This window comes from Acomys russatus, chromosome 19 (genome assembly GCF_903995435.1).
Source record: "Acomys russatus chromosome 19, mAcoRus1.1, whole genome shotgun sequence".
NCBI classification, from domain to species: Eukaryota; Metazoa; Chordata; class Mammalia; order Rodentia; family Muridae; genus Acomys; species Acomys russatus.
The window spans coordinates 58,223,781-58,510,927 of NC_067155.1; the positions used below are offsets into that span (position 1 = coordinate 58,223,781).

The window sequence follows — 287,147 nt, forward strand, 5'->3', positions numbered from 1 at the left end:
ACCCAGTCAGCTCCTCAAATCCCCACCTGTACAGAGGCCACTAGGTCTCAGGAGGCAGAGGTCCACTCCAGTCTGGCAGAGTCCCTGTCCCAACAAATACCAGCTCAAAAAGCTGGTGGACCAGGAAGCTCCTTATTGGGTCTGTACCTCTGAGGGAAGGGGGCTGACCCCTAAGATGGAGTAATATCAAGAGCAGCCCAGACAGCGTAGAAGCAGGAGCGCCCACTAGGCCTCGGTGGCCAGCTCTTGTTTTCCAGTGTGTGTGAGGCAAGTGCTGTCACTGAGCCAAGCCTCCACCAATATGCGTGTGGCCGGATGGAGGTTCTCTGGGAAAGACACTCAGGCCTCAGACATCCATTGTCCAGCTGAACAGGAGCACAGAGCCGGCTGAAGTGAGACTTTCTCCTTGCAGACCCTCCCAGGGGAAGGACTTTGAACCACACATCAGCGTGCCCAGGCGGCAGCTCACCTCCCTCTTCACTCAAGCATTCCCAGTGCTTCAGTTGGGCCACTGGAGAAAGTTCTTTCAGACAAATTGGCTGTGCAGGTTAGCTCCCTTCCAGATTGTGCAGCCATGAGAAAGCCACTGACGACCTTTAAGAGCAGGTGCAGAGATGACTAGAGTGAAGGCAGTTCAGCCGGAGTAGTTTTAAGCAGACTCCCCCTATCCCCGATTAGGAAAAGCACCCAGGTTTCAAGAAGAGAACTTGGGGACCTGGCCCCTCACACAGCAGCTGCGGGTGTTGTCTGCTGTCAGCCTCCTGGGAGACAGCCCTTCCCCACAGAGCAGCACATGTACCCAGAGATCTGGCTCCTGAGGTTGCTGCTGCTGCATCTGCTCATAGGGTTGGGGACAGGTGGCCTCTGTTAGCTCCCTGTGCTGCCTGCAAAGCCAGAAGACACCAGGACACACCCCAGGGAGGCAGCTTGCCTTTTTGCCTTAAGTGGCCATGTTTACTCTGTTATTAAAAGTCTGGACTGACTCGTGGCCTTGTTCTTTGTTGCTCCTGTAAGGACGCACAGCGCTGGTCCCGGGACTCTGTTCAAGAAGCTCTGGCTTATTGCCCACAGGTTCAGGAAGGGTTGGGGGAGGGACGGCGTGACATGCACATGGGCAGCCTCGAGGGGAAAGTGTGGTCATCCGTGGCTGGGCTGCCTGTCCATGCAGCCCACACAGCAGCTCCCCTGGAAAGATGCTCTAGGAACCACCCACCTTGCCCAGCAGTGGGGTTTATCGCCTCAGGACAAAGCACTAAGTCCCCACCCTGAGCTCACAACCCCTCCAAGAAAGGTGGCGTACCCCCAGGCCACTCATTACCTGGCAGCATCACAAGCCATTCCCTTGGAGTTGAGACCTGCCTCCCCTGGAGAGAGGCTTTCACGTGTTAACTGCCTCAGACAGTGGCTCAGAAGGTACACCACTACCCATGAGCTCTTGCTTGAAGCAGCAGATGGCACCGGCCGTGGCATTGTGGCCACACATCCCACACAGCCCGGCCAGATGGTTACCTGGCTACTGCGGCAGGCCTGCGGCGACTTGGCCAGCACCGTCTGTGTGCGGTGGCAGATTTCCTCCTGGGCACCATCCTGCGCTCAGCCTCCGATGCCGCCTACTGCCGTGCACTGGGGAACTTCACCCTGGAAAGGGAAAGGAACACCAGCCTGTGCCCAGCTGAGCTCTACTGTGGCAGCTGCCCTTCCCTAGACAAACCCACTCACCCACTGCAGCCCTGGAGTGCCACCACTTTCCCTGTGAAGAGAAGGCTATCCTTTGCAGGTATGGTGTCACTATGTTGCCACCCTGCTCCAGCCGAAGTTCTAAGCCCTCCTGTAGTTGTGTTCCCGTACTAAGCCCTGTTGGCATTTGTCCAGTTCATGGTGAAGAGCGACAAAGGTGCCTCTGGTGCCATTGGGAGTGGCCCGGTTCCGGCTCTGGCGTCCTCAAGGTCACGGCATGCAAGAGCAGCCTTTAGGATGGTGTTTGCCAAACCCTCAAGGTGACTTGCATTTCTCCATCCACCCACTTGGGTCACTTCCGGCACAGTGGAACTTGGCCTGGTCAACTGCAGGCCAGTGGGGATGGGATCCAGGCTCAGACCTGAGGGCCTGCCCTCATTAGCACAGCAAACAGGAATGTGAGCCAGAGCCTAACAGTGGTTTTGTTCAAGTCTTGAAGAACCTGGCTTCCCAGGGTGTCGGAATTGCAGGCTGCTCTTGCCTTGCTCTGTCCCCTGCCCATGATTTATGTGTCACTAGGCTGAAGGTATCCATCAAGCCATTTCTAGGAGGTCTGTTATCACACAGCTCTCTGGGAAACCTATCAGATTAGTCATTAGCCTCAAACCACCACCAAACTTTAAAAAAAAAAAAAAAGCAGCAGCTTTCTATGTAGAACACAGTGACCCACTTGTTACTCTAGCACCCAGGAGGCTAAATAAAGCAGGGGCTTTAATTCTGAGGATGCATCTCTAGAAACAGAAACAAAAGTTAGTAGCAAGACAATGATATACGGCTAGATCCCAATTTCAACTAGATGGCTGTAGAAGGGGGTGGCAGGCACTGCTGAGGCCCCAGCTCCACCTGCTGCTCCACCCTCAGGCTCCACCCTGCTGGTCAGTCTCCATCTCTGAATCAGATCACTAGCTGTGTGTTTGATGGATGCATGCATGTACACACCTGTCCCCAAACCAGCCTCAGCACAGATCCTGCTTCACACTGCTGATGGAGGCGCCTGTCTAGCTCACATTACACAGGGATGGGGGGCCTGGCTGCAGTTACCCCCACACCCCCGCAGTCCTACAGGAAACCCACGCACTTTCCCCCTGCCCTGCAGACCACTCAGCCCTGTTGCTCCAAGGCCAAAAGCCCCATGGGGTACTAAGGAATTAGTCTGTACTTCCTGGGAGCAGGCGTGCACCAGTTCATGGTTCTCCTGCCGCCAAGTGTGCTGGGAGCCCAGCAGTAGTACTCCAAGTGAGTTGTGCGATGGGAATGGGTCCTGGCCTAGCTTGGTCCTAGCCACTGTGAACAAATGAGCTTGCTTCTGGGCCTGGAGAACTGTGCTCCCAGTGAGTCAATCTCATTTTAATTAGCTGTTTGGATTAGCTGTGCCCAGAGCTTCAAAGACATTAGCAAGCCCTCAGCGGGTAGCACAAGCGAGCACGTTTGATGCGCGTCCACCGCAGCATCTTCCCAGCTAGAACTCCGGGCACCGGCTGAGGGAAGGCAATCCATTATTTATGAAAACATTTTACATTCATGAACTGCCTTTGTTGAGAAGGACACAACTGAAACAAACTGGGCGAGTCTCAGGATAGCCAGGGCCGTGAGATGCCAAGGTGATAGTTGCCACTGAGCCCGCAGCCCCCCTCACTCACCATCCAGGGAGCACTGGGGAGCTCCAGAAGCCAAGCATCAGATACTTCATGCATGATGTCTCCCTGCTGACCTGCTGGCTCTCTCGAGCCCTAGAGCCAACCAAAACCTAGAAGCCAGGAGGCCCCCAAATTGTGGGGGGCACCTTGGCGGGGTTCTCCCCAAAGCTGACAGGATTTGCTTGGCTCTGAGCAGGGAGGTGGGAGCCTCTACATCTGCTCCTGCCGGCTGCTTTGTCGGGGCCTTTGCCAAACTGAGACCTACATTCAGAAACACAGCCCTGGCAGTGCCTTCGGACCTCTGTCCTCACCAGTCCAGAGATGCGTGGGTGGTGATGGTGGCCTTATAGTCCAGCATCCATCCCAGGCCCAACACATTGAGGCCAGCCCTGCCTGCTAAGTGCTTACGCAGAACACCTGCAGTCCCCGAGACTCCTTACGTGCCTCTGGCATCTAATATAGTAACCAGTCTCACCCACAGATACACTCAAACTCACACTTGCACTCTCACACACACACACACACACACACAGTGCCATCTTAACACGTCTCCCGAGCAGTCTCTGTGCACCTCTATAATTGGTCGCACAGTGTGTTTTGCTTTTAAATCTGAGATGCTGATTTGAACCTCATACCAGCAGTGGTCCAGGACTCCCTGTCAAGTTACCTTTCCCCCCACTTTATGCACATTAACCATGGAATCACCTGTTGCTGAGAAGACCCATCTACCACTTAGAACCACCCCAGACAACCTGCTTGGCGACAGCAGCATGGAAGGGACCTGTAAAAGAAGCCACTGAATCTGGCACATCACCATGGAGACAGCCTGCTATCAGTCATGACAAGCACCCCCAGGCAGAGAGGAGGCTGCAGGAGGTGGGGGGCAGGGTGTCTCCACTGAGACCAGAACAATTTGCCCCATTCTGGCTGGCAACAGCATTGTTTGTTCAGGCATGAGTCACTGTCCCCTGGGCAGTACTAATGGCAGACACCATTATTTTACCAAACCAGCAAAACTAAAATGCATGCACCAGGACAGCAGGACGGCTTAGGAGGTAAGAGCGTTTGCTGCAAGAAATTGAGTTTGACTTCTAGGACCCATGTAAAAAAAGAGCTGGGGGAAGGGCTGGAAAGGCAGAGTTCAGTTCCCAGCATCTACACCAGGCAGCTCATGGCTACCTGAAACTCCAGTTCCAGGGGGTCTGATGCCCTCTTGTGGCTTTGCAAACACAGGCATATACATTTTTTTTTTTTTAACTGAACGTGTAGTCCACATCTGTAATCCCTGAGCTCTGCAAGATGGGAGGCAGGCAGGACAGTTGCCAGAGCCTGTGAGCCAGCTGGCCTGGAGTGCACAGCAGATGTTGGGAGAGTCTCCCCCGCCCATCCTCCCCCGCTCCCCCCACCTCAACGTGGTGGACAGCAAGAACTGACACCTTACACTACACCATAGCGTGTGCACACCCATGCTCACACATCACTCACATACTAATGATAATAACAGGGGCTGGAGAAATGGCTTGGTGTTTAAGAGCACTTGCTGTGCAGTTATGAGACCCAAAGTCTGGATCCTGGCACCTATAGAACAAGCCAGATGCCCTCACAGCACCCTGTACCTCCAGCTCCAAAGGATCTGACTCCTCTTGTAGGCAACATGTACGCATTCACACATGCATGTATATCACACAAAATAACAACTTAAAAAGTGCTTATAGCCACATCCATCTACACATGTGTGACAAGGACATGGAAGGGAAACGGCAGGCGATGAAGTAAGGACACACCATGACTGCCCTCTGTGGCCCTTAGGGCCTGAGACTATGCAAATGAAATGGCATGCTCAGTGTTGAGACTATGAACCTGAAACCCAACTGAGCACGCAAACAGCAAGAGTTGCCAGTTACCCAGAGAACTTTCCAGAGTCTAGAGAGGCACCGCCCAGTGTCAACAGAAGGAACAAAGCATCATGAAGGCAACACCTGAGACAGACCTGGAGAGCAAACACTAGTGAGCCACAGGCTGTGAGGGGACTCTGCTCCTCAGGCACAAGTGGCCACACTTCAGCTCTACCGGTCCCACCCCCGCCCCCAGCCCTCGCCAAGCTGAGCTGCCCGAGCTGCTTACCTGCAGTGCGACATCTTGGTCTCCACAGATGCCTGTGTGTAGGGATGGGGTGTCCTGGGCTCACAGCTGGGCCCATGCTGTCGGGAGGAGCCGTGACAGTCGTGGCTGCAGGTGCCCACCCTCAGGTGCAGGTGTCAGCATCCAGCCAGCCCCGATGGTGCTGAGAAAACCCCATTACCTATGTCCCAGGTTTTCTGGAAGCCTGCCCAGACAGACAGACTCATCCTGGCTTCCCATGGGTAGAAATCGCAGGTGGATGCCCGGTCCTTCAAGGAGGAAAGAGAAGATCCAGGAACAGCGGCAGACAGGGCATATAGGGCCTTCCTCACCAGTCTCGCCTCAGAATCAGTCTTATGTCACCAAGGACCAGGTTCCTTTAGGGGACGTGAGGGACAGAGGGGAGGCCAGGCTCATTAGGAAACCTTTATTAACATCCACGGAGATAAAAACAGTGGCATCCCACACCCCACAGAAAGGAAGAGTGAAGCGCCACTGCTTGTCACAGCAGCTTAGGCAGAGGGCTCAACAGCAGGCCTCAGCCACCCCCTTTCTTGCATGGTCAATGGCAGAGGGCGATGGTCTCCATGTTGAGAAAGCGGATGTGCATCTTGGTCTCAATGTCGATCCCCTGCCAGATCTGGAACAGAGGGAGTGGCGTCAGGAAGCATCCCCACCACTGCCAGACCCCTGCCTGAGCTGGCCTGGGCCTTCCCTCCTGCTGCTGCTTCTGTCACAGCTGAGCCACTGTTTGCTGATGAGAAACAGGCTGGGTTCCAAGGCTGAGCCAAGTGATGCTCAGTCCCATGTGGACTCAGGACTCCTTGATGGGTGGGCTCTTAGAGCTCACACCCCCACCTCCACCCCGGGCTCTGAGAGTTCCCTACACAACAAGCCTCCTTTTCTCAGTGCAATTCCAGGGTTGCCCCACCATGCTGGCTGCTTTCCTGACTCAGGCTGGGTCACCCTCATCCACAGAGGACTGTGTAGGCTGAGGGGCTGTTACCTGGCAAACTTCATTAAATAACCCGCCAGTTTGGTTACCATAACCTCTGTGAGATAAGAGGCCTTCTGCTTCAAACTTCTACTCAGGTAGAGTGACACTACTGTGGACTGCCAACCCTGGCCAGTTAGGGCCTGGACATTCAGGTCACAAGGCCATTAACCTATAGGACAAAACCTTGTCCCTCTCAAGGTGGTCAGCTTCTCTCTAGTTCCTTGGGAGTTAGCAAGTGGAGGGGGGGGCACAGGGAGACACAGGATGGGACAGGGAGAGAGGGACCTAGCAGGCGGTTGACTTGTGTCTCCCTGTGATGTTGGGGTACCATACCCCAGGATGCAATAGGCCTTAGAGCTGGGCTTCCCACTGCCCCAAAACACACACACACACACACACACACACACACACACACACACACACACACACACACACAGGTCCTGTGGGGACACACAAACAGTTCTACTTCTCAGAGAGCACCCCCAACTGCTGCGAGTTTGAGATGTTCTCTGGAAAAGATCCTGGACTCCACAATGAATTCAGCTGAGATCTTCCAGAGGGTACAGTCACAGAGGGGGCCGGGGAGCAGGGCTGCGCTAGAAGAGATCAATCAGGGAGCTAGCATCTGAAGAGCCCTAGGGAAAGTCGTAGGCTCGGTTTGTTGCAACAAGAGTCTTAATTCTAACCCAGGCTGGTTTCGAACTCAAGATGCCCCTGCCTCAGCCTCAGGTGCTGGCATTGCACTTGTGTGCCGCCATGCCATGCTCAAGGCACCTGCCCCTTCTCCTCAGTGCTCCTGTACCCCCAGTGCCCTGCATCACACCGCTGGACATACAGATCCCAGTGCGTGGCTGAACAGACCCACACACCATCAGCTCCCGGCCTCCCCTGCCACACACCCTGTCCTGCCTTGGGTGTGGGCCTCTGATGTGAGACGTGTATCTCCTGACCTCATCTCCTTCCATGAGAGGCCCGGGCTGTGCTGCCTTTCTGCAGTCAGCCTCCCTCGGGTGGGCAGAGGGGCAGACTTAGAGGAGAGTGCCCCTCCTCCCCCACCGCCACAAACAGAACCTTACAGGCTCCAGGCTCCCTCCGGGCACTGGCCTTGGCAGACCCTGCATGCTCAGAAGTTGGACTGGGAGTTCATAGGTCCTCCTGTGGCCTGACCTCCATGCCCAGAAAGCCTCAGAGACATGATTTTAGCATGTTCTTCTTCATGCTTCCGGATAACTTGGTCACCGCAGCAGCGGGGAGCCAGTCTTAGCACCTAGCCCTTGAGTGTGTCTGTGACAGTGAAAGCAATCAACCAGACTGGCTGCAGATGCCATCACAGGAGGGGGGCACAGGCAAGAGAGGGGGCACTTAAAACTCCCAGCAGGACACTCTAGGGAGGCAGAGCTTCTGTCTGCTTGCTGAATGCTGGTCTTCGTCCAGGTGCAGGAAGTTTTCAGAATCTTCCAGAATCCATGCTCTACTATGAAAAGTGACTGCTCCAGGAAAACAGTGCCAGTGTCCCAAGAGAGAGAGAGAGATTAATGTCTCTCAGCTACCTGTGTGCTGCTCAAGTCACCCTTTCTGAAGAGCCAAACACGGCAATGTGCCTGGCAGGGCCTTCCTATAGACAGCCTGGGGCCTGGGGGCACTTGGGATCCGCTGACAACCACAGTTCCACAAGGGCCTCATGATGTCCTGGAGCCCTCATGCCCAGGCCCTTCCATCTTTCCCACTGGCACCCACCTTCAGGAAGTCCTCAAAGGTGATCCCCTCATACACCTGGTCTGGTTCCTGAAGACGAGATTGGAGACAGAGTGAGTGGCCAGAGTCTCCCAGTCTTCTTAGACGGGCCACTCCTCCTCCCAGCACCCGGAGCACAGGGCCAGCATGTTTGAGGTAGAGTTAGAAAAGGGGAGGGGGGCGTCACTGGGCATGATGGTGCATGCCTGTAATCCCAGCACTCAGAAAGGCAGAGGCAGGTGGATTGCTGTGAGTTCAAGGCCAGCCAAGGCTACACAGAGAAACCCTGTCTTAAAAGACCATGAGTGAATGAACGAACGAATGAATGAAGGAATGGAATGGAATGAAATGGGGGCTTATTTGTTCCTAACCAAGCTAACCAAGGCCAGTCTCTTGGAACCCAACAGAGGCTGAGGCTACATCCTCCAGGAGGTTCTGGGGAAAAACAGTGGGAACTCCAGGCATGGGATCTCCTTCCCAGTATAGCCCACCTTACCCCATCCCTAGAAATCAGCCACCAAAATAGATCCTGCCAGCCTGGGTCCTGCCTCTGCTCCCTGTACTGATAACAGAACTATTCTAGGCTAATCTATGTTCACAGCCCACTGGGGTAAGGGCATGGAGGGCCCTCTGTGGCCACCCTTGTACCCATGAATCACCATGATAGCCATGGTGCGGGAACAGAGTGTGGCTTCAGCCAGGGGCCTAGCATGCTTGACAAATCGAGTCCCCAGCTCTGTCCTTCCTACTGTAGGAGCAGAAGGGCTGATGCTAAGGATCCCAGCAGCCCCCTGTGACAGTGAACACCAGTGCAGGATCCCCAAAGGTTCCTGCTACGTACTCGGGTCCCCTGTACTGCCCCAGCATCCTACACCAGGATTCTGCCATCCATGGCTATCAAGAGGCTAGCCTCTTCTCATTGTGGAAAGGCTATAAGACTACACACAGCCGAGAGTAGGACCCCCACAGGAGAGAGCACCTGCAGCTCCCAGCATGCTTGTCAAAGTGTCACCAGCCCCCCATCTACCCTTTGGACAAGTGTCTCTTTGAAAGAGAAAGGAGGTCATGCCCAACCAAGGCCATCTGGGGTAACTGTGCCTGGAGGCTGGGGTGAGGCTGAGCTCAGTGGTACTCTGAGCTTAGCATGGGGGCACTGGGTTCAAAACTCAGAACCTCCAAAATGCAAGTGATCTGACACAAGGAAACAGCAGAGACACACACAACTGTGTCTACCGGCACTGGAAAAAAAGCCCCCAAGGGTGGTTCCCTAAAGGCCTGGGGAAAGGCATGGAGAGGGAATGACCTTTCACCTTCTCCTGGTCGCTCCTGGGGGCAAGGGTCAATGCCCTCTTAAGGTTTCTTTGTTTCTTAAAACATTTAATAAAAGCACCCAGTTTTCTCCTGGCCTGAGCCTGCCTCGTCCCCAGGGGCTATCCCACTCCAGTCTTCCCTCTCCAGGCCACCAGGCTCCCAGGCTGAGTGAGGGGAGCTAATTATAGACTCCCACTGTGGGGAGTTGAGCAGGAGGGTGGTGCTGGCTAAGACAGAAGGCGGTGGCTGGGGAGCCCAGCAGCCCCACCCTCTACCCATCAAGCTCCCCTGCACAGAGATGGCCTGAAGATGCTACTTAGAGTCCCCGCCCAAGTCAGTTAAGTGGCTCTGGAAGGACATCAAAGTTAACATGGTGGGTGGCTCTCTGGCAAGTGCCATGGTCAGAAACAGTGTTAGCCATCAGAAGCCGGTGGCTGCCCTGAGCCACAGCTCAGCCCCAGGGTTGGGTCTGGGTTGATCTGGCTGAAGACACAGCCTGTGCTCCTGAGGTAGACACACATGCCAGGCTCCCCGGTGGCTCTGTCCCCACCGCACTGGGGATCTGCACTTGGGGACGCCTCCACCTCTGAGGCAGAGTAGATTTTATACAAATCAGCAGGCACCAGCTGCCAACAATTTTACTACAGCAAATTAAGCAAAGTCACCAATTGAAAGTGGAGTGGGATGGGGAGTCGTTTAGAGAAACAGAGTGTAATTAAACCAAATGGGTGTTTGGCTCCCCCACACTTACGAGGGGAGCTCCATTCTCCACTGGGTCAGGGCCCTTCCCTAAGGCGGTTCACATGTAGTCTGGCCATTTTACCAGGGGCAGTTGCTCCTTTGAGAGAAGCACAGATTGATAGAAGCCAGGAAGGTTGCTCTGTCACCACGGCCTCTGGTGAGTGAGGACCTGGTCCTCGGTGACTGGCAAGGGCCCGAAAGGGCAGGTTCCGGCTTGGAGCTGCTTCCACGCTGAAGCTGTTGGCATCACAGGTACATGGAGGCCAGAGCTTTACTGGAAGCCCCCACCCATGGAGGTGGCCACCCACTCACCCACCCACCCTAGTCATCCCCAGAGGCTGCTGGGATACATCCCCACCATGTAAGAGAAACCTCACACAGAAAGATGACAAGCACTACAGAATCTTTAGTGCTGAGCCTCAGTTTCCCCCACCAGTAGAATAAGGCAGAAACCATGAAACAAAGACGTAAACATATGGCCGAGCCCCTATTCGTTAGTCCCTCCCTCTGCTGCCCCCGTAACACTGACGGTCTTCCCAAACTAAAGGTGCTGGCCCCCATGTCCAGGCCTGAGAACACTTCCACTCCGTGAGGATGCAGCAATGTGCGTGGGGCACTGTTACCAGTGCTGCCCCTGAGGGGTGAGAGAGGGCACAGTGGCCCCACCTAAGGCTTTGAGTTCTCCTTCACTGCATCACACAGCCCCCCCAGACCTGCAGCCTCCCAAAGTGGGGCAGGAAGAGCCCACAGTGGGTTCTGACCTCCCTCTTCCATGCCAAGCCCTGATTAGAGCAACTAGCTGGGCACACCTAGCTCCTGCCACTGAGACCTTCTGTGTTTCTTGCGGGGGGATGGGTTGGGATGGGGGAGGGGGTTGGTGGACTCTTGCTCCCCGCCCTTACTGGGAGGGGCACTCACCATCTGCCCCACGCACACACTGGCAGCCTCCATCATAGCTCCATCTGCAATGGACCGAGCTGACTCCTTCTCAATGTGAGGGTTCCCGGAGAGCAGCTCCTCCACCACCTGCCAGTGGGGCGGACACTTGGTGACCTTGGGGCTCCACGATGGTCCGAGAAGGGGGGAGGGGCGGGGCCAAGGGAGCACACTTTACATTTCTATATTCTTCCAGGGTGATGCGGCCGTCGCTGTCCGAGTCATACATATGGAACAGAACTGCAGGTAGCAGAGGAGGTAGGAGCCAGTTAGGTGAAGCCAGGAGGGGAGCCCAGCCCCCTAACTTCCCCAGACTCCCACTCTGAAGCTATTCCAAACTATACACTAGACATCGTGGCAAGATCTGGATACCAAAGCCTTAGGGCACAAGGGCACAGGGCACTGGGACCTAGCTGGCTTCTCCCTAGGGGAATGACTTGAGCAAATGACTTCTCTGAGCCTCAGTTCCCATCTGGAAAATGGGAGTTGGAGGCAGCACCAGCCACCCCCGGTACACTTCAGATACACTGACAGGACTGGACAGATACACATGACAGGACTGGACAGGTACACGTGACAGGACTGGACAGGTACACGTGACAGAACTGGACAGGTACACATGACAGAACTGGACAGGTACATGTGACAGGACTGAACAGGTACACGTGACAGGACTGGGCAGGTACACGTGATAGGACGGGACAGGTACACGTGACAGGACTGGACATCACATGAGCACACCACTTATCAGGTTTTATCTTAAAATGCCAAATCCTGAGCCACACTGCCCACATCCTGAATGCTGACTGGCCCAAGGTGGACCCTGAGGGTGGCAGAGGACTTAGCAGGGCCTGGCTGCTTCTCTCAATCTTGGCAGTGGCCCCACAGAGATGAGGTGCTGAGTGGCCTCTCCCTGCTACCCCAGCACTCTACTCTGGCACCTGTCAAGAACCAAATGCCCAGAACCATGCAGAATATTTCCTGGTAACAATGTCCTAGCTGACCCCGTGGCTGCCACAGTCCGCTTTCACAGGTGAGCTGTCAAGGTTCATATGTGTTAAGATAGGAGCCCTGAACTGGTTCAGACCTGTAGTGACCCTCACCCCAGCCCTCAAAGTAAACAAACACTGAGATTGTGAGTACCTCCTGAGCATGACACAGGAGGCCCAGGGGACACTCTGGGCCTCACGTTGACTCCAGTGCTAAACATAGCCAAACACTCAGAGCCTGAGAAGGTAGGGGGATGTGAGGAGTCATGGGAAAGAGCACGGGGTGAAAGGAGACATGCCTTGGACTACTGCTCACAGCATGCCATGGGGGAGCAGATGTGGATCCTGGGGGCTCCCCAGCCCCAGATACAAGGTCCTATCTGGAACAGAGACCTCAGCTCCACAGCCACCCACATTTAATCAGCACACCATGCCGGTTCAAGGCCACACAGCTGAGTGGGGGGGGGGGTCCCAAGGGAAACCCAGGTCTCTTTACACTATACTACCCCATAACCCCCACCAAGCTGCAACTTCAGAGAGGCCTCCCCAATGCTGCCACTCCTCAGTGGACACAGGCGATATTCCCTCCTACAAATGGCCTGGCCGCCCACTCTTGGGGATCCCCCCACCCCCACCCACCCCCCTCATCCCTCCCAGTCGGAGAGCTTGGGGCTCAGTACGCACATTTCAGCTTCTCCTTTCGGGACAGCTCCACCTGTTCCTCGCCCAGGGTGGTGTCAATGGGCCTGAAGTAGGACATGATAGTCAGGAAGTCTTCAAAGTTGATCTCATCAGCCAGGCCACTGGGTCCCTTGCGCAGGTTCCTGAGGGGGCAGCATGGGGAAGGGAGGACCTCAGTACATAAAAACATCTCTTGAGGGGCTGGAGAGATGGCTCAGAGGTTAAGAGCACTGCCTGCTCTTCCAAAGGTCCTGAGTTCAATTCCCAGCAGCACATGGTGGCTCACAACCATCTGTGATGAGATTTTTTTTTTTTTTTTTTTGTGCCTTCTTCTGGTGTGCAGACATACATGCAAGCAAAACACTATATACTTTTTTTTTAAAGATTTATTTATTTATTATTATGTATACAGAGCTCTGCCTACATGTACACCTGCAGGCCAGAGGAGGGTATCAGATCACATTATAGATGGTTGTGAGCCACCATGTGGTTGCTGGGAATTGAACTCATGACCTCTGGAAGAGCAGTCAGTGCTCTTAGCCACTGAGCCATCTCTCCAGCCCCAAAACACTATATACTTAATAAATAAATATTTTTAAAAATCTCTTGGTCTGACCTCTAGATGTACAGAGTACAGTGGAGTGTACACACACACACATGTAAACACATGACAGCTGGGCCCTCTGGGTGTATGTTCCCAAGAATCTGTGCCTGAGCTGCCTGCCACAGCCTCCTTTCCCCCATTAAATGACAGACCTACTAGCTCAGAGGTCAGAGCCCTCATCATCCAATGGGATCTCTAGAGCCCTAGCAGCCAGGGCTGGAGCCATGCCTCCAGCATACCTCCTGCCCTTAGCCTTGGCCCAGGTGGGTGGAGAAACTGAGCGTGAACATCCCGGGCCACAAAAGCCATGAGAAGTCAATGCTGAGCTTAGGGCTGGGGAAAGACGCCAGTGCAAGAGCGGCTGCTTAGCACGCCCGCCCGAGGCCCCTGGGTTCTATCCCAGAATCACTGATAAGATATAAAAAGCCAGACTGGAGAAAGTTCAGTAGGTGCCTGCGAACCCAGTTTTGGGGAGGTGAAGGGAAAAGGGTCCCTCGAGCTCCCTCGGCTGGCCAGCCTAGCCAAATTGACAAGCTCCAGGCCACTGAGAGGTCCTGCCTCAAAACGAGGGCAGCAACCTGAGAAATGCCAGCTAAGGTTGTCTCCTGGCCCCCACCAGCACATAAGCATACATGTACACCCACATACATGTGAACATGGGCACACATACATAGGTAAAGAAACAAAACCTGCTAAGTTTGGAGTCGTCTGTCACACTGCCAGCAATGACTAACGCACAAGTGGAGGGAGCCCAGGAGAGCTGTCCAAGGCCGTCCAGGACTGTCCAGCCCCACCCAGCCTCTGCGTTTAATAATGGGAGTGGTAGCCCCCGTCAGCCTGCCCAGGGGGGGAAGCACACCTGTTGTCAAAGAAGGCACGAACGATTTTGGATCGGATTGGGTTGAGCTCCAGGTCAGCGACATTGTTGAAGTTCTCCTTGCTGTGTTCCAGGATGTACAGGAGAGAAAGTCACAAGAGATCAGTCAGTCCTCAATGCCATCAGACACGGGCAGTACGGCATCACTTTATTTCCCAACAGCCCCACTCTCTCCTCAGGCCTTTTGCCTGCAGATTGGGTGAGGGTGGGAGGATTGGGGGAGCCTGACACTTGGAGGAACCTGAGAGGTAGGTGGGACACTCACACTCAGGAGATAAGACCTGCAGAGTCTAGGGGCAGAAGCCCTGCAGTGGCTGCTCTAGGCTCCCAGCAGTAGGATACTGGCCTGACGGGCCTCAAGGAAATAGACTCTGTGAGCCTTTCAGGACCTGGCACCACCCAGCATGTGCCTGAGATAAGCAAGCACATACAGTCTCCCCAGGAACAAGCCTCAAAAACAACACAGCAGGGCCAACAGAACACCTGCTCCCAGATAAATCAATAGCTGGACTGAGGACTTTCCATGCAGAGGAATATTACACAGCCAGGAAAAGAAATGGTATGTTGATACCTACTGCAGGAAGATAAACCCTAAGATTGATGACATTGGAAAGGCATTAGCAGTGAAAGGTCACATGATTCCATTCAAATGATGTGTCTACAACAGGCTGAGCCACTGAGGCCAAAGGCAGGGGGCGGGGTAGGGCTGAGGGAGTCAGATGACACCTAAGGAGTGGGGACAGGCTTCTCTTGGCAGGGACACACACACACACACACACACACACACCACGTCTCAACTGCCTGTCTTCACAGGAGGAGCACAGCCTCCATTCAGGCTGCCTGTGCCTGTTCTATGGCAGTGACCTTCTGAGGGACCTAGGGCACAGCCCTGTACGCCAGGGGACAAGAAGGAATGCTCAGGAGTGGGAGGGATTGGCTGATTAAAAACAAAACAAAAGCAAGGACATTAGGGAAGGGATGTGACACCAGAATAGACTGGGGCTGGGGGCTGAGGCTGTTTGACTTGGGAGGCCCCACAAACAGTCCCTTGTCCCATCCTGGCTTCACCTCACAGGAGGGGGGGGGGGGTCTCAGGCTCCAGACATAAGCAGAACCAAGTGACCGGATCGTTCTTGTTCTCACCACCCCTGTGGTGGCTTCCTGATCCTCCCTCCCGGCTGTATGGGTGGCACCTAGCCAGACCAGCCACCTTTTTACAGTCACCAGAGCCTAGTGTGGGAAAAGAGCACCTTTAAGACAGTTGTCCCAACAGAACAGGTTCCACCATATGACTAAAAATTAGATTTGGGCAGGGTAGATGTAAAAAGGAATTGGGGGGGGGGAGGTCGGGGTGGTGAGATGGAGGGGGGGGTGCATGCGTAATGGCACTTGCTGTGTGAGCCTGGTGACCTGTGCTCAATTCCCAGAAGCCACATAAAGTGGAAGGAGATGAATGAATTACTTCACATAGTAAGACACGCGACACTTTTAAAAAGGAACAGTCAAGTGGGTGCAGTGGTTCAATCTGAGCCGGGGACTTTGAGGCCAGCCCGAGGAACACTGAGAACCCGTTTCAACAACAAATTCAACAGCAGCATGGTGGTGTATGCCTGCGATCCTAGTGCTGAAGAGGCTGAGGCAGGAGGATCACAAGTTCAAGGCCATTCCGGGGCTCACAGACACAGACTGATGAGAACCTAACCAAACAAGGGGACTGAAGCAAGGACACGCACTGCCAGGAGCCTCAAGAACATCGCGTTCAGGATGGAAGCTCTACACATGGAGTCTGGTTGCCAGGGTGATGGGGTAGGTGACGGCGAGAAGCTTTCTTTCTGGGATGCTTAAAGTGACAGCGCAGCTTAAACGGCTGGCTCGTACATGGGAATGCTGTCTCCCCAAAACTACTAAAAACCTTGCGGTTTCACTAACACAACTAGAAGCACAGCACGATCCATTTCCACAGAGGGAGTTTCCACACAGGATAACGGCTAACTGCCCTTGCAACTGGCAACCAAGAGAGGACACAGGAGTTCAGGGCCGGATGTGCAAGGGCTCTGCCCTGCCCCCCACACAGTCCGTAGTCTCCAACAACCACAGAAGGAAACAAAGAAACCAGAACCCTGGACGGAAAGAGTCAAGGTTACCACGGAGACCATCAGATCACCAGAGGCCCTCCTCCTTCCTGGCCACTGCTCAGATGACAGTCACAGTGAGTGTGCACGCAGGTGCTTCACTTGAGGGAGACCTGCCCAGGGTGCCAATGATCCCTGAAAGGGACAGTCACCTGCCTAGAGTCACCCAGCTATGTCACACTGGAACACCACCATGAAGGGCAGGCACTTAGGCTATCCTGGAGACAAACAAGGCAAAGAGGGGAAGAAACTGCCTTCTTTCTAGCCAGGGGTAGTAGCATTTGTTATCCCAAGTACTCTGGATGCTGAGGCAGGAGGATGGAGAATTTGAGGCTAAGCCTATGCATCTTAGCAAGTCCCTGTCTCAAAAGTAGAAAAAAAAAAGGGACTGAGCGAGGGGGGGAAGCTCAGTACAAAGCACTTGCTAGAGGCCTCTCAAAAGGAGCAGCATGAAGCCTGGGGGTGTTTTGAACCATCTCCCCCAAGTTGTGAAGTGCCCTCCTCGTGCCAGGCCACTCACTGTAAGGCTCAACCACCCTCACACGCACAAGTGGTGACAGTGATGGGCCCACTTTCATAGACGGAAACATGGAGGCCAAGGAGGCCTAGCCAGTAAGTTGCAGTCACGCAGTTGGCTAACAGAAGCGCTCTGGCCCCAGGGAGGCCCCACTCCTCCACTTCCTCCAGGTGGTACTTTTTCACTTTGGAAAGACTTAGAGCTCTATAGGCACCCACTCTTGCCCAGCTCCAGCCGGAGCCCCCTGGGGACTCACACAGAGGGTAGGACGAGCCCCCAGACCCACAAAGGAAAGCCACTGAGGGCTGGGCTAGCTCTTCTGCAAGGCCAGTGCTGTGGGCTAGTTTCCGACAGCTTCTGAGGCCTGGCAGAGCTCACAGTGAGCCCCACGTCCTGGTCTTGCTGTCAGGCTCTGGTTTCTGAGGGCTTCCCCATTCTGAAAGGCCAAGGTCCTTCCTCCTCAAGCTCAGGGCTCTGCCAAGTCCTCCCAGCACTCACTTTTGGGTGTTTCCCATACTGGGGAAATGGAGGCCTCATTGGGACTCTTCAGAGAAGGGACCATGCCTCACAGGACAAATGTCTTCCCAGGCAAGGCTGGACAGAGAACTAGAGGACGGATGAGCGGGATGGGCAGAAGGACAACAGGACAGACAGCAACCTCAGACTCTGAGTACAATCGCGCACTTTCTGATGGACTAGAAGCGAGAGAGACAGAAAGACAGACACCACAGGGCAGCTCTGAGGGTGGGCAGGCCCCATTCACTGACTAAGGAGCAAAGGGGAGGGGTGAGGGCTCACCTTGGTGGCCAAGTGGATGTGCGGCTGTCATGTGCCGTGGCATTTGGGGTGAGGCCTTGGTCAGGCACACAAACATGCAGGAAGCATTTCAAGCTACGACTTCCTGTACTGAAGTTGGGGATCAGCCTCTCCCCTGAGAGCCCAGTCTGTGGCTACTCTCCTTGCTACAGCCCTAAGGAACCCAACTGGTCACACTGCTCACGATACACAATGGGTTGGCTTAGATGCTACAGCCTTCTTAAGGTGCCCCTGGACACCTTCTGTGTGAGCACCCACATGGGGTGAGGCCACCAACCATAAATATTAGCCATGTTAGTGGCCAGGAAGCTGCCTACAGCACAGAAGTTCCTCAATACCACTCCCACCTTACTGCTTAACCGTCCTCCTTCCCTGGATCCCAAGCTCACCTCTGTGCAATGGGAGCTCTCAGGCATCCCCTTCCCAACAGGACTCAGGACTCCTACACCCTCTAAGCAGGTAGGCCAGGCTTGCACCACACTCAGGTGGAGGCACAAACCTGGCCCATTTGCCAGATGCCTGGGAACCAGCTGTGCACATCTGTGGGCCTAATGCTCTGCTCTAAGGCCAAAGAAACAGCCTGCTTTACACAGAAGGCCAGGAGAGGGAGAGAGAAAGAGAGGGAGAGAAAGAGAGAGAGAGAAAGGGGAGGGGAGAGGGGGAAGGGGAGAGGGAGAGGGAGGAGAGGCAGAGGCAGAGGCAGAGGGAGAGGAGAGAAACTGGCCCACAGCTACACAATCAACAGCTGGAGGTTCAAGAAGTTTGTCTCCCAGATTTCTCGCCTGCACCTCAAGTCTGAGGAGACGCAATTAGACTCAAAGCCTCTCCCCAGGTTAAGGCTGGGTCTGACCCCAGAGTCTAATCCTTCACAATGCTCTCTGCAAGGCAAACAGTTTGTTTCTGGTCACTGGCCATGGCAGTTGGCTCAGAATCAGGCCCAGGAGAGCCAGTGAGAAGCCAGGGGAGTTCACAGGGTCGCCAGGCTTTTCCTCTGGGCTTAAAGGGCGGAACTGCTGCTCTGCACAATACAGTCAGGTCTTTGATAACATGTGTGGCAAATTGAGACCAGAGGCCACAGAACCATCAGACCATGGAACCTTCCGGGAGACTCTCTAGGTTAACAATGTGCCTTTGTGTGGCAGGCAAGAAAACGTGTGAGTGCACATGGTTCCCTCAAAAGACGGAACAAAACACATTGATGAAGGAAGATGCTTTCCTGCAACCCGTGCAAGGCTTGCACCCGTGTTTCAATGACGTCACCTTGAGACTCCATGTGTATGTTAGGGCACTACCATCTGCTAGAAAGTCTGTGACAAGTCTCTTTAGAGTCTGGTGCCCCCCCCCCCTGTCATTCCAGCAGGTAGGAGGATGACAAGTGAACTCAAGGCCAGCCAGGGATATAAAGCGAGTCCAAGGCTAGCCTGGGCTATAGAGTGAGCCCAAGGCCAGCCAGGGATATAGAGTGAGCCCAAGGCCAGCCTGGGCTATAAAGCGAGTCCAAGGCTAGCCTGGGCTATAGAGTGAGCCCAAGGCCAGTCTGAGCTATAGAGTGAGCCCAAGGTCAGTCTGAGCTATAGAGTGAGCCCAAGGCCAGCCTGGGCTAGAAAGTGAGTCCAAGGCCAGTCTGAGCTATAGAGTGAGCCCAAGGCTAGCCTGGGCTATAGAGTGAACCCAAGGCCAGCCAGAGCTAGAGAGTGAGGCCAAGGCCAGCCTGGGCTATAAAGTGAGTCCAAGGCTAGCCTGGGCTAGAGAGTGAGCCCAAGGCCAGTGTGAGCTAGAGAGTGAGCCCAAGGCCAGCCTGGGCTATAGAGTGAGCCCAAGGCCAGCCTGGGCTATAGAGTGAGCCCAAGGCCAGCCTGGGGTAGAGAGTGAGTCCAAGGCCAGCCTGGGCTAGAGAGTGAGTCCAAAGCCAGCCAGAGCTAGAGAATGAGCCCAAGGCTAGAGAGTGAGTCCAAGGCCAGCCCAGAAAACTAAGTGTAACACAACTAAGGGAAAAGAAGGAAAAACAAAGTGAGCTGGGCTATAGTGAAGCGCATGCCTAGAATGTGTGGGCTGTGTTCACCTTCGTACCAAAATATAAACAAAGGACACCACAGTGGAAAATGTCACCCACCCCATCTTGTCCAAGGCTGGAATGACCCAGAGGAAGTAAAGTCTAGAGATAGACCATCAGGGTGACACCAACACCCTGGCACACAGCTCGGTCAGCTGGCTCTCACCCTCCCAGGATCAGGGAGGGCCCAGCAGGTGCTAGGTGTGTAGGAGACTTCAGGACAAGTCCAGATCACATAGGACATAAAAAGAGGTTGGACAGGGGCCTGGTGTCTGTCTGCCCTGCCCCCACCCCACCCACTTCCCTGCCCCCCCTCCCATCCTCACCACCTCATCCCACCCCTGCAGGTATCTGATCCTGTAGAAGCAGAAAGAGCCCCTTCCTCCCGCCACATCGTGTCTTAGAAAGAGCCAGGAGAATTCAATCAACAGCTTTGCTTCAAAAACTGGGGCAGCCCTTGGAGCCAGCCCAGAGCCACATGAAAGAGATGAGGAATAGAAAACCACTGCAAGCCCCACCTGGCTACCTATCTTACCGAATGGTGGGCTGGTCCCCGCTCAGCTGCTTGAATCTCCGGTGCAGTTGCTCTATCTGGTCCGAGGAGACTGAGAAGAGGGAAGGGGAAATGAGAGACAGAAGAAAAGGGGACAGGGGGAATCAATGACATTGAACTTGAGGTGGTCAATCTGTTTTTTTGGGTTTTTTTTTTTGGTTGTTGTTTTTTGTTTGTTTGTTTGTTTTTGGTTTTTTGTGACACCGTTTCTCCGTGTAGCCTTGGCTGTCCTAGACTAGCTTTGTGGACCAGGCTGGCCTCGAACTTACAGAGATCTGCCTGCCTCTGCCTCCCGAGTGCTGGGATCAAAGGCGTGTGCCACCGCGCCTGGCGTATTCTTGTGCCTTCTTCCTCACTTGGCCACTGCCATCCCTCTTGTGACATCTCCCTTGACCACACTACACCATGACTGAGGGACACAGCAGAGCCTCCCTTTCTGCCTGCTGGGATAGCTCCGGGGTCATATGGTCATTATGAGTGACAGCTCCTGATGGAGGGCCAGGGACCAGCTACTCCCCCAGCCTTTGTCCTCCTACCACCCAAGAAATAGGAACTTGTACCTGACTCACGGCACACCCACCCCTCCCCACCTCCGCCATCCTGTCCTGGATCCACCTGTGGGGCTTGTCTTGGCTGGGAGAGGGGAGAGAGCCAGGTAGGGAGAGCAGAAAGAGAAAGGAGAAGGTGGGCCCAGGAGGAAGAGGAAGTTCCTAAGATACGCAACACCCCTGGTACACAGAGAATGGTGGCGAGTGACCAAAGGGGGCCCACATGGTCATCTCTGGCTTTACTCTGGACAGCTGCCACTCAGAAGGCTGAGGACCATAGCACTAGCAACCCGGTCCCAAGCATGCTGTCCCCACATGGGACAACATCTGTGTACCCCAGGTGCTCGATGCTCAGGACCTTCAGGTCTTCCTGGGGACCATGTCCAGCTCAGGCCAAACTTGCCAATACAAAACAGTTCCTAGGTTGGGGACCTGCCATATCCACCTGCAATCACCTCATCCACCCTCTACCTACCCTACCCTGAGCCCCTACTTGTCATTCTAGAAGCGGTGACTATCTGAACCCTAACAGCTCCCCCCAACCCCCAGCCCCCCAACCCCTCCACCCCCGCCTTCCCTCCCTCGGCCTCCAGCTCAAGCCTCCCCTCTATTCAAGAATCCACCACACTGCGATCTGATGCGTCCTTAGCAGCTGCCGCTCACCATGGAAGACTAGGAAGCTGCCAGCCCGGGCTAGGCACCACTCCAGGCACTAGCTCATCCACCCTACACAGCACAGGCAGGCAGGCCTGCACCCCCACAACGTGGCACACACAGTCACAGATGATCGGGAAGGCAAAGCAATACCCAGGACAGCATCTACCTTTCTGGAGAACAGTACAGCCATGAATATCACCGGCGGAGACAGCATGCAGGCTGACCAGGGTCCCCACAGCCCGTGCGTACCTAACAGAAATGACGGGGACGAACATAGGATAGGGTGCCTGTGGCCTTGTGGCTGTGCTGTGTTCAGAAAGTGCCGAGCTCGAGGAAAGCACAGCCATCCCAGGACAGTCTTGAGTTGGAATATTATAGAACCTTGAAAACATATGTGAGACAGAGTCTTTGAGATCCCAAGCTAGCCTTGAACTCTCTTTGTAGTTGAGGATAATCCTCCTGCCTCTACCACCCAAGTGCTAGGATTATGAGCATGCCTGGCCACACCTGGCTAAGTATTTCTGGGATTTGAATCCCGGGGGTTTGTGCGTGCTAAGCAAGCACGTTACAAACTGAGCCGCACCTGCAGCCCTTGAAAACCCAGTAGGGAGTATGGAGAATCGATATTTAATGTTCCCCAGCATGGCAAGGGGATGGTCCAATCAGCCAAGGTGATACTTCCGGTGAGGTTCATGCTGAGCGCCCGGACGGAGCCCGCAGCACCGGGACCTGAGACTTGTCTTGTTTTCAGGCTTTTATCTGTACACTGCTTAGGCATCAGCCATAACAACACCCCCGGGCACCTGCCACAGTCTATATGTGAGAGCAGACGCTCACAAAAATATCATTAAGTCATCCTTGGCTCGGTGCCAAGGTATGGACACACGCGGTGGTCTTATATCTCTAAGTGTGTCCTTTGACACACTTCCCTTCCTCCCTTTTTGGGACAGGCTCTCATGAGGCCCAGGCAGGCCTCTGACCCATTTATTTAGTCCAAGATGACCTTGAACTCTGATCTTCACCTGAGCTCAGGGGTTATAGGCATGTGCTGCCGAGCCCCGTGTATGCCCTGCTGGGGACCGAACTCAGGGCCTTGTGCTCTTCAGCCTATGTGTGTTTGAGATAGGGTCTCACTATATAGCTCACTGTGTAAACCAGACTGGCTCCAACTCATAGAACCAGCTTCAGCTGGCTTCCCCGAGTGCCGGGATCAAGGTGTGGCCACCACGCCTATACACTTCTGTTTTTTTTTGGGGGGGGGGTTGTTGTTGTTGTTTTGTTTTTTTGCTTGTTTGTTTGTTTGTTTGTTTTTTGAGACAAAGTTTTCCCGTGTAGCCTTGGCTGTCCTAGACTTGCTTTGTACACCAGGCTAGCCTCGAACTCACAGTGATCCACCTGCTTCTGCCTCCTGAGTGCTGGGATTAAAGGCGAGCGCCACCACGCCTGGCTACACTTCTGATAAGTGGTCAATTGCACAGCTGATGCACAGCTAGCTGAAATTAATTTTAGGAGTATATTTTTATTCACAATATCTAAAATACTAACATGTCAATATATATCCCACATAAAATAATAATGAGACCTTAGGTGGTCATATGAATTCTGCACCTCACTTTGTTTTTCTTTTCTTTTTTCTTTTTTGGTTTTTCAAGACAGGATTTCTCCGTGTATCCTTGGCTGTCCTGGACTCACTCTGTAGACCAGGCTGGCCTCAAACTCACAGCAATCTGCCTGCCTCTGCCTCCCAAGTGCTGGGATTACAGGCATGCACCACCCATGTACGGCCTGCACCTCACATTTTATTGGGAAGAAAAATGATGGGAAAGATGGGGTGGGGGTTGGGGGATGTCCGACGGGAGTCCCTGCAGCCTGAGACATAAGGGATGGGAGGGCATGGTGGCAGAGGACGTAGAGTTAATGAGTCAGGGACCCAGGACCCAGGGAAGGTGGACACAGGGTGGGGAGTGGGGGGTGGCAGGGTGGGTTTTGCTGACTTCATCCATTAGGACAAGTTTTAGAATCTTCACCTGCAGGGACCAACACCTGTCACACATGCAAGACTGAGAGTAGACACAGGTACTATGGGAGCCAGCAGGGGAGAAGCCAGGGGCTCGGACATCAAGAACAAGTGGGATGGGTGGGGGGCTGTGCCTGCTCTCCTGAGGGGCTCCCTAAGCCTCCCCATCTCTGGCTGTGCCCAGAAGCCACAACAGCCTGAATAAGGATAAGTGTAAGTGGTAAGTTGCTTCCCGAGTTTCTCATGACAGCTGACCCACATCCAGCTGAAATTAATTTTAGGAATATTTTCTCTTCGGTTCACGGTATCTCAAATACTACCCAAGTCAACATGTAACCCACATAAAATACTAAACGAGGCCTTAGGCGGCCGTGTGAATTAGGAGGCTTGACACCGAGGGGCACAGCCAACAGGGTACCTGGAGCCCTGTGGCTCACCATTTCAGGCCGCTTCCCCGGGTACACAGAGGATCAGCCCAGGGACAGGCCATCGGCTCAGCTTGCAGAGAAGCAGCCTCGAGCCCCTCCTTCAGCAGGCACGCTTCTACCTCCTCCACTGAGAAAACAAGAGCAGCTCCCACCTCCCAGGAGGTGGCTCCCATGGTGACTAAGCCATCCCAGTCACAAATGCTATTCACAGCTCTCCAAGGTGGCAACAGTGTACCTGGCACCAAGGCCACCTGGTCCACTTGTCTCCATGTCAAGCTGCCGACCAGGTGACCTCATAGAAATACAACGTGGACTCACGCTGGGCAAGGGCCAGAAGGAGAGGGTAAAGATGGATAACAGGTGGGCGGAGGGCTTAATCGGGAATGAAGGAATGTTCTAGAAGGGGAGATGGTGGTTTAGAACACTATGTGCAGTGAAGCCAACCGAGCTGCTCACTTCACAGTAGTTACACCAACGGTCAGTGAATGAGTGTGTCTGCACCCATGGAGGGGGCTGAAGGCAACATCTGGTGTCTTCCTCTGTCATACTCGCTTTTTTTTTTTTTTGAGCCAGGGTCTCCGCCCCTCTCTGCATCCCCAGCGCTGCAATTAGATGCATGTTACTCATTTTTTCTTTTTTAAACACGGCTGCCAGGGACCGAACTCAGGTCCTCGAGATCACAGGGCACTTTACGGACTGAGTCAGTCCTACACTGGTGAATTTTATGTCACGTAAACTTTGCCCCAAACTAAAAACAAACAAACAAACAAAACTCAGAGTCTACTTAGCTCTGGATCTGGCTAGAGAGCTGTTAGCCTGGCTGTGACTGGTTTGCTTAGCCCTGAGCAACCCCGGTCTTCAGGGCTGTTCTGCTGGCTCTGGGCTCCACAGGGAGGCCACCTGGGGCTCCAGACACAGCAGTGACTAATGCTGTGGGAGGGGGGGGGGGGGCGGGGAGAAGAGCCTGGGCTTCCGGAGCCTCACAGGGGATCTGTGCCAGCTGCCCTCTCTCATGAGCACCCCTCCTCCACCTGCTAGCGCCTTGGCAGCCACAGCCCTGACAGGAACCCACCATACTGACTACAGGCCAGTACAAAGACCATCGATTCCCCGGGCAGTGCCAGCCCAGCCCACCTCTGCATGGAAACATCATCTGTGGTCACCTCGGGCACCAAGGGGTCCCGCTGGGGTCTCTGTGGGCTTCCTCTCCACAGAACAGATCCTTAGGAGGGGGAGTAAACATGTAAACATGACCGGTGGATTGCCTCCACTCCCCACACACCCTGCGCTCTGAGCAAGCGATAATGCAGGGAGCTGTGAGAGTGGGAGAGCATGGCTCTAGCATCACAGTTGAGGCGTGCTGCCTCCCTCAGCTTTGCTCTTTACCGGTGGCCTTATAGCAGGAATAAAGAGAGATGACAGCCTGACAGGCAGGAGCTGAGCCAGGGCTGAGCTCAGCTCTCCTAACAGTGCAGGCAGCACGCCCACTTCCCTGTTCAGGAGGGAGGATCAGAGAGGCTGCGTGGCTCGCTGAGGGTCACACAGCTCTGAACAGCAGGAGGAGGATTTGTTCTTCCTGCTGTGTGCTGTGCTCTGTGCCAAAAGCTGTGATCAAGGGGCACGCTACATTTCTGCACTAGAGCCGAGCCGTTCAGAAGGGTGGGGCAACCTCTATCCAAACAGACATTTCAGGGAGTGGGTGGGATGCCGCCAGGAGACAGCTCAGCCCTGCCTTCAGAACCATCTCAGCTCCCAATTTATCCCAAGGCTGAATCAAGTGGTAACTCGCCTCATGCACAGGGGAATTAAGTCAGAGAACCTGGTCCTGCTTCTGAGGGCTAGGACGGGCGCCACCTGCTACTACGAACACATGGCGACTGCAGAAAGCCAGCAACTACCTTAATGACCTGCTAAGCTTAGAAGAAAAGGCTTTCCTTGAGCAGGGCGTAGTGGCACACGCTTGAAAATCCAGCATTAAGGAAGGAGGCTGAGGCAGGAGGATCACCAGCTCAAGGACAACTCGGTTGCATGACAAGAGGGGAGGGAGGTCACACCAGATGCCGGAAGCCAGGAGAGACTGAGACCTCACTGGGTGTTGAACAGAAGTTGCCAGATGGCTAAAGGTGGGGGCTTTAAACCCACTGAGAGACCCACCTGGCCTTGGGTCTGGGTAAGCTTAAACCAAGACCCCACAAGACACTGAACCACCAACAGTAGCTTTCCACACAGCAGTGCTCCTGCCGGACAGTGAGGGAGGCACCACCTCTGCTGGGAGAAGGGAGGAGGAGGAAGTGAAGCTACTAGCCCGGTCATAACCCTAACCCTGTGCCAGGAGCTGGTCAAAACTGCACAGCGCTGACAAGCATCCCAGGGCCTGGCACGGACGTGTGGCAAACACTTTCCACTGGGCTACCCCACCTCAGTCCCACATTGAGGAGTTAATACAGGAAGTGTTTGCAGACCGGTAAGAACCCTGAGACACTTAGCACAACAGATGCACAGCACTTTGGAAGTCACTTCTGTGACTTTGGAAGTCAGGACGCACTTTGGAAGTCAGGACGCACAGGAGCCCAGACAGAAATAGCCCCAGCAGGAGTTGAACTCAGAACCCAGCCAAACCATATAAGCAAATGAACAAAGAAAGCTGTTCAAACTCCTCTCGGCATGAGCCTAGAGCAATTTGTTTGTAATTAGAATTTTAAAAAATTTAATGGGTGTCTTAGTCAAGGTTACTCTTGCTGTGATCAAACACCGTATCAAAGCAGCTTGGGGAAGAAAGGGTTTATTTGGCTTACACTTCCTTCATCGAAGAAAGTCGGGGCAGGAACTGAAGCAGGGCAGGACCCTGGAGGCAGGAGCTGATGCAGAGGCCATGGAGGGGTGCTGCTTACTGGCTTGCTCCTCATGATTTGCTCAGCCTGCTTTCTTACAGAACCCAGGACCACCAGCCTAGGGAATGGCACCACCCACAGTGGGCTGGGCCCTTCCCTATCAATCACTAATTAAGAAAATGCCTTATAGCTGCATCTTCTGGAGGCGTTTTCTCAGCTGAGGTTCCCTCCTTTCTGAGGACGCTAGCTTATGTCAGGTTGATAAAAAACTAGTCAGCACAATGGGTAAAGGCTTCAACCTAAGCTGGAGGGAGAATTAGTGAACTGAGAGGCAAACCTAAGGAAATGACGCTGAATGTGGCTCGGAGTAGCGAAGAAAACGTGAAAGAAGGGTCAAGAGGTGTTCAGAAGGCAACAAGGAGGTCCAACAATGGGCTGGAGAGACGGCTCAGAGGTTAAGAGCACTGGCTGCTCTTCCAGAGGTCCTGAGTTCAAGTCCCAGCAACCACGTGGTGACTCACAACCATCTATATAATGTGATCTGATGCCCTCTTCTGGCATGCAGGCGTACATATAGACAGAACACTGTAAACATAAATAAATAAATATTTAAAAAAAAAAAAAAAGGTCCAACATTTATAACAGGAACCACTGAAGAGTAAGATCACTCACAAGGTGGCAATATTTTTGTGATGGAAGATATGAGTCTTCTTTAGAATGAAACAGCATAAACCATTCCCAGGTATGAGTATATAAAAACATTGACTCATAACAACAACAACAAACCCATTAGACAAAACCTAACTTATCAATAGTAATCTAAAACAGAACACTCGGGGCAAAGGAATCATCCAGCAAGCTAAAATTTTATACCCAGCCCAATGTTCACTCACAGACACCAGCAAAAGAGAGTTCACTTTATAATTCACAGATCCTTGCTGAGAAATCTACGGGGAAAATTTATTAACTGAGAAAAGCAAATCCATTAAGGAATAGTGCTTGCAAGAACAAATGTCTGCCCAAAATAATAATTAGCCAGCTTGTAAGCTTCAGAAGTAAAAACACAGAGCCAGACAAAGTTTAGCACAAAGGCAGAGATAAGAGCTCACTTTAGGTATGTCAAAGATAAGAGATGAATAAGTTATGGAATTTGGATGTAAAAATTGCCATGCAGGGCTGGCAAGATGGCTCGTCAGATGGCTCTTGCTACTAAGTCTGTGCTGTGGGGTATGCACACACAAGCTCTGACATGCTCGAGCACACACAGATGTAATTTAAAATACATCTTAGGCTGGAGTGTTGCAGTTTATCACTCTCTAATTAGAGTGACTAGAAAAGCCCTGGACTCTGTTCTAGGTTCTGCTTTGCTATGAGTGAGGGAGGGGTCTTAGAGATGCAGCCCTGGTCAAAACACAAAACACAAAAGCAACTTCATGTAATAGTTTTTTCCCAGGCAGGGTTTCATGTATTCCCAGGATGGCCTCAGACTCAATACGTAGCTGAGGATACCCTTGAACTTCTGACTTTCCTGCCTATATCTCCCAAGTCCCGGACCCACCATACTGGTTTTATGTGGTGCTAGCTTACTGGACCCAGGGCTCCATGCATACCTAAGCAGGCAGGCTGTGGACTGAGACCATATATATATTTAGTTTTTTGAGACAGGGTTTCTCTGTGTAGCCCTGGCCGTCCTAACACTCTCTCTGTAGACCAGGCTGGCCTTGAACTCACATCCATCTGCCTCTCTCTGCCTCCCGAGTGCTGAGATTAAAGGTGGGCACCACCACATCTAGTATTTATTTTGCTTTGGTTTTGTGGTGCCGGGGACTGAACCAAAAGCCTCCCTACTTAGGCAAGCACCCCAACAGTGCACTGCCCCCAAAGGCTCTCTGCATGTATCTTGACTGCTCCTGTCACATGAGGTCAGGGAGGAATTTTCCACTTGGGGTGTCACACCAGGTGCTCGGCAGTTTGTATTTGGGAGCACTCTGTGTGCTTAGCCCATGCTTGCTGGGGGAACCCTCTTCCACCTGTGACCCTTGGGGTAAGATATTCCCCACAGAGGGCCCTGAGGTATAGACAGGCTCCTCTTGAAGAGTCTTTCAGAGGCCCAGCCTCCTCAGCACCGCCTCTGCCTCCTGCCTTCTCTTCTAGAGGACAGGCCTTGGCATGACCTCGAGCACTTCCTGTCGCCTCCCAAGTGGAAGGCCACTCCTGACAGCATGCCCATCCACAAAGGTCACGCCGCAGGGACAACAAAGGACCTTTTTTTGTCCTAGTGCATAAGGTAACCGCTGCCGCCAGCGGAAATGCCCAGTCGACCTTCTGGCTTTATGAATTAATAATTAAGTCGGAGCAAGTGACAGGCTGGCTGATAGGACTGTTCCTCCGGCCCTGGCCCTAACTTGTCCTGAGAGCAATGGGTCTTTCAGAGGTGTGCAGACCTCGCGTCCCTTAGCTTAAGGTACCAGGGACCAAAGCCCTTGGGGGATTTCGGAGCTCCTGATCTGTACACCAGGCATTCAGCCTGGCCTGTCATCCAGCCGTCTGGTCTGTGTCATCCAGCAGGCTGTCTGCCTGAGCTCTGATTAGCCTCCCTGCTACATCCGGGGGTGGAAGCATTAGCTCAAAACAGAATGCCATGCCCAAACAGGATGGGAGGCCAGGTGGGAAGAAGCACTAGGGAACTCATTACTGCAGGTCCCCGAACTGGCAACCCCAGCAACTGCCACCTGCTCCTCCACAGACAACACAGGTTCCTCTTCAGAACAGATGTGGTGAGGCACCTGGGAAGCCTCCAGGAGAGAGGGGGGGTGGCTCCCACTCCAGTCTATATCTGCCCATCACCAAAGATGCAAGTTCTAGAACATTCCATAGCTCCCAGAAACCATCCTATCGGCTCAGAGGCCTAGTACAACTCAGTATACCAGCTTGTTGCTATAACATGCCCTCCTCTCAGGGACATTGCCAGGGACCCGCGGGGCTGCAGGCTCTGTCCTTTACCCTCGGGGGTTTCTCTCTGCCTGCCTGCCTCCCACCATCCACTGCCCTCCACACCCCTCTCTGACTTCAAACCTCTCCTGAGGGTCTGCTTTGGATTCAGTTTAGCAACTCAGTGACCCCGGGCAGTCACTTTCTAAGCTAAGAAAGTCTCTGTTCTGTCTGTAAACTGGCCACGAGGTTGCCACCCTCAGTCACTGTCTACAGGGGCAGATGGGGAGTAGCTGCCGGGTGTGGTGGCGCACACCTTTAATCCCAGCACTCAGGGGACAGAGAAGCAGGAGGATCTCTTGAGAGTTTGAGGCCAGCCTGGTCTACAAAGATATTCCAGGACAACCAGGGCTGTTACACAGAGACACCTTGTCTCACAAAAACAAAAAAAGTAATTGCTTTAATCCCCCCCCTTTTAAAAAAGATTTATTTATTTATTATGTATACAGTGTTCTGCCTGCATGTACACCTGCATGCCAGAAGAGGGCATCAGATCACATCACAGATGGTTGTGAACCACCATGCGGTTGCTGGGAATTGAACTCAGGACCTTTGGAAGAGCAAGTGGCATCTTAACCACTGAGCCATCTCTCCAGTGTCTCCCCGCCCCCCTCCCATTTTCTAGAGACAAGGTCTCTCCATACAGCCCAGGCTAGCCTCAAACTCCTGTTCCATCTGTTGGGCTGACAACAGCCCTGTGCTACCATGCCAGGTACAAGTGGCTTCTAATGTTCTTGTGTTGAGAACCTAAAGAAATATGAGGTAAGCCCCCTTTTGTGGGGCCCCCAGGGCTGATAGCCTTGGCCACTGCTGGGGGAAAGTGGCTTTGCCTGGCTGCTCTCAAGGCTTAGTAGATGGCTGAGCCCAGATGTGTCAACCCCACACTATGCCAGCTTCCCCTCCTCCATCCCCCCACCCGACCTCCCACCCCTACTCCAACCCCACCCAGGACCTGCCCATCCCCCACCCCCATCCAGGGCCTGCAATGCAAGCACAAGGAACAATGGGCAGGGGCCGCTCCCAGACAGCGATACAGACCAGAGATGGCCATGTTGGGAGGCTAAAGCGGGAGGGTCCTAAGTTCAAGGCCAGTCTGGTCTACAAGGGGATGACTGTCTCATAATTCTTTAGATGGGGACTCAGGGGTACAGCTAACTGGTAGCACTTGCCTAGCATGTGTGAGGCCCCAGGTTCCACCAGATTTACAAGACAAAGAGGATTATGGCCCAAGAAATCGCCTCCCAGGGACTGGACTCAATATAAAAAATAGGAACCAGGCCCTAGCCAGCCTTGGCCCTCCCCTAGAAGAGAGACTCTCCCACTCATCCATCTGCAGAGCCTCCATGACCTCATCGGTGCAATGGGCCAGCAGTGGCCCTGGAATACAGCCTCGCTATTGACCACTAGCCCGTGCTTGGTGCTAGGCAGGTGGCACGGGCCTGCCAATGTCGCCATGAGGCCTGAGCTGTGGCCCAAGGTTCTGCTTCTTCTGGCAGCTTCAAGAGATGGGAGGGCCAGACCCTCTGCCTTTCTCAGAATCCTCCTGTCTGCCTTCAACCAGGAGCCCAGGAGTGGGGCATGGGCTAAGGGAGCTGGGGAACAGTCTAGGCAGGGCACAGGCTTAGCTGGGAGGGAGGCTTGAGACAATCAGCGAGTTCTCACTGTGGAAGGAGGTGGCACACAGCAGTAGCAGCAGCAGCAGCAGGGCTAAACCCTGTGCAAGCAGGCAAGCTCGTGTCAGGCCTGTTTTTCATGGGGTGGCTCAGGCTAGCATAGACAAGGCAAGGCCTGGAGCAGGAGACGGCCCTCAGCTCAGAGAGGCTTTCTGGGTTATGAAGGGCTTGATGGCCCCACCACCTCCCTGTGTGAGCCTCCTGTGGTCTCACTGCCAACCAGCAACTCTGTGGAGATCGGGAGCACATTTTAGGGTGAGGCAGGTGATGGTCTGAGGAGACAGTGGGAGGAGTGCAGGAGCTAAGGGAGAATGGATCTGATGTGCCCACCGAGGCTGCATGAGAGCACAAAGCAGGGTAGTTTTCTGGAAGGGAGCCCTGGAAGGTGGCAGCAGGAACTTTGCCCTGAGACAGGGCAGAGAAAAAAGGACGAAGTGACAGTTGGATTCTCCCATATAAATAGCACACTCGAGTTAGTGCAGAGTGGACCAGCAAAGGGAAGGCTTGTGCAAAGGTCCTGGGGTGAGGGAAGGAAAAGCAATCCGCCATGGGCAGCGGGTTCCTCACAACATGTGGTGGGGAAGCCTCCACTCCCAGCTATGGGGCTGTAGGCAAGACACTTCTCTCTCTGAGCCTCAGTTTCCCTCATGAGAGGAAATGGCTATATCTCCATCACCCTTCCTGGAAGATGTGGGTGAAGACCTACTGGATGTCTTGTAAAGTGCGCACTTAAAGCTGGGCGTGGTGGCGCACACCTTTAATCCCAACACTCGGGAAGCAGATGCAGGCAGATCAATGTGAGTTCGAGGCCAGCCTGGTCTACAAAGCAAGTCCAGGACAGCCAGAGAAACTCTGTCTCAAAAAAACCAATAAATAAATAAATAAACTGCTCCCTTAGTGTTGGAATGGACAAGCCTAGGTATAGTGTGCCCTCCACCCCCACCCCACCCCCAGCCCCCCCAGACCTGGGACACTTTCCACAGGTTCTCACAGACATGGTCCTGTCCAGTTCCACAACAGCCCAGCGCCTTCTCCCCTTACGTCACCTCCCAGGTTCACGCAACCGCTCAGAAGTGATACCCAGGCGGGGCACCATGGCCTAGAGAGGCAGTGACCTGCTGAAGGTCACACAGCAGGGATAGAGGGGCCAAGACCTACCTCAGTGTGGCTCTGAGGGCTAGGCAGCACCTCAAAGGAAGGTACTATTGAGCCATCCAACTGATAGGAGAGGACACTGAGTCACAGGGAGCATAAAGGGCCCCTCAAGTTGGGCTGCATTCAGCTTGGACCTGGAGGACTGCTACATCATCAGCCACTCTCACCTACTGACCAACTGCCTCCTGCCACAGGGCCGTGGCACCTGCTACACACCAATGCTCTTGTCACTGGCTCCTCTTTTTTTTTTTTTTTTCCCTGTTTTTCAAGACAGGGTTTCTCTGTGTAGCCTTGGCTGTCCTGGACTCACTTTGTAGAGCAGGCTGGCCTCGAACTCACAGCGATCTGCCTAACTCTGCCTCCGGAGTGCTGGGCTTAAAGGCGTGCCCCACCATGCCTGGCTGACTGGCTCCTTCTCAATTATCTGTTCACCCCTCCCCTAACCCCTCTCCCTACGTTGCTTATCCCTGGACACATTACACCTATGGGGTGGGTCTGTGTGCTGCGCATTCTGCTCGAGGATATCGGCCTCTCTCATCACTTCCACATCCTCAAAAACTCTGGTCCATAAAGATCTGTCAAATGGGTGAAAGTGCCCAGACTGTACCAGTCACCTTCCGGGCCTGTAGGACTCCAGGAAGCACCATCCCTGGCAGTATAGCCTCGGATCCGCGCCCCCCCCCCCCCCCCTTTTGGACTTTAATTCTGAGCCCAGGCAGCAAGAGAAGCCGCCCCAGCCACCTCCAGGCAGCCACTAAGCCTGAGCCCAGCATCTGTCACCGTGGGAGGCTGGGCCCAGGAAACTGACAAGGCTCCCAGCATGCTTTGGGCCCATCACTGTCAAACCCACAGCCCACTGGAATTCCCCCCCCAGAAGGCTCCGGGAGCTGCTGGGGTGGAGGACCCAACCTGTACCTGGAATCCCAGCTCTCCTTCCCAGCACCAGCTGAGGCAGCAACTAGCAATCGGTCAAACTGAGTCAGGAGTGGATAGGGACTCCTTTCGGCCTCCATCATGTGGGCCTCAGGAGGCGGGTTTATAAAACTTTTGGTTTGTGGTTAGTAAGATGTATTCAGAGAGAAAATACAAAGGCGGGGGTGGAGGATTGGGTGGGGTAGGGCACGGCCCTTCAGTCCCAGAACTGGGGAGACTGAGGCTGAGAGGGTCCAAGATCACAGCAGCCTGAGCTTCGCATTGAGATCCTGTCTCAAACAGCGGTGCACACACTCACAAGTGCACACCGTGTGTACACACTCCCACTAGCCTCACACAATGTGCGCACACTTCTCACAGACTTTCTTGCTGGGACCTTCCGGATGGCGCCCTTAGCGGGCTGTGTAAACAACTCTCTCTAGGATCCACTGTGCACTTCTGCCTACTGTGTGCGCGGGTGTAGACACTCAGCAGTGCCTTTCCATGACTTCACCGGGCTCTAGGGAGGCGGCTGGCAGCGGGGTCCCCTCTCGGGTGGGGCTGACTGCATGTTTTCAACTCATCAGCTCCCTCCCGCCGCAGCACCCACGGGGCTCCAGCCTCCCAGTCCATGGAGGAAGCAAACTGACTGGCCCAAGGTCACACAGCCTCGGAAGGGCTAACTCCGGCTTTGTCCCGCCACCGAAGCCGGTTTTGCCCACGCGCCTGCACACTCTCGCGCGGGTCCGGGTCCACACGGTCGCTCCGGAGTCAAGTGCGGGGCGGATGGGCGCTTCCCCACGCGCGCCCCGCCCGGCCTCTGCGGTCCCGGGAGTGCCAGCCAGCTCGGAGGACGCGGGGCTCGGTGCCCAAGCCTGCAGCCCTGGGGCGGGGACGCACGGGGAGGCGGAAGGGTGACCGTCGCCTAAGGTCACCACGGGTAGCGCGGCTCCTCCAGGTCCCGCCACTTCCAAACTTTCCGCCCTGCCCATCCCCAGCAGCAGACTTGCAGGTGCGGCGCGCGTTCAGCGCTCTCCGGGGCAACCCGGGCTTCGACCCTCGCAGCCTCAGCTACCTGCCGGGCTCTGCCCTGTTTTCCGCCCTGGCCATGGTAGGCTGGGGTCAGGTCGCCTCCCGGGCCACCCTCCCCAGAGGCTGAGGTCCCAGCCAACTGTTCCCGGCCGCTTCGCCCGCACAGCGGCGGGCGGGAAGCCATCTGGAGCAGCCGGAGAGCAAGGCACAGAGATAGCCAGCCACTGGCCCAAGGTCACACAGCGCGGCGGCACGAAGCCGGGGGCTTGCAGGCGACAGTCCCCGAGCGGGCGCCCGGCCACTGTGTGGTACTCACAGCCGGTCTTGCCTTCGAGCTCCCGCACCTCCTCGGACGCAGAGTGGGCAGTGCCCATGGTGCGCGGCGGGGCCCGGGGCGCCCCTCGGAGGCCGGGGACTGACTGTGCTGCGCTGCGCTCGAGCCGGGTGGAGACGCGGGGACAGAGGCGCGGAGCCGGTTCCGCGTGGGGCCCGAGCGGCCTCTTATAGCGGCGGGACGGCGGAGCGACGCGGTCCTAGCGCTCGCCCGCTTCACTCCCGGCCGCGGGGGCGGGAACGAGGAGGTAGGCATGGGAAGAACACAACGCGGCCATGCTCCTGCCGCAGCCCCGAGGGGTGGGGTTAGGGGCAGCGGGATCGGCATCCCACCGCCCACCCTCCGGGGTCCAGTGGCGGAGCTTCGGGGACTGCAACAGAGGAGAGCGTGGGAGAGAGCGCAGTCGCCCTTCCCCCTCGCCCGGAACCCAAGTGGGCGCGGGGAGGAGCGAGCGCCGCAGGTGGCTGCAGTTTTGCTAGGGAGTGGAGAAAGTGGCGCCGGTGGACCCTGGGAGCCCACTAAGTTCTGAGCTAGGCGGTCCTGCCTGGCCAGTCACGCTGCTGCTCTAACCACCACCACCTGCACCTTCAAAGAGAGGAGCAGTGAGATGCTCGCTGAAGGGCTCACACGGAGCAAGGCGCAGAGGCTGGAGGTCTCGTGGAGTAGTGTCCAGTTGATGAGGGAGAGGCCAGTGTTTCGATTAGGAGGGCCCTGGAGGAATTCAACCTCAAGGCTGCTTGGGGGGCCGGCCATGCCTGCTTGCTGACACCGGAAAGGCTCAGGTGCCAACAGTCTGTCCTGGCTGGAAGTGCTGGGGTCCCCAGAATCTTTCATCTCGCTAGTCAAGGCTGTAAGCGGGCTCTTTGGTGCTGGGGTTCTCAGGAGCCCACTCTGGCCAACCCAGGATTCAGTTTGGCAGCTCTTCCAACAACAGGGCTCCTGACAGAGCCAGAGGAACTGGCCCCACAGCTGAAAACCCGAGTTACCATCCACTCTGGGCTTCTGATGAGTCCGGTCATTCCCCAAAGGTCCTACCTGGAGCCGCCCAGGACCCACACAGACCTTTTTGGGGGTGGAGGGTAGGAAAGGGCTCTCCAGGTCCCTAGGTGTTGGGGTTCCTAAAACATGCCACGGACCTATGCAACTCAGTCTCCAGTTAGAAAGGAGCTGCGTTCTCAGCGCCGCCCCACTCTCCCTCCCCGCACCCCCCAGCTGACAGTGCCTTTCGTGGGTGCTCAACCCCCCTGCCCAGATCCTCCTCTTCCAACAGGATCTCAGCGGAACTATTATCAAGGGTCCCTCTATTTTTCCCCAGATGCTACCAAGCAAGCCACCAGCCACTCCAGCCACCTAGAGGAAGGCTGGGTTGTGGTCGGCAAAGAGAGCCCGCCCCTCCCCCCAGGGCTCAAGAGCAGCCCTCAAGAAGGCGGAAAGGGAGCCACAGTTTGAGTTGTGTATTCGCTCACTCATTGAGTGCATGTTTGCTGATGGCCTACTATGTGCAAGGGTCCTGACTAGGTCTTTAAGCTGCCAACAGGGATAAGACACCACCTTCACTCCAGATGGAGTGGGAGAGTCATGGGAACCAAGCTGAGGACGGAGTGTGGACAGCAGAGATCTGAATGTCCAAACTGAGTGTCAGAGTCCATAATTGTCCCCATCTGTGGCCCCACAGAGACAGACAGCTCCGGGTAGCCTTGTGGGTGCTGTGGTGGCACCCACACTCCCCCTCTAGCAGCGATATGAGCACACAGCAGGATGCTGTCCACACAAAGCCTGTGGCTCCTGGTCCAGGACTCCTCCGCGTTTAATCAGTCTTAACCAATGCTCCTGTTGGTGTCATCAGAGCTGGGTAGGGATCTGGCTGCCCTGGAGCACACCATGGCGGCTGGCCTCCTTCCTCCCCAACACAGGACTACTTCCCTCCCCAGAACTCTCTCAGTCACCAGGTAACTAATTGTCCTTGCAGACACAGGTCCCCTGGAACTGCCCACTAAAAGCTAGAGGCATACAAACCTGTTTGTCTCTGTGCCAGTGTGATTTGCAAGTCTGATCCTTAGGGAACCAGAGGGCAGCTGAGCCCAGAGCTGTAAGCTCTGCTAGGGGATCGTGTTTGCTCAAGTGGGTGACTTCCCCTCCCGGAGCCTCAGTTTCCCTATCTGTAAGACGGCAAGAGCCGCGGTGCTGTCTTCCTGGGGTGGGTGGCTGTGAAGGTTAAGTAAGTGCGTATCGGCTCCAAGCGCCAGAAATGACAACACCCTCTAAGAAGTCCATCCGTGGTGCTTGCCAATTTCCGCAGTGTAGATAAACGCCCTATGTGGCCAATTCAAGCCAGCAGTAACTCAGCAAGGACTTGCAGGATCCCCCTCTATTTAACAAGCTTCTGCACAAACCTGCTCATATTCCACCATGGACTGTGGCAGCTCCACACATCCATGTATGTCATTCGGGCATTGGCTATGGAGAGCCAGGAATGTGGGTGACTTAAGGACCACAGTCTGCAAACAGGGATGGGAAAAGTCATCAGTGCTCTCCAGTGGGTACCAGATGCTGGAGTGGGGCGGAGGGGGGGGCACTGGAAGGATACCAGGGGCACATCCTCGTTTTTTGTTGTTGTTTTGTTTTGTTTTTTTTGTTTTTGTTTTTGTTTTTCTAGACAGGGTTTCTCTGTGTAGCCTTGGCTGTCCTGGACTCGCTTTGTAGACCAGGCTGGCCTCAGAACAAACAGTGATCCACCTGCCTCTGCCTCCCGAGTGCTGGGATTAAAGGCATGGGCCACCACGCCCGGCTGATGTTTTGTTTTGTTTTTACTGGGAGTCCCTAGTGGGCCATGAGTCAGAATCAGAGTGTGGATGTGATGTGAACCCTGAGCAGCCATCTCTACGGTCCTGTGAGTGTGTGTGTGTGTGTGTGGGGGGGGTGACTCTAGGGTTCGGGAATACCACAGTGGTACGGGGCACTTTTCTTAACCTAACCACAAACTCCAAGAAGTTAGAAGTAACTCTAAGCCAGCTTGACAGCTGGACCACACGAAATAGGAGACCAACAGCAAGGGTCCTGCCACGCCCTTCTAAAGACAGAGGTGTCCTGGTACAGGCCTGTGATCCCAGACCTGGGAAGCTGAGGCAGGAGGATTGCTGGGAACTCATAGCCAGTCCAAGATACATAGTGAGACCCTGTCTCTGAAAAGGGCCCAGCAGGGGAGGGGGAAGCTGAGGCTGTGGCCCAGTAGGGACCATATTAGCCTGTCTTGCAGGACAAGCCCGCGTTTACACTCCCAAGCCCAGCATCTACCAGGCATTTGGGAAGTGGAGGGTGGGGAACTCAAGGTCATCCTTGGCTACACAGAGTTCAAGGCTAGCCTGGGCTATGTAAGACCCTTTCTCAGACAAGGGAAGGTGACGCTGTAGGGCACTCTCGAGTGTAGGTCAATGAATAACTCACAGGCCCCACCTTTCACCAGGCCCTTCTTATTAAATGCGCTCTCACTGGGACCTGACTCAACAAGGGGACCTTAGGAGTCCCTCCCGTCATCCTTGGGGACCTTGAGACAACTCCCTCTCCCAGGTCACCTCAGGCCTCTCACCCCTCTCAGGCTCCCATCCCCAACCCCTCCTAGGTTGCAGAACCACTGAGCCCCAACGATCTTTTTCTCAACTCGTGCTGGACCTCAGAGGGACAAAACTCCATGGGCCAGGGGGGCCTAAAAATAGGAGACTGGGTCTCCTTGGGGAGGGCGCTTGAGTGCGCTTCTCCATTATTTACATAGTTATAAATAGTGACCAATCGCTGGGTCTGGCAGGGGCAAACGAAAGCTTGTCCCTGGATGGGCTTCAAATCTGCATTGGAGTGGGGAGGTGGCCGCGGCCCAGAATCCATTGCAAATTCGATGCCCTTTCTATGGGACTTGGCAGTTGAAAGATGGGCAGCCTTGGGACCAGTGTACACCAGTGGGTGAATGTGGCTCTCCTCACAGCCCAGTGTACCCAGTCCGTGAGGGACTCTGAGGAGCAGCTTCCATCAGCACATCACCCCAAGGAACTGTCTGATCCCTCAAACGTGGGACTGTTGTTCATGGGCATTGGGGGGGAGGGGGACTGCAGAGGGAGGCCTTGAGGTTTCTCTATACTGACCAGATGGGTCCCCAGCAAACACAGCCTTGTGTGTGTGGGGGGGTGCTGTACAGGAAAGAAGGAGATGGAAAAATAAGGTCTGGAGTAATAGGAGATGGGACACTGGCTCAGCCAGCTATGGCTGGCCTTGAAGAGAGGGGAAGGGGCCCTGAGCCAAGGAATGTAGCCTCTAAAGGCTGAAAAGTGCAGGACAACAGACACACCCCCAAGCCCCTAATCCCTCCCACCCTCCTGCCCCCTAGGCTGCAAAAGAAATACAACCGGCTGGTGGTCCACTGAGCCCCTCAGCCACTAGATCTACCAGAAGATAGAAGACTTGTATTCTTCTAAACCACACACACACACACACACACACACACCAAAAACAACAACAACAACAGGGACAGAGTCTGAGCTTGTAAGACCCCCAGGGCACAGACATGGTGGGGACAGGGTGGGCACTCTGCTTAGTGTGTGTGTGTGTGTGTGTGTGTGTGTGTGTGTGTGTGTGTGTGTGTGTGTGTTTGCGTGTGAATGCCAATTGCCTCCGGTTCTTTCTAAAAGTCCGGTTCCGGGGTCCAGATGTTGCAGTCCAGAGGCTGGGATGTGGACATTTCGAGTCCCACCTTCGGGTGGTCTGAGGTTGGCTGGCCGCAGGTGTATATGACGTCTCCATTGAGTTCCCTGATTAAAATGAGCTATAGTTTTGTCCCAGGGCTGTGTGACCATTGCCACAGTCAACTTTACAACATTTTTCTCATTCCCCAAAGACACCTCACGCTGTCAGCCATGATCCCGCAATCTTCCCTCCTCTCCAGCCCCTGGTACTCACCAACTCTGGAGCTTCAGTGTAAACAGAATCTTGCCTGGGGTGGCCTTACTCACCTAGCTGATTCCACATAAGGTAGGTTTGTTTTCAGGGATGGCTCACACTGTGGCACACTGTAGTACTCCTTTCCTTTTCAGAGCTGAATACTATTCCACAATGGGACAGCCTTGTTTGTTTGTTTGTTTATTCGTCCTTCAGATGATGGACACTTGGTGGGCTCTGTCTTTTGGTGGCTGTGACTCACACTGTAGTGAGCAGTGGTGTACAAGAAGCTGCTCGAGATAGAAGGATACGGGGGCTAGGGGGCAGTCTGTCTGTCTGTCTGTCTGTCTTTCTTTCTTTCGTGTGTGTATGTGTTTCAAGACGGTTTCTCTGTGTATCCCTGACTGTCCTGGACTTACTTTGTAGACCAGGCTGGCCTTGAACTCACAGTGATCTGCCTGTCTCTGCTTCCTGAGTACTGGGATTAAAGGCATGTGCCACCACGCCTGGCCCTCAGTCTTTTTTTTTTTTTTTTTTTTTTTTTTTTTTTTTGAGACAGGGTTTCTCTCTGTAGCCTTGGCCATCCTGGACTCACTTTATAGACCAGGCTGGCCTCGAACTCACAGCGATCCGCCTGCCTCTGCCTCCCAAGTGCAAGGATTAAAGGCATGCGCCACCATGCCCGGCAGTCTTTCTTTTTTATGTATGACTTCTAAAGCCAGAGACACTAATGTGGCCACAGGGGTGGGGCTACTCGACAAGGAGGGTCTCCACGTGTCAGTGGCTTTCCTTACATCATCTCGGACTGCATGGCCAATTGGGAAGACGCCATCCCTTTAACATCCCATGTTGGAGATGTGGGAACGGTAGATAGGACAGTGAAACACTTCTTCAGACCCACTGAGCCATTTGGTGAGAGCCCAGAACTTCCCATGTCATATTACCCACACTGCAAGCTCCTCCCTTTCATGGGGCTTGGGGAGCAACCTAGGGAAGGGTATAGTCTCATGTAGCCCAGGTTGGCCTTGAACTCACTATGTGGTTGAAATGACCTTGAACTTCAGATCCGTCTGTCTCCAGAGAGCTAGGACTGCAGGCCTGGACCACAGGGCTCAGTTTGATAACTGGGGACTGGCCTTTCCACTCCCAGCATGCTAGGCTCTCTCCCAGTGAAACTACAGCCTTACCCGGGTTCCCTATTGGTCCTGATGTAGCCAGAGACAAAACAATGCTGGACTTCTTGGGCAGAAATTGGGTCTGATGCACTTACTCGAGATCCCGTCAGAGACTCTACAGTGTACTGTATCCGGGTGCACCTGGGGCACGGCAGGGGCCTGGCTCCTTGGACCCAAGTGCATTTCCCTCATATAGCTTCACTGTAACAGGCCATACATTGGGAGCAGGGAGGGAGGAGCGAGTGGGGACTTCAGAGAAACTAGAGCCAGTGCATGGGGTAATTGCCCCTGACTGGCCTTCAGCTAGGCTCCCACGTCCATCTTGATTACCTGGCCTGGAGGATAAGGCTGTTTCTAGGGGCCTGGAGCTGTGCTGAAGGGTTAAAGGCACCAGCTGTGTGGGCTGAGCCTGCCACCTCCTTCCCAGCCTGGGGCAGCAGAGGTGAGGAGAGCCCTGTAGAGGGTCCTCTTCTCTCCTCCTCCCTCTCTCCCTCCTCCTCCCTCTCTCCTCCCCTCTGAACACCTGCACCCTTGAGATGCACCAAGATGCAGATGATAAACACAGGGTGGGGTGGGGCGTTACATGGGGTGAAATTTGAATCTAAGAGCCTTCATCAGGGACCAGCCCAGGCAGGTGCTGCAGAGCGAAGGGCCCAGCCTGGCCACGCTGACTCAGCAGAACCCCGAGTCATTGCTGGCTGCTGACAAGGCAGGGGCAGGAGAGGAGAAGTGTTCGGACTGTCCACTGGTGCCCAACCCCTTCAGGGCTGCAACAGGACAAAGAAGCAAATGTCACACTCCTCCTTCATCAGCCAGTGGGAGGTGTGGGTGGGGTGTGGGTCACTTCCACTCAGGGGGGGAGGCCCCAACGTGGCCAAGCTGGGGGGTCCCACTGTGTGCAGAGGTAGGTAAGGATCATAGAGCTGGGGTGGGGGGTTTGGGCTGGAGGAGGAGATAGTGCCCCACCCTCCCACTTCCAAAAGGAACCACATTGGTGTTTCCAGGCAAACTTAAAAGACCCCCAGGATTAGACAACTCGGCTGTTTCCACAGAGAATCAGAGTGGTCCCCAGAAGAGGTGGCACTGGATCTAGATTCAGACCAGGGTATGATGTGCACAGTGGGCTGTGACCTCCAAAGGCATCTCTGGGCCACCTAGGCCAGACTAGCTGGCCTGCCCTGTGTACACATGCAGACACAGAATGTTTGTATAGACTAGACTGCCAGCCTCTGCTACAGATCTGGGGGTTGAGGGAGGGAGAGCCCACGGGACCAAGTAGTTCAAGCCCCATGACAAATGCCTCACCCTGAAGTCTTGGGTCCCCTGTGGCAATCACACTTAGGTGACATGGGAAGCAAGGTTCACAAAGTGCTGGCCCACCCAGAAGCTTGCTGGCGGGCAGGTGTGACTTTGGTCATCCCTGGCTGGAGGCACAGAGGGCCGGTTTTGCATCCCAGTTGTGCCCCAATGGGGAAAATATGGGGGAGAGTATCTGCTATGAGGACAATTTGGCTGCTTCCCTTCAGTCTATCTCCCAGGAGCAGCCACCACAGAGGAAGGAAGAAGGCAGGCTTTGTGACATGCCCACCCCTCCGCCCCCAGGCATGGATGCAAGCCACTAGATGTTGTGGGGTTTGGGGTAGACCTGGGATTTCTGGGTAGAGAGGAGGGTGTGGCAAGGGTGACCCCAGACCCCTGGGGCCCCATGGAGCAACAGGACACAGGTACCAAAGGCATTAGTTGTCTTGAGGGGACCTTAGTCCAAGGTGGGCAGTGAGAGAAAATAGAATGAGCTTGCCCTGGGGTTACAGCAATGGCCCTGCAAGGTGGCATGGTAAATGCTCCCTCCCCCACACTCCATTTCTCTGACAGCATTTTCTGCACACCAACCAAAGGGCATAGACCACAGGCCACTGTCTTGGGTCAGCATAAACCCACAGGCCTCTCCACATCCACACAAGCGTAGAAGCAGCTACAGGGTAAGGCCTCCTTGTGGGGGCTTGTGGGTAGTCCCTGAGCAAGCAGATGAGACCCTCCCCCCAATAAAATGAGCGGGACCCCAAGCATGCCCAAATGAGGCTGCTCATTAGCCTCTACTCTCAGGGGGTGGTTAAGACTTTTGCCCAGCCATGCCTGTACCCCTATTAGATGAGACATGGTGACATAGTGAGGGACAGGAGGATGTCCCTAAGGTGATTTCAGTATGTCCAGCTTGATGCCTCAGCCACCAAGCCTGATGACCTGACCCACCCCGAAGGAGAGAACTAAGTCCCTCTTAAATTGTCCACACACACACACACACACACACACACACACACACACACACACACACGAGAATTGCATGTCAAAAATCAAGTCCAGGCCAGGCGTAATGGCACATGCCTTTAATCCCAGCACTTGGAAGGCAGAGGCAGGTTGATCTCTGAGTTCGAGGCCATCTTGGTCTATAAAGCAAGTCCAGGACAGCCAAGGCTACACAGAGAAACCCTGTCTCAAAAAACAAAAGACAAAAAAATCAAGTCCAGCATGTGTGTGTGCATGTGCATCTGTGGCTACATACATGCCATAGTGTGAATGTGGAGGTCAAAGGGCAGACAACTTGCAGGATTTGGTCTTCTCCATCATGTGGGTTCCTGGGATTGAACTCAGGTTGTCAGAGTTTGCGGCAAGTGCCTTTCCCTCTTAGCCATCATGTGGGCCCCTGTTGGGCTTTGAGCACATTCCCAGTTTTGGTGGCTACTCCAGATCCCAGAGTATCCAGGCTCTAGCAGGCGTTGGGACCCCAGAGCATCCTGTTTTCAGGCAGGGGACAGCCTGAGGTCTGCAGTAAATAGGAGGGAAATCTGTAGGGGTGGACCTGCCTGGCTCCACCAGGCTTACTTTGCCTCCTGTTCCCTCCTACTGGTCAGGCCAGGTAGCCAGCAAATCAGGACTTAGAAAATGGCAACTTAAATCCCCAGCCTCAGCTAGCATACCTGTGGCGTCTGTCCCCTCCTCCCATATGCCCAGAGGCCCCAGACTCTGCTCAGCCTTCTGCAAGGGAGGGACAGGAAACCTCCCCAACAGCTGTGGCTGGTGTGTGTGTGTGTGTGTGTGTGTGTGTGCGCGCGCGCGCGCGCGCGCGCGTGCATGTGTGCACGCATGGTGATGGTGGCACATGCCTGGTGGCTGCTCCCAGATGATGTCACAGGCTAGCAGCCCCTGCCAGGCCCCGCCAGTATTCTCAGGATGTGGAGCACACCTCTGCCTGGCACAGGTCTGCCAACTTCTGCAGGCTTTTTTATAAATACACCTGAGGTGGAAGTGCGTGGAGATGCTGGGGAAGTGGGAGGTGTGCAGCTGTGCTGGGTGTGGCCACATCCTCCCTCCTGGCTTCATGGTCGGGCCAGAGCATCACCCTTGGGTACCTGGGAACCACATCCGGATCCTGATGTCAGGTCAGGGACGGGCACCGCAGTCCTGGGCTGCAGGACCAAGAAGAGCGGAGGACAAAAAAAAAAAAAAAAAAAAAAAAAAAGAAGAGCAGAGATACATAAAAACCAGGGAGCCCTGGATGCTGGGGAGAAAACATGAGGTGCTACCTCAGAAGGGGCCCCAAGCCCAGGTGGCAGGGTTCACTATCTTTTCCTACATAATAATTTGGGGGAAGAAGTCCCAATGGAGCCCAGGCTGGCCTCAAACTTGTTAGGAGCCGAACATACCTTGAACTGATGATCCTCTTGCCTCCACCTTCTGTGTGCTGGGGTTACAGGTGTAGGCCACAACCATTCATTGAACAATTTTTAAGTTATATTACTGCATGTATGTGTGGGTGTGCATGCCCACGGTGTGCGTGAGGAGATCAGAGCACAACCTCATGGAGTCGGTTCTCTCCTTCCACTGTTACGGGGGATGGAACTCAGGTCCCCAGGTTGGTGTGACATGTGTTGTCACCCACAGAGGTAGGCGAGGCGTTTTTAAGTCCGTGGTTGCGGAATGCTGAACGGCCAGACTACAGTAGCAGGTGTTTTTACTTTGGAAGGTTCAAGAGAATTCTCCTGAGTTTGTAAATGGACGACCGCTGTGTATGAACCCCTCAGTCTCTCCATAACTACAGTGCTTAAGAACCACATGTGTCTGTTAGTGCATTCAAAACGCTCCTGGGGGCTTCCTTAGCGCTTAGTGATGCTTGTAAGATATAGCCTACTTCAAGCTAACTCTTTCTGTCTGTATCTCAGTATGCAGAATATTACACATAAGTTCTCAGCTGGCCTTGAACTGGTCAAAACTCTCCTGTCTACACCTCCCCAGTACTGAGAGATGACAGGCATGTCCCCCGGGCCTACTGTAGAATATCTTTATTTAATTTATTATGCTGGTGGCTGAAATTGGACCAGCAGGCTGTGGCCCAGCCCAGAATATTATATTTTAAATGTTTTATTACTATGATTAATTTTTACATTTAGTATCTCTATGTGGGTAGGCTGGCCTCAACTTGCAATCTTCCTGTCTTAGCCTCTCGAGTACTGGGGTGACCAGCATGGACCACCAGACTCCATCTGCTCTGGACAGCCACCAGCCTACAGCACCTGCCCAGCTGGGTGAGCCATGTGCAGGTGTCCACCCCCAGGCCCTTGGCCTCCCCCTGGGGTCAGTGTCTTCTGGGTCTGTGATGGCCATGCTGCTGGCAACAACTAGGAGGCTCCAGGGCCTGCTCTCAGGTTTTTTCCACGTCACTCACTCCCAGTGAATACAGGAAGTACCCACAGCCTTAGGATAGTATTACTGAGCTCATAGCCAGACCCCAAGCTTCCTCAACCCCTGGTGGGTGTCCGATACAACCCCCAGAGACACTGCTGGCCTCTGGGTGCCCTGGCTCTGCATGCAGCAGTGTTTCACTTTAAGATGACAGCAATGCCATCCCCAGGCAAATGTGTGCTTCCGGCAGCTCCGAGGCCTCAGTGGAGAAGAGGGACACTGCCCATGAGAAGGTGAGCAGGTACCTGTCCCTCTGCTTTCCATCTGTGCAGTGTGGGCACAGGAGGAGCTCGAAGCTGGCCACCCAGGCTTGCCTTCTCCGGAGTCACAAGGAGAGGATGTGGAAACTTACCACACCTCCACATCTTCATCCCCACAGAGAAACTGGGGTTCCCTGGAGGGAACAGCGGAACCCTGGCCATGCGACCAGCTGGCGGGGTGCCTGGTTCATCTTGTGCCCTGGCTGTGCTCCCAGCTCAATAGCCTCCTCTGGGCAGGTCACTGGGCAGGGCACTGGGGCTTAATGAACTCCACGGGGGTGATGCTCTTAGCTACGCTGGGGGTGACTCATGCCTGGATGCTGCAGGCGAGGAGTCTCACTGTGAGGGGGAACTGCAAGGCAGTTGCCTGCGTGCCCTCATCCATAAACCAGTGCTGTCCCAGTCTACGTGGTTCCCTCAGGGACTACCGTCCCCAACCTCACAGCCCCACCATGCTTGTCTGAGAACCAGGGAACTAGGCTTGCTCAGCAGAAATACCCACCCCAGCACCAGGCAGAAGCAAGGCATGAGAGATGGCACTTACCTGGAGCATTTTAGTGAGCGGGGAGAGTACACAGGAGGAAAACCTCGATAAACAACACGTTTGCTTGCAGGGCCTAAGCTGCCAGCCTGTGAGATCAAGGAGTGTTAAGAGGCCAGCCTCTGAGCATCTTGGGCTGGCAGCTTCTGGAAAGGTGAAGTGGGGTCACACACATACACACAGCCGTGCCCCCGCCTGTCACAGAGTGTGGGCGTCTACTTTTTGTGTGTTTCACTCACAGTCGGAGTGAAGGAACAGCAGGCGCCTTCAGGGAGAGGGTGGCTTGGTTTTAGCTCTTCCCAGGAGGAGGGGGTGTTCAAACAGGTGAGACCAGGAGAGCTGCGAGCACAGCTGGTGTGAGCCCCAAGCAGAGCTGAGCAGAGCTCTGGGCCCTGTCTCTCAGGGCTGTGCCAGCCCAAGTAAGTTCCTCAGCCTCTTCGCGGCTCCATCTCCTTTCCTGTGAACTGGAAGAATTCTGAATATATCCATCCACGTTGGATGCTGCCACAACGTGGTGCCCAGGACAATAAAATGACTGTGTTTCGGGTGTCAGCATCTCTGTGCCAAGCGCAGCTCTCAGGAGGCTAGCTCATTTGTGCTCTGGGAATGGAGACTGCTATGTTCTTTGCAAAGAACGGCCTTGCCCCTCATAGACAGACCTCACAGCAGGTGCAGAGGCTCGAGCAGCCAGGCAGGCTGAGTGAAGAGGCCAAGCATCCCAAGACAGCCTGAGCTTAACAATGAGATCAAATGAAGACACAAAACCACTTGACAAAAAAAGGGGGGTGGGTTTCACTGGTGACATGGCTTTTCCAGAGGTCCCGAGTTCAATTCCCAGCAACCACATGGTGGCTCACAATCATTTGTACTGGGATCTGATGCCCTCTTCTGGCATGCAGGTGTACATGCAGATAGAGCATATATATATTTTATATATATATATATATATATATATATATATATATATATATAAAATACATCTTTTTTTGTTGTTTTGCTTTTGTTTTTTCCCGAGACAGGGTTTCTCTGTGTAGTCCTGGCTGTCCTGGACTTGCTTTGTAGACCAGGCTGGCCTCGAACTCACAGTGATCCACCTGCCTCTGCCTCCCGAGTGCTGGGATTACATAAAATAAATCTTTAGAGGCAGGCAGATCAGTGGGAGTTCAAGGCCAGCTTGGTCTACAAAGTGAGTCTGGGACTGTCTCAGGAAACCAAGAAAAAACAGTTTTGTTTTTTTAAAGGAGCTAATTAAAACAAACAAAAACCCAGGGGAAACCACACACTGGCCTCCAGCCTTCGTGAGTGACCACACTATAATTCCTGTGGCTCAGTGGTGGCTAAGGCTCCTGCTGGGTCAAGGGAGTACAGGGACCTAGCACTTAGCCTGTGCCTGGAAAGTGTTAGAACCCATGCCTTCAAGGTGATACGTCTCAGCTGAGAGCAATACAAGTTGTTTGATTTGAATTTCACACCTAGAACGAGAGAACTTTCTGGAGCCTGACTTGACCTGCTGTATTGGGCTATGGAGGATTGACTGTGTGAGGACGCCTGTATTTTCCAGGATGACATCCAGGACAGTCATCCCTGCTGGGGACCAGAGCGTGCTGCAGAGGGTGGGACCACAGCATTGTGGAACCTTGCCCATGTGCGGCGTAAGGTCACTTCTTCAGCATTTCATTTCTGCAGGGGTGATGGGTGCTGCTGGGGGGAGGGGGAGGGGCGTCTCCTGACTCTCTGCCAATGCCCGCCAGGTGTCAGGCAGAAGTGCCAGCTGGTTTCAAATGCATCAGGGCACTGAGAGATCAAAAAGGAGCCGGGTGTGGTGGGGCACGCCTTTAATCCCAGCACTCAGGAGGCAGAGGCAGGTGGATCACTGTGAGTTCAAAGCCAGCCTGGTCTACAAAGTGAGTCCAGGACAGCCAAGGCTACACAGAGAAACCCTGTCTCGAAAAACCGAACCAAACAAAAAAGGAACAGCAAAAATGCATGTGTGTGGAGAGTCACAGAAACGGGGTGACCCAGCGATCAGGTCTCGGTCACAGTGTGGAGTGTGGAGACAGAACCAGAGGCCTTCTGTGTGCTGAGTGCATGCTCTGTGGCTGGGATCAACCCTGGCCACATTCTTTTTTTTTTTTTTTTTTTTGAGAAGCACTTAAAGTACATTTATCTGTTTATTTATATATTTATGTATGCATGCCTTTGTGTACACATGTATGACTGTATGGGCATGCATGTGAGAGAGCAAGCGAGACAGTGTGTGTCTGTGTGTGTGCATGTTCATGTGAGAGTGTGCGTATGTCAGAGGACAATCTGTGGGGGGCAGGGTTCTCTCCTTCCAGCACATGCCCAGGTCAAACTCAGGTTTCCAGGCTTGGTGGCAAATGCCTTTACAGCTGAGCACTCAGTGGCCCTTAATTTTTCAACACTGACTCAGCAAGACAGACATCAGCTGTTCCCCTCAGCACTCGCAGGCACAGGTCACGTTCCCAGTAAGACAGCTTTATCCTCGGCAGGTTCTGACAGAGTTCATGGGACGTGGAAGTTTCACAGGGCCTCGTGGCATGCTGGTCCCAATGGCTGAGGCGGGAACAAGTGTCCACCAATGCCCAAGTGGAAGAACAGTGTCACCTGTCATAGGCAGTATTCTTCCTGGCGGGGATCGCCACCTGACGCCGAGTGAGAAAGGACCGATACAGAAGACCATGTGGGCACCGTTCCATAGGTCCAAGTGTCCACAGGAAACAGAGCCACCGGAACAGAAAGCAGCAGCCAGGGTTGAGGAGGGGAAAGTGGCTGGAAAGAGTGGCGGCACTGTGTCGTGTGCTTTGTGCGGAGGCAGGGAACCACCTTGGTGTTCACTGGCAGAGGAACAGGTAAACGCAAGTGTGGCATATTGACATGGCGGCGTACTATTCAGCCTTGAAGAGAGATGAGAAAATCTCTGAGCTGCAATAGCTTCGGAGGGAACCATCATATCACACAGAGTGCAGCACATGGCCACCGAGGAGGCTGGAACATTCTAGAAAAGAACTCCCAGTGGCATTTATGTAGGTTATTTGGTAACCAATTAGACATCTCAGAGTGTCACTTGTTAGAGTGACAGTGTGTTTAAAACAACAACAACAACAACAACAACAAAACCCCCCAAAGGATCAAGAACTAATGTGGCCCCGAAGTTGGCGGTAGGTAGCTTATGACACTCCTTGACGATAGGAGAGGCAGGTGGGAGAAAGGACCTTTAGGTGGGCGTGGTAAACAGTGTTGGGACCAAGAGCACTGCTAGGTTTTATAAGGCCTTTGCTGCTCCTGTGTGCTCTGGCCTCAGTTGACCAGGCCCTGCTTCTCCCCAAGGGACTTGGGAGCTGGGGTCCTGGTCACTACTTCAGAGTTTGTGGTCCCCACGGCTGGTGGAGGACTATGTGGGACACAGGGACCAGGAAGGACTCTGGGTGTGGACACATGAAAACCATGGCGCCCACTGAGGAGGTGTCTCTGAGGCTCTGCTGGGGTTAGGGTGGCCCTGGATCTCAGGTCATTAAAAAAAGAATGTGTACGTTCCAGTGCACACGTGTGCACCTGTGTGCGCTGGGGGTGAGGGTGGGGGGCAGGGGACCACCTCAAGCTGTTCTCCTCAGTAAGGCCACCTACCTCCTTTGAAACTGGCTCTCACTGATCTATCTGGAACTCACTAGTTCAACCATGCTGGCTGGCCACATGCTCCCGGGGACCCTGCGGTCTCTCCACTCCGATCTGCATGGGAGACTGTGTGACAATGCCATGCTATTTACTGTGTCTGATGGCACAAGGCTGGGCAACTGTTGTCACTGTCCCAAACGGCCATCTTTAGTGCCAGCTGCCCTGCTGTGGCATGTGCAGGGGTGACCTGTGGCAGCTACCACGCAGGGACCTCACCTGCTGTGTGAGTGGCTACAGTAGACCAGTCCTGATCTGTTCACAGGAACCTGTACACCTCCTAAGGGTGTCCCCTCTATCCTTAATCTCTTCGGACTAGGTGGGGAGAAGCCCCAGCGGACCCTTGGCAGCCACCATCCTGGGCCTCCAAATGTCAGTTCACCCCGCTTCCCAGCAATCTCAGAGCAGGAAAAGTCCAATGGTGCTTGAGGCTCAGGGCTTTGGGGTCTATTTATTACAGAAGTGGCATTGACTTGGTACAGTTGTTGTCAAGCGGCTGCCACAGGCTATGCTCTTATTACACTGACTTAGTATCCACAGAAGGGAATGGTCTGGAACCCCCCAGGCTTCGGGATGTTCAGAACACTGAGGGGAGCAGCGCAGTGAGGCAGCTGTGTCTGTAGCATGGCTGTGAAGGGCTGAGCTCAGTGGTGGTTTTCCCACTCACCCACCTACCCAAACAGTGGGCCTAGGCTTACACAGCAGGACTCTACAGTAACTAGGGCCAACTCCAGCGGCAGCCTTGAGTGAGTGGGGCCACCATACCTTTTAAAATTAAAAAAAAAAAAAAAAAAAAGACAAGAGATAACACCCAGCTCAGGTGAGGCATTTGGAGATCTGGCTCTGCCAGGCACATGGCCAGGACACTATTTAGGCCGGTACCTTCTGTAAGCCAGGATGTGCACGACAGCCATCAGTGTTCTCCAATAAAGAGCCCTGTGGCTCAACCTCTGTACGTATTCCCTCCTTCTGCCCGCACCAGGCCAGATAAACAGAGAGAGTAAGGGCTATGCCTGGATGAGGGCAGGACACGTGCTTCTGAATGAAGTCCCTGGTTATCTGGTGACTGTCTCCACTTCCAGTCAGGACTAAAGCAAACAAGCAGCTCTTTTTTCCTAGGAAACGGACCTGCCGCTTGCCTGGCTGTTTAAGATGGTGAGGAGGAAGAAACACTTCCAAACTCGAGCCTAAGCAGCCAGTGCAACACTGAGACCACAATGGCACTCCAAGCTGGAAAACAAGGCCCTGGCAAACTGGGGTGACAGGGATGGACCAGCCTTGGACATCTCAGGTCCCTCTGAGCCCACTTCTGAGTGTGGCTGCAGATGCTCGGCCTGGAAGGGTGTAAATCCCAGCATGTGGGGTCCTGCTGAGGGAGCAGGTCCCGCCATGTGGCCTCTCTGTCTAGCAAGCTGCAGGCCCACCTGTGTCAGCAGCATGGCATCCCCGAGTGGACTGCAGCTAACTAGCAAGCCACAGTGACAACACACGCCACCTCCTTGAATGAATATGCAGTTCTCGGCTGGCGGACCAGAGGAGCGCTCATCTGACAGCCGGACGGACACGTCTTCCAGCCATCAACAGGGTCCAGAGAGCCTACACTTAGCAAGACACTTGTCAAATGTTAAAAAAAAAAAAAAAAAAAAAAAAACCCTAGGCTTGGCTTTCCTTTATTTCCACTTTGTTCAAGAGAGACCTTGCTTTCTCCTCTCTTGCTACTGAATGAAAGTGGGCAGGCCGCTGGTGTGGTTTCTCTTGGTAAGTTCATTTATTAGTTGTTGTACAAAAAAATAAAATAAAATAAAAAACAAACAAAACAAAAAAAAACCCTTGGCGTTCATTAGAAGTTGCTATAACCAAATATTTAGTATTTTAACATTGTGAAAGCTCTACTTTTTATAACAGGGCTTTTGAAAATGGAGAAAACTTTTGGAAAAATTTTTAAAAAGAAACTTATGATTTATTAGAGTACAGGATCCAAAACACATTTTTAGAAAAATATAAAGTGCCCAAATACCAACTTACACGGGTGATATAGGCTCCCTCAGCCAAACGAAGCCTTCGTGAAGAAACACATTTAAAAACAGTCTAGGTACATATTTACAGTCAGGTCAGGGAGGGAAGCCATCTTTCTCAGCTTTGATGGTTCTCTATGGAAAAAAGGGGAATCAAAGCAGAAACCCAGCAGTGGAGTCTCCCAGCATGCTCTGTGGCTGCTTCGCACTGGGTGGACTGTGAACCAGTGTGGGGTGAATCTCGCTCGCCTCTCAGCGAGGAGGTGTAAGAGCTCCTAGCCTCAGACAGATGCCCTGAATGGCCAGATTTCTAAATTTGAGTTCAAACCCGCCTGACTGGCTCTGACAGGACAAGAGCCTATGGGCTGCAAGAGCCCCAAGCCTCCCATCCTTCTAGAGACTGCCAAACGGTCTCCCTTGGCCATCTTGGGGTGGTGAAGGGCGATCGAGGAGCACGTGGTCATTTGGAGTGGCGTGTGGATACACATGCAGAAGGCAGGCAGGCGTGGCCGCAGGCAGCCTCCTAAAGCCCCATTCACTAGAGCAACGGCATTTTCAATGCAGGGTAGGAGGGCCGTTGGCCCAATGGGTAAGTACCTACTACCTACAGGGCAGCTCGCCTGAGAACCAGGTATACTTGCTAGATTTGCTACAGGCTCAGTCCCTTCACACTCAGGAACAGTATCAGGCAGAAAGAAGCTAAGGGTGACCCGAGGCTAGACCTCAACCTGGAGCCAGTGCCTTGGAGCCTTCAGACTGGCAGCTTCAAGCCCAAAGCATGCACGCCTTTCCCCACAAGCCCAACTCGCTCAAAACGAGGGTGTAGACGTGACACTGAGGGGTGACGGGGCATGGAGCCTGTTTGCCCTGGCTAGGCTTCTGCAGTTCAGTCCCCTGACCCAAAGAGCACAAACCCATTCTCTTGGTCTTCGGGGACCAGGAGGGACAAGTTTTAATATTCATCCAAATCTGCAGGCCTCAGCACTGAAACGGGGCCACGAGCGACTTAAGACTCACACACAACACTGCAGTGGCTTCCTAGGGTTAAAGAGGAGTAGTCATCTTGGAGGAGCAGCTGATGAACGGGGAGAACTTCACTCGGAAGGGCCATGGCTGTGTAATATGACAGAGGCTCACAACGGGCACAACTGTGCACAGACCCAGCCGGAGAGAAGGGAGAAGCGGTCGCTCTCCCAATTTAAATTAAAAAAAAAGGGGGGGGGACACTTGAAATCTGTGTTTCATGTATTAAAACAAAACAAAAACAAACCAAAAAAAAAAAAAAAAAAAACCAAAAAACTAGCCATGCTGCCTCCCGTCTCCAGGCCTCCATCTGAGCACAACCAACCTCAAGGCAGAGGGCAGGCGGTCCTGACCCAGGGCGCCCGAGTGCCAGAGCGAGCAGGAAGCGCAGAGGAAGCGCAGACACAATGGAGATGGAGACAGGGATAGGAAGGGGACGAGAGAACAGAGTGTAGACGGTGAGACCTCATGAAGACAGAATGTCACACACTGTCACCACGGGACAAGCAGACGAGCCATGCCACTGGACACGGTGCCTTTCAACTGATTCACTAGTGTAGCGGAGAGCAACGCTGTCTCTGTGGCTGGAGGAGCACACGCCATCTAAACTGGGGAGGCAGCCAGGGCTGCTGGTGAGGTGGCTGTCCTGTGCTGACTCCAGGGGACCAGCACGCGTCCTTCTGCTCCCCCAGAAGGTAGCAGCAGCAGCAAAGATGCGGCATCCCCTGAGTCTACTCGGCTGCATCCTCCTTGGCACTGTAAATGTTCTGCACTGTCTCGTACACAAACTCCAGGTCCTCAGGGTAGCGGATCTCCAGCTCTGCATTTGGGATGTAGTGTGTGCCTGTGAACTCTGAGAAGTAGCGCCCCACATCTGGGTGTGAGATTTCCTGAGGCTCCACGTTGTATTCCAGGTTTTCTGTTGACAAAGAGGCCCCAGACACTGCTGTTAGCATTTCACTTTCCGCAGTGGCTCTCTGCGGGTGCTTTTGAAACAGAGCAAAAGTTACCACCAAGATGTTCTGGTATGGGCCGGGCGTGGTAGGACACGCCTTTAATCCCAGCACTCAGGAGGCAGAGCCAGGTGAACCGCTGTGAGTGATTTAGGCCAGCCTGGTCTACAAAGTGAGTCTAGGACAGCCAAGGCTACACAGAGAAACCCTGTCTCAAAAAATCAAAACCAACCAAACGAAAAGCATGTTTTGGTATTACAGGAATGCCAGAGGAAAGGGCAGAGGTGGCCACTGCGGGGAGGGAGGAATGGGGACACAGATCCACTTCCTGGATGTTTGGCTCCAGGACCTCAGTGGTGCCTCTTGGGTACTCTCTGCACCCCCTGCCTGGCTTGGCAAACAGCTGGAGATGGGTAGGCGATCCTCAGCTGCACATTCTGCCTGCGGCTAGTGTCAGAACCACCGTCTCACTTGGCTGTAGGTAGCATCCACACCTGTCCACAGGGAGGAGCCCCTGCCACACAGGCACCCTTCTCCACCAGAGCACCTTTACTTGGGGCTACATCTCCTGGGTGAGCAGGCAACAACAGCAGGCAAGACCTGGGAGCTAACAGACCACTCTGGGCCGCCTGGAGGCCACCTCCAGCAGCCCTCAGCCTGTCGTGGAGCGGAAGAGGAGAACATAAACACAGTCTGTTCCGTGGCGCCGGGACACCTAACTCAGGGCGTTGCACAGGGGGGCTTGTGCTCTACACTCAAGCTGCATCCCAGGCAGATCTAATGTTTGCTTTGAGACTAAGATACTCAGGCTAGCTTCAAACTCATGCCCCTCCTACCTCCCAAGTGCAGAGGCCACAGAGACTAACCAAGAGCGTTGCAGGAGAGAAGAGACTGAAGGGGTTGGTGCATCTCACATCACCTGCTACACCCTGAAGTCATGTACGCTAATAACCACAAACACTTAGAGTTCGCTTACTTAATGTCACATCAGTTGCTTTCTCTAGTTCCATGGACACTCACTCAGAAACAGCACCTTGAGTCCTTCGTGGGCACCTGGCATGTCTCCCACCTGCTGCGGGGAACCAGTACAATGTGTTCTTTACCCTTGGTGCGCCCCGCACACCCTGCGGTTTGGTACTCATTCCTGGTGCTATTTGTAACAAATGCACACTAGGCATTTATCTGCATTGGCTTTACCTGATGCTCAGCATTCTAGAGATTCATATTTCACTGCTTCAACAGGGACCACACAGGGCCTGGTACTAAGTGTGGCCGTGTCCCTAGTCAAGGGGTCACGGTGGAGCCACCAGGAGAGAGTGCTTGAGGGCGCTACCATTTGAAAGACAACGCCAGGCCACTATGGTGGCTCAGTGGGCAAAGGCACGTGTCACCAACCTGAAGACCTCAATTTGGCCCCCAGGACCCACGAGGTGGTGAGAACTGACTTCCACACGTTGCTCTCTCATTTCTTCATGCACACCACAGTCCATGGCCACCTCATCAAACAGAATCTAAACAAGGGAAGGCCAGATGGCCGCATGAAATGACCCCTCACCCCCACCTCAGGGGTCCTCACCCTGGCACAGGTGGCAGCAGGAGCAAACTGTGTGGGCCTGGGGTAGGAAGAGCAGCATAGGATGAGCCAAGTTCTAGAAGGAGAGCTGCCATCTATCTAGGGCTCCTGTGTTCAAACCCACACCAAGAGCGTTCTGCTAACTGACGAACCATCCCCAGCCTTCTGGGAGAAGCAATCCCAGCACATGCCATCTCTCATGGCACCTCAGCAGCAGCCATGAAGTAAGGGACAGGAGCCAACAAAGTGCTGTGGCGCGCTCCCCCTAGTGGGAAAAGGGAGTCACACACAAGACTCGGAAATTCTGAGTTTGTTCAAAGATGCCACACATGCTTTAGTGGACACATGCGTCAGTGCCCTGTGAAGGGTGGGGACAGTCGGCTTTGCTAATGGCCCCTCTCTACTCAGGGAACTAGGGTCACTGACAATTAGATCCAGAGAAGTGACACACAATACAAATAAGTTAGCTCAGAAATGTCTGAAGGGAGATCTAAGGTGGTAGCTTAAAAATGTAGCTCATGGCCACTGAATGCCCCAGCATTCACTCCTGCTCAAGAGGACCCAAGTCTACTTCTAGCATCTGTGTGGGCAGCTCACCCATCACTCCAGTTCCTGAGGACCCAGTGCCTCTGGCCTCTGCTGGTGCTGCACTCGCATGCACACACTTACACATAACTAAAAGCAAAATAAGTCTCTTAAAAACGTAGCTTTAGCCGGGTGTGGTGGCGCACGCCTTTAATCCCAACACTCGGGAGGCAGAGGCAGGTGGATAGCCGAGAGTTCGAGGCCAGCCTGGTCTACAAAGTGAGTCCAGGGCAGCCAAGGCTACACAGAGAAACCCTGTCTCGAAAACCAAAACAAAAGAAACAAAACAAAACAAACAAACAACAAAAAACATAGTTTCTCAGACCTTTGAACTGGCTCAAACCTGAGGACCCAAGTTAGATCCCTGTGTCCTACATAAAGAGGGACTTTATGTAGAACCAACTCCATAGGGTTGCCTCTGACCTCCAACACATGCCTGGAACACATATATCCCTCTACTCCTGGTGTGTGTGTACACACACACACACACACACACACACACACACACACACACACACACACACACTTTCTTAAAAAATCAAAAATCTAGCTTGTCAAGGCCTCTATCCTATGGCTATGGGCTATGAGCGTCAAACTGTCCCTAGAAATCAAAACACACTTAAGTAAGAATCAAGATTCTAGCTGGTCGTAGTGGCACACACCTTTAATCCCAGAACTCAGGGAGGCAAAGGCAGGTGGATCACTGTGAGTTCAAGGCCAACCTGGTCTATAAAGCAAGTCCAGGACAGCCAAGGCTACACAGAGAAACCTGACTTGAAAACAAAACAAAACAACAACAACAATGAAAAAAAAAAAAAAAAAAAAAAAAAAAAAAAAAAAAAAGAAAGAAAAGAAAGAAGGAAGAAAGAAAGAAAATCAAGACTCTGGGAGGGAGGGAGGTAGCAGGGAAAAGCATCTCTGTGTCACTGAGCAGGCACAGCAGACACTCTACAAGCTACAGCACTCCTGTGTCAGCCGTGGACCAATTGCTCGTTAAGTGCAAAGTCACAGGTCTCTAGGGAGCGATGTTCACAGGACACTGTATGACCATGGACTTCCTATAGTTGAACTCAGCATCACCTAGGGTGGGGCAGCCTAATGGGGTAGTGACACCCATGTAGTCAGGCCTCAGACTTCACTGCTGGGTCACACATAAAACGTAGGTAAAGAGGCAGTGAACCAAGCCAGAAGGTCAGACAATCCCAAGGCAACCAGGGCCTGGACGCTTCAAAAGAAAACAACATCAACAGGGTCATCATCATCCAAGTCCTGGCGCAGGAGAGCAGATGGAGTCAGAAGCCTCCTCAAACGACAGGCTTTGCAAGTGAGCAACACACAGCAGGAACCATGTGACTGGGGACTGCTAAGCTGTGCAGGGCTGCCTTGTGACACCAGGCAGTGAGTATGCCCATGGAACATGAGCCACTCACCATGTGGTGTAGGTATGCCCCTGCAGCTCTAGTGCCCATGAGGCAGGGTCCTAAAAATGTTCCTTCCTTCAAATGTTGGAAGAAAAAAAAAAGCCCCCATCTCTATCCATGATGAAACAAATAGAGATCAGTGGTGAATGAGGCAGCATGTGGGGTGCACCTGCAGGGGCAGGCAGGGTGAGCAGCATGTGGGGTGCACCTGCAGGGGCAGGCAGGGTGAGCAACATGTGGGGTGCACCTGCAGGGGCAGGCAGGGTGAGCAACATGTGGGGTGCACCTGCAGGGGCAGGCAGGGTGAGCAGCATGTGGGGTGCATCTGCAGGGGCAGGCAGGGTGAGCAACATGTGGGGTACACCTGCAGGGGCAGGCAGGGTGAGCAACATGTGGGGTGCACCTGCAGGGGCAGGCAGGGCGAGCAGCATGTGGGGTGCACCTGCAGGGGCAGGCAGGGCGAGCAGCATGTGGAGCAGAGCCCAGGCTGGAAGTCCAGGACGTCAACAAACCCTTCTCAAGGTACCTGAGACAGGAGCTGGCCCAGGAAGGTGAGTGAATGCATGTGTGTGGCTGTGGAGGAATCTCTTGTCACCCTCGGGAGACGCCATGGTCTTGTGGCCAACAGGAGTGTCACCAGGAACCAGCAAAAGCCAACGTAACCCCAGTGGCTCCCCACACCAGTGGGTCAATGGGCCACACACTTGGCTTCAGCAGGACCTATTCAAACACCCAACGCTGAGGGCTCGTTTTACCAAATGCATCAAGCCAACAAACTAAGTGAACTGTTTCTAGAAATCTCAACACCCCATTTAAAGATGTTCATACCTACTCTGTGTAGAATGGACAAGTGCTGCACCTGGCACTGCCACAGCCACAGCCATGGCTGGTAACAGAATGTCTTCTAGCAAAGCCTGGCCATTTTACATCACTGTGACTTTTAATGATGGAGTTTCGGTTTCCACTGGACTCAGCTTCAAAGGCTGAAGACTGCACTGTGGAGTCCTCCAGGATACCCAGGGACCTTTCCTAGGAACCCATGGTGGCGAGGTTCCTGGAGATGTACTCTGGGGTCCTCCTGGCCTCAGATGGGCCATGATCACTCATGTGGGAACAATTCCTGCCTTCTGAAACCTTGACCCTTCAGCCCTCAGTTTTTTGTTTTTATTTGTTTGTTTTTGAGAAAAGCTTTCTCTGTGTAACAGCTCTGGCTATCCTGTACTCATTTTGTAGACCAGGCTGGCCTCGAACTCCCAGCAATCTACCTGCCTCTGCCTCCCAGAGTGCTGGGATTAAAGGCGTGCACCACCTTGCCCAGCTCAGTCCTCCAGGCATTTTTACCTCTCATGAGAACCTCTAATGCTTCAAGCTGGAGTCCATCACCAAGCTCCTAGCTCCACGTCCTTTTGGGCAGGGTAAAGTGGGGGTGGCTTCCACCAGCTCCAGGCTGAGCCTGGGTCCCAAACAGATTTAGTACCCATGAGACCACACCTGTCCATCATGTCAGTATTCATGGTCCCTCTTGTTGATAAAATCACTGAGCACCGTCCTGGTCGGGAGTATTAAACAAATGAAAGCCAAGAGGCATACGGACAGAGGTAGGCCCACACTACAGCCATTGCTGACTCTTTAGCTCTGTCTATCCCAGCCTCAGGACTTCCTGGGTCTCCAAACACATGGGGACTGTGCTAGCGAATGCAGTTTCCACCTGTGGCCACATGAGGGCAACCTTAGGCAGTATTCATAGAAGCTACTGTGGACATTGGGAAAGCTGCACTAGGGTGAGGACCCATGAACACTGGCGAGCTCTGCCCATAGCATGGCAGCACGGCCAGCCCGGGCTAGTGGAGGTCCAGCTGGCGCCTTACCTTGGGCTGCATATCTGCAGGAGCCATCCTCCACCAGCACATTGTAGAAGGGCTGATGGTGGCCGTGAGGCAGGCTGTGCACGTTCATGTTTCGGATCCACTCGTGCCCCATCATGCAGGTGGGGTCCCAGCCATATATCACACAGTTGTAGCCATACCTGTGGGGCAGGAGAAGACATACAATGAGTTCCTGGGGAGCCTCAGAGCTGCAGGGACACCAGGAGAGCCTAGCTGGGCCCTCTCATGCCCTTTCCTCAGTACCGGCTTTTACCCCACGTCAAGACATTTTTCAGAATATCTTGTTCCTCTTTACAAACCCTCTTGCTAGCAAAAAAACATCACATGGAAAAGAATAACCTTTGTTCTTTTTTCTAGACAGTTTCTCACTATGTAGCTCTGGCTGGCCTCAAACTCAAGAGATTAGCCTGTCTCCGCCTTCTGAGTACTGGGATTAAAGATGAGCACTACCATGCCTGGCTTAAGAAAAAAACTTTTGAGAAAAAAGTGGACCTCAGGAGGCACAACTAACTATCTGTGTGACTTGAGATCTATGAAGGAAGGAAACCGATGACACCAAAGCCAAGAGAACAAAGGATCCTAAGCAAACAACCAGGCAAAAAATTCTGCAACCCACCCAGCTTTGGAAGGAGGCTAGGGAGCTGCTTACTGCCCTTGGGAGATGCAGGGAAAGGAACGTGAGGAGTAGAGCCCTCTCCACCCGGCCCTGGGCCCCACCCCCACCCCATCCCCACAGAAGGTGGACAGGGTGAATGTGTGTAGCATTAGCTTCACTGGTCCAGACTTGAGGAGGGGGACGGGCTTCGCTGCTGAGGCAGAGACGCTGGGAGCTTCAGCTGCCTCCTGTGCCCTCCTCTCCACTCTTACATGTTTGGCAATTTCCATAAGAGCGACCAGAAGAAAGAATTCACTAAACGAATGGAAGTCGTAGCCCCTAGCAGGGAAGCCTTCGCAGCCTACCCTCACACAGAGGGGTGGGGGAAGACTGTGTGGTCAGAGAACTGCCTTTGCCACTGAGGGAGTCCTGAAGACCAAGTGCCACCTGCTTCATGAGGGGACAGTAACTCACAGCTGCTAGGCTACTCATGGGACACAAACCCACACCACCACTCTGGAGTTAAACTCGGCCTGGTGAGCAGACATGTGCAGAAGTACAGGCCAGGACAGCCGGGTCATGAAGATGTTGGGGGAGAAGGGACAGGCGGAAGGGAAGGCGCGAGGACGGAGCTCAGGGAGCTTGCCTTGAGAGCTCAGTCCCCAGGCTCAACCTCAACCTATACAAACTCTTCGTGCAGCCAGCATCCACGAGAGACATCCCAGCTCCCAGTCAGCAGCAGGGTGCAGGCTGGGTGCTGGGCGAAGTGACCTGAGGTGCCAGGGTGTGGCGTAGCCCCGGCAGCCTGCGGACAGCCATAGAGGCCTGGGGCAGCCGCTCACCTCTTGTGCTTCATAACGAGCCCGATGGAGTAGCAGACATCTCTGTGCTTCTCCTCAGAGCGCAGCTTCACCTCCACGCCCACCTCCTCCTTCTTGCGCTCAATGTGCTCGAGCGTGTGCTGCACTAGGTAGCCCACCGCCCCATGCTGCCCCGGGTCGAGGGTCTGGATGTGCTGGAGGATGTCAAGCACCTTCAAGACAAGACAGAAAGACTAGGAGATAATATTTTCGCCAGGCCTTTTCTTTTCCGAAGCGTGGGATCGACACCTACCCGTGTAGTCTAACAGAGACAGGTGGCAGCACGCCACTGTGGACCAGGATCCTTAAAGGGCCAAACACTCTTGGTTAGTGGAGGAGAGGAGGAATGCTGACTTGTTTTTGTTTGCTTGTTTGCTTTATTTATTTATAACATATGCAGTGTTCCACCTGCATGTGTGCCTGCCCACCAGAAGAGGGCACCAGATCTCATTACAGGTGGTTGCGAGCCATCATATGGTTGATGGGAATTGAACTCAGGACCTCTGGAAGAGCAGCCAGTGCTCTTAACCTCTGAGCCATCTCTCCAGCTTGCCTGTTTGTTTTTCAAAGTGCAGAAACTATTCTAACCTGTCATTTTTGCATTAAGAGGAGAACATTTCCCCTTATCCAAGGCAAAAAGACCCTTGGCAGAGCTAGGTGAGCCTCTCTTAAGCTGATGTTGGTCAGGGAGGAGCCAGGCTTAGCAAGCTTCCAGTCAGCAGCATTTAAATGGCCACCTCTGCAGAGCTGAGGCTGGCAGCGGGAGCACGGCCAACCCTACATGATCTGTCTGCCATGTACAACACCTCCACTCAGGAGTCTGGCTTCATGCATACTGGAGCACACACTAGTCTCTGACAAGCCTGCCTTCCAGTATGCTGAGCTCAGTGGGCCAGGCAACTTCCACGCTAGGCCCAGACCTGCCAACCAGCTGCTTTGTTTTTGTTACTTCCAGCCACACTGAGCACCAGATCCACAGAGCCTTGGCTATTAAGAACTGCGTTTCCTTCCCAGAGGCCACCCAACAGACCTGCAACACAGGCAGACATAGGCTCTTCAGGCACAAAGGTGGCCCACACTCAGACTATAACACAGGAGGTGTCGGCTCCTTGCATGGGTGTGTGAGGTTGAGAGTGAGGGGACATGGAGAAGGAACTGTGTCCTGGACCTGGTGTGTTCAGAAGACAGTGTTGACAGTGGGCATCATGTGCCCAACCAATGCTATAGGCCTCGGCTGGACGAGGTGACTTCCAGCTCTAACCCCAGCAAGGGGACGTAAGATCCAGAGAACCGCTGTGGGCTACAGACTACAACAACAACCCGTCCCACCTTGATCAAAACCAAACACAGCCCCCAAGGCTCAGGGACTGGGAGGAGGCACTCCTCCTCTGGACACACAGCAGCACAGATGGCTGTGGCCAGGCTCCCGCAGACGGCAGCTGCAAAACGGCCCATCTGCTGACCTGTGGGCACAAGTCCTGCCTGTCCACTAGGCCTCACTGAGCTCTTGCTTCCCCTGACTTATCTGTCTGTTGGAGCCGTAGCTGAACGTGGCAGGAGCCCTTGACAAAGGTCACAGAATGCTGCGTGCCATAGGTAGTCCTGGGCTCCCTCTACACACCCTGTCTTGGCATTTCCTCCCAGGCCTAACAGCCCATGCCTTAAGCACCCATGTCTAGGGTAGCATGTTGGCCTATTATGCAAAGTCCAAGGGAACTACAGTCACCCAGTTATTCCCCAATAGGAGCGTCTCTGGCTAGCTGCCACACGCTATGAGCAGAGAATGCTCTTGGGGAGCACAGTGTATCCCCCTCCTAGAAGAACCTGTTCCAGTGTGGAAGGAGGTTGGGATCGCAATGGAGCTGCGGGGTCAGCAGAGGGAGCTACAGCATGGGCATGGCAGACACAACAGCACGAGACGACAAAGATGGTCAGGCAGGTGGGGCAGGACCACAGACACCTGGGAGCCACCCAGGGACCAGTCTATCCTGTTGTGACCCTGACTGCCGCATACAGGACAATGAGGCCAAGCAGGGATGCTGACGGCCCCTGTTGAGGTGTAACAAAGGCACTGAAGGAAGGCCCTGGGACAGTACACAGGGTAAAGAAAGCCTAGAGAGCATCCATGTGTACAGCCTGGCAGGGAGACACCAGACAGGAGACCAGAGGAGCCTGGGAACCAGAGGACATGGCCCAGGCAGAGCAGCAGAGAAGCAGGAGAAAGAAAGGGCAAGGCCACCTCCTGGCCTTGCAACAGCAACAGAAGGGCTGCTGGCCAGACTGGCCTGGGAGAGGGCTGGGAGTGGCAGCTCATGTTTTGGGGGAGAGAACAGGAACAAAGGTGGGCAGTCAGCACACAGTGGACACAGTGTGAGGTTAGCAGGCAGGGAGTAGGTGGGTGGTGGCCACAGGCAGGCCCAATGGGGCTGATAGGACTGCTCAGTGTTTCAATCCAGGAAGGGAGGAGGACGCTTCCCACACTGCAGAGAAGCCATATGGGTCACAGTCCACCGTGGCTCTGGTGGTACTAAGTACAGCTGGCTTCTCCTTGGAGACAGCGACACCTGGGTGGGCTCAAAGCACTGCAGAGGTGACTTCTTGCCTTTCAGCACCCAGAATCTGTTAAGAACCAAGCCATGCCACAGGACAGCTGAGAGAACAGAGGGGGGTCTTCAACAAGAGCAGGGACGTTTCTCAGCATGGCCACCAGGTTCTACTCTCGCACCCCAGCCACAGTGGTCAGGAGGGTCAGGCTTTGCAAGTCACCCTGACTCCACAGAACAGACAGTGGAAAGTCAGGCAACCTGTCAGCTTCCTGCTTGGGAACAGGTCCTTTCTAACAAACAAGGCCCATGCCCCACAGACTGTTATCACCCTCCTCTGATCCCACACACCTACACATCCATGCACCCCTCCCCCCAGGCCTCAGGCAGGCTGCCTTCTTCAGGCAGCACACCCCTGCCCCTCTGCCCTCTGGGATGGCCCACCCTTTGACCTCCTCTGGAGAGCAGCCATGTCTAATGACTAGGCCCAGAAGCACTGCTCACATGGTCTTGGGGTGTTGTTTTCCTGAGCTGGCCACCAAGAACTAAAGGGAAGGGCCCAGCTCAGAACGAAAGCACTGTGTCCAGATGCTCGACCCGGCAGCACAAGCCACAAGAAAGGGGAGACTGACTGGTCTGAGTGATGCTGTGAGGGAACGCCCAGGGGACCCCCAGAGTGGATGATGAGAGTCACTTGTAGACTCCAAGGCAGCACTTAGGATTCCAAGCACAGAGGTCCAGGAGGCCCCACTCCCGTGCCTGCACTTGCCACTCAACTGGGACAGCTCAGGGCAGGGACCTCTGCTCTTTCCTTCCCAAGTGATCCTGAAATCCCTCAAAACACAACTGGGTGAACAAACTCAAAGGACTAAAGCCTGGGCTGCTAAGGCAGTGACAGGTCCCAGGGTACACGCTTCCAGTGCATGTGGCTATGTGCCCATGCATGACAACTTTTCTTTTTTTTTAAATATATTTTATTAATTTATTCATATTACATCTCAATTGTTATCCCATCCCTTGTATCCTCCCATTCCTCCCTCCCTCTCATTTTCCCCTTACTCCCCTCCCCTGACTGTGACTGAGGGGGACCTCCTCCCCCTGTATATGCTCATAGGGTATCAAGTCTCTTCTTGGTAGCCTGCTATCCTTCCTCTGAGTGCCGCCAGACCTCCCCATCCAGGGGATGTGGTCAAATATGGGGCACCAGAGTACGTGTGAAAGTCAGACCCCACTCTCCACTCAACTGTGAAGAATGTCCTGTCCATTGGCTAGATCTGGGTAGGGGTTCAAAGTTTATTGCATGTATTGTCCTTGGCTGGTGCCATAGTTTGAGGACATCTTTTCTTAAGTTATGGAATCAGGGTTGCCCACATCTGTCCCACTGAACATCTTTGTACAGAGTCACTTATAAGGGCATTTACATTCTTTTTAAAAATACAAATTTTTGTAAGATTTTATGTTTAATTATGCTAGGTAGGTATGGGGGATGGGCGTCAGGGCCAGATCCCCTGGAGCTGGAGTTACAGATGGTTCAGAGTTGCCATGTGCATGCTGGGAACTGAACCTCAAGTATTCTATGAGAGCAAGAATCAAATGCCCTCTGCAGCATGTTCTAAACAAACAAAAAGGACTGATGGCCTCTTTCCAGACCAAGGGCAGAACAGGAATGGACTATGACAAAACCACACACAGCGAGCCCAAAGCCAGCTCTGGGATCCACAGGGGCCTCCCCGCAGCACTGACTGCCAGATGTGGGGTTATGGCATGAACAAAACCAAAGCCCTCAGCTGGCACAGTAAGAAGCCTTAGCCAGGTCTTCCCATGTCCAACAGCTGCAGCAAAGCCAGCAGTAAGCACAAGCCTTGTCTCTCCTTGCTGAGTCAGGTGACTCTAGGAAGGCACCAAGGGGTGGCACTGAGTGAGTGTAGAACAGATAGAGGCTTTGTGTCCAGTGCTCAGAGATGAGGCACCAAGCCAACAGCCACTCCCGGTGGTAGAACCAACACTTCTTAGAAGACAGAAAGACATTTAGTTAGTGGGTCAGGGCTGGGAGACTGGGCAAATCTGAACTTCCTCCCTTGTTAACAGGAGGATGACCTTGCAACAGCCTTGGCCTGAGCTACAGCTTTCCTCTCTACAGCAAGGGCCAAGCATCAAAGTAAGATAATTACCTTCTCTGGCCAGATGCCCAGGTGGAAGTAGAGTCTGGCCTGCAGGAGCAGGAGCTGCACCTGGTCTGGGTACATAGCCAGATACAGGTCCAAGGAGTCTCTGAGGAGCTGGTAGGACTGGTCAATGCCTTCCCTGGGGAGAGAAGACACCTCAGCTCAGTCTGTGTGTTCCCAGTGAAGTGCACACTCCGAGGCTTTTGTCGCCCACATTCCTCTGTTCTACACTGCGAAGCTCTCAGCAGAACCCATCCTGAACATAACTCCCGTACCACATTAACACCTGCCCTCACTAAACAAGTCACCCCAGCAACAAATGCAGACCCAGAGCTCTGAAGAGCAGAGCACTGCCACCCAGGGTGACACCGTGATGGACGTGTGCCCAAACTTGCAGAGCTTAAACCATTGAGAGTGAGCCTGGGGGCTGCAGAGTGCACTGGTGCTCTTCCAAAGGTCCTGAGTTCAACTCCCAGCAACCACACGGTGGTTCACAACCATCTATAATGAGATCTGGTGCCCTCTTCTGGCCTGCAGACACCGTACACATAATAAATAAATAACTCTTAAAAAAAAAAGAAAAAAAAAAAAAAGAGTGAGTTCTGGGTAGATCTGTCAATTAGGGGTCAGGACTTGTAACAGGTGTCTGCTCTGGTGCCGAGGGCTAGAGAGTAGACAAGCTTCATATGCATGCAGATAGAGGGTAGCCCCCTCTGCAGTCTGCTCAACTGTGCCACCAATTGACACTGCTCCAGAAACAGTCTATTAACTGAGTGCTGTTAGGCATCAGGAACTGAGTGCCACACACTACTTGCAGTGATTTCCCAAGACTGATTACCTCGAACTATGGACAAAATTAACCTCAGGCTCTGTTGTCTTATAGGAGGTATAAGGTCAGAGGTCACAGCACCAAGACAGTAGGACACCATCTGTGCCACTGTAAGACACTCTGACTTCCGAAGAATGCATCTGGTGTCTCAGCAGTTAGGTCCACTGCGAACATCGGAGGGCGGCTACTCCACATGGACAAAAACACAGCTGATGTCACAGTTAGCACAGGCCAGCTCATTGCATAAGCTTCTTGCTGCAACCCGAAACCCTGGAAGGCAGACTGTGGGAGCAGAGCTGGAAGGCAGACTGTGGGAGCAGAGCTGGAAGGCAGGCTGTGGGAGCAGTGTGAGAAGCCCCAGTGTGCACAGGGAGCGGCCCTCACCTCTTGCCCAGGCTCAGCAGGTTGCCCACCATGCGCTGCAGCACCTTCTTCACGTTCACCACGCCGTAGAGTGCTGCCGTCACGTGCTGGCCGATCAGGTACTCACACTCCTTCACCGTCAGCTGCTTGCCCTTCCCAAAGGCATCTATGTAGATGTAGTCAAAGATGTCCAGGGTTGCCCTGCCCAAGAAGAGCCAACAAGTCAGAAATAAAGCCCTGGAAGGAGCTCCAGGCAGAGGAGGGGGTCAGGGCAGCACTTCCCTGTTCCCAGCCACACACACCATCAAGGCCCTGGCTGTGCTGAGCACTGACCCCGGATCTGCTCACACACGCTCACACATTCTCGCGGCTCTGTGTGGGGACAGCTTCTTTTGAGCAATCCTGATCCTGTGCCCACTACAATCACACAACATTCTCTCTGGCTGCTATCTCAGTCGGAGTTCTTTCCTGAGTTGCGTTCTTAGCGCACTTCTGGCAAAGACTTGAGACTTACATAAATGTTCTGAAAAAGCACAGAACTTGTTGGCATTTGCTGTGAGGCCAGAACTTCCTACAAGCAGCCATCAGGATGTAAAACACACTGAAAAAACGTGCATGTGGCCAAGTGCCAAGGTGCTTTAAAAACTTCCCTGGACTTGATATGCCACAAACACAGGAGCTCAGTTCTGGGGATACGTGAACCTCAGTGGTAAGGCAGGGTTCAATCTATAGCACACATAAAAAAAATCAAGTCTCCCAAACAAAAACCCAAACAGCTACTCCTATATGTAGACTAAAAGTGAAAAACATGTACAGATAATAAAAAAATACATTTTGGAAAAAACTCTAAATAGCACATGACTTCAATCCCAGGGCAGAGGCAGGTGGATGTGTCTGATTTTGGGCCTGTTTGATCTATATTGCAAGTTCCAGGCAAGCTAGGGCTACAGAGTAAGGCCCTGTCTCAATAGTAAAAACAAACAACAAAGGACTACCACAAGCAAACAAACAACGCAGAAGACAGTTTTGATGACACCAATAAGAGGTGTCAGCCCAGGCAGAGAACTTAATGGTGAAACTGGAGAAGCACTCCATGCAGAAGCGCTCCCTGGGCTGGAAAGATTGCGCAGTGGTAAAGGTGTTGGCTAGCTGCCAAGTCCAAGGTCCTAAATTCAATCCCTGGGACCCAAATAATAGAAGGAAAAAAAACAATTTCCCACAAGCTGTCCTCTGGTTTCTATGTGCGCGTGCGCGCGCACGCGCGTGCGCGCACACACACACACACACACAGAGTTAAAAAACAAAAACAACAAAACCCTCAAAAGTCATCCCCAGGGAAGGGTATCCGCTGTCTGTTTCTGCTTTGTAGTCAACAGAGCACAAAGCCAGCGCACTGAGCTAGAGGAAACAAAGCAGCACTGTTCAGACTCTGTGATCACAGTCACAAAAGCCAGAGCCACAAACCATCTGCACTGAAGTCTCATTCAGCCAGGTGCTGAGGGCCAGCCCTATATACAGCTCCCAGCCACAGCTAGAGACAAAATGCTCAGTAGCTCAGGATGACCCCAACAGACTGTGTGAACAGATGAACAATTTCAAACCACAGTTATAGACAGGAAGCTTCAGGACCCTTATATTAGTGCCAGAAGCAGTTTCTAGCTCCAATCAATATCCAAGGAGAATTTTTGTTTCTTGGCTAGACAGTAGCCCAGGCTGGCCAAAAACTTGTCTCAGGCTCCTAGTGCCCTCCACATAGGACTCCTAAGGAACTGTCAAGCCGACTCTCAACCTGCAGAAGAGGGAAAGCTAAGAATGATGACAGCACTCTGAAGGTTTGGGAAAGGGTGCCCTGTGTTGCCAGGGCACAGCAGGGAGGGTAGACTCCAGCTGCTAATAAGGCCTGTGTGTACACCAGCATGGACCCTGGAGCCTCAGGGTTTGTTTCTGCCACCCTGCTAGGGCAGTGATCCCCCTGTCTCAGCCTCCAAAGCAGACAGGTTATCAGGCTGCCTAGTGGTACTAACAAAGCACTGTCTGAGCTTGGCCCTGTAATACTAGCATGTCACAGCCACTTCTAATGGAACAGCGGAAGTCATAAAGCCAGCACAGCTGAGTCTAGTGATGCAATTGCTGTCCCCTACTTTTTGGCCTTGATCTCTACATGTCGCATGCTTAAGGAGCTTTTATTATTTGTACAACTGGGAGATATTGGATTGATGGAATCATTTACACCCTCTCCCCGGAGCACTGCTTCTGAGCTTCTCCAGCAATGTCCTGACGTACTACCCCTCCCGCTTTTAGGGCGCTATCCTTATCTGGTCCCACTTGAAATCTTCCTTATGCTATGGAGGCTGTGACTCCAATAATTATGCCAGAGACCTCCTTCTGAGGCTCTGACTCAAAGATACTCTTGGCACATCTGCCCCTGGATGTTCCTTACTTAGGAACAAGATAATCAAAACAAAGTAAACTGATAAATGATAAAGAATAAAATATTAAGACCTCCTTTTCTTAGAAAAAGTTAACTCATACACAGGACCACTGTGGTGTCATACAACCAAGGAACAACAACGAAAAAAACCAAGATTAGACACAGAAGTAAATTGTACAAATATATAAAATAGAAACATTGTATTACGGCAAAAACTTATTTGGCCTGCAGACTTTTCCTGGGCCTATGACAATTTGCATTCTGACTATTTTAAAAGTTGACTATACACTGCTTGGGACGTAACAATCCACCAGGCTGGCTCGGATATCTTCTTTCTGTCTCGTGCCCTTGAAACTGCACGAGCCACCAACCTGAGAACAGGCTGTCTTGCTTTGACAAAATATGCCCTTGAAACTTCAGAATTGTTAAAAGTTGGGTTATGGGGTTGATGAGGGAAAGTGATTGTAAAAGATAACTCTGTTCTGTTACGGTTTATCAATGACGACTAAACTTATGACCAAGTGGAAGTTAAAGCACGTGTCCGGGCACAAAAATGGTGTGTTCTATGTTTTGGAACAACAAGCACCTAACTCTGCCTACTGAGTTCTGTATAAAGAAAGAGGCACTGGGACTGCCAGTCAGTCAGGCTGTAAGCCCCTCCCGATCCCCTGCCTGACTCGTTCCTCCCTCACTGCTCTGTAGCCACCCTTCCTCAGGCCCTGACCCTCACCCCAGGGCTAGACCCCAGCACTAGCAGTCAGGGTGAGAGGCTGAAGGAGGAGGATCCCAAGTGCCAGGTCAGCCTGGGTAGCATAGTGAGACTTGTGCTAGAAATGAAACAAGCCAGAAATGCTCAGATTGTGCAAGGCCCTTAGTGGATGCCACATGAGTATCTTATACACACACAAGGAGGGGAGGGGAGGAGGATGGGCTAAAAACCCCATTTTTTTATTAAAGAGTAACAGGAAGTAGATATCCAGATTCCAGACATAACCTACCAATGCACTGTGAGGACCACACATTTGGAAAATAATGACAGTCTAGAGCAAACTGAAAGTCACGGGTGAGGATGGGCTTTAGGCCTGGTGGAATGTCTTCTTAAAGGCAGGCACATGGAATCCAGCTGTGCTCCTTCCCACAGAGCAGGAGAGAGGGACTAGAGAGACTAAGTGGGCGAATGCAGGTCACGCACATGCATATGGAGGTTGTCTTTAGACTCTTCAAGCCAGCATTTACAGGAAATGCTAGCCCTGCCTGGCACCAAAGCTCAGGGACTGCACAGCCCACTCTCCAGGACAGGACACCAGGGATGAGTTTCTCCCTACATGGAGACTCCTTAGAAGCCAGGGAGCAAAAGGACAGGCTGATTCCAGAATGTAGCACTCCTCAGCCAGGCCGCAAGCTGCCCACCTTGCTCCTCCCTTCTCACAAGCTGGGGCAGGAGTGTGGGAGGAGGAAGATGTTTTGTGGCAGAGTGGAAAAGAGACAACCCTTTGATGGGGCTGATCTTCACACTATGGGACCTTGAGAGCCAGGAAACCTGTTTTTTTAAAGTTACACTTTTGAGATAATGTAGATTCACGTGCCTGTGTGTGAGAGAGACAACCATCCGGAGGAGTGCTTATCGTTCCCCACCCAAGGCCACTGTTACAACAGCACAGCATCACACCAGAATCCCAACATGATCCTCAGAAGCAGACGCCTGCTTGGTAACTCCGAATTTAATGCCAGAACCGACTCCTCAGCACCCATTAAACATGGCAGAGATGGGCTGAAGAGATGGCTCGGCACTTAAGAGCACTGTCTGCTCTCTCAGAGGTCCTGAGTTCAATTTCCAGCAACCACATGATGGCTCACAACCATCTATAATGAGATCTGTGCAGGCATACATGCACGCAGAACACTGTATATGTAATCAATAAAATAAGTCTTAAAAAAAAAAGTCAATTTCCTCTTAAAAAAAAAAAAACTGGCAGAGATGGCTCACCCTTCTGCGCCTTGGCACCACCTGAGCAGGAAGTGGCTCGGGAAGTTGACAGGCTCCAGGGGCACCCCCAGCTGCCGGGCGATGGTCAAGTAGAGCAGAGACATGCTGATGGGGATCCCTGTTCTGCGAGTCAACACCTGAGGGAGGAAAATGCAAGTTCAGGAGGGCCAGGGGCTGGCCCAGTGCCACGCCATCACCCCACCCTGCCTTCCAGAGCCGCATCCAGGTCAATGACCAGAGCTAGCCCGCTGGCTGTCTTCTAACAGCCACCCCGAGAGAACCGACTGTCCAGGCTGGCCTCAAACTGACCACCCTGTGCCCTCGGCCTCCCAGGTGCTGGGTTTGCAGCTGTGTGCCACCCCCACACCCATTTCTTGCTTTTGCCTTTTGTTTTTGCAGGGTTTGGCGTGGAACCTGGAGCCTTGTGCACACTGAGCACGCATTCCACCACTTAGCAATCACACACATCCCTGAATTTTCAAATTTTTAAAATATTTCAAAAACAGTATTGCCCTGTGACAAAAAAAACCACAGAAGCCAGCGTCTGTGGTCCAGGCCTGTAGTCCTAGCACCTGGGAGGCTGAGGTAGGAGCACAGAGAGCTCAAGACCAGCCTAGGCTATGAGTGAGAGCCTATCTCAAAATAGGCGAAGGACCGTAACTGGCATACTCCATACGCACACAGCTCTGCTGGCATGGAGTGCACAGCCACCCTCAAGTCTTCAGCTGCCTGTACCCTTTCACCCAGTGAGACTGTACTGAGCGTACAGACCACACAGCCTGTGAACCTGGGCTGACTCACTGCCAGGCTCTTTACAGGCAACCTGCCAGCCTCCTCCTACCAGAAAGAAAGCATGTAAAGAAGTGTACAATATGACTTTGGAAACAGGAAAAGTTACAGAGAACAGGACAGACAAGAAAAGGGACATCAAAGGTGTATGGCTAACAAGCTGGGCTACGATTCCAAGCCAACGGAGGCAGGCTTGTGCAGTTCAACACTCATAATGAGAGAATGAGCAAATGGAGCCCTAGAAATGCCCCCTCCTTGTCAAAGGGCTTGCTGTCCTGTAGCAGGTCTGCCCCACAATGCTATCCCCGTGCTAGAAGAAAAACGGACTTCACTGAGACACGGAAAGACAACAGCACTTGCCAGCAAGAAATGGCTAGCCTGTCAGGGATGACCCTGAAGCCCTGAAGGACATGCCTACACACACACACACACACACACACACACACACACACGGAGTAGGTAAAGGCGCAGATCCTACACGCTCACCCTTTCCCAGCTTGAAGCTGCACACATTCCCCGACACTGTCTGAATCCCGTGTGTGTGCACACTTGCAGGGTTAGGCAAGGAAGGGCACCTACATGGTAAGCACACAGACACCCCATGGCTATGGGAGGAAATCCCATGCTCGCTCTCGCTGCAGCCACGCCCACCTGTAGCCACGCCCACCTGGTGCATGTAGAGGTTCAGGGCGTTGTAGTAGTCCATGCGGTTGCCTTTGAACTTCAGCTGGTCGTACAGGACATAGTTGATGGCGTCCAGCACTTGGCTCTGGAGCTCTATCTCCATTATCATGGAGGACTCGCCTGCAGCACAGAGATCTCCTCTGGGTCACAAGCATGAGCAAGCACACCCCAACACTCACACCCCAAACACAAGCAAGGCACAAGGCACAAGGCACACCGCAAACACGCAGTGACCGGGGTCGGAGGCAGGGTGGCGATCACATCACTCAGGTAAGCACCCCCAGGGCCACTGCAGCCCAGCTCATGCAAAGCAGTTACACACCCGCCCTGAAGGTCAGGCTGGGATGGCGGCTGTTGATGCCACGGAGGGTTTTGCACACAAGCTCCACGATGCTGTGGATCTGGGCCTGGATGTCTCTGAGGCTGATGTCGGAGAGGGGGTTGCAGTACTGGTCGATGTAAACGGCACCTGTGGGTGACAAGTGCAGAGTCAGCGTTCCTTTCTACCTGACTGATAGAAGGGCCTTACTGAGCCAGCCCCTGGGGCTGTGACTTGGCACACTGCACACTGAACCAGCTCCCATCCTGGCTGCCAGGCCTTGCGCCAACAGTGAGGGGGAGGATCAAACACCGTCACCGCAAAGCACTTCATATACCATTTAGGAAAACAAAACAAACCACTTCTTTTGGAGGTCATGATTCAGAAAGCGGAGCATGTGTGCTCCCACATCCAATTATACAGAGAACCAAATGCCACAAGAAAGCCCTCAGGCCACTTCTCTCCTCCTCACTGCTGTGTGAGTCCAAACTCAAGCACTGGAAAGAATTACTGCAAGTCAAGTCCTCTCAACCATGCTGAAAGCAGGAATAACAGACAGACCATTCCAACCAACCCCACTCTCACAGGTGAAGAGGGCATGCCCCCCTCAGGTAAGAGAAGGAGCCCTGTTAGCCCCCCCAGAGCAGGGCCACAGTTTCATCACTGGCTTGAGCCTCAGCCAACCTCATGTCATGCCTAAGCAATTATTTGCCTGCAGAACATTTTTACCTGAAAGCCTTCCAGTTACCTTTAAATTCAAGAGGCCTCAGGCTAGGCCAGAATCTTGCTCTAAGGAGCTGAAGGCAGTTGAGGGCATTGGGAGACCCAGCCTAAACTCCAGGGCTTGTGCTGCCCAAAGGTGGCTGTGCTCATCTGAAGCTTAGCCACGGTGCCACCGGCGCAGGCTTCTTCAGCAGCCACAGGCGTCTAGTTAGGGTCAAGGCTCTGGAGCCAGACCTGCTACCACTACTGCCAGCCACTCAGTGGCTTCCACCGCCTCCCTAGTGATCTAGGTGGACTGTGAAACTGTAACCTTGTATTTGAAAATGCAAAACAAGTATCTTTCATATATACCTACAGGAAACAAAGATTGTCTCACTGTTCTGAACCATTAAATAAGTAGAAACTGGTGTGATGGTGTATACCTTTAATCTCAGTGCTCAGGAAGCAAAGGCAGAGGCAGGGAATCTCTCTCTGTGTTTGTGGCCAGCCAGGGCTACATAGTGAGACTCGGCCTCAAACAAACAAAAAATAACCAACACCTCAAGAGAGAGCCTAACTCTCAGCTCTAGCAAGTATAAAAGCAGACAAGAGGATGGCTATGACCTTTTCCATTTGTTTATAAGATTTTTCACCTAAGCAGACCTTTACACAATCAGCACATATCTCCACTAGGTACTGGGAGCTGTGGAGATCTTTACTCCAAGGCCTGAACATACAAACCTACTTAACAAGGGCTGGGCACCTAGCACTCAGAAGATGGCTAGGCTGTTCCCTGAATTTAAAAAAGAAAACAAAAAACAAAAGCAAAGAAATGCACAGAAGGGGTGTGAGACCGCCACGGTGAGCTCTGCAGAGGGTGGGGGACCAGCACAGAAGCAAGCCCTGGGCTAAAGGGCAAAGGGGACTGTAGGAAGAGGGCTGTCACCACAAGGAAGTGAAGCCAAGCACACATCTCTCAGCACCTGTAGGGCAAAGGCCTGGATACAGGATCAGGACCCTGCATCGCAGAGCAGAAAAGTGTGAAGTTAGGGGAGGTCCAGACCACAGAGGGCACTGGGAAGCAAGCAGTCACTCAGAAAAACGTGGCAGCTCCCACAGCGATGGGGACTAAGCAGGTCAGGCGAGCTGGCTGACTGGAGGGCAGTAGGCAGTGATGCCCAGGGAAATCCAGGATTGCGCAGAGTCCTGCTGATAGCCTGGAGAACCCTAATGGACAGGGCAGGACCTAGAATATTAGAGAGGGAAAGATGCCCATCTAGTGACCCCAGAGCAGGGAGGACACACAGCACACACTTCACAGGAGGGTTTCTACCTGAGAATTAAAGCAGGGTTTAAAAAGCCAAGTCACATTTTCTCACTGTTCCCCCAACAACCCAGTTCCTCCTGGCACAGAGCAGGGGGTGGGGGTTGGGGGACACCTCGCTCTCCTCCCCTTCCCTCCCACTTAGACCACGCCTCCCCTGGGAGCAGCCTATCCTCACCAATCCCCATCTGCTTCAGGGACACAGGTAAATATGGGCAAGAACTGGTCTCACTACCAAAGGTCACTCACTCTGCAGGCCCACATGTGCTTGTGTGTTGAGGTCAGGGGTCAACCTCAGCATCTTCCTAGCTGTTCATCTTGTATTTGCTAAGTTCACCAGCAGGGAACTGCAAGAGTCCCCTCTCTCCCCGCTGGTGCTGAGGTTACAAGTGTGACCAACAAGTTTGGCTTTCTACACCAGTTCTGGAGACCGAAATCAATTCCTCCCACCCATGTGGCAAGTGCTTTCCCTAATAAGCATCCAGCCCCCACTGTCACTAAGCCAGTGATGAGTCTGTTGACACGAGGCCACTTGAGCGGCAGTGAAACCGTCACCAGAACCTTTGCTGTAAATTTGAGTGCTGCCTGTCTCATAATCCAACTTTCTGAAGCCCACTGGCATGGCTTTCTTTTCCCCTCTACTTGGAGAGACAGCTGTCCTAGGCTCTTAAAGGCTGTCTAGCTGCTGAAGACACAGGTACAGAGAGAGACCCACCTTCAAGATAGGACTCGTAGTCATCTGGCTGCTGCAGGAAAGCCTTGAGGTTGTTGAGGATTTTCTGCTGGCGCAGATAGTAAAGAATTTTCTTTGCGTAGTATTTCCAAGTCAAAGCTTTCCTGGAAGCAATCAAACAAGCCACTTAGAGTGTCAGTTGCCCAGCGTTGCCATCACATCACACACATACCACTTTAACAGGACAAACACACCTGCATCCCAAGGGCCCTGCACCCTGATTTGACAGTGTGATGGCACACAGACAATCACACCCTCTGTATCTCTGGAGAAAGGCTGTGAACAGCATCCTGAGAAGTGAGGTGCACTGTGCCGGTCTCCAGGCCCTATTTCTGACACTTGGGGCCCAGGCTGCTCCTTTTGGACTGGTGGCTTCAGGGAGTCCTAGGCTCATGGTGTCAGGTGCACCCACACTGACCACCTTTCCAAAAGTTACTTTCCAGAATAGGTTTTCCAAAGAACTCAAACCTGCACCCTCAACTGTTAAACCATACCTTCCGGCATAACCGGGGACATCCTAAGCCTTTCTCCTCTGGAGACACCTGAGACAGTGAGCTGTCAGCCTGTGAGGGTCAGGCCTCTGGGCCATCCTGAACGCCTGGCACCTCTTCTCCCAATACCAGCACAGAAGAGCATCAAGCTGGCCACTTGTGGTGTCTTACTGCCCTCCGCCTGCCTGGCTCCTGCTTGCATCTCCTTTCTCGCCTCCGCCATGGCAGTCCAGAGTCCCAGTGAGGCCCTCAGCCACAAGAGCATGACTTCTACCCCAATTCTCCTGTTTTTACTTCCTCACACTAAAAATCCAATTTCTAATGAAGACCCAAAATGTCCCTTCACACCATCCCCATGTCCTCTGAAATCTAAGTTCCAAGGGCTCTTTCTGCCCTGTCAAGCCCGTGTCTAGCTGTGTCACCTCGGCACCTTCTATTCCTCAGTGGAACGCTCCCTCCCCAGACACCTGCAGTCTGTTCTTGTACCTTCTCTTGGCTCTCTGCTCAGGTACCCACAACCCCTCACACTCAAGTTCACACAGCATTTCCCCTAGCACATCCCAATTCCTGCCAAAATAAACAGCTTAGGTGTTTTTATCACTACCCCATGAGCTTGTGAAGGCAGATTTGGGGCTGTTCACAGCTGTATCCCCAGTGCCTACAAAACACCTGGTGCACTGAGGACATGCAGAAAACGTGCTTCCCCAGCTCTCCCCAACACCCAGGACAGGACAGTATCTAGGGGGCGGGATTAATGTGTGTGGCAGCCTCTAAGAACAGTAACCCTGCCCCCCTCCCCCTATCTACAGAGAGGTCAGTGACAGTCAGTAGAGCTGTCTGTTCCCTGTGCTCTTTAAAATCTGCTGTAGCAAGTCACCTCTAACAAACAAAAGAAGTGTGGGGCAAACACCACAGCCACCCCTCAGACCAAGATGCACAACTCTGAGACACCCTGCCACAGTCACACTTCATGCCTCTGGACATTTCCTGCATCTTTCTGGAGTGGTGGTTCACAACCTTCCTAGTAATGCAACCCTTTCATGCAGCTCCTCATGCTGTGCTGACCCCCAGCTAAAAAATTATTTTCATTGCTACTTTATAACTATAATCTTGCTACTGTTATGAGTTGTAATGTAAATATGTGAGATGCAGGTTACTGGATACGAGACCCCTGTGAGAGGGTTGTTCTGCCCCAAAGGGGTGGAGAGCCACAGGGGAGAACCACTGCTCTAGTGTAACCACCAACACACATCCCTAAAGCGCTCAGGAGCTTTAGGCCTTGCTATCTACAGCGGCCTCTCCCTCCATCTCCCCCCAGTTTGAAATGCGTTCATGAGAGCTTTAACTTGTTCTGAATTTCCTATGAGAGAGTAGATGGAAAGGCTGGCAAGCAAGGCACCCAGCCTGAGTTTAGATGCACAAGACTCACACTGGTAGAAAGAAGAGCCAATTCCTACAAGCTGTTCTCTGACCACCATGTGCACAGGGGCATGAGTGTGCTTATGTAGACACCGATGAACAAGACACACAAGAACACAAAATACACGCACAACCAAGTGGCTAGACAGGCTCCATAGGACTCAGATGCCAGTTATGTGGCAAGCTGCCTCCCAGGAGGTGTAGCCTTCCATCAAAAGCCACCTGTGTGGGTAATCAGTGGTAGATACTTGCTTCTCCAGCCTTCCATCCCCAGCACAAGGGGGAAAAGGCCTGTGTCTATGATCCTCTCAGGAAGCAGATGCAGAGGCCTGCAAGTGAGGCCAGCCTGGACTACAGAGTGAGACTCTGCCTTAAGGGAAAAAAAAAAAAGAAATAAAAGGTGGTGACAAGGCTTGTCCCTTCTGTGAGATACTGCTCAGGGCCCAGGTCTGCTAATTCCTTAGAGGAGAGTCTAACTGAACCCATCCTTCCCAATTTCGTGGCCTGCCTGCAAACCCCCATCTACTCTTTAGTTTCCCAATGGTACAGACATAGCAAACACAGCACAAATGCCCAGATTATCCTTTCTACTCATTTTTCAAATGACAGGTTCTGATTCTCATTCAAAGACCAAGTAACTGTCTTGAAGACTGTCGGTTGCAGTCCATTATGCCCTGCCTCCACCAGGCTGCCACCCCAGCTGGCACACCCTTGCCCCACAGATGCCTCACACAAGCCTCACACTGAAGCGAAGGGCTGACAGCAGTCTTGCTGTCTTGGCTCCAGGTGCCAAGAAGGTCTGGGCACATCTTGTACATTTCTGACACAGGCCTGAGAAACAGCCATTTCTCCATGACCCGGTGTGCACTGGGGTAAGCAGTAGCTGAAGATGGCAGTCTGCTAGCTGGGATCACCATTTCTACTTGGCTGGCCGTGAGTTCACCCCGACACTTCCAATTTAAGTTCGATGCACCTTTGACCTCCTTCTGCCTTCTGGGTGCATCCTTAGTCCTGAACAAGTCTCCCTCCACAACCCGAGATGAAAGGATGGTTATTCACAGCCTTACTGCACGTCTCCGTTCTATACACAAGCCTGGCCTCAGTGTAACGACCAGTTATCCTGTCATTCCCTGAGTGAGAGCAGCTGGGTATTCTGCACATGGTCTCTCCATGGTCACTGCTCAATTCCCTTTCTTATTAAAAAATTTAGGTTTGTTATTGGGTGGACAAGTGTGTGTGTGTGTGTATGTGTGTGTGTGTGTTCATCCATGTACGTGTGGTGTGCATGTACACCATGGGGCACAAGTGCAAGTCAGAGGACAGCTTACAGATGTGCTGTGTGGATCCCAGGGATGGAACTCAGGTCATCAGGCTTGGCAGCAAGCATCTTTATCTGCTGAACCTTCTTGCCAGATCACTACTCAGTGTTCCCCCAGCTACGCTGAATCTAGGCCAGGGCTCCCACCCTAACCACACACATAATACAGTCTCCTCGACAGCTTTCGTCTGGAGCCAGGTCAATCAAGTTAATATACACCCAGTGCTCGAGGAGTCAGACTAGCTCTGTGGATTTGGGTTTCAAACTCCATTTCTAGCAGACGTGTCAGAAAGAGCCTAAAGTCTAAAGCTGACAAGTTTGTCTTTAGCCTTTACACTTGGAAGTCAGTTCAGCTGGATATAAAAATCTTTGGCTGGCATTTCCTTTACGTCTTAGAATACCTTTTCCCTCTGGCAGAAAGTGAGGAGACAGTCTTTCTTTTGCACAGAAGTGATTTCATCTCTTTTGCCTGGATACCCAAAGGCCCTTTCTGATTCTAAAATCTAGTAACTTTATCACAAGTGTCTTGCTGGGTAACGGCCACTCAGGCCACTCTCTCAGGCCCAGTACAAGCTCTTAAATGCATTGTGCTACCCTGTTCCTGCAGACCACACAGAACAGCACAGGTGCAATCAGGGAGGGGCATTTGAGTATCCACAGAAACTGTTTGCTCCCCCATGTGCTCTCCACAACAGGACAGGATACAAACAGGGTCACCACGCAGACTGGCAACCCCAAATATTCTAGGTGGCACACCATTGCCTGTCATTACACGTGTGTCCTAAGGGCAATGTGGTTACAACACTTGTTTAGAAAACAGCTACTAATACACACTTTCCCAGGCTAAACAATGTCGGGTTTTCTGATGACCTGACTAGGTGGCAGAAGCAGCCTTTCCCAGAGCCTTTAACATTCCTGCAGAGAGTGAACTCCAAGGTGTTTCCCAGGATGCTCATTCAGCAGGGCAGAGACACTCTCCTGGAAAGTGTCATGCGCCCCCCCCCCCCTGGGGTGGCAGTCTCTGCAGGACACCAATAGCTTCCCAGCCTGGCCTGCCCAGCCAGTGTTAGTGTCAGCTGCGCACACTTCAAGAGTGAGTTTTGAGCAGAAGGTTGGCTTACTGTGCCAGGCTAGGTATCCAGTTCCACGCAGTACTCCCTACTCAACAAATTCCTCCCCTCTCTTACTAGGGATCTCTCCTGGCATCCCTCTGTCCATGTCTGTTTCTGCAGAGATTCAGATGACCAGTTCCCTCACACTCTGTCCCACTAGCTCACAGTGCACACTTGCCATTACACTAAACACTTTTTCCCCTGGCTCTTCTTGGAGTTACTTTTTTGTACTTATTTTATGACGTCATCCGGTCGGAAGAACAACTAAGCAAAATAAAGACCTTCCCACCCTCAAACCTTGGCTGCTTCCTTGTGTCTACCTGGAGCAGCACTGGATTGTGAACTAATCTGGAGAGAACTCACATGTTTGTGGCTAAGTCTTTGCACATTTCTCAACACACTGCAACACTGACTTAGGAAACCTATTCCCAACTGAAGCCTCTAGAGCAGACACCACAGTACAGCAAGGAGCTGTCCGCCAGCCAGGGAGACCCCACAGGACAGAGGGTAGCTGTCCTCTAACAGTCCACTGGGACAGACCCCCTGGGGGTATTTCTGAGAAAAAAAGCAGAGGAGGGTATGTTTCCCATACATCCTCCATTGTGTGAAACACTGATCCTTTTCCCCCTTTCTCAGGAAGTCAAGATAAAATAAGACAAAGTAGGTCCCTGCTAAACAACACACAGCACACAGGAGGGGCTGGAGAGATTGCTCAGTAGGTAAGAGCACTGGCTGCTCTTCCAGAGGACCCAGGTTCAATTCCCAGCACCCACATGGCAGCTTACGACTGTAACCCTAGTTCCAGAGGATCTGACACGATCAAACAGACATACATGCAGGCAAACACCAATGCACACTGAAAAAAAAAAGCATACAGGTGGGGCTGAGCTCAGGGGTAGAGCATTTACTTGGCCCTGGGTCTGACACTCAACACTACAAAAGACATAAAACAAACAAACAAAAAAACAGAGGTGGGGTCAGGAAAGGCCAACATAAAAGTAGGAAGTGGGAAGGACAGGGAAAGAGCATAAATAAGAAAAAAAAAAGTTCACTGCCAACAAATAAAGCCGATGAAGTAATAAAATGTACCACACACTTGCTGTGCCTAAAGACTACTGTGAGGCCACACAACACTGTCAGTGCACACTCCAGTGCACACATAAACCTACACACAGATGGGGTGAGGGCCTGGTGGAAGCACCTCACTTCTCCCCACAACCCCCATGAAACGCTGTCCCCAGTCTGGACATTTCTCAGTGCATGCTTATCTCTAACTTTACAACAGAAGGTCTCTCCCACAGGAGGGTAGGCTGCAAGGCGAGTCACCAGTGAACCGGAAACTAAGCTTCCCAGCAGGAAGTATGAAATATGCCATTCTAAACAGCAGTAAGGGATAAGGGCCTATTTTTATTTCAAGTGATGTGTCTGTGTGATACGTCCATGTGATCGCAGTAGCCCGTGCAGGTCAAAAGAGGATCAGATCCTGAGGCACTGGTTTTATGGGTGGCTGGGAGTCACCCAACATGGGTGCTGGGAACTGAAGTCAGGTGCTCTCCAGTCCCCAGGGGGCTCTTCTTGGTCAGGAGTGTGTTTGTGGAGGACCCAGGCTTATTAAGTGCAATTTAGGTAGTTACTGTTTAGGCAGCAGCAACAACAAAGTCTCCACACGCTCACGCAAGTGTGTGTGTGATGCACAGGTGTGAGCGTATGTGGAGGCCAGAGGTCGAACTCAGGTGTCACTCCTCAGGAGTCATACACACTGGTTTTTGAGACAATCTCTCGCTGGAGCCACTGCATGTGGCTAAGCTGGTAGCCACCAAAGCAAGCACTAGGAGAGCAAGTGGATGACACCGGGGCTCGAACGTGGGTCCTCATGCTTGTAAAGCGAACTGTTCTGACTGACCGTCTCCCCTGCCCCCTGACACATAGTGTTTTGAGACAGGGTCTCTCACTCTGTGTCAGGGGTGCTCTGAAATCCACTATGCAGCTCTCAAACGCGCTGCTTCTCCTTCCCAGCCTCCTGAGCACTAGGATCATAGGCGTGAGCTCCCATGCACAGCTTTCTGCACATTACTGATTCCACGGATGAGGAACCCATGGCTGCAGGGACTGACAGTGTGCCAACTGTCCTGGCGTGTTGTCTCATATAAACAGAGCTTTTCAAAGTGGTAACTGGGGCAAAATGTCAAGTATCTGGAGCCTCACAGTTCTTCCTCACACACCACTGCAATTCCCTCTGTGGGTATGTGGTATGCTGCCGACCCCGGGAAAGTCACGGCTTACCTTCCTTCCATGTTTAGGATGCACACCAGCTCATCCTCAAAAAAGATCTCTGGACCCTCAAGGTTTTCAATGTCACTGAAGCCGTTACAAGGAACCTACGGAGAAGACACACACAGGAGGCCTCAACCACAAGCGTCAGCAGAGCTGACACTGGCAGACACACAGCTGAGCTGCAAGTTGAGGGTGGCTGCACACAGAGACAGGGACAGCAGCTCTCCTAGGGGCCCCAGGGCAGAAAGCAACATGGAAACCACAGGACATTCTGACCTTGGTACTTGCAGTTACACTCTCACAGTCCGAGTGCCTGCGCCTGCTGGTACTGAATCCTTACGTGCGGACAGAGAGCTCACACAGGTTGGGGGCTGCAAGAACCCACTCTCCCAAGGTCTCTGCTACACATTAACTAGGAGAGGCCAAAGGCATAAGGCCAAGGCAGCGGTGCGCCTGAAGCAGCTGGATGTGTATTCTGCTCTGTATGTTGACGCAATGGTACATGTATACGGAGGCAATGGTGCATGTGTGTTGGTCGGGATGGAAGTACACATATGTTGAGGTGGAGACACAGGTGTTCAACTGATGGAGCACTGAGAGTCTCTGGCTAAGGTCCTGGGGCTTCCCCCAGTTTCCCTCTTGAAAGCAGCTGGTGTTTCAGGGTAATGTGTGTTCACATAGAGAAAACAAGACTACCAGGGTGCTGAGTCACAGCAATCACCCACCTCTGGACCCGCCCCTAAGTGTGCCCCTGCTGTGCTCCAAGTCCCTGTACATTCTAGTTAAGTAAGTAGTAGTACAGGGAAAGAGGAGGAGAGTTCACCATTCGCCAATCCATCGTTACTAGATAAAGGCACAGACTGTGAAGAGCACACACAAACCCAGCTGCATCATGGGTAGAGCCTGGGAAGCAGGAGCCTGGGACTAACGTGCATCCCACATGCCTATGTGTGCACATGCTTAAGGTGGTACTGAACACTTGCGATTCCAGTCCGGCCAGGGCACTGCTCCCAACTGAACAAAACCTTAGTTCACTCTCCCACTCATGAGCATTTCTATAACTAATTGAGGAATGTCTGTTTGTAGTTCCCACAGGAGACTGAGCTAAAATGTGTTCAAAGTTCAGACCTGCCCTTTTGAAACCCAAAACACCTTAGAAACACTGTTCATAAACTCTCTTAACAGCAGAGTGGAAAGCTAGAAGCAATCTTCAGAAAATAACCTTCATTGAACTAGAAGGGTAAAACATGCAATATCAGCTCCACTGGTAGACGCCCAATCAATGGCGGAACTGAGAATACAAGGGGACAGTTTCATAGTCCTACAAAAAGTAGTGTCAAGAATGGACACTGATTTCCATGGGGCATTTTGGACAAGGGGAAAAAAAAACCCAACTAACTCCAAACCAGAAAAGCAACATACAACTTCAGCGAGGCTTGAGGCTGCCCACTTGGGATCCCAGCCCTCAGGAGGCTGGACAGGAGGTCAAGGCCAGCCTGGGCTACACAGTGCAACACCTCTCACAGAACAAAGAGCCGCAGTGATAACAAAATTTCAGAACCGTCAGGAGCCAATGGATGCCAGACAGTTTTTTTTGGGGGGGGGTGTCGGGGGGAGCAACAGAAGTGACCTAGAGGCAGCTTTTAACCCAAGTTCCTGAACAAATAACGTAGTTCGCCACTCAGTAGGAAGAATGGCATTGACTCCAGCAGCCTCCCTGGGAAAAGAAATGCAAGGGCTTTAGAGTGTTCAATCATTGATGACCCTCAAATCACGTGGCGCGTGCACAAAGTGTGTTCAACAATCTTGAAAAGAAATGAGGTTTATTTGGACCCAGTGGACACCGCCCTGTGTATCCCTCCTGCTCAACATCTCATTCCTTCGCTGGCTTTGGAAAAGTAGGGCTGGCAGGGACAAATGGCTCCGTGTTGTCGGGCGGGAGGGGAGAGGGTACAATGACTCTTATAGCCATGTAAGTAAGGAATTGTGTGAGCACTGAAAGGGGAAATATGAACAAGAGCCAAGCAGCCAAGGCAGGCTCGTCCGTGTACACACACACAAACATGTACAACCGTGTACACACACACACACACACACACACACACACACAGAGGAGCGCAGCATGACCAAGTCTGAGCCACATTAACAGATGCTTACGTGCTCTGAAAAAAACCGTTTGGAGAAGGAGGCTACAATCTTCCGGGCTTCTAACCCAGCTTTCTGTCGAACTTTATACTCCTCTAACCAATTGACGTAGTCGGTGGGACTGTAGTGCTTCATGAGGGAGGGCCACCTATAAGGGAGAGAACACCCTTCTCAGATCCACCGAGAGAGACTGCAAAAACCACTGACAGCAAGAGGAGTCTGCGGGGGAAGAGGGGCCTGGCCAGCCTCTCTAGGTATGCATGCACTCCCGCACTACTCAGATGCAGTGACCTTGGCGTGGCGACATGAAGGCAGCGATTCTACTACCAGTCCCCCTACCCCACCCCCAATCTCTGTGGCGGTCACAATCACAGCGATGATGCACACGCATTGATGGCGCGCCTTCTCAGCTTCTCAGCACCAGGCCCCGAAACCCGGGCCGTATCTCATTTGATTCCCCACTCGGCAAAAAAAAAAAAAAAAAAAGGGGGGGGGGGAGTCTTATCACAGAAGACTCAGGTCGTCCAGAAGGGAGGTGGACATCACCCCCTCCACCACCAAGGTCACAAGCTGGCATGGCACGTCGGATCCCGGCATCCTAGCAAGCCCGGGGAATGCACGCAACGCTGCCTGCACGTAAACATCCTGCACTGAGCGGGCCACAAAAGATGCGCGTCCCGCAGCCGGGAGGCGCGTGAGGCCGCAACCGCGAGGTTGAGCGGGAGGACCGGCCGAGGGCCGAGGGCGGCTGCTGCGACCCCATTGGGGCTCCGGAGGCCCCCCGACCCAGGCCTTTGTCTGCGGCCGCGGGAAGGGGGCCTGGAGCGGGCAGCGCGCGGGCGGGCGGGCGCGGCCCACGCCAGGGCCCCCCGCCCAGCCGAGGCGCTCTCGGACCCGAGTGGACGACTCACCTCACCCGGAACTGCTCCTTCCACACCTGGCCGCTGCTCTGGCACACCTCTCGCAGGCGACGGCAGGTGCTGGACACGCGGCCGATGTCGAGCGCCGTGAGGGAACCGCTGCACAAGATGTACTCCAGCACCTCGCCGGGCAGCTGGACCAGGCAGCTGGGGCCCGTGGCCTCGGTTGCGGCCTCCTCGGCCAGCGCCGGCACCACCTCCATAGCGCTGTCCCCCGCTACCGCCGCCATCTTGTCCGCGTACCTGAGGAGCCGCTGCGCGGGCACGCGCGTGATAGGGAACCCAAGAAGTCACGCCACACCCACCCATGGGCGTGGCCTGGAAACGCCCCGCCCACGACAGGGTCCCGGCTACTTGGCCGGGAGCAGAGGGAAGGGCTAGGGGGGAGAGATCATTGCTACAGGGGCATTTTAAAATTTAAAGCTGGCTGCTCGCTTCAGCAGCACCTATACTAAAATTGGAACCACACAGAGATAATTAGCATGGCCTCTGTGCAAGGATGAGACGCCAATTCGTGAAGCATTGCTGGGAGGTGGTAGCCCATGCCTTTTAATCCCAGCGCTTGGGAGGCAGAGGCAAGGGGATCTCTGTGAGTTCAAGGCTAGCCTCGTGTATAGAGCGAGTTCCAGGACAGCCAGGGCTACACAGAAAACCCCTGTCTCAAAATTAAAAAAAAAAAAAAAATTAAAGTTAGGAGTGGGGAGCTGGTGAGATGGCTCAGCAAGGAAACCTGGTGACCAGAGGTCCAATCCCAGAACTCACAGAGTAGGAGAAGGGAATTGATTCAAGCAAGTGGTACTCTGGCATCCACCTTCATGCTCTGACAGTAACTAAGAATCAAAGCCGGGCCATCTGGCTTACTTTTGCAGTCCCAGCTCTCAGGAGGCTGAGGCAGGTGGATCAAGAGTCGGGCCACCTACATTACAAGATCCTAGCTCAAAAGATCATTTAAGACAGAGTCTGATGCAGGCCAGGCTGGTTTTGAACTATGTATCGGAGCATGACCTTGAATGTCTGCTCTCCCTTCCTCTGTCTCCCAAGAGCTTGTGTTTATAAGCACGCATCACCAAGATATATTCGGAGGTGGCAGTTCCCAGGGCGGGACACAGGGCTTTGTGCGGGTTAGGCATGTACTCTACCGACCTACCTCCCTAGTTTCAAAATTAAGATGTCAAAAACGGTTAATTTTCTTATGCCAAGCATTTCCTGGAAGAGATTTGGCCTTCCCCAAGACTGACCCATTCTCCAGTGGGTGCTGGTCCAAGCATACTGTTTGCTTTTCGGAGATGACTATTTTGAGCCCCATGGTGGTGTGGAGCGGAATAGTAGCCCCTGAATCTGTGTCCTGCTTTTAGGCAAACCAAAGGATGGTGGGGAGCTCTTCTGTATGTGACCGGGCCCAGAAAGACCCCAAGCCACTGGTCCTTTTGCCTCTGCCTCCCAAGTGCGGAGTGCGACATTAGGAGGTATTTACGGCGTGTATCCATTTTCAATTTTCTTCCCTTCTGCAACCTTTTGTATTTGGGGATATATATGCTCTCACCAGCAATGCAATAATTACCATATGCATACCCACTCCAGAGGTAAGAAAACCAAAGCTGATAAACACGAGTCACGGATTGAGTCACGGGGAACAAAAACCTGAATTTGAACCTCTAAAGGCAGGTGTTGTCACCAGGCGTGAGTGGGTATTTTCAGTGCTTGCCCCTGTTTTATTTCTTAATGCATGTGTGTGTGTGCATGGGTGTCGGTGAAGGGCGGAGGGGAACCTCAGGGCTTATCTTTAGTAATGCCTTTATAGTTTGTGTGTGTGTGTGTGTGTGTGTGTGTGTGTGTGTGTGTGTATTCACTTGTAGGTGGTGTGTTCTCTGCTTCCATCCCGTGGGTCCTAGGGAAGGAACTCAGGTCCCGAGGCTTGACACCAAGCACCTCTACCTGCCAGGTGGATCTCCGTCCTCCCTCTAAAAAATACAAGCAGACAAAAATCAATTCAGTAAGCCGGGCATGGTGGCACATGCCTTTAATCCCAGCACTTGGGAAGCAGAGGCAGGTGGATCGCTGTGAGTTCGAGGCCAGCCTGGTCTACAAAGTGAGTCCAGGATGGCCAAGGCTACACAAAGAGACCCTGTCTCAAACCCCCCCCCCAAAAAAAACAAAACAAACAAACAAAAAAAACTCAATTCAGTTCATTGTCAGATCCTGTGCTGTGGGAATATGGATATCACAGTCAGAATCCTTGACTCTCAGGAACTTAGATTCTGACTAGGCTCAGAAAGACCAGCTGGGCCTGCGTGGTTACGCCTTTAATCCCAGCACTTGGGAGGCAGAGGCAGAAGGATCTGTGAGTGTGAGGCCAGCCTGGTCTAGAGTGAATTCCACGACAGCCAGGGCTACACAGAGAAACCCTGTCTTGACAAAACTAAAACCAGGACTGGAGAGATGGTTCAGAGGTTAAGAGTACCGGTTGCTCTTCCAGAGGTCCTGAGTTCAATTCCCAGCTTACCGCCATCTGCAATGGAATTTGATGCCCTCTTCTGGTGTGCATTATCATATACTTGTTGTTGTTTTTGTTTTTTGAGACAGGGTTTCTCTGTGTAGTCTTGGCTGTCCTGGGCTCACTTTGTAGACCAGGCTGGCCTCAAACTCACAGCGATCTGCCTGCCTCTGCCTCCTGAGCGCTGGGATTAAAGACATGTGCCACCACGCCCAGCTTAACTTTTTTTTTTACCAAAACCAAAACACACCACCAGCTGGTATGTAAAGGGCACAGTAAAGTGCAATCCTTCTAAGACATCCAAGGTGCTCTTTTACCCTTAGGGATAAATCTGAAATCCCTAACACTGTTACAAAGGGACCAACGTCACCTGCCTGTAGCTGACACACATCTCTTTTCTTCCAGCCCAAGCAGATCCCAGATAGCTGTTGCTTGCCATTGGTGTGTCATCCTGGGTTCACCTCACCGCTCTGAACGCACTCTCGGACAAGCCTCCCCTGTTTTGTCTGCAGACCCTCCTTCTCCAGGGCTGGCCTGGCTTCTGACTGCTGCCTTCCTCACTTTCCTGGTATTTTCCGTCCTGCATTTGAGGTAGGATGCAGAACCTCGCTGCAGGCCCCACGCAGGTGGAAGAGAAGCCAGCTGAACAACTATAATGAACTTGGAGTGGGGGATGCTCGGCTTGAGCCTGGCCTCTCACAGCCTGGCCTCCAAGGACCATATCTGTCTCTGTCCTCAGTCCACCCTGGGCTGCTCCTCCCAGCTTTGGCCCTGACCCTAAGCTGTGGTTAATCACCATCATCTCCATCACCACCACCACCATCACTACCACCATCACCACCACCACCACCATGATCACCACCACCATCACCCCCACCCACCACCACCATCACCCCCACCACCACCATCACCCCCACCCACCACCACCATCACCACTACCACCACCACCGGTGGTACTCAGACCTGGAGAAACCATTTCCGGCCATCCTTCCTGCAGCTGGAGAGTTGATCAGTGATCTTGTCAAGAGTGACAGTCCCCTCCTAGTGCAGCCTGCCACCAGATCATAGATGACTAAAGATTAACCAAAGACAATCCTTGGGGTAGTGGAGTGGGGTGGGGTAGGGTGGAGTGGGGTGGGGAGAATCTGGCAGCCAAAATGTCCTTTGCAAACGAAGACACCAGTTGTTATTGAATAAGCCTTAAACCAAGTGAGCCACAGAGAATATGATAGAGACGACAAAGATTGGCGAGTAAAGGACTGCAGGTGTGACCCACGCTGTATACATGGAGCTCTCTGCCCTTCTCCGTAGAGCACAGGTGTGACCCACGCTGTATACATGGGGCTCTCTGCCCTTCTCCGTAGAGCACAGGCTCCTTTGGTAGAAGGCATGACCTTCAACTGTCTTCTTGAGACAGTCTTGCCTCTTTCATCCTAAATTGGCCCAGTCATCTGGGAACCCACCAAGCTGGCCAACTGCCCTGCAGGAAAACCACAAAACTTTTCAAATCTTTATCACTCAGGTGGTTACAGTTAGGAGCAAATAGCCCAGCTCAACTCCCCCTGGTGACAGGGGAGGCAGGGACATGGTCTTCCTTGATACTTACACTTTCAGACTGATGTTTCCCAGACCTGTAAGAAAAACATTCCTGGCCAGAAAAACTCATTATGGCCTTGAAGAAAAGACTGACAGAATGCCTCAAAACCGCAAGTAAAGTGTGAATTCTGCTGCTGCTGCTGCTGCTGCTGCTACCACTGCCAGGGCAGACCCCGAGGGTGGCATGCCCCTCAAAAATCATCAGACTCAAGAGGGCAACTTCAAATTCCACATGACCTCCTTGGAGAAAGCTCTTAGGAAAGATGACTTCAAACAGAACGTAGGCTCGAGGTTACTAAGATCAAGGGGAAGGAGGAAAATGGGGGTTACTTTTTTGTGGCAAAATTAAAATTATATGTTTTGCCTGTCTACATGTATATCTGGGTACCATGTATGTGCCTGGTACTCCTGGAACTGGTGTTATGAATGGTGGGTGAGGGGAATTGAACCCAGGACCTCTGGAAGAGCAGCCAGTGCTCTTTCTTAACTGCAGAGCCTCCTCTCCTGACCTTTAGGTTACTTCCTAATGAATGCTGACTTTCTGACCCCAGCAATGAAAAATCTGGTAGTGGGTTTTTTGGTTTTTTTGTTTTGTTTTTGTTTTTTTAATGCCACTAGGCTGTAGTGGCAGCAGTTAATAGGTAAATTGTCTAGTTTGCTTGTTTTCCTATGATTAAAAAAAGTACACATATAGGCAGGCGGTGATGGCACATGCCTTTAACCCCAGCACTCGGGAGGCAGAGGCAGAGGCAGGCAGATTGCTGTGAGTTCGACGTCAGCCTGGGCTACAAAGCGAGTCCAAGACTAACACAGGAAACCCTGTCTCAAACACACACACACACACACACACACACACACACACACACACACAAAGTATGCATACAAACTTTACTTATCAAAGAGATAATGTATGAATAGACACATTTCACAAGGAAATGCTTTGAGAAGTAAAGATACTGTAGGGAGCTAGTTCAGTGTATGAGAGATCCTGGGTTTTCATCCCAACACTGGAAAAAAAAAAGAGAAATGATGTGTATGTGTGTGTGTGTGTGTGTGTGTGTGTGTGTGTGTGTGTGTGTGTGCCAGATGTGGTGGCATACATCTTTAATCCCAGCACTAGGGAGGCAGAGACAGGAAGAGCTCCCGAGTTTGAGGCCAGCCTACTGTACGTATTGACCTCCAGCACAGTCAAGGCTACATAGAAAGACCCTGTCTCAATCAATAATCAATCAATCAATCACTAAATGCCACATACTTGTGCTCTAGACTGCCCAGATGTGTGACTGTCTCCTGGGAGCTGTAACTACCCCTGTGGGGGATGGGAGATGTCCTAAAAAGTGACATCTATGATTTTCTCTCCACTCATGGAGCTGTGAAACAATGGTGCTCAATTAACTTAACTGAGCCCCTCTTCCAGGGAAAGGGAAAGAAAGGCTGAAGGCCCGGATCCAGCCATAGAAAGTACTGAATCCCTCCCAGAAAGGGCTTTCACACCATCCAACAGCTTAATAAACACCTTGTGGGGGGGGGCAGGCTGGACCACATCCTGACCCAGACTGCTTAGACAGAGATACCTCTTACCTATACGTGGGCAGTTCCCAGTAGCCTGTAGCTCCAGTTCCAGGGGAGATCTGTCACCCTCTGTCCTCATGCATGGACACATACCCCAACACAGAGGTGCACATAGAGACTTAAAAAAAAAACAAAACAAAAAAAAACAAGGAATCTCTTAAACATCATGCCAGCTTACCAGCATTGTTTTAGGGGTCATTGGCCTATTTTCCTCTTCCCGATGTGGCCACACTGAAGAAGCCTCTCTTCTGTGCTTTGTAATAGCCTGTCTCTTCAACTGGTGTATTTGGGACAAGTGGATGAGTCTAGCCTGTTAGGGCCACTAAGACCCAGGCTTTGACCTGAAAAGCTCTGGTAATAGTCCCCACTTGCTTGAAGGTACCCATACAAGCCGGAAATCTCAGGTTCCATCCTGCCTGCACCATCCTGCTGGTTCCCCAGTGCCCCCCTGCTGCTAAATAAAGGGAGGGTATTTCACTGGATTGCATGTGGGAGTGTTTCCATCTTGCACATGATCCCCACAATCCAGCGGAAGGAGGCTTGGGGCCCCCCCCACCCCCCACCCCCCACCCCCCACACCTTTAGCAGTGCCTCTTGTTCTCAGGATAAGTGCAGTTGGCCCTTGGGAGGCTCTACACCGCTGATTTAACCAGCCAGCAAAATGACCAGGGGTCAAAAACCTTTTAAAAAGTCAGATGTTTCGGCACATGCCTGTAATCCCAGAAACTCATGGGGGCTGAGGGGTAGGGTGGGGGAGTTGGGGGTGGGCAGTGAGAGTTTGAGGTCAGCCTGACTACACAGCTAGAACTTGTTTAAACACAATGATACCAACAACAGATGGCCTTAGGATGTGGTGCGTGGTAACAGCTCGTGCCTAGTGTGCACAATCAGTGCTTCTCAAGCTGTGGGTCCTGACCATCAGAAAACAGATTTCCAATGGCTTTAGGAACCCCCAACCAGAAATTTAGTTTCGTTGCTACTTTATAACTCTAATGTGGCTACTGAGCGAGCAGTGGGTATCTCGGTTGCTAAGACGGTCGGAAATACATGTTTCTCCATGGTCATGATCCACAGGTTGAGAATCGCCCTAGGTTACTCCACAATGAGTAAACTGCTGTAACGTTGTCTGCCTGTAATGTTAGCGCTTGGGAGGCAGAAGATCAGGAGTTTAAGGTCGTCTTTGGCTACATAGTGAGTCTGAGGCTAGCCTAAGCTTCTCGAGACCCTGTCTGAAAGACACGACAAGACTTAGTTTTGCTTTTGTTTTGAGATAGGATTTCTCTGTGTAGCCCTGCCTGACTATTCTGGAGCTCACTTAGTAGACTAGGCTGGCCTCGAACTCAGAGACCCACACCCTCCCACACTTACATCTTAAGCATTTTGGACAGTATTACACTAGCATAGGAGGCACTGTGAAGACGTTCATCCCCAACTACCCCTTCTCACCTCCGCTTGCTTTTTCCAGCCCCTTCTTACCAAGCTGCCCCTACCCCACCCTACCCTACCCTACTGTACCCCACCCTACCCTAACCCTACCCTACCCTACTATACCCTACCCTACCCTACTGTACCCTATCCTACCCTACTGTACCCTACCCTACCCTACTGTACCCTACCCTACCCTACTGTACCCTACCCTACCCTACTGTACCCTACCCTACCCTACTGTATCCTACCCTACCCTAACCCTACCCTACCCTACTGTACCCTACCCTACCCTACTGTACCCTGCCCTACCCTACTGTATCCTACCCTACCCTACTGTACCCTACCCTACCCTACTGTACCCTACCCTACCCTACTGTACCCTGCCCTACCCTACTGTATCCTACCCTACCCTCAAGCCCTTTGCTTCTTTCCGTTTCTTCTTCAGATCCCCATGCAGCCAGACACAGCCTTACGTGTTCTCAATTGCAGTGGCCACGTCGCATCCAGAAGACAGTATTCCCATATTCCCACGGTACTCTTCCTCATCCCCAGTTCCCAGCTGGATTTGAGGCCTGCTCCATGGGAGGGAATGCATTTTTCGGACACCCTAGAACTAGTCTAAAGCTGCCCATATCTGGGGAGGCCCTAGTTGGGCGAGATCTACTACCGCTGCTTTGTCAAATGGACATGTGGTCAAACTGTCTTCTAAATATTTATATTTGTACCATAAACTAGTGCAGCTTTTGGCCCTAGTCCAAGAAGCCTTTTTTGGCAATGTGCTACAGACATACTGGTCAAAATGCTGAGAATACGTGATTTCTGAGTGTTTGGTGCCACACAGGAGTTGGCGAATTTAAAAACAGTAGTCTTCCCATCTTTCAAAAGTCCCCTAAAATAACTGTTATCTGAGGTATTACCATGAGAAGAGCCAGTGGGGGGTGGAGCGGGGGGGGGGGCAAAGATACATGGACTCAGCTGTGCAACCTCTAAACCCAGTGACTTCTAAAGTTAACTAAAAGCAAATGACTTCACAACACACAAAGTTTTGGTGGGGGGCGGGGTGGACATAAGCGAGGTGCTTCCTATGTTTCATGAGAAACCATAGATTTGGGGTGTCTCAGGGAGCTTCTCCCACCACCCCCTCCTCCACACTGAGAGACAACTGCAAACATACCTCACCCCCCCCACCCCCCTACCTCCCACCCCACCCTTGGGTCCAGCTCCTCTCCTGCTGACAGCTCTGTTTTCTGGCAGACCCTCCTTAGAGTTCAGGAACACACATCCCATGAGCTCAGGCTGGATGAGCCTTTCTGCCTCACAGGCCCCTGCCTTTTACCTGCTCCATACACCCAAGTGGCTGTGTAAAATACATTATGTCAGTAAACTGCCGTGTGCTGTTTGAGTTCACCGAGGAGCTGGCTCCAGAGGCTGAGTCCGATCCTCTACTTCAAACACGTCTTTGTCTGATGTCCTATGAGGCCCCCTAGGGATGGGCTCCCCTCCCTATCTTGAGACAGGGAGGGGGAAAAAAAAACAGCAAAACAGGCCAAGAGTTAAGAGCCCTGTGTCCTTGAGGCAAAGCATTTTGCACAGAGGTTACTGTCATTTATCTCATGATAGAAAAATGCCTGCAGAGGAGAGATGCCAGAAGCTCAGCCACGGAAGCAAAGTTCCAACAGTAACTCCAGCTCACAGCCTCAGTTTCCCCAGTTAATTTTGGCTGGATGGTTTCTCAGTGTGTAAGCCCTGGCTGTCCTGGACTTGCCTTATAGACCAGGCTGGCCTGGAACTCATAGAGATCTGCCTGCAGTTTTCATTTGCCCCACACTGTACACATCCTTTCCTGTGAGATGGTCAACCCAAAGAAAACAGGACTACCACCCAGCTAGCCTCAGATATGCACTGAAACCAGGTGTGGGCACCCCAGGAATCCCAGGAGATTGGATGCTGAGACAGAAGTTGCAAATTTGAGGCCAGTCTGGGCTATCCAGTGATATTCTGTTAAAGAAAGAAAGGAAGGAAGAAAGAAAGAAGAAAGAAAAAGAAAGAAAGAAAGAAAGAAAGAAAAGAAAGAAAGAGGTCAAGGGTCGAGGAGGCTGGGAGATAGCTCAGCAGACAATATGCTTGCAAGCACAAGGGCCTGAATTGATTCCCAGAGCCTGGAGAGATGGCTAAGCAGTTAAGAGCTCTTCCAGAGGACCTGAGTTCAGTTCCCAGAAGCCACACCAGGCAGCTATGGGGTGGTTCCAGCCCAAGGACATCTGACAGCTTCTTCTGGTGTCAGCAAGCATGTGACATAGACATATGCATGAATAAAAATAAAAAAGGAAGCCTTTTTTTTTTCTTTTGGTTTTTCGAGACAGGGTTTCTCTGTGTAGCCTTGGCTGTCCTGGACTCACTTTGTAGACCAGGCTGGCCTTGAACTTACAGAGATTCGCCTGCCTCTGCCTCCTGAGTGCTAGGATTAAAGGCGTGCAGCACCACGCCCAGCCTCAAACGGAGCATTTTTAAAATAATAAAAGAATGAAAGTCAGGTATGGTGTTGAGGGTTTGTAGTCCCAGTACCAGGAAGGTGGAGACCGATAGGTCCCTGGGGGCTTTCAAGCCAACCAGCTAGAAGGAATCAGGGTGCTCTAGGTTGGTAAGAAAACATCTCAAAAAAATAAGGTAGATAGTCCCTGAGGAACGAGAGCTAAGCTCTGACGTGTGCATAGATACACACACACGCACACACACACACACACTACCTAGACATATACAACTGCTGCCACCACCACCACCAAATCAGAGACTGGGGATGTAAGTCAGTGGAAGGGTGCTTGTTAGTCATGCACAAGACTGTTTTACCAAAAACAAAAACAGAAACAAACAAACAAACAAACAAAAAACACCACCAAGGAACTGGAGAGACGCCTCAGAGATTAAGAACACGCACTGCTCTGTCAAAGGACCTGAGTTTGGTTCCCAGCACCCATGTCTAATGGATCATAATCACTTGTAACTCAGCACTGGGGATCTGACGCCCTCTTCTGACTTCTGTGGGCATTACACTCACATGCGCACGTGTGCGCACACACACACGCACACACACACACAGTTGCTAAAATCTCTTCCTTGGGGGAGACATAAACATCATGTACACCTCCTCCTAAGGCCCCAATGGCAAACTGAGGTATGATCCCACCAAATGGGGAAACGGTGGGTTTATGAGGCTTTTTTATGGAGTAAAGTGAGGGGCATAAGTGGGCTAAAAGCACCCACACTGGAGAGTGTGTACCCAGCATGGAAGATGACTTCCCTATGGCTGTGTGGATGGAGCCCTTCCCTAGTCTATATTCTAGCTCCCTGCTTAGACCACCTGCAATTAGGGCAGAATTAAATACACTTGGTTGGGGCGAGTGGCTACGAGTGTCCGTCCCAGATGTCTCTGCCCCCTCCCCCTCCTTATGCAAGAGGTCAACAGTCAACAAATCCAGCTGGGATGATTTTTGGTAATAGGGTACAGCTGAGCTCGTGAAGATGGTGGCTGTTTGGCTCCCAGGATAGTCCCGTACAAGACATGTGTATACACATAAATAAAGTGAGACTCTGTGGCTGGTCCAGCTAGCTTCACTTTCCCTTCATTGCTTGTCCAACCCTCTCCCTTTCTTCGAGTGTTCCTTGTTGCTGGCCATCTTCCCCATCATCCTATTTAACTGTGACCCATCGTTTTTGCTCTCCTTCCCCCCAGAAGATGAGCTTTGCTAGCCAGTGTCTTCTCACTAGATTCGGACTGGATGGATAAAAATGCCACAAGGGACCAGTCAGATTGTGTTTTTGCATTTGAGGAGAACTAGAGTCTTTGGGTGTCAGGGTCAGGCTGTGGTGGTCAGGACAAAGGTTGGGAACACGTCCCTGTGCCCATCCCCGGAAGGTGGTGAATAGGTCACCCATGTCACTGTGGAAGAGACTTCTCAGACGTGATCAAGTCAGAATGCTTTACCCAGACTCCACGTGGAGTGACTCGGGGCCAGGGTTGTTACACAGGCCTTCAGGAGAAGTGGACAGGAGGCCAGAGGCCAGAGGCCAGAGAATAACTGCGGTTGAGAAACACTGGCTTCAGTGAACCTGGACCATAGGCCAAGAAATTTGTGAAACTTTCAGAAGCTGGAGAAGGGCAAGGAAACTCTGCCTTCGAGCTTTTGAGCTAAATCTCTCGCCTTTTGTTTTAGGTGTTTGTTTGTTTTTCTTCAAGACAGGGTTTCTCTTGTAGTCTTGGCTGTTCTGGACTCACTCTGTAAATCAGGCTGGCCTCGAACTCACAGTGATCCTCCCGCCTCTGCCTCCCGAGTGCTGGGATTAAAGATGTGCGCCACCACACCCGGCTAGTTTTAGCTTTTAATGCTGCTTTAGAGAGTCAGCAATCACATTCTGGCTAAAAACAACAAAGTGTCTGGGTGTGGTGGCACACACCTTTAGTCCCAGCGCTCAGGAGACAGAGGCAAGCAGATCTTTGTGAGCTGAAGGCCAGTCTGGTCTGCATATCGAGTTCCAGGCCAACCAGGGTCATTCAGAGAGACCTTATCTCAAAAAACAAAAAAAGAAACAAAAATCCCCCGCAAAGAGATTCACAGCTCTGGAAACCAGAAGCCCCTAGTGAGTCATATGGGACTGAAAAATGGGTACTGATAAGCCATGCTCCTTCCGGGATGCTGGGATGAGAGCTTGTGTCTTTCTCGGCTTGTTGAGGGCTCCCATAGCCCTGAGCGTCATGAGGCTGTTTTCTCCAAGGGTGGGGAACTAAATAGCATCTGCCTCCCAGGGGCTGCCAAATGACAAACAGAAGTTTTACTCTGCTGGAGAACTGGGAGTTTTGGGGCTGACTTACTTGGGTGAAGAGTTGCTGGCAGATGCGAGGGTGATCTTGAAACAGCCAAATAGCTTGTATCTGGCATCCAGCATTGACGATGAAGTCATCATGGCTTCATAGATGGACCCCCTCCTCCGACTCTTTCTCCATCTGTATACTCTAGCCCCACCCCTGACCCAGGCTGCTTCCAAGTAGGACAGAATTACCTACAACTGCTGGGGAGGGCTGGCTGCTTACTCAGGTGAGGGTCTCATGACTCTCCCCACCCCCTCCTTGTAAGAGGGAATGTCAGTAGTTAAAAAGCCCAGATGAAAGCCGGTATGGTGTCACACACCTTTAATCCCAGCACTCGGAGGCAGAGGCAGTTGGATCGCTGTGAGTTCAAGGCCAGCCTAGTCTACACAGTGAGTCTAGGACAGCCAGAGCGGTTACACAGAGAAACCCTGTCTAAAAACAAAACAAAACAAAAACAAACCAACAACAAAAAACCAAGCCTAGCTGTGACGATATTTTGTGAGCAGGCCCACCTGAACTCCTGGAGATAGCAATAGTTTGCCTTGGAGGTTAGCCCTGCACAACAAACACTGGGCTCAGAGCCTCACCCTCCAACCTTTGCAGCAATGGCACTGCAGCCAAGAAGGAGATTTAGGGCTGCTTGTTACTCAGCATTTCAGAGGTGAGAGCTAACTAATACACATAGGCAGAGAAGCCATGGTAATATATGCACAGACAGAGTGCTGTCAAGTGGCTGGAATGGACAAGGAGGAAAGTGGGTACAGACTCTAGAAACCAGGGAGCGAAGGGTTAATCTCAATCCTTGATTGGATGGAATTTCAAGTCGCCAGAAACACACCTCTAGGCATATATGGATGGGGGAGGGGCTTAGCTAGATTACATTTTATTGAGGTGGAAAGACTCATCCTAACTATGGGCAGCACCATTCTGTGGGCCAGGGTCCCCTTCTGAGTCCCAGAGCCACCTCAGCTGCCTCCTGCTCCTGCCCTCATGATGGACAGTCCTCCCCAACTTCTTGGGTTGATTCTATGTCACAGGTGAAATGTAAAGTAACCAACCTTCAACAGTAGAATGGGGCGTTGACAAAGATGGCACAGGCCAGGGGCTACTCCTTGGGGGAAGTGGGGGGGCCGTGCTGTGGTGGTGGTGGCAGTGGTGGTGGTGGCAGTGGTGGAGGGGAAGAAGTGGCCTTAATGCCCTCTGGGAAGATGAGCCCAGCAGACAAGGTTTCTGTGGAGCTGGGGAGGGGCTGGCCAGCAGAGAGTGGACGTGGGGGCTGGAGTGTTGGCTCAACCTCAACTGTTGACCGAAAACACAACAGGGGGGGTAAGAAAGAGAAAGAGAAGGGAAACCGGGGGGGGAGGGGGAGGGGGGGGGAGGGGGGGGGGGGCGGAACCAGAGAAGGCGGAGAAAAGAGAAGAAAAGAGGGGAGAAAAGAGGAGGAGTGAGCGGGGCGGGGGGGCGCGCCTGAAGCCCAGCACGCGGGAGGCAGAGGCCAGGAGCGCGGAGGGCAAGGCCAGCCGGGGCACAAAGGAGGCCAAGCCAAGGCGACACGAGAAACCCGGCGGGAAAACCCAAAGAGAGAGAGACAGACACACATAGAGACAGACACAACACACACACACACACACAACACAGCAGATACACACACACACACACACACCGAGACAGACAGATACACACACACACACATAGAGACACACACACACACAGACACACACACACAGAGAGACAGACAGATAGGACACACACACACACACAGAGACATACAGAGATACACACACACACACACACAAGAGACAACACACATACACACACACACACATACACACACACACATATATACATACATATATACACACACACACACATATACATACATATATACACACACACACATATACATACATATATACACACACACACACATATACATACATATATACACACACACACACATATACATACATATATACACACACACACACACATATATACATACATATATACACACACACACACATATACACACACACACATATATACATACATATATACATACACACATACACACACACACACACACACACACACACACATATATATGATGTAGTGTAATATTACTCTTTCGAGGCAGTGTCTCTCCTGAGCCCGGAGCTCATGTGCTTCAGATAGGTTGGTGGCAGCAAGCCCCCATCCTCCTGTCTCTGTCCCCTCAGCACCGACTTTACAGGATGGCACACCAGGCTTATTTCATGAGTGTGGGAATGTGAATTCAGTCTCTCAAGGTTGCATGGCAAATGCTCTTGACCATGGAGCCAGCTTCCCGCCTCTGTCCCTTGGTTTGACCATTTTGGTGACTTTGCAAAGGGTAAAGTAAAGAGAAAAAAAAAATTTTTTTTTTCCTTCTCAGTTCTATGTGTAGCTCTGGCTTTCCTGGAGCAGGCTGGCCTTGAAGAACCCAGAGATTGCCTCCCCAGTGCTGGGATTACAAGTCATGCCACCAGTGCCCCATTTATCTTCTTTTTTGAGACAAGGTCTCATGTGTTCCAGGCTGACTTTAAACTCTGAATGTGGCAGACACTGAAAATCTGACCCTCCTGCCTCCCACCCTGGGACTATGGGCATGCGCTAGTACCCACGGACACACGTGTAGTTTTACTACGTGAGTGGGAAGCCCATGTGTGTGTCTGTGACATGATATACCTGCGCTGGTCAGAGGACAACTCTGCAGTCAGCTCTCTCCTTCAGGTGGGTCCCAGGGATCGAACTCCAGTCGTCAGGCTTGTTGGCAAGCACCTTTACCCACTGAGTCATCTCACCAGGGAAGGCTGTACTCCAGAGCAGTGGATCTCAACCTTCATGATGCTGAGATCCTTCACATAGTTTCTCATAGTGTAGTGACCCCAGCCATAAAACAATAATAATAATAGTAGCAATATTATTATTACTTTTATTATTATTATTATTATTATTATTATTATTATTATTATCGTCGTCATTATTATTATTATTATTATTATTATTATTATTATTATTATTATTATTATTATGTTTTTCGAGACAGGGTTTCTTTGTGTAGCCTTAGCTGTCCTGGACTCACTTTGTAGACCAGGCTGACCTCGAACTCACAGTGATCCACCTGCCTCTGTCTCCCAAGTGCTGGGATTAAAGGTGTTTGCCACCATGCCTGTAGTTTTGATATAGTTATAGATTGTAATATCTTTGTTTTCCAACGGTCTTAGATAACCTCATGAAAGGGTCTTTCGACCCCCAAGAGGGTCGTAACCCACAGCTTGAGAATCCCTGTTCTGAATTGTTCTCCAGAGATTAACAATATTCTTTTCTTTTTTTTAAAGATTTATTTACTTATTATATATACAATGTTCTGCCTGCGTGTGCGCTTACACTCCAGAAGAGGACACCAGATCTCAATACAGATGGTTGTGAGCCACCATGTGGTTGCTGGGAATTAAACTCAGGACCTTTGCATGAGCAGCCAGTGCTCTTAACCTCTGAGCCATCTCTCCAGCCCTTAACAATAGTCTTATTCCCCCACCCCCACCTCACTCCACCCACACATACCATATGCTGTTGCCACCTTTTCCTTCTTAGATTTGTGCTTGTGAAGGTTCTGTTTTGGTGTAAAAGTAAAAAAAAAAAAAAAAAAAAAGTTCCCCTGCTGTTTAGGCAAGAGGATCTATCCGGCTGGGAGGCAAATACTCTTAAGTTGCCCCTAGCTAACTCAGGCTAGTCCTGTGAAAACTTCAGCCTGGGGAGATGTCAGGTGGGAGGCTGGTTAAACATGCAGATGTGGAGGCCAGGTGCAGAGCCAATGCTACTGCGCAGGGGTGTGTGTGTGTGTGTGTGTGTGTGTTGTGGTGTGTGTGTGTGTGTGTGTGTGTGTGTGTGTGTGTGTGTGTGTGTGTGTGTGTTTTCAGGAACTGACTCTTAACACGGGGCCTCAAGAGGCCAGAAAAAACAATCTGCATTTAAGTATCGTATAGATTCATGGAGAAGCTACTTATAGCCAGAAGGGAAATAGGAAGAGAAAATTGGAAGAATTCAGGCTTATTTATTTTCCTATCATACCCATTCAGCTCCACCCCGTGCCATCCCATCCAGTCACATCCCATCCCATCCCATCCCATCCCATCCCCTCCCGTCCCGACCCACCCGTCCGGGGCCCCATCCCATCTGATGCACTGCTTGCATCAACTCATTAAATCCTATGCTCATCCAACAAATTACAACACCCAACCTATCTGGAAGAAATGAAGACACAGAGAGGTTGGGTAACTTACCCAAAGTTACACAGGAAGAGGAGGAGGAGGAGGAGGAGGAGGAGGAAGAGGAAGAAGAGGAGCTGGGATTCGGACCAACATGGCAGGTTAGAAACCCAGGTCCCGAGACTTGGACAGGCAGATTCTAGAGCCACTGGTGTCATTTACTAGATGCTGACATTGTACAAGCTGCCTGGTCTCCCGTGCCTCAGTTGCCCAAGGTTTGAACCTGAGAGTGAATAGTCACCTGCTGCATACTGACACATCTGTCAATTTATCCTGAGTTTCTCAGGATGCCGCCTGTCCTTCAGCGACGCGTGACTGGAGGTGACACACCAAAGCTCCCTGTGGCTTTTCATCCTTCACTAGCCGTGGTGTTAATTGGCTAATACATTTTGTAGCCCAGCAAGGAGGAGGGCATGAGTGTCCTGGCCTCATCCCTGCTCCATACCTGACCTTCACCTTGCACTGGATTTTGAGTGTGAGGTCAGCACTGAGAAGTTAGGAATGGTGTGTGTGTGTGTGTGTGTGTGTGTGTGTGTGTGTGTGTGCGCGAGAGAGAGAGAGAGTGTGTGTGCTCGTGCATGCGCGTGCATGTGGAGGTCAGAGGATCAATTTTAAGAGTCAGTTTTCTCTTTCCATCCTGTGGTGCCCAGGGACGGACCACCAGTTTAGCAAGCACTTTACCTATGGAAATGTGTCACTTTTATGCTGCCGAGCACGGGAAACTGATGTGACTGCCCTTGGGGCTGTGTCAGGAAGAGTATGTGAAGGCATATCACCCTGCCCTGGCTCACCCATCCAACCCTTTACAGTGACTAACTTGTCTTGGCATCTAAACTGACCACTTCTCCATCAGCTCTTGCAGAGGCTTTACATTAAAAAAAAAAATTTCACGCATATGAACATTTGGCGTGTGTACATCAATGCCTCGTGCCTGTGGAGACCAGGAGAGGCCATTTAAATACCCTGGATCTGGAGTGACAGATGGTCCATGAGCCACCATGTGGGTGCTGGGAACTGAGCCTGAATCCACTGCAAGAGAGTGGCTCATGCTTTTAACCCCTGCGCCGTCTCTGCGGCTCCTTGCGGGGGCTTTTAAGTTTTTCATGTGAAACTGGGCCTGGAACGAAGCTAGGCTTGAGCTCTGGGGTCTTCAGGGTTATTTTATGGAAGGAAGGACTGAGTGATGGTGGTGCTGGATGTTGGAGAGGAGAGGGGGTGTACATGGGGAATGAGACCTAGGTCCTCCTAACTCCTGCCACCATCCAGGACTGTCCTTAGTGGTCATTTGCTAAAGAGTACAATGCCTCAAGAGGGATTGATGGATAAAACCTAGTCTTCTGGTCCCAAATCAGGATACCAGGGAGACTCCATCTTGTATACCCTGATTGGTTTCCTCTAGTCTCAATGTGTGCTTTCGGATCCTGGAGCCATGACTCTGGTGGTGGTGGTGGTGGTGGTGGTGGTGGAGGATGTGTGACATTCCAGTGTGACATTCCAACCCAGTGCAACAAAACACACCAGCCAGCCAAGTCAGTCCACTTTTTTTTTTAATAGTTTAACCACAATGCAAACAAGCATAAGTAGACTTTGTGTTCAATCCCATAAAATGAGAAGATGAAGATTATATAGAAGAGGAACATGCGAGAACACAGCCTGGACAACCTCACGGAGGGCGTGGGGGCAGGTGGCGGTGCTGGAGCACACGGGACACTTGGCAGAGATTAGCAGCATAGAGATGTCAGAGGTGCGTGGGGTGGGGTATCTTGAGTTTCTGACAGCTTGTGTGTGGTGAGACGGAACCCTGGCTCTGCCCGTTCTCCCCAGCCTCCCTATAACCCCACAGTTAACACCCAATCCTATGTGGGACTTGGGACTTCTGGCAAGCAAGTGCTGAGCCTGGAGTGGGTCATACAGTCATAAGGACGACACAGCAACAGAAGTGGGAAGACAGAGCTCGGGGCACCGAGGTAGGATGGGGACAGGGGATAGCCTCAGATCCAGCTTAAGAGATGGTGTCCTTGAAAACACTTAGCCACCCTCAGGCCCGGGAGCTTTGCTATATCATCCTCCACAGAGCTTTTGGGTTTCAAGTTTGAAGGAGGTGAGAGTAACAACTGTGGAACCAGGGCAGGCTCTCCTGACCTCCCCCAGATCTGTAACAGGAAGGCCCACAGCATTAGGGTTTCATGGCCCCTGAGAGCCAAAAGCAATTGTTTCTTGGTCTAGTGGCTGAAGGTCCTGCCTGCCTTCCCAGGGGCCACTCAGTATTTTCTGGTGACCTTTGTGGTGGTTACAGATGGCAGGAGGTTGCTAGCGGCATTTAGTAGGAAAGGTCACAGATGGCATTCAATCAGCATCCTGCGGTACCCAAGACAGACCATGCCATGAAGACTCACTCAGCCCTAAACAGGGCAGCAGCCAAGGTTAGTGGGCTCCTGACTAGAATCTCCTAAGGGTCATGACCAGACTTGGTCACTTTCACGTCCCAATTCATCTAGAAGACGGAGGTTCTCAGTTCCTGAAGGCATCCTTGCTTCTGCCTCTCAGGGGACACCTCGTTAGACACTGAGTGCCTTGGGTCACAGATGCCCAGTTATCCAGAACTGCCTAGAACTAAACCAAGTCATTGTCACAGCTCAAGCACGCTCATCCCCGCATCTCCCTGACCTCTGACGTGTTGACTGTGCTTTGCTGAAATACTTGCAACAAGAAGTGTTTCAGATTTTGGATTTTTTTTTATTTTGCAATATTTGCATATTCATGATGGTATCTCTGGTCACCTCTAAACATAAATTTTTCCCATATACACCTTACACACGTAGCCTGAGGCAATTTATTGATGGTGCTGGGATGGACTCCAGGACTTTGCATCCGAGGTGAACTCTACCCTTGAGCTTTATGCCTAGTCACCCTATTCTTTTCAATACTTCTGTGGATGAGCTAAAGTGTTCATTTCTGATATCTTGTTGGTTCTCAAAGCGTTTTAGTTTTTGGAGCATTTGGCATCGGGAATTGAAATGCCCAACTCACAATAGGAAACAGATTCCCTGGGTGTCCCTGGGTCCTCGTGTTTGACACACAGCATGGTCAACCCATCCTCTTGGGGGCCTTTCCCTCTATGTAGGGTCTGGCAGTTTAATAAAGAAAGAAAGAAAGAAAGAAAGAAAGAAAGAAAGAAAGAAAGAAAGCAAGCCAGTCCGGCTTGGACCTCTCAAGGCTGAACCCCTGTCTATGAATGTTGTCCGAATTGGGTCCTGAGTAGGCAGAGGCAGAGGTAGAAGGGAAATAAAAGTACACCTTGGCTGAACTCAGTCTGGAAGCTCAGAGTTTTCCTAGGGCACAGAAAAAGTCTCCCCCCCTTCCCCCCTCCCCCGTGTGTATGTGTCTGTGGGGGGGGGGGAGGGGAGAAGGGGTGAGATGGAGAAGGGGAGAGAGAGAGACACGGGGGGGGGGGGGGTGGAGTTGGGGAGGGATTCTGTAGGGATGGGGATCAGATATAAGGGTCAGAACCAGTCCATTTTGCCTTGGGCTAGAACAAAACTTCAATCCTTGCATCCCGAAGCAGGGGTCTTTGTCAGGGAAATCCAAGCCCTTGGTCCTATGTTTCCTGGCCAATTAAGCTTTTTTCCTTTGTACTAAGATCAGACTCAACTTTCTTTTTCCACTGGGGGTTAGGGGGTGAGGGGGGCGGGGGCTAGGATCTGTACTGTCTGACTTCACTCTCTTATGACAGGTACCAGGTCTTGCTGACTTAGCCTACCTGCCCCTTGTTCAAGCTAGTGATGGCCACAATCTTGATGCTGGACTCATGCTGTCCACCAGCCATGGAGAGTTAGAAAGAAAGGGGAAGGCAGGAGCTCCTCAGAGCTTGGGTTGGTACTGTCATGGGACATTGTCTTGTCCTGGCACAATCTGAATTATGAGAAATGTCAAGGAACCAAGCAGCGCTGCTTGCAAAGCTTCCTAAGGGGGTCTAAGCATTCCAACCCCCTAAAGAGAAACACCTGCTTCCTTCTCCAAGGACACTCAGGAAAGCCCTCTCCCCTCCCACGGGCTGACCTTGGGGACAGGAGTCATTACGTCTCCAGCCCTCACGTTCTGAGGGATCATCCTTGGCCAAACCCACTCCTGTGAAACGGGGTGGAGCTACTGGTGACTGTGGAAGGCAAGGTAAACAAACGGGCTGCAAATTGGGTCTTCAAAAATGCTCACCTGCTCTGGTCTCTGATTCAAAGCTACACTTCGCACTTGTTGCAGCCTGTGGGTCTGAACTAAAAGCTACCAGCAGAGGGCAGTATTGACCCACCCTGGATGCCCACCTTGCTTAGCCTTTCAATAAGGTACTTAAAGGGTTTTTGGAAAAGAACTAACTAATCTCTGACCTTCTAGCCAGGAGCTGAGAAAGCTTCCTGTGTTATCAGTTCAAAGGTCTTTTTAAGCTATTCTTTCTTGGGGGTTGGGGATATAGTTCAGCCTGACATGTGTGAAGTCCTGGGTCCGATCCCCAGCACTGAAAAACAAACATCCCTCTTGAACCTGGTTATGTAATTACGTCTTTGGACTCTCTGGCAAGTGACACAAGGCTTCCATCTGTCCACCCGACACTGGAAGCACTGGGATATTTGGGGGTGGGGGTGGGGAAGAGCCTATCACAGAATAAGCACTCCTTATTCAGAAGTGGGAAAAATCACTCGTGCATGCATGCACTGAGCTTGGCGTGCAGCGAGAGAAGACTCTTCTGTGGAGGGTGGACACAGAAGTTCAAAACTGGGCAATCAGCTACATCTTAAGAAGTGTCCCCAGAGGGTTGAAGGGTTGAGAAGAAAGTCCCTTGGAAGAAAGCATTGAGAACTGTATTGGGAAGGACAATAGGAGGTCACCGCCATGCCGTCAGGCTACATAGGTAGCTCTGGGACACTGGGGCCTAAGTCTCTATAATCACAGACGACCAAGCAGGAAACACTGGTACTAGAGGAAGGCAGGTGAGACTGTCACTGGGGGAAAGTTCATGTTCCAGTGATGGGACACAGTGAGGGCATCCAGTGCTATGTGAGACCTGCCTCTGAGCTTGGGGGTGGGGACTGAGGGCTGGGGTGTCACTCAGTTGGGAGGATGTTTGCCTGGCATCCAGGAGGTCCTGGGCTGGACCCTCTGGCCAAGCATAAACTGGATGTGGTGGTGCAGGCACACTTGTAGAGGAAGAAGATTAGAAATGCAAGATGGTGAGTTCAAAGCCAGTGTGGGCAATAGGAGACCCTGTCTGGGGAAAAAGGAAAGGAAAGGAAAGAAAGGAGGGAGGGAGAAGAGAGAGAGGGAGGGAGGGAGGAAGAGAGGGAGGGAGAGAGGGGGAGAGAGAGGGAGAGAGAGGGAGAGAGGGAGAGAGAGGGAGAGGGAAGAGAGAGGGGGAAGAGAAAGAGAGGGAGGGAGGAGAGAGAGGGAGAGGGAGGGGGGAAGAGAGGGGAAGAAGGGATGGAGGGAGAGGAGGGGGGGTGGGTGGGATTAAAGTCATTAGGGTTTTGGCCCCTCACAGCTGTAAAGCCCTTAGCTCAGGACAGAGAGGAAATGTATTTGTTTGTTTTTCTGTCTCACGAAACCAAACAGGAGCACAGAACATGGGACCCAGAGCCAAGCTCTTCAGCCTGAGGGGCCAAGGGGGTTTCTCGACTGTCAGGGCTGTCTGGTATAGCTTTGAATAGATTAATGAATTAGTCATTCATTTAGATAAGGGGCCACTCTGCTGACTCAGAAGATGGGTGCTTCTGAGGGCCAACTTGTCATGGCTAAAATCCTCACTGTCGCCTATTCTGCTCGTTTTAGGGGAAGGAAAATATTTTCAAGCAGGAGGTGAGCCCATTTGGGGAAATAAAAAAATAGCTATCCTGTTCCTCCTCGACACTTGCTAAGGCTCAAAGCTCTAAAGAGGGCCCATCCATTCATTTAATGAGGACAAACTTAAAAAGGATTACCTGAACAATCTTGGTAGCGAAAGTCCTTATTCCCAGAATGCTTTTCTGCACAGCATGGCAGCAGGGCCCATGGCTGGGATTGGTGCGAATGGGGAGGGGCTTGCCCAATCCACTGTCTGAGTACATTTCCCAGATAGACCTCTGCTGACTGACAGGGTCAGACTCTGAACACCTGGCATTGTGGGATTGGCTCTTTCATAAGGACAGCTTTCTCTTCACCACACACCCAGCGCCTTCTGTGATCACTTCATCTAGATTAGGAAGGGGGCTCGATGTGTCCCAGGGAGGCTGACGCAGGCAGGCCTGTCATGGTGGACACGGGAGGGATTAACAACAACTAGGAACACGTTTCATGGCACTGAACATCCCTTCACGAAGGCAGTGGAATCACATGTAAGGTCAGCACACATGTGCAGGCAAAAGGACAGACCCCAAAGAGCTAGGCTTGACATCCCCCCACACCATCATAAAAAAGGATGGAAGAGGGGATGATCTGAAGCCCCAGTGCCAGCCACCTTCAGACCCCAATGGGAGGGACAGCCATGACCCAGTGGTTTCATGCACCGCAACCTGCCCTTGGCAGCAGTGGGTAGGGAGGACTCGGTTTTGTGAGAGCCACTGCAGGGTACAAGGACGATGCATCCAAGCAGAAGAGTCAAGGAGAAAACCCAGGGTTGGGGGTGAGAGATCCCAGAGGGAGAGAAAGGACCAGGACACAGTAACAGGACAAGAGGCCACTCGGGGTCCCCTGGGGAAGGTTTAGCCATGTGTGTCCGCGTTTAGTCAACCTGCAGCCGCCCTTGCTTGGGCACTTGGGGTGGCCACCCCACCATCCTATGGGGCAGGAGGATCCAGTTAGGAGCTGAAAACCCTGTTGGATGAGAAGGGGAGGGCGTTAGTGACATGGAAGCCAGGCTCCTTAGCTTTCTCTGGGTGATCTGGGTGTGACAGTGGGGATGCATCTGTAATCCTAGCACTTGGGAGACAGAAGCAGGAGGAGAGCCAGTTCAGACCAGCCTGGGCTGTATAGATTGTCTCAAAACAAACAAACAAACAAAAAACAGAACCCAAAACAAAACACAAAAACAAACAATAAATAGACCAGAAGGTCAGGGAGAGATATCCCAATGGTCAAAAAGTACTTGCTGCTCTTCCAGAGAATCTGAGTTCAGTTCCCAGTATGTGGGGCAGTCCACAATTGCCTCTAACCCTGCAGGCGCCTGCGCACAGGTATATATACATGTGTAGGCACGTGTGCACGTGCAACAATAGTGTAAGCTGCGTGGACAGACAGTGTTTGCGACAGTTGAGCTGAAGGAGAAACAGCTAGGAGGCTCAGGAAATGAAGCCGCTCTGACTGGGAGAGTGGCGGCAGGACTCCCTCTTTAAGGGGAAGGGCAAAGGGCAGTGTAGGAAGATGGGGTGGGCATCAGCACACTGGTCCTCATGTTGCACCCTGGGAGGGAAGGTTTAAATAATGACCCTTCATACCACTTTCATGCTGCCTCGGGCTGTTTCCAGCAACTTCAGGAGGCCAAGTGGAAACTGTCAAGATTCTATTCGTTTTAATCTGTATCTATGAGACTATCCCCAGTGACTTTTAGCGTATGGGTGGGGGTGGGGCTGGGCATCAAGAGCTACAGTAGTTGTTCCACAAGGTGGCGCCCTAGACAGGCTTCAGCACCCAGAGCAGGAACTGCTGTTCTCTGGCTCCTTAGAGTCTCCCAGAGGCCTTGCTAACCACTGTGCCCTGACTTTGGAATGCCAGACTTAGCAGGATTGGGGAATGGGCACCCCTTTCTTTTGTTTTATCGTGGAGAGGTCTCCATGTGTAGCAGAAGCTGGCCTCGAATGGGCAACCTTCTGCCCAGATAGCAGCAGGATCATGGCTGTGCATTTTGGTCTGGGGACCGCCCTCCCATGGTAAAATGGACTCCTCCCCCCTCCCCCAGCTGCAGCCCCTCCTCCCCAGGCGTAGACATGACCTACTCATCTGTGTCTTTTTTGCTCTCTTCAATGAAGGCAATGGACTCAGATCTAAGGCGGTTGGTCACTTCGTATGTTCTCAGGGTGACTCCAAAGATGTCCTCGTGGTACCGGTTGTCATCCTATGGACAGACACAGTCAGGGGATGGATCAAATGGCAGATAAGGGGCTTGGAGAGGGACAGACAGAGCGATACATGGCACAGCATCTACCCAGGCAAAGGCTGAGCTGAAGGTCCTGGGGTATCTTTGGTCTCTAAGGCTACAGGTTAGCAGTACCCTGCCCTTTTGTGCCTTTCTAGGCAAAGAATCTGTGGGGTATTTGGGGTGTATAGGGTGGCCTCCCTGAGGATTCTGAGCACAGAAGAAAGGTGGAAGCTTCTAATTCTCACTCTTGTGTTTCCAACTCACTCCTGAAGCTCAGATCCCAGAAGGCTGAATCCATATGAGATGCCGCAGCCAATTGGTACCAGCAGAGACAGGAGGGGAAAAAGAAAGTAGCTGTGGGGGCTGGGGATGTAGCTCAGTGGTACAGCGCTTCCTCTGCATGAACAAGACCCTGGGTTTTGATTCCAGCACAGGAGGGGGAAAATAGGGTTGGAGAGGGGGCAGGTTTAGAAGCCCCGTGGCAGGTGTGTGTGTGTGTGTGTGTGTGTGTGTGTGTGTGTGTGTGTGTTTGTCAGTTAAGAAGAATATTATTTAAGAGTGACATTTTGTGTGTGTGTGTGTGTGTGTGTGTGTGTGTGTGTGTTTGGGAAGAGAGATTCCTTTCAATGCTGATGAGGGCAGTGGCCAGGAGCTTGGCTTGCCTAGCAGGGCTCATGGTGTACTCAGTTCTAGCACCCTGCTCCTGCAGCAAGGCCCATGGTGTACTCAGTTCTCACACTCTGCTCCTGTGGCAAGGCCCATGTACTCAGTTGCAAGGGTAGAAAGAGCTCCCTGAATTATGATACAGGTTGGATGAGAGGGAAACTTCTAGATGCTGGCTGCCAGCTGTCACTCACCCTCAGTCTGCTGAGGAACACACCAGCGTCCTCCTCCGACAATTTCCCTTGCTGGGTCATTATGCGCTGGATAGCTTTGAGGACGTCAGCGGCCATGGTAACATCCCCACAGACGTAAATATGGCCTCCTTGCTCCTTCAGGGCACGGTACACAGACTCAGCCAGCTGCTCCTGCAGCACATCCTGTACGTATTTCTACAGAGGAGGAAGATGGTGAGAGAGGGCACCCCCTCTGTGAGAGACTCCAGCGCAGCCTCCGCCCCCCCAGGAACCAGAGTGTGATGCAGTGGGGCTTGTGGGTAGGGAGAGATACTTTGTGAGCTAGCCTCAGGGAAATGGGACAAGGGGACCAGAAAGAGTGAAAGAGGGAACCAAACCATGATGTGGAGTGAGCTGACTCCAGCCTCGGGTAGCTGGGGCTTGGCTGCTGAGCACCCTCTGCTAGGGAGCCAGGGCAGTGCTCCCTAGATCATCTGGGAGGGAGGAGGAGGGGGCAGAGAACACCACTCCAGCATGTAAGGTTCATTTTGACTATCAACTTGATAAAACCTAGAGTCACCCAGGAGACAAACCTCTGTGAGGGAGTCTCTGGACTGGGGTAGTGGGGGTGGGCAAACCCACCCTGAATAGGGGTGGCCCTATTCCAAAGGCTGGGTGGGGTTCTTGAGTGTATAAAAGGAGAAAGCATGCAGAGTGAGTGCCAGCATTCATCTCTCTCCACCTTCCGACTGCAGTTGCACCCATGACTGGTCTGGTTCGGGTTCTGCCGCCATGCCCTCCTCACCACAACAGACAGACAGACCTTAGCCTGTACTCCCTAACTGTGAGTCCAGATAAAACCTTTCTGATGTAAGTTGCTTTTGCCAAGTGTTTTTATTATGGCCGAAGTTACTTTCTCCTTTCCCCAAGGGGTGGTGGTCACCATTGGGTCAGAGAATAGGCAGGGCAGGAAAGCCAGGCATGGGGCAAGGTAAGGGGCTGCCAAGCTCTGTGGCCAACCTTAGCTCTCCAAACAAGCTGGCTATTACAGCCATGATGAAAGTGAGGGGCAAGCTAGAGCCTGGCGAGGTGGCCACAGAGGCACTGCATTGCAGAGTTACTTAAAGGCCCAGAAACTCCTCCTGTGTGAGGCTGGTGTTCAGTCGGTAGATTCCACTGATGACCACCCAACCAGGCATCAACCAGCCACTCTCTACGTCCTCTCATGGTCCCTTCTCCTCATGTCATAGGTCCTAGTGTGGTCCCTGGGATCTCTAACCTGCCCCCTAAGCCAGCAGTCAGAGCTCCAGTCCCGTGGCCTATGTCTATTCTGATTGGCGCTCTCTCCCATGGGCTGTAAAATAAAAAGAGGTTGAGCTTCTTAACTTTTAATTTTAACTAACTAACTAATTATTTTTGAAACTGGTATTATTGTGTGGCTCAGGCTGGCCCTGAACTCACAATTTTGCTGCCTTAGCCTCCCAAGTGCTGGGATTCTAGGTATGGGCTACCATGCTCAGCTGGGCCCTATTTAAAAGTTGCATTTTTGTTTTTCTTTTTAATAAACACAACACAGAATGTGCCATACAATTCTACAATTGTATCCACCTATACAATTTACCTATAATCCCAGCATCTGGGAGGCAGAGGCAAGAAGTTTACAAATTCTAGGCCCGGTTGGGCTAAAGAGTGAGTTCTAGGTCTAGAGAGATGACTCAGAGGTTAAGAGCATTGGCTGCTCTTCCAGAGGTCCTGAGTTCAAGTCCTAGCAACCACATGGTGGCTCACAACCATCTATGATGAGATCCTGTGCCCTCTTGTGGCCTGCAGGTGCATATACAGGCAGAACACTATATACATAGTAAATAAATAAATCTTAAAAAAAAACAAAAACAAAAAAACAACCAACCAACCAACCAACCAAACAAAAAACAAAAAAAAACCCAAAAACCAACTTTTAAAAAGTGAGTTCTACTTGGGAGGCAGAGGCAGGCAGATTGCTGTGAGTTCGAGGCCAGCCTGGTCTACAAAGTGAGTCCAGGACAGCCAAGGCTAAACAGAGAAAACCTGTCTCACAAAACCAAAAACAAACAAACAAACAAACAGAAAGTGAGTTCTAGGCCAGTCTAAGCTACATAGCAAGATCATATAACACATCTGTTAAGTCTTTTCAAGGGACTTGGTCCTCAACAGGCCTTCTGGGTACATTCAGAAGTGGGGTGTCTTAGTCTCCTTTCTGTTGTTGTGATAAAATACCCTGATGAAAGCAAATTAGGGCAGAGGAGGTTGATTTTTAGCTCAGTTCTATCATTGGGAGGATGTCACAGTGTCACAGTGGTGGGAACATGAAGCAGCTAGTCAGGTGGTCCACTGTCACGGGCAGAGCGGGAGGGCTGCTCTATCCGGGCTTTCATTCAGGCCAGGGTACCGCCCATGAAATTCAAGGTGAGCCCTCCCACTTGATTAACCCAATCCCAGTCCAGCGAGTCCTCCAGCCTCCCTTCCCAGGCGATTCTAGATTGTTCCAAGTGGGCAATAAAAACTGGGAAGGAGGGAGGGAGGAGGTAAGGGAGGGGGAAGAGGAGTTGACATGCGCAAGCTTATTTATTCATGCTCGCACTCTGTGCCGGGTGTGGGCTGGGTTACCTTTGGCCTGTCAGGTTCTCGGGAGTAGGCAGTGTACAGCTCTCTGAAGACGCCTTTGTTCTTGGCCTGCAGGGTCTCCTCTCTGTAGATATGATCTATCTTGGATTGTCGACACCCGAAGACCAGGACCATGGGGCAGGGATGCATTCCTGGGGACCAAGAAGACTCCGTATCACAGATGGCTCTGATGCCCACATGGGCAGTGGTTGAGCTACAGGAACTGGGGTGCAGGGGCATCCGGGCACAGCGTGCAGAGGAAAGCTCACATGCATGGGGCAGATAGTTAAACACACAGGGGCACCCACACATTTGCATCCATGCGCATGGACAAGCACAGTCTTTGGGGAACAGGGGTCGTTCATGAGACATTCCTTCCCTGGTTTCACTCCATTCATTCGCTCAGCCCTGACTCCTTAGCAGCCGCTGTTGGAAAATTCTCAGAGCTCAGACTGGAGCCCCATGGCCTGGGTCTGATCCCGGCTCTGTATGACCTCAGCAAGCCTTCTCAGGGCCTCAGTTTTCCCATTTGAGGGAAGCACAGCTATCCCTCAGGATGCAAGAAAAAGGATGATTCCAGGTTTTCCCAGGTATGAAAACCTCATGTAAAATAGCATAGCATTTTCTTTATTTTTTTGGTTTTTTCAAGAGAGAGTTTCTCTGTGTAGCCGTGGCTGTCCTGGAACTCACTCTGTAGACCAGGCTGGCCTTGAACTCACAGTGATCTGCCTGCCTCTGCCTCCCAAGTGCTGGGATTAAAGGCCACCAAGGCCTGGCTGAAGCATAGCATTTTCTAGAACGCCTATACATCGTCCTTTGTACCTTCAGTTACAACTCCACTTATAAAAATGATGTAAACTCTCTAAAATAATTGTTTATAAGTCTATAGGTGTTCAATATTGACTATATTTTTCTTGTTTGGTGTGCAATGGGCCAATGGTAACACTGCCAACGACCTCTTGGGGTCTGTTCTGTCAGAAGCATATCTGTATGGGCCATTTTTATTTTTCTATCTATCTATCTATCTATCTACCTATCATCTATCTATCTATCTATCTATCTATTTTTCTATCCACCCATCCATCCATCTACATATCTACCTACATTAATACTTGCTGGCCCAGAACTGTGCTGACCAAGCTGACCCGAAGTCCCAGGGATTCATCTGCCTCCGAGTCTTTAATGATACGCACTAGCACACCTGGTCTGGGTTTTAAATTTGGATTTGTGTTGTCCTTCTGTCCTGTCCTATTTGACTCCTTGTTTGTTTAATCAGTCTGCAACTGGGAATCTTTTCTCCCCTTCTCCCAAAGCAAGCCTGTTCTTGGGATGGCCATGAGGTAGCCACACACACAAATCCACTTGACAAGGACGAGTGCTTTGGGCTTTTAGACCAAGTCTCCAGTCAAAGAGCTGTCCTCTGAGGATGAGATTTCAGGTCCCTGAGACAGGCCATGTAGCAGGTCTGTTTGGGTGGGCCGTTCAAACGGCACTGCTGTGACCACATCAGTGTGGGAGCCCCTCTTCTCCACTCCCCAGGCAGTGAAGTGGAGCTGGGGCCCTACATTTTTCTCTGGGTCAGAGGTCAGTGGCCCCTGGACTGCATGTACCTTTATGTTGAATGTCAAATTGTCGCTGTTGCCAGAAGCTTCGGAAGGGTGCAATGCCCGTGCCTGGGCCAACCAGGATGCAAGGGACCTGGGGATTTCGAGGCAGGTGGAAGCTAGGGGCACTGGACAAAGAAGAAACAGAAGCTTTGCTGCGTGGCACTCCAACACCAATGACCGACCCCAGGGTAGCCCAGGTAGCCGTCTTAGAGAGGCTAGTGGGACCATGGGCCCTCTTTTAGAGTGGGAATTCTTTTCTCTGAGCTAACTGGGACTGTCCATGTGTTCTGGCTCTGGGGATGGGCACCGTTTTGTTGGGGAGCTATTATATGCATGGTGGGAGTTCAAGTGTCACCCTGGCCCTGGGTTCCTACCAGCTTGATGTCAGGAGTAACTCCATGATTAATGACGATCCAAGCTGTCTTTGGACATTATCCAATGACCCCAGGGTGGTAGGAATAGGGTGAAAAATCACCATGGGTTGAAGTTTAACTTATAAAATTCATATTATATATACATATATGTATATATGAAAACATACACATTTATAAAATTTCATATATATACACATGTGTATGTATGCGCACATGCATGCATGTGTGTATGTGTACATGTGGACATTGGAGGTCAACAGGTCAACACTGGATGTCTTTCTATTGCTTTCCACTTTGTTTTTTTAAATATTAATTAAATATTTATTATTACTGTGTATACAGTGCTCTGCCTGCATGTACACGTGCAGGCCAGAAGAGGGCATCAGATCACATTATAGATGGCTGTGAGCCACCATGCGGTTGCTGGGAATTGAACTCAGGACCTCTGGAAGAGCAGTCAGTGCTCTTAACCTGTGAGCCATCTCTCCAGCCCCTTCCACTTTGTTTTTGGAGCCAGGGCTTTTCACCGAACCAGGAGCTCACCGATTCATCCTCGGCTAGCTGTCACTAAGCTCTGCAGACCCATCCGTCACTGCCTCCCCAACCCAGCACCGGGGTTACAGACATGTGTCAGCCTGGCTGCTTTTAAGTGGGCACTGGGAATTCCTCAGGCTGGTCCTTCATACACTCCAGTGCATGGCTGATGGGAGATGGCCACACACCTGTCCTCACGGGCCACTCACCCTCTCACGAAGCAGGGGACTACATCGTCAGCCTGTATTCGGTTGAGCCAGGAGGAGCACACACCGTGGTGAACCGGTCCTTCCCCATCTGATGGAATGAGCAGGTGGTCCATCTCATTATGGCATGTATCTTTTCACTTTTCCCCCATCCTCCCCCGCTAAGGGAGGCATCTCCCAGCTCAATACCAAGTGCTGTTGCCTTGGATCTGGATCTCTGCCTCTGAAGAGGAAGTGGGGCTCGCACGACTGGAGTGAGCTAAGGTTGGCACGTGCTCAGGGTTTGGATTGGTCTGGTTGTGAATACTCAGACCCTGCCCGCTCGAGGGCCGGGGTCAAGGTGCTCTGAATGGGTCTCCGAGCCTCGAGGCTCATTTCAATTACTTGACCGCAAGAGAGCTTGTGTAATTGAGCTCCAGCTAGGCCTGTTTGATACCCCTGCGAGCGCTACACAGCACGGAAGACAGGGTGGGGGGAGGCCTGTTCTAGGTGCCACTTTGGAGTCTGAGAGGACAGTGTGATTCAGAGAGGGTTCAGCTTCCCAAACACAAACCTTGTTTATTTCTTTCCCTCCCTCCCTCCCTCCCTCCCTCCCTCCCTCCCTCCCTCCCTTCTTTCTTTTTCTTTTCTTTTTGAGACAGGGTTTCTGTGTAGCCTTGGCTATCCTAGACTCCCTTTCTAGACCAGGCTGGCCCGGAACTCACAGAGATCCACCTGCTTCTGCCTCCCGAGTGCTGGGGATTACAGGCGTGCGCCACCACCTCACCTAGCTACCTTGCCTACGTCTCACCACCTATTTCTAACCACACTCAGGGTTAGCTCACCCATGGGGACACACTCATCCTGCTGTGTTTCTTTTGCTCTAGTCCCTGGGCTTGGCTGGGAGTGTCTTGCAAGACTTTGGATTTGTTCCACAGGCAGTTGAAGGGGGGGGGAGAGAGAGAGAGACCTCCAGACACCTCGGAGGAAAATGCAGACCCAAGGGTCTCCCAGCACACACTTCCCCGCACACGCGCGTACCTCGGGTGTGGTAGGAGACGACGGCCACAGTGAGGTGCACCTCGTCGGGGTACATGTCTGGAGAGGAGCTGATGGAATAGTAACGAGGCTGCAGCAGTGACAGCTGAGTGAGGAGAAGTGTGGCGGGCATCTGGACGGACGGGAACTCCTCCAGCACCTCCACCATTGTGGGGTTCTTACCCCACTTCCACTCCTCGTATTCCTGCAGCCCCTGTGGCAAGAGAGAACAGAGAGGGGCTGGAGTTCAGGCCCTGGATTTCCTGTGAGGCTTGGAGGAGGGCCAGGGAAAAGGTGAACTGACCGGAGGGCATTCGGTACCTAAAGTGGGGCCACGTGGCTCCGGCTTTGAAACAGATGGACTGTTTTTTTGTTGTTTGTTTGTTTTGTTTTTTTGTTTTTTTTTTTTGAGACAGGGTTTCTCTGTGTAGCCCTGGCTGTCCTAGACTCACTCTGTAGACCAGGCTGGCCTCGAACTCACAGCGACCCTTTAGCCGCTGCCTCCCGAGTGCTGGGATTAAAGGCGTGCACCACCACCACCCGGCAACAGATGGACTTTTTTTTTTTCTTTAAAATTTTTTAAATAATTAATTAATTTATTTATTCAGGTTACATCTCAATTGTTTTCCCCTCACTTGTATCCATCCGTTCCTCCTTCCCTCCCACTTTCACCCTATTCCCCTTCCCTAGGTCTATGACTGAGGGGGACCTCCTCCCCTACTATATGGTCATAGGCTATCTATCAAGTCTCATCTTGGTAGCCTGCTTATCCTTTCTCTGAGTGCCACCAGGCCTCCCCACCACGGGCAAGTGGTCAACTATGGGACACCAGAGTTCATGTCTGAGTCAGTCCCCACTCTCCACATAACTGTGGAGAATGTCCTGTCCATTGGCTAGATCTGAGTAGGGGTTCAGTGTTTACTGTATGCATTGTCCTTGGTTGAACAGATGGACTTTTAATGGTTGTGGTTTGAGTGTGAACAGTCCCACACAGGCTTGTGTGTTTGGACACTTGGTTCTCAGTGGGTGGGGCAGTTTGGGGAGGCTGTGGAGTCTTCAGAAGGAGGAGCCTAGCTGGAGGAAGTGTCATGAGGGGGCAGAACATCAAGTTTTATAGTTAGTCCCGCTTCCTGATCACGCTTTGCTTCCTGACTGCAGATGCAATGTGACCAGCTACCTCACTGTGACTGCTGCATGCTCACTGTGACCCAGCATGATGGCTGCATCCTGTCAGCTGTAAGCCCAAGAAAAACCTTTCTCACCTTATGTTGCCTCTCATTGGGCATTTGGTTACAGAGATGCCTGTAGACGTTCTGAAAGTACCCAACGCTCTTTAATTGGCCCAATAGAATTCTCTCTTGCATACTCGGGAGGTTCGTGACAGGGACACCAGCATTATCTGGTGTCTAGGGAGGAGCTACTGTGCATAGATGGTGCCAGCTACAAGCTCTAATATGGCAGAAGGGGAGAAGAAGTTTTCCTGGTTTATTTGTTTTATTTTTTGTTTTTTGAGACAAGGTTTCTCTGTGTAGCCTTGGCTGTCCTGGACCAAGCTGGCCTGGAACTCACAGTGATCCACCTGCCTCTGCCTCCTGAGTGCTGGGGTTAAAGGTGTGTGCCACCACCACCCAGCCCTGGTTTATTTTTATAAACAATGTTGATCCAATCTATGAATGCATAGCCCTTGATTCAATTGCTTTGTAGAAGACCCCCCATTCCTTCCCTCATTTTCCTCTTTCTTCCTTCCCCTCTTCTTCCTTTGCCTCCCTCCTGTCTCTGTTCCCCCCACCCTCAACTGCTGCTGCTGCTCCTTCTTCCTCCTCTTCTTCCTTTCTTTTTCTTTTTTGAGACAGGGTCTCTCTGTGTAGCCTTGGCTGTCCTGGACTCACTTTGTAGACCAGGCTGGCCTTGAACTCACAGCGATCTGCCTGCTTCTGCCTTCCGAGTGCTGGGATTAAAGGTGTGCACCACCACTGCCCGGCTTTTTTTCTTTTTCTTTCTTTCTTTCTTTCTTTCTTTCTTTCTTTTCTTTTTTTTTTTTGCTTTTTTGAGACAGGGTTTCTCTGTGTAACAGCTCTGGATGTCCTGTCCTAGAACTCACTCTGTAGAGTAGGCTGGCCTCGAACTCAGCAATCTGTCTCCCTCTGTCTCCCAACTGCTGGGATTAAAGGCGTGCACCCCAACTGCCCAGCTCTCTGTCCCCTTCTATAGTACCAGTTCTAGTAATCAAATTGAGAGCCTTGCACACACTCTACCCTCCAACCATCATGCTGTACTCCCAGCCCTGCCCCTGCCCCTTAATGTCAGCCCCTTGTTAAATGACAATCTAACTGAGGGAGTTTAATTTTGACGTGAGGACTCCAGGGGCCATAGACACCCTACAACAGCTGTTTATCCTCATCCGGTTTCTCAGAGGAGGGCGCTGAGACTCAAGAGTCCTGGTAAGCCGGGACTAGGCTTTACATCTGACCTGGGGAGGCCAACCTTTAGCCAGCCCACCAATTCCTGACTGTCACACGCTTTGTGTGGCCTGCAAGGTAAGAATAGTTTTTACATTAAAAAATACTTTAAATTATTTATGTATATGTTTCTACATCTGTGTTGTCTGTGTGTGTGTGTGTGTGTGTGTGTGTGTGTGTGTGTGTGTGTGTTGTGTCTGTGTATCTGTGTGTGAGTGCAGGTCCTGTTGGAGGCCAGAAGAGGGCGCCAGACTCCCTAGAGTTAGAATTACAGCCTGTTGAGAGTTACAGGTTGGAATTACAGGTAGTGAGTCACCTGATGTGACTGCTGAGCACTGAACTCCAGTCTTTTTGAGAACAGCAAGTTCTCCTAACTCCTGAGCCATCTCTCCAGCCCTGATAACGATGCTTTTAAAGGTATCTATCATCAACACTGCCTCACTGGCCTCCAGGAGCTGGAGACTCACTTTCTCTTGCTGCTTGTCTGAATCCCCAACAAGAATAGACCCAAAAGGAAGGTGGGTTGGTTTTGGTTTATAAATCATGGAGATGCAGCCAATCATGGTGGACAAGTGGCTGCAGCAGCATCAGGTGGCCCTCCCATTGCACATGCGTGCAGCAGGAACGAAGCAGGGAATAGCCTGGGATGTGTGGCTGGGCTTTAAGACCTCAAGGCCCACCCCTAATGATTCACTTCTTCCAAGGAGGCCCTGCCCATCACGAGCTCCATGACCTTCTCAGACAGCGCCACCAGTGGGGGCCAAGTGCAGGAGTGGGGGGCCCTGCACATTCAAATTTTTATTTTTATTATTTTAATTATGTATAGGTGTGTATATGTGTGTGTGTCTACATGCGAGTATGTGCACTTGAGTGCAGGTGCCAGCAGAGGCCAAATCCCCTGGGGCTGGAGTTAACAGATAGTTATGAGCCATCTGATGTGGGTGCTGGGAACCAAACTTGGGTCCTGTGGAAGAGCAGCAAGTTTTCTAAACTGCTGAACAAACCCTCTAGCCCACAATTCATATTCAAAACACAACAGAGATCTCACAAGCAAGAGCCTCCAGTGGAGGACTCAGAATGGGGGCATTCACGTAAAACTGACCTCCCAGGGACCAGGGACCGCTACCTCGATTCTTCAGGATGCTCAAGGCCATGCCACATGTCAAGGTAACCCCTTCTAGAGAACTATGACTTTGGCTCCAGAACCCCACAAGGACCTTGGCCATTTTTCAGAAATCACAGTGCAAGCTGGGACACTTTCATCTGACCTCTCTCTCTTCTTCTCTGGGGTCAGCTTTGTTTTGCAGTCTCCCAGCCCCCTCTGGCGGCCCCCTCTCCAGATGTTTTGGACAAAGACGGTAACAACAACCACAACAACAACAATCATCATCATCACCACCATCATCATCATCACCACGTCACTCATTTTTCTTGTCTTGGAGACTCTGTGCTTTTAAGAAGAAATGGACTTTATATGAAATTCTCTCTCAACGAATACTATGAAAAAAAAATGTTCCTTTTTGGTACTCACCCCCCACCCCATTAACCACAAGTTTCTAGTCTAAATTATGCATACTCTAAAAGTTATAAAATCGCACTAAGCTCAGGCTGCAGTGCCGGCCGCCCGTTCTACCATGCCATCTGTCTCCGGCTCCCCACTTCAGAGTCCTACATACCTTCTGGTGTTTATTTTCACATTTCTTGATAATATGCACTTGCTAATGAGCCTTTCCCTTGCTACTCACCACCCAGGCCCCGTTCTTGGATAGCAAAAGAAACTGCCTCTGCTAGGTCTTGCTTCCTGGGGAGGAGACCCCATGGCATCCCCCAACCCCAATTTGGGAAAGGGTATGTTGGGTGGTCCATTGCAGTAGGTGTCATTATTTTAAATAATATTTGTTTTTAAAATTCAGGTTTATTTATTTTATGTGTATGACTGTTTTGACTGAGTGCATGTGTGTTCACCGTGAGTTTGCCCCGTGATTCCAGGGGTCAAATTCCAGGGGTCAAATGAGATTGCCTGACCTCCTGAAACCGGAGTTGTGAGCCGCCATGTGGGTTCTGGGAAGAAAACCTTGGTCCTCTGGTCCCCCTGCAAGAGCAGCCAGTGCTTTAAACTGCTGAGTCATCTCTTCAGCCTACAGCCTTTATTTATTTATTTTTTTTGGGCACAGGTGTGTGTGTGTGTGTGTGTGTGTGTGTGTGTGTGTGTGTGTGTGTGTGCGCATGCGCGTGCAAGTGGAAGTTAGAGGAAAATGTTCAGGCGTAGGTGGGTCCCGAGGTACTGAATTGACATCAGGTATGCTTACACACTGAGCTATGTTGCCAGTCCTATCTTTTTTAAAGACAGTGTCTCATGCTTTCCAGGCTGGCATCGAATTCTCTAACTTTGAACTCCTGATCCATCCTCCTGCCATGTGCTGGGATATCAGGCATGTATCACCAAATCTAGTTTATGTGATGCTGGGGATCGAACCCAGGGCTTCCTGTGTGCTAGGCAAAAGCTGTACCCACTGAGGCACATCCCCAGGCTTTGATGCCTTACTGAGCAAGGCTGCATAGGAGCTTGGGGCGGGCACCTTTAAACCCACTATGAGGATCTCTGCTTCCCTTTCTTCCATGTATGGATTAAGGTGGTACTGACAAGCGCTCAAAATCGCAAAGGAAGGTGGTAAGAGTTACAGCAACGTCCGTGGTAGCCAGAGCCTACTGGGTTTCAAGAGGGGCCACTCTCCATTTGCGGAGAGATGGGACGAGCCAATATGGCGGCCATATGCAAATGAGGACATGCTTCCACCCCTCCTGCCCCGTTCTCCGCCCCTTCTCTGCTCAAGACTGCCACCTGCTGCTAACAGTTGGAAGAGCAGTTTCATCGCTTCTCAAAGCCCAGGCCCTGCAGGGCTCCCAAGACCCACCTTGCTGAGAACCAGCAGCCGCTGCTTCTCTTTCTCACTGGTGGCCAGGGAGGCGAACTGCTGCAGCTGCAGGGGCGTTGGCGGCGTGGTGATGTCCAGGTAGTACTTGAAGGCCTGGAAAATGGTGCAGGGTGGGAGGCGAGGTTCATCCTTCCAATTACTGATGATACCTGGGGAAGCACAGTGGGGATGATCTGGTCACTTGGTCCTCACCACTGTCATCTCTCCAAGCGTGGAAAAGGAAGCACAGAGAGGTTAAGGAATCTGTCCAAGACCACACAGCTTTCAAGTGTGATGGCAGGCATCCTGACCTCACACACACCTTGCTCTAACTTGGCTGTGCCCCCGCCTTTCCCTGTCCAAGGCTTCTGCATTTAGTGCACATGACAGAGGGACGGAGGCAATGAAGAGAGAAAGCAAGCTCATCTGTACTGAACTGTACAGGCACTTTTCCTTTTCATTATCCCTAAACAGTATGGTGTAGCGACTATACAGCATTACATTACAGGGGGTTAGCCTTCTAGAGAGGGGTTTAAAGTAAAAGGAAGATGTGCATAGGTGGTATGTAAATACAATGACATGCATAAGTGTTGTGTAAACACGCCTTTTCTATAAGGAACTTGGGCATGTATAGATTCCGAGGTCATCTAGGGGTCCAGGAACCCTTCCTCCACAGAGGAAAGCCTATTCTGCCTCTGTGTCCCTTCCAAACACGAGCCCCTGCCCCATCATCAGCTCAAGACATGACGGTAATTCTGGTCTAACACAGATACTATGTGGGGTTGGATTCACTAAGAGGGGCGTGTCTCTCCTCATAGTGGCTCCTTCCAGGAGCATTTGCAGGAAGGCCCTTACAGATGGATGGCATGCCATTTTTACGTTCTAGTTTGCTCCTCTATACAGGTGACAGTCATGGCGTCACAGGCTGTCAGGCACAGCCACCACCAGCTCCTTGTCCTGGAGCCCGCCCATATCTATGAGGGGAAGGTGAAGCTCGAAGACTCATTGGCTTTGACTGGGCGGGGGGTGGGGTGGGGGCGGGGAAGGGCAAGAGGAAAAGGAGGAAGAAAGGAAGGGAAGGAGGGAGGGAGATAGAAAAAGAACAGAAGCAAGGAGGGAAAGTAGGGAGGGAGGAAGAGAAGGAAGGAAACAGAAAGACAGAAGGAGGAAAAGAGGCTACTGCTGACATGTCCATTGGCTGGAGTGAGGTAGGAAGCCCTCATGGACAAACGAGGCCGGCCATGCCCTGTCAGCTGCTCTGCTCAGCTGGGGTTGAGGCCCTCCCAGCCCTTCTAGCAGATGCAGTGAGGAGCCTCACCCAGAGCCGTGTTCCTTTCCTCCAGCATCTCCACCTTCACCATGTGGTTGGTGGGTGGCGCATCCTCCAGTCGCTCAATGAGGGCATTCACGAGACCATCGTGGTTGCCCGGGAAGACGCCCAGATGATCCCCTGGCTGGTACTGCAGCTCCTGATTCCCATTAGTGTGGAGACGCACGAAGATGGTTGATCGGCTGCAGGGAACAAGGGGGATCATGGGACAGAGACCACCACCCTGTCCTTACGTTGTCCCCTGGCCTGCCTCTGTTGGTTGCAGAGCTCCTCCTTCCATGCTCCCAGGCTCTGGTCTGGTGAGGTGCATGCCGAACACTCACCCCATAGCTTTTGCCAAGCTTGCCAGTTGGTTCTCCATCGCAGAGCCAACAGCCAGGTCCTGGGCCAGGGGCATCACATGTGTGATGACTCACCTCTATCTCAGCGCTCTTCTTGGATCCAGCCTCCGAGCTCTCATGGTCTCTCTGGTGTTCCCAGTTCAGTTTCCCATGCTGGTCCCTTCTCACCCCCCAAGCTCTGAGCCCTGCCATTTTGTCTGTCCCCCTTATATTCCTGCTTCTGCCTTACTTTCTACCACTACAGTATAATATGAACACTGCGACACACTCCACCTTGGCTTTGTCTTTACCCCCACCACAATAGTGGTTGACACAGAGTACGCCCTGAGACCTTGCTGATTGAAGGGATTTCAGGCTTCCAAGGTTAACTATTTGCTAGCTATGCCCTTATTATCCATCAGTGGTCTCTCAGGAACCAGCAGCTCACTGGAGCCACAGGCAGGATGTCTCCAATTTATGAAGTTCTAGTTCTTACAGAATTCTAAGAATTCTCTCTTATTTTTTTTAAATGTGTGTGTGCACATGCACTTGTGCATGTTGTGTGTATGTGTGCACATGTATGGTGGTAGCAATGGCATGTGCTTGCCACGGACATGTGTGGAGGTCAGAGGACAACTTGAGGGACTTGGTTCTCTCCTCCTGCTCTTCTGGTCTCAGGGACTGAACTCAGGTTGTCAGGCTTGGCAGCAAGCGCCTTTTACCCCCGAGCCCTCTTGCTGGCCCTCTACTCTCTTTTGCAAGAAGGTTCTATATTGTAGTATAGGAAAGAGCTGGCCAGAGGCTCAGGGTCTCTCGTGCGTAGATGCATCAGTGTGTGAGAGTGAAGGGCTTTGGGAAGAAGAAATCTGTGCACCTGCTCACACCTTCTGCATGGGTTTGTGCGTTTCAAGTTCAGGAGGACCGCATTAACCAGCTGCTTCAAGAACACACTCTTGGGGCTAGAGAGATGGCTCAGCGGTTAAGAGCACCGGTTGCTCTTGTAGAGGACCCAGGTTCAATTCCCAGCACCCACATGGTGGCTCACAATCACCTGTAACTCCTGTTCCAAGGGAATAGGATTCCCTCTTCTGGGTGCTGCATCCATGGCACACAGATACACACACTCAGGCAAAACATCTACACACACAGAATAAAATGGAACTTTAAAAAACCCAAAAGAGGGCTGGAGAGATGGCTCAGTGGTTAAGAGCGCCGCCTGCTCTTTCAAAGGCCCTAAGTTCAATTCCCAGCAATCACATGGTGGCTCATAAACATCTGTAATGTGATCTGATGCCCTCTTCTGGCCTGCAGGTGTACATGCAGGCAGAGCACTGTATACATAATAATTAATAAATCTTTTTAAAAAAAATTTAAAACCCCAAAAGAATGAATTCTTGGGGCTGGGAAGATGCCTTAGTGGTTAAGAGCACTTGTTGCTCTTGCAAAGGACCTAGGTTTGGTTCCCAGTACCCACACGGTGGGTCACGACCATCTCTTTCTCAGTGAAGGGGATCTGATGCCCAGTTCTGGCCTCCTCCAGTGCCAGGCATGTGAGTGATGCACGGACGTACATGCAGGTTAAACACTCATATGCCAGCCAAAACTACAGACAGAAACCCTGTCTCAAAACACCAAAAAGCCAAAACTAAGACAACAACAACACCACAACCCATATGCATGAATATATCCTATTGTTTTTTTTTTTTTACAAAAATGAATTTTGGGCCAGGCATAATGGTGCACACTTTGATTCCAGCACTCAGGAGACAAAGGCAGGTGAATCTCTGTGAGTTGGAGTCCAGACTGGTCTACAGAGTGAGTTGTCGGACAGCCAGGGCAACATAGTGACACCCTGTCTTAAAGAAGAAAAAAAAAAATTGAATTTTTGCTGGTTCTGGTGGCAGAAATCTTTATACCTACAGCTACTGAGGAGGCTGAGGCAGGACCACGGCAAGTTCAAGGTTGCCTCCTGAGTCCAAGACCAGGCTGGGCAGGCAAAGCAAAGTGAAAAGAGGACTGGGGCTTCAGCCCCTGACTGTCACGTCTCAGGGAGTCCATATATCCAGGGCTCAACCTGTCCCAGAGGAACTTGTGAGGTGGTTCCCATCTGCCCAAAGGAGTTGTTTCTTGTTACTTCTGGCCGAAGAGACTTACGGACTACCTGAGATCTAACCCTGCCCAGGATGGGGGAGGGTCTAAGTTCGATCCCCAGCACCACCAACAATGAAAACATCACACTAGCAAATACATAAGATACTCAAAGTATGATGATGATGATGATTATTATTATTATTATTATTTGGTTTTTCGAGACAGGGTCTCTTTGTGTAGCCTTGGCTATCCTAGACTCACTTTATAGACCAGGCTGGCCTCAAACTCACAGCGATCTGCCTGCCTCTGCCTCCCAAGTGCTGGGATTAAAGGCGTGCGCCACCACCGCCCGGCCTAAAGTATGATTATTTTAGTCCATTAAAAAGCCTCAGGGCTGGAGCTGCAGAGATGGCTCAGCGGCTAAGAGCAACGGCTGCTCTTCCAAAGGACCCGGGTTCAAGTCTCAGCACCAACATGGTGGCTCTCTGTAACTCTACTGCCAGGGGCTCCTCCGCCCTCTTCTGGCCTCTGAGCACTACATATACATGGTATACAGACATACATGCAGACAAAACACCCAGACATAGAAATAAAAAATCTTAGTATGGGGACTGCAGCTCAGTGGTAAAGTGTTTGCCTAGCCAATGAGAGGCTCTGGATTCAATCCCCAGTGATGATGATGATGATGATGATGATGATGATGATGGATGGGAAAAATAGAGAGAAAGCAAGGGGCCTGGGGAGATGGCTCAACGGCTAAAATGCTTTGCAAATAAGAGTACAAGCTTCACCTCTCCCAAGCCCACTAAGTACAAGGTGGGTGTGGTAGTCTGCTGGCAATTTTAACCTCAGACAGTGGGGACATGGGGTACCTGGAGCTAATTGGCTAGCAAGAGTTTCAGGGGCTTCTGGGTTTGACTGAGAGGGTTTGCCTCAAAGAATAAGGTGGAAAGATTCCCAGTATTAACCTGGGGCTCTCATGTGCATGTAGGCATGGATGCATAATGAGCCTCATACATGTGAACAGGTGTATATATGAAAAGAAGAAAAAAGAATAAAATTGTCTTGGAGCAAATATACTGCATTGCACATCATACCTATGAACCTAGGTAGAGGTTTGATGGTGTCTTGTGGGTTAGTCTGCACCCAGGCCAGTCTATTGTTGGGTGAGTCTGAATACAGAAGAGCCTGCGCCTGGGTGAGCCTGCACCTGGCTGAGTCTGCACCTGGGTGAGCCTGCACCTGGCTGAGTCTGCACCTGGCTGAGTCTGCACCTGGCTGAGCCTGCACCTGGCTGAGTCTGCACCTGGCTGAGCCCTGCACACCTGGCCTGAGCCTGCACCTGGCTGAGCCGCACCTGGCTGAGTCTGCACCTGGCTGAGCCTGCACCTGGCTGAGCCTGCACCTGGCTGAGTCTGCACCTGGCTGAGCCTGCACCTGGCTGAGCCTGCACCTGGCTGAGTCTGCACCTGGCTGAGCCTGCACCTGGCTGAGCCTGCACCTGGCTGAGCCTGCACCTGGCTGAGTCTGCACCTGGGTGAGCCTGCACCTGGCTGAGTCTGCACCTGGCTGAGTCTGCACCTGGCTGAGTCTGCACCTGGCTGAGCCTGCACCTGGCTGAGTCTGTTCCTGGGTGAATCTGCACTCTGAGCTACGGGCTGCTACCTCTCCAGACCTTGCTCTTTCTTTGTTGCCAACTGGTCTCAGTGGAGGGAGAAGCTGGCGTTCCCCACATGTAAATCACACTTGAATAGACCAAGAGTACTTGCTATTTAGGGATGTTTTTGGCACAACCAAGAGCCCCTTTGTGCTATGAATAGCCACCGTTATTAAAAATAGCTAAACTGGCACATATCTCTGTGTGTATGTAGGGTGGGGAGAAATGTGAAGTCATTACTTGATCCCCCGTTTGCAGTACGGTGGGCAACTTGGGAGGCTTAACTGTGTTTCTAGGGTTTGGAACGCTCCTCTCTTCTCCCAAGAGGTTCTTGTCTTCTCTAGGATACTGAGCTTGTCAGTTACAGCATCTCATATGATTGGTTTTTCTCTCTAGCTCACGTCAGCTTTTGGTTCCTGGGAGCAAAGACATCACCATCACGGTTTCCACTGGTGACAGGAAGAGTTTAGCAGAAGCCACCAGCCAGCAGGGGGCGCTGTGAGGCCTCTAATTCAGGAGCCCGCTGCTCAAGCGCTGTTAAGACTGCGAAAGGCTTTCAGATCAATTCCCACTTTCTTTTCGGCATCAGGACTTGTTCCCAACAGGAAGACCAAGACCCCGAACCCGCTGAGCTGGCTGACGTTCAATTGCTTCCCACAAAGCCTATGTTCCTGCCTATGATCGGGCTGTGTAGGAAGGGACAGGGTATGGCCAGCAGGTGCGCAGAGGTGGGTCCAGGTTCTGCGCCTTCAGGGATTTTGTACAAAACGACTTTGCAAGCGACTACCTGGGCATGGCTGGGTGCCTGGGGCACCTGGGTGGACACTCCTCAGTGTTCCACTGTAAAATTCAGTCTCACTGGCCAGCGTGAGCTTCAGCTACAGTAACCCTCAAATCAGCTGCATTTTTCTATGTTCGTTAAGCTTTGGGGTAGGGATAGGGATAGGGATTCCTCCCGCTGGCCCCCTCCCCTTTACTTTTCTTCCTTTCTCCCTTCTTCTGCCGCTTACAGACAGAGGACCTCACATTGTAGCCCAGGCTGGCCTGGAGCTCATTATGTAGCCCAGAAGGGCGTTGAATGTTCACCTCAGCCTCCCAAGTGCTAAGATTATAGGTGTGAGCCACAACCCATATGGTCCACTGAGAAGGAAAGGAGGGAAATTTGGGAAGCAGTAGCCATCCAGGCCTTGTGTTCCTCTCTCCTCACAGTCTGTCTGCACATACAGAAGTGTTATTTCCATGTTCACACACACACACACACACACACACACACACACACACACTCACATGCAGACAGACACGCACACATATGGCAGTGGTTCAGATAGCTTCACAGGTGAGACTACAATGGCCTAACACCACACATCAAATGGGGGAAAAAAATCTAAATAGCTAGTAGAGTGATGAGAGCTATGAGCTAGCTGCCCTCAGCAGGGCCCAGACATCAGTACATGTTCATGAAGCTTTAGGTACTGGGGAGAGAGTGATGGGTGAGGAGGGGAGCAGGGTGTCTTATTCTCACTTAGAAGTCACTTAAAGAGCTTAGACAGGTTAGAGGAGTGAATACGTGGCAGCAATGGGAAGGGTGGCCCAAGGGGGGCATGGGGTAAAGGCGACCTCGCTCTGTGCTCTGATATTTGAACACAACGAGGAGTGAACAGACAAAGAGCCCTGGTCAGGGTGATCAAAGAGAGAGGGAAGGGGAGGAAAAGGAGGGGGAAGGGGAGGGAGAGGGGAGGGGGAGAGAAGAGGGAGGGGGAGGGCAGAGGGAGAGGAGGGAAGAGGGAGGGGCAAGAGGGAGGAAGAGGAGAGGGGAGGGAGAGGGGGAGGGGAGGGGGAGAGAAGAAGGAGGGGGAGAGAGGAGGGGAGAGGGAGGGGGAGGGGAGAGGGAGGGGAGGGAGGGGAGGGGAGAGGGAGGGGAGGGAGGGGAGGGGGAAGAGGGAGGGAGAGGAGAGAGGGGGAGGAAGGGAGGAGACAGGGAGAGTTTGAGAGAGAGAGAGAGAGAGAGAGAGAGAAGAGAGAGCAAAAGTCTAGTGCCGAAAAGGGGACAGATAGCATGTTAGGGAAGGGAAATGTTGCTTTTCTCTTCATCTTTGCTTTATTTTACGTTGGCAATGTCTTTCTATGTTGCCCAGGCTACCTTCAAATTCACTATATAGCCCAGGCTAGCTCTGAATTATATATACTAGGCCAATCAGGCACTCCACAATCCTCTTGCCTCAGACTCCTAAGTGCTAAAATTAAAAGGTATGAGCCACCAGGCCTGACCATGACTGAGGAGTTTGAGCAAGGTGAAGGGTGCATCCCAGGGACCCTCTTCATGACCTGGGCAAAAAGATGTCAGAGGAAACCACTGCAGGCTGCAGAGCCAAGAGCTCATCTGCTCCAACCAACACTGTAAAAAGCTCCCTTGGGTCGCCTTAGCTAAGAAAACACAGGGTTCTCAGACTGGGGACATACTCTGTCGTAAAGTGTGTTTGCCGCACGAGCAGAGGGCCTGAGTTCAGATTCTCATCCGACAGTTAAAAGCTGGGTGAGGTAGTGTGGTGTATAACCCTACACTGTATAACCCCTGGAGGGGAGGGGCCTGGTGCTCATGGTCAGCACTCTAGCTGAACTGATGATGTCCAGGTTCAGTGAGCGCCTATCTAAGAAACCAAGGTTGTGAGCGATGGAGGGGGATTCTGTTTGTCACCTCAGGTCTCTATACATATGCACACACATGTACACACACACACATACACACACATGTACAAACATGTGCACCCTGCACAGGCATAAAAATCTCTCTATTGGGACCCTCTCTGTCCACTGAAAATTCCTTTTGTGCCCTCAAGCCCACTCTTCCCTTTCTAGGCATCCCCTCTTTTTCCTTCTCTGAAGGCCACTGTCCTTAGCAATTAATCTGTCTTTCCTTCCTCTCTCCTCCCTCTCACTCCTGAAGCTTTCTGTTTCTACCCTGCCCACCTGCATCCCATTACAGACCGTTTTTCCTCATTACTGTGCCTGTATCTCTCTCTCTCCCTCTCTCTCTGTCTCTCTGTCTCTGTCTCTCTGTCTCTCTGTCTCTCTCTCCGTCTCCCTCTCCCTCTCTCTCTCTCTCTCTCTCTCTCTCTCTCTCTCTCACACACACACACAATTGTTTCCAGGCAGGATGCTGAGTGGGGTCCCTCTGCATGGGTCACCCTCTAAAGGCCATTTGCTTCATCTTGGGCACACTTTGCTTGTAATTAAGGATCGCTAGTGAGAATGATTTGTGACATCTTGTTTATGATTTCTCAGGACAGAGAGCCACCACTTTGGCCTTGGCCTGAGCAAGTGGGAGAATTATGCTTTCCTACTCAACTACACTTAAAAAAAAAAAAAAACTAAACTCAGGCCGGGCGTGGTGGCGCATGCCTTTAATCCCAGCACTCGGGAGGCAGAGGCAGGCAGATCGCTGTGAGTTCGAGGCCAGTCTGGATTACAAAGCGAGTCTAGGACAGCCAAGACTACAAAGAGAAACCTGTCTCAAAAAACCAAAACCAAAACCAAAACAAAACAAAAAACTAAACTCGATAAGGCATTATCTTTAAAAAACATATTTAGTTATTTTTACTTTACGTGTATGTGTGCAGGCGTTTGTGCACATGTAGGTTTGTGTGCCTCGTGCTTGCCTTGGCCCACAGAGGCCAGAAGAGGGCACCAGATCCCCTGAAACTGGAGAGTTAGGCAGTTGGGAGCCACCATGTGGGCGCTGGCCATTGAACCCAATTCCTTTAGAAGATCATCCAGTGCTCTTAACCACTGGGCTATCGCTCCAGTTCCCAAAGTGGCATTGTCTTAACTTGATAAACCCTTAGGCACAAGTTGGTCCTTTCCCTGTTAATTCACAGCCATTGTCACTCAATGCCAGTCCCTAACACTGCTTGGACTCTTCCTGCATTAGTCAGCCTCAAAGCTCTGCTAGAGACAGGGCCCTCTTGGTGGTGGACAAGAGCAGATTCCAGGGCCACATGCCTGTTTCCTTGTGTCCTGAGAACCACTGTCCAGGGAAGACTCACCACATAATGGCTTTTCAGCACCCATGATTCCTTGGCATGCTTAAAACTTCTCTCTTCTAACTGCTCACCCCTGTCAGGTATCCCTATGCACGTAGTGCTGCATTTTACTAATTGCTCAAAGATATTAAGCACCTAATATACTCCGTTGGTGTCTGAGAGTCTTTGAGAGAGAGTTCAAGAGGCTCGGGGCTCTGTTACATTGACCTCTTTAGTCAAAGGCTTGGGAGGGCACGCAGAAAGTGTGCATGCCAAATTTGCAGCCCACATGAGGAAGCTGAGAGGGACAAGGCATGTGGATGGATCCTGCACTGTGCCAGCAACTACAGGAGACTCATTTTCAATGGTCACAGCAGCCTGGCCAATGTGATGGAGGCCATCTGTGGAGGCATGTGGTGTGGCAGCCAGACAACCAGGTCAGTGTGACCTTGAAAAGGTCACTTACACTTTCTCACAGCTGCTTCTCATATCTAATGTGTGAGCAACTATGGCCTTCACTTCCTGGGCCAGTGTAAGTGGGATGCAGCACTCAGAGAGCTTTGCGTGGTGTGTGAAAGACAGAGTGTCTTTGGTGTGAGTGTGCAAGCTTGCCGATGGTATTTACCTGCTATAGTGAAGGAGAAAGGTACTTGGAGAGTCCAAGTGACTTTTCAAGAAAAACACTTTATATTTATTCTGTCTATGAACATCTTGAATGTATGCATGTTCACTGCCCGGAACCAGAACTGTAGATGGCTGTGAGCACTCACATAGGTGCTGGGAACCGAACCATGGTCCTCTGCAAGAGTACCCAGTGTTTTTAACCACAGAGCCATCTCTACCCAGCTCTCTGCTCTCTACCTGGTTTATGTGTAAAAGAGCTGGGGTCAGTGCCTAGGGCTGCAAAAAAGTATAAAAGATTTAAACAATCTACCTGGGCTGTCACTGAAAAGAGTGAAAAAAAATTTCCAGGAGTGATCAGTGCAAAGACTTGAAAAATCACTTATACTTGCAGAGGAGGAGCAGGTAGTTTAGGGGTGATCATTTTGAAAAGAGAAATGCCTAGGCTCCGTGAGGATACAGGCTTAAATGCGAGTGGATTGGCTGTGAGGACAGCGTCCAGTTGACAGGTGATATTAGTGTGCCCTGTTGGGGCTGGTGATGGCAGGACCTGGTCCAGCACAGTTGTTGGTCGTGTCATGCAACTTCTGCTCCTGGCGATAGGGTCTAGAGTGATATTTCCAGTGGACAATAAGAGCCCTGTGATTAAATCCCAAAGCTCAGGAAGCCAGGTCTTAAGGAGAACAGGTTAGAAGCACTGGGGACCGAAAGGACAATGGTTAGTGTCCTTGGCCATCCAAATCTCTCATAAGGAAGAAGTGAATTTGTTTCGGGGGGGGGGGGAGAGGGTCACTGAATGGGCTAAGTGGGTTTTATGTCAAGTGCTAACACTAAAACTGCAGTTCAGTGGTCCAGAAATTGTCTAGTGTGTGTAAGATCCTAGGTTCAAGACCCAGCATTGCATAAAGCAAAAGCCCCAACTCCCCGAGTGCTAAGACCAACACGCTTTATATCCAATAGCAAGGTGTTTGGCTACAGTATAAATTAAGATATTTGGCTATGTTGGGTAGTAAGGTGATTTCTAGGGCTGGGGAGATGACCCAGTGGGTAAAAAGCATTTACCACACAACCCTGGAGACCTGAGCTCAGGTCTCCACAACCCACAGGAAAGGCTGGATGGCTGGATGCACAGGGCTGGGGAGAGGGCACAGTGGATAAGAGCACCGGCGGCCATTGCAGAGAATCTAGGTTTAGAGGGAAGTGCACAATCTCCTGTAACTCCAGTTTGCGAGGATCTGACGCTCTCCTCTGACCTTGGCAAGTATTATACTAAGCAACCGCACATAAAGAGAATCCCTCCCCCTCAAATAAATAAAACAAACAGCGATAACCAAAGACAAACGCCGAGCAGGTGTGCCTGCAAGCATAGCACCCCATAGGAAGAGACAGGAGGGTCTACAAAAGCTCCAAGGGTCAGATCTTTTGGCTTCTGCAGCAGTGACGAGACCCCCTCCCCGCCCCCACCTCAAATAAGATAGAAGGTAAAGACATCTTGACGTTGCCCTCTAATCCCCTGGGCACGCTGTGGCACACGGGCACCCCTCACAGATAATTTATTATAGTTAGAGTCTCAAAGCAAAGAGTAATAAGGTGTTTTGGGTGTGCCTATTGTCCCCCCATAGTATGAGAGTAATTTTAAAAAAAAATCTCTCTAGAGCAGTGATTCCTAACGCTGTGGTTCTTCAATGCACTTCCTTACATCCTATTTTGATGTTATGTCGTAACTGTAACCTTGCCAGAGTTAGGAATCATGATGCGAACATCTGTGTTTTCCGATGAGCTTAGAGGACCCCTGTGAAAGGGTCATGCAACCCCCCAGAGGGGTCACGACCCACAGGTTGAGAACCACTGTTCCAAACAAAACTCGCTCACAGTAAGAAAATGCTTGCATAAAGCACTTTCTGATGGAGGCGCTGCCCACAGAGAACATTCAGCTATTTCACAGGGGACTCCCTGCTAAGATCACCCTGTACCCCCATTTTCTTTGTCTGCTTTGTGCGTACAACATCTTCTTCTTGTCCCTGTCTCTGGTTGAAAACCATGGGCAAGGGAAGGCAGGGATCCTAGGACCTGGTGCGGCTTGTGGCCGTCTCTGGAGTCTGCGTTCTCCTTCCTGGCTCTGGGTGGCAGCTGGGAGCAGAGGGGATTGCGGCTGTGCAAGCCCAGATGTTCCTACCTGGACTTAGGACTCTGCAGGTTCTGGCGGCTGAGGAGCCGAGCGGCTGAGACTCGCTTTTTGTGGACATTGGAAAGACCTATGGGGAGAGAAATAATGGTTACTACGAAAGGGGGTTAAACAGTGGTCCACAAAACCTGTCTAGCTTTGGGTATAGGTATGCGCATATGTGTATGTGAGTAACGGTGTGCGTGCAGGCACATGTGTGTGAGTGTGTATAGGCCGAGGACAACCTGGGCTATCAGTGTTTAGGTGTTATACAAGCTTATATTTTGATATAGGGCCTCTCACTAGCTTGGAGCTGACCATCTAGGTTTGACTGGCAGGGCTAGTGAGCCCCAAGATTCGCCTGCCACTTCTTCCCCCAGTGCTACAAGTATGTGACAGACACCATGCGTGGCACTTTCATGGGTTTGGGGGAATTGAACTCAGGTCCTGGTGTCTATATTTTTACCAACTGAGCCATCTCCCCAGATCCCTCTACAGAGCTTCCTCTTGAGTAGAAGGGATGAAAGGGGGGGGGGGGTTAGACATCTGTGGGGCTGGGTGAGGTGGCTGCATACCCCAAGCCAGATGCCAAGGTGAATGGAACGGAAGTGAGGACGGAGAGAGGCTCCCAGTTGCACAGTCCCCGACATGTGAGGACAGAAGTGTGGCCTGTGTGTGATACAGCCACTGCCCACACACATCCTCGAGGGCAGCTGTCCAGCCCCACCCTCCCCAAGGTTATGAAGGTCCATCATGAGGACAGTGTCAAGTACCTTGTGTCAGCTCCGGAGCTTCGGCCACATAGGTTAGGCGGAACTTGTTCCTCTTCCAGCTGCGGTCGTTGCTGATGAGAGAGTTGTTTGCCTTCTCAATGTTGACGTCATCCCCCACGCAGAACACATCACAGGCTGCCTGCAGCCCACAGAGAAGTTTCGGTGACCTCAGTTAGCCTAGACGGCTCCTTCCCAAGAGCTCCAAGTTGTAGCATAGAAGTCCTCTCTCCCTCCCTCTTTCTCTCTTCTCTCCCCTTTTTTCTCCCTCCCTCTCTCCAGCCATTGATCCACACACTGGTCCCTCCTTCCTCCATCTATCCACCAACCGGTTTACCCATCTGTCGACCTACCCTTTCTTCTTCCTGTTTGTCCATCTTCCTACCAACCCTTCCCTCTCTCCATCCAACTAACCAGCCATCCAACCGTCCCTCCATCCTTCTAGCCACCTCTTGACCTTTCTACTCACTCACATATCTGTCCATCTCTACCTGATACTTCACCCACCTACAACTCTTTCACACACCTATCCATCTACCGCCATCCACCTGGCCATGTACCCTTCATCACGCTACATTCTGAGCAGTGACTTGAGGTCCTCGCTTCTACTGAAGACTCATCTATGATAATGTTTATTAGTAAATCTGACATGCCCAGAGGCTTAACATTAAAAATGAAAGTAAACACCATAGAATTTCCTTTCATCTTCTTCAAAAGATTTAAAACAATTATACGAAGGCAGGACACACTGTCTGGATATACATATTTTTGTTTCCTTTTTGGTCAAAGCTCCTTTATGAGCAAACATTAATAACTCTAAGAATGAATGCTCAGAGCCATTAGTAAATGTTTTCTGAGATAGGTCCAGGAAGGTCTTGAATATTTGGGCTCAAGTGATTCCCTTGCCTCATCCCCACAAATAACTGAGACTGAGGCATAAACAACCATTGAACTAGTTTTTGGTGAAATAATACAGTTTTCAAACATTGGGTTTATTATTACCCAGCTGTAAGCTGATTTAAAAACAGGTGACATATTCATCGACAGAAAAATTGAAGAGCACAGTGGAATATTATTTCACCACAAAGAGGGATAAAGTGCTGACACACTGAACAATGTGGCCAAACCTTAAAACCTTTAGAAGAAGTAAGTGTCACCTGATATTAGATTTCATTCATATGAAATGAACAAGAAAGAATGTCTACAGTCAAAGGAATGAGTGGCTGCCCAATTGGGGGTGTGCTGGGAGTTCAGGAAGCTAACAGCTACAGGGCTTAGAGGCTTTTCAGGGGCCTGGCCTCTGGCATGCTGAGTCAAGACTGACTGGTGAGATGAGGAAACACAGTTACCTCAGATGTGAATGGACTTGCACCATCCTAGCTCTCAGTGTTTGGGTAGACATCCAGAAACAAGCAGAGAGACACAGCTCTTCCTCCCTAGCAACTCATAGAGCCTTGGGCCTCAGTTTCCCCTTTTGCCTTAATGTGAAAGTCTAATGAGAGAAGCTTCCCAGGGCCCTTCCTGGGGCTGCTGATGAGGACGGATTCCAGGGCAGTGGACTGCAAGAGGAAAAGCCAGAGTTGGCATTCAGGATCCCCCAGGATTCTGAGTGAAAAAATGTGTATGTGTGTTAAGGTTGTTCAGACTCACTGAAGCTGTGCCTCTGCTGTGTGCATTGGGGAAAGGCCGTCCCTTGCCTATGTTTCTCCTTCATTTTCTTTCTTTTATTTCCCCCTTCCTTATACTTCTCCTTCCTCCTTCCCTTACTTCCCTTTCTCCTTCCCTCCTCTTTTCCTCCCCTCTCTTTTTCTTCCCACCCCACCTCCCTTCCTTTCCCATGCCAGGCATGCACCCTACCACTCATATGTCCCAGTCCTGAGCCACACCTCCTTCGATGAACAACTCAGCACTGTCTGGGGTGCAGTGAGTCCCCTACCTTGAAGACCTTCTTGGCCCAGGTCCTGAAAGCTTCTTCCTGCCCACAGAGCTCATCGCCCTCCCGCATCTTCAGAATCCTCTCCCCTCCCAGCTCCTCTAGGAGGGTATCCACTGCGTGCCCAAAGGCACAGAAGTGGGGGTACGCCCGAGAGCCCAGGCCGAATACCGAGAACCTGTCCAGGAGAAAAGAGAAGGTCTGTAATGGGGACTGTGGGGTGTGGGAGGTGGGGTGTCTGGTACCATGGGCTGATTAGTATGACCTCGAAATTCACTTAATTGAGTTCTAAACCTTTGTGGGATTGCATGTTGAAATAGCTTTAAGGAAGTGATCGCGGTTAATACGTGTCCTTTAAGTCAAATTTCTCTCCTCCTCTTTCACCCTTCTTCTCCAGCAAGAAGGTAGTCACTAATGAACTAGTAAGAGAAGCCAGCTGGAACCCATCCTTGCTGAACTCCTAGCTTTCAGAACTGCGAAAGAACACATTTCCATGGAAGGTGACTTTAATCCCCAGAGCTCTTAAGATCTTTCCTCTTAGCCTCTAACAGTGACTGCTGTCTTCAAGAGAAAGTTCCAGTGGTTTCTGAGGAGGGTGGGTGGGGAGGGCAATGAGCAGGAAATATTGGCTGTTGCATGTACGTTCCTCTGTTAGCTAGACTGCTAACAGAAAAGAACCTCAGTGGAGTGCTTCCATTTGGCACAAATCAATTTATCTCAAGAAGGCTAGTGGTGAGAATTCTAATGTGGTGGCCATTGGTGATCCGGATTAGCAAAGTGACCAGAATGACATGTGAACATATTGCATGCTCATGTAGAGGTGGTATTTCCTACATAGGGGTTGATAGGGCTTTGGTCATGCACATTGTATGTGCCTGTGGCACCCTTGCTAATGTCTGTGAAATTAATGTTTTGCAAGCTCTCCCTACCAAGAGAACGCTGATGCTTTAGCCAATAGGTATAGTGAGAATTTTGGAATTTTGGTTTCTTTAAGAACACAGAAATATTATAAGAATATGTTTTCTTGTTTTAATCTCAGCTGTGGAAATATGAGACTGCTTCACAGCAGGTGACTATGACTTGCCTCATGCTCTAGCAGAGGCGTGGTATTTTTTTCCAGGTGCAGATAGTTCCTGTGATTGTGTGACGTTTGAAATTTTGGGAGACTTTTCAGAGGAGTATAAATGCTAGGGCTCTGAGAGGTGTGATGAATTGGTGCTTGGTTGTCGGTGGCTGTCGGTCACAGTCTGCACAAAGTAACAACAGGAAGATCAAATTTGCCCCAAGGAGCTTGATGCTCCTAACCAGCAGAAAGCAGTCTGATGATAACCACCTTTCCTTTCTATTCTTTTTTTTTCTCTCTCCTATCTAGTGTTAGGGGGTTGAAAGGGAAGAAGAAAAAAGATGGAGAAAGGTGCAAGAACAAGAACCCACGAAGTTGCAAACTCCAGTTACAAGTGGTGCCCAGGTGTCGGGCTAGGCAGAAGGGGAAGAAATTTGATTTCAAGTGCCATACAAGAAAGAACAGGGAATGAAGGAATGGATATTTTGTGTCATGATGCCAGCAAAAAAATGTATCAGGGTGGCTATCGCTGGGATATTTCCTGCTTTGCTCCCAGAGAGGATTTTCTGTCTTTCCTTTTTTCTTCTTCCTATATTCTGTTTCAAAAATGAAAGGTTGAAAGAATGACTGAACAGTTGGGGAAATTGAAGGTGGAAGTAGAAGCACACGGGAAGCAAGGAGCACCAGGAAAGGGGGAACAAAGAGGCTCGGTCCTGGAGATTAAGCAAGAGAGTGGGAGTTTCTCTCAGAAGGAAAGAGGGAGAGGAATCATGCTGGAGGGTGGTCAGGTCAGAGAAAAGCTGAAAAATCAGGAGGACATCTGATGATACAGCCCATCTCAAGAGATAGGGTTAATCTCAAACCAACTGCGACTGGGTTGTGAGATCACCATCATCAGCTTTCCCAGCAGCCTTACAGCATATGCCTGCTAACAGTGGGGGAACAAGGTTGTGACAAGACAGGACGGTGTCCTATAGAAATAATAGATCTAAGGCAGTTTAAAGAGGCCATGATTTCATATGAGATGCATTCACCTTATGTGGAACACATTCTAAATAACTGGGCTACTCAAAATAGAATTATTCCCCAAGACTGGACGGAATTAGTGGCAGTTGTTCTAGACACTGGTCTGCAATTGCAATGGCTAACATAATGGAGGGAAGATGCCATGAGTATTGAACAGCGAAATAGAGCAAGGGGAATGAATATAGCAAAAGATCAGTTGCTGGGTGAAGGGCAGTCCTCTGATGCACAAGAACAGATTGAATTTGGTGGCGTGACTATAGAACAATGTCACTTAGTGGCTTTAAGAGTTTGGGTCAAAGTTGAGCCCAGGAAAAGATCTAACTCACTTACAAAGATTATACAAGGCTCCGGAGAAGCCTTCACTGATTTTTCCTTCCTTTCCTTTCCTTTCTTTCTCTTTCTTTCTTTCTTTCTTTTCTTCTTTTTTAAAAATAAAGATTAGTCTCAGCTGTAAACAAAATGGTATCAAGCCCTGATGCGAAGCAAGAATTAATTGGGATCTTGGTGCATGAAAATGTGAATAATGAACATAAAAATTATTAGACCATTAAAGGCTCAGCCAGTGCCTATGGATAAATGGATAAGAGATACACTATCAATATTGATTCTAATGTGTAACATGCTAATATCATAGGTCATACTATAAGCTAGAGGACTCTGATATCAAAATGTCTGGTGCTTCAGTTGCAGAAAATGCAGTCTTTTGCAAAGAGACTGTAACCAAGCTGCTAAAGACCTCAGACCTCAAAATCTCGTGCTTTGATTGTGGGAAATTTGGTGATTTACAACAAAACTGTGAACAAGGCATCTCTAAGGGCAATTGATTTTTTAAAAAATATAAACCAGAAAGAAGGCTTAGACTTCCAGAGGTGTGCAGGTGACGTAGCAAGGACTGCCATTGCATTAATGAGTGTAGGCACAAAAGAGATACCCAAGGCAACTTCATACCATTGGGGAATGGCCTTGGGGGCCTGGTTTGAGGACCCACAGCAAAAAGCACGAGCTGTTTCAGACAAGAGCAGCAGAGAGTCACTAGATTATAGAAAATACTGTGGAATTAAGTCAGACTATATGCTCTAAAGATGTGTTAACATCAGATTGAAAGGCCACAGAAGTTTTACACTGGGAATGAAGATTTGTTTATATTTCCACAGGAAGTGAAAATCTGTGGATACCATCAAAACTGATCAAGATTAGAACTGAGAAGGAGAGGTCTCCTGAAAACCTTGGCCACTGATCCAAAAAGTTTTTATTTCACTGAAAATATCTCTGTTTATAATTTCCCACTACACACAGCACAATTAATAGCTTAAAACAGAAAAGGGGGGTATATAGTAAGAATTTTTGGTTTCTTTAAAAAAACAGAAATATAAAAATATGTTCTCATTTTAACCCCAGGTATGGGGACATGGATGGGGCTACTTTGCAGCAGTTGACTATGATTTGTCTTGTGCTCTTTCTAACGCATGGTTTTTCCAGCCGCAGATAGTTTATGTGATTGTGTGACATTTGAAGTTCTGGGGGCTTTTCAGAGAGATGTAAATGGTAGGCCCCTGAGGGAGTATGGTGGGCTGCTGGTTGGTTGTTGGTTATGGTTTGTTAAATAGTCATGCACAAAGAAGAAAGAAGAATAAGAAGAGGAGGAGGAGGAGGAAGAGGAAGAGGAGGAAGAGGAAGAAGAGGAGGAAGAAGAGGAGGGGGAGGAAGAAGGGGGGAGGAAGAAAAAGAAGAGGAGGAAGAGGAGGAAGAAAAAGAAATAATAATAATAAAAATAATAAATTCTGATGGCAAATATAAAACTTTCCTCCAAGGAGCTTGATGCCCCTAATCAGCAATAAGTAGTAGATAATGTCACCCCTTTCCTCTCAATCCTTTTTTCTCTCCTATCTAGTGTTAGGGGCTGAAAAGGAAGAAGAAAAGTGGTGGAGAAGAGTGGAAGAAAGAAGAACCTACAAAGTAGCTAATACCATCTACAAGTATGAGGTCATACTTTTTATCCATGCTGAGGTGAGGACTGAAATATTGGTATTTGTATGTGTGTGTGTGTGTGTGTGTGTGTGTGTGTGTGTGTTGGGGGGATGTACCTTAGTCACAGGATTTTTGTTTGTTTGGGTCAAGGTTTCATGTAGCCCAGGCTGGCCTTGAACTCCAACTTGCCTTCTCATGTCTTCTGAGAACTGGAATTACAGGGGTATAGTCCCACATCCATATAGCTTGATGTCTCATAGACATTATACAGCCTTTTTCAGGAGGGTGGTCCTGGCTGGTGTTCAGAGCCAACAGGACTACAGTGACGGACTTGGAAATAGGACAAGAGCCCCTCTTCAGGGAAGGTACTCTGCTAAATGACAGTTGCCCCCAGAGAAGCCAGGGAGTGAAATCCTGTCACCCACTGTCCCTGAACAGCTTGATGCTGAAGGGGGTGAGATGATGATAGATAGAGATGGACGAGGAAGGAAGAAGAGGAAAGAGAGATGTGATGGGGGAGAGAAAGGAGGATACGAAGAGGAGACTCTACATCACTACAACATAAACTGGGATGAGGTCTCACGGGGGGAGCGAGTCATCATCACAGGCCACTATGCCTTCCTCAGACCACACCTACTGTTATAGTCTGCCCTCTCATTCTTTCATACATTCTTTTCCCAGGGGCGTCTGAGCCTTCCCCAAGGGCAGCATGCACACAAGGCAGGGTCTTGCTGGATCTGAGTTCCATCCCTCTCAGGGAAGCAGCCTACACACAGATGTAATGACCAGTGTGGACAGATATTAGGGATGATAGAAAAGGTTCTTCTACCTCATGTCATCCATCTTAGCCTTAGCCCAATACAGCTACACCTACGTCCAACATCCCTGCTATGTGGGTGTAGGGTATCTGCCATGTCTGGCTATGCTCAACACTGTTAATTACTTCTTGTGCTCTTTAATTTGCTTTCAAACACTATTTTTACTTGTCTGTATGTGCATGCACACTTGTGTGCAGATGTGCATGCCTGTGCACAGGCAGAGGCCAGAAAAGGTCATTGCATCATCAGGGTGGGGTCCTTATGAATGAAATCAGTGCCTGTGGAAGTGGTTGAAGGAAACAGATGAGGACACGGCTACAAGGAGCTATGTATGAATTAGGAGTGAGCTCTCATGGGATGTTGACCTTGGGCTCTGTGGCCCCTAGAACCTTGGGCAATAAACATCTGTCAGCCTTTCACAACAACATCTCTGGCAGGCCCAGACACTCGACCCTCATGCTCACTCGGTGATGGATAGAGTGGCTGACTCATGGCAAACACTTCTGGACGGACTGAGGGGCCCACACCACAGTCACTGGGAGACTCATGTTTCCATGACAATCGCTACTTTTGAGCCCAAAGTTCCTATTTTAAACCTTGAAACCAACAGTTGACTAAGTTTTCATCTGCAGAACAGCAGAGATATGCAAGATTTCAGGAGTTGAGAGTGCCTTGTGGTTCCTTAGACAAGAGAAAACAAATGCCTGTATATTTTTAAATTGATAAAATTAACTGTCGCCATGATAATTAGGTACAGTTATTTTTGGCGTGTGTACAGGTATGTGTGCGCATGGATATGGCGGACAGAGGTCAACTTTAGCTGTTTCTGAACAGTGTCTTTTTCTTCTTTTTGGAGGCAGGCCAGTCACCAGAACATGAAGATCCTCCTGTCTCTCCTCATCAGTGCTGGCATCACGGTACCATGCCCTGATTTCACATAGGTGTTAGGGATGGGACTAAGGTTCTCAAGCTTGTGTGACAAGAACTTTACAGACTGAACCATTCTCCATGCTCTTGAGTATAATCCTTTAAATGCAAGTCTACCAATGGGAAGAAGGGAGTTTTTTTGGGGGGAGTGGGTTGGGGATAGAATTTTGCCTAACTGGGATCTGAAGGTAATGCTAAAATAATGTTTTGATGCCAAGACCTAAGAGCTGTCCCACAATATGAGTGAGACCTGATGTAGACTGCAGGCTTGGGCTGATAAAGGTGTGGCCATGGCCTTTGGTGTTGGGATGCTGGTGTTCGGGGAGGCTCTGCATAGGGATGTAGGGAAGGGTTCTATTCCATTTTGATGCCAGTCTACGGCTGTTTTAAAGGGACAGCGTTGGGCTGGGAAGGCAGCTCAGTCAGCGGGCAAAGCGTTTACAAAGACTAGAATTCAGATTCCTAGAACCTGTGCAAGTCTGGTAGCATGTGTCCACAATCTCAGCGTTCCAGTAGCTGGCTTGGAGGCAGAGGCAGGAAGCTTGAGGGGCCAGCCAGCTTGGAGTATGCAGATGTGATAACAGACCCTGTTTCAAATGAGGTGGGAAGGGGGGTCCAACACGTGAGGCTGCCCTCTGACCTCTACACATGCACTGTGGCGTGCATGCTTGCACGCAACACATACACCCCACATATCACATACACTACAAAAAGGAAGAGTGTAAAAATGTACACATAACTTTTCAGTTTAGGAGTGCTATGTCCTGTGCTTTCTATGAGGCTGGCTCTGAGCAGTCACTGGGAAGGGTCATGTGGCCAGGGTGGGAGAAGCTCATGACTAGGTCTGGATGGTGGACCAACAGGGCAGTCATCCTATCTTGACCATTATCCAGGACATCCAGGCACGACGTCCCATTTTTTCCCTTCCAAATAACACACAATGTCCCATTTTTTCCCTTCCAAATAACACACACATCGAGTCCCATAATGCTTGTCTCTTTGACACACCTTCCCCAAATCATTTCAGTGCAACGTAACTCTGCTTAGACAAACATGGGGTTGGGGGAGGAGTTTTCAAATCTGGCTTCTGGCAAGGCTTAGGAGAAGAGAGGCAGTGGCAGTGGTAAAATCTCTTCAGGTTACACATTTGAGCGTCACGCTGGTAGGTCGCAATCATCTCCAGGTGATTTTTGTTGTGTTTTAGATTGATTCTCCTAACATAGCCCAGGCTGGCCTTGAACTTGCCATCCTCCTGCCTCAGCTTCTCAAGTGCTAGGACTACAAGTGTGCGCAGCCAGGCATGGATCACCTCAGCTGACTCCAATGTGCACATAGGGTTGAGAAACACTGGGTTATGATGGCAGGGTGTCTCCAGAGGCATCCACTTTGTGTAAAATGTGTCTACTTGGAAAAAGGTCTCAGCCAGTGGCATCTGGAGACTGATCTCCTTTGGCATAGACAGTGGGCAAACCTGGGTGATGGGCTCTGGAGCAGGGGGTGGAGTTGAGGAAGAGATGTCAGTGGTTGTCAGGCACAAATGTGGAGAGACCAGGTGGTGTGTGTTAGAGAGAGAGGGGCTCCAGAGGAATGAAGGAACACTGTGGGAGAATTCTCCAGAACAAAAAGCCACCTTGCAGCTGAGCCCCGCCCTCTAAGAGCCTTCACCATCCTTTGGCCCACTTCACTCTTGCTCACCTCACATTGGCCAGGGGGCCAGTGCTTTCAAAGTTGTCTCTGAGGTCCGGTCCGTCGCCCGATGACTTTTGGGAGTCAGAATAGGAGGAGACGCTGTTGAATCGGACCTTGTAGCTCCTGTGACAAAGGGACAAACAGCTGTGAGTTCTGCCTTGCTGCCCCCTCCCAAAGCCAGCTCCTGTGCTCTTCAATATATTGGTCCCAATTCTAGAACCTTCTCTCCGGTATTGATTATCATATTTATTATACCATACCTCTGGACTCTCTGAGAATTCACCAACTTACCCACAATTCACCACAATGATAGCCACCTGCATTCGTGTGAATAGGGATGGCCCCCATAGACCCATGTGCTTGAACGTTTAGCCCGTAAGGAGTTGGTACCATTAAGAGGCGTGGCCTTGTTGAAGTAGGTGTGGGCTTGTTGAAGGAAGTGTGTCACTGTGGGGGGTGGGTTTTTGAGGTCTCATATGCTCAAGCCATACCCAGTGTGGCACACAGCCTCCTGCTACCTGTGGATCAAGATGCAGAACCCTCAGCTCCTTCTCCAGCACCATGTCTGGCTGCATGCTGCCGTGTTCCCCGCCATGACGATAATGGACTAAAGCTCTGAACTGTATGTAAGCCGGCCTTGGTTAAATGTTTACCTTTATAAGAGTTGCCTTGGTCATGGTGTCTCTTCACAGTGATGAAACCCTCACTAAGACACCCACCCTTTCAAACTCAGATGTTCCCAGGCCGTGTTTGTCTTGGGAAGATTGAGACCCACAGTGTTCGGAGTCTCATAGGTAAGGAACGAGGGAGGGAGGGGTGCTGTGACTGTGAGACCAGGCCTCCTTTCCTCTCACGCTTTAACATGCAGAGTAAGGGGCAACTCTTGTAAAGTGAAGGTGCTGGTTCAGTAGGGATGGGGTGGGGTCTGAGAGCCAGCATCTCTGTGCCTAGACCTCACTAAGTAGCTACAAACTAGTGGTGCTCTCCAATATGGTAGCCATTTGTTCCTTTTGGTCATAATGAGTCCAGAGTTAATTATAACAAACTAAAGCTAAATTAAATATAAAAACCTAGGTGTCCAAGGAGAGAGGACTTGGTAAAATATGGGATGAACCAGTAAGTTCTCAGAAGACTTAGCTATAAAGAGGAATAAAGTCACACCATTTGCAAGTAAATGGGGTCAAGAGGTGACACTTAGCTAAGCCTGCCATAGGAAGACAAATATTCCACACTTTCTCCCATTTGTGGTGCCTAAATTCTATAACGATACATACAATCATATATGCATAAATGGTGTGAAAGCAGAATTGTGGCGCTCTAGGGGGCAGAGGAAGGGTGAGGAGGGAGATTAGGGATGTATGGGGAAAGTGTTCAGCCTAGAACATGTATCCGTATGAAAGATTTACAACATTGTTCCTTACTCGCCCGCGTCATATTTTATTCTAGGCGCTCAGTGGCCATCTGTTGCTGGTAGCTACTTTACAGCCAGCATAGACAGATGATATCATTGTAGAAAGTTCCAGAACGCTGGCCTATGCCTGCCAGCACTCTCCTGCCATGGAGTGACATTCTTAGACATTTTAGGGCCATGAGCCACATTTCCAGTAAAAGTGGAAACTGTTTTTGGCACTGAACTGAGGCATGGATGGGCACTGTGTGTGGGTGAGTGCATGCGCATGTGTGTCTATATGTGCACATGTGTTTGTGGGTGCATGTGCGTAAGCATGTGTGTATTCCTGTATGTTCCGAGGATGGAGTTCCGGGTCCTATAGTTGTAAGAAAAGCATTTTACAGATTAAACATCTCCCTGGAGCCTCCACATCTTGGGAGGATGTCCAGGACCCTGGGCTCAGCACAAGAGGCTCAGGAACCTGAGACTGAGAACAAAAATCTGTTTCCATCAAGACTTTTCATTTTTGGACAAAACAAAAAACAAGGGTTGGCTGTTACTACTCTGGTCGAGGATCTGAGTTCAGTTCCCAGAACCCACATGAAGGCTCATAACTACCTATAGGTCCAGTGCCAAGGGATCCAACACCCCCTTGTGACTTCTGAGGGTACTGCCATACACACACACACACACACACACACACACACACACACACACACACACACACACACACACACACACACACCCCTCACTTACACTCACATAATTTAAGATAAAATAAACTTTAAAAAACACAAACTAGGGACTGGAGAGATGGCTTAGTGTTTTAGAGCACTGTCTGTTCTTCCAAACGTCCTGAGTTCAATTCCCAGCAACCACATGGTGGCTCATAACCATCCATAATGAGATCTGGTGTCCTCTTCTGATGTGTATATGTAATAAATAAATAAATCTTTAAAAAAAAAACACAAACTAAAACAAAATTCCCAACATAAACAGGAAATCCTTCTGTTTCCAGATCCCCTCCAAACTAACACAAAATCCCAAGAAAGACATTAGAATGCAGGGAGAGAGAGAGAGAGAGAGAGAGAGAGAGAGAGAGAGAGAGAGAGAGAGAGAGAGAAGAAAACAAAAAAAGAACAGGCGCATTCTGGCAGAACGTCTCTGGGCTGGATGCTTTTCAAAGTTTTTGTTCTAATGAGGTTCTAAATACACGGATGTGTATTTTCTGCCCCCAAAATAGACTCACATTGAGTCACTTCTCCAAATCCGTCAAGCAGCATACCAGGGGGGTGGCTGTGTTGTTAGCGGGGGAGGCACGGTGGATGATCGTGGGGTAAAAATACCAGCACGTGTACTGTATGAGGCTGGCTGATTCTGCCACCACTTTCCATGTGTTAACAGTTAGTCCCCTTCAGCCCCAGCAACAGCCTCCAGAGACCGGCAGGACAGAGATTTCTTCCCATTGTGTTAGTGACACAGCCTGGGTTAGAATTCAGGTCTCTTGGAGACCCAAATGTGGCCAGGGATGCTCCAACCCTGGGCATGCATCATCTAATGTATAACATGCATGCATGCACACATACCAGTGCACACACATGCGTGTACACACACACACACACACACACGGATGCTCTCTACCTGTGCTGGCTGTCACGGACAGCAACCAAACTGTGGGCTTCTGGATCAGCATGGGGGAGGGAAGGCCCTTTACGGGGAAAGAAACGCAAGGGTTCCGGGTACCTAGAGGGGAGAATGGATGGCACCCTATCTCTCCCTGAAGGAGGCCGGAGTTGGGGAGCTGCTGTGAATGGAAAGGAGAGGGCTGGGGTGGTTTAGAGCTAAGATGCTGGAGCTCATGGCACTCATGGCTCTGAAACGTGGGTACCCAGAACCTGGGTTTAGTCCTGTGCTCTCAGGAGGAAACCCAGAGAGATTTTTCTCCCTAGGTTTCTAAACTCCAGGCAGCTACAGCATCACAATACACTCCTTTTTAAAAAAAGAGAGAGATTTATTTATTATTATGAATACAGTGTTGTGCCTGCATGTACACCTGCATGCCAGAAGAGGGCACCAGATCTCATTATAGATGGTTGTGTGCCACCATGTGGTTGCTGGGAATTGAACTCAGGACCTCTGGAAGAGCAATCAGTGCTCTTAACCTCTGAGCCATCTCTCCAGCCCCAACACATACATTCTTAAGTCACAGGATCTGCTCTTGGAGGCAACCCTGCATTGACCTCCTCAAGGGATGGCTCAGCGTGCACGTGCCCTGGGCCTAGAACCTCACAGAAGGTTCTGGAGGCTTCCAAAGATGGGCTGGACCACAGATGCTCCTGCTTTTTAAAGTGTTTTGGTGGGGTGGGGCGGGCAGAGGAGTCAATTTTATCCTTCTGCCATGTAGGTCCTGGGGATTGAACCAAGCACCTGACACCCCCTGCTCCACTAAGCCCTCTTGCCAGCCCCCTAAATTGTCTTTAGAACTGAGCTCCCATGTGAGATACGACTCCATCAAGAACGCATGTGAGGGGCTGGAGAGATGGCTCAGAGGTTAAGGGCACTGACTGCTCTTCCAGAGGTCCTGAGTTCAAATTCCAAGCAACCACATGGTTGCGCACAACCATCCATAATGAGATCTGCTGCCCTCTTCTGGACTGCAGGTGTGCATGCAGGCAGAGCGCTGTATACATGATAATAAATAAATAATAAATCTTAAAAAAAAAAAAAAAGAATGCATGTGAAACACAGACGTCCATCCACCTTACGAGATCTCTGGTTTACCGTATGAGCTTGACCTCAACATAGGCCGCACAGCCACTGTGAACACACCAGATGGAAGGGTCTAAGGAGAATGGTTCCCACTGAGTTCCGGTGTGAGTTTCCAAGGCAGACAAGTAACAATAGGAAATGGTTTGCACAGTGAGGCAATCTTTCCTAAGACTCTCCCATCTTTATTATTATTATTTTCTAATTGGTTTCTTACCAATCAGGGTAAACGTTATGATTTCTGCTTGACAACTAAGGAAGTCAGAGGCACAGAGGAGAGGTGTCAGTGAGCCAGAGGCCAGAGCACCAGCTAAAATCCATCTCCAAGCACGGCCCCACCCCTCACGTGAACCCTAGGCGTCAAGGCATACTCTTCGGTGTTTCCTACGGCCAGCATGTGACGTCAGAGGTCGTTCACTTACTTCCTCTCCTCCTGCATAGAGTTGGGGTGCCTCATCTCCATCAGAGCACAGCCGAATTTCTAGAAGTCAAAACAGTGAGCGGAATGAAGAATGTATTGTGAGTAGGGCACAGGGTTTGGGGCCTTAGCTGGTAAAAGAGGAGCCTGATGCCTCATGGATAGATGCCAGGATAGCCAGAGGCTGAAGTGTGCAGCAATGCCCCAGCAGCAGGCTCCATGCAAGTGCAGGGACGGAGTGGTTCTTTAAAGTGCAGGTATGAACTCTCCACCCCAGTGCACTGCGGTTTTTATTGCATGCAATATTACCCTGAGCTCAGAATTAATCACGCAGCTCACAGAGGAGACTGTTTATTTAAGGGACACCAATACACAAAACGCGGTATTGACCCATTTGCCCAAGTTGGATCAAATCAAAGTCCTGCTTTGGGGCCCGGGAGGGCTCACGTTTGAGTGGCAGGTGTAGGGAAAGGTCCCAGCTGTGGCTATTTCTTCTGAGGGGTGCAACCCTGTGCTACGACAGGGGCACCGCCCCCTTTCTTCCCCTCCCCACTCACCTCCCCGTTCTCAGGGGGATCTCCATTGCCAAAGGTGCTGGTGACCACCAAGACCAGGGCTTCGTGCTCTAGGTGCACGACGTCATACTCTTCCATGGACATGGCCTAGGTGGGCGGGGACGTGGGAGAGGGAAGAAGAGGCGACTGGTGACAGAGTGACAAGGAGAGACCAAGTGACAAGGCAAAGAGGATGTGAGGCGGAAAAAGGTGAGCAACTCTGAGTCGCCTCCTTGTTCAGTGCCCACTGTTATGGGTGCTTACTATTGAGTGGGCTTGCCCGGATAGCATGAATGCTTTTTTTTTTTTCTGACATGAAATCTTGCTGTGGCCAATGTGTCCCAAAGGACTATGGGAATCCTGGGTCCTGGTCCAATGAAGTGGAGAGTAGATCTTTATGGAGACCCCTCAACTTTTTTTTCTTTGTGTGTGTGTGTGTGCTCACATGTGTATGTGTGCATACGAAGGCCAGAGGTTGACATTGGATCTCTTCCATCATTGCTTTCCATTTTATCTTGTGAGACAGGGTTTCTCAGTCGAGCCCCGGGGAGCACTCATTTGCCTAGTCTAGCCAGTCAGCTTGCTCTGGGGAATCCCCAGACTCACCTCCCATGTGCTAGGAGTGCAGGCAGGCCACCATATGCGTGGTATTTATATTTGGAAGCTGGCCATTCAGACACTAATCTTCATGTTTAGGTGACAAGTGGGGTCCTGACTACAGTTAGTTGAACATGAGCCCCTGACCAGGTTTGCTCAGTCATCTCCCTAATCCCGCCCATTATAGGGAGAGACCATGACCTACATCTTGGCACATTTTTCAAAGTACGTCCTAAGGAACCTCAGTCTCCCCAGATATTCCATGAGAACCATGGTCATCTATGCTTGGGAAATATGGATAGTTCACAATTCCCAAATTATAATGGGAATTTGTGGATCAAAGGCTCTGAAAAGTCCAGTATTGGTATAATCCATAGAGCTGTAGCAATTGAGGGTTTTCACCCTGATCCCCAGTGGGATGGATTCTCATAAATTCACTAACATTTTGCTCTAGAGATAATGATTTCACGTGGACTGAACTCCTTAATGCAAATATGTGCATTATTTACCACTAAGGTCCAGGGAGCTGACACCAGCCCTTGCTCACCTTGGCGTCGAAGGCATGTTTGAAGATCTCACACAGGGTCTTGGCATAGGCTTGTGATTTGCCTGTCTCTGTGGCATAGAGAATGGTAGCTTTGACCCTCTTGGCCATGGCCTGTCCCATCAGCTTGGCTGAGAACTTGACGGCTCTGCGAGGGAGCAGGTGGAGAGAAAATTGGGGAACAGAGAAGGGACGCAAGATGCTAGGGATGAGACCTAAGGACACGAGACCCAGGCATGGAGGTCAGAGGTCAGCCTGCCCACATTGGTCCTTTCCTTCCAACATATGGATACTGGAATTCAGACCTCAGCAAGTGCTTTTGCCCCCCTGAGCCATTTCACTGGTCCAACTTGGTGGATTTCAACGTGCACTGGGGCAGAACCAGAATTCTTTATTTGCAAACACAAATCCGACCAAGCTTTGGCATGGAGCTTGGTACCTAGTAGGTGCCATCTAGATAAATATCAAATATCTATCAGAAGAACCTGAATCCCGGCATGGTGGCACACGCCTTTAATCCCAGCACTCCAAAGGCAGAAGCAGGTGGATCACTGTGAGTTCGAGGCCAGCCTGGTCTACAAAGCAAGACCCTGTCTCGAAAAACAAAAACAAAAAACAAAAAACAAAAAACGAAAACAAAACACAAAACCCCCCAAATAACCTGAATTTTTAAAAAGATGTTGCTCGCATCCAAGCTGGGAGCAGTATGGCATCAAGTTGGAGAATTTTAAGTCAGGGGTGACTGATGGGGGAGGAGCAGGGGAGTGGCAGGGGGAGAGGGAGGGAGAGGAGCAGAAGGATGGGGGTGGGGGAAGGAGAGGCTGCCCATCACAGACTTGGCTGGACCTGAACTTCCCTCCCTAGTCTCACCGGAAATCTCCTCGCAAACAAGTTACGAGGTATCTTCTTGGCGGTTAAGTTCATCATTTTATAGAATTAGGGAAACCACCCATGCCGCAGGAAGGCTTTGAGCTCACGGGGAGGAGGGAGAGGACTAAAGGGTGCCTGGAGAGCTCCCCTGGAAGGCAGAGAGCAGGGAGCATGTGTAATTAGGCCACTGGTCTCCACCCTGAACTTAAGAACACGGTGTTTCTTCCACTTGCAGAATGGAGCTGTAGCCAAAGGCTGTCCTGCCACTGTCTGGGGTCTTCTCTAGTGCTGAGCTAAGTGGCTGGAGGGTGGGGGCAGGAGGGAAGATAGAAGGAGGGAGGGAAGAGAGGAAGAGGAAGGGAAGAGAGAAGGAGGGAGGGAAGAGAGGAGGAGGGAGGGAGGAGAGAAGGAGGGAGGAAAGAGAGAAGGAGGGAGGGAGGAGAAAAGAAGGGAGGGAGGAGAAAAGGAGGGAGGGAAGAGAGGAGGAGGGAGGGAGGAAAGACAGAAGGAGGGAGGGAAGAGAGAGGGAGGGAGGGAAGAGAGAAGGAGGGAGGGAAGGAAGACAGAAGGAGGGAGGGAAGAGAGGAGGGAGGGAAGAGAGAAGGAGGAAGGGAGGGAAGAGAGAAGGAGGGAGGGAAGAGAGGAGGAGAGGGGAGAGAAGAGAGGGAGAGGAAGAAGGAGAAGTGGAATGGGATGAAGAAAAGATCTACTAGGTCCGAGTTCACGGGGTTGGGCACTGCAAAGACTGCAGCCTTGCCTCTGGGGTCCCTAGAATAAGTGGTACCCGCTGTCTACCTGGATGCTGCACACAAGCGTTCTAGACTCTGGGAGCTGAACATAAGCTGGCTTACTTAGTCTTCTGCCAAACAGAGCTTCCCACTGAGTGAGTCAGGGGGGTTTCCTTTCTTGGCACTCAAGGTTGGTGACATCATTAAATCATTTATACATCATTTATGCCAGCTGGACGCTGGGCCGAAAGTGATACCTCAGTGGCCTTGGTCCATAGCCTCCTGATCTTCCATTTGGCTCAGTTAAGCATTATTACTAGAATTATTATTAATTAAAAAAAAAAAAAGACAGGGTCTTGTTATGTAGCTCAACCTGGCCTTCCTGAGCTCTATACCTTGTGTGTGTGAATGTGTGCACGTGTGTGCATGCTGTGTGTATGTGTGCTGTGTATGTGTATATGTGTGTGTACATGCATATGTATAATTGTATGTATGTGTGTCTATGTTGTGTAATGTAGGTGTATGTATGTGTATATGTGTATATGCTGTGTGTATGTGTGTATGTTGTGTATGCATGTGTATGCTGTGTTTGTGTATATATAGTGTGTGTGCATATGTATGTATATGTGTAATCTTGTATGTATGTTGTGTGTATGTTTTGTAATGCATGTACGTGTATGTATGTGTGTATGTGTGTGTATGTGTTTATGCTGTGTATGTCTATATACTGTGTGTATGTATAAATATATGTGTGTGTTTTCTGTGTTAGTGTATGTGTGTGCATATGTGTGTGTATGCAAATGTATATGTACTCTTTGTGAGTTTATGCATATATGTATGTGTGTATATGTGACTGCGTGTGTGTATGTATGTATGTGCCTGTGTGCCTGTGTGTATGTGTGTGACTGTGTGTGGGTCTGTGCGTCTGTGTGTGACTGTGTGACTGTGTGTACATGTGTGTACATGTGTGTGCATGAGATGGTGGAGGTGGCATGTAAGTACTCATCATGGAGTTGGCACAGGGTACAGCACCTCCCTAGCTCCAAGCACTCCCAGCTTGTGGATAGATCCCTCCGTCCCCCAGTTCAGGGCACTCACTCTGCCAATTTCTTGAAGCCAATGGCTCGCCTCTTCGTGGGGGTCCCGTTGGTGCCCTTCCACACATGGGTGTTCCATGGATCGGGCTGGGAAGAAAAGCCATGATACCAGTCACAGCCCTGAAGTCCAATCCCACCTGGGGATGCCTGGGGCTGGGGCTGTCCAAACCTCAGTCCTACAAGGTAGGGGTTGAGCCAGGGATGGTCGCACATATCCCTGTAGGAGGTGATGTGCACAAGTCTCTCTGCATTGTCCCACCGGCTCTTCCCACTCAGCCCCCGTTGCCCTCAGACTCTGTATTTGAGGTGGGGTCTGGATACGTAGCCCAGGCTAGCTACACATTTGTCATCCTTGTTTTAACCCTTCTGAGTTCTAGGATTCTAGGTGTGTGCCATCATGCCCAGCTCAAACTCTTCCTGGGTACGCACTTCTTGTCTCCATAAGTCTCTCAGGCTACTGGGCACACACGTGTCCACAGAGCTGACCTGTTTGAAGATGCCCCCCCCCAGAGGTTGGGAAAACTTGGCCCATGCATTGTGGGTTTCAGGGCAGAGGGAAGCCTGGGGCAGGGCAGGGTGGGGCGGGGCAGGGCGGGGCGGGGGGGGGCGGGGCAGGGCAGGACCTGGTACTCAAAGGATGGAGTGAGTCGATAGTTGAGCATCTCCTGGTGGAAAACAGGGGTGATGCTGCCTGACATGGGGGGCACAATCCACACCCAGTCGGCCGGGCAACCCCCTCTGCAGCGGTACTCATTTTCCATGTGTTTGATGAAGGACTCAGTGGCAGAGTGGTGGTCGACGATGGTCACCTTGTCGCTCTGCAGAAGGCGAGGCGGCAAGGCGTCAGGAAGGAAGAGAAGGTGGGATGTTTGGGTACCTTCCCTACAGGGACTGCCAAAAGCCAGCCTTGGGATGAGTCTGCCTCTAAGTCTAATTGCACAGAAGAAAGGTTCAACTTGGTGCTGACGTCTCTACAAGACCTTCCTTATTCATCTTGTCTGTCCTCTCCCTGCCTTCCCACCTTTCGTTAGCCAAGGGGAGGGGCCTCAGGTGGGAGCTAGATTCTCGGGGCTTTGTTTTATTTTTCTTGTGTCTGTTTACTTTATCTCATGCTTTACTTACCAAGTCTGTAACTATTTATAGTGGTGAAATAAAACCAACGTAGACAGTCTTAAGGAGTGAGTTGGAGCCTATTAGAGATCAAAGGAGCAAGGCAGCTTGGAGGTGGGAGGACCAGAGTCTGGCATAGGCTAGGGCTGGTGCGCATGGATTCACAGGTTGTCTAAATGACACTGCCCAGCTCTTTTCCTTTTCTTCTGTCCCTTCTCCTATGTCCTGAGAGTCTCCACCAGGGGCCATGTTCTGTTCATTCCCACAGCTTCTTGGGAGGTGGCTTCTTGCCTCGCCACCCACACAGGTCTCTGCCCTGTGACACTCTGTGAGCTGCCTGCTCTAGCTAGTCACACCCACCCGAGGTCTGAACGAACACGCTTGTCTCTCCTGTCTACCAGGAGGGGGCTGATGTCAAGTTCCAAAGTGGCCCCGAAGATTCCAATTAGTACCTTGGCATGCTAACACTGCCCACCTTGGACTCAGACTCAGCATGGTCTAGGTGGTGGTGTATTTTCCAGCCATCTTACTATAACTCCTTATGGGGGTGCTGGGAGCTATGAGGCTGAGAGCGAGGAGAGGTGTTGTCCCTGTGGTGGGAAACTCTGACTTTCAAGGAAGTGACAAAGCATGGAGACACTGTCACCAAACTGCAGAATCTTAAGCACTAAGTCCAGGACTTCCTGCCACCTCTCTCCATCAAATGTCTACCCTGCCAAGGCCCACACGACAGGAAGGCATTGTGGACAGAAAGTAGGTCACACTGACATATGGGAATCCCTGAAAGTGATTTTTTTCTTTTATCTTTTTTGTGTGTTTATATATTCAAGTTTGTATGATGGTGCATGTGTACATATGTGCATATGAAGGTCAGAGGGGGGACTTTGGATGTCATTCCTCAAATGTCTGTTTGAGACAGAGCCTCTCATTGGCCTGGAACTTTACCAGGGAGTGCTAGGCTGGATGGCCAGTGAGGACCCAGGCATCTCTACCTCCTCTCTCACCATCGCTAGTGTCACAAACATTCACCCCCTCTATGTGGGCTCGCTCTGAGGATTGAATTTAGGACCCCATGCTTGTGAAGCCAGCACTTGACTGACTGAGCCATCTCTCCAGCCCCCAAAAGGCCGGCCTTGCTAGGCAGAACTCTTGACCCTCTGTTCAGAGTCTCTACAGCAGCGAATCTCAACCTTCCTGACACCGCTACCCTTTCATACGGTTCCTCATGTTGTGGTGACCTCACCACCACCAACTGTAACATTATTTTCATAGCTACTCCATAACTATAACTTTGGCTACTGCCGTGAATCGCAGTGTTAATTTCTGTGTTTTCCGACGGTCTTTGGCGACTCCTGTGAAAGGGTCGTTCAACCCACAGGTTGAAAACCGCTGCTCTTGAAGGTCCTTTTGTCCCTCTCTGCTCTGATGCTTGACCTTGGTGCTGGGGCCCAGGGTACCTGGAAGCTGTACAGAACAGCGATGTTGATCTCCACCAGCGCCTGGTCCTTCCACAGCGAGGATGTCTTCCCCATGTCCAGATCCATCTTCTTGGCTACTTCCTGGAAGGGTGAAGAAAACATCGACTTGAACAGGCTGCCTAACTCTGGATTTCAGGCCAAAGACAGCAGTGTTGTGAGTGGGCTTCTTAGTCAATCAATCAATCAGTCAATCAATAATTAATCAATTAGTTAACCCATTCAGAGGCTGACTGGCTCACTCACGGGTTCCAAGGATTTACTATTGACAACCCAGTTAGCTAAAGAGACATGGCTTGCCCTTAAGCTGCTAAAACTCATATGCCAGTCAATGGCGGAGAATGCATTAACGCCCTAATACTTGAGCCCTGGAGACCTGAGAGCTAGCTGCTGCTTTCTAAGTCGAAGACATCCTAGCAAAATAAGTAGAAATAACTACATCCTGGCATTAGTATTTGACCTAATGGAAATGAGCACCTGGGTCACAGCGTCAGAGGCCCGGAGGCACATTCCTTAATTAAAGTTGTGCCTTTCCCTTTGGTTATCAAGGCTAGCTGCCGGTGGGAGCCCAGGTCTCTTTACTACGCTCAGAAGCTACCATCGCTCAATTTGGGTAAATTGCTCCTTGGCCCTGGCTGCCACTGTATCCAGCAGCTGGAAATGACGGGCCATGGTGGTCATGAGGTGAGGCAGAGAGCAGAGAGCGGACTTATTAACTCACTGTCCGAGGTAAAGGCTTTCAGTTTAGCTTGGATCGTAATCAGGGACACGTCTGCAGAAAGTGACTGGCTCCTGCTTTATGTAAATCTGTTTAAAGTCTTTGCAATTTCAGGTACAGGGAAGGGTACATACACAGCCAGGTGTGGTGCAATGTTACTTTGACAAAAAGAATAAAAACTTGTTGAAAAAACGTTCCACTTGGCTTGAAGAAAAACCAAAACCCAAAACTCAAAAACCAAACTTCCAGCTGTCACTTGAATCAGGATACAACTGTCTAACATTTTTCTTTCTTTTTTAAAAATATATTTTATTAATTTATTCATATTACATCTCAATTGTTATCCTATCCCTTGTATCCTCCCATTCCTCCCTCCCTCTCATTTTCCCCTTACTCCCCTCCCCTATGACTGTGACTGAGGGGGAGTGTTTTTCTTTCTTGCCAGAAGTTTTTTTATATACTGTTGTCCATCTACTAGGGAGCTTGAAAATTCTGATAACCAGGCCACCCCCCCCCCACACACACACCAAGACCAACAGCATATAAATTCTATGGACTATGGCCGTGCCATTGATTTATTTTACATGTTCTTGGAATAGGGTCTCATGTAGCCCAGGCTAGCCCAGAACTTGCAGTGGAGCAGAGGACAGCCCGGAGCGCCTAATCTACCTAGTTCTACCTCCAAGTACAGGCTTATAGGCGTGGCTTACAAGCCTAGCGACATGAGTTTGTTCTAACAGCATAAATGTAGTGCTTGGCTCTGAGTTCTAATTCCAACCTGTCACCGATAGACTGCGTGATCCAAGTCCATCCTTGACTTCTGAGTCTCTCTGTAACCTCTTGGGAAACAAGGCTGACTGTTGCAAGTAAAATAACAACAACAACAACAAAAACCTGCCCCAAACATAGCAGGGCTTGGGGGGATAGCTCAGTGGTAGAGGGCTTGCCTAGTGTGCTCAGGGACCTCAGCTCAAGCCCAGCACTGCAGAAACAAACAGGAAAAACAAAAACCAAAGGAACCAGTACACCAAAAACCCCAATCCTCCCGGCACACACCCGGCACCCAGCCAGCCTTCCACGCCCAGCACTCAGCTGCGTGATCAGACCACCCTGGACCAAAATAATTCAAAAGAATCTCATCTGTACAGAGCAGGTGGAGCTATTTCCCTGTACCTTAAACTATAGAGTGGCAGCCATTTGTACTGCTACACTCTGTCTAGAATTGTATGTCAGCTGCAGACAATCCAAAGATCGCGAGGCTTAGTGCAAATACCAGTGTTTTGTATATGGGACTTGGGAATCTGAGGTGTGTGTGTGTGTATGTGTGTGTGTGTGTGAACATACATGTATGTTCATGTAGAGGCCAGAGAGCAGCCTCCAGTGCCACTGTTGTCCTTCAGGCGCTAGCCACCTTGTTTTCTGAGGCCGGCTCTCACACTGGCCTGGAACTTCCCGAGTAGGCTAGGTAGGGTACTTGGCTGGCAAGCTCCAGAGTCCTACCCATCTCCATGCTCCTGGATTGTAAGACCCACTACCATGCCCGGCTTGTAAAATGGGATTTCTAGGGATTCAATTCAGGCTCTCATGCTTTGGGCGGGAAACACTTGACCAGCTGAGTCACCTCTCTGCCCATCTGCAGATTTTCACATCTGAAGGCGCCCAGGGAATCCTAGTGCACGTCAAGGACCTTACACAGTGTTCTCTGTGGTGGTGGCGGCTGTGCTATTTGCCACTTCAGCCATCGCTAGGAAAGCCACAGGTGCTTCAGGCATTTCTGGAAGATTCACCAGGATTGCAGTTCTGTCTCAGCCCTGCCCGATCTCCCATCCCCAAAGCTGCTGAGTTGAGCGGTGTCCTCTGTCCCCGCATTTGGGGACCATCGGGGGACCTCACCTCTAGGATGTTGTATCGAGAGTTGTCACAGTAGTCACGGACGCCGATCTCTGTGCCCATGTACCAGCCGCTGAAGGGACAAGCGCTGAACTCCAGGCCCCCGATCTCCAGCAGCATGTTAGAGACGGCGGGGAGGCCATACCATTTGAGCCCCAGGTCCTTGAACCAGTCAAATCTGCGGAAAGCAAGGTGCTCTCGCTCAGCACGCAGCAGGTGTCTCCCCAGCAGATGCGTGGCCACAGCATCCTCAGGCTGGGGGGTGCTGCAGGCACAGTACTCTGGGGGCCATGCACATAACCTGATTATCGACAGGCCCTTCTTCCCAGTATCTCTCCTCTCCCGCGCCTTCATTTCTAACTCTATTCTTGATTCCCAGCTAAATGTTCCTAGCTCTGGGAAACCGTCCTGATGTCCAGCTGGGTCACGTGAGCTCACATTTCCCCTTTTATGGCACTTTTTTGGAACTGGGTATTTTAGGAACTGTGTCTACGGTCTTCCCCTTTTGGACACAAACCACAGAGGCAGGGACATAGTGATCCCTGAAGCTAGTGCTGAGGCCGGATGGACTGAGGACTGCAGAGCGGGTTGGACAGGCCTAGCAAGGAACTTGAGGGAGCCAAGGGGCACCTAGGCATCTGGCTGTGTTCCAATGTATCAGGAGCCTCAGATAGGTGTTCTCTGTCCAGGGAAGACTCAGGCAGGGCAGGTGGGGTACCGGTGCCAGGTGTAACACTGTAAGTCCCCCAGAGACGTAGCCAACAAGATCAGCACTGTTATTTGTGTATGAGGTATTTTAAATGAATTCACACTTAAAAAAAAAAAAACATTAAAAAAGAGGCCCTCTTTAAATAGACAGGCTCCCTCTTGTGTGACTCACCTGTCTCATCACACCCTCGGGCCAGGCTGAAGCCTGTTTTTATTTAAAAGTTGAGATACAGTTCATAATAGATTAAAATTAATTAACTTGATGTGTAACATCTATTTTGCATGCGATCTCAGTTTCTTAGCAACCCTCCCTTGGTTTTGGCTCCAGTCTAGCACCTCACGGTGGCTTTCCTTCTTTCATTTTGTAATTACATTTTATTTACTGCATGTGTACGCATGTACGCACACCCATGCGCACGCACACACACATGTGCATGAACACACGCGCACTAGAGGGCAGTTTATAGGAGGCAGTTCTGCTCTTTGACTGTTTGGGCCCTGGGATCAAACTCAAGAACTCAGGCTTGGCGGCAAGCTCCTTCACCTGCTGAGCCATCTCACCAGCCTAGCGTATCATTCACTCTTAAAGTGCACAAGCTGCCTGATTCTCTGACCTTGGTCTCCAGGCTACTTCTGGGCTCAGATTCTGCCTCTCTTTGGCTCACCCAGGGCCAGCCATTGAATACAATTTCCTCTATTGGATGTCTATGTCCACAGCAAGACAGTAGGTATGTCTACTCTTGTGACCCCAGGGGCTGGGCAGAGGGCTGGTCACGGAGTTGCTTAGAAATAAATGCATCTCCTGGTCCAGGTCAGTTCAGAAGGACCTTTCGTCTGACAGCCAGGATGGGCCCCAGGAGCCTCTTGCTGCCTGTTGGGGCTGCAGAGAACCTGGGGTGGGGGTCATGAGATGGACAGAGGAGGTCATCAGGGAATCCCCCAACCCAATGGTAATCATTCTTACTTGGGGTGCCTGATGGGTACTTCCAGCACCAGCTCCGGGGGGATCTGGAAGAGCTCAGGGTCACTGCCGTTTGCCTGGAGCAGTAGCGGCAGAACGTCGAAGCGGCCTCTTGGGGCTTTCCAGCCCTGCTGGACACAGATCTACAAACAGAGTCCTCCTGTCACTCACTTCTATCCCTGCCCCTCCAAACACAGCAGGAAGAGGGGCTGGGGCAAGCAGAGGTCTTCACGAAAGCCCTCTGCGGCCTCTGTACCATGAAAGGTGCTTGAAAGCCGCAAATGCCTCCTTAACAAGAGCTCTCTGACCTCACCATAGAGTCAGGGCAACTTCCTCAGGGAACACAGGGCAGTCCTCTGCAGAGAGGGTCAGCTGTACTGGCTGGGCACACTGAGGGAATGAAGGCCGTGTCTGACTATGGTACCCCCCCATGGGCTAGCTTTTATGTGTGGCGTTAAGTACCGCAAGTTACAAAGAAAACCTCCAGTGCTGTGGCTCACTGTAGAAAACACACGCACAGCTGTCCACGGGCACAGTGAGACACAGGAGATAAAATGTTCTGGAAACTTCTTTTTTAAAAAAAACCTGGGAAGCAAAGCTCATTTCATAAAATACTGCATTTTAAATCCAACAGTATACCTTACGTGAATAATAATTCATTAAGAATGGATTAAGATTTTTAATCAGACATTTGACACTAAAACTTAAATAAGATGGCATTTGTTCATTTACTAAATATATTAAATCTATGTTTATAGAACATAATAAAGTACATTAAATAGCAACATTAACTTACTAATTATATATATTTCATTATTTGATTTTAAATTCTCTCTGTGGTATGTGTGTACTGTATATGTGTTTATATGTGCAGACTTATCATCTCCACCTTATTTTATTTCGGACAGGGTCTTTTTAAAAGTCATTATTATTATTATTATTATTATTATTATTATTATTATTATTATTATTATTATTATTTTATGTATGTGGGTGGGTTTTTTTTTTTTTTTCCAAGGCAGGGTTTTTCTTTGCAGCCCTGGCTGTCCTGAACTTGCTTTGTAGACCAGGCTGGCTTCGAACTCACAGCGATCAACCTGCCTCTGCCTCCTGAGAGCTGGGATTAAAGGCGTGCGCCACCACACCTGTCTATGCTGGTGTTTTGCTAGGGTGTATGTCTATGCGCAGGCATGTCCCTGGTGCCTGCCTGCAGAGGCTAGAAGAGGGCATTATAAGCTATAGAGGGGTTGTGAGTCACCATATGATTCATGGGAATTGAGCTAAGGTCCAATGGCAGACCACCAGTGATCTAAACCGCAGAACCATTTCTCCAGCCCCGAGGGTCTCACTACATAGAGCAGGCTGTCCTGGAACTCACTAAGTAAATCAGGCTGGCCCCAGAACCCCAGAAACCCATCTGTCTCTGACTCCTGAGTGCTGGGATTGAGGTGTGTGCTACCATGTTGGGCTCTACCATATGAATTGGGCCTCTGACTACACCTGGAGCTCACTGACTTGGCTAGATTGGCAGGCACCAAGCATGATGCTCCTGCCTCCACCTCCTCTGTGCAGGGGTTATAGATGTGTGTCACTGCAGCCAGCCTTTTACCTACCAAGCCACCTCTCTAACCCTATTTCTGTTGTTGAGACCGAGTCTCACTATAAATATAGCTCAGGCTGGTCCCAAACTCACAAGCCTTCTACCTCAGTCTCCTGAGTGCTGAAATTACAGGTGTGTACCACCATGGTGCACTGAGAATGACAAAATGACCGAAGTGAATATATTCAAATATGATACTTAATAGTAAAATCGAATATATTAATTTATTAAGTTTTCTAATTTATTAATATGCTAGTCTCCTCTACCCTACTATTATAATTTCAAAATATACTCAATATATGACTATCAATGGGAGACTGGATAGATGGCTCAGCCGTTAAGGGCACTGGCTGTCCTCCCAGAGGACCTGGGTTCAATTCCCAGGACCCACATGACAGCTCACAACTGTCTGTAACTTCAATCCCAGGGAATCTGACACCCTCACACCAAGCCCATAAAATTAAATAAATTATTTTTAAAAGATTATTAATGAGCTGTTTCCTTTTTGTTTTTTTGTTTTTGTTTTGTTTTGTTTTGTTTTTTTATCATCTTGGAGACCTCTTGTTTGAGGCTGGCTATATAGCATGCTTATAGCCACATGCATGTGTGCACAACACTGGGGAAGTACAGGGTTCCATATAACAATGTGGCCAGGCTTGAGATGTTTCTTTGTGCTGTGTGAATGGGAGCCAGGAGAACGAATCCTGGTCAGGGAAGGTTCTGGACACAGATAAGGAAGAAGAGATTACAGTACATGCTACTGTTCAGCTAAGCAGGAGGCAAGGTCAGCCAACTACACGCTTAGCAGTTAGCGCTCAGCCAAGTGGAAAGGAGTCTGGGGAGTCTGGCCCAGGCTCTGAGTGCACAGGTGCAGCTCCTGGTTGCCCTGGTTACAGCCAGTTCCCAGGATTATCACATTTCAATGAGAAAAGCCTTATGCATATGAAGTCAGCATGCAGGGGAGGGGGAGGGAAAGCAGGGTGTGTGTGTGGGTTGAATAAAGGGGGACATGGGCATTGACATATGTCTGTTGCCCTGTCCCACTGGGCATGTCCCACTCAACAGTGTCTCTTCCTGGGACTGAGTGTCACCATGTCCACATGGAAGGGACCCTGGGAGAGGAGATGGACAGTCTTGGTCCTCTTGGTAGTTTTTATTAATTGTGATCCTCAGTGTGTGTTGTACAGTTGCCTGGGGAGACTCAAGCCTGCTCCAGGAAGGAATGACAGTTCAAACTAACCCCTCTCTGTGGAACAGCCCTGGCTGTCCCAGAACTCACTTGGCAGACCAGGCTGACCTCGAAGTCATAGAAATCCCCCTGCTTCTGCCTCCCAAATGCTGAGATTAAAGTCCTGCACCACCACACCTGACTTCAGCTCTCATCATCACTCAGCATGTGAAGGAGCTATGTATGTCAGCTCAGGAAAGGTGGCCTGGAATGTGGCTTCTCCGGCCATTTCTACTGGTGGGAGGCTGGGGGACCTACTCTGGGGTGCTAGGCAAGTTCAGGATCAGTTCCTTGGCATTGGCAAGGCTCAGTCTATTCAACTCTGAAAGGGGCCAAAAGCTCCCGTAGGGAGGGTTAGGGGAGGCCATGCCATGAAAATGGCCAAATGGCTGCAATGGAACCAGAGGGATGGAGTTGAGGGGGGGTCCTGTGCCAGAGCAGGTCTGAGGACTGGGTCCTGTTTCTTGCTGACTGGACCCCTCTGGGATAAAAATGTTAAACAGGAAAAGCATTGGGGAGGGGACTGAAAGTCCAGCCAGGGATAGGCTTGGGGTACCCAGGCTCACCTCTGTAAACTGCACATTGGCGGGGTCCCCCAAGGTAGAGCCATCTGGCTGCTTGTAGCCAGCATAGCGGATGAGCTGCGAGTTCCACACCCGGAAGTCATGCTTGCCATCAGTCCTCTGAGGGAATATGGTGATGGCCGACCTTGGGAGAGGGGAGAGGGTGGGAGTGACTAGGGTGGGACTTGCCCTTTGGAGGACACAGCGGCAAAGCTGGAGATCAGATGTTCAGGTCCCCCGAGGTGTGGGACGGAGTCACCAGGTCCTCCAACAGAACCCTTAGTCTGTGTAAGGTGGAAGGCAGGAACACACACAACCTGGCTTTGAAGTTGTGATCCTCCTGCCTCAGTGTCCCGAGGGCTGGCATGAGAGATATGTGTCACCACACACTGCAGGGCATATGCTTCCTCTAAGGTCGTGTCCCTCTTTGCTGTCACAGGCTCACACCCATGGCTGTACTAGATTCTATTTCCACAAGCAGTATCCCAGATGGGGGTCGCTGGACCCTGTTTCTGAGTGCATTCTGTAGGTATTACTCTGTAGGTAAGGGAACTCAGCAGTCTCAAGCCATGACGTCACTGCCTCAGGCCTGAGGGTGAGGCTAGAGTCCCAGCTAAAGGCAATTCACTGAGCCAAAGCCCAGGTTCCACCCTTGCAGGCAAAAATCTCTCTGCTGCACATGGGAGACAACAAAGAACGAAGCAAGCTGCCTTCCCTCTGGCGTGAAGACGCGCGGCTATGTCTGTAGGTGGCCACCAGCCAGAGCCTGTTTGTGTGCCCATGCATTTGAGAAGCCTGTTTATAAACACCAGAGCCACACATTGTGAGTCGGAGGCCGTGCCCAGTGTGGGATTTGAGATGGAGGGAGACTGGAAGCACTGCCACGCCCCTCGCCTGCTTCCCTGGGGCAGTTTGAAGGCCTGCTCTGTTGAGTCACTCCCTTAGGCATATACTACTTAAGTTTGCAGCATACACTCTCCTGTGTCTGTCGCAGTTTTTAGACAGGAGGTTTAAAACTTAAGAAGAAATCCTAAGTGTTTTTTTTTTTTTTTTTCAGTTAGCTCTCATGAAGATACCCACTCCACACAAAATACATCATAGAACACAGCTGCGGAATGTGGGGTGACCTCTCCTTTTGCTGGCTGATAGGGTCCCTTGAAAACCACAAGAATGTCTCCTAAGCAATTTGAAGGTTTAGCTTCGGTTTAGAATATGCTGAAAGGCCCCCCCCCCCGCGTGTGTGTGTGTGTGTGTGTGTGTGTGTGTGTGTGTGTGTGCACGTGTACACATGCACATACATGGAGGCCAGAGGCCCACTGTGCCTTTTGAGACAAGGCTTCTCACTCACCCTGGAGCTCACCTGTTGTGCTTGGCTGACTGGACAGCAACACTCAGAATCCCCCTGCCTCCACTTCCTTGGCACTGGGGTGGCAAGCATGTGCCACTATGCTTGGCTTTTTAAACGTGGGTTCTGGATTCGAACTCAGACCCCCAATGCTTGTGCAAAAAACACCTTTCAATCAATTGATCTGCCTCTCCAGCCACTTGCTAGAAACTTCTCTGATGTATCAGGATGAGGTTACTTAGGAAAGATTCCTAACTACCAATTCCTTGCACACAAGTGATTTTTGTTCTTATTAGTGGCTTAGGCAGCAAGGAAATCCATGCCGGAGATAGACAAGCCCCCCTCTGCATGAGCTCAGGGCAGCCTAGGGTGTGTGGGGGGAAACAGATGTCACCAGTGGGACTGACAAGTGCAGCCAGCTGTGGACAAGGGGGGTGGTAGTGGTGCTCAGCTGTGAGGCACCAGCTGAGGCCAGCCTGAAAGTCACAGACCAAGGTGCCTGCCTCGCTGCCTTAACTGGCTCCCAGCAGGCTATGTTCCTTGTATTGGTACAGAAGCACAAGGTAGGGCTACATAGGACAGAACTGGAAGACATAGTGCCCCAAGGAATGGGAGGCAGCCCTGGGCAGCAGGGGGGGGGGGGTGGGATGCTGTGAGAGCTGGCTCTACTTAGAAATGGGAGTTTCTTCTTTCCAGGAATCCTAATTACTTCCTCCATCCTCTCTGTGGGCGACAGGGAACTAGAGCCCTGGGAGACTCAGATTGTTGTTGTTGTTTTTTCCATCAGTGGAGGGGCAGGCGATAAGAAATGCTAGGCTATTTCTGCCAGTTGAGCCATCTCCCCAGAAGGGGACAGCCTTTTCCAGGACAACTCCCCATCCCCATGCCCACTTGCATGGCAACTCACCTGAGGTTCCCTTTGTTGGTGGCATACTTGATGTGGTTACAAATGTAGTTGAACATACCGTGGGCCGTGGTGCAGTCTCGGGCATCAAACACCTGCAGAAAGTGCATGGTGGAATTGCTGGCTGCCTCCTCTCTCCCTGGCAGCCCCAGGCCAGATTTCCTTTCCAGGGGACCCTGAGCCCACTGCAGCTGCAGCCCCTCTTGGATAGCCAGCACCCCCCATGCTTGAGGTCCAGGCAATAGTCTACATTGCACCCCTTTTTTTCTATGCTAATAACTCAGGAAATGTCCCCAAAAGGATATGCATGGAGGGCAAATGACTAGGAGAGTGGGGTGGTGGTGAAAGGAGCGAGCTGTAATGGGCTGCTTATGTTTAAAAACAAGCAAAATTCAAATAATCTGGAACAGAGGGTGGAGGCTGGGTCTCATGAGATGCCACTCTGCCCTAAGGGGCTACTGGCAGTGGGTGGCCTCTTGCTTTCTTTGGTGGAGGAGAGATGGAAAGTTGACTATGCCCCAATGAATAACTCTGCACATGTCAGCAGTCCTCATTAAAGTCAGTGGCTCACAGAACGTAAAAATACAATACAGGGGGCTGGAGAGATGGCTCAGTGGTTAAGAGCACTGTCTGCTCTTCCAGAGGTCTTGAGTTCAATTCCCAGCAACCACATGGTGGCTCACAGCCATCTATAATGAGAGCGTGTGGACAGTCACACATGCAGGTAGAACATTGTATACATAATAAAATAAATAAATAACATTTAAAAAATGAAATACAGGACACTGAAGTAGAAGAGGGTCGTCTGGGAATGGGAAGGGGACCAGAGAAGGCGGTGGGGAGTGAACACGGTCAATATACTCTACACAAATGAAAATGTCCTAACAAAACCCGTGAGTAAGTATAGTATACAGTAACACAGTCCACCGGACAGAAAGCCTTGATCCTACAAACCAATCTACTTGTAACATTTAAGCTATTCCCTAGGACAGACTCAAATCAGGGACACAGAAGAAAACACCTTCTGGCAGGTGGAAACAAAAGGGAGTGGTGGAGTTTGTGGCAAAGGGGACAGCAAAAGGGAGTGGTGGGGTCTGCAGCAAACAGGACAGCCCAAGTTCTAACAAAAGGTATCGCAATTTCACTCAGTAAGAGCAGCATTCTGATAAACTACCACAAGACTAAATCTCTTTCAAAGTTTCATCTGCCCCCATGGCTTGCTCTCTCCCAGGAGGGTCTTCCGGACATCCGCGTGTCACCACCTACCTGCAGCTTGGACCACTGGATCCTGCCCACACAGCGAGAGGCGTTCCTCCAGGCGTGCTTGGCGCCATAGATGAGCTCGGTATCCTTGAGCTGGTAGGTGCTGGTGCTCTCAATCTCCTTATTCACCTCCTCCAGCCTGTCCATGTGGGCCTTGGAGCCAAACCTGAGGGAGGAGGGATGGGGGGTGGGGTGGGGGGAGCCGCAATGTGATGGCTTGGAAGTGTTCCGTGTGTGTGTGTGTGTGTGTGTGTGTGTGTGTGTGTGTGTGTGTGTGCACGTGCATGCATGTGTGCATGTATGTATCTATGTGTGCATGTGTGTGCTTTTGGGGGTGGGTGCATGTGTATGCATGCATGTGTGTATATGTGTGTATCTATGACTACATGTGGGTGCATGTGTGTGTGTGTGTGCATGTGTGTGTCTTTGAGCATGTGTTAAAGGTTCAAAGCTCTGCGCTACTACCGGGTGATGGGGCCTTTAAGAGGTGGGGAACAGTGAGTGCCTTTCTTCAATCTCTCTCTGCATCTTACTTTTTGAGGCGGGGTCTCTCATTGAACCTGGAGCTCATTGATTTCCCATGGCTGGTTGTCCAATGAGCTCTAAGGACACCCTTCTTCCCCTCCCCCACCACTGGAGTTTGCAACAAGCTCTGGTTTCCCCAGGGTGCTGGGGATCTGAACTCAGTTCCTCACATTTGCACAGTGAGCAATTTCCCCCCTGGTCCAGTTGCCCAACCCCTTGTGCTTGCCTCTTAATGGATGAGTAGTATTGGTCGAGAAATTCTTTGGCTAGTGGGAAGAGCTGGTCCTTTGTGCGGACATCTTCTGGCTTCCGCGTGTGCTGGGATGGCAGCATGATAGAGCCCATGCAGATGTGTTCCGTGCACCCTGTTTCCTGGGGGCCAAGAGGGGGGCGGTGAGATTCTGGCTTCTCCCCACCAGGGTTGGCAGATGTCATGACTGGGAACCAGTGCGCCCGAGGTGTTTGCACTAGTCAATTATGGAAGGGGCTTTTTCACTGGGGCATACAGTCATTGGTGCAACAACCTAGTATCTATCTGCCTCTGTCACCTCTACCTGTACCTTCTGTCAATCATCTATCTATCACCACCTGCCTATCATCATTCTATCGTCTATTATCTATCTATCTACCCATCTATCTATCTACCTACCTACCTATGTATAATTTATAATGTATCTATCACCTATCTATCATCCATATTAACTTATCAATTATGCATTAATCATCTACCTATGTCTACTTATCTACCTGTCTTCCATCCATCATCTATTAACTCTATTATGTATCCACAATCTATCTACTTATTCATGTATCTTATTTAATCATATAGTTATCATCACTCATCTCTCAGTATCTCTATCTATCTATCTATTTATCTATCTATCTATCTATCATGTATTTTTTTGTTTTGAGACAGCATCTCATATAGCCCAGGCTGGCCTTGAACTCACTGTGTGCCTGAGATTGGCCTTGAGTTCTTGCCTGTCTGCCAAAGAACAGATATGTACCATTACACCCAGTTCCAGAAAAAAAAAAAAATTCCATTTTATGTTGACCAAAGACAACTAATAAAGGCATTATCACCATTACCATCATCACCATCATCATATTGTCATTGTCACCATTATTCCTGAGACAGGTCTCATATAGCCCAGGCTGGCCCAAGAGGCAGGCAGATAGCTGTGAGCTCGAGGCCAGCCTAGTCTACAAAGTGTGTCCAGGACAGCCAGGGCTACACAGAGAAACCCTGTCTCAAAAAACCAAAAAGAAAAAAATGTAATACATAATAGTTGTTTTCAGCAGCTGAGTTTGGGGCCTGCTTATTACGTTGCACTAGCTGACAGATACACTTTTCCTTCAAGAGATTCATACTTTAGCAAAAAATGAAAGGCAATAGATTGGCATGTTGAATACTAAGAATCTGTTATAGAACAGAGACCGTGGTGTGAAATGATGAAAAGGGTGGGTTTGATACCCCATCTGTGATCACACTGTAAGAGGCAGAGGATGCTCAGGGACCCTTAAATTCTGCTGGGAGCAAGGTGCTCACACTGAGAGCCTTTATATGAACACATAACCCATCAGTGGAGCATGCAGGGAGCTGTGAGGCAATGCTAGCTGTGACTCTCTGGCCCTCACAGCATGGGTCGGGATTCTGGCCTCTCATGGGGGTGGGCTACAGGTAGAACTTATCACAATCACATTGCCATGCACAGGGTTCCCCCCACCCAACACAGATGCCCCCTCTTGTGAGGTGAGTCAGTCCCCGACACTCACCAATGTGCTCTTTAGGTGCAGGGTGTCAGTGAGGACCACATCTGTCTCCCAGTTCTTGACCTTGAGGAAGCGGGGACACCTGGAAGGACTGCCATTCTTGGTAGGGGACTGTTTCCCCGAGGCAGGGGGCTGTAGATGAGAATGAACATGTGACATAGGGCTTGGAGGGGCCATGTCATCTTATCTGAGACTTGAAGGCTTTGCTTTTTTTAGGGTTTTCTCTGGGTCACCCATTGCCTTCACAAAGAGAAAAGCCCAACCTTCTCTGGGTACCAGGTGTAAGATTCCCAGAGTCCAACAGAGCTGCCAACGCAGAAGATGCACCATGGATGTTGAATGAATAAGTGACTGAGAGGGAACTAACAGCCTTTGAATAGTTACGGTGGGGTTGTGGAAGCCTAGTCATTCACTTGGTGGGCACATGGTGTAAAAGGCAAGCCAGGGAGGGAGGCATCTGCACTGTGTGACTCATGCGTGTGTAAGCTCTAACTCACGGGCTCTCATGGTCGCATTTCATCTTAATTTCTCTCTCTCTCTCTTTTTTTTCTTTCCGGTTTTTCGAGACAGAGTCTCTCTGTGTAGCCTTGACTGCCTGGGACTCGCTTTGTAGACCAGATTGGCCTCGAACTCGCAGCGATCTGCCTGCCTCTGCCTCCCGAGCGCTGGGATTAAAGGTGTGCGCCACCACGCCCAGCTTCATCTTAATTTCTAACTCACAGACAAACATACTTGGTGAATAGACATTGGCCATACTGCAGTGTGCTCATCCTTCTGAAATGGGAGAGAAAGAGTAACCAGATGCAAAGAAGCAGGTGGAATGAGAATACAAAGGAGGGCAGGGCTTGACGACAAGTGGAGGGACAGAGGTGAGTCATCCTGGGGTCAGGATGAGGTTGCAAAGTTCAAAGGCCCAGGGGCTGGAACACTGGCTCAGTGGGCAAAGTGTTTGCTGATTCCTGGAACCCATGTGAAAAAAAAAAAAAAAAAAAAAAAAAAAAAAAAAACAAAAAAAACCAGTCATAATGATATATATAGGCCTGGAATCCCAGTTCTGGGGAGAGGTGGAAACAGGTGAATCCTCAAGACTGGCTAGCTAGCCAGTCTAGCCTAATTGGTAAATTCAGCACCAATGAGAGACACTGTCTCAAAACAACAAGGTGAAAGCACCTGAGGTGTGATGCCTGAGGTGACCTCTGACCTCTGACCTCCATGCACACACACTCATGAAACAAAACTCACAAGGGACCAACAAGGAGGCCTGTGAGGTAGAAGTACACAGTGAGGGGGAGAATGAGGACAGGAAGGTTAAAGGTCAAGCCCACAGCTCAAAAGCTTGGAGGGGCTGAGGCAGGAGGATAGCTGTGAGTCACACGATGGAGCTGATGACCTTGATTTTTGAAGGGGAAGTGCCACCTAGTACAGCTTTCCTCCTTCAGTAACCGGGTGTTGTTAGTGTTTCTACGGGAGGCTTGCATTACTGCTCTGGAGGCTGAGTGACAGTAGGCATCTCAGAGCCGGCAGTGGACATGGTGTCTCCGCCAGGATGGGAGGGCAGAGGTTCAGAGGGTGGTGGGGTATGAGGGTGAGGTGTAGGGTGTAGTGGGCAGGGGCTCTGATACAAAACACAAATGGCTGAGGTGATGGCCACACTTGTCCTTTCCTGGCTGTGTGTCCTTCTGTAGGATGACGGAAGATTCTGGGCCGGGTGACACCTGCTCTAGCTGGAAGCTTGCTAAAGTATGAGAGGAGGCAGGGTGCCCACAGACACTGCAAAGACTTCCTGAACTCATTCTGCTAAGGGGGTTGTGGAAGCCTGAGAGAAAGGCCTGGGCATTTGAACCCCAGAGGAGGCTGAGGGCCCCACACAGGTGACAATGCTCACCCACTGGGGAGTTGGTATGGCTCATCAACTGTTTTGAGGCAGGTGTCTGGGCTCTGTAGCCTGTGGCCCCAGCCAAAGCACGCCTGCCTGCTTCTGTAGAGGCCACGAACTAGGCACACTTCCCCCCCCCTTTTTTTTACAATGTTCAATATAAAACCCCAAACAAGAATATTATTTTGCCATCCATGATTGTGATTTGAGAGCCCAAGTTTCAGTGGTGAGTTTTTCCCTGGTCACCTTGTGGTCTATTTCTTTTGTAAGTAGCCGAGACTGAACCGAAGTCTTATGCCAAGTGAGCGCTCTCCACTGAGATATGCTAAGTTTCCCAGGCTGGCTTTGTATTTGCCTTCTGAATAGTTGGACCCATGGGCCTCCTCCATTAGGCCTGGCCTGGTCTTTTTCGTTCTTTCTTTCTTTCTTTCTTTCTTTCTTTCTTTCTTTCTTTTCTTCTTTTTCTTTCTTTCTTCTTCTTTCTTTCTCTTTCTTTTCTTTCTTTCTTTCTTTCTTTCTTTCTTTCTTTCTTTCCTTTTTTGGTCATGGCTTCTTGTATACTGTAGTGGCCCTGTGTTGTAACTGACAGATACTAACATTTAAGACTCTCCAAAGCCAAGGATGTTTCTAATTTTGTCACTGGGCTGCTTTACTCAAATGCCACTGGATTGGAAATCTTTCCAGGGGTTTCTAGGAATCCCTGCTGCCAGCTACCTTACCATACATTAAACACATGCACAGCCTGCAGGTGGGATTTCACCTCCCTCCCTCCCTCCCTCCCTTCCTCTCCTTCTCCCGTGTGTGTGTGTGTGTGTGTGTGTGTGTGTGTGTGTGTGTATTTGTGATGATATCAGAGGACAATCATATCTGACTTTCTTGTTTGTTCTTAGCATGGGTCCTCTGTTGCCTCCCCAGGTGCCACAGGTGGTTCATTAGAGACAGCCTATAGCCTAGGTGGGTCTGAAGCTTGTCATCCTCTGGCCTCTGCTTCCCAAGCACTGGGATGATGTGAGTCACCACCAGGGCTAGTACTTCCTGTAACGATTCCAGAAGCATGAGTGTATTAACACCTGCACACCCTGTATACACCTGCAACCTTTTATACACCTGCAGCCCTGAATACACCTACACACCTTATATACACCTGCAGCCCTGTATACACCTGCACACCCTGCATACACCTGCAGCCCTGTATATACCTGCATACACTGCATACACCTGCAACCATGTATACACATGCATACCCTGTATACACCTGTAGCTCTGTATACACCTACACACCTTATATACACCTGCAGCCCTGAATACACCTGCACACCCTGTATACATCTGCAACCCTGAATACACCTACACACCTTATATACACCTGCAGCCCTGAATACACCTGCACACCCTGTATACACCTGCAGCCCTGTATACCTCTGCAGCCTTGTATACACCTGCAGCCCTGTATATACCTGCACACCCTATATATGCCTACAGCCCTGCACACACCTGCATGCCCTATATACACCTGAAGCCTTATATTCTCTACACCTGCACACCCTGTATACACCTGTATAGGATCTAAGTAGCTTACTGTGTAGCCAAGGATGACCTTGAATTTTTGATCTTCCTGTCTCCACCTTCAGAGTGCAGGGACCATAGGTGTACACAACACTCCTGTTTTAATCCTCACAGCTGATAAATTTACATATCCCTATATAGATTCAGATGATCCAATTGTCTCTTTGAATCCATAGGGATGGGTGCTAGGACCCCATGGATCCCAGAACTTCAGTCCCCTAGTCCCTCATATAAAAAAAATGTCAAATTATTGGCCTCTCCATGCACTGCCCCCCTTTACCAATACCAAGTAAGTAGTTCTTATGCTATGTAGTTAGGGGAATATGACAAGAGAAAAAGTCTTTGCACACTTAGTGCACACACACACACACACACACACACACACACACACACACACAGAGTTTTGGGGAGATGGACAAGGGTCTCAGGCATGCTAATCCAGGCTTTACCACTGAACCCCATCCCCTGCCTCCAGCCATGGCTTTTGTTTATTTGTTTGTTTTTCTGAACATTTTCACCCACAGGTGGATGAATTATATGTGGCTTGAGAGACACAGGAAGCCGACTTCCTATCTACCTTCTCTCTGTTCAGCTGGTTCTTCCCCAGCTGTGTGCAATAAGCATTTGGGGGTCTCCCATAGGCTGAGTTGTACCCTAAGTCTGTATGCTGGAGCTCTAACCCTTTGACCCCTTTGACTCAGGAGTTTTTGGAGGTCACAAAGGGTAAATGAGATCGTAATGGTGAGGTCCTCCTCTGCTAGAATTAGTGACATTATGAAATTAGTCTCTGCCCCCCTTTTTTCTCCCTCTTCCCTCCCCCCCTTATCATGTTAGAGATACAGTAAGAAAGACCCTTCTTTCTACAAGCCAGAACAAGACCCCTTACCACAGCGGTTCTCAGCCTTCCTAATGCTGTGGCCCTTTAATACAGCCCCGCATGCAGTCATGACCCCAACTGTCACATTACTTCATTGCTAGTTCATATTTGTAATTTTGCTACTGTTATGAACCATAATGCAGATATCCGGCATGCAGTTGGTCTTAGGCCACCACTGTGAAAGGGTTGTTTGGCCCCTAAAGAGGCTACAATACACAGCTTGAGGACCACCCCCTACCCAGAACCAGGCCACACTGGCAGCCTGCTGCCAGACTTCAGCCTCCAGGACCCTGGCATGAATTTCGAATATTTAAGCTGTTGCATCTGTGGTACTGTGTGGATTCAGCTTGAGCAGATTAACACAAAGGCTATACACATAGTTGAAACCATCCAGAAGCTTAAATGTGCAGCCAAAGATTCCAGCCAGGTCTTGATTTAGGGGGATAGAGAACCAGGAAGCTGCTTGGCCTGAGTGAGTGGGCTGATGGAAGTCAGGGGAGCGCAATAGAGGTGCCGAGACTTTTTGTGGGGGTCTTGGAAAGTGAAAATATCGTAAGAGGAAAATTTTGTCATTGACACCTAATCCATGGGCCATCCCATCTTAGTAGCAAAGCTCACTGTAGAGTGCTGGGTATTTCTCACTGATCGGGAGCTACAACGAGTGGGCTATATATTCTGGTAAAACCTGAAGTACGATTTCTACAGAATAAATATTGCGTTCACACCACTGTAAAACTGAACTGCTAAATGAAGCCAGCGTAGGTCAGGACTGGCTATATAGGACTGCAAGGATTGTGGGAGGGGTAGCGGTAAGGACTGCACATCCTGAAGATGCTTTTTCAGCAATGAGGTGGGGAAGAGGGATGGCGCAGCTAGGAAGTAGATCTTCTGGAAGCCAGTTGGAAGAGAGGAGCTGGCCTAAGCCTAGTGTATAGGAACAGCAACTGAGAGTCTGGGGTGTGAGAAAGACCAAGGCAGCCTGATGGCTTCCTGTCCGGGTCATAGAAGGTCTGAAAACTTGATGAAATGTTAGCAGACTCTGGGAAGCAGGGAGGAGAATGTAGGGGCTGGAGGAAGGAAGTGTTTGAGGCAGGAAGCCAGGACCTCAATATGCCAGTCAGAAAGATATCGGATTGGGGGCCAAGGGCCTGTGTTTTCCAATAGCTGTGTCCCCTCAAATCCTTACATCAATGTCCTAAAGCCCAGTGCCTCTGAATGTGACTGCAGTAGTTAATCTTGACTGATTTGAGAGGCTCTGGAATCACCATGGAGACAGGCCGCTGAACATAGCAGTAAGAGAGTTTCCAAACTATGAGAGTTGAGGTGAGGTAGAACCTAACTGCGAGTGCTATAGCCCCATGGGCTGGGATCTCGGAACAGAATCCAAAGGAGAAAACAATATGAATATCACTAGTCATCTCTCTCTGATTCCTGACTGGATACAATGTAACCAGTCAACAGTAACCTTCTGGATACAATGTAACCAGCTAACCCACCTCCTAGATACAATGTAACCAACCACAACCTTCTGGAAACAATGTAACTAGCTAACAAACCTACCAGATACAATGTAACCAGCTAACTAGCCTCCCTGGATACAATGGGATCAGCTACCCTACTCTGCTGGATACAATGTAACCACCTATCTCCACCCTCCTGGAATCATTGTAATCTGCTGTGTCCCTCAGACTCTGAGCCAGAATCAGCCCTTCCTTCCGTATGTTGCTTTTGTCATGTGCTTTTTAACAGCAACAGAAACGGAATTGATACAGTCTCCCTAACTGAAGATGGGGCCACTGTGAAGATAGCAAGTTAGAATACAGTCCCTATATACACCTTCACTCAACAAGGCTGATATCATGGGAATTCAGAGACAGACACTCCCCTACCCAGAAAGAAGCCCTTGTGATCCCGAACCTGGCTATTACCAGGCACATAGAGAGAAGCCATTCTGCCCACACCTTGACTTTGGGCTCCCTCCATCATAACGGTGACACAAAGCACCCAGTTTTCAGCACTGGGTTGTACAGCCCAGGTGAGTGAGTGGGTCCTGGAGCTGACCCTGAACTTGCCCAGAATCAGCCAGCATCTCCTTTCTTTCCTGTTGGCACCAGGCACAGCTGCTCTATGACAGCCCTGTGACAACCTGCCTGCTCTGGGCTTATCCTGAAAATGAGGACAGCAAGCCTGGGCCAAGCTGGGCAGCAAGCCATCACACCACAGGGGCTAGACTCCACCTACTGTGATTTTCCTGCAGCCCTGGGCAACACAGCTCCAACCTGTGGGGACCACTTCTTCAGGATAGCCAGCCTAACCCAGTTATGGACCCCAGTGGTGCAGCATCCATGCTGCGAGCATATTGCTGCTTGGAGGAAAGAACCAACTGTGCTTAGGACCAGGAGAATGATTTCTGTGGGCTGTGTCCAAAGTGATCCAGTCCCTGAAGTGATCTACAGACACTGGCAACCACACACTCTGTCCCCTCTCCCCATTCTACAGCTTTCCAGTCTGTCAGGGTGGGGAGGAGGAGTGCCCAGAGATCAGACCTGTTCTGGTGTGAGAGAGGAGGTGCCTCAGATCTCTGAGATAGAGAAGCTTTTAAGCTAGAATGTGACCCAGGGAGCGGTGGCTCAGTTTCTGAAGAGTTAGCTGTGTAAGGCGAGGATCCTTAGCACCCACGGAAAAAAGCTGGTGTCACAATGCGTGCTTATAAACGCCATCACTGGGACAGAGGACAGGTGGATCCCTGGGATGCTCTGGCTAGTTGGTCCAGTCAAAATGGGTTCAGTGAGAGACCCTGGCTCAGAAAACCAAGTGGAGTTAACCACTGGGGCATGAAGAATCTACCACAGACAGCACTAACTGGATTAGCAGGTTATTAAACAAGACAAAACAAACAAACCACAAAAGGACAAGAAGTTGGGAGGGGGTGGAGGTAGGGACAGTGAGGAGTGATATATTGTATACATGCATGGATCTTTAGAGGTGAAAAAGCAGAGTGGAGAATGATTGAGGGTGCCAACTGGCTTTAAACCTCTGGCCTCCATATTCACACACATATACTTGCAAATGCATCTGCACACAGGTGTACCAGTGCATACATGCACCCCCAAAAGCTAGAAAACTTATGTTGACCTTTAGCTGGAGAGACTGCTGCACAATTGCTTGTTCTTACATGGCCCTGAGCTTGGTCCTCTAACCACACCAGAATGGCTCTGTGTCTTAGAAACTAATTTTTAATAACGAATCCTGCCACTACCTGTGGCTCATTCCCACTGTCTGTTCCTGAGTGTGAACTTGCTAAATATGAATGTTAAAAACACAATAGTTTTGTTTTGTTTTTTTTTAGCCTTTCAAATACCTTGGGAGTGTGGAAAAGTAAAGGAATGAAAGGATTCTCTCTATGGCTCTCAGAATGTCTGTTAGGAAGCAAACAGGCCACAGCTGTGGAAAAGGGGTAGGCAGCTCGGCCTGCGCTAGGGTTATGGGAAAAGGATTTCGACAGCCAGCTGCACAGTGACTCAGCATTCAGAGAATTCTCCCTGGTCCTCCATCAAATGCCATGGCCTCGCTAGGTGGGACAGACAGCCCACACTGAGCACACTTGCTAGGGAAACAAGCCACTAAAGAATATGTGGAAGTTCCCCACAGGGCTGTACCCAAACAGTGGCATAGGGCATTCAAACCCCATTTCCTGCCTCCACCCTGGCTTTGACCCCCAGACAGCAGGACTTGGTGTGTTTGTTTGCATGTGGTGTGGTGTGGTGTGTGTGTGTGTGTGTGTGTGTGTGTGTGTGTGTGTGTGTGTGCATGTGTGTATGTGTGCTCTCGTTGAATCTGAGACTCACCACACTGCATCGGCTGGCCAGCCAGCCAGCTCTTAGGATCCTCTTGTCTCCAGCCCTGAATGCTGGGGCTATAGGCTTGTACAGCTTCTTATGTGGGTGCTGGGGATTTGAACTCAGGTCCTAATGCTTATTCAGCAAGTGTGCCCACACACTGAGCCATCTTGCCAGCTCAGTCTCCTCTGTGCTTTGACTCATCTCTAGAAACATTACCCAGGTAGCTGCATTGCTGCATTGTGAAGGGGTAATAAAAACAATAGTCTATACTGTTCAGTATAGACACAGTTTTGTGAATATTTTTGATCAGGGACCCAGTGAATCTATGGGTACAGAGCTAAGGCATGCAGGGTGCAGACAATACCACCCTGGGTGGGGCTGAGGACGAAGAGAACTGTCAGTCCTGAAGTACTCAATACAGCACTGACCTTGCTCAGTAAGTACCAGGCATGGTTGCTATGGTTACTGCCATTAGTTCACAGCCTGACCCATTTCATCCCCTCAGGAGATGAGGAGCCCTTGTGATGAGTAGGAGGTCTTAGCCCGGTGCTAACTAGTCCTCTTATGGAGGTCACCAGTGAGGACCAGGCCATCCTGACCCCACCTACAGCAGCACTGTTGGCCACCATGCTGTGGCCAGGGAACCCTGGGCCCTAATGGCTACACATCTCCATGGTGGTGGTGTTAACCACCATGGTTGATATTTTTATTCTGACATCACTAACAAGCTTAGGTCAGGGCCAACTGAGGTTCCCTGCTGCAATGGTGTGTTGGAAGCTGTGAGGCAGTGCCTGCTGTACCCCTCTGCTGCCCAGACCCGAAGGGCTGCTGTCCCTCTGCCATTCAACAAAGTAGGCCCCAGTTCTTGGAGACCTCGGGTCCCCTGCAGATTGGGGAGTAGGGGCTCAGGAGCCTGACCCCTCCTGTCTGGTAATTCAGAACTCTTCGAGTGCTGATAATAGCTTGGAAATATAGAGAAACTCCATAGTGGATTCTGACGTTTTAAAAGCAGGCAGGAAGCCCTGGGTCCCCAGGGAGAGGAAATGCCAGCTCCCAGTGAGGTGAAGGGTGGGGAGGGAGTTACAATAAAAGCTACCAGAGTGACTATCTAATCGCTTCAACCAGTAGGAGGCTGGAGACAGGGTGGGGTGCTGGGAGAGTTGGGTGAACCCTGGGGAGAAGTCATTTTGGCCTGGAGTCTTCCCTACCTATGCACCATGGATGGGATGAGCAACTGATTAGGAGAGCAACTGGGGCATGTGGGGGACTCAGACAATCACTAAGAGGGGAGCAGTTGAGAAGGGCTGGGTTCCAATCCTAGGGTCTTGTAGAGGGTTTTCGTTTAACGGGACATGGCTCTCATAAGCTCATGTTTTTGAACAGTTGGGCCTCAGCGGGTGGTGATGTTTGAGAGACCAGGAGCCTGGCTGGAGGAAGTGAGTCACTGGGGGATTGGCACTGAGGTTATAGCTCTGCTCCATTCCCTGTTCTAGCTCTGCTTCCTGATCTGCCAAACTACGAGCAAGCAGCCTCCCCCTCCTGCAGCCGCTGCTGCCAAGATGGCTCCAATCATATGCCTTTTCTGCCATAATGGACGGTCCCCCCGATACTGTGAAACCAAATTAACTTCTCCTTCCTAAAGCTGCCTGGGTCAGTCATTCTGTCACAGTAGAGAGACAAGAAAGAACACAGGGAGAAGGGACAAGCATCAGGCCTCATGTTATTTATCCGTTGTGTAACATTTTACATATGATGGTTATCACAGAAGGACCTGTGCCTCATTTGGCCTGAACATGAATGATAACAGCAGAGATCCACTAAAGATCCTCAGAAATGTGAAATCACAGCTTGTCGGCCACAGACACTTGTTTTTACCGGAACACTTTTAATCTACTTATGCTAGGCAAGTTCTTACTTTATCATCAGAGCCTGGGACCAGTGCCTCTGGGGGGCAAACCTCCCATGCTGCCTCCCTGTTTAGCACTAATCACACAGTGGGAGTGCACTTGGCCATTAAGCTCTGGAGAGCAGGGAAGGTAGTATCACACAGTGGGAGTGCACTTGGCCATTAAGCTCTGGAGAGCAGGGAAGGTAGTGTTTGCTTTTCTCTGCTTCTACTGCACACAGGGTTGTGGGGGAACATTTGGAAACACAGGAAGCAGCTCATTGCACAGTTCATCTGGGGACCGATGTCATTTGTACTGTGGATGTGCCAGAGAAGGTCCATAGAGGTATCGCCGAAGACTAGAAACTACAGGCTCTCTAGCCTTCCTCACAGCTAACCAAGATGGCCACCCAGAGAGGTCATCACTATATAGAAGTGAGCAAACAGTTTGGCCTACCCAGTCTAGTTCAAGGGGTGGCATTTGTATGCCAGGCTCTCAGATAGATAGACATACACCCCCAGGATGGCGGTACTCCTTTCTAGACCAGAGAGCATAGTCTCATTATTATCTTTAGCAAATAAATAGTGCTCTGAGTTAAGAATGTCTTCCTCATGCCTAGCCTAATTTTCTTTGCTTCTTTCATACTCTGTGCCCCTTTGCCCAGTCCCAGGGAACAGAAATACAGACAGCTGCTCCTCCTCCATGATTACTAGTCTCTTCCTGACTTAGGAAGCAGACATCGAGTCCTTCTTCGTGTACAATGCTGTCTCATCTGAGGATGCTCATAAAACTAACAGATGGAGATCGTTGCAGAAGGCTACCGTGGCCAAAATGTAGGCAACAGCTAACCATGGGATGCCCGCTCAATCCTGACCATTCTGTCAATAACACAACCCTACACCTAAGGCTGGGGGAACATCACGGCAGAGGGGCGGAAAGACTGTAAGAGCTGGAGAGCCAGGATGTCTGCTGCCACACTGTGTCTTCTAGACATGGCAGGGAGGCAGAACCATGAAACCTCAACTGTATGGCTCCCTAAGCAAGGCCTGCTGGTGTGGATGGGGGGAAAATCTCGCAAGGTCGTGACCCTAGACCCTATGTGGGGAGCTATAGGCAATTTGTACCTGCCAAGAGAGGGAGACTCCACTTTCTCCAGGGATGATCTCCTGACAGGTGATCTAGTCAGCCCTAAACTTGTGTACTTATGAGCAACACTGAATGGACTCAGCAGCTTGTATTCACACACACACACACACACACACACACACACACACACACACACACACCAATAACGACTAAAGAAGAGGTCATGAATTTGAGTGGGAGTTGGAGGAAATGGGAGGAGCTCAAGGGGCCAGAGGGAGGGCAGAAAATGATCTAAATATAGTACTCCTATATGAAATTTAAAAAAAATTAAAATAAAATAAATGTAGGAGCTGGGTGTGGTGGCACATGCCTTTATGACTAGCACTTGGTGAGGCAGAGGCAGGCAGATCTCTGTGAGTTTGAGGCCAGCCTGGTCTATAAAACAAGTGCAAGACAACAGAGGCTACCCTGTCTTGACAGAGAAACCTGGTCTTGAAAAAAAAAAAAGTTGGTTAAAGTATGAAAAAGAAAAGCAAGTGTCAGGTGAGATGGCTCTGAATAGCCATGGGGAAGGTGGAGGTGGGAGACAGCCCACATCAGACAAGACCGGATCTCTATTGAGTCACTCCACACAGAGCCATTGGAGGCAGAGAGGAGATGTCATTGAGTTATGGGCTGTCTACTTACCGCTAAAGCTGGCAAATGCATCCTAAACTTGGGTCTCAAGGGATGCGCTTGCTCACTCTGTGTGTTGGGGATTGAAGCAGAACCAGGTGAATGCTGGGAAAATATCCTATTACTTCAGGTATATCCTCATAGCTTGTTTCTCTCTTCTTTTCTTTGGAGAAAGGGTTTCACTACTATGTAGCCCAGGCTAGCATTGAACTCATGAACTCCCCTACTCAGCCTCTTGAGTGCTGGGGTGACAGGCTGCCATCAGCCTGCCCACCTCCTTTCAGCTTATTTCCTAGAGGGAGTGTGGAGCCTGGCTTTATAGTCAGTGGGTTAGAATCTTGTTTTGGTCATAGAACTGTGCTGAGGACTGGACGCGAGGGGTAGAGTGGCCCTCTCGCCGCTGGTGTCTGGGTCAGGGTCTTCCAGGCAAAGCTGATTGGTCATCTTACTGGGTCCTCAGTGCTCGGCAGGTAGGTCCCCTTCTCTGGGATAATGGACTTCCCACGCACAGGCCAGCGCTCAGCTCCCCTCCTTCTCTACCCCTTTAATGCCACACTGGCTGAGAAGCCCACCTCCAAGTCACTTCTGCCATGTTCTCTGTGCCAAGCTCCACCCCTCTAACTAGAAGTTCAAGGTGAGTTTTTGTAAATTGCCACCTTAAACAAGGTGGACAGTGTGAGAAACGGTCACAGTCCTGCCCTGCCCAGACTTTGGCAGTCATTTCTCAGAGAGCCTAGAATGCTTCTGCTTCTTCCCCAAACTTCCCCTTCAGCCAAACTCAAAGGCTACCACCAACAGGGAATTATAAACTCCAATGGCAAGTTAATGAAATTGGCTGGCAATTTCAAAATACTGCATTTGAGTGTACATTAAGCACATAAGAACATTCCTCTTTTGTTATCTTTCTTGACTCATAGAAACATCTCAATTTCCACCTGTTGTTTACGATAAAGACATGGCCAGCTACTCAGGTGGCTGAGGCAGAAGGATGGAAAAGTAAAGAAATGCTCAGGTTATTGAGTGAGCTAAAAGTCAGAAAGGGCAACTTAGACTTGTTCGAAAAAAATATTTTTAAAAGAATGGGGGAGGGATGCCAGGTGGTGGCGGCACACACCTTTTATCCCAGCACTCGGGAGGCAGAGGCAGATCTCTGAGTTCAAGGACAGCCTGGTCTACAAAGAGAGTACAGCAGGACAGCCAAGGCTACACAGAGAAACCCTGTCTCTGGATGGAGGGGGTGGGGTGGGATGGGAAGAATGGGGGAGGGACTGGGTAGCCCAGAGGTCAAGAGTAGCTAACACTCTTGCAAAGGGCCCAGGTTCAATTCCCAACACCTATGTTGGGAAGCTCACAACTGCCTATAATTCTAGTTCCAGGGGATCTGACACTTTCTTCTGAACTCTGTAGGCACCTACACTCATGTGCACATACCCACACACATATACATATAATTAAAATAATAAAAACAAATCTCAGAAAAACCCAGAAGAATGGGGATATAGCTCAATGGTCGAGCACCTGCCTAGCATGTATGAGACCATGGGTTGTAGCACCACAAAAATAAAAGTAAATAACAGTAACAACAAATGAATAAAAAAAAAGATTTATCTTCTGTGCTAAGTAGAAAAATAAAACCAACAGCATCAATGTGCTAACAATTGGCAAATGGACACTCTGTCTTGCTGAGATGCTGACAGAAATAGGTGGTGGGGATTGTCTTAAAGTGGAACATCCCTGTAAAGAGGGTGGGTTACACAGACAGCTGCCCCCCCCCACCCCATGGTGGTTTGAATAAGAATGGGCCCCCACAGGCTCATATGTTTGAATGCTTTTTCACCAGGAAGTGGAACTTTTAAAAGGATTAGAAGGATTAGGAGGTGTGGCCTTGCTGGAGGAAGTGTGTCACTGGAGGGGGTGGGCTCCGAGGCTTCAAAAAGCTATGCCAGGCCCAGAGTCCTGCTCTCTCTGTCTATGGATCAGGATGCAGCTCTCAGCTACTGCTCCAGTGCCTACCTGCCTACCACACCACATGCTCCCCACCATGGTAATGGACTTAACCTCTGAAACTGTAAGCAAGCCCCCAGTTTAATGCTTTCTTTCATAAGAGTTGCCTTGGTAATGGTGTCTCTCTACAACAATAGAACATTGACTAAGACACCCCCCTAATCAGGCTCACATACGGTTAGATGCTGTGTACATTTTAAAGGAGAAATGCCAGTATTTTTGTGTAAAACCCTGAAACAATGAAGAAAAAACTTTAAAAAATCAGACTCATCTCTCAGGACAACAGACTGTACACTGGACAAACAGTGCCTGAGCCTGGATCTGGCTGGAGGTGCCACTTCCTGTCTGTCTTTGTCTTGGGAGGGTTATCAGCACACACGACTTCATTTTTCATCAAGAAACCAAAAACAAAAGGAGCTATAAACCAGTATAGTGTTGCACATTTGCAAACCCAGCAGTTGGGAGACTGAGGCTAGAGGTTTACAAGTTTGAGACCAGCCTGGCTGTACAAGGCCCTTTCTCAAAAAAAGACAAGGCTGGTGGCACAGCTTAGTGTATAGAGCTTTGTTCTTGCATGCCAAGACCCTGGTTCCATTCTCAGGACCTCCTTCCCTTACAAGCAATAGAAATTATGAAGGAGTTTTTTTTTTTTTTTTTTTTTTAAGATTTATTTATTTAATATTATGTACACAGTGTTCTGCTTGCATGTACTCCTGCAAGCCAAAAGAGGGCACCATATCACATTACAGATGGTTATGAGCCACCATGTGGTTGCTGGGAATTGAACTTAGGACCTTTGGAAGAACAGGAGGTGCTCTTAACCACTGAGTCTTCTCTCCAGCCCCTATGAAGGAGTTTTTAAAGACCACAATAGTTGGTCTTATTGTCGGTGAACAAGAGTCCCTAAGGTTTGAGTATGGCCTTGGTGTGCTTGGTTCCCCCCGCCCCGCTGGAGTGGATCCTGGGCCCCCTGCTTGCTCAACCACCAAGCTCACCCCAGCTCCAGTGTAGCCTTGATGTTTGAGGACAGTTTAATGATGCTCATCTACAAATGTCCCTGGGTATCACTGGCTGCGGGAGAGCCGGCCAGTGGGAGCATGGAATCTTCTACATCCCCTGCTTCCTCGTTAGCCATCAGCAGCCAAGGAAAGCCACTTCAGCTGTGCCTCAAGCTTGGCTCACTCTCCTCTGAAGCCTTGTGGAAAGGCTTGGAGTCTTGGCTCGGATGGACTGGACGGCTCCATTTGTGTGCAGGTGCTGAGAAAAGGGAGTGCAGCTCCCCCTCTTCCAGACCTATCTACTATGAGTATCCCCACTCCTGCTGCTGTGGGGTAAAGGATGTTTGGTAGGAAACATGGGTTCTTTCCAAGGGTCACTCTGGCCTGGCCCGTCAGCTGTCCGGACAAGAGAGAAGTGGCTGCTGATCTCTAGCCAAACCGAGGCAGTCTTAGAAAGGGACAGTGACTCAGCTGTCAGCACAGATCTCAGCAGATTGGCAAGCACTGAAACACTTGGTAACAGATGGAGCTGGCGAGGCTGTGGGCAAACAGCCCCCCTCCCCCTGCCACATATCTGGTAAGATGGGTACAGCCACTGGGTTGTAAATGGAAATGGCTTTTGACTCAACTTTAACACTTCTAGGAAATTCTTTCTCCCGAGAAAGTCTGTTCATATGCCAAATGAGGTATTTATACAGTGCCACACGGGACAGCACTGTCACAGCCATGGAGTTGGAAAAACCCAAGTGTCCATTATAAAGGACTTATGTAATAGAGGATGGCATAGCCTCACACTGGAATATTATACAGTCGTGAAAAAGAGCCAGGCTCTCTGTACTGGCTGGTTTTATGTCAACTTGACACAGTTAGAGTCACTTGGGAAGAAGGAACCTAAATTAAGAAAATATCCCCACCAGTTTGACCTGTGGGAAAGCCTGTGGTGCATTTTCTTGATTGATGATTAATGTGGGAGGGCCACTGTGAGTGGGGCCACCCATAAGCTGGTGGTCCTTAGTTCTATAAGAGGGCAGGCTAATCAAACCATAGGGAACAAACCAGTGAGCAGCGTCCTCCATGGCCTCTGCTTCAGCTCCTGCCTCCAGGGTCCTGTCTTGAGTTCCTGCCCTGACTTCCATCAGTGGTAGAATGTTTACCTAGAACTGTAACGTGAAATAAACCCTTTCCTGTCCAAGCAGCTTTTGGTTCTGGTGTTTGTCACGTCAGTAGAAACGCTGACTAAGACAGTCTCTGTACCTTCTCACTCGGACTTATCTCCTAAATATGTTAGTGCTTGAAAAAGCAAATCCAAGTGCAGACACACTTTCACTTGTACAAAGGTATATAAAATAACAATTTTGTCTGTTTATAATAAGATGTTAGTGGGTACGTGCACACACATACACCAAAAAAGCAAAACCAACCGATATTGTTGGTCTCTAGGGTTGGCAATTAGTGGGGGAAAAAAAGGGGACAGGCTGCTGGATATTTGGTGTCTTTAGAACACAGGGCAAGAGTGTCTTGCCTGATATAAACAGGAATCTAAAATTTGAAGGGAAAAAACAAAAACAAAAACAAAACAAAACAAAACAAAAAAACAAAGACAAGCTCCTAAACCCTTGCACACACATGATACATCCAGATTCAAGCTGCTTCTCACACCCCAGCCCTCTTGGCTTATCTTCCAGGTCATGGTTCTGGGATTTTGTGCTTCTCTTTCCCCCTCCCCCTTCCCCTCCCCCTCCCCCCTCCCCCTCTCCTTTCCCCCTCCCCCTCTCCCTTCCTCCCCAAGAAACTGTGGGAACTCAGGCTGCCCCCTCCCCGCCAGTGTCTAGCTTACCTGTTCCTTCTCTGAATATGGGTTGTTGAGGACCACAGGGGTGTTGCCCTTCCCCCACAGGTCATTGAAGACTCGGTCATTCTCCCCGCCCAGGGGCGGAGCTTTGTGCGGTTTGCCATCGAGGTCTCTGGAAGGCAAGGTGGGTCGAGTGAGGAAGGGTGACAGCAGGATTGTGGCCTTGAGTTGAGAGTCAGTCCTCCATCTGTACAGAACCCCAACTCACTCAGAGGGCCCTCTGTGTAGCCTGTGGGTCCACCCATCTTCATCCCAACCCCCACCCCTGGCCCCTGACACCCAGTGCCACAGGAAAGCAGTTCTGGGCTCAGGTGTGCAAAGCTCCATGTGGCTTCAGGCTTCAGTGTGGCTTCCACTCAGACTTCACACACTCCCACCCCTCCCCACTTCCAAGATCTGAGAATTGGGAAGCCTCCTCAGCATCATCAGGTATGTACCGCATGGTACACCCTGTCCACCCGGGACAGTTAGTGATGAGAAAGGCAGGGCACAGGATGGGTGGGCATCCTGCAAGGCAAGAGACAAGATTTATTCTGTTCTTGACCAAGGCTTTATGCTTTTTTTTTTTTTTAAACCACAAGCTCATGGGACATAGCAATGGAAATAATATCACTCACAATGGTGACTAGAGTCAATTAAGCATTCACTACACATCAGGCACTATACATGTGGGTCATGAGTGTGTGGACAGAGGAAGGAGTAAGTGGAGGACAGAGGTGAGCCTCATGTGCTGTTCCTTAGGAGCCATCCAGCTGGAGTCTCTCACAAGTCTAGAGATTTGACAGGACTGCAGACTATAAAGCCCTATAGAACCTTTTGCCTCTGCATCTCCAGTTACGGGGGAGTCTTTTTGTGGATTCTGGGAACTAAACACAGGTCCTCATATTTGCAAGGCAAATAGCGTACAGTTGAATGGTCACCTGGCCCCCTTGTGTGTGTTTGCCTCATTGAACCCTTGAGATGGTCCATGGGGTAGGAGTGAGGAGTAGCCACAATCACCATTGACATGCGTTCATGGGTGGTACAGGTGAGAAAGAGATGTGAGTGGCTATGGAGGTCAGTGCTACCATCAACTTCAGAGTCCAGGACAAGGTGGGAGACAAGCCTGTGGCTGTGACTGTGGGGAATTATCTTAGCTGGGTCAACTCATATGGAAAGACCCATCTCGAGTGAGGGCAGGACTGTTGCTAGGGACTGTGGACTGTAAAAGCTAAAGAAGGTGAGTTGAGCCTCAGCATTCATCACTCACTGCTTCCTGACTGTATACACAATGTGACCAGCTGCCTCATGCTCCTGCTGCCTTGATGCTCCCACTGTGACAGATTGCACCCTAGAACTGTGAGCTACAGAAGCCTTTCCTCCTCATAAGTCACTTCTGCCACATTACTTTATCATGGCCATAAAAGAATAACTCATCCAGGGGCAAGGTCACAAGTGGCCAGTGGTAAAGCCAAAGCCTCCAGCCTGCTGCCATTAGTGTTGTGTTTATTTACCACCATTGTCACCACCATTGCTACCATTAGGAACAATCCTCTAGCTTTCCCTCCTCCTCAGCAGTAACACCAGTGACAACTCACTGTCACCATCATGACGTTTGTCACATCATCACCATCATCCTCACCGTCACGATCACCATGACCGTTATCATCACGGTCATCATTCCTGTCATCACTACCATTGTCATCAACATCATTATCATCATCATCACCATCACCACCACCATTGTCATCAACATCATCATCATCATCACCACCACCATTGTCATCAACATCATCATCACCATCACCACCATCATGACCATCATCATCAAGGCCATCATCGCTACCCAACCCATCGCCATCCCTATCATCTTCACCATTGCCACAGTCACCATCATTGCTGCTACACCCACCAACATCGCGAACACCATGGTCATCACCATCATCATTTTCCCTGCTCTCCTCGCCATGGCTACCACCTCCATCTTCACTCCCACCACCACAGCATTGTCACAGTAAGAAATCACACCACAAAAGCTGAGGTCCAGAGAGAAAGTCATTAGCTCAAGTTACACCCTTCAATCACAGGTTTGTGTCTCATCCCAGAGCCTGCCCTCCTGCCACTGAGGCCCCATTGCCCTTCTGCCCTTTCCTCTGACCAGCCCCAGCTGAGGCTCTGTCAGCAAGGTCCTATGGGGTAGCCAGCCTCAGAGACCAAACCTTGTCCTTCTTTTCTGTGAAGGCTGCTCTTTGGCTCTCCTCTGTCTATTGACCCTGCATCCAATTGCAGTTGTACTTTATTGTCACACCCAGTCCCCAACTGTAGGCTACTCAGCTATTTTGTGTCCCTCCCAGGTATTGGTGCCTGGCATGGGGGAGCTTGCCCAGCTCTCTGCTACCTTCCCAGCTTTGAGGACTCCCCACATGTCTGCGTGGATTGTTAATTGGGGTGAAACAGGAGCTGGGAGACGGGCTCTGAGTCCATCCCCTGCCACCTGTTCTGATGGGGCCAGCCCACCCCATCCTGCCAGGCTTCTCCTCATCCCTCTGGCCCCTTGTTACAGCCACTTCCGTTCCTCTGCTGGGTGAGGATTACATCATCAGAGGGGAACATTTTGTCTCACCCTCTTCAAAATGTCACCAAAACATCTCTGGAGTGGCTCTCGATGGCCAGCATTTCCCAAGTCAACGGATTACCTGTGCAGCAATTAACTAGGGAACGGGCTGTGGAGAGCCGCTTCAAATGTCACTCAGCTCCATTCGGCTCTGTCGTTCCTGAACTGACAGCGCCACGTGAGCGCGAATGGCTCCTCAGCAGACAAGGGAGGAGGTTAATGCATTTGGGGACATTGGTAATGTACCAGGTACTTGTACCCAGTTATTTCATCTCGTTTCAACAGCCATTCACTGCTCTTGGTTTCAGATGAGAGAGCGGAGCCCACAGAGGCAATGCAAGTTCCCCCCCAGAGGCCTACAGCTTGAAGCTAAACAGGGGTGTGAAATTAGGTCTGATTGATGGCTGCTAGTTTATATCCCTTCTGAGATTAAGACAAAGCAGGGGTGTGTGTGTGTTGGGGGGAAGCAGGAAAGACATGTCAAGATACTTATAGTCTCAGCTACAGGTGACAGAGGGAGAACCCAAGCATTTATGAGGTCCATCACCTAGGCAACTCGGAGGCGGTTCGTCTTGTAGGGAGGAGCTCACATCTATCTTGTGCTGCTTTTGTTGTTGTTGTTGTTTCTTCCTTTCCTTTCTTCCTCCTGCCCTCTGTTTCTTCTGCTTCCTCGTCTTAATGCGTTTGGGTGGTGTTGCTAACACCAGCTGGTTTTAAGTCATGCGTGATGAACAGGGACAAGACGGTTTTAGTACGGAGCCCAGGGAACGTCAGGGCTGAGCGGTCTGCTTTCCATGCACTCAGGACAAATTCAGGAGTGGACGCCCCTGACTCACTGACCTGGTGCACCCCAGGGGTTCACCTGGATGATGGGGGTTCCTGGAGCATCCCACAGTGTCTGATCACAGTAGCATGTCTGTAGCATCCACAGTGGAGACTGGGTAGAATTGGGTCTGACCCTTGGCTTTGCTCATTGAGACTACTGAACACAGAACCAGCCTCAATATGCTCTTTGTCGTGTGCGAGTTAATGACAGTATGGGGAATGGCTGAGTGAGAGGACCCCTCTGACTCTCAGTGGAGAGTACTGACTCTTGTACCTCCTTGCTCCTTCTTCACAGCCTCATTAGACAGACAAAGGAGCTGCTAATCCTTTAAGGTCTTTGTCATTGTCCAGGCAATGCCTGCACCATCTGGTATAGCCACTAGCCACACATGGCCAACTAGCCACTTCAGAAGTACAGGTCTGGAGTAAATGTAGATTCCCATAAGACTCTGATCTCCACTCTCCCCTCTTCTCTGCGCCCTCGCCCTCTTGGCCACGCCCAATCTAGTGCTGTCTTCTTCGCTCATCCCTCCGATGAGGGACACCCATTTCTTCTGGGCACCATGTGAGATCAGGTGTTTACAATGTCTGACACACAGTCAGCACAAACAAGACACTATCTCACTATGCTGTTGTTTCTTAACAAGTAAGGGAACAGCAGCTCAGAGAGATTGGTCCACTTGCCCAAGGCCACACAGGCAGAAAGAGAAGCTTGCTAAAGCTGGTGTCTCCTCTTGTTATAGCTGGGCATCCAGGGGAACAGGGATATTACATGGGGGAACTTGGAGGTGTATCTTGCTAGATTATATACTCATGGAGAGTTTTGGGTATTTTTTAAAATTTTAATTATTAAAAATTTATTTGTGTGTACATGTGCATGTGTGTGCATGCATGTGCATGCGTGTGCGTGTGTGTATCATAGCATATGATCAACAAGCCAGGTAGCAAACACTTTTACCTATCCTGCCATCTTGCCATACTTTAAACACCAGACACTCCCAGGCAATAAGGTGAGAGCACTGATTCCATTCCCTGGGTAAATGAAGACTTGGTGGTGTCTTTTTTATTTTCCCAGGAAAGAAAAGACACTGAAGCAGGGATCAGGTTTGTTTCCTGACCTCTGGAAAGGCTGGTGGGTGACTTGTATGTGAGTCTGGGTCTGCTGGCTGCCTTGTATCACCTTGATATGGTTGACAGTGTGTGGGCTTTGACTGTTGAGGTTTTCAGCCAGGGACTTCATCTCAGTGGGCTCTGCCCCAGACCTTGAGGGTTGCTGAGCTCCACGACAGTAGCCGCAGCACACCTCATGATGACCCTGGGGTATCTTTGGATGCTGTGCAGAGATGGGCCAAGCCAAGCATCATGTTAGTATCCCCAAACCTTCACGCAGCCTTGGCCAGGTCCTCCGCAGAGGGTACTTGGGAAATCAAGTCCATATTCTCTCACAGCACGGACAGGTAGCTCGGTCTGGCTCCTCAGAAAGTTTGCATGGCTGACTACTGGCCGAGCCTGAGGACCTGGCAAGGAGGAGGTGTGTCAGGCCTGTGTGCCAGGCTCAAGGAAGGTCGAGGCAGTTGCGAGACGACGAGGCTGCTAGGAAGCAGCTGGCCTTGGCAGAAAGCCTGCCCCAGCTTTCCATGGACTTGCTGGCTAACGCATTCCCATCTTCCTTGCCTTACGCCAGCCTTTCGTTGCTGCCTTCACCTGGTCTCAGATGCCAGGGGCTGAGTTAATACCAAGACTCAACGTTTACGGAGGTGGGATGTGGGGGCCCTGGCCAAGCTTTCCCCCTGACTTTTATCAGGGTGCTGTCGTCAATGAGGAGGTCTTATTAAGGGAATGAGGAGGTTTTTTCTTTTTTGAGAGGCCCAGGTTGGCTTTAAATTCACTGTATAGTCGAGGATGGCCCCAAACTTCTGAGCCTCCCGCTCCGCCCCCTACAAGGTAGTAGGATTACAGCTGTCTGTCATCGTGTCTGGTTTATGTGGTGCTGGGATTGAAGCGAGGACTTTGCATACTCTAGGCAAACTCTCTACACCCCCAGGGCCTGCCTTTTTACTTTTTTTGAGACAGCCTTGCGGTATAGCCCAGGCTGGCTTCAAACTTGCCACCCTCCTGCCTCAGCTTTCTAGGCGTTAAGATTGCAGGTACGAACCACCACGGTAAGCTGTAAAGTTTCCTTGTGAGGGCAGGGAATCCCACAAGGAACCCTGAAGCTGGGGAGAAAGGTGGGGTGCAGGGCTCAGTTACCACCACACTCCAATTGCCAATCTCCCCACGCTGGTCAGAACCCTTAAACCCACACCTGCAAGAGGAGGTAAGTAAAGAAATTAAGGGTGGTGGGCTGGGTTTGAATGTTGGAAGACAGGGAGCTCTTATAGCCCTGACTCAGTGTCTGTCCTGTCCTACTTGGACATGGAGCGTGTTAACAGCCCGTTGTATTGGCTATGCAGAGCAGGCACCCTCAGTATCCCTGGGTTCTACGTCTCTGACGAACAGTGGGCTTTGGGGAGATGGGTCAGGGAGTGAAGTGCCTGCGTGAAAGCATGAGGATCTGAGTTCGATCCTCAGACCTCACACCCAGAGCTCCTCCCACTGTTTTCCTTTCATCCCTTGGAGCCTCTTTGAACCTATCACCATGGTCCCTGCCTCAGGACCTCTGTTCCCACTCTACCCTCTTGTTAGGAACCTCCCCACTCTGGCTTTCACATGGCTGGCACCTCTGTCTTCCCCCACCTAATGTTCTCCTCACCCGAAGCTACTTCTCCCCCCCCCCCCCCCCAAATCTCTGGCCTATTTCCTCTCTGGCATGAGTCACAGTGAGAGATGACGGCAAATGTCTATTTGTCTATTCTTCATGTCTCTGATGTGACTCGGGGAGGGGAGAGCTGCCTTGGCAAGCCCCCAGCTCTGAGAGCAGAAGACTGTGCTTGCTTAAAACTTCACTGGGTGGAAGGCGGCAAGAAGCCCGCTGGGGACAGGTCAAATTCGGGGGAGGTAGACACGTGAGTTCTCCCATAGCTTGTTCAGGATGAAGGGCTGAGTGTCCAAGTGACAAGACAGAAAGGGGACAAGGCAGGAGCTGTGCCCAGGGAGAAGGACAGATTGGGAAAGACATGCATGTCTGATGAGGGGGAAAATGGAAGTCCCTCTGGGTGTGGCGTGGAAGTTTGTGAAAGAGCCTTTACAGTCTCACTCAGAGCTCCGTGTGCAGTGTGTGCCGACTCAGGGAGCCTGGAGCCTGCCCAGCTAAGGGTGTGTGTGTGTGTGTGTGTGTGTGTGTGTGTGTGTGTGTGTGTGTGTGTGTGTGTGTGTGTGTGTGTGTGTGTGTGTGTTTGTGTGTGTACACATGCATGCACATGCACACATGAATGTGTGGATGTGAAGGTCAAAGGGTAACTTGTTGAGACAGGGTTGCTCCTTACTGTCGAATGCTCCCATCAAGCAGGACTGGTGCACTAACAAACTGTACAGGGATCAGGGATCTTGATGTGTCCATCTCTCTAGCACATTTTTGTGGGTGCCTGAGATCCGGACTCAGGTCCTCATGTTTGTGCGGCAAGCACTTTACCACCAAGCCATCACCCCCAGCTCCCTCTTGGGAACTTTTATGATGAGCAAACACTATGAAGAAACAGCCCAGCCACCTTGCCCTGCTACAAGAATAGACCTAGGATCCTGGATCTTCTGTGATGACGGTTGGAGGGTTAGGAAGCTCACAGAATCCATCAGACAGATTTGTACACTTGGAGAGGCCCTCCTTTTTGCCTTGAAGGATGACAGGTCTCGGTCATCTTCACCAACATTAATTACTCCAAGCCAGAGGAACTACAGGGTCTTGGCTTCCCTTTCAGACTCAGATGAAATGTTCTAATGGCTTCAGACACTCGGAGGCCAGTAGCCAAACACACTATGGGCAACAGGGCCATCTGTCAGGTGGCAGAGGTCAAGAACAGGCCCTTCCTGTGTCTGGTTTGGCTACTCCGCTAGCTGTGTGGCCTGGGATAAATGAAGAACCCCTTCAATCCTCGCTTTCCTCCTCGTGGCTGTGGGGCCCTTTAAGAAGCAAAGAGGTGTTAGCATGGGGGGCCAGTCTCCTTGGGAGTGGTCAGCAGAGATGGGCCCAGAGCTGAGGGTGGGGGTGGGGCTGCATGTTGCCCTCCCCACCACAGGCTGCTGCTTTTGTCCCTTGAACTCCTGAAACTTAACTGAGCAGGACTGTGTGACCCTGGCTAAGTGGTATTACCTCTCTGAGCTTCAGTGTTCATTTAAAAGAGTGGGCTGAAGTTGTGTGTCCTACTTCTATGGCAATGTTTACATGACCTCTGAAGAGGTGCTTAGGGGTGATGGAGTGCCTTGCAAAAGTGTATGGGGTGGGGTGGGGATTGGTTATCTGATTGTAGGGCCAGGATGACCGGCTGTTCCAGATGGATGCTGGACCAGGGACCTTGGCCTCCTTAGAACCCTGCCTCAGGGCAGCAAGCTGAGCAACCTCGATATCTTCTGACACTTTTTAAAGTGACCGCTCTCAAATGCAGAAAGGACCAGAAGTCTGGGTTTATTGCTGCCCCCCTTACTTACCACCTCCTGAGGACTGCTGGCTCCTGGGGTGAGGGGGCAGGCCTGTTTCTTAGAATGGCATATCATATTTGGTCCAGTGATGGACCAGAAGGCCAAGTCCACCCATAGGAGGAAGAAAGGACCACAGAGCCCAGATAGGCAGCACACCCTGAGCTAGGAACTAACTGGCTGCTGCACTCACAGGCCTTAGGAGTCACTGGCTGGTGAGTGTGCCTAGATGTGGGATCCAGGCACTGTACGCCACTGTTGCCCCAGTGGCTCAGAGTGGCAACCACTCATTCAGCCTCTGAGTTGCCAGTTCCAACCCCCACTCCCAAGAAACAGCTGGTCAGGGAGGTCACTGAGAGTACAAGACAGTCCCCACCGCTGTATGCACGAGGGTCTTCAATAGTCTTGGGGACACCAGTGCGACCCCAAGAACAATGTGACTCAGCCCTAGGAGATGGCATGGGGGACACTGTGGGCTGTTGTTCTCTGGGCTCGTGGGCGCTCCTTGCACTATAGAGGGGGTACCATTAGGGGACAGAAGGACCTGCCATGCCAAGGACAAATCCCACCTAAGGACAAAAGGTCTCAATAAGCACACAGCCTTCCATGTAGAAAAAAAAAAAAAAAAAAAAAAAAACCAGACAGAACTTTCTAGACCCTCGACTTATATACACAGGCAGCTTTGATCCTCCATGTGTGAGTCCACACAACTGGGCGCATCAAGTAAAGACAGACCAACCTGTCATCTCATTGAGAACTGTTCACTTCAGAGCATTGTGTCACAAATTGTGACACTGCTGTGGTACCCTAGACACCAAGATGACACTGCTGTGCCCTTCTCCAGCTGGTGCTCCTGTATGTGCTGTGGCTCAGGGTCCAGGCACACACCTCTGACCTGCTGCCTGAGGCCCCACATGTGCTTTGATACTGTTGATGGCTGGCTCTGTCCTTAGGAAATTGGCACTGTTCTTTTATACCACAGTCAGGACTACAATGTCATCTGAAATGCCAGGTAGGGGCAGGCTATCTCAGCCACATGCTAGCTTCTGGCTAGTAAGATGGCTTGGCTGCCACATGAATATGAGCCACCAGGCTAGGGGAGCAGGTATCATTAAGAAATGTCACCCAGGGCGTGGTGGCACTCGCCTTTAATCCTAGGACTCAGGAGGCAGAGGCAGGCAGATCACTGTGAGTTTGAGGTCAGCTTGGTCTACAAAGCAAATCTAGGATAGCCAAGGATACACAGGGAAACCCTGTCTCAAAAAAACAAAAAAACAAAAAAACAAAAAATAAAAAAAAAAAAAGAAAGAAAGAAAAAAGAAATGTCACCCATTCCTAGGAACGCATTCCTCTGGGTGGCTTCCCGGAGTTCTGAGCCTTCCTGGGTGGCTATCTCTCAAACCCCAGCTTATGACTTTTGGCCAAGCCACCCAGCACTTGTAAGGTGGATCTGGGCAGCCAAAGGGAGGACTATAATGGGAAAAAGATTGTACAGGGCTACCCCCAAGTCAGAAAAATGGGTGCAGGGGCAGTGTCCTACGTCACAATGTGCCTGTGCCTCCTTGGAGAAAGCCAAGCAATGGTTTCTATGGAACGAAGTGTATGCATCTTTTATAGTCCCTCTTGCTCTGTAACTATACTGGCACCCCGGGTATTCTGGAAGGCAGGCACAGTCACCACTATACCATCAGTGCCACACCAAGAACCTTATATTCTGCATGTCACCTTTGTGTTCTTCTGTGTCACCTTGGGGGACAGGGTCAAAATTAGCTATGTGATGGGGGAGTACCCAGCACCCACTGTGGGTCTTCTAGGGGCAAACCCAGATCATATGGGGTTCAGGAGTACAAGTGTGCCTGAAATAGAACCCAAGGGGGCTCTTATACCCACAGTTGCAAATCAGTCAAATAGCTAAGACATTGGTACATCCTATGGTCAGCTGCCATTGGCCAGGGAACTCCACTACACTGGCTAAGGCAGAGACTCATTTCAAACTCTCCAAATGTCCTTATTGAAAAACAGGGTTAGTTGAGTAGGACCAACTTGTGCCATGACAGACAAACTCTGGAGTCTCAGCGCACAGTAGAGCTGCAGTGAGTGCCACGTATGCACTCAGGGTTTGGATTCTGAGAGGCCTCAAACGTGTCTTACCATCATGGGGTGGGCTATAGGGATTGATAGTGGAAGAGGCAGCAGGAATTTCCTAATTGCCGGCACACAACTTTCTGCCAAGGCCAGCTGCTCCGGCATCACCCACAGCTCTGCCGGATCCTTTCCGCCCACCCCCTACCCCCCAAAGCACCAGTTCGGTCACCAAGAGGGGACATTCCAAGTACTTTAGAATCCACTAATTCTGCAGCCCTTTCCCCTCCTTGGAAGCCTTCCTTGTCCTCAGCTGGACAGAGAGGAGAAAGCAAAATGGGGGTCAGAGGTCAGACCTTCATTGTTGTCTCCTCAGGACCACAGCATGAGCTGCATGCTCACTCAGTCCACATGCACGCGTCTCCCAGTTTTGGCTCAGTATAGACAAGGCCACCTCCATCTCCCTGGACACAGACTTGACACATCTATCCCACATCCCACCTTACAGGACTCTGGGAGCAGACATGGGACAAACAGGTGAAGACCTGGACCATAGCTAATGACTCTGGATCTCATGGCAAGAGCCGCATCTTCAACTGGAGGTCCACTCACCTCTCAGGACTGGAATTTTCAGGGGGAGATAAAGGGTAGCCAAGTCGTGCCAGGGGTGGGCAGGCTGGCTCCCAGGTTGCTGGGTGGGGCTTCACACGCACACCTTCACACAAGCACACCCTTGCACACCTGTGTAGCTTACCTGTCCACCTGGACTCCTGTGTCTTTCATCTCTGCGTTGGCTGGTCCGCCTCTGTTGACTGCTTTGCTCCCACTATTGAGGATGTTCAGCACAGGTTCTATCTCTTTGAGCAGTTCATCATGTTCCCCACTGTCCTGGAGGTTGGCCTTGGTACTTTTCAACGAAGGGTCAACGGCCAGACCATTGGTCTGGGTAGCTGAGCCAGATTCCTGCCCATTGCCTTGGGCATGCTGAGGCCCATTCCCAGGGCCTGAGATTCTGTCTCCTGCCAATGGCTGGTCTTTGCTGGCTGTCTGCTGGTGGGACAGATCGACAGCTTTGGTGGGTGGACCCAGGGGCTGGGTCACCCGGATGGTCTTTGGAGTCCCGTCCCCTGTGAAGGTGGTCTCCAGGTGCGTGGTGAAGCCCTCAGGGCCCCTCAGAATGAGTACCACGTGAGTCTCAGAGGCAATGCCCCTGAGTACCTCCAGGGCGCTGTCATAGCTGAGATCCACCAGGGGCCGGCCGTTGACAGCAAGAATGATGTCCCCGGCTTGGATAAGGCCACTCTGTTCTGCGGCGCCTCCTCGAATCAGGTCCGAGATGATCACAGGTGGCTTGCTGACCCGTTCCTTCACCAGGAAGCCCAGACCCCCAACTTTGCGTTTGAAGAGACGGACAGAAATGACATTGGGCTGGATCTGCTGAACCCCAAATGTATGCTCTTCCATGGCGTCCGCGTCCTTCAGGAGACCTCCAAGCTAAGATGACTCCTGCAGGAACCCGAGCTACTCTGGGACAGAAGCTGGCTGCAGGGTTTCTGTCGCCTCTGTCTTTGACGTCAGCTTGGCGTCACCTGCTTACTGCCGTTCGGCCTTGGGTGGCATGATTTCCTGTCTCCCCACCTTCTCCTTCCTTGTTCTCTAAGGAAGCCAAGGTTGACCAGGCAGACGTCAGGAGCAGTGATGGGATGTGTCCCTAAGCAACAGGTCAGGAGGACTGGAGGCTTGCAGTGTCTGGTGACTGCGTCCCAAGTGACGCACAAGCATGGGGACTAGACTCTGAGCATCTTGGTCACCAGCTTGTCAGTCGCAGATGTGATATTAGGGGCTCCTGGAGCTGAGGATAAGGAAGAGGAGGGCAGATGAGAGGAGAAAGGAAGAAAGTAGAGTGACAGGGGGGGTGGGGGGGAGACCCAATACCTCAGAGCTGGGATGGAAAACAGAGCCACAGACACCTGGAGTACTGAATCCAAGACTAAAGCATGGCTGGTCTTTCTCAAGAGAACACCCACCTTTTCCAGTTAGCGGTGGCTACCTGGTTTTATCTCTGTGATCAAAGCCCCAAGGGACCAAAGGGCCTCCCTGGTGATGCCACAGCCCAGACAGCCAGAGCAACCCCAGAGACCCAATGGTAAGACTCCTCAGCATTTTATCTCACTCATCACAGGAGCCATTGCCTTGACTTGCTATGCTGTCCTCAGCGGCCCAGATTTTGTAATCATTTTCCATTCACAGCCTAGAAGCGTCTCTGGCACTGATCTTTGGGCTTTCCACTCTGGAGCCTCCCTGCCAACTGCCCCATGAAGGAAAAAACAAAACAAACAAACAAACAAACAAAAAAACCTTATTAGACAAGTGTGCAGAAGCTGCATTTCATGGTGCCATGGACGGAAGATTCTAACTAACCCTCACAGCCATTTTCCTCATCATTAGCTCATTTCAATTTCAAAAGAGACACTTCGCCATGTTACAAACACTTCAGCACCAAAGAGATAGGTCCACGCGAGGCGCTAATACATCTGTCCCCCCCCCCACCACATAATAACACATGAAAAACCTCAGTGAGGGAACAGGAGAAAGATGGGCCGCGACCCCCTGGGCTTAACAATGGTGCATAACACACCCGATCGATATCCAGCAATGGAAGAGGAAAAAAAAAAAAACCAAAGCGAAGACTAACATGGCAGTTCCTGAATACTGCTGTTCCTAACAGTTATTTCTCCTCCTTTGATGTTCACAGAAACCCAGCCCTAGGCCTGGAGCCCCAACTTGAAAGAGGGCCCAGTGCCTTGTCCAAGGTCATGTAGGGTGGATGGCGGAGGGACAGGCCAGCTTTCCTTTCAAGTCTGAACTTTGAAAGTTACCTGCTAATTATGTTCTGTGGATGTTTTCACAGCTCCATATTTACTTCTCTAAAATGCTGTCAATTTTCAAACCATCAGTTGTCCCAGTGTAGGGATTTAGGGGTGCTGAAGGCCCACAGGGGCCAAGCTGTAGAGTGATGGTACCCCAGGTCTGGCAAGTACAGGGAGTTGGGGGTAGGAGTAGCTGTGGGCTGTGACAGGTGATCCTTGTGGGGGGCATGGTGGAGGATGGGTGGGAGGGCAGGTGGGGTGGGAATAAGCCAATGTCTTCATCCATTACTCTCCTCACCTCCAAGCCGGGGTTCTACCTGTATCCCCAGACTCCCCTTTACAGCATCCTTACCACATAAGGAGGGACACCCATTTCCCTCTCATGACTAACAAATCGAAGTGCCTCATTTTCCGTCAAGCAACTTCCCAGGGCCAACCCAGGGCTGAGTCAGCTGACACAAGTGCCCACTGCTTCTGAGAACAGGAGTTGACTGTAGAAGCCCCACCTGTTTTTGAAAGAAGGTCCCCCTCCCCACCAGGGCCCCTTGAAGGAGAGGCTGGTTACGGTTTTTTGCGGCTTGCATTACATAACCCCACCAGCCGCTCTGTGTGGGTTGGGGAGTAGAATCCTTGGCCCAGCCCAGGCTGCCTTCTCCATCTGGCGCGGCTCTGTGTGTGTGTTTCTCTCGCCCTCACGCTGTGGCATTTCTCTGCTGTGTGTGGCCCTTGTGTGTCAGCAGCCTGGGTATTTTTTAGCATCTTGCTGAGGCAGGCTCTGGTTTGCAGGGAAAAGCACCCAGGATCCCCAGTGCCCTTCCTGGTCTAGGAGGATGACTTCACTCTTTTGCTTTCGTAGCTGTTCATGAGCCTTTGGCCTTCTTGGGACCAAGCCATAGCCATAGGTGGAGACAACGGGTGTGTGGGGTGTGTGTGTGTGTGGGGGGGTCTAGGCTCTCTCCAGGGTCCACATTTGGCTCGAGTCTCCATCCTTTAACGGAAGAAGAATCTGGAAGGGGAGGCAAGGACTCCAAGCCCGTTTACTACAAGTGTTGGTTTAGGGCAGGCCTTAGTTAAGGACCAAGCATAGACTTGGCTTTGGTGGGCCTTGCTTAAAACAAAAACAACCAGAAATAAAGCGTGTCACAGTGCCTCCCTCCCTCAGCCATGTTCATTTTGGCCACTGTCTCTGCTGTCTTACAGAAACAAGTGAGGCTCTTGGGTGGGAAACTAAGATCAATTCTTCCTTCCTTCCTTCCTTCCTTCCTTCCTTCTTTCCTCCCTTCCTTCCTTCCTTCCCTCCTTCCTTCCTTCCTTTCTTCCTTCCTTCCTTCCTTCCTCCCCTCCTTCCCTCCTTCAGTCCCTCCCTCCCTCCCTCCCTGCCTCCCATTCCTTCACATAGTACTGGGAATAGGAACCAGTGCTTCCTGTATGCTGGCCTATATCCCCAACCTCAATAGTTTTATTGAACTTTCAACCCTCTTGCCTCAGCCTGAGCTGCTCCTCCCAGCATCCGCCACAGTCTTAACCCCATAGTGCCCTGGCTTTCCTTCTCTATCTACAAGAGCCAGTCCATCTCTCACTGTGATTTGTTCTTCTCCTGATCAGGGTCAAGCTCACCTCTCTCTCCTTTGCAGCTGGACCTAGGGAGCTTCAGAGACACTTTATTTGTCACACTTTGTAAGCATCCAGTTTCCCTGGGCCTCTGAGACACTGTCTGAAGTGCTTCCTGGCTCTGCCTGTGCTTCTGAGTCGGCTCCTTATTCTCCCTCATTTCCCGTGTCTGTAAAATGGCTTCCCTAGTAGCAACCACCCTACCGATCCTCCTGGAGAATGCGATGGCACAGAGAGGACCAGTGCTCAGAAAAACTGGTCTCTGATTATGATGATGCAGTGCCGTGGTCTGGGCCCTCTGGGTTTTAATCAGTTTACTTTGGTTTGCCTGTTGTTTGTTTGTTTTTCCTCTATCACAGTCCTTTTGGGTCGGTCTCTAAGGGGACCTTCCCTGCAGATGACACCGAGGACTCTCACCTGGCCACTGTGGGGGCGTCATGTACAGGGAGATAGAAGCTAGGCTGAATTGCCTGTCATGTTGTCCACACCCTCTGGAGCTGGGACTCTAAACAACTCTCTCTCTCTCTCTCTCTCTCTCTCTCTCTCTCTCTCTCTCTCTCTCACACACACACACACACACACACACACACACACACACACGCACACACACACACACACACACACACACACACACACACACACGGTACATACCATGGAAACCACACTTGAGCATGAGCCTCTGTTGAGTACTTTACACATTCTGGGTGTATTTATTTCCTTTACCTTGCTGTGAGGAAAATAAGTGCCTGACTGTCAGAGATGACTACCAGGGAGAAGGAAGCAGCCAAAACAAGGCCTGTCTGGTGCCACCTCCTTGTTGTGTGACCTTGAGCGGGCAGCTCTCCACCCTGGGCCTCATTTCTACAATAGGAGGAATGGGGACGGTGGGAATTCTTGGCTAGGAAGGGTGCCAAGCCCTCCGCATGGGAGTCTCATTTGACCCTTACAGCCACCATAGGAATAAAGAACCACTCTCATCCTTGCTGAGGACAGATGAGAGGCTCAGACATGAAAGCTCCTCGTTATTTTTCTGTTGTTTGTTTGTTTGTTTGTTTGTTTGTTTTAGAAGGTTAAACTTAAGAAGTACTTTTTGTCCGGCTAAGGTATCAATAGACTCTTATGAGGATGAGAGGGAAGGGAGATTCCAGGGAAGTTTAATAGTTAGGGTTAGACCCAGTACAAATGACAATCTCAGACAACATACCCCCTCTCTCCCCAAAGCATCCCTTCCACTCTGACCTCACACTTCAGCCCTATGCCGTTCACTGTCACACACAAGGCTTTCCTTACACACATATATATCATTCGTCTTGGTTTGTTGTGATTTTCCCAATTCTAGCACTTTCCATTTCTAGACTTGAATGAAGAAAAGCCATCGAGAGCCCCTAGTATAGCTTGTCCATTGAAAAACAGGGAGCAGAGGTCCGGAGAATCAGGGGGCAGAAAGGGGGTACGGTCAGTACTGTGAAATCAAATTTAAGAGCAGGTGTTTGAAGTTCCCAGAGAGAAGGTCAGGAGGAGTGTTGAGAAGAAAGAGAGAGAGAAAATCCTCCCCCGTGTCAAAGGTCTACAGGCTGAGGGACTCCACACTGGTTATGAAGAGCTAGAATGTTGCTGGTCGGAGTGAAATCATGTCTTGAGTGTCTTTGAAAGTTGCCCATCGCCCACCCCTATGTCAACAAAACAAAACAAAACAACCCCCCCCAAAAAAACCCAAAAAACCAAAACCAAAACAAAACCCTTGTGACTTTCAAAACTTCCAAAAGTATTCTTAGCCAGCCGCTAGCTTACTCTGCCAATCCAAACGCTAAAGACATCATCTGATGTTACGTAAGCTTCTGGAAGTCTCCCGGGCTTTGCTGTGACCGCCTACCGTGCCCCCACTAGTCATCTGGTCAACACTTTCAGGCTCTTCTGCTCTGCAGCTAATAAAAATCTCAAGTAGCCACTCCCAAGCTGTGGTCATCATATTTGGTGTGCCATCCCACTGAACGGCATCGCCCTCTCTCACTCTTTACTACGTTTTTTTTTTTTTTCCCCAATATGATTACCACAAGGCTGACTGGTTTCCCATGGCTCTCACTCACCACACTGTCATCAGGAAATGTGGGTCTAAACTGTGACTATTAGGCCATGAGATCGCTCAGCAGATAAAAACACTGTTGTTAAGCCCGATGACCGAGTTCAATCCCCATAACCCATATGGTGGGAGGAGATCGACACCCACAAGTTGTACTCTGACCTCCACACGTGGCTAAGCACGCCCATCCGATGAATAAGTAAAGGTTAGTTAGGTCCCTGGAGCCTGTCCTCCCTCTTGTCCCCTAAGAATATACCAGAGACTTAGCTGGGCTCAGGCATGGGGGCGGGGGAGAATGACAGAGGGGAGAAACCCATCATTACACAGGAGAGGCTAGAACAGGATGTGTCCTGGGCTAATGTAGTCCAGTGCCTACAACCCTGCCCTCCTGGGCATCAGAAACCTCACAGACCCATAGTCAAGGAGTGTGTTTTCAGAGAAAAAAAAAAATGGCTAGCTACAGATCAGAAAGGAGGCCCCATACATGCTGTCAGGTGAGAAACATACACGGTAAATTCTGTACATGTAAACATAGGCATCAGCTGGGAGTGATGGCACACGTCTTTAATCCCAGCACTCAGGAGGCAGAGGCAGGCAGATTGCTGGGAGTTGGAGGCCAGCCTGGTCTACAAAGTGAGTCCAGGACAGTCAAGGCTACACAGAAAAACCCTGTCTCACCAAAAAAACAAAAACAAAACAAAACAACAACAACAAAAAAAAACAAAAGAAAGAAAAGAAAAGAAAAAAGAAACACACACACAAAAACAAAACCAAACAAACAAAAAGAACAATTACAAAAAACCAGTGATCATTTCTGGAAGGGGCAAGTTAGAGGTCCCGCCCTCATCACCAAACACCGGTCCTCATCCTGGAATGCTGTGTCACTTAGGTTCTAACCTCAGATGTATTAGGTTTTTGATGAACGGTATTAAACAAAACCTAGCTTGTGAACTTGCAGCTGCTTGCACTTTGCGCAGCCACAAGGTTGCTCTTGGTGCCACAGCGTTGCGGCCGTCGTCTCCCTCCAATCTTACTTACAGATTTCAAGTTCCCAAGTCTTAAAAAAGCACAAGACACAGCCGTTCCCCCCACCCCCGACCCAGCCCATACAAACTATAGATGCAAAGCTGTGCCCCTTTTAAACAATACCCCAAACAACCAGCTTCCGCAGTCTCCTGAGTCACTAATTTGCAGCCTTTTAGGATCTGAGTTGAAGCAATCTCTCCCACGCCAGCAAGCCAGAGCACCAAGCCTGCCATGGTGTCCTGTTGCCAAGGTGTCCTGGCATCCTGTGCCTTCGGGATCCCAGTGATGAGTCTCTGGGTCCTACAGTGAGTTCCCAGGCAACTGTGGATCACCCCACTTTGTGGCTGTAGCCTACTGAGGATGGCTTTTTGACTTCCTCAGACTGAATGCACAGCTGGGCAGGAAGAGTTTTAGCCCTGAGTCAGGATGGAGGAGAACTGAAGAAGCCTGACCCCTGTGGCGGGGGTTGGGGTGGGGGTGAGGGTCGGGGTAGGGGGTAGGGGAGCCAGGGGATGGGTCCTCTCTTACACTGTTACTTGGTACAGACTCTTTTACTATTTGACAATACCGGCCCTCAACTTAAAATGCACACGCTGCCTTTGGTGTGGCTATTATTGCACATTTGGAATTCCTCCTTCAGATAAACCATATAGGACCTCAATAAACACATATACAGATAAATGTGCATACATGAATAAACACACACAAACACGCATGTGGATGAATACACATGGGCATGTATAATTCATGTACACATGCATACCCATGTCTGGGCCCATTAACCAGTCAAGAAAAAGTAAACACTGGGTGTGGTGCTCTGTCACTCTGGGCAGGTGTTCAGCTGGGGGCGGGGCTAAGCTGTTAGGATCCATCAGTGGTGCTACCATGCTGCTGAATCAGCATAGCATCAAACATCTGTCTAAAGTTCTGTCTGTCCGCCCACAGATCAGCGCAGCTCTCTGACCTTCTCAGAGACAGCTCTTCGTGGGGTGAACGAGCTTAACACAGAAACTCAGAACTGATCAAAGTACAGAGAGTAAGTGCCAGAGGAATGCTCAGCCACAAATGGGACATGGAGGTCAGGCCCCCCACCCCCAGGCTCAGAGAGCATCACAGAAGAGGGTGTGGAAGAGCCAGAGCTGGGGACAGCTGGAGTGGTGTCTCCTGCTGTCCTCACAAACTCACTGGGGCTGCCAGGACAAGATCAAACCAGTCAAGGGACCAGCATGCACTGACAGTTAATGGCTTCTGGGTGAGGAAGAGTCCATTCTTCTCTAAGGGTGTGGTTTTTGGTAGTTTGACCATGCTCCAGGGCATGGCCCAACATCCAGGAGTATGTGGGTAGTGCAAGTTGAAGTCTGGGGGTAAGAGAGAGAGAGAGAGACAGAGAGAGAGAGACAGAGAGACAGAGACAGAGAGAAACAAAGAGAGAGACAGAGAGAAACAAAGAGAGAGACAGAGACACAGAGAGAGACAGAGAGAGACAGAGAGACAGAGAGAGGAAATTGGGGATAGGTATGGAGGTAGGGGTAAATCTAGGAGGAGTTAGAATGAATCTGATCAAAATATGTTGTATAAAGTTCTCAAAGAATAAAATTATTTTTTTAAAACCCTTTAATCCCAGCATTCAGGAGGCAGAGGCAGGTGGATCTCTGAGTTTTGAGGCCAGCCTGGTCTACAGAGTGAGTTCCAGGACAGACAGGGCTACATAGAGAAACCCTGTCTTGAAAAAAATAACCACAAAAGATATATTAGTTCATTTAAAAAGCAATGTGAGCTGCACTAGCATAAACTACACTTACTTATATATTTGATTTGCTCACCCATGGGAGCTTTGACACATACCAGATATTTCTGGAGAAGCACCCAGACCCTCGGCATCAGTGATTTCTTCTCAGAAAGGGGTGGGATTTGGATATAAATGGGAACCTTATCTTTTGAATATTCTTTTACACTGGGTTATTGATGAACTACTTTGATCATTTTTTTAAATTATTAGTTTGAACACTGTTTTAAAATGTCACGTTTCCCAACCAGGACACTGCCTTTGAAGCCAGGCTGTCTCTATTTGGCTTTGTGATGCTGGGCAAAGTTATTTACCTTCTCAGAGTCCACGCTCCATCCGTGAAGCAGAGGTGACAACAATGCCTGTGTCTGCGTCGACCGAATGAGGTGAGAGTTACTAGGGTCTAAGCTTTATCTAATGTGCCGCAGACTAGGGATGTAGCCACGGAAAGGACCCTTGTACCTCTGCGAGGCAGATTCTGACTGTTGAGCATTCAGCTTTCTACGGAGAGTCTTTGCTTGTTGCTCAGGTTTTGCTATGGATACGTGGACTGACCCTGTCCCCAGAACACCAGCTCCTCCCTGGAACGTAGAAAGAACAGCACAGAGACACACAGCCGGAGACATTCAAACCCCAGAACTTGGTGGCGAGCCAGCACCGTGAGGAAAGGGTGAGGATGTCACTGTCTACCACCCTGGGAGAGCTCCAGGGCTCTGTCCACATGCTGGAAGGGATGAGAGGAGTCGAGGATATTTCATCTTGGCTTGGCCTCATAAAACTCAATTACTAGAGCTAGCTCAGATACCCACGTGCTGCTACATCCATCATGATGACAGAAAGTTACAGAGTTCAGAGCGGAGCCTTTTCTGCTTCCTTCTGCTCATCTTTTACCCTGCCTGGGCCTGCCCCGACACTGGGGCTTTGAATTTGGGACCCAGCTCCACTTTCTGCTAGCCTCAGACTCCTCATCTGTACAGTGCAAATGTTGATGGGATGGGCCCCAACAGTGAATTACAGGAAACAACTAAGTGGGTGTGTGCTGGGGGCTGCGGGGTCATGAGGCACTCATGTGTGCCACTCCCAACTGTTACCTTTGGGGTTACTTCAGCTTAGTGGTCAAGACACACAAAACTCAGTGCCTCAGAACTATATGCAATTGTCAGGGAACAGAGGCACTGCAGATGACCATCTACAGATGAGCGGATTAAAGAAAATATGGGGTATGTGTGTCTAATGGAGTTTTGTTTATCCATGAAGAATATAAATATGTAATTGTTTGGTGAAATGGACAGAATTAGACATCATCATGTTAAATGAAATAAGCCAGACTCAGAAATACAAAAGAGGCTGAAGTGCATTGTGAGTACAGGCCATCCTGGACTACCCAGTGAGCTTCTATCTCAAAACACAAAAACAAAAGCAAAATACCAACACCAACAAGAAAACATCTCCCCACCCCCAAAGAAAAGACAATAGAAGGGAGGTTACATATTTTCTCTTATGTGCAATCTAGATTAAGAAATTTTTAGCAATTTTTTAATTCCTAAAGTAGAAAAGGGACTATGCTGGCAGGGGGGGGGGGGGGGGTGGGGGGAGGAAGGGAGCCACAGAGGAGAAAGAATGTGGGGTGGCTATAAGCAAACACACTAAGTATACACAGGAAGGTAAAATGATAAAGCCTATTATTTTGTATAATGATTAAAAACACCAACCGACAGTGACGGGGAGCCTTGGAGGTACTGTACACAAGCTGTGGTAAGATTCTGGGTTTGTAAAGACTGCCCTGGCTGCTGCTGGTGCCTGGAAGATGGGAGGAACCCATGTCCCCCTCCCCTCCTTCCCCAACTGGCCACAGGAGCCCAGGCAGGAGCTATTCCAGGTACCATGTGGTCAGCACTAGGTGGTGACAGTTGGTGAGCAAAAAAAGAGGGCAGGATGCAGAGAGGAAGAGGAAGGTGAGTCCTGAAAATGTGACTGATTGGACAGAGGGCTGAGGGACAGGGTGTGTTCTCAGAGGTTTCTTGGCTTCAGGTTCCCATAGGTGGGCATGAAATCATTTTCTAGAGGAACCCAGGCTTGTGTGGTGGAAGAAACATTGCCAACGATGAGCAAAAGTTATTTGCGGACCCGTGCTTCCTGAGTCCTGATGCATGATTTAACTGTTGTCTGCAGGACTGCAGGAGTCTTGTGATCCTTGACTCCCCTATTCGGCGAGCACAAGGGGACGACAGAAAATATACTTGATTTGGTTTATTCCCTGCCATTGTCCCTGCCCGGCAGATTGATGTTAGGTCAGTCATCTAACAATCCGACCCTCAATTTTCTTGTGAAATTGAAGTGGTAGTCGGAAGTAGTTCCTGAGGATTTTGTAAAATATTTTGAGCAGATGAATACTGCAGAGAACATTTTGTAAACCATCATGTCAACTGTAATGACACTGTTGGGTCCTTCTCTTTAAGGGGACATTGAGAATGGCATGCCCCAAATTACATCTGAGTGTGTTAACCAGAGACTCAGTCAGCTGCCCCCTCTCCTGTCTGCCATGCGTGGATGCAACCTGGAGAAGAGGAGCTAGGCCCAAAATGTGAGGAAAATGCACTCCTGGAAGGAAACGAGGTAAAAGCCTATCTTTTAAGGGACTGGTGGTAGAACTAAGCCTCTTAACTTCAAAGGTCCCTGTAAACACATCACTACCTCCAGAGGGTCCTGAATTAATTACAGAAGAATTTCAGCAAAGGGAGAATCTACTAAACAGAAAATACAACAACAGACGTGCCAATATCCCCTAATAACAATAAATACAACCAGGTTAAATTTCAGTAAAAGCTTAAGGCTCTCCAACGGGACAAAATGCACCAGCAGTTGGCCTATAACAACATGGGTGTAGTGGGAACCACTCAGGACAGGATAAACTAGTCCCAGAGGTAGGTATGGGCCAAATGCACATCTGTTGTTCATATAGATACTGACAGAATAAGTCTACTTTTTGTTTGTTTATTTGTTTTGGTTTTTCAAGACAGGGTTTCTCTGTGTAGCCTTGGCTGTCCTGGATTCCCTTTGTAGACCAGGTTGGCCTCGAACTCACAGAAATCCATCTACCTCTGTCTCCCTGACTGCTGGGATTACAGGTGTTTGTCACCATGCCCGGCAAATGAGTCTGCTTTTATTTATTTATTTTAAAATTTATTATGTATACAGTGCTCTGCCTGCATGTACACCTGAAGGCCAGAAGAGAATATTAGATCACATTACAGATGGTTGTGAGCCACCATGTGGTTGCCGGGAACTGAACTCGGGACCTCTGAAGAGCAGTCAGTGCTCTTAACCTCTGAGCCATCTCTCCAGCCTGCGTCTTCTTTTAATCTAAGAATTTAATAATACACTTCATTCTTTTCTTAGAAGGCATTAGCCTGGAAACATACCATACTTACTTCTGAATGCATGTTTAACTTCCAGAAATACTTTGTACTAATATAATTAAGTTTTAAACAAAAAACATTAGTAGTGTTATGAGTGAACTGTACCAATTATAAATGTTTTGACCTTAATATTCTGAACATTTTATATAGAACCTCTTAATTTTAATTAATTAAGATGGGGGGGGTCTCATGTATCCCAAACTGGCCTTGAATTCACTGTATAGCTGAGAATGACCTTGAACTTCTGATCCTCTTGTCTCTTTCTTCCAAGTGCTAGGATTATAGACATAAGTCACCATGCCTGGGTCATATGCTAGGGATCAAGGCTAAGACTTCCTGCTAGGCAAGAACTCTACCAACTGAGCTGTACGTCTAGCTCTAGCAGAATCTTCACTGAGTAGTCTAATTGGAAATTGAAAAAAAAAAAAGTCCTGAAAGATATTATTTATCTCCTCTTTACAAACAGAAATACGACTCAAAGACATTAATGAAGGCAGCTGAATAGCTAGAGTCAGCAGTGGGGACACAAACTGAGTTTGTATAAACTTCCGGTCTTTGCTTTTTAACCATTTTCCAATTAGTACTACGTGCTCATGTCTTAGCAGCCTGACTGTAGAGGTGACGTGCAGCCCCAGTAACTGGAAGGTGAGAGGGACTCTCCAGGCCTTTCACTTCAGCCTTGCTATGGAGTCTGTGGATGTCCTTAGGGCTCAGGGAACTCAGCACTCTGGAGTCAGTGCCTATGAGTTCACTCAAGGAGAAGTCTCTACAGCATCATAGTTTTCCAAATGTTCCTGGCAGCAACAAGGACCAAGAGGAGAAGTATGTGCATCAAGCTGACAGGTGATGAGTCTGAGCTCACAGCTAGGGGGCAGACTTTAGAGAGTTTCTCAAACTGTTGGAGCTAGGATCAAACTCAGGACTCTCAGACTCACACGGGCTCTCACTCATTTCTTTACCTCCCCATGAGTCTCTCAGAATGTGGGCTGCAGATTTCTGGGCCCTTCCTACTTAGGTGCTTCTAGACTATTCTAAAGGAGCCCAAATGTTGACAATTTGCTTCCTTTTCTTTCCTAGTGAACCACCCCCAAGTACAAGCACAACTTGCACCTTAGGATAGAGAGCAGGGTGTCGGAAGAGCTCATAGGTGCTGGCAAGGTAGGTGGACCCTAGTCACTGCAGAAAGTGTTTCAAAAATTAATTTCATGATCATGATAGAAGACTCTACGTCAACATGCCAGAGAACTGTAAAGCATAGGATAGTATTTTTAAACTAAGAGGATAAAATTAAAGTAAGGATCATGGTCTCAGAAAACCCTGTTACAATCTTCTCATCAACTGCTTTTTTTGAGTAGCTAGCTATTCAAAACAGAGCCTAACTATCTGACCAACCAAATGAGCAGTGAGGTTGGACACTTCTTGTAGAAAAGGTCATGTTTCTTTCGTTCTTTCTTTCTTTCTTTCTTTCTTTTGTTTTGTTTTTTGAGATAGGGTTTCCCTGTGTAGCCTTAGCTGTCCTAGAATTACTTTGTAGACCAGGCTGGCCTCGAACTCACGGTGATCTGCCTGCCTTTGTCTCCTGAGTACTGGGATTAAAGGTGGGCGCCACCACACCCGGCACATTTTAGGTGCCCAGGAACTGAGCCTTCAAGTCTACAGCCATTAGCTAAGTCAAACCAGCAAGTCTCCCTAACGACTGGTGATTCCAGGCTGTCCAGTGCATGGCAGTTCCGATAGGGATTTGCTACAAAGGAAGGATGAGGTGGAAATCCTTTCACTTCCTTCTAGCAGCGGAAGGGAGGAGTTGAGGTCACCTGATAAAGCCGGGGGGAAGAGTCAACTTACCATCACAGCCCCGGAAAACCATTCCCAAAAAAAAGTTGAAAAAGAGGGGTTTTAGTAGATATCACCAGGGATGGATGCCATCTGGTACCCTGCTCCCCAAAACCAGGTCCATGGGCCAGCATCACCTATACCTTTTGGGACCATGTCAGAGATACAAACCCTCAAACTCCACCAGACCCCTCCCTTCAGGGACCTCTGATTCGCCTCCTGTACACAGGAACGCAGAGTCACTCGAGACACTGGAGTCCAGTCTCCCTCCAAATGCCTGGCGCACCTTGCGACAGTCAGTCCTGCAAAACCTCCAACAGACTTCTAGGTAGCAAGTGTGATAATATTAGGTGGAACCATGCAAAATTGTCGCTGTTCGGCAATTCTGTGACCTACAAAGATGACAGTTTCAAATGAAACTCCAATTTCAGCTCAATCGGCACCCCATTCAGAACAAAAGCAATTCTGATGTGGGATATGGAGGTTAAAAAAAAAAAGGCTCTGGCCAGAGTCTATATGTAACTGCCCACAGGTATGCAGGTGAGCTGTGCATGGCTCACAACATTGAGTCCCTCTCTTCCATTAAAAAAAAAAAAAAAAAAGAGGTTCTACATAAGACGGAAACATCAGACTTTCTTAGCACCATGAAAGATGTCCTTAAATCAAGCATAGACTTCTTCAGACACCGTTCTCCATCTTAAAAGGCAGATGAGGGTGGTATGCCTGGTGTGTGTGTGTGTGTGTGTGTGTGTGTGTGTGTGTGTGTGTGTGTAGTGATTTGTAACTATCTGGGCTTATTGCCGATAGCCTGGACATCTACAGCTCACATTCTGAGCCTAGCTATCAAACACAGCTGGGTGGGTGGTGGTGTCAGGTTCGATGACACCCGAGCTCTTGGTCCACGTTTCACCACCACTAGCCTCTTCCACACCTCTGTTTCCTGCCAGGGCTTTGGAGGGAAGGCCTGATTTAAGACTCCTTTATAAAGTGAATTTTGGAAGGAAATAGTGAGGACACTTTTTAAAGAGATCCTTAATGAGGGGCCAAGAAGCTGGGCCTTAGGGTCCCTTGGAAGTCCAGAGTGTCTCATGGGATCTTCTGAATGTTAACCACCTCTGTCCAGCCTGTGCCTCTGGCTGAGGGTCCCCTAATGTTCCAAGCCCTGGCTGAACTCCATCACTGTCTGCGTGCATCCTACACTGGAGTCTTCCCAGGCCAGCTCCCGGCCATCCCAGACTCTTGCTATGTACAAGCCCCATCTAATGTTCCACTCACTGTGGGGAGAAGGACACGGTCCCTTTCTGTATGGCCCAGAAGAACGCTACAAGCCTCCTCTGAACTGAAAGCACAGACAAAGACAGGCACAGCCCATGCATCAGTCCGTAGTGCCTCCGAAAGGTGGAATGGAGGACAGAGACCAGAGGCATACTCTCTGACCTCCCCCCAACCCCCGCCTCTGGACCCCCCCACCCCCGCCTCTGGCACTAGGTTCATATCCTTACTTCAAGTGGCTCTGGACAGGCCTTTAGCACCCCCTGTTCCTGCTCCCTCATTTGTAAAATAGCGATAACTTGGGATAACAGAAACCAAGCTCTTCCTTCCCAAGTCGGCTTTGCACTGTCCTTCCTGGCACTCTATGTCTCACTACCCAGTTACACATAATTATTCAGCTAATATTTTTTCCTTAACATTGACTGGAGAGTGTGTGTGTGTGTGTGTGTGTGTGTGTGTGTGTGTGAGAGAGAGAGAGAGAGAGAGAGAGAGAGAGAGAGAGAGAGAGAGAGAGAGAGAGAGAGAGAGAGAGAGAATATGAGGATGGCCACAGGTGCATATGCATGGCCGGAGGCTCATGTGCACCTTCCTGAATTGATCTCCATCGTACCTTTTGGGTCAAGGTCTCTCATTGAATCTGGAGTTTGCTGATTCAGCCAGACTGCCTGGCCAGCAGACTCAGACAGCCTTCCATCTCCACGCAGGCAATACTGAGACTGTGAATGCGCCCTCATGTGTGAGTGGCAAGCAGTTTACCAGAGGAACCATCTCCTCAGCTTCCACTCATCTCAGGCCTCTGGCATGATATTGGCCAGACACTGATGTGTATCTGGCAGGGTTTCTGCTCCTTTTTCAAGGAGTCCCCAACCTACTGCAATCCCACTTCATGCCCCATACCCATCAAAACACTTTGCCTGCTCCTTCCAGCTGGATGGGACCTGCTTCCTTGTCCTATGTTCCTGGCTAGTTCACCCTCCTTGTCAGAGCCGTTAACTGTCAGTCAAGAATGACTTCATGAATAATCTTGGAAACTCCAGCTACAGTTGCCTTCTGTGGCCAGCCCAGACATTGGTGGCAAATGTGCCCCCCCCAACCCTCCCCTGTGTCTTCGGATAGGAAACTCAGAAGGGATTCTGACGGCCATGACCATGCTCTGTCTAAACTGAGGCAGGTAGTCCTACCTTTGTCTTTGCCCACTGGATTTGCTGGCATGCCCCAAGTATCTAATTGGTGACTGGAACACCATGAGGTGGGGTAGATTAAGCTTGACTTCCGCAACAGAAAAGGGAGGCTTGGGAGAGGCGTCTGAGCCACTTGCTCAAGGTTAGAGGGTTGAACTTGAACTCAGCCTGAACCAGCTCCTAAGTCCTCATCTGTTACTGCTCATTCAGTGGTTCCTAGTGTTTCATGGCTGATATCATGGGGCTAGTGGCTGCAGAAGGGACAGGCCTGGGCTGGGAGAAGGCTTACTGTCACCAGGGAGGTCAGAGTTGTCATACGAACAACCCTACAGGGCTAGAAGCAAAATCAGAGCTTGTGGGCATGACCAGGATGTCACACTGGCCTGGGAGAAGACAAGTTAGAAAGCGACTGACTCTTGGAGTGAAGTTGGGGTTCACCGCATGCTCACTGAGGAGGTGCAGGACAAGATCTGCCTGACGCTGGCGCTGGCGGAGTCACGAAATGATGAACCCGGAGGAAAAGGGTGCTGGGTGGGGACTTAGAGAGCCACAAACAACACTGTCGTCAGCCTTCAGAAAGCAGAGACTCACAGCCTTGATTAAAATGCTCAAGGACAGACATGAAGAAAGGCTGCCTGGAAAACAGTGACTTTACTAAACCTGGAGGCTGGGGTAGGGCCTGAGTCTTCCAGGAAAATGAGGGGAAAGAGAAGGAGGGAAGAAAGTGGGTTTTCAGGAGTGTTTACATGCCTGTGTATGTGGGGTGATGGTGGAAAATGGGAAAACTAATTTTTTAAATATTTATTTATTTATTTATTTTTATATAAGGTCTCACGTAGCTCATGCTCTGAATATTATTCTTTCAACAGATCAGGACACTGAATGAGGAGAAAAGTTTTGCTGAGACTACACCTCCAAACTTTTTGTTAGGAAATCACGCACATAAACACACACGTGCACATACAGATGCACATATATGCCCCTGTGAGGTGAACACACACACGTATTTGCTGAGACAAGGTCTTGCTGTTTTAGCCAAGGCTGGCCTTGAACTCCTCCTGCCTCCTAAGTGGGCACGGGATACTTAACCACGGAAACCCTAAATGAATAGCGGCATTCTCAGCACTTCCACTAGGTTCCATAACTGTCTACGTTTGTACAGTGGCTCATCTGTCCCCATCAAAGCGTCATTAAACTATGCATTGATTCATCTGCTTGCAAGCTGCTTATGGATCCAGTCATCTGTCATTTACCTGCCTGCTTGTCTTTACTTATTTACCTAAAACTCAGGCCTTGCATATGCTTGTCACGTGCTCTACCACTGAGCCAGAAACAGAGTTCTTACAATGAGTCGTCTTAAAACAAGTTGAAGACATCACGGTGTTTCAGCCGTGAGTGATGACAACAATAAAAATAATTATAACATCATATAAATGTTATATATTAGTATTAACCCTCATTAGTATAATATATTACTTATTATTATGGGTGTGTGAGTTTTGTTTTCGTTTGGTTTGGATTTTTTGAGACTAGGTCTCATTTAGTAGTCTAGGCTGGCCTCAACCTTGGGACAATCTTTTTGCCTCGGTCTCCTGAAGGCTAAGATTTTAGGCATGAATCCTCATACCATGTTTTCATCCCTAAATACTCAAACACCGTGTCTGTGTTCTTAAAATTTTCACACAATAGCCAGTGAAGGTATGTGTGTGTGTGCGTGTGTGTGCGCGCCTGTGTGCGCATGCACGTGCACGCGCCAATCTGTGCAGGAGGCCAACACTCACCTCTTGAGAGGAAGGCCTTGCCTCCCAGCCACTGCGATCCATGAGTTCAGGATCAAGTGCAGGACGCCTCCTGCCTTTGCCATCAGCTTTGGTTTACACCAGAAATTTGGCCTTTAAACACTTTAAAACACCCATGTGTTTTAAATAAACAAAGCTCATGCATTCTTCTACGCAATGTTATCATAATCTTTCCCTACCTTCCACTCCCCGATAGTGCCTCCTGTCTCTAGAACCTGGGAGGAGGCACTAACCCAATGGGAGAGTCAGAAGGAATCATGCTTCAGGCAGGCCAGTCTTGCCAGTTCCGGGGTTTGAACTCTGGTCATTAGACTTGGCGTCAAACTTCTCTATCTGCCGGGGCCATCTCGTCAGCCCTGTCTACTTTTTCCTCTCAAGCTTTTTTCTCTCAAGACATGATTTACTACTTACTTGCACTGCATTTATCCCCATATGAGAGTTCTGAATGTCTGGTGAAAAGATAATAAAAAATAATAAAAGAACCCAGATAGTCCAAAAATAAAAATAAGAGGGGGAAAAAAAAAAACCATCCAGCCAGGAGACCTAGCTGGTCTGGTGAACTTCTGTAGTGCTTTATAAGAAAACAAAGGGGTCTCATCTCAGCGACTGTGGCATAGGAGAGGAAATGAGAGGCGACGACTTCGCTTCCTCAGCAGGTCGGCCAGCTACCTGGACACCAGCGCGTGACTGTAATTGGATTTCATTTCACTCGTTGAGCATTTCAGGGCCGAGCCACAGCTCCACCCATCAGTGAGAGCAGCGAGCCACAGTTGCCATCGAAATCTACCTATAGGTTACTCCTTTTCCCCACTTAAATTTCCCAGGGTGGAAGACAGCCTGATGAGATCTACATGGTATTTTTATGATAAACAGGATTATACACACGCTAGTCTTATGCCTAGATTCTGGCAACAGGACACCTCGTAGACCCTGCAGACACCTTAGCTCAATGGTTCTCAACTTTCCCAAGGATGCGACCCTTTGATGCAATTCTTCATGTTGTGGCAACCCCCAAACATGAAATTAGTTTTGTTGCTACTTCATAACTGTAATTTTGCTACTGTTATGAATCATAATGCAAAAATTTGAAATGTGACTCCCAAAAGGGTCGGTCGTGACCCACAGGTTGATAATCACTATTTTAAGAGAGGGACCATCTCATCCTTTCCCAATGCCACCCTCTCTTTTAGGAAATATGGCTGGGGTTAGGAGTTCAAGGTTTGCTTCTCAAAGCAATCCACCTGATTCTTGTTTATAAAAAGAAATCAAACCCTTCAGCTGAAAAAAATGATGGCTGCAGCTGTCCCAGGCTGATCAAGTTTTTGATTTCACACAAGCTCCCTTCTTTGTGTATAATTGGGAATGGGTTTCAGAGAGGCCGGCCTTTTTTTTTTTTTTTCCAATTTGGCTGCAAGGTTTTAATAATAATAATAATAATAATAATAATAATAATAATAATAATAATAATAATAATAAATAAAAGAAGCCATTTCTGAGAGTTATTTAATGCTGAAATGTTGGGCCAGCATTTCTGAGGGAAGCTGCAGTGACTTTGGGACATCTCCGAAAGCCTGGACAATTTATTCTGGGGGCTATAGTCACAAGCTTCAGAAGCACAGCGTGATGCCCCAGACTCAGGACCACCCTTCCCGTGAAATCTCAATCAGGACAAGGTGGCATCAGCACAGTGAGGCACAGAACACAGGGGACATGTGAGAGACACATGCACTTCCCCACTGCACACAGAAACCATGCCCCTTGCAACAGTTTCCTGTCTTCCGTTTGAACAGGGAACCCTCCCTTTGGGCATAACTAGTGGACCAACACACACCTCAGGCAAGGAGGAAGAGAATGTTGATGCCAATGAGACTCCGAGGCCTGCTAGCCTAGGGCTTGCAGCCCAAACACCTCTGAGGTCAGGAAAGTAGCACGGGCCATACATACTGTTCCCCCGTCCAATTCAAATCCAAACCAACAAACACCACTGTAAGGCAGCCTAGCACACAATCACAGGAGTTACATACATGGAGCCACCATGGATTCCAAAGACGTCATTTCACAGATAGAGAACGGAGGCTGAGCTTGAGGAAAAGGCTCACACTAAACAATTAGCCAGTCAAGGGGGAAGGGGGGAGTCTCTTGCTGTCCGGCTCCTTCTTCCTGCTTTGATTATTGGGGTCTGTCCCTTTTCACCTTGCTGACCCACCGAATCCTCCTGGCAGCTCACACAGTACTAACGATGGCATGGATGACATGCCAAGGGTTGAGGGACTTGGCTCACTCACCCCAAGTCCCTGAGACCCTGGAGTCAGCCCAAAATGATGCCCCTGTGACTTTCTGGGAGGTGCTTTGCCTTGTAATTTCACTGTGGTCAGATCGTAGTGGAAGATGCCCCGTCTCCAAAGATATTAGTACAAATTGGTGTACCAACTTGGATGCCCCTGCCTCTGAGATTTCTCCCCTGATGCCCTCAGCCACACCACCCTGGTGGTAATGACAAGGTACTCCCACCACCCCTGAAGAAATGTCGCACCTGACTCGAGGCTCACTGGATACCCTGTTGTCTGGCCTGATCCCAGCCTACTTCAATGTGGGGCTCATATCTCTTGTGTTAGGCACCTGCCCTTGGACTGGCAGCATTCACACGCAACGATGCCACAACTGACACACACTGATGTGCATTGCGGAACTACCCATGGTAACTGCCCTAATTCTTGGTGTTTCTCACTAAATACAGTTATTGTAAGACATGTGCCCAAAGAGCCTTGCTAATGGCACTCACACTGGAGACTTAGCAGCATTGTCTGCTGACGCAGGGTTTGTACCGAACGGCTCCAAGAAGGCTTCATTTCCTAGTATGGCAGTCTACTCACTCCCTTCTTCCCAGGGTCTGGAGCTCAAGCCCTACAGACACGTTCAGAATTTGCCAAGGCTAGCCCAGGGCTGAGCATAAGGCAGGTGCTTTGTCGAGACCAGTGACAGTTACATGGGGGGGTATATATGCTGGATTCTGGAGTTATTCCTGAGGGGACACTTTAAAAGGAACTTCCTGTCTGGATTAACCAGTGGGCAAAAGCCCAGGGTTAGATGGGAACTCAGGGCTGCTGTCTAGCAAGGCTAAGGTGGAGATACCCGCACCAGCTCATTAACAGGGACAAATGGAAAAGAGGAAATCCTACCGTCTTCCATGCCTGGCTCTGGGTTTCTCTATTGTGAGGACAATGTGAAATATCACCCACAAGGTCTAGATAAAATGCCAAGACACGAGGACTCCCCCCCACTCTGTCAGAGATGGGCTGTGTGGCTTTTGACAAGTCACATGACCTCTCCAAGCCTTAGTTTCCCTCCTGTACAATGAGGTCAGGAACTGAGGACCTTAGAATCTTCTGGAAAAGCTCTATTTAAATGCAGACACTTCAGATCTCCTTCAGGGGAGGAGGACTCTGCAGGCAGAGGGGTTCAGGCGGCTCTGATTCTAGCTTGTGGCTCTGGCGCTGCTGGTCCTCTGGGCAGGTGGCGTATGACACTCACTAAGTGGGAGGATGTCTAGAGGCCATCAGACATCAGAAAGAGACAAAAGGGCATGTCTGCACCATCTTCAGCCTTTGTATCCTTAACCATGCAGCTCCACGCTGCTTTGGGGTGGGAAAGTGTACCCCTCTGTGGAAACATCCTGTGTGAAAATTGCTCTTGAAGTGCCAAATTGAACCTCTGAGTACGCCAGCCTCTGCCTTGAGCATACTTCTTGCCTGTGGTTCTTAACTGCATTCTGAAGTACACACCTATCGCTGCCCAGGGAACCTGAGTGACAGGCAGCAAGCCGAGAGCTATCAAAAGACACTCCGACACACACACACTCACACACACACACACACACACACACACACAGAACACAACACAAATTTCTTCATGCTTTCAAAACCTAGGCAAGTTGATCCCCAAGTTGTCCGGTTGAGGGCTGGAAGTATTCGGAACACCCCCAGGACCTTGGACAGCACCTCCCTACTTGGTGTTGAGAACCCCTGGGGACATTCTACTTTAGTGTGTACTCCCTCTCAGTCTCTTGGCTTTTCCCAAGGGTTGGTCCACAAAGAGTCTTGAGTCTTTGGGGGCTGGCAATGGCCATTTGGGGAAAATGATCAAGAGACAGGAAGAGATTCTGAGTCATATGTTTGCTCCTGAGCAGACTCCCAACCTGGGGTCTCTTCTCTCTCTTTTATTATTAAAAAAATCAATAACTTTCTCTGTCTCAGAACCACCCCCCCCCATACACACACATACAAGACAAAACAAATCAACAACTTTAACACATGACTGGTGTTTCCAGCACCCCTGTTACAGACATCACAACATCTCCAAAACACTCCTTCATGTAGGAGTGACTGCTCTCCTTTGACAGATAATGGGACCAAAGCTCAGAGATGTTAAGTGACCAGCTGGAAGGTCACACAGCCATGGAGCAAAACTTAGCTTCAGACGAAAATCTCCAACAGGTCTCCACTATGCTGCTTGCTCTGCCCCTGAATGCTCTGGGATTTGGGGGAGGGGGGCGGGACAGGTTATTAGACTTTACCAAGTCTGGTTGTGTAGACTTGGCCCTAGAAGTAGGGCCATGTGCACAAAAGTGGGGCACAGTTCAGTCTGGCTATGCATGCAACACCCCCCCCCATCACCCGCCAGATTAGGAAGCCACAAACCTGGGTGGAGGTCTTCTTTGGTTGACTAGGGAACAGCTAGCTTGGTTGGCCCTACCTCAGTCTCCACATCTGCAAAGCGAGGTTCAGGTAGCTGTCCTAGGTACTGAGGAAGTCAAGATATTCCAGGCACATCCTGTATGCAGTAGTAGCTTGCAGCATACGCAAAGCTGCGTGTCTCTCGGTTTCTTCTAGAATCTGGGCTGGGGCAGTGACATTGGCAGTCACGGGGACCTGTGTGAAGGATTCTCAAACCTGCTGAAACTCCCAAGGATAAAGAGTGGGCTGGACCTCTACTCCATTCTGGCATACACCCCAAATTAAAAACAAACCCCCAAACAACCCCCAATAAAAACAAAAGCAAAACTCCAACCAAGAAAATCAATTCTCCAGGAAGCTACGCTAATTACCGCCCCCGCCCCCAACCCTTCTATTTGCTCTGGTCTTGGTTTGAGTGGGGCTGGGCAAGGGGGTACTTTCCCGCCCACTCCTTTTGGAGGAATGGCTTGAGGGATCAACTTCTTTCTGTCTTCTTCGCTATTGAGGCAGACACTTACTGGGTGTCCGAGGCTCACCTACACATCACCCCTACCAACTCACCTTTGGGGACTCTTCCACCGCAGGGGAGGGGGCGGCTCTAGAGCTCCTTTCACACAGTCTGTGTATGTGTGTGTGAGGCGAGGTTTGGGGTTCCCTGGGAGTCAGATAATGTTTTTAAAGAGTCTCATCTGCCATCTCCCCAGGGGCTGCTTGGACAGACTGGGAGGGAGGTGGCACAGCCTAAATCATTCTCCTGAGGACCCTTGATTTGGTCAACAGAAGCTGCAAGACGCAAAGGCCCCAGGATCTGTCTGTCCCGAGCTGCACCCAAGCCGACAACCAGCAATATTTTCCACGAGCTGAGCACCTGCCCTAAGCTTCATGTAGACATTTATGATATTTTAAATGCTTGCCAACAGATCCCCAGGAAAGGGCCACTTCTCTGTTTTACACAGAAAAAACAAAAAACAAAAACAAAAACAAACCACCACGAACAACAACAAAAACCAGAGGCTTAGAGATGGGGATCGACTTACAAACAAACAAACAAAAAACCAACCAACCAACCAACCAAACTACAGTAGCTCTAGGATTAGAACCCTGCTGTATGCCTGTGCGAGCCTCAATGGCTCCAGAAAGCCAGGTTCACAGTGCGCAGACAGCTGTGGATGCTGAGGCCACCTTGCCCCGAAGGTGAAGGCAAGCCTAGGGCTCAACCCACAAGTTCTGTAAGGACCCAAATGTCCATGAATGGCCAGGGAAGCCTGGTCTTCTGGGAACCCTGTCTCGCTCCTGGCCCACTTGGATGTAAAGCTGTGTGTGGCAGGGATTCTGAGCCCTGGCAGAGTGGCCCTCTTCTGCTCTGGGAACCACCAGGCACTTTTTAACAGTCTCCTTGGCGGGAGAGGTGCAACTTTCCAGGTTGGGGGAATCGCTGCTTCACTGGGTCCCGCCAGCCATGGGAGTGCAAAGCTGATGGGGCAAAGTTGGAAAGCTAAGAAGCAAGCCCACCATTCAGCTGGGACACACTCTGGCCATGCTAGAGTCCCCAATATGGTCGCAGGGGGTGGAGAAGACGGTGGCTTGAGAGAGGAGTGGTCTCCAGAGGAGGTGGCTGAAAGTTGAGGCCCCAAAGGTGCCAAGGTCCCAGGGTTGTGTATTCCCCCCGCCCCCAGGTTGCACACGCGCCTGAGGTCGCGATAGCCTGGGGTCACAGTTGAATCTCTACCATTGTGACATGGAGGCTGGGGACGTGGGGAGAATAGGGTTGAGTGGATCCCCGGTCCTTGTAAAGTTGGAGCGAGGTGGCAGGACCCACCTTCCCAGGAGCTCACAGCCCGGACTCGGGTCCGCCCCATTGCCGGGAGAGCCAGGCCGCCAAGGAGAGCCAAGTTGGGGCGCACACTGCCCGTTGGAACTGGAGCGCAGCTTTGAGAGAAGGGACGTGGGATACCCTGGGTCTAGGGCTGAGAACTCACCTGCCTCCAAGCCCGCTCAGTTCCAGGGCTGTGGATTCGCTGATCACTCTGTCTCCCGTGCCTCTTCCTCCCGTGACTGCTGAGCGCGCGGATCCAGAGCCTCGCTCCGGGCAGGATGCTCTGGGCTCCAGCAGCGCCACGGGGTAGGAGCTTCCAGAGAGAAGGAGCGCTCCCCGCCCCCTCCCAGCCCCTCGCTCCGCCCTAGCTCAGCCAAGTTCAGGACTGGAGGCTGCCAGTGTCCCCACGCGCAACCCCGCTCACCCCGACCGAAGCTGCCCCACGGAGCAGCCGCTGTGCTAAGTAGCCGCTCGCGCCCTGCGGCTACATCAATATGCAGGGACGGCGCAGCAAGCTCAGCGAGGGTCGTGAAGGGGAATTTATTTCTTAATGTCCCTGCTTTATCCTATCACCGCTGAAACGAATTAGTGGTGACGTCCAACCGGCTGGTTTATGGGCGTGGGGAGGGAGACGTCGCAACCCTCATTAAAAGGGCCGCTCTGGGCTTGGAAGCATACATCTTTTATGTAACCTAATTTCCATTTTTTTTTTCTATCAGAAAAAAAATCAACACACACAATGAAAATTTTGGGGGGACCCTAAAGGGGACTGGATATAGTGACCACAAAGGGGAGGGAGGCTTTTGGGGGCAGAGAAGGACACAGCTGGGGCAGGTGGTTGTCTATGTCCTAATGGTGGACAGATTCCATTGTGGGACAATTAGAGCACAGGCCTTCAGGGCAGGGCAGGAAACCCCTTGTTGAGCCAGTGGAAAGCAGCCTTGGTTCTGGCCCTGGTTCTTGGGTGGGCAGACGTTCTAGAAAAGATGCCTGGGTCTGGTTGGAGAGGGTGAAAACCCCCCGGGTGGGGGCCTTATTCCCCTGCGGCTGGGAGACCCCAGTGCTAGGAGAGGCCAAGAGTTGGGCTGGGGGTGGGGGCGATGAGCAGACACAGAGAACCCTTCCTTCTTTTCCTTTCTTAGGGGTTTAAACATATGGGTAACCATATAAACCCAGCTCCAACTGTTTCTTCCTGGGCAGATTGCACAGGCTTTTTTGCATTTAGCTGTCGCTGTTGCTCACACACTCTTGGGGAGGAGTGTGTGTGTGTGTGTGTGTGTGTGTGTGTGTGTGTATGTGTGCGCGCGCGCGCGCGTGTTGCAGGGGGTGGACTCAAGGAAGGGGCGGAGGATTCAGACCCAAACACAGACTCAAACACACCCAGGCACCTGGCTGCCAGCTTGATCGTCCCCTCAGATTCTCAGAAAGCACAGCACACTCGGGGTACAATTGCGTGGAGGCCAAGGACCCGGCTACCTCTCTTTGTCACTCATAAATACTCTTCAGATGTCTTACATGTCAAGGCCGAGGATAGGGGGTGTGACCTTGAGGGGTGCAGGAAGAGGACTAGGGAAGGAGAGGAGGGGAGGGAAATGTAAGAGGAAGCAGGTGGGGTGTAAAGAATCTATGCCCAGGGAGAGCCTGAGAAATTCCATCGGCCTCCAGGGCTCTGCCACTTCCTGGCTGAGTGTGCCAGGTCTGAAGCAACGGGTGACAGCGCTCTCAGCTTAGCGTGTGGCATACAGTACCTGCTCTAAAACGTAACAAAACAAAACAAAACAAAAAACAGCCATCCATGGTGACTTGACCATATGTCAGTGGATGTGTGGGTATCCCAAAAGAAGAGGCTAGAGTGAGTCCTTGCAGCCTGCCTTTATCCTTTTCAAAGTTGAGCACTGGGCCTCCATGGTGTTGGGTCTCAACACTGCTCCCTCAATTACCATGGCAACTGGGGAAAAATCAGGAAGCCAGGAAGGGAGGCTGCTTCTCCACTGGGCTGCCAGTTCACCTGCTCTGGAGTCTCACGCTTGCCTGCTGTGTGGGAGTCAAGGAGGCAGAGGTCCAGAGCGAGCCATCTTCCCTCCTGCCTGTGAAACGGATGGGTGGTCAGTAGGGAAGGCAGAGCTGTGACAGGTGGGGTCAGGGCCAAGGCTGGGCTGTGCCTGCAGAAGCGGGGTTGGCCTGTTGGGGGAGAAGGAGACCGAAATCCCACTGCCCCCCAACTCTGTTCTTGTTGCTAGGTGCAAGTGATGGTAAGGCAGGGCCAAGAGGTTCTGGAGACTCTGCTGGAAGGACAGAGCCCGAACCCAGGGGAGGAGCCTGCCACCAGGAGGAGGTGTGTGTGTGTGTGTGTGTGTGTGTGTGTGTGAGAGAGAGAGAGAGAGAGAGAGAGAGAGAGAGAGAGAGAGACAGACAGACAGACAGACAGAGAAGAGAGAGACAGAAATAGAGGTAGGTATTTATACAGAGACCAAGAAACAAAGAGCCCTCTACCCCCTGCCCCCGCCACTAGAGACTGACTGACTTGCTATCCTTACTGATGCTTACTCTTGGGGTTAAGGAGAACTGGGGTGTACACCAGCTGCTGTGTTACAGAGGACCCTGGCTCTTTTCTGTTGATCCTTCCTCATTTTGTTGCCTTTGAACCTTTACAGATACACAGGTCACTGAACTGTCACTAAAATGTCAAGGAGCGGGGGGTGGGGGGACCCTCTTCACTCCTGCCTAATGGGGGGGGGGACCAGAGACTCCAGAGACAGCGTCCTCTAGCCCCCTAAGCAGAGGATGAGGAGGCAGGTACAAGAACCCAGATCCTGACTGGGGGGAGGGGGCTGCATGGCTCAGAGGTAGTGCCCCTCTGATGTGCGTGAGGGTCTGGGTTCCATCCCCGGCTCTTAAAAAAAAAAAGACAAAAACCTAAGACAGAGCTCAAGTCCCAGGACCCCCAAATGCCTACTGTCTTGTAGGGAAAAGGAGAGGGATGAAGTCAAAGCCACAGTCCTGCGAGTGTCAGAAAGGAAGGGGGGTGGCTCTTGGTGCTGCCAGAACAAGTGTCCCCAAGAAGGGCAGGAAAAAAAAAACCCCGATAAACCACCAGAGAGAGACCTTTGCCGACAACTAGGAGGCTTTGGGCAGGATATAGCAACAATCCCCAAATCCTTCCTTAGATGGCAACTTAGCTGATGCCACGGCAGCTTGAGTCTACCGGAAGTCTTGGACATTTGGGGGTAGGTGAGAGGGTGTCCTGCACGGACAGTGAATGCTAAAGTGGTACATCATTGCCCCCTGTATCCTCCATGGACCTCTGCTCAGAGTTGGCCCAGGGGAGCCAGAGGAAGAAGGGACCTCTTCCTTTGCTGAATCTATGTGGCTGCCACGGAGGGCTAATACATTACCCAGGGCTAATGAAAACATAATTATCTTCTTTTGGCTGTAGAGAGGGGCTAATTTAATAGGCTGCGATCGAAAGGCATCTGCTGAATTTACCCATCAGTGAAAACACTTGAAGGGCCTGGGAGGGGAGTGGAGAGTGGAGAGCCTGTGGCTGGCTTGCAGCTGTGACCAGGCTGCAGGGCGCCTACAGCTCAGCTATCAACAGCCAGCCAAAGGCCCCAGCAACCCCCCAAGGTGTCTATGCAGGCACAGCCGTGGGGTTCTGCCCCTGGTGTGAGTGTTCCCTGCCGCCCTCCCTCACATCTCTCCTTTGACGCCTGTAGCCTCAGCTTCCTCATTCATACCATGGGGCTTAAGTATTTCTCTTATACTGCACCTTGAGGGATGAGGTGAGGTGATGGGAGAGGAGGGGGCTCCCAGCACATTCTGTGTGTTTCTTAAAACAACCACTTCTCTCCCTGATTGGGCAGGCCGTGCTGAGGTGCGGGGGGAGGGGGGGTCTTTGCATAAACACTCCCTCTTTGGAGAAGCCCCTGCTCAGCACTCCCATCACACTCCTAATACACACTGCACTTGAGAATATTTACAAATCCAGTGTTGGGCTGGGAAGAAACTTCCAAGGGTGGGACAGTCTCTACCTCTCATCGCTTCAAGCCATTGCTCTCAGAGAATGCTGTCCCTTGAGAACTTCTTGGCAATGCTCGGAGCCCTGTTTGAGACACGCCCACTGAGGGGTTTGTGAGACTCTCAGTGCCAGCCAAAATGCAAACACTTGTTTGAATCAGCCAAGAGCCAAGAATTAAGTCAGAGTTTATTTACTCAATGACAATTCCCTTATTTTAGGCACCAACTGTATACACAGCTTCATGCAATGAATTCTTTCTGCCTCTTTTTTTTAACTTATGCTCTCCTCCTCTCATTCCTCAGTTCTGAGGGATGACCCTGAGGTGATGCAGGGGTGAAGACAGACTCAGGGCTGCCCCTCTGTTGCCATGACGATCAGATCCCCTTCCATCTCTAAAGCAGCTCCACCTGTCTCTCTGGGTGAGCACTACTGGTGTCAGGAATGAAGCTAGCTGGGGGCTGAACTCAGCCCTGAGTGTTTGCCCAGGAGTTGTCCCTTCCAAAGTGCTTGTTGTGGGATGGGACTCAATTCCTATCAATCTTCTTTGCAGTTAAAGAAATGAAGGCCTTGCGAATGCTGCCTGGCATTATATACAGGGAGGCCAGGACTGGAGAGTTCCAGGGCCAACCAGGGGCAGTGGCCTGTGGGTGGCTGGTTAGTTCTTTGCCTCCGTCTTGGGGATCAGAAGAGGGAAAGCATTTCATCTAAGCCTTGGAGGGAGAGGCTGGCAAGCCAGACACGGCCCAGGATCGGGAACATGGGTCTCCGAGAGGCTAGCATCCCTGGGGGAAGGAGGGGTTGCCACAGTTCCTGAAGATGTTATCAGACACCATAAATAATTTCTAAGAGTCTGGAAGAGACGAGGGAGGAACCATTTGAGGTTTAAAAGAGCAACCTGGGCATAAGAAACAGCACAATCTGACCGTCGCGCATGGGCTGTGTGAGCTTGGGTGAGCCGCTTTGAGTCTCTGGGCCTCGAAGGAGAATTTAATGTGAAAATGGCCCATCTCTGTGAGCTATACGCAAAATCTAACACGCAAAGAGTTTCACAGTGCCCAGGGCCTCTTTAAAGGGCCTCTCGACCCGGTAGTTTGTCTACACGGGTCCCTGATGGCTTTTGGCTTCTGGCTTCAAGCTGTATTAGCAAGGAGGCAGTTCCTGGAATGACCAACAGATGGCGCTAAGCCTTCATGGTAACCAACTTGCTCTTTGAGCCCCACCAGGAAGCTTGCAAGGCTTCTTGAAGTCAACTTTTGGGATCTCTGGCCTGGATCCTGCCAAGCTGAGCTGATTTCGGCACCATTCGACTGCTAGGCCTGTTTATATCTTACGGCTCAAGCCTTGTCTTGTAGCTTCGTGTTCTTTTTCAGACTCCGTCAGTGTGGACAGCTGGGTTGGAGTTTACCGTTTAAAGCCAGGGCTTCAGAGTCTGAGTATGAGGTGTTGGGGAATAGCGGGGTCTGCCTAAATGCCACCGCATTCTAATATTTCCACCAAATTAAAGCTCCAGGGTCACCCACTGCAGAGTTCTGACCACAAATGTGGGCTTCGAGTCCTATGGGGGTGCCGCGTGGTGTCAAGGTAGGTCTCTGTCATAGTGTCACAAACTTTCAGGTACCTAAGAATTCCCCAAGGTTCATGAGTGGCCCCTCCCCCAAACATGAAGAGTTGGTATGGCTGTGGCTTCGGTACGCTGCTGGGGAGACTGAGGCAGCTGGTCTCCTGGCTCCAAGTCGGCTGTTATACGAGTGTGAGGTCACTCCAGTAACTTGAATCAATTGGATGTCAGAGGCCAGGGCCTTTTGACTGGGGAGAATAAAGTGGCTTCTCCCATTAAGGCTCTGAAAGGGAGGGTTAGGCTGACAGGGGACCACTGTGGGGGTGCAGACAATAGGGATCTCATAGCACCAGTCTGGCTCCTCATCTTTGCCTGCAAACATCTGGAATTCAGTGACACGGCTTCTCAGAGGCCATGGCACCCCTCCGTTATCCAAGCAGAGCTCTCTCATGACCCTGTTTACCAGAGCACAGATATTCACAGAGATCATACCATTGGCTGCTACTGAGCAGTCCCTGGGAAGTCTCTCAGGAAGTCCCGAGGATGTGGAGGAAGAGACGGGCAGGTAGAAATCTCAGCTTCATAGTCCAGAAAGCTCCCAAAGCCAGGGTCATGTGGCCTCACGCTATTCTTCCTCACCTGCTGTGTGACCTTGGATAAGACTGTTTTCCACTCTGGGCCTCTATGAACATTGACTAGAATGTAGATTTTTTTTTTTTTTTTTTTTTTTTTTTTTTTTTGTCTCCACTCTAGGTTTGCTCTGGGCCCTGCAGCAGCTTGGCAGGGTGTGCGGGGAAGGTTGGGGAAGGCTGCCCTAGCCCTCAGGTCCCTCCTCAATTCAGAGGGGCTCTTTTTTGGGGGGGGGAGTGGAGGGTATGTTTGGCTTTCTTGCGTGTACATCAGGACAGCAGTGCTCCATGCAGTTCCATCCTTCATTTAATCACCCACTCCTCCCTCCTTCATGTATTTGGGTGTGGAGCACTGTGCCAAGAGCACTGTGCCAGGCGTGGGGGCAATGAGACCCTTAGGCAGGATTTTTCTTCCCTGGAGTGCTGACACTCTACAGTCTCTGTTGTCTGCACTCCCACAATGGGGCCCTGTCAGCCTTACCCTCACTTTCCAAGCTTTAATGAGAGAAGCCACTTTATTCTTCCCAGTCAGATGGCCCTGAGCTCTGACATCCAATTGATTCAAGTGGGCATTCTCGAATGGTGTGGGCGAGGGAGGAGCTGGTGCCATTTAAAAGCTTAGGACTCCACTGTGTGATCCTAGGCTGGTTGTTGGTTTCTTTTGAAGGTAACAACTATGTTGGACTCTATTTTGCTGTTTCCCAGTGTCCAGGAGTTGGCTAACATGTCCCAGGTTTTCAGAAACTTAACCCAATTGCTTGGGAGGATCTGGCAGCTCCTCCACACTACTGATTTTAGAAGATGAGCCTTTGGACCACCAGCACCACTACCAGCGGCAGCACCTGGGTTGAGTGGCACCTGTGCGTTTTCTGTTCTTGTCTCAGTCAGTGACACTGGAGGAGGGGTGTAGCATGGCTGTCTGAATTTTAAGAAGCCACTTGCAGTTGTGATGTGCTAAGTAAGCTTGGGACTCACTTTTCTATATTCATGGTGGACCAAAGGGGATTTTCCCTTTTCAGTTATCCAAATGAAACTATATGATGTATAATTGTATACAGGATGCATATAGCTTATTTTTACCTTATTATTATTATTATTTGAGACAGGGTCTCATGTAGTCCAGACTGGGTTTTGAACTCCCTTTGTAAGTAAGGATACACTTGATCTCCTGATCCTTTGTGCTGGGGTTATGGACACGTACCACCATGTCTGTTTCTATTTGATTGTTTTAATTAATTATCTTTTTTTTTTTTTTTTTGAGACAGGGTCTCACAGAAACCAACAGTTAAAGTAGGAGAGAGGATCTGTAAATGTTGGAAGTACACAAGAGCCCGAGGAGTCAAAGCAGTTCCTTGCAGGAAAAAATAAATGTCCCGAGGGATTGCAATATCTGACTTCAAACTGTACCACAGAGCCATAGTGACAACAGCACTATGCTGCTGGCACCAAACCAAATGTAACTGGTTGAATAGAACAGAGGGCCCTGAGATGAAGCCACTCTCACCCAAATTCTCCCAGCACTGGAGGAAAGACAGACAGACAGATGCTTCAACAAATGGTGCTGGAGGAACCAGATATCCACAGGAGGAAGAAAACTAGTCTTCCTACCCCTCTGTGCAAAACTCAGCTTGTAATAGGTCAAAGGCCTTAATATAAGCTAGCATACTTTAAGATACAGACACAGACAAGGACTTTCTGGAAAGGACCCCAGCAGATGTGGAAATAATAGCTGGAACTGTCGAACGGGAATGCATGAAGTTAGAAGCTTCTGGATTAGCAAAGAAAACAAGAGGATGCAGAATGGGAGAAAGCCTTTGCCAGCTCTTCACCTGACAAGGGCATAGTATCCAGAAGATATGAAGAGTTAAAAACCAATAAACATTTTTTTTTAAAAAAATCATCCAACCATTAGTGGACAAGTAAGCTGAGATTTATCTTAGCTTTTCTGTTGTACTGACAAACACCATGACCAAAAGCAACTTGGAAGGGAAGGATTTATTTCAGCTTGCAGTTCCACAGCACAGCCTATCACTGCCGGAAGTCAGGGCACGGACTCAGATCAGGAAGCTGGAGGCAGGAGCTGGTACAGAGACCAGAAAGGAATGCTGCCTACTGGCTCGCTCCTCATGGCTTGCTCAGCCTGCCTCCTCCCACACCCCGGGATCATCTGCCCAGGAGTGGCACCACCTACAGTGGGCTAGGTCTTTCACACCAATCATTTCAAGAAAATGCCCCATGGACTTGTCTTCAGCCAATCTGATGGAGGTGCCTCCTGAATTGAGGGTCCTTTTCCCAAGAGACTTCAGCTTGTGTGAAGTTGAAAAAAACCACCACCATAGAATTGAACAGACATTCTTAAGAAAGAAAGAAAGGAAGGAAGGAAGGAAGAAAGAAAGAAAGAATGTATGTATGAAAGTACAAATGGCCAGTAAAAACAATGTTATACTTAGCTGCAAAGGAAAAATAAATAGACTGAGGTCGTAGCTCATCCCAGTTGGGATAGTTAACATTGGGAATGCGAATTCTAACAGGGGCTGGCATTGGATAGGGGAGGAATGAACCTTTAGGTTACCACTGGTGGGAATGGAAGTGGGTCCAGCCACTGTGCAAACCAGTGTGGAGGGTGAAAGCAGAATCAGACATGGTGGCCACACATGCCTGTCATCTCAGCTTAGGAGGCTAAAGCAGGAAGCTCAAGGCTACATTGGTAAGTTGAAGGGTACACTGGGCTGCAGGTTAAGACTTTTTCTTAAATACCCAATCAACACCCAACCCCAGCAACAACTGAATCATCATGTGACCTAGCTACATAATTCCTGGCTATAAACTCAAAGGAATCCAGGTGGGAAAACCAGGTATTTATATGGCCACACCCATCTCTATATGCACATGCTCACTGCAGCACTATCCCCAAGGGCCAAGTTATAGAACCAGCCTAGATGCCCATCATCAGATGGATGCGTAAATGACACATAATAGAGTGTTCCTCAACCATAAGGAAGAATAAAATGTCATCTGCAAGAAAATGCATGGAACCAGAGATGATGATATTAAGTAAAATAAGTTAAATTTGGAAAAAGACATGTATTTCCTCCCATACATGAAATCTAGACTTAAAAGTGAATACAGGGATGAAAGTAGGAAGGGGGACTGACTGTCTTGTGAGGAGCAGGCTGCAGGAGGGGCAGGGGGACAAGGGAGGGTAGAGGAGAACATAATTGAAGTCCATTGCATACATGCCACGTTTTAAAGTGATTAATACACACTCATTTTTTAAAAAAAGGGCTGTCTGGAATAAAAAAGCAATGTTTCTCTAGGAAAGCAACGAGGCATATGGAGGAGTCTCGGGGGAGGATAAATACTCCTCTCCTGTCCCCCTCCAGGGGCCTCTGAAACACTTAGAACTTTGAGGACTGCAGCTTTAGAAGCATTGCCTAGAGACTTTTCATCTTGTACCCCACTGTCCACCCATCCAGAAAGCATCCCATCTATCTGTCCATCCTTCATCCACCATCTACCCACACACTCATCCTTGCATATGTGAATCTGCCCACTCATAGAATATGAACACATGAATCTGTCCATCTATCCACCCATCCGCCATTCATCAGTAGAAGTATCTGAACCATGCATGCATGAATCCATGTATCCAGCAGCCATTTATATATCTATCTGTCCACCTATCCATTCCCATATGAACCCACCCATCATCCATCACCCATCCATCTAAGCATACATAAATCCCTCAATATATTATCCGTCCATTTATCTGCCCATCCATCCATCCACTCATCAACTTACTCATCTATAGATCTGTCAATGTACATATGCATGAATCCTGTAAAAAATGCATTAATTCATCCATCATCTATCCACCCATCTATCCATCCATCTATGTATAGGTGAACCAATCCATCCATCCATATATCCTCCCACCCACCATTCATCAAAATATGTCTAATTTTTGCCTATAGGAGTCCATCTAGCAGTATCCATTTATATATCCACAAATCCACATATGAATCCGTCATCCACTCATATGCATACTCAATACACCACCCATCCATCTACCCATCCACTCCTCATCCATTCATAGGTCCATCTACTATCCACCCATTCATGCATGGATCCATTCATCCACACATCTATCTGTCAATGCATACATGCATGCATCTTTTCATGAATACCTTACTTCATCCATCATCTATTCACCCATCCGTGTACACATAAATCCATCCACCCATCTATCTGCTCATCCATCCATTATCATCCCCACAACCATCCACCTATCCATTCCTTCGTGTATACATGAATCTATCTCTCACTACTCATCCACACATCAATATATTGACCCTCTATTCGTCTAACCATCCATCTATTCATACATAAATACATCCATCATCATCCATTAATGCATTCATGTATCATCTACTCATGTATGCATGAATTTGTCCATCCATCAGTCTATCTGTTGATGCATCCATTCATCCCTCTATCCAACCATCTATCTATTCATTCCATGTATTGATGCATGCATCCATGCATCAACCCATGTATCCACCCATACATGTACCCATGAATTAATCCATCCATATAACCATCCATCATTGCATCAATCCATGCATTCATCCATTCATGCATCCATCCATCCATCCATCCATCCATCCACCCACCTACCCATCCATCCATCAATGCATCGATGCATCCATCCATCCATCCATCCATCCATCCATCCATCCACCCACCTACCCATCCATCCATCAATGCATCGATGCATCCATCCATCCACCCACCTATGTATCCATCCATTCAACCATCCTTCCATGCATCTGTATATCCAGCCATACATCTAACCATCCACCCACGCATCCATGCATCCATGCATCCATCCACCCATCTATCCATCTGTTCACTATCTGTTCACCCAATCTCTGTATCTGGTGAGACCACGTGCCTCTTGCATTTCTACCTGTCTTACCAACAAAACTGTTTCCAAGCATGTTTGTAAAGAGGACAATATTGGAATACAGGAGCAGCAAGAACATTCAGAAGTGGGGGTGGGGGGGGAGGGCACCTGCTCACTATCAGATCTATAAAGATACCAACTGCCTTTGGGAGAGAAAGTAAGCAGCGTTTCCCATCACCCAAGAGTTGGTTTCCTGAGTTTTGGATTCTTCTCCTAAGGTAATCCATGCCACCAGGTCCTTTTTGTGTTGCCTGTTGGGAATTTGACCCAATACTCTTATCATGGTTTCTATGCCGACATGAGTAATAAACGTCGTGCCTCTGACCCAGGCATCTTGTGTCACCTGCAAGCATACATGAAACTGCAGAAGGTGACATACCAGTTTACAGGTGGGCAGCGACCTCCAACCGTCACAGTCTTGACACTATTTGGCTTCTCTGCACTCAGTTCTGTGTTGACTCTGTCATCATATAGAACACTTTAGCCAGTGACACAGCCTCAGAGAGCTTGCAGTGGCTTCTCAAGAGGGGGGTGGTGGAGATGCCCCAGGACTCCAACAGTGAGTGAGACGTGAAGGGGAAGCTTTGGGGCGGAGCACAGATAAAGCAGGTAGACACTAGCAGGAGCCCACAGGGGGCAGCTGATCGCCCTGGCTCTGTCCAACACCCTTCTCTCCTTCCACAGCTCAGTGTGCTATCTGGTGCCTCTGCTTCCATGTGTGGCAGTGGCCCTGCCTCTCCACCTCTAGGGTCCTAGCACTCCACACCGGTGGTAGGTACACGGTAGTCATTTAGTAAAGGTTTGCCGACTTACAGGAACATCCCAGGCAGCATTACTGGTTGATAGATGACAGAGAAATAGCAGCACATCAGCTCAGCCCAGAGGCCGGCCAAGGTGTGAACTCTCACCCACTCGGTGGACGGCACACTGTCCTCATCTGAAAACCCAGGAAGCTCTGTATCCAGGACATAGTGTGAGGCCACGAGTGGAAAATTCCACACTCGGCCTCATACAATAGAACTAATAATACTACATAAAACTACCTTCAGCCTGGGTGTAGGAGGTAAACAGGAAATAGAAATGAGCCTTGTGCTTAGTCCCATCCAGCAAAGCTCACGACATAGATGCAAACATTGCAAAACCTGAAAAACATCCGAAACCCACAGTTCTGCCCGCAAGCATTCTGGAGAAGCGATGGAGCCTGTTTTTTGTTTTTTTTATTTTTATTTTTATTTTTTTTTTTATTTGCACATCGTTTGCCACCCACTGGTGAGTTGCAGAGTCAGGTCTTGGCCCAGGAGATATGCCTCTAGGGTCTGTGTGCTTACACAGTGTGATGGTGGCTGAAGAGGAAAGGATGGATGAAGGGGACAGTCCTGAGTACAGAAAGATGAGGAAGCAAATGTCGTCAGAGTATCATCGCTACATGGTCACCATAGTTACACACTTGTTCTGGGCCACCCCTCCTCCTCTCACTGTCCTGTGAGTTGGTCACTACTGGCTGAACTTTGGGGGAAACTGAGGCATGAGAGGCAGAATTACTTGCTTCAGAATATGTGGCTAAGTGGTGACATCTTTGAAATTTGAATTCATGTCTGTTAGATTTGGATGCCCACCAGTCTGAAGTCTTCAAGTAAAGCCTGGCAGGTGAGACTCAGGGTGAGTCCAGGGCAAAGGCATCTACTGGCTGGCTAGACTCTGGGGCCAGGTTGAACCAACTCCCATCTGTCACCAAAGGGCCAATGGGAAAAGTTGGTACCGTCCTTAAACTTTCCAGCCTAGGCTATCTCCATCCTTGCTGTGCCCCGCTAATTAGCATGACGGGAGAGCAGATGACCATGGAAGCCAAATGACACGGCCTTAACAAAGTCACCCTCTTCCTGATGCAAGCTGTGTGACCTTAGGCCAGCAACCTGACCTCTCAGAGCCCCCCAGTATCTATCTAATTTTCACATGCTTTGAAAATCACACTGACCAATAGCCACAAGACACTGGTGTGTGATCAGGCAGCTGGTTGATGGGAATTCATTTCATTCTGTCTGTATTCAACTGTGATTGATTGTGTGTGTGTGTGTGTGTGTGTGTGTGTGTGTGTTTCACATAGTGTATGTGTGGAAGGCAGAGGACAGCTTGTAGAAGTCAGTTCTCTTTTTCTACTATATGGATCCAAACTTAGGTTGTTTGGGTGGTGGTGAGAGCCTCTACCGGCTGAGCCATCTCCTACGCTGACTTTAAAAAAAAAACTATATTACTGTTCACTTTCTAGAATTATGAATTTCCTTCAAGGTTTTTTTTTTTGTCAGCCATTCCAATGAATATGCATATATACAAATTCATCCCCACCTTGGTAAAACACCTGGTCCATGGCTTAGCATTCAGCCATCTGATAAATATTGGGTGTCCTCTGTGTGTTTCAGACCAGAGGGAGATAAGTAAACCAACAGACCTGGATTCTCATCCCACAAGCCAACAGAGAAGTAATATGTCACTTGGTGATAGCTGCTATGCCAAAAGGACGGATATTCGCTCTGATAAAAATGGCAGAGAAAGGGGCAGAGGCCACGCTGAGACTGATTTTACGAGCAGTGTGGCTGAGAAGCAGTCTGGGTGGCTGCCTGTGCATACAGTTGGTGCTCCACAAAGGTTTGCTAACTGCAGAGACCACCGCACAGATGATACAGGCAGCTTTGATGTGAGAAGGAAAGTCGATGGGAACCTTGTCTAACATTTTCGGAAACACAGACTCCTGAGTCAACGCCTCTTCTGGTTAGTTTTAACTGTCAACTTTGACACAGTCTAGAGTGGTACTTCTCAAGCTGTGGGTTGCAACCCCTTTAGGGGACCAAAGGATCCTGTCACGGGGTCGCCTAAGACCATCAGAAAGTGAAGACATTTACATCATAATTCATAACAGTAGCTAAATCACAGCTATGAGGCTGCAACAAAAATAACGTGGTTGGGTTCACAACACGAGGAGATGTGTTAAAGAGTTACAGCATTAAGGAGGCTTAAAACCACTGCTCCAGAGTCACCTTATGCAGGAGACTCAATTAATAGATCACCTGGTTCAGACTGGCCTGCGGGCATGTCTGTGAAGGATTGCCTTAATTGCTAATTGAGATAGGAGGGTCCAGCCCACTGTGAGTAGCACCATTCCCTAGGCAGGTGGCCCTGGGCTGTGTAAGAAAGCTGGTTTATCACAGCATCAGAAGGGAAACTAGAAAAACACAACCATGTTCAGAAATCTGATTCCCCAACCCAACAACCACCTGAAAGGAAGATGTCATCAGCCATCAGTCATAACCATCTGACTCCGCCTAGAAATCACAGGCATGGCAAATGGGTCCTGCTGTGTGGATTTTGCCTCAAGCCTTCAGTCTGAGAAGTGGCCAAGGCCTACGCCAGCTAATGCTTCCTGCTTGCTCTCTCTGCTCCAGGCACCAAGCTAAGTACCACACCATTAAGGCGCAATGACCCCATTAGGAGCGCGCTAATAGAACCTTATTTTTCAAGGAAAGAAATGGGGTTCAGAGAAGGTCACATAACTTGCTTAAAGTTTATAATGACCATGAGACATGTTCAGGGAGACTCCGGGCAGATGGTGCTGGGAGCACAGAGGAGGGAATCCAGCCCAGCCTGGAGCAAACAAGCTGTGTCTGGCCCTGGGGGGTGAGGGGAGGGAACGCTGAATTGGGGGAGGGGGGTGATGAAGTCTGTGAAGTGGAGGCCCATTTTAAAACCTAGTGTATGCGTGTGGTGTGTCCCATTTTGGTGGCTTCATTATACCCTGCCGGCAAAGACCCCGTGTTTAGGCTGCATTCTGGATAATTAATTCCCTGTCCCTCCTTCAGTCATGACCATTCCTTATGTGCATCGTCTGTACCTACAGGATGGGGGCGCTCTAGAAACAGCAACCGTATCTCCAGCCTCCCATCAGCAGCTGGGAGTTTGCATGGACTGTGGAATTGGTTTGGGCTCCTGGGGTACTGGAGCTATGGGGTCAACAGCTGGGGAGGGTCGGGGGCGTCACAGTGTCTGACAGTTGGTTAGCACAGCGCATCCTCATCTTTCCACCCAGGGCTGTAGCCTCCCTTCCAGGCCAGCAGTGGGCATCTGAGCTCTGGTCAGCCGTTGAGTCAACTGTCAGATGCTTCTTCTTCTTCTTCTTCTTTCTTCTTTCTTCTTCTTCTTCTTCTTCTTCTTCTTCTTCTTCTTCTTCTTCTTCTTCTTCTTCTTCTTCTTCTTCTTCTTTCTTCTTCTTCTTCTTCTTCTTCTTCTTCTTCTTCTTCTTTTTCTTCTTCTTCTTCATTATTATTATTATTATTATTATTATTATTATTATTATTATTATTATTATTATTATTAGTTTTTCGAGACAGGGTTTCTCTGTGTAGCCTTGGCCATCCTGGACTCACTTTGTAGACCAGGCTGGCCTCAAACTCACAGCGATCCGCCTGCCTCTGCCTCCCGAGTGCTGGGATTAAAGGCGTGCGCCACCACGCCCGGCGTGACTTTGCCCGTGGCTCCCGGTTGCTCAGCTGTGACCCCACTTTCCCCTTCTTTACAAACCCTCTGCATTCCGAGCTGCCATCTTCCTGGCGTGGGACCATCGTCCATCAGCCCCAACAACGCAGCCCGTTTTTTCAAATCAGAGCCCTTTCTAAAGGGTTCCCCACACCCCACACACTACATCCTCTTCCTGAGCTGGGAGCCCTTCAAAGTGGCCTCCGTCCATCTGATTCTTTGCTCATTCCTTTTCTCTTGTACTCCTCCCAGCCACAGGTGTCAACTGAAGATGGAGGTGGTTCCAAGTGGGGTGTGGGGAGGCATACTCCCCTCCTGTCAGCAGGACGAGGATGAGCACCACTCCCCTTCCTCCGCATTCACATCCTTTCTTCTCTCAAGCACTCCCTGATTTTGTTGGGGGAGCCCTCCTCTCCCGTGTGAAGCCTTGGGACCCAGTTTCCCTGTTGGGAGGCTTAACTGTTCAGCTTTGTCTCTCAAAACCTTTCAGTTCCGCTGAGTCCCTTCCGGACTGCCCTCATTTTGCTGAAAATTCAGCCATTCGTTTCCGATCTTGAAACCAAAGAAGGGCGAAGGGGGGCCCTGCACTCCTTTCTCAGCCTGGAGGGGGCCCCTGCAGTGGTGGCTTTGGGTCCAATCAGCAGCTTCTAAACCCACTTTCCTGCCTTGGGAAGCTAAGCCAATCAGGAAACACCCCACTTCTTAAATTCAGCCAATAGGAGGCACCGGCAGAATAGAGGGGGCGGGGCCACATGAGGCTCTGCCTCTGAGGCAGCAGCTGAGAGCAGGGTGTTCTAGTCCATGCTTGAGGTGGAGGTCAGAGGACACCGTGAGGGAGTCCTTTCTCTCCTTCCACCGTGTGGGTCATCAGGGCCATCAGGCTTGGTGGCCGGCGCCTTTACTGGGCGGAGCTCAGGGGAAGGCAAGGCAGCAGCAGCGTGAGGCGGCTGGTCATGTTGCATCCCACAGTCAAGAATGAGAGAGAGAGAGATGTGAGGCTTAGAGATGGACTGATTTTCTCCTTTCTATGCAGTCCAGGACCCTGGCCCAGAGAATGGTGCCATCTAGTTTTAGGGTATGTTTGCCCACTTCTATTAACTTAATATAGTGTAATTAATATAGATTACTATCAATTAATATAGACAGTTCTTCACAAACATGGCCAGAAGCTGGTCTCCAAGACGGAGAGGCAGAGATAGCGGGACCTCGGGGCGTCCGTCCAGCCTAGGCTGATGGAGAGGTCCCAGGTCCCAGTGAGAGAACCTTTCTCAAAAAGTGAGGTGGATGATGGTGGACACCCAACATTGAATTTTGGCCTCCACATATGTATTCGTGGTTATGTATGCCCCCCACCCATGAGCATGTGTGTGCGGGCGCGCGCGCGCGCGCACACACACACACACACACACACACACCTTAAAATATCTTAAAATTGTAGCCAGGGCACGTCTTTAATCCCAGTACTCCTGAGGCAGAGGCAGATGGATCTCTGGGTTCAAGTCCAGGCTGGTCTGCAGAATGAGTTCTAGGACAGCCAGGGCTAGGCAGAGAGACTCTGTCTTGAAAAACAAAAACTAAAACAAAAGCAGAAACAAAACAAAAGTGAGTTGTTTTTTTTCCTTCTTTAACTGAAGGTCTGAATAACTTCTTGAGCCAACGCTATCTGAGACCAAGAAGACACTGTGGGAGCAAAGCATTGGTTTTGCCACATCAGGTGGAGAGGGTGGATAAGGGTGCAGGAGAGGGCTGGCTGGCAGTGTACTTTGGGAATGTATAATCTCGCAGATGGCATCTAAAATACACAGTAGGTACTCAATAAATACTTTCAGTCAGAGAGGGGATCATCATTGACTTCTTTCTCCCCAGACTTTGGAAGGAGGCAGGCTCCAGTCATCGCGAAGAGATGTAAAAGCTCCCCGCCCCAACACTCTGCTTCAAGCCAAAGCACCTTCCCTTCCTTGTTTTCCTCTTGTGTGCTCCTTGAAGAGCCTCTCTGAGCTCACAGCAGCCTGAGAGTCACGCTATTCACAGTCTGAATGGGGGTAATTCTGGCAATGCTTAAAGCTGCCTTCCCGCTGCAGCCGGGAAAACACTTGCTGGTCTACTGTGCCATGAAAACCACTTGAATGGCCGCCTGCAAGTCTGGAGAGCAGCTTCTTTGAAGAGGCTGGGTTTGAAAACAGAGTGTGAAGAGGTTCAGGCTGGGCCTCAGTTGTCCCTGGGTGAGACGCCTGCTCTCCCTCCATGACATGGAGGAGGATGATGATGGTGATGGGGTGATGATGATGGTGATGATATGCTTTATGGGGGCTTTAGAGGGGCCGAGGCAGAGGCATTAAGCAGAGATGCAGGTTATATGGGGGGTCTTAGAAAACCGAGGACACACAGGCTAGTGGACCCCACGCCAGCCAATGTTATCATGAGGAAAGAACATCAACAAGGGCTAGAATTCTGCATTCTTAGGAGGAATTCCAAATTCAGATTTTAAAAAATTAGTTTTCATTTTTTGTGAATGAGTGTTCCCTGTCTACTATGTACCTGCAGTGCCCATGGGGGCCAGAAAAGGAGGTGACTGGAATTAGAGATAACTGTGAGCCACCATATGGATGCTGGGAATTGAACCCAGGCCCTCTGGAAAGAGAAGCCAGTGCTCTTAACTGCTGGGCCGTTTCTCCAGCCCCCAGATTTTTAAAAAATTAAATCAATTAAAAGTATTACTTATTGATGGATTGCTAGCGTACAATGCCACAGGGCATAGTGGATGGATGTCAGAAGGTGATCTGTGGGAGTCGGGTTTCTCCTTCCAACACTAGGGTCTTGGGACTCGAACTCAGGTCTTCAGTCTTGGAGGCAAGTACTGTAAGCCGCTGAGCCATCTCGCCAGCACCCAGTTCAGACTTGGTATGAAATCTGAGCGTGGCAACTATTTATGTGTGAACAGGGTCTGTGTATGCAGCCCACGTAGTACTGCTGATGTCTGGAATTGATACTCTCAGGAGCTGTGGGGTGCTCAGGTGCCTGCACGCATGGCTAAGGAGAAGGGAAAGGCAGGCAGGGAGGTGCTTTCCTCTATTTCTAAGGCTTTCTTTTCTTTTTTTGAGAAAGTTTTACTATGTAGCCCTGGCTGTCCTGGAACTCACTCTGTAGACCAGGCTGGTTTACAGAGACCCTCCTGCCTCTGCCTCCCAAGTGTTGGAATTAAAGGCTCTTGCTGTCGCCACCTGGCTCTACTGTAAGTCTTTCAACAAGAGACGAAGAAAAGATCAACTGTGGCCAGGAAAAGAACTAGAATGTTGAGAGGGAGCCGATGGCTGCCTCCTGCCATAATCGGGACTAAGTAGCTGCAAAAACCTGATAAAATACAGTCATGAATAAACAGAAATGGGCAGCTGAAGGCAGGAACCTCCGAAGGGCCACAGAGCACACTCCCTTGGCCACCCTGGGCAGGATGGTGATGAAGGCCTGGCCAATCATATCATAGCAACAACTCCTCTAGCAAAATGAGGAGCTGGTTTGGAAGGTGAGCATGTGGCTCAAGCCTAGCCTATCAGAGCCCTTCCCTGGGACTGAGCTACTGTTGCTAGGTGAAGGAAACCATCTTTCTACCAAGGCTGCTGAGCTTTGGCTCGGAGGGGCATCATTGTTGCTGTTAAGGAAGTGGCGGGGAAAGTGACTAAATTCCTCCACACAGAGAAGCCAAGACAACAGAGGAGACCTGGCGTGCCATACGTTCCTTTTTTTCTATCAATTAGGCCTTGGGTTTCTGTCACTTACAAGGAAAAGAAGCCTTGATGCTACAGCTCTTTCTAGACTGGGTCGCACTGGCTGCAAAAGTGGTCTCACTCACCCCAAGTGAGAAAAATGAGGTTCAGAGAACTGCCGCCCAGCCAGTGATACAGGAAGCAAGGTCTGTGTTGTTCGCACCCCTTCCTAGATGGGCAGGAACACCTTAATTAAGACATCTAGAACTTCTGACACAGGACTTGAGAGGGCACCTAAGACCTGGAAAGCCCTGGAAGGCAGAGGGGACACGTGCTCGGAAGGCTTCTGGCAAGTCCATTTCAGCTGGGGAAAGCCAGTTCTTTTTAGCAGCTGATTCCGGAGAATGCTCAGACACGGGGACAAAGGACCAAGAGGTGGCAACGTGCAGGGAGGGGGTTAGAAACACAAAGCCCCACGCTAGCGAGCTGCTAACGCTGCCACCAGCCCTGATGTCAAACATGCCCATTTCAGGGCTCAGGACCCTGGTGTACTCAGCTCTTTTTCCTGGCTTCAGTTGTGATCACCGCCATTTTTAAACTCTAAGTTAAAACATTACATCCTTGGTTTGCAGCCACAAGGGGTCTCTCCTTCTTCCTTCCCTCCTTCCGTCCCTCCCTCCATCCTTTTCTCCTTTCTTCTTCTCCATTCCCCTTCTTTCCTTCCTCTTCCCCAACTTTTTTATTTTTACATCTTCCCAGCATTCTTTGCACCCTTCCATGCCCCATGACAAATACCTAGCTGTCTGGGCAATCAAGGTGACTCAGCTCCACACCCACACTGCCCCTCCCCCACTTATCCAGCCCTTTCCTTACACAACAGTCAGGATGTTTTTCTCAAAACAACTAATTCTGGTCACTTTGAGCCCAAGTGTCCACCCAGTACCCTCAAGGTAGGAGTTGCCAATCCATCTATGGATGGCCACCCCGTTTAGGCCTTTTAAAAAGTTCCTCATGATGCCCTGGACAAACACATTCCCACCTGCTTTTTGTGTGCAAAGCCTGATAATCCTCTGGGCACCAGTGGCCCTGGCCTCCCTTCCTCAGGAAAGCCCTCCTCCCTTCTTTGACAGGGTGGGGCAGCCCTGATCTGCACCAGGGAGTCCCCGGATCACCTCTAGCTCAGTGTGGTTCATATTGCTCTTAGCTCCCTGGTGGCTGGTTGGTCCCTGTCTCTTTGTTGGACTCATGACTGACTCTCCAACACCCACAGAGTCTCAATACCAGGGATTGGGCAGAGCTGTGGTGGGGTGGTGGCTGGGGGGTGGGAGGGGCAGCATCATTCTATCATGTAGTAGGCTGGGGGTATGGGGAGGGCGAGGCATATGGATTACTGTGAATTTCTAAGTAGCTGGGTAGGTCTTGCTTTGTAGCCCAGGCTGGCCTTGAACTCCTGACCTTGCTGCTTCAGCCTCCTGAATGGTGGGACCACAGAGCACCATGTCCGCCCTTGGAAGAGAGGTTTTGAGACACTGAATGAGATGGCAGATGCTTTGGGTGGATTTGCTAATTATCTTGATGTGATCATTACAGGGGGTGAGTGGATGGAAGCAGCACACCCTGCCCCATAAACAGGTGTGATTATTGTGTGTCACTGGCTGGGTGGGGAGATGGAGTGAGAGTGGCGATAAGTAATGGAAGCTGTCTCTGCTTTCACTTCTGGCTTCTGGTACCTACTGGTGTGCCCCTGGGGAGAGGGCACAGAGGTCCTGCTCCTCACCATGGTGGAGATTGAAGGTTCTGGGAGGAGTCTGTTGGCCAGAGTAAAGTTTCCTACAGTATCTGAAATGTCACCATAGAAATGCCATCAGCCAAAGCAAGCATCCTTTCCCCAGTGAAGGATCTCAGGCCAAGACCTCACTGAGAGTAGAAGGTGTGTGTGTGTGTGTGTGTGTGTGTGTGTGTGTGTGTGTGTGTGTGTGTGTGATATGTACACACTGGTGTGCAAGTGCACCTACATGTGAGTGTAATGTGTAGCCAGAGGTCAACATCACTGACTCCCTGAATACTCCCCACCTTGTCTTTTTGAGACAGGGTCTCTCACTGAACCCAAAGCCAGCTGATTTGGATGGTCCAGCTGCCAGTGACCGACAGTAAGCCTATTACTGTCCACACCTGGATTTTTTCCCCCCTGAGTTTCAAGGACACAAAACCAGGTCCACATGCTTGCAAAGCCAACACTCTACTAACCAAGCTGTCCTCCAGCCACCTCCACGTGTGCTTGTTTCATGAATATCGAACCATGCATACACATCAAACCTTGGACCCTCCAGTCTAGGGAGAACCAGAAAGGTCCTCCTGAAATATCATGAAAACCATAGCATTTGTTGGATGCCTAGGACACATGAGGAGTTGTCCCAAGCACCCTTAGGAGTTCCATCTCCTTAAACTCAGAGTGTGGCAGTTATCTGACACTGGTCTGTCTACCAAGTGCTGTTGCCCACATGCAAGGCACTGCAGGGAACACATTGGTACTGTGGCAGGGTGGGCGGCAATGGCATGATGGTAACTCTCCCTTCAGGACACTTGACAACAACAGCTTTGGTTGTCATAACAAAGGAATAAAGAGGGTAGATCTCAGAGGCGATGCTCAAGGCTATACAATGCCCCATCCCCGCCCCCCCAAAAAAGACCTAGGTCAAGGCTGTGACACCAAGCTTATTATGTCATATCCCAATGGCCTTGAGCTCTACAGGAGGTAGAAATTGAGGCTCAGGGAAGGCAGGATGTGAACTGGGTGGCTTGGGTGCCAAGCCCTGCACCCTCCAGTCCTGGTCTCAGGTGGCAGATTGGAAGGGGGAGGGCTAGAAGCTACACTGGGCAGGTGGCTAAGGGTCTGCTTTCCTGATTAGTGGTACACAGCCCTGTCTGAGGGTCCCCAGAGGGTCAGGAGGGAGCTGAGTGCCTTGTCCAGAGCCCAAAACTGGCCTGCGGGGAATTCTCCCAGCCAGCCAGAGCAGCCACCAGATGGGGGACTGAGAAAAATTTAATATGTGACCATCTGCAGCCAGCAGATATGGACATGACAGGCAGCTCCTCCTGGGGTGGGGGTGGGAGCTCTGGGGTCAGCTCTGTGTGCTGGGGTCACCAAGTAGCCCAGGCTATGGAGGAGAAAGCCTCACACACCCACCTATACCTCCTACACCCCCTCATTCCTAACTCACACTGCACCCCCCTCACTGCCTGTATATGGCCTCTGCCCTTGATGGCCAGGTATACTAACGAGTATTGAGACTATCAGTGGCTGTGGCTATCAGACCATCTGTTGCATGCCCACATCTAAGACCTGTGCCTCTCCCTGGTAGACTGATAGTTTTCAGCCAAGATGGGCTATTCCTTTGAATTCTGGACTGAACTTCAGACCCAAGATTGCTAAGAGTGACGGCTGGCTGTATCCAGACATCTGAGGTAGCAAAGCGGAACATGACCCTAAACTAGTCCCCAGACTCCATCCCCGACCCCAAACCTTTAGAAGGACCCTATCGCCTCTCATACATGGGAGCTGCCAGTGTAGGCTTTGATTCTAGAGCCACAGCCCAGTACTCCTGCTGTGAGCCACAGGCTGTCCCTCACAGAGCACACTCTCTGGATGGCAGGGGGAAACCACTGTTGACTGAGCATTGTCTATACCTCGCCTCTGAGTTGCTGGTCAGCTCTGGGGCTAACATGAAAGCTATTTTCTGATGCTTAGAGAAGTTAAGCCATTTTTTTTTTCAGGGTCACAGAGCAAACACATAGTCTCGGGGGTTTTAAGAAAGCTGAGAGTCTCTGCAGGTCCTACAGATGCCCCAGAATCACTGGTGTCATGGGAGTCCCCATGAGTCACTTCCACAAGGGACCAGAGGTGCTCTTTGCTATCTACCAAACACCTGAGGGGATGACGTAAAGAAGGAAGAGGCTCCTTTGGTCTGTGGTTTCAGCCCGTGGCTACTTGGTTCTAAAGACAACATGGCGTCAGTGTGCAGAGGGAAAAGGCTCTTTGGCCAATGGTGAACAGAAAGCAGACACAGAAGGAGGGCCTGGGAACCAGCTAGAGTCATGCATGCCTCCAGTGACCTATGCCCTCCATCTAGACCCTGCCTTTTTTTAATGGTTCTAGAGCCTTCTGGAATAACACCAGTGACTGAGGAACAGCCTTTCACCCCAAGAACGCAAAGAGGATATTCCGGATTCCAAGTTACCTGTTGGGTACCTGGCATTCCCCGTGTGCTCTAATCTCTGTGTGGTCCTATGCAGTGGATTCACCTCATCATCTACCCTGAGGGCCAGAAGATGGGTCTTTGCAGGGTACTGAGAGTTAGAGGGTTTGATGGTTAAGTCGTGGCCACCGCGGCATGGGATGTTTAAGTCCCCGTTCTTTCTGGGTTTGGTTTCTGCACACATGAGGATGGCTTCCCTGCTCAGAACCAGCCAGGGTCACCATGGCGACAAGCTGGCATTCTGCTACCTAGTGGTTCGAGGCACTTTCCACCCCAGTGGAGTCAGAACTTAGCTCTCTTTCCATGATTTCAACCAACATTGACAGAGCTACATCTACCAAGGGCCTCCCAGTCTCCAACAAGACCAGGCCAGACAGACAAGGAAGTTGTTCCTCCAATCCAGGACCCGCCCCCAACCCTCACCCCTAGGCAAGGAAATTGCATTATGATTTGCTTTTTTTTTTTAGGTTCCTTGTACAGCCAGGACGCTGGCTTCCTGGCCCCATTCATCAAAGATGTCACTTTCCAAGGTCAGGGCAACCAGTGGCCCGTGTCTGCATCCTCAGCTAACCTTCCGGGGAAACCTGCTTTGGCGAATAGCATCACCTGAGTTTTAGCAAGTCACCTTTGCAGCCCCAGCCTTCTCGGTTTCAGGCAGCACTCCCCAAGACAGGGTCTTGCTATGACAGGGTCCAGGCTGGCTTTAGCCACAGATCCCCCTGCCTCTGCCTGCAAATGAAGTGGAGAGGTGACAAGTGTGTACCACTGTGCCCTGGCAGTGAGAACCTTCCCTGTTTCAAATGAAAGTACTCACCACTTTCCCTGTTGGGTGATTGTGTTCTGCATTTCAGACAAGATGAGGTTGAGTGTGTCCCTAGGACCCAGGGAGGGCTACACAGGATAAGACCTGACAGGCTTGCCACTCAGGCCTAATATGAGGTAAGGAGTATCCCTTAGGGGGTGACAGACAGTTTCCAGCCCTCCCTGATTCCTGCTGCAGGGTGCCCGCACTTGGAGCCATTGTGTGGGAAGGACCTAGTGACTTGTTGCGGCTTAGAAGAGTACAGTGCACAGGATGGTTGTCATAGCAAGGCATGGGTGTCACTTCTAAATCTAGGCACAAGAAGACAGTGTGGCTTCTTTTGGGTGGGAAGCTGGCATCTCAGGTGTACAGCTTCCGGGAGCCACAAGCCACACAGCAAGCTCAGATGGGAACCAGCCTACCGCTGCTTTCTTTGGCCCCAAGGGGACAGCGCTCTGGAGTGACCCCGTCCTCATATGCCACCAAGTGCGCCTGTCACTTAGACAACATTGCATGTGGGGAGTTAGAGAAAACTGAAGCACAGAACTGGGAACGGTTGGACAGACCTGTTAATTCCAGCACTTGGGAAGCTGAGACAGGGGCATCAAGAGTTCAAGGCCAGCCTAAATTATGTAGAGAGTCGGAGGGCTGCGTAGTGAGACGTTGTCTCAGGTACAAAATATAACTCTGTGGCTTAGAGACATTCAGATATGCTATCCACACTAACCTGGGACCGAAGCAGAAGCCTGCTGGCCTCTAGCACCCGTTCTCAAGATGTGTATGTTATGTATTAGCAGTGGTCTTCAAAGGGCCCTTTATCCGCTCCAGGGAGCACATTGGCTCACAGAAGGGACCCTATTTTGCCCTGTGTACCACCCAGAGCTTTGAGGTATGAGTACCACGTGCCTCCTAGTGAGGAGTGGCCCACACCTGCCTGACTGAAGAGGGACCCCCCCCCCCCGACCCGTGCAGTCAGCCTTAACTCAGGGAGCCTCATCTGAGCAGAGACGGACAATAATGACCTCATCCCCACCCATCTGTGTCTGCTTCCTCATAATTCACAGTGGTGTTCACATTAACTGATGGGCCTGGGCCGTGAACCAGGCTAATTGTTTCCAAACGTCGGGGATGCAGGGATTCTGCCCTGACTATGGGGATATTAGGATGGAGAGTGGGGAGGTCCTGATGCTGTGATCCTAAACGATGGCCTCTGGGGATGCCATCTGCCCGGATGAAGTCCTCTGTACCATGAGGACACAGGCGGGTCCAGACACCCTCCGTCTCCATCACGGACAGGCACCTTGCCTAGAAGGAGCCGCGGAACTTCCTGTTTCTGCCTGCTCCCATTTTCCCTGTGAGCCACAAAGAAGAGCCCACACGTGTGCTTCCAGGCAGCTCATCCCAACACTACACATCAATATCCAGTCATCATTGTCCCACCCCCAAACCCCGTCTCATTTAACTCACACTCAGCCCCAAGGGCGGGGGTCAGTTACAGACCACTACTATTTCACAGACGAGGAGACTGAGGCACAGACCGGGATTGTCACACAGGAAGGATTTAGCAGATTGAGCGCTTGTAGCCATGTAGCCTCTGGCTAGAAAACTCATGGATTAGCCAATGAGGCGTCCACTTCCGGTTCTAGAAGCTCTGGGATTGGGTTTCAAATCTCTGCCCCGCCCCTTCATTCTTGTTTACTTCAGTTTGTTTCTGGGTCAGGCGCTCTGCATTTTATGGTTCTTAGCTGGTCCAGAGCTCCCGCCCCGCCCCCATCTCATCCCGTGTGTGTGTGTGTGTGTGTGTGTGTGTGTGTGTGTGTGTGTGTGTGTGTGTGTGTGTGTGTGTGTGTGTGTGTGTGTTACTCATTTTGTGTAGGTGACCTCGATGACCTCTGAAAGAGCTTCCCGGTATTGGGAGTGATCTTACTGTATATAGTTAGGAGGTAAGGAAGAAGGCAGGGGTCAGACATGATTGTGACTTGCCGGAAATCACCCACAAGTGGCAGAGCCAAGAGTGACCTGTCTCAGAGTGTGCTTCACTTGTGACATGTGGCTTCCACAAGGTCACTCTTACTGTATTACATCTGTCTCTAGCCAGACAGCTTTCACAGTGATGCAAGAAGTTAACCACTTGCCCAGACGCTGGCAATTGTTTAGCATGGGTGCCCACCCTACTCTTTTTCATGCCCCTGTCAGACATTAGTAATGGAGCACAGCGCCTACTCCTGTCAGACACTACTAATGGATCACAGCACATGCTCTTGGATGAGCCAGGATCTGCTTTCAACACTGTGGTCTGGCCAGCAATCACCAAACCCTTTGAGGTGGCATTGATGCTCTAGTGTCTTCTGATCACATGACCTTTCACTCGGGGCCTTGGGAAATTTCTGAGACTCTGAGACACCTAGAAAACTTCTTAAAAGATTGCCAAAAGCAAAGCGCCCCAGAGTTCAGCTTCCTCCCTGGACAGCCAGCCCTGGGACTTGCTCTTTCAGGGGTAAATACTGCTTGCATATAATTTGTTCCAATTCTCCACTTCTGCCCTTCTGGGTCCTGTGAGGCAGGCCGTCTGCTATCACAGGTGTGCCTGGACACGAAGGCCCATGGGTTTGAATGTGAAAGCTACCCCACCCCACAGTTGGTGCTTTTGGGGAGCCTTTGGGACATGGGTCCTCTTGGTGGACTTAGGTGGCCAGAGGCTAGCCGCCAAGGGTTAAAGCCTGGCTCAGCTTCCTAGTGGGTGATGGCAGGAATAAGGGGCAAGCTCCTACAGTACACACTGGGCTGCCCCAGCCACTGCGCATCTTCCTCATTCCCATCCCCTACCCAGCCCTTCCATCCTCTCCCCCATCTTCTCCCTCATTCCCATCCACTCTAGTCCCACACATTTCCTGAGTCAAAAAAATATCTCCTCCTGTCATACCTGGCCATGGTTATGGAGAGCAGCCAGAATGTCTACTTAGAGAAAAGTGACCTTTTCCATGGCAGCAACTTGTCCCCAACAAGGCTGAGCCCAGCACAGAGGGACGTCCTGAGTCCTGAGGCTGGAGGCTGCTGTCCTGAGGCTTTTCCCTTTGCCCATGTCTCTTGCTCCTCTGACTGTCCGCATCTTTTGAACAATAATTCTGTCCTCATGTGTACTGCCTTGAGCACAGTTGGGGAACGGACACCTCCAGGCAGCACCTTCAAAGGTGTCACATATCAGCAGTGTCCAATCAGTCCCCTGTTCCCTTCTCTCACTCCACCCTGGCTGCTACATCTTCAGAGACCTGTCATCCTCTGCCTGTTCACTGTCTCGCTGCCTGCTCCAAGGACAAGGACTCTGTCCCTCCTGATTCTTAATGATCCCTCAAGCCTTAGAGCAGTGCTCAGTAAAGGCATGTCAAACCGTAACACAATCCAAACTGCACCTCAGAGCTGCTGGATCTGGTAGCAAGTTCCAAATGTTCTGAAAATGAAACAAAACAAAGCAAAAAACCCCAAACAAACAAACAACAACAACATTGACAACAACAACAAAAGCGCCCAGCAATTCCCCCTAGGTTATTAAACAGTTACATTCTGACAGAGAAAGTGGGAGGGGGAGGAAGTGGCAGGCCAAGTGACCTGAGAGTGATTAAAAAGGAGAGCCTTACTTTCCCCTGAGAAACTGGAAGGACCAATGTCAGCCCGAGGATGGAGCCCACATAGGAAATCACATCCAACAAGGGCAGATTCCTGGAGACAGCAAACTGCTGGATCCTGCTGTGCCTGAAGCCAGATCTGGAACCATCATAACAAGCAGCTGCTTTGTTTGTTATTCTATGTGTTTTCATGTGATCTTGGCAAATAAAAACTCTAGCCTCTGTTTCTATAAGTCAAAATCACCTGGGGGAAATACCATAGAGTCTGAAAGATTTTCACTAGTAACATTCTCGCAAGCAGCCTCCTGTCTCTTATGTGATGAGAGGGCGGGCCGGGCAGGGAAAAGTGCAGGCACAAAGGTCCTGGGATTGGAGGAAGCTTGGTGTGCTTGAGGACACAGATTATAATGAGCCCTGAGTGAGAGGCCTCATGGCTTGAGCTGGGGCTGGGCAGGTGACCATGGCTTGGTCCCTGTGCCAGAGTTTGGGGAGGCAAGTCAGGCATTTAAAGCTATGTGTTGGGCACTACAGGCATAGAAAGATCTAGAGCAGTGGTTCTCAACCTTCCTAACGCTGTGACCGTTCAACACAGCTCCTCATGTTTTGATGATGCCCTCCCCAACTATAACATTATTTTCATTGCTACTTCATAACTATAATTTTGCTGTTGTTATGACCCATAATGTAAATTCCTTTGGAGACAGAAGTTTGCCAAAAGGGTTGCACCCAAAGGTTGAGAACCACTGATCTACAGGAAGGTCTGACAACCGCCTTGTCTATACTGAGATCAGCGCATTTGGAGTGAAAGACATGGTAGTGCTGGGGGCTCCTCCTGGGGCTCCAGCTAAGAGTGGGAATACAGAATGAAGCAAAAAAAAAAAAAAAAAAAAAAAAAGAACGAGATGGGAAGTTTGTCATAAGACCCTACCCCTGTGTCGGAGGCCTAGGTACATGTCCTCACAAATAAGTGCCAGGGCCATCTCTTCAAAGGGAGGGATGTTTAATTTATTTTCCACCCAGAAGGCTGGGAACGGATGTGGTCAGTAGCCTGCTGCCCTGTGCTGCTTGCCTGGGAGCCTACCTTTATGGAAGATGCCACTTGCACTTTAATGAGACTTGTGACGGAATCGAGTCTAAAGCCTAAAGATTTGTTGTCCACATGGGCTTTGAGTCAGTCATCACCACAAAACTGGTTTCTCCAAATTATGGCCTGCTTAAATACTCCAAAAGAAAAAAAAAAAAAAAAAACCACCACCACCACCAACTTCCGGGTGTCAAGCTCTCCTAAGTCGGATCCAACGCTGGCTACCGAGTCGTGTTAAACCAGGTTTCTTTCTTGCCTCCCGTGCATCGCTGCTTCACTGGCTCTGGCATTTGCAGAGAGCTCCCCCAGACCGTCCCACTGTGGGTTCCTTATGCTTGTTCCTGAAGCTCCCTCTTGGGCTATACCCGCCTCAGGTAGGCCCTGAGGGTCTCTGAGTCACTTGTGGTAACACTCTTCCCTGTGGTCCCTTTCATCACCTTTCTCCGTTGTTTAAAATCCTTTCTAGGCCCCCACCTCCTCATTTCAGTTCCTTCGTGTCCTTACCAAACACCGATTCAAAAAATGACTCAGTATCAAGTTCACCGGTAAGGGAGCCCGTTTTGCCTCCTCTCCCTCCCATCCTCTTCCCCCTCTTTCTCCTCTTCCCACGTGGGCTGTGCAGGGATGGGCCACAAGTTGTTCAGGATTCCTAGCTTATAAATACCTGGCTTGGCAGGTAGTGAAGTCATCCATGAGGCCATTTCTCTCAGTCCACAATCACCGGAGAAAAGATGGTCTTTGACTCATGACTGAGTCCTGTGGTGAGGCTGCCCACACACTGATCCCCGTCCTGCTCGCTCGCATAGTGAGACTCCAAGCCAGGAATGCCCATCAGCGTCGGTCTCAGTCTACCTACTCCCATCCACTTGTCCACCCATCACCTGTCTGTCTAACTACAGCTTCTTCTTACTGCTACTGGACTGGACAGAACCAATAAGATGTTAATAATCTCCCCCATAGGGAGAGCCACCCAAGAATTACAAATGGGACCAGGAGAGGGGTAAAAATAACATCAACAGCAGAATGGTCTGGAGGCTTTAGTCTATAACTGGCAGGTTTGAGTTAGCGCCAGACAAACCCAGCAAAGATGAAGTCAGGTGACTTAAGAGATGAGGAAAAATTCTATAAGACTTAGATTAAAAAAAAAAAAAGAATGAAGCAAAATAAAACAAAGACCCATTCAAAAGCAAAGCAAAGGAATGCCAAGTGACATCAGCCATCACTCCAGTAATGTTTGCCAAGGGATGAAAATTGGGCTGGCTACAGATTTCTAAAGGCTCAGTACTTAAAGCCAAAGACGGAAATTGTCCAAAGAGTCGGGCATAACTTTCACAAAAGGAGATGGTCATGTGACCATCAACAGCATGAAGACGCATCGGTGTCATCAGAGAAACTCAAACTGAGAGTCCACTGAGCCTCCCTCCCCACATAAAACACTAACAAGAAACAATGAATAAGGATTTTTGTGGTTGCTGGGAATTGAACTTGGGATCTTTGGAAGAACAGACAGTGCTCTCAACCTCTGAGCCATCTCTCCAGCCTGACACATTTTTTTTATGGGGCAGGTTCGTTTTCTTTGGCCTGGAGCTTGCCAGTTAGTCTATGAATGAGCCTCGGGGATACACCCTCCCCAATGTTGGGATTACAGAGCATGCACAACCATGGCTGGCTTTTTCTGAGGGTTCTGGGGATTTGAACTCTGGTCCTCGGGCTTGTGTGACAGTACTTTACAGCCACTGAGTTATCTACCCAGACCCTCCCTCACATGAGTTCACTCTCTGGACTCTTTTTGTTTTATTTGCTTAACCTTACAGGGTTCTCTAATTAATTAATTAACTAATTAATTAATTCAACACAAGTTTATTGAGTGCCTACACTGTGCCAGGCCTTGGAACCCAGGCTGAGCACCAGAGCTCTATCAGGAGGCTGCCCCTCGAATGTGTCAGGAATCATGCATGGTATTGGGGAGGGCAGGGAATGCTGGCATGGTGAAAAAGGTCTTTTTGGTGAGGAGACACATTGTATTGGGATGAGAGCGTATATGTGCACACTCAGTGGGGAGGTTTCCAGGCCCAGGGAGTAGTTTATGCAAAGACCCTGAGGCATGAGCATCCTCAGGGTGCCAGAGAGGTGTTGGTGCAGCAAGGAGGAAAGGTAGGATCAGACATTGCAGAGTTAGTGGGGCGTGGGCAAGGCCTTATGGCCACAGAGTGGATTCTGGGTGTAATTCTTAGTTGCCAGGAAGCCATGGGAAACTGAGTAGGGTTAAAGGCATCTGAGTCCCTCAGTGGGAGAATATGGGGTCCTACAATGTGGTGCCATGGTGTGGGTGAAGAGATTGGCAGAGCCTGGGGCCCTGCAAGTCACTAAGTAGCTGTTTTAAACCCTGGACTCAGGACAAAGCCGAGTTCTTTCGGTGCAGGAAGAGAGGTGTCTTAAACCCAAGGTGGGGTCCCCCCACCCAATTCAGAGGCTTTAGCTATGCTAGGCTGTTGGCTATTCGTTGATGGACCTGCTATGCAATGAGGGACTGTGCTATATCCAACCCCACTGGAAACAGTGGGCCCAAGGCCATTGCCAAATACTCACTGACCTAGTCTGTAGCCAACCTGACAGCTGATCATGGGAACATGAATGAGGCAACATGAGACTAGGTGTGCTGGTCGCCTGACCCAATGAAATGGCCAATCTGAAAAATAGCAAGTTTTAATAGCTTAAAGAGAACAGATATTTACATTTGGGGTATGGTTTGTTACGTAGCTCAAGCTGACTGATACACAGTGAGGATGGAGTTTCACGGGATTGCCAGCAACTTGACAGTGGCAGGCTTGGAGCATTCCCAGTGATGAAACCTTTTTTCCTCTCTTGGGAAGCCAGAACTTCCTTGTATGCTGTGTTCCAGCTGGTCATCTTGGGGACCCACTCAATCTTTCACCCCATGATGAGATGTTAGACAGCTGGGCTCCTAACCTTCAGGACCCTAGTAGCAATTCTAAAAATGTGTCTAGACCTTGCCAAAAGTCCCTAAGGGGACCAAAATTGCCTCTGGTTGTAAAACCACTGACACAACCACCCTGTGAGGCCGAAGGGAATTGCTGAGGATAGCAGAAGGCAGAGAGAGGCAGCTAAAAATAACAGGGCTCAATCAGGGACCACAAATCACTAGGACCGCTCCGGCTTGAGGGCGCCATCTGCTTCCATGGTGTAGGTGGGGAGGGAAACGGGGAGGGAGGAGGGCAGGGGCTGAGGAGAAGTGGAGCCAGGGTGAAAAGGTGAGAGGGTGGTGGCTGGGAGGCTGAGGTGGAAAGAGACACTGTGAGGTTGGCTCCCTAGGAGCAGATCCCCGTGGCCTTGACCCCTTGGGAAAGGCCCAGAGGAAGCATGGAAGAAATTGGAAGACCCAGGCCTGTGAAGGGGAAAAGAAACAATCATGAGAGCCCCTCACTCTACCTACAGCTGTGTTCTCTGCCCTCACAGTGGCCCCCATCGACCTTAGGGGACACATGGGGGCTTCAGTGTGGCCAGATAACCTGATGTTATGTAAGAAGCTGGAAAATCTGGGTTCCATTATTAAAATATGAAATCTGGAGCTAGGAAGATGCTTTGGCCAGTGAAGTGCCTGCCATGCAAGAATGAGGGCCTGAATCTGATCCCTAATCCCCGTGTGGAAAAGAAAAAGCCAGGCGTGGCAGTGCACACTCGTAACCCTGGCACTAGGGAGGCTGAGGCAAGGGGACTTTCCAGGTTCACTTGCTGGCCAGCCTAGGCCAAACCAGCTCCAGGCCAGCAAGAGATCTTGTGGAATAATAGAAGAGGTTGACCTCTGCCCTCTACGCTCATGTGCACACACACGGATGTCCAGGCACTGGCAAAATGAGCCCCACATGCCCCCATAAAACGAGATCGCCTGAATTCCAAACCTAGACAGCTCAGTCCAGAAATCAAGCACAAGACAGAACACTGGCACTAACACGGAATATCCACACAGAAGCCTGGGACAGCTGGCTCAGCAGAGAGAGGGGATGGGGCAAGCAGATAGCTGTGGAAGTGCCAAGGTCACCATGGTGAGCCTTCCTGTCCAGGACCTGGACTTGTAAAGATTCTGTGGGCCAGGCGTGGTGATGCGTGCCTGCAACCCAGCACTGGGGAGGGTCATGAGGTCAGAGCAGGAGGATTATGGGTTCATAGCTGGTCTGAGGCACATCAGGAAGATCTTGTCAGAAGAAATAAAACCGAACAACTGAAAACAAAACAAAACCAATGTCTCCTTCCTCCTAACGCCTGTGGCTCTGACCTCTGACCTCTCATCGCTCTCCTCCTTTTGAGGAGACTTTGCACTTTGCCCCCAGAACCCTATTGCTGTTCATACCTTGGAGTCATTGCTCATGCTGTTCCCACTGCTGGAATGCTGGAATCGGATGGCTACTTTTGTTAGCCTTATGCAAACCCAAGCTAAGCCCAGAGTACCTATCACCTCTGATCTAGCATAGCTTTCGTTGCCCAGAGTGTGGTTTGGTTGACACCCCTGTTTCCCTAGACTCGGTGCCAGGATGGTGGGAACCATACAGTGCCTGACACAGGCAGCAGGTGAGCAGACTGGACGACAGACGAATAAATGAATGAAGCAATAAAGGGTGTCTCCATGTTGGGCAGTGCGCACCTGTGGCTGGTTGTCCTAGCCACTTGTTAACAAAGTCAGAGTGAGTGCCACAAGACTCCATCACACAGCAGGGGCCCCATGTGGATGACAGCCAAGCCTTCAAATGAGCCCAGGGCTGGGGATGGAGGCTAATGTTAAATACACACACACATACATGTGTGTGTGTATATATATATATATATATATATATATATATATATATATATATACACACACATATACACACACACACACATACATACACACACACACATACATACACACACACACACATATACATGAAGCTGACAAACTGAGAACTAAAGCTCTGCTAGGTGTGATGGCACACAGAGATCCCAGCATCCAAGAGGCTGAGGCAGGAGGATGGTGAGTTTGAGGCTACCTTGGACTACATCAAAGCAAGAACCTATCTTGGAATAAATGCTGATGTCTACCACCACGCTTAGAATGACCCAGGCTCATGTCAAAATCAAAGACGCTGGTGGCAGGATGTCACTGCACCCCTGTGTGACCTCCAACACACAGCAAGAAGGACAGAGCACTGTGGTTGGAGGTCCAAATGAAATCTGCCCTGTCCCTATGACACGTCCTCACACCATGGCTGCCAGTGCAATGCCCTCTCAGCGCAGAGGCAAAGGCTCCAACTGTTTTTGTTTGTATGTTAGGAGCTTTAAGAGATGTGGGCTAGGATCTCTAAAAAAAAAAAAAAAAAAAAAAAAAAAAAGCTACGACGTCCTGGTCCTGCTCAGTTGTTTTCATTTTAGAGTCTTGCTATGCGGTCCAGACTGGCCTTAAACTCTCAAACCTTCCACCTCAGCCACCCCAGGACTGGGATCACAGGCCTGTATCACCATGCCCAGTTCTAAGAGGCCTAGACTCCCGGCAGCCGCTGGCAGCACCCTTTTCATTCCCCTGTGCCCATCTGAAGCTGGGAGCCAGATCTCCCTAGGGGCTGCCCACTCCCCTGCAGGGTCCACAGTGGACATTTTCTTTAACCAAATTCAGACCCTTCCCCCATCACCAGGGCATGAGGTAGTCTTCCTAGGACTCCAGGCTGCCCAGAGTCTGAGCAAAATGTCCCTTCCCAGCAGCATGGCCAGTTCCTGGAGCATACCTGGCTGAGGCCCCTGAGGCCCTTTGGAGTTGGCGTCTCCTCCCCACTCCTCTAGAGCAGGTGACTGTGTTTCTCCTGGCGCTGAACAGCATTGCCTCTTGCCTTAGCCAATCCTCTTCCCAGAGTTCCAGACTGTGAGAATAACCCCAGGTGTACCTCTGAGGCCCCGGTCTCTCTGACCTAGCTGTCCCCATGATCGTGGATGGCATGTCAGGCTTTTGGAGTGAAGCTAATGGGAGGGGAGAAAGAAAAGGTGACACTCTGCTTCTCCAGCCCTGGCTCGAATGCCTGCCACCAGTTCTTACCCTGAACGGGTGTCTCAGGAAGGTTCTAGAAACCTCCTTTTAACAGGTGCACCAGTGGGTCTCACCATGGGCCAAACTGGGTAGCTGTGAAGGGTAGATGCAGCCTGTTAGCCTGACATCCCACAAAGTTCGGGTAGAGTTGAGGGAGGGAAGGGGGCGGGTCTAGCATATGGGCAGCCAGCTGAATGGACTGAGACAGGCAGACTGCTTCTCTTGATGTCTTAGTCCAACCTGTGATGTTCCCTGCTATGTACCTTGCTTATTACTGTGTTCCCGCCAGAGTGTCGGCCCCAGGAGGCAAAGTCCGTGTCATCCTTGCTCACTGTGTGTCCCAGAACCAGCACCGTGGTGCACACAGAGGGGGCAATAAACATCTAATCGACTTGGTGAACGTATATGATGAGTGGAAGTCAGGGAGGATGCGTGGATGGACAGAAGGCAGGCAGATGAAAAGACAGAAGGTGGATAGACTGGAGGTTGAGAAGCCTGCGGGTAGGCACAGGGGTGGACCACCAGGCAAGGCCCTGCCCAGATGCCTGTCTGAGCTTTCTATCCGTAGACCCCACTCCAATACCTTCTGGCACCGCCCCATCCCAGTCTGCTGCTCCCCTTTCCAATTCACAGGCAAAGTTAATTCAAAGAAAACATAGGTGTCTTTGGGGTCATGTTGGAGAGTTCCAGAAACCAGGAAACCGGTGTCCTCCCGGGACTTATACCTGAAGAAAGTTATGTGCTGGAGGCTGGACCCACAGTGACCAACTGCTTTGCTCCAGGCCTCAAGGGGGAGGGCTATACTTTAATAAAAGAGCGACCGAGCTCATATTGCCTCCTTCACCTCGGTTAACAGCTGGGCCCAATGGCTTCTGGCCTTTTCCCTCCAGACACACGGTGTTTAAAATTACATCATGCATGCATGTGTGTATGTGTGTATATACATTGCCCACTGAAAACATGGCTAGCACTTACTGAGTGTCTACTGCCTGCCAGGAGGTGTTTATATAAAATACTTCATGTCATCCACACAACCACATATGATATTATATTACAGAGGGGGGAAAACTGAGGCTGAAGGGAGCTCAATAATGCGTCTCAGGTCAGGATTAGAACCCAGGCAGTTCAGCACATTCTTAACTCCTAGGCTGGCAAGATTAGCTTATAAAGATGAAGCTGAGACCCCCTTTAACCAGCCTGTTCTCTGGCAGCCTCCTCGTGGTAGAGCCTTGAGGGCCAAGCTAAGGCCCCTCACTGCACACTCATAGGTGACAAGCAGTCTGGTTGCCTGGGAGAGGTTGCCAACAGCTAAAAAGCCTGCACACTCTCTGCCATCACTGTGCACCAGTGAGTTAAAAAAACAAACAAACAAACAAACAAACAAAAAAATGGCAAGACTTTGTAATCCTCTCCCTGCCCCAGAAAGGATTTCATTTGCCTGGATCTGAAACTGTTGTTATGTCACTGCTAAGTTTCTCCCCAGCAGCTTCAAATGGACACCTTCCTGTCAGGCATTCTCCAGTAAGCACCAACTTCCGTGTGAGGCCACATAGACTCAGAGACTCACCCAAGAGTCACCCATCCCCAACACCACAACCTGCCCAAGCTATAGGGCCCTTTCGCAGGTTTGCAAGCTATGGGTGGGTAAGATGGCTCAGCAGGGGGAGGCGCTACCTGCCAACGTGATGATCTGAGCTTGATCCCTGAGCTCTGCACAGTGGAAAAGAATGGACTCCTTCAAGTTGTCCTCTGATCCCTCTACACACATGTGCATGAGTGAACGCACACACTCACATCCATATACACACTCACACACAAAGAGAGAAGTGTATACAGAAACACACACACACACACACTCACACACAAAGAGAGAAGCACATACAGAAACACACACAGACAGGCACACAGAGGCACAGGAACACACACACACACACACACACACAATCTAAATAAAACAAATAAATAAATGTAATGATGAAGTTTGCAAGTTAATAACAGTTTGAAATTGTTCACAGTTAATGAAACCTCAGCCCAAGGCTTCAGCCTCGGCAATACTGTCTTCTTCTATGTTTACATAGAAGATTCTAGATAAATAGTGATTCGAGACATGAAGCCAGCTATAGCTATTTCAGTCATTCTTCGCCAGTTGAAAATTTGTGTTTAAAATTTAAGAGTAGGTATGAGTCAGAAGCTACATTTTTTTTTTTTTTTTTTTGCTTCGTTTCTTTGTTAAATAGCAATTTCTGGTTCGTACCTGCTCTGTTTTCTGAGTTTGAGTATATATTTAACATTGAAATTTATTCTTCTTAAATGAATTGCTTAAAAACCAAAGAACACACACTGAAAATAATACTTATTATAATGCGATTACTGAAAATAATCTTGTCATATAGAAGAGAGGATTGCTTTAAAAAAAAAAATCTTCTCCAGGTGTCAAATACCCGCCCACACGGCTGCTCCCTGGAGAGGGAGACTGACACTGCCAGCCCCCCACGTACTCTCTTGCTCTTGGCAGACTGACTCTGCTGTGTGTCAATAAAGCACAAGGCACATTATTTTGCTCTTGGGTAAACGTGCAAATGTGTTTCAGCGTTATCAGCACTTTACCACATCGTTAAACTTCCTTTGCACTCCTGGGCTGCGTGTGAGATTTGTGCAAATGCCCTTCCTTCGATGTTCACGTGTCTGTGGTGGCAACTGGATCGCTTGGGTTTTATTTAAATTTTTAATTTTTTGGAGACTTTCCCACACGAGAACTGTATTGACATCATGTCCACACTTCCTGTCCCCCTGGTGTCTCCTCATTCTGTTTCAAAATCATGACACGTGTGTGTGTGTGTGTGTGTGTGTGTGTGTGTTACATGCACGTGCACATACATTTCTGTTAGTTCTGTCGGTACGTACATGTGTTTAGGGATGGCCACTTGAGACAGAGTAACCTACCAGTGGCTTGTCCCCAGAGGAGACAGATTGCCCCTATCTTTGTGGCTATTGACTGACTACAGCTCATGTTAGCTCCATCCTGGATGGACATTTCAGTGGCTTCTGGGTTTCATACACAGACTACACTCTGCGGGCTGAATTCAGAAAGTTCACAGGCGGTGTGCACAGTCTGTGATTTGAAAGATGCCGTCAGGTGCCATCCCGAAGCACATCCCAGCCTATGGCTTCTACAGTCTGGAGCTATTTTCACCCTGCCCTTTCTCAGGATGGCCCAGGGCCAGCCCAGGTTCCACATCCCTTTCTCAACTCTGGTGGCACCTTCCATGTCAATCTCGTGACTCCCGTAGCTGTCGCAGGCAGGCTCCTCCCCGCACCATGTGCCTCGTGACCTGGGCTATTTAGGTGACTGTGCCCTGTCCCAGCGCACACACTCACACACCCTGTCCCTTCCAAGGCTGAGCGAGATTTCCAGGCCTGATCATGTTACTCGGCTCTATGTCCAGAACAGTATCCTGGCAGCTGGGGCCGGGGATCCTGAGGCAGGGGGGCGGGGGCTGTTCTCAGCACCTGTCCCACCCACAGATTTTCCTTTTCCTCAGGACATCCCGAGGCCCTTGCCCAGGACAGATTGATTCTTCTATTCCTCTGTGTACAAAGCCCCCCCCACCCCCACCCCCCAACTAAGCTGCGGTGTTGCCAAGAGTGAAGACAGCATCTTGTCACTGGGTCCTCAAAGCTTGGCATGAAGGAGGTGACGGAGGGAGAATGACCAAGCAGGACACCAAACATAGACAGGGACTTGGTGTCACCCCTCTGCCTGCACGTCCCCAAGTGTTTGCTTTGTCAGATATGACCAGACTCTTCACAGAAAACAGCTGGAAGGAAGAAGAATCTATTCCGCTCAAGGTCAGGATGCTCAGCTCGTGGCTGTCAGGCCCGTGCACTTAGGCAGAACATCGGTTTGATGGAAGAGAGTTTTCACACCATGGTGGACAGCAAACAGGGGTGGAGGCAGGCGGGGTTTCAGGCCCTTGCCCCGCCCCCCAGTGACCTGCCCCGCCCCCCAGTGATCTACTTCCTTCTGTTAGCTCCTCCTCCTCTTAAAGTTACAGAGCCTTGCAAGATGGCACCTCTGGCTGGAGAGTAAGCGTCCAATATGCCAGTCTTGTGGGGGACAGTTTATATTTAAACTGCGACTCCTTGAATCATCGCGTTCTTATGAGCAGAAGTCCGCGGAGCTGTGACATCAGCAGCGACATAGGCAACAGGCCTTATTTTAAGAAGGTGAAATAAATTCATCGTTTTGTCCATCAAGCCCTTGCATGTCCTGGATTCACCACCGGCAGTGTCTAACCTCCCCTGTGCTCGCTCCAACACTAGGTGAAGTCCAAGTTCAGAACTGAGACTGGCCCCATTTTTAACCCCAATTCCTTAGCTCTATTTGAAGGCTATACCTCACCACCATCTCCTGTCAGGACTACTGTGAGTGCCTCTGACCTATCCCGCTTGTCTACTCCCTACTCGGGTCCCACACAGCAGCCCACATGAAAGTCCTGAAATATGAGCCTCGGGAGAGTTGCTCTACCCCTCGCTCCAGTCCCACTATGAGATGAGGTTTCTCGGCCTTCAGAGGAGCCGAAATGTATTACCTTTGAACATGAACTTCTGGCCCGTAGACATGTGAGAAGGCTGCTCTTGAATGAGTGAGCCTCCGGGACAGTGTTTTGGCAGCTGCCATTGCATGAGTGTAAAAAGTGTCCCCCCTCCAAACCAATGTGTTAAAGCCTGGTCTCTGGGGATGCTATATTGGGAGTGGAGTCTTTCAGAGAGGGGATCTGGGGTGGAGGAGTGACCTTTGGGTCATTGGAAGCAAAGGAAGACTAAGGGCTGTGGCCCCTCCTTGCTCCTTTTGGATAATGGTAGTGAGGTGAGCGCTTTGTACGTCATCTGCTTTGATGTGTCATCACCTCTTGGAACCAAAGTAATGGGGTCAGTCAACCGTGGAGCCTCCAGAACTAGAGCCCAATTAAACCTTTCCTCTTTATAAATTCACTGCCCCATGTATTTTTTGTCACCGTGACATGAAGCTGACTGTCAAAGCTGATCTAGGAAATGAACGTACCTCTTATTTAGGAGAGTCGGTATCTCACATCCCAACTACCCCCCACATTTTAGAAGGGGAAGGATGCCCAGAGATGCCAGTTATGCACTGGGTGACCCCTGATCCTTTTGTACTTAAGAAGAGGTTGGCTAAGAATATATCCACGCTCGAATAGTCTAATGACAGTGGGGTCCACCTCCGCTCTCTCTTCATGCCTGATAGATCCCTGTGTCCCTGTGAGTGGGGAGGACAATGGTGACAGGGTTGCCCTAGCAAAGGCTCCGATTGACAGGGCTGATTGTTCAAGAGAACAGCCCCGAGGGTGCAGGGCTGAACCCCACTCCCCCTCCATGGCATTGGTGGCTTTGTGTAGAGGGACAACTTCGCCATTGGACTGTCAGCTGGGTATGTCGCTCTCCAGCCATCAAAGTCATGGCTGGGAGAACCCAGTATTTGCAGCCCTTCCCTAGGACAAAGATGTCAGTTGACGAATTACAGATGAGTGCACGGCCCACTGACCCCTCCCGCCAGCAGACAGTCTTGGACTTCCGGAAGGCTGCCAACCACCCACGTGCTCTCATTAATAGTACCCACCCGGCTCTTCCCTGCCACCGAGAAGCAAACTTCTTGTGAACTGCCAACTGAGAGGTTCCGCCCAGGAAACCTCGGAGCTCTGGATTCCAGTGTGAAGAAGAGATTTAGCTCAGAGCTTACCTCTTAGTTCTTGGCATGAGGGGTGGGTGTGAGTGGGGGCTGGGGGGGGTGGTGAGGGAGGCATCCCACTGTTCCACTCCACCTCTGCTCCGAGAGACATTTTATGATGGTGTCACAACGGGTCCTGAACAAATTCTCTTTACATTGAGAGCATAGCTCTGAGGACTGGGTGGATCTGGGTTCAAATCCTGACTGTGTCGCTTTGTGAAGGATTCTAGGTGAGTGGCTTCACCTAACAGCATCAGTCATCTTCCTCTGTAAGAAGGAGAGTCAGGGTACATGACCTTATTTGCATTTTTTTAAAAAGAAGCTAATGAGCAGAGGGGACTTTATGCTGAGTGAGGACAGATACAGAAAAGACTGCGTCATTTTGTTTATATATGAAACCTTAAAAAAGAAGAAACGCATTTGTCCCTCTCCTATCTGCAGTTTCATGTTTCGCAGCTTCAGTGATCTCTTGTCAGCCATAGTCCAAAATGCAAAATGGAAAATCCTAGAAGGAAATAATCCCTGGCTTTTAAATACCTTTCACTCTACTGCAGTGACACCATTGCTCTTCTGTAACCTTAGTGATTGTTTTTCTGGCACTGTACATGACTTACAGGTAAAGCTATCCCAGGTGTGTGGTACGGGAGCAGTGAGTATGTACAGGGTCTGATGCTAGCCCCAGTTTCATGGGGGCTTCAGTGTAGACACCCTCAGAGATGGTGGGGCCACAGCAGACAGAGGTTCCGGGCCACTGGAGGAGATGTAGGTCCACGGATGCCCCGTGGTGGCGGAGCAGGAGGAAGCCAGTGAAGGTTCTCACAGACACAAAGGGTGGCGCTTCTAACACACGGCACTTCTTTGTACGCTTTTGCTCAAAGAGGTTCAAGGGGGATCCTGGCACGCACACCCACGTAAAGATAACTGTGAGAGATTGTTGAGACTGGAGACCCTCACTCGCTCCACTAATCTAGCCAGTTCACACGGCCACTAAGACACCATTATGTAAGCTGTAAATGTACGGAGCACAGCCTTTGCAATTAAAAAGGAAGACGAGAGTGCGCCAAGAGGGCAAAGGAACATGGGAGCCTCTGGTCCCTGGAGGACGCAGTGGCTTCAATCAATCCGCACATAGACCTAGAACATGTTCTCACACAGCCGTTGGCCTCAAACATGGTCTCATCCCGGGTACATTGGGTCTCCTAAATGCAAAGGCACAAAAATGCTATGAAAAACTGGCTGACTTGACCCCTCCCTAGCCTTCAGTCCCAGAGGTCTGAGCGGGCACAGGTTTTCAAATGCTGGGTATGTGCTTTTGCCTTGTTACCCTTGGGTTCTCAGACAGCTCACCTCAGGTCTTCTCAGGCCCAGGGGCCAGAAGAAGGGACCTGCCACGGAAGGAGGCCTTCCATGCATCGGGGTGAAGATCTCTATGCTGTTCTAGCAACTAAAGTTGATACTGCAGTTTCTAGAAGAAGGGACTGATGCTGAGCTCGCCAGCCCCAGGCATGTGTCCCAGGGCTGTGAATCCAAGTTAAGATGATGATCTAACTCTCCGAGCTGGGGTCTCACAGCTGAGGATGAAACAAGGTGACATAGCCGGGGAATGCCCACCCTGCCCTTGCTCAGAGCCTTCAGCAGGCCAGGCACTGAGACGACAGAGGCCATAGGAAAAGTCCTTTTTAAGTCTGTGGTCTTTTTGGCCCCAGGTCTGGAAATTCCACAGGGCTGGGTCCCCACCTCCTCCAGGATAGATGACTCCCACCTGCCTCCTTTGCTCAGGTGCTCCTGGTCCCTGGGTTTGAACAGCTTCACAGTGCCCCAGAGGCTGTGGAGTAGCTAACAGTCTGGCTCTCAAAGGCAGGTGGAACTCCCGAGCTGTGCTGCCTCCTGGCTCATCAGCTGAGTAACCTTGAATTACCCACTTAACCCCGCCCAGATTCCCTTTCTGCAGCTATGACGGGGAAGTCAGCTGTAATGAAAGCTCATCACAAGAGATGGACTCTCTTCTCATTCCTTCTCCCCCGCCCCCGCTCTCCCCTCCCCCCACCCCCGGCGGGGTCACCTTTCTTTCTCCAACTTAGCCAGTAAATGGCAGCAATGGTTGTGACTGCTATCATTGTCAGTGTCACCAAATGAGTGCACATTCGTGTCCAGGACATGTCTCAGACTCAAAGCCCCTGGGAGGTAATGAGGGTAATGAGTTCCCGTTTCTCCATCCTTAACCCGGACCATAGATAGTAAAGCAGGAAGCTCTCTTGATGACAGAACCCCTCCTATGTTACTGGGACTGGAGCAAGAACTTCAGGGGTGTACATAATAGGGCCAATCGAGTTACCCATGACATGTATTTTGATGGCATAAAGCTCATTCTTCCGACCAATAAACTTTTCAGTTACCTCTATAACCATCTCATATTTCAATCCATCCATCCACTCTACCATCTCTATATATCCCCAGCCTGCTACCTTTATTCTTTCATGCCCACATCCATCCATCACTCAGCCATGCATCTCTTTCTCCCTCCTTATGCCCATCCATCTACACATCCAACTCTCCCTCTCTCCCTCTTTTTCCTCCTATTATCCCTCCACCCATCCACATATTTATCCATCCACCCATTCACCCAGCCTATCTACCAGCATTCTATATATGTATTTCCCCCACCAATCCACCCACCCACCTGTCATGCACTCACAGTGAACATTTGTTGAGCACTTCCTAGCTTCCAGGCACTTTCTGAGGCATTGTTAGGACCTACCGCTGAACAGCAGACGAACCTCGTCTTTAAGACACTTACATTGCAGAGAGGGAGACAGACCATAAATATTCCCAGCCCAGTATGATATGGGTCATGCAAAAGAGGAGTACAGGAGGCTGTGGGATACAGCCTCAGAGGGCCAAGGGACGGCTTGATGGGAGAAGCGATGTCTAAGACAAGATGGAGGGTGGCCGGCTTCCACAGAAGGAGCAGGTTGGGCAAAGCCCAACATGCTGAGCCAGGGAAACTGCTAAGGGGTCCATCCTGCTGCTCACCGGGGTGAAGCTGAAAGGAGAGGGTAAGCGAGGGCCCGGGATGTGCTCACAAAGGACTCTGGGCTGAAGCTGCATTTGGCTTTGCCTCCAGGGCTGTAAGCCTTTAATTGACATTGAAGAGGATAAATGTGAACACAGGGGTCTTCGGAGCTGCCGAGATGACTCGGCGAGTAAAGACTCTCGTCACCAAGGCTGAAGCTGACACGGGTTCAATCCCTGGGATCCACCCAGTGGAAGGACAGAACTGACTTCTGAAAGTTGTCCCCTGACCTCCATATTTGTGCTGTGTCACATGCGTACTAGACAGATAATAACGAATTTTGAAAGCGGAGGCTTGGGGAAGGCCTCTCTCTGAGGAAGTAGGTTCTCTTTCTGAATTAGGAACGGCAGATGGAAGTTAAGTTTTTATACCTGAGAATTGTGACAAACTGCCTCTTCCCACCTGGAGTCTGGTGCTAAGGATGAGCTACAACGGGGTACAGGTCCCAAAGAGGAAGTTTGGAGTCAGTGAGGGAAGGAGCCTGACAATCTGAGGGTGAGTCAGGATGCCTGGGGGTTTACCGAAATAAAGGACCCACCTTTTATACTCTGTTTGCACAGTAGCTTAATCAGAGGTAATGTTGAAAGCAGACTTAATTATTCCGAGAGATGTACGATCTTTTCACAGATTGTGTGTGTGTGTGTGTGTGTGTGTGTGTGTTTAACCTACTTTAGTTGTTTTTCAACGTCCAGAATGAAAGAGGTAATCAACTTTATTACAGATTTTTTTCTTTGAAACAAAGGTGGTAAGGTTTATCGAGCCATCTAAGTGCCTACTGTTTTCTACGGCTCAGCAACCCACCAGGCGCCTCTTTCTACCTCATCTCAGCCTTTGTAGTCAGGAGGTGCCAGGCATTGAGTGGTGAGAAACAAACCTATAAGAGCAATTTTTCATCCCTCAAGGGGCAGTGTTTGTACCATGTAGCATAGTGAGTCTTGAGCTGTTCCCTAAATGCGTTCTTTCATGCCGTCGTTTTACAACATGGCCTTGCTCTCCTCATACGCTCCTCAAAGGGGAAATCCTAGTGTCTTACTCCCCCCCCCCAATATACAATGCTACTCGAATTCCTTCAATACATCCTCCTGTTTATGACGCGGGGGTGGGGGTGGGGTCAACCAATCTAACTTCTTAACAGAATCTGTTCCTTATGGATCATGGCAGATCTTGCCATTCAACCTATAGGTCACGTGCCCAGAGAACAGAGCACAGGCACTACTCTATATGTATTAACTGAACCCTTGACCTCAACTGCCAAGACTTCGGACTCTGGGTCTGGGCCCATTGTTTTTCTCAATTGTATGCTTTCATCCTTGGGACCAGGTGTAAGTGTCTAAGAGTTTCTGGAACCCTCTTTCAGTAATTATTCTCCATTCTTGGTGCAAATGGGGACACAAAGGGGATTCTTGTGTGGGACAGGGTGGAGCTATTATGCTACACGGTTCTATGGTGGCGGAGATTATTTTCTTCCAAAGAATTACTTTGTTTAGAGAGAGACTGCCACTGTATACACTCACATCCTCTACCAAAGGCCATACAAAATTCCCCAAAGAAAAAAGGCACAAGGAGACTCCCATAACACACAGTGAAAATCATCAGTGTTGAAAGTAAAAGGATGCTGGGGCATTGAGATCCAAGGTGCTGATATGCTGGAACTTTGTCAAGCAGCAGTGGTCACCATGCGGTCTGTGGCATCTGGTCTTATCTTTCTTTTCCGGAACCATTTTATGTCTGGTTGAAAAGCTAGTGATGATGGCAAGGGGCGAGTTAATGACCCCAACAGCCATTAACATTCTCCCTGAAGAGGCTTCCATAAAGCTTTAATAGTAAACCCAGGATTCCAGGAGGCACATAATTATGGATGATAGTAGCTCTTCCAGTGTTCCCGGGCCAGTGCACTCAGTCATCTATCCATCATCCATCTACATATCCACAATCCATCTGTTCAATCATCCATCAACATATCCAACCATCCACCCACACACCCATCCACCCATCCATGCACTAATCCATCAATCCACGTATCATCCATTCACCCATCTGTATACCCATCCATCCATCCATATATGCATCCACACGTCACCCATTAATACACATATATACCATATATTCATATCCATATCCACACACACACATATATATATCATCTATCCATCAATATTATCCATGCATCCATCTACACATTCATTGATCTATATAACCCCTCAACTCACCAATCTGCCTGTCTTTCTGTCTGTCTACCATTTGTCTATCATCCTTCTAAAACACCACCTACCTGGTTCAAGCTTTTAGTGCATCCTCCTACTTGTTCTCCAGGCCACGTTCTGTATTCACAGTGCAAGGCACATAGTGGCAATAACCTACAAGCCAGGCACTGCACTTTATGGTATAAAAGAAGCAGAACCAATCCCATACTTTCTAGGGACATGCAGTTCTTCCAGGAACATGGGACCTATGCTAGATCATTTTATGTCAACCTGATACAAGCTAAAGTATTCTGACAGGAAGAAATCTCAAGTGAATGCCTTGATAAGAGAGTTATAAGTAAGCCTGTAAGGTATTTTCTTAACTAATGATTGATGGGGGAGAGCCCAGCCATTGTGGGTGGGGCCATCCCTGAACTGGTGGTCTTGGGTTCTATAAGAAAGCAGGCTGAGCAAGCCATTGGGAGCAAGCCAGTAAGCAGCACCCCTCCATGGCCTCTGGAGCCACTCCTGTCTCCAGATTCCTACCCTGTTTGAGTTCCTGTCCTTTGATGATGAACTGTGATGTGGAAGTGTAAGCCAAGTAAACTCTTTCCTCCCCAAGTTGCTTTGGTCTTGGTGCGTCACCACAGCAAGAGTAACCCTAAGTAGGACAGGATCTAGCCACCAAAAGTTCCAGGCTGCTTTGATGGCTCGGTGTGTAGAGAAACTTGCTACCACATCTGATGGTTTGAATTTGATCTCCAGGATCCACATGGATAGCAAATGAAAGATCCAACTTCTCACCTCTGGATGTATGCTGTGTGTGGGGGGGGGGGAGAGAGAGAAAGAGAGAGAGAGAGAGAGAAGAAACAAAGAGAGACACTGGTATTGGCAGTGCAGGGAAAAGAGATGAGGAAAGAAGCGGAGCCCCCACATCACCCATGAAATGATGAGGGGCCAAACTGCACCTCCGTTTGTGAACAGAGTAAGGGAAAAGAATGTAAAAGCATCTCTCAAAGTTGCCACGGTAACCGGTGTGGTACTAAAAATAGTGACAGACCTAGATTGGGTGGATGGGGCAAGAAATGTCAAGAGATGCAGTCTTGGGTCGGTGAATTGACAGACATCAAGTGTCAGCGTGGTGTGGAGAGCGAGCACTGGAGGGAACAGCCAGAAACGGAAGAACTTGAGTTGGGGGCTGGGTGAAAACTTTCCATTTTCATGTGGTCATGTGTGGGACACTTGTGTGTGGGTGTGTGAGTGAGTGCATGTGTGTGTAGAGGACAGAACTTGGTGTATTTAAACATCCTTGGCAGTTCTTCATTCTTTCAGGCAGGGTCTCCTAATTAAACCCTGGGGGTCGGGGGGGGGGGTCCCTGTTTCTGCCTTCTGAATTATACCCGAGTCACCATGAGTCACCATGCCACTCAATGTTTACAGTGGGCTCTAGAGATTTGAACTCTGGACCTCACACTTGCATGGCAAGCACTGTAACCACTGAACCATCCTCCCTGCTCTTAAGATTTCTGTCTTAATGAATCACTCTCACTGTGTGCCTGTTGCCAGAGGAAAACCTCTGAGTATTCAAGTAGAGACAACTGCAGTCAGCTGACGGCAACTTGTCAGGCAGGTGGCTCCCATCATCCTATGTGGGACATGGGCTCTTGGGACACAGTTCAGAAGGACCGTGAATGTGGACAGGAAAAAGCATGTCTTTATTTCCCACTAGCCTCTCCCTGAAACCTAGTATTTGCAGTCCTCAAAGAGAGAAAAGCCACAGGACTATTTTCAGTCCCTATGTCTTTGTCTCCCAAACAACTAAGACTTTGGAGGCATTTTCCCATCTCTTTACACTTTACAGTTATGGTAAATACCTTGAGGTGTTGCTGTTCTTTCCTACTTTAAGATTACATGGTTGCCATTGTTATTGTCTATCTTGAGATGGGGGTGTGGTCTCACTATGTAGCCCAGGCTGGCCTCAAATTCATAACCCCCCACTCCCCCACAGCCTTCTCAGTACTGAGACTAAATGCATGCACCTCCAGCAGTGACTTAAAATGAGAGCGTTTGTTAGGCTCACAGCTAGCTCCCGTTAATCTGCGTGCTAATATAAACACATGCGTGCTCACTATGTTTAAGGTTAAGGCGTTGGTTAGTTGTGGGTTACAATGTTTCAAAGCTGTTCCTACACAACACTGTGGAGCACTGAGAGCCCGGCTCTGAGGACCTGGGTACCTCTGCAAATCCAGGGGTAGGGGGTGGGCAGAGGCAGGTGGACTCTAGGCTACGTGAGAGGCCCTGTCTCAAAAAATAAAGTGGAGAGCCATTGAAGATGACGATGACATTGACCTCAGTCCTCTGTATGCATGTATACAGGTGCGCGCGCGCACACACACGCACGCACACACACACGCGCACGCACACACTCATGCACACACACACACATGCACGCACCCACACCCACCCACCCACCCACCCACCCCTGCTCTGAGGAGGATTTATGCCACTGAGCTGATGAGAAAGTGTCTTAGAAAAGTCATGAGATCATAGCATCTACAGGGCTTCCCGGGACCCGCAATCTGCAGGAAGTTGGGACCAGATGTGTGGTAGAAAGGGAAGGCAAACTGAGGAGGGAATTTCAGGGGCTCCACAGTGCAGGGGAGAACTGTGCTGACAGCTTTTCCTGCAAGCCCGCCCGCAGCTTCCAGACACTGCCTAACTCCTGCAAACATCACCTGCAAAACACTGGCACAGGGAGGGATGACTCCCGGCTCCCGCTTACCACTTAGGAAACACATGCCTCGTCGTGTTTAGGGATGAGGCCCGGACCACGCAGCCAGTGAGACACACAGCTAGGGTTGAGACTGTGGGCCTCCAGATTCCTCAGCATGTGTCTCTCTGACTCGCTCGTCTCTCCTGCCAAGCTGTATTCTCATTCTCACTTAGCCCATGAAGCAGCCAAGGACCAGACAAGTGGGGTGGAACCAAGGCCAGATCCCTGCAGGCCTAGGAAAGCTGTGGAGGTTTCCCTTTGCTTAGCTGCCTATTGGTTCTTCCAAATGCCCAGGTGAAGGCCCTGGGAAGGTCACACTCAAGTGCATTCTCATGGCGTCACCATCCAGGCTCAAAGCCTGCTTATTCAGACAATCCATCCTTCCTACCTTCCCTTTCACTCCTTCCTTCCATCTCTCCTTCCATCCTGGAGCTCACTGTATAGCCCAGGCTGGTCTTGAACTCATGACCCTCTTTGGTCCTGCCTCCTCAATGCTAAGATGACCAGTGTGCACCGTCTTGCGCAGTCCACTTCCTTGCACATTCCTTCTTCTTCTCATTCCCAGTTAGCTTCAAGAGCCTTCTTGACATCAAGTCTAAATGTCCCCAAAGCTCTTAATTGGACCCTATCTATCATTTCCTGCTCCCCAGTGTTGAAGGGTGCACTTGAACTTGATTTCTTGGGATTTCTCCCTGGAGGGGGGGCGGCATAAACACCAGCTTGCAGTACTTGGGAGTTTCAGGCTGCAGGCAGAGGCAGCCAGCACTCTTGGACTGACGGATGAATATCTTGTTGCCGAACTCTGTGCCTTCTGCAGCTAATTCCATATCGTGCCTGTGACAGCCACTGTACCGAGCCATCCCACTGTAATTACCACACAAGGACAAGGGGACAGCCTGGATGCTGTGTGGAGATGCTCCTGCTGGTACCCAGTGAAGACTGAAGATGAGAAATCAGCTACACCTTAAGGAAGAGGACTCACATCTTAGTGAGAAGATGAGGTGGAAAATCAAGTCGCCACAGCAGAGGCTGGTGTAAGGGTGATTAAGAGAACCCTCTGGAAGGGGAAAAAAAAATCTAAAACAAAAAAGAAACCCACTCCACCCCCAGGTCCCCTCCCCCAACAACTGCTAATTAAGCTCTTCAAAAGTTAAAAACAAAAAGAGCCCTCTAGGCAGCATGTCCCCCGCACTTCCAGTGTGCACTGTGTCTGCCGCAGCAGAACGTCACGCTGCCCATCACACATGTGTTTCGAGGACAAGTTTTATTGGCTTCGTAATTGCAACCGTGTTTACCATGTCTATCTGCTTTTGCTGTAGAGCAGTGTGGGAGACAGAAGAGCCCGGAGCTCGCCGAGCGTGTCTGCCGGCACCCATTTAAACATTGTAATGAGGACATTTCACGGTGAAGGGGACAAGGGGACGTGTCTGTGAGGAGCTGAGCCCTTTAAAGGCACGCCTTGTCCAAAGACGCTGCAGCAGGCACCACACTAAAGGCTCAAAACCTTGGAGACGGGTGAACCCACCTCTCCGAACCTCTGGCTGCGACATGTTAATCAAGGTGAAGGGCAAGTCTAGGCGCTGTTCACTTCATGGGTGAGGGAGAGGATTGGTGAAGCGCATGGGACGAGAAAAGGATACAGACTGAGGGTGACACTGAAGGGAAACTGAGAGGACAGTCGCTTTCTGTTCAGAGCTGTCTCAGGCCCAGTCCCCAAGAGATGTGTCCCTTACCCTTATCACATCACCTTGAGGGTTATTGGTTATTCCCCATGAATGGCACCCATGGGTTTTTATTTTGCCTTCTTTTATTATACAGTCTTGGGCCAGTCTTGGAGACTCCAATCACAGACAGGCAGATGAAGGGATATGCAGATTCCTCCACAGGGCAGATGGATACATGAATGTCTGGGGGAGTGATGGGTGATGCAGGCGTGGATGCTTGAGCAGGTGGGTGGGTGAGTGAACAGATGCATGAATGCCTGGGAGATGGGCGGAAGAGACTACCAACAAGGAGGGGGGAAGCAAAGACAGAAGGATGGATAGAAAGGTGGGTGAATGAATGATTAAGTATGTGATTAAAAGTGTATGTGTGGGGGGGGGGCGGGGCCTGGAGTGATGGCTCAGTAGTTAAGAGCACCATCTGCTATCCCGGAGGTCCTGAGTTCAATTCCCAGCAACCACATGGTGGCTCATAACCATCTATCATGAGATCTGGTGCCCTCTTCTGGTGTGCAGGTGTACATGCAGGCAGAGCACTGTATATGTAACAAATAAATCTTTTTAAAAAACCTTGACATTTAAAAAAAAGTTGTGTGAGTGTGTGTATGTGTGTGTGTGTGAGAGAGAGTGTATGTGAGAGAGTGTGTGTATGTGTGTGTGTGTGTGTGTGTGTAAGAGAGAGAGAGAGAGAGACAGAGAGAGAGAGAGAGAGAGAGAGAGAGAGAGAGAGAGAGAGAGACAGACAGACAGACAGACAGACAGACAGACCGACCAACCCCTGGAGTGGACACATGGTATGGGAGAGAGTGCTCAACATCTCTCATGTTCTCTCAACAACCAATTTAATGGCACCTCAAGTTCCTCAGGCTTTCCATAGCAGCTTCCCTGTCAGTGACTCAAGGCTGGGGATTGGCTTCCTACTGCCTCCCACTCCCTGGCGGCATACAGAGGACCGTGGCTGTGCAGTGGGTGCTGGTAGTACAGGCTGAGGTCAGCAGAGGCAGGAGTCCAGTGGGGAGCAGACTCACTGGCAACCAACGCCACAGAGGAATCTCCTTTTCTCCCCCTACAGGTTTGACCTATTGAACACATATGCTTTCTTTTTTCTTTTCTTTTCTTTTCTTTCTTTCTTTCTTTTTTTTGAGATCATGTTTTTAATCTGTAAGCATCAAATATCTCTTTGCAATTTATTATTCTGAAAACATGGTCAATGTTGCAAAATTTAAAAAAGCTGTTTCTTTTCTCATCCTGTGTTCTGTGATTAAACCTAGTCACAAAAGGAGAGGAAAGAGGAGGAGGATGAAGAGAAAAAGGAGGAAAAAGATGATGATGAGGAGAGAGTTGGAGGCGTTGAAGAAGTAGCTGATGTTCTAGCCTCATCTAGGCCCAGTTGGAGGGAAGCAAAACCCAGATGAATGGGGTTGAAAAACAACACAGTAAACTGACAGAATCCAGAGGAGGAAGGAAACGATGCAGAAACACGTGGGCTTCAGTAGACATCTCACAGCACACGGGAAGGAGGGTAGCTCCAGTGGCCAGAGCCACAGTCTCACCATGTGACTCAGAGGCCGTCACTCCCTGGCGCTCAGCCTGTGGGCCTCAGCCCCATACCTGTTAATGAGAGAAGCCATCTTCACCCGGCTTCTGGGAGGGTCCTAAGAATAACAAGGGGTAAACTACAAATTGTGGGGTGCCATGCACATGAGACATGGGTCATGTTTTAGACATTGACTGGATTGGCGGGTAAGGTTAAATAGATGGGATTTGAGTTTCCCTGGCATGCAAGAATCCAAACTTGGGTGACAATCCATAGACACACATAGATAGTCCCAGGATAAGATGACCACATAGGTTTGTGTGCACCAGTGTATGCCTCACACAGCACTTGACACAGGCTCCACCCAGGTCCTCACATAGACACCCCTCTCACACTCAAGGCCCCACACACTCTCCCATTTCTGTAAATGTACCATTGAACACACGAGTGCTCTTAACCACTGAATCATCTTTCTAGCATTATTATTATTATTATTATTATTATTATTATTATTATTATTATTATTATTATTATTATTATTATATTTTATGTAGCTCTGGCTACCTCTAAGGCTATAGAGATCCACCTGCCTCTATATCCAAGTGCTAGGAGTAAAGGCATGAGCCATCACACCTGGTTTATGTTTTCTTGATTAACGACTGATTAGGGCAACTCACTGTGTGCAGTGCCATTCCTGGGTATTTTCAAAATGTTAGCAGGTCTATTATGGTCTGTCAGGAACTGAGTTCTGGGCTCTGCTGAGAGCTACTGATTCCCAGTGGACCCTGGGAACATTCTGATTGACGCTTCAAGGGGACCCCCCCAAAAGGGACTTTAACCTGCCTTGGCTGCTTCAGCATCCGCCATCTCCCAGACCAGACATGGGATCCTGGATCCCAAGGAAGCAGGCTGAGCGTGTCTCCAGAATTTTGTGTGGGCAGAAGTTTTCCATGTCTGCCTGCAGTGTATGCAGAGCTCTTTACTGTTTTCCCAGGCCCTACCTACTCCCTTAATGCTGCCCACACATAGGAAGAGGGAGCCATGTCCTGTCCCAGAAAAGCAGCTTGACCATGTTCCAGGGGATGTCCCCACACCCATGAGCACCCAGGCAGCACAGATTAGACTTGGTGGGTTATTAAAGAGATGCCGTTGGGAAGGAGAGGAGGCTGAGGGGATAGATCTAGAAGGAGTGGGGTGAATATGGTCAAACTACGTTGTGTGCCTGTGTGAAGTCTTTAAACAGTTAATACAAACATTATACCAAAACAAACAAACAGGGGCAGGAGCCATAGCTGAGTGGTAGAGCACTTGCCTTGCACGCACAAGACCCAGGGTTCAAGTCCTAGCACCGCCAACAAAATAAAACCAGTAAACAAAGTTGCTTAGGCCTCGCTGAAGACTGGAACTCATTAAGAGGCTGGCTCTGGAATCTCCAGGCGTGGTCCCTGGGTCATTAAACAGCAGGAGAGAAGACTGGGGAAGCTGTTGGACAGTGATGGGGAGGGACCCAAATAGTGAGTCACCTCATGTGCTACGTGAGGTGGTATCCAGCTTGTGGGGAACACCAAACGCACCCTCACTTTATTGAATGCCCTGAGCTAGTGCCTTGGGCAGGCTTAAGCAGTAAGCAGTGAGACAGTCACACTTTCCCTTGGGAAACGGCAGTTAAGCCATGGTCACATGTGAACTTCATCTTGTCCTAGGGATGGGTATTTTCAAAATGTTAGCAGGTCTATTATGGTCTGTCGGGAACTGAGTTCTGGGCTCTGCTGAGAGCTACTGATTCCCAGTGGACCCTGGGAACATTCTGATTGATGCTTCAAGGGGACCCCCCCAAAAGGGACCTTAACCTGCCTCGGCTGCTTCAGCATCCGCCATCTCCCAGACCAGACATGGGTGTCCTGCTGCAGATGGGGAGAAAGAGGAGGGATGATGAGGTCTCACTTCAGATGCAGCAGCGTATCTGCAGCAGTGACCGCAGAATTTGGCTCATAGTAGATACTCAGTGAATACCACACAGTGCATGGTAGGCTTTGGAAATGAAATGCCTTGTAATTTGGTCCTGAGAGCAAATGTTTCTCAGGAAAGCTTTTGTGCTCTGACTCAGTTCTCTATCCATTGTTGTGTACCTGTGTGTCAGGCCCAAGTCCTACCTGGGAGGAGGCTGGGGAGGGCTTTTATGGAGGAAAGGACCTAGGATAAGTATTTCCCAGAAGGCAATGGGGTTTCTCCATGGCTAGCCCTCATCTTCCCTTGCCTTGGACTCACAGACATGGTTCCAGGGGCTCAGTCCTCAAATCCAGCCACCAGCTGGATAGAAGCCTGGGAGACCAAGTTGGCTAAGTCCCCAAAATGAACTCACAAGGGGCATGGGGTGGGAACAGCTACTGGCCAGTGAACTCATAGCATGCTGTACCCCCCCACAGGACACACTTGCCCGGCCCCCCCCCAGAAAGACAGAGCTGGAAAGAGTAGCCTCCGGTTACTTGGCACCACAGCCTAGAGGCCCATATCTACATATCTACATGGGCAACACAAAAGACAGAAATGCAGTCACAGAAAGACACTTTGCTGTGCCCTCCTGGTCACGGGGGTGACCCATCTTTGCCTCCTACTCTACCCATCAGCGTCACTCTCTAAGCAGTCTCCAAAATGCACATGGCAGATACTATATAAGAACCATACACTCAGGGACACGTAACCCGAGGTGGGTGGAGCTTGATGGAGGTTTGCTGTACGAATACAGAAATGGACAGCCAAGGACATGCCCACTGTTCTGTCGCGTAGACAGCCGCCTTTACATCCCTAGGTCTTAGCCAGGTGTTCACCAACTTTAGAATCACCACTGTCACTAATGCCGGGTGGTACCACCATAAAGACCCTTCCATCTCTGCAGAAACCATTCCCAGCCAGAAGCCGGGGCTCCATAGACAAAGCCCAGGGCAACCTCCCGTCCTACAGGCCTCTGTTAACACCCTCCCTCTACCCAGAGTCTGTCCTACAAGCAGGCAGCTGCCCCATACACTGTCCCTCTTGGGGCTCAACTTCCAATGGGGTGCGAGGAAGCAGTACAGACTCCACCAAGCTGACCCACTGCCGCTGGAAGCAGGGCTCAGGGCCAAGACCGGCTTGGTCATCTGTGCCCCAGGACACTCGGCATCTGGAACCGTAGCCTCTCCCTCCCCAAGAGCAGTTTTGCTGCAGCCACCCCTCCAGCTCTCTCCTGTGGGAACACACACAGCATGGGCTTTGGGGCCAGCAGGTTGTTAGGAGCTCAACCTTAGATGCCCACCCAAGCTGGCACTGAGATGGCCTTCCCTGCCGCGTGCCCAGGAGAGAGTTGGGGACTCCTCTAAATAGCCTCTCTCCGAGCCAGTCCCTTGTCCACCCTTCATGCTTCCTTCAGACACAGTGTGGGGGTGCCCTTTGCAACTGCATGACTCGAGAAAGGACACTGGATGGCACATGTTCCCTTGGGGTCTCCTTGAGCTAAGGATGAGGAGAAGAGGGTCCAGGGTGCTGGGAGGCCTGGAAAGGCCTCCAGAGAACAAACTCTGCTGGAAGAGGCCCCCTCCCTGATGCCAAGTGGTCGCACGCACGCACGTACCTGGCATCCCTCCCACCCTAGGGGACAGAGCCCCCACCTGCTACTCACGAGCTCCTGCGAGGCCTCCCCCTGGCATGGTGGTGTCGCCCCTCAGTCCGTGCTCCCCATCTGGAGAGACTGCAGCTCTAATCAGCGGCCCTGCGTGGTGCGGCCGAGCGACTCAGGGCCTTAATTGACACCAGGTGGCCCCTCCCCAGGGGCAGGCTGGGAGGCGGCTCAGCCCAGGGCCCAGAGGCCAAGCCCTGGGCAGGAGGGGTGCACCCAGGCTCAGGGAGCTCAGGCTTCCCCTGGAAATTGGAAAGGAGAGAGGTGAGGGTGGCTAGCCAGCCCCCCAGGCAGCCCTCCCTCCATCACGCCAGCCCTGTTTCCCTGGACTCTCTAGACTCTGACCTTTCTTTCATTCCAGAGGCTGTGGTGGTTGGTGGCAGCTTCTGCCAGGGACGGGAGGTGGCTCAGGTTTCCCCCAGCTGGCTGGGATGGCCTGGAGTCAGGATCACAGCCATGAGCCTCCTGTGTCTAGGCAGTGCCTGCTGGATCTGAATCCAGCCCTTCACACTGGCACCCAGGAATCCTAGGAGCTTTAAATGAACATTTATTTTGCGCCAGGATGGGTGTCTGCGCTGCCCCCAAACAACCCTCACAAGTGCCACAAGGTGGCTACTTAGTAACTACTTTCTTTGTAGAGAAAGCACCTGAGGCTCAGAGAAACAATGTTTTTTTTTTTTTTTTCAAAGTCACTCAGCAGGAGAGCCAGCACACACCACCACCTCCCCCCTCACCATGCCACCTGCAAAGAAGACCACATCAATGAGCCCCTTGTTTGGATCAGGACAACTGAGGCTCAGGGACAGGAAGCCAGTTCTAGAAGACACACAGCCACATAACAAATTATGGCTAGGTATATTGAGTTGGGTTTCTGATGCCTTCTCTCCTGACCCATCTGTGCCCTGGCCTGATCAAAGTGTGGAGCCACAGCTGGGCATGTGAGAGCAAGAGCCTTGGCTATGGAGTCTGGAGACCTGTGCCGAGCTTGCTGTGTGACCTCCAGCAGCTTCCTCTACCTCTCTGGGCTTTGCTGGCACTGGGGAAGGGTTTGGAGAATGGAAAAGTGGTCCCCTACTCTCCCCAGTGCTCTTCTTGGGGCCCTCTGGCTCTGCTCTTTCTCCTCATTGGTGGGGAGTGGGACTCAGGTGGTAGGAGTGCACAGGCTTTACAAATACACAGACCTCTGGCCTCGGGCTCCCTGCCCAAGCTATGAGAGACTAAATAAACTCAGGACCAGCACCTGTGTCTGGGTACTGGTATTTGTTGAACACCTACTGTGTGCAGGGGATTTAAAGGCAGATGTAATAGTGGTGCCCACCTGGTGGAGACAAATGAAGGTAAAATCCTTTTAAAATTACTATTAGTGTATATTAATGGTGCAAAGTGTAATTAAGCTACACACTTGATGAATTGAGGCAGCTACTATTGTTTGTGTCCTTATTTTAAAAAACTACTATGTGCCTACTGTGTGCTTACAGCAGCTGACAGGCCTTTTCCCCCTTTGGACGATTGAATAATTACTGTATCATTATCCTCAGGCAAGCCAGGTTTCCCCCACATGTGGTTGAAGAACACGCCCGTCTGCTGTGGTCTGCTCCCTTTGGGAGCTCCAAAGTGGAGTGTGGCATTCTAGAATGTTCTTAGGTCTAATCCTCAGGGCAGAGTATGGGCTCATTTTGGTCTGATTGGCGGGCACCCTGGCTGGTAGCTCATACCCCTGGCGCATACCCAGCCTCCACGTGGGGCTGGAGAAGATGAACTGTGACTCAGCTTGCCTGGCTCGTCAGGTGGAGACAAGACGGGAGCAGGCAGCTGGCTGGGCTGGCAGCCATGAGGCCTCCTGAGCCAGGTCCCGAGGCAGGTGATGGGGTACAGGCTGAGACCTCAAGATGACAAAGCTCTGAGCTCAGATGGCTGATGGGAGGGGGGTGGTCACTAGCAAACTCACTAGAATATTCTAGTAAGAATCACGAGTTGAGCTGCCCTGTAAAGGGATGAGCTTCCCGTCCATGGGATTCTAGAAACTGGGAGAGATTCCGAAGGAGTTGACCTCTGCCCTCCTCTGGGGCTGATCTTAGACACCATCACCTGACAGCTTCGGAATTGTCACCTACACTGGCAGGTGCTTCCTGGACCCTCCCCAGCTCTTTCTTCGAGCTCTGCTTTTTCTTTTCTTTTCTTTTTCTTTTTCTTTTTTTCCTTCTTCACAGTACCCTAGGCCTGGCACATAGCAGGTGCTCAGAAAACGTTGCCCGTTAAAATCAGACTGCTTGAAGTCTTTGATGTTTCTTCTAGCTTGGAGCAAGTGTGACAGTGGTGGGCAGCAATCCTGTCATTCACACACATGTTTACAGGACCACAGAATCAGGCAGTAGGGGAAGCCCCTCCAGAACCCCACACTCTCATAATGGTTCTCTCTCTCTCTCCCTCCCTCCCTCCCTCCCTCTCTCTGTCTCTGTCTCTCTGTCTCTGTCTCTGTCTCTGTCTCTCTCTCTTTCTCTCTCTCTCTCTCTCTGTGTGTGTGTGTGTGTGTGCACATGTGCAGTGCCTGCAGAGCCCAGAAGAGGTGTCAGGTCCCCCTGGAGATAAAGTTACAGGCTGCTGTGAGCTGCCTGGATGGCTTCAGGGAACTGAACACAGCTCCTCTGGAAGAAGAGCTGCAAGGGTTCTGATTCACCGAACCATCTTCTCCAGCCCCATGATGCTTAGTTTGTTTTGTGAGTTTTTGCTTGTTTGTTTAGAGTCTACATGTAGAAATAGACAAGGTCTCATTTAGGCCAAGATATCCCCAAATGTGCTTTGTGGTCAAGGATGACCTTGAACTTCTGTTCCCCTCTGGAGTGCTGGGCATACAGGTGTGCATCACCACAGGGGCTTCAGGGCTGCACTTCTGACCAGGTAATGGGCACAGGTCCTAAGGACAGTCATTGTCACAACCTTGGCACCCACATAGGGAACACTTACCAATCACTTCCACTTCCATATTGGGAGGAAGAATGTGAGAGGAGAAGCTCCTTGCTCCAAGGCCAGGATCCTGTCTTCTTTGAGCACTGGGCAGGCCGAATCTGGACACTCCCCTCCAAGGCTGGCTGCAGGGGTGGGGTGGGGAGGTGTGTGTGTGGGGGGGGGGAGAGCTGGCTGCACATTGCCTGCCTGAATGCTCATCTGGTACTTTGGTGCTTCTAATCTGAGCCTCCAGCGGAGTGGGGTGGATTCTGTAATGTGCTACCATCCACAGGCCAGCCAGAACCAGCCAAAGGGAGAGAAGCAGGTGATGATGGTAAAGGAAGGCAGAGTCGCGTGAGCAACACACCTGTGGTGATGACTCTCTGGAGATGGAGGCAGTAGGGTGCAGAGTTCCAGGCCAGCGTGGGCTACATAGAGTTCCTGAAGGCTGATATGGATTACAGTGTGACAGAGCCTACATGAAAAAAAAAGTAAAATAAAATGATAGATAAGCTATGGCAATGCACTTTAACCCAATATCATTGAAAAAATGCTTGTGCCAAAATGAAATCAGCGTAAACATTTTAGAGAAGTGATTTTATTTATTTACTCTGTTATTTTGTCTTTGAGACAAGGTTCCAACCATGAAATCCAGGCTGCCGTAAAAACTCACAGAGATCCACCCGCCTCTGTGCTGGAACTAAAGGTGTGTGCCACCACACCTGGGCATTATTTTATTCCTTTGAATGAAGGTCTCATATGGAGAGGACTGGCCTCCAACTCCGTAGTCATGGATGGCATGTATGAAGTGATACAGATCTAGAAAGTTCTCATGACTGAGAGAATAAGCAGAGAGGGCAGGCTACCCTCTACTCCATGGTCAGGTGACTCTGAACCCACAAACCCCAAGGTGGCACATGCACTGTCAGTCTTGCTACTGTACCTCACCGCCACAACACTAGCATGCTGGGCCAGGTAGCCAGAGGGCATGTGTCCTGCTAAGATGCATGCTTTCTCTTTTTGGCCCATGTGTGTTCTTACCTCAGGTTCTGAATTTGACCACAGCTTGGGAATACTCAATGGACACTAAATCGAGAGTACCTTGTGACCTCACTCCTCCATGGCTCTGGGCTTCGTACAGTGCCCTGACCGGCAAAGGGGATCTCCCATGGCAAAGGCTTTGTCACTGGGGCTCACGTGGCAGGGCTATGTTGTGTCAGCATGACTGTTTTTTTGGGGGAAATCCCCCACAGTCACCCACAGAACCCATTGCTAGCCTCCTGTGGGACCAGAGGCTTGGGACTCAGAACAGGTTGGAACTGGAATTGTGGGGGCCCAAGCATGGCTTGGCTACAACAACTCAAATGCCCTTGCACCTTGACCTCCTCACTTGTGAATTAGGAACAGCCCCATGCTGGTCTGAGGCAGTGCTGTTCAGTAGGACCTGGTCCCGGGATAGCAAGTGATTGTTTGGCTTTATAATGTTATTGAAACGGGTAGGTCATGAATGGCTGGCATGCAGCAGCCATGTAGTATCTGGTGACCAGCTTCTTGGGTAGTGGCTCTTTGAGGATGGTTGGCAGAAGTTTCCCAGTATCCTCAGCAAAGTGCTGGCAGTGACTGAGGACATTCCCAAGGCAAGGGCAGAGAGTACACATGAAGGGTGAGACAGAACTGTCTTGTAAGCCTGGGTGCTTGGTGCTTGGTGCTCAGTGCTTTGTTCAAAATGGAAAACCTTAGAATCCCCCAAGTACCTCATCGAGGCTCTGGGAAGGTCTTGCCTGTGGAGTGGGGTATGGGGTTTCCTAAATTACATGTAGCTCTGGTTCTACCTAGCATGGCTCAAAAGCAGTGGCTGAAGAGCACGGCTTTGGGACTGGGGTGATGACTAAGCCCGTAAAGCTCTTACCAGAGTTGGGTCCCCACACCCAATGTAAATGCTGGGTGGGTGTTGCAGCCCACTTGCAACCCCAGCAACCAGGAGGTGGAAGTGGGCATCCCCAGAACAAGCTGGCTACACTAGCCAAGTGGGGGAGCCTCAGTTTCAACAAGAGACCTTGCTTCAAAAAAAAAAAAATTAGGTTGGAGAAAGATTAAGGAAGACGTTTAGTCTCCATATGTCTTCTATACACATACAAGCACATGTGTGCACATGTGCACACACACTCTGTGTTGTAATCCCAGTACCCAGAATAATCCCAGTACCCAGAAGGCTAAGGTTAAGAATGGAGAACTTGAGGGCAACCAGGTAGCAAGATGGTTTTTTTTAAACACACACACACAATTGAAACCTTGGCTCTTGGACCTGAGTTTGAATTCCAGCACGGTCTTGGCATTAGTTGACCAACACACCCAACAGTGGTATACCTAGGAGGCAGACTAGAGCTGGGCTCAACTCTCAGCAGGGAGTGAGAATTCTGGGGGAGCAGAAAGTCACGCTAGCGATGCCCACCTGCATTAGCAACTCACACAGTGCAGAGTGTGTTTAAGGTCCTTCCAGAAGCCTCACAGCTTGGGAGGAGGATGGCAGCGTTACAATTGTCACATCTAGCTCATGAAGGCCCAGAGAAGCCAAGGCAGCTGCCCAAAGTCACACAGCTTGCATGCTGTCTAGAGACGATTGGACCCCAGGCCTATCAGTGTACCTTGAGTGTGGGTAGGAGAGGAACCTCCCAGGCCAGGTGGGAAGAACAGGTGAGGCAGGCTCTCACCTTTCTGTAGCCAGGGAGGGAGTGGTCAGAGCTGGCCCACGGCAGCTTTTCTAGACCGAGGCTCCTCCTGTAGTTCCCTTAATGGAGATCTTATTTCATCGGAGCACTTTAGAAGCCCCAGGATGGGGCTGGGGAGATGGCTCACTGGGTAAAGGACTTGCCCAGCAACATGAGGACCCGAGTTTGATATCCGGGCAGAGCGGTGCAAGCCTATGATGCCAGAGCTGGGGAGATGGAGACGGGAAGATCCCTGGGGGATTGCCGGTCGGTTGGTCAGCCTCGCCAATTGTGAGCTTCAGGTGAGGGAGGTATGCTGTCTCAAAACCAAGACTGAGGTGCCTGGGAGCAACACCTGAGGTTTGTCACAAAGCCCATCCCAAGTAAGCACATGCAGGTAATTGCCCACACACAAGTGCACCCACTCATCTACCCACATCCATCCACAGACAGACAGACAGACAGACAGACAGACACACACACACACACACACACACACACACACACACACACATTGTGTGTGGGTGCCCACCTCATCTGTGACCATGGGAACTGCTGTGTCCATACCACATTTATCTTTCCTGGGAAGCACACATCTGTGCCCCCCACCCAGGTGGACAGTTCCAGTCTGCACCGTGGAGTCTGTAACCACTCTGTGAAAGACTGGGTGGTCTGAGCAGCACAGGCCAGTGTAGTGTTGGTGGCTGTGGTTGGAAGCAAAGATCTGCCCGTGGTTTTGTTCATTCTGGTCTGGCTTTCATGTTCATGTGGACACATATGGAATGGCCTTCAATCTAACCTTGTGCCTGACCAGAAGACTTAAAGGAGCCTCTTAAAGGAGCCAACTTAGACTCACAGTCCCAGGTGCATGAAGATAAGTGTTCATTGTTGTAAGCAGTGGGACTTGGGGGACGTTTTGTTACACGGCATCATCGTGGCAGTTAGCGGCCACTGTCACCCCCTCAGGCATCCTTCCATACAACAGACAACGGTGGAATTCAGACCTGTAGTAGTGACAGCAGTTGACGCAGTAATTCTCAAAATCTTTATTGGCATAAATAACTCAGACATTGGATTCTCACTAAACACTGCACTAAACACAGGAAACAACAGGCTTGCCGGCTCACAGGCTCACAGACTGTCCAACAGCCCAGGTTAGAAATACTTTATTGAGAAGTGTAGAAAACTTTATAAATGATCTATACAAATATACACAGTGGACCATCCACCCACCCATCTGCCCATCCACCCATCTATCCACCCTCCCATCCAATAATCAATCTACCCATTCCTCCATCCTCTATCTATCCATTACCAACCTACCCACTCACCCATTCACCACCAACTCACCTACCCACACATTCATAAATCTAACCATTCATCCATCCATCCATCCATCCATCCATCCATCCATCCATCTACCCATCCACACACTTGTCCATCCTTCTATATATCCATCCACCCATTCACCCACACATCCACTCACTCATTAGTCTACTTATTTACCCTCCTGTCCATCCACCCATGTGCACAACCATCCACTCACCTATCCACATACCCAGAAACAGATCAACCTACCCTCCTATCCATCCATTCATCCACATACTCATCCTTCTACCCACATATTCATCCATATACCTGCCCATCCATCCATCATCCATCCATCCATCCATGCATGCAGCCATCTATTCTGCTTGCTTTCTTGGATGGCATCTACATCAAATAGTCTTTCCCAACAACATGTTGGCAATGAGTGAGAGAGAGAGTGTGTGTGAGAGACAGAGAGCAAGACAGATCTAGAAAGGAAAAGGAAGAGATGGTGGTCCAGAAGGAAAATGGGAAACCAAGGTCATACATACACCAACTCAATCTGCAACAGTCAGTACAGACAGACACAGAGAAAACAGTGGGCCTGAGGTCCGCGGAGGGCTGTACAAGAATTAGTCTTTATATATATATATACATATTTAATATATATAGCATTTATAGGTATATATACTTTGTGTTTAGAAAAAGGCAACAGAATAATTTACAAAGAAAGCCTTTTTACAATGAAGGATTTTCCTCGGGTTGGTGACTTGGAGAGCTGTCCACCTGTTGGGATATGTAACAGACCCCTAAAAAGATCAATTTGGGTCAGGGATGTAGGAACAACTTGTCTGAACTGGGAGCCTGGGCTGCGGAGTCTGGCCTGCTGTGGCAAAGCTGCTTGCCTTGTGGAAACAGACTTGTGTGTCCCAGATGATGCTCTTGGCTTTGTGGGACAGGAAGAAGAGCATCCTGCTTCTACAAAGACCTTGGTGGCCAGCAGATGGTCTGTCTGGAGACTTCTCAGTTCCCTCTGGTAGATGCCAACACCCTGTCCCTGGAAGATATTTCTTAGAAGACCCAGCTGTCCCTGTTCATCAGGCCCAGGCCATCAGCATCTGAGTTGATAAGAGATACCTACTTCCCCCTTTATTTCAATTACATGTGCCCAGGGACATCCTTAGAGGTACACGGTGGGGCAGGAAATTCAGTTGGGTGTTGAGATGCCTGAGACTGGGATGCTATGGGACCACTGCTTATTAACTGTAGCCATCCACATGGGGACCAGAAACACATCAAATGCTAAGGGATTTGCACTATGCTCCAAAGAGCCAAGATGCTGAGAACTTGTTGGTGTGGTCACGGTCAGCTAGAGGAAGTGGCAGGAGAATTGTGACTTGAATCAAAGTGAAGCTGGACTGTGACCCCCATTCATTTACACCCCCACCCCAGGGAGCGCTATAGTTGGCCAAAGTGCTGTTTTCTATGCCTCAAGCCCATGTATATACTTAGAGAAACAGAAAAAAACCCAACCTACGAGCAAGGTTAATGCAGTCTCTTCTATACTTTAGGCTTCGGTACAGATCCAGCCCAGGATTCACTATGTCAATCTCTTCAATATCAAATCAGCATTTTGCCCATCACAATCATTATTTCTCTGTAGAATTAGGTGGGGAGTGAGGATCTTTCCATCAATACAACTCCATGCTCCTGTGTGTCTTTGATGTCAATACTCCAACGGCCCATTCATAGAATGTAGAGTGTACAGAGAGAGACCACGGCAAGACTACCTGGGGTGGGGCTTTCTAGTATGTCCATATAGGTCTACTGGACAGGTGACTGACACATCAGAGCACTGTCATAGAGGTGGCAGGGGGGTCATGGTGAAGAAACAAAAGCAGACAAGAGCAGGCTTTAAGGAGAAGGGCTTATGACTGGCCTCTGTACAGCAGAGA

General features: G+C 50.4%; 3 protein-coding genes and 1 non-coding gene across 6 annotated transcripts; 1 reads left to right on the forward strand and 3 right to left on the reverse strand.

Moving 5' to 3' along the window:
- Positions 1-6,019: 6,019 nt before the first annotated feature.
- On the reverse strand, positions 6,020-35,174 carry Tesc (tescalcin). Of its 2 annotated transcripts, XM_051161624.1 has the most exons (8): positions 34,997-35,171; positions 20,419-20,488; positions 14,348-14,428; positions 12,888-13,027; positions 11,393-11,454; positions 11,197-11,304; positions 8,230-8,277; positions 6,020-6,135 (listed from the first exon to the last, which is right to left on the reverse strand). In XM_051161624.1, exons 1-8 carry the CDS (start codon positions 35,052-35,054, stop codon positions 6,058-6,060), a joined length of 645 nt encoding a protein of 214 aa, XP_051017581.1. In that variant the 5' UTR covers positions 35,055-35,171; the 3' UTR covers positions 6,020-6,057. The 2 variants fall into 2 exon arrangements, with proteins under 2 accessions (XP_051017581.1, XP_051017582.1); XM_051161625.1 differs by lacking the exon at positions 14,348-14,428 and having other exon boundaries at positions 34,997-35,174.
- An 18,890-nt stretch (positions 35,175-54,064) lies between these two features.
- Fbxo21 (F-box protein 21) lies at positions 54,065-86,064 on the reverse strand. Of its 2 annotated transcripts, none has more exons than XM_051161627.1 (12): positions 85,794-86,064; positions 84,895-85,030; positions 82,747-82,841; positions 76,106-76,227; positions 73,368-73,514; positions 73,029-73,165; positions 71,573-71,709; positions 67,176-67,355; positions 65,969-66,101; positions 61,237-61,427; positions 59,782-59,939; positions 54,065-54,300 (listed from the first exon to the last, which is right to left on the reverse strand). In XM_051161627.1, exons 1-12 carry the CDS (start codon positions 86,030-86,032, stop codon positions 54,113-54,115), a joined length of 1,863 nt encoding a protein of 620 aa, XP_051017584.1. In that variant the 5' UTR covers positions 86,033-86,064; the 3' UTR covers positions 54,065-54,112. The 2 variants fall into 2 exon arrangements, with proteins under 2 accessions (XP_051017584.1, XP_051017583.1); XM_051161626.1 differs by having other exon boundaries at positions 61,237-61,448.
- Positions 86,065-86,229: 165 nt separating this feature from the next.
- On the forward strand, positions 86,230-86,336 carry LOC127204079 (U6 spliceosomal RNA). Its single transcript, XR_007832434.1, has one exon. It is a non-coding gene; the product is annotated as a U6 spliceosomal RNA (small nuclear RNA).
- A 21,923-nt stretch (positions 86,337-108,259) lies between these two features.
- Nos1 (nitric oxide synthase 1) lies at positions 108,260-222,931 on the reverse strand. The gene is made up of 29 exons (XM_051161628.1): positions 222,478-222,931; positions 197,643-198,740; positions 186,805-186,931; positions 170,161-170,289; positions 168,611-168,756; positions 167,863-168,025; positions 166,600-166,691; positions 164,351-164,492; positions 160,960-161,099; positions 159,291-159,465; positions 156,662-156,763; positions 154,718-154,912; positions 154,096-154,181; positions 151,403-151,547; positions 150,262-150,366; positions 149,709-149,767; positions 145,137-145,253; positions 137,643-137,817; positions 135,710-135,848; positions 134,949-135,027; positions 124,053-124,246; positions 122,735-122,904; positions 117,364-117,574; positions 116,347-116,434; positions 115,233-115,354; positions 113,626-113,774; positions 111,001-111,195; positions 110,001-110,119; positions 108,260-108,882 (listed from the first exon to the last, which is right to left on the reverse strand). Exons 2-29 carry the CDS (start codon positions 198,350-198,352, stop codon positions 108,867-108,869), a joined length of 4,290 nt encoding a protein of 1,429 aa, XP_051017585.1. The 5' UTR covers positions 198,353-198,740; positions 222,478-222,931; the 3' UTR covers positions 108,260-108,866.
- Positions 222,932-287,147: the final 64,216 nt, after the last annotated feature.

Excerpts from the sequence above, each read along its gene's own strand:
- Tesc (XM_051161624.1), bottom strand. The coding sequence starts at position 35,054 with ATGGGCACTGCCCACTCTGCGTCCGAGGAGGTGCGGGAGCTCGAAGGC. Across the intron at positions 20,489-34,996 it reads GCTCGAAGGCAAGACCGGCT|TCTCCTCGGACCAGATAGAG; the intron begins GTGAGTACCACA and ends CCCTCTTCTCAG. Across the intron at positions 13,028-14,347 it reads CGTGCCTTCTTTGACAACAG|GAACCTGCGCAAGGGACCCA; the intron begins GTGTGCTTCCCC and ends CTGCCCCCTCAG.
- Fbxo21 (XM_051161626.1), bottom strand. The coding sequence starts at position 86,032 with ATGGCGGCGGTAGCGGGGGACAGCGCTATGGAGGTGGTGCCGGCGCTG. Across the intron at positions 85,031-85,793 it reads AAGGAGCAGTTCCGGGTGAG|GTGGCCCTCCCTCATGAAGC; the intron begins GTGAGTCGTCCA and ends TCTCCCTTATAG. Across the intron at positions 54,301-59,781 it reads CTGCAGATATGCAGCCCAAG|AAAACCTGGAATACAACGTG; the intron begins GTAAGGCGCCAG and ends CTTTGTCAACAG.
- Nos1 (XM_051161628.1), bottom strand. The coding sequence starts at position 198,352 with ATGGAAGAGCATACATTTGGGGTTCAGCAGATCCAGCCCAATGTCATT. Across the intron at positions 150,367-151,402 it reads AACATGCCTTCGACGCCAAG|GCCATGTCCATGGAAGAGTA; the intron begins GTGAGCAAGGGC and ends CCGCCCACCTAG. Across the intron at positions 137,818-145,136 it reads GGCCCCCTGGCCAATGTGAG|GTTCTCGGTATTCGGCCTGG; the intron begins GTGAGCAAGAGT and ends TCTCCTGGACAG.